The following is a 207,184-nucleotide window of genomic DNA, read 5'->3' on the forward strand; positions in this document are numbered from 1 at the left end:
TCTGTCAACTCTCAAACCTACCAGTGAGGAGATCTTTCCTTCCTGATGACTAGAAACAGACATTTTAAGATAATGTATGAAATTTACACATTTCACAGAATCACAGAATTACAGAATGGGTAAGGCTGGAAAGAACCACAGTGGGTCATTTGGTCCAACCTCCCAGCTCAAGCAAAAGTCACCTTCAAATATTGGTCATGAATTTCCTGCTGCTTCCAGGGTGTCAATGTTTCTATTCAACAAACAGAGAAAAAGAAAATGGATTATTTCATATCATCAAAGGATTATTTTAACCAAGCCACTCATTTGGGAAAATATTCTTGCTCTAATTAAATAGGTATCACAGAGCATATTCTGAGCTCTGGGCTGTTTACTCCTAAGCTGTGGTATTTGCTCATCTCTAGCTTTGCTCATTCACTTTCCCTGCTGTGATAGATTGTGGGGCTGTGCCATGGGATGATTATGGAAATAACTGCTCTCAGAGCCCAGCTCAATGACTGAGAGGAAGAAAATCTTGATCTCAAAAAACAGTACTTTACCTTAGTAAAGTAAGGGATGAATATGAATCTCTAGTGCAGAACCTTTTTGTGACTTGTGTCCATCTAAAAGTACAAAAATAAGAGGGGGCACTCAATCAGTGTTTCTGTTCTGCTGTATAACTCACCACAAATGTAGCACTCAAAGGAATAAATTGCTGCAGCGTACCAGGTGGATGAATGTGTGAATCATTTGTCTCCTGCTGCTAGAAGCATCTTGTAAAAATGTCTGGTGGAAAAATAATGTACCTTCTCCGAGAGAGATGTATTCTCGATGGAACAGGTACCACATTACAGAGAGTGATGGAAGCTCTTTTTAGTTATAGCAGAGGGAATACTTTGGATATACCTCAGCTTGTAATATTCTGCATTATTTTTCTTGGAAACTTTATGTCTGCTGCATAATTGTATTGCTCACTCATAACAATGACCTTGTTTTCAAGTAGTGCACTGATTTCTTTGTGCCTGCATATGTTATTACTTTGCAAAAATAACACACCCCAATGTAGTCTATAAAAGCTGGCCTGATTGGGACCACAGAGCAACTGCCTGCATCAGATCCTCAGAGTTTTGATTTGATGGTACATGAGCCCATTAATGTCAATAGTGACTCTAGGAATATTGTGATTACTTTTGCACTTCTAAGAGGGAATCCAGTTTTCACCAGAGCCTGATTTTTAACCATGCTGCTGAGACTTCCATTAAATACATACATCCCAGGACTGCCAACAGATTGCCTGCAAATGACACAATTAAAATTCCACTTTTTTAGTGCCTGGAGGCAAGAAGAATATTGCTCTGTCTTCCTGATACATTGATTCTAGGAAAATTGTAAAGAAGAAAGACCATCTGGTTGTAGTTGAGAGACTTTTGAAATCTTCTGAGCGTCGCTTTCCCATATGTGCACACTCCATCTCTTACAGGTTTGTAATTGCAGGGAAAGTTGGATGTCTATTGGCTTAGCACTGAGCAACCAGTGCTTGAAATCAGCAGTGAAGTGAGAAGGGACGAGTCAACAGCATGATTGATCTGAAGGCAAAGGTTGGCTCCACTGAAAATAATGGTGACTTGAAAGAACGTTTTTCTAAAGCAAGGAAATACATCCATGTGTCAGTAAGCAAAGACAAGGATAATGTGCTGGTTGAGCTCACTGCTGCTGTTACTGCATCCTGCCTGGGACAGGGGTTGGGTGAAGGGCTGGAGGTGATCCATTACCAGACTCTGTTCATTCATTACTTCCTGTCATGAATCTTTGCGTGTTTATGCTCCAAGTGCAAAAATGTTGGGCCCTTAGAACCTGAATAACTACATGTATTTGAATTGGATTGGGTCCTCACTTGAAAACTCTGCTTTCAAACTGTTCTGAATGAAACCACCACCATGCTTTTTACACAGGTGAACATCAGAGAGGTTGAACTTGGATCTGAGGAAGTATAAATGTAAACACACACTCAGTCATAATGTCAATGTTTTCATGTACTGCCATTGTCCCTTTTCTGGGCAGGGGAAAGAGACTGTGGTGTTTCAGTGACACTGATAAATGTGTTGATAGGAGTTTTATCTTCTTCTTGTGCAGGCTGGTCACATAAAAGAATGGGGACAGAATCCTTTTTCACACTAGTGGTTATTTAGAATAAAAAATATATTCAGCTTTTTGTTTTGAAAAAGAGCCCCCAAAACTGATCTTCTGGGAATTATCAACTAAAGCCTGGAAAGTTATTTCCAAGCTGCAACTTCCAGATCAATTTCTTTTATAGTCAAACATATTCCTCCTCAGCAAAATTCAATTTGTGCTGAAATTATGGTAGTAAGCCAGTGAATACAAATGAGATCAAATGGATAATGGCGATATACTTCTGTCTAAAGCAAATATGTCTGCAGCTCACTCAAGCAGAGAAGCTTGCAAAGCAGGGTATAACTGCAGTGCCATCAGGGTGAGAAGGGCTTTCAGCAGCCCAAATGTACCTGGGAGGTGAGCACAGCCAGAAGTAAAGAAGGAATCAGTGGAAATGGAAGAGAAGGGTGCAGGGACACCATGGTGTCCCCACTGGGAAGGGACAGTGTGCAGATGCAGTGGACACAAAGAGTGGAGAGCTCCCGTGCAGCACAGCCTGTGTTTGAGCAGAGCCATGGGAACTCGGTGAGCTGCTGCCCACCACGGCCAGGGCTGCTTGCAGGGTGCTTAGGAAGGATCAGCAGGGAAGAAGAGGAGTGGGGATTGTGTTCTGTGTAAGGGGCTCATTCCCTGCACAAAGCTCGTGAGGGAGTGTGCAGAGGCACTGCTGACAGCCTAGGAGTCAAGGTCAGAGGAGGGAGGAATGTTAGAGAAGATTAATGACTGTGGCGGGCAACCTGTGACAGTCTGCCTGGTCAAGAGAGTAAATTAGATGGATTTGTCTACAGAGGGACAGGGAAAAGTGGTTTTGATTTGATGTCTTGGAGTTCATCTGGAAATGTACTGGAAAGGCAAAACAGCACTGTGAAAGCTGAGGCAGTTCCTGGGTAGCACTAGTGATAATACCTTAAGAGCAAATGTTAGAGGAGCTAGCTCTGGTAAATCCCTACTTCTGCTGCTCACAAACAAGGAAAACCATGTGAGGCTGTATTGACTGTGAAATTACTTCAGGATCAGGAGAAAGGTTGCAAAATTATGCTGCAGACTTAGGACTTGGGACTTCAGGAGAGTGGACTGTGACTTATTTAGGGAATTGATTGGCAGATTCCCTGAAAGACTGCCAAGAGAGGAAAAGTGCAGAGGAAAACTGGTTGATTCTTAAATAAAACTGAGATTTCATAACCAGCTACCCTGTTATGCAAGAAGACCAGGGAGTTTAGCAGAAATTTGGCCTTGCTTGCCTTAGCAAGGAGGTTCTTGAGGAACTGAAATATGAAAAGGGAGATTGCAAAGAGTAGAAATGTGGGAAGGCCACAGAGCTGGAGTATTGGAGTTCAGACCCAAAGTGATGAAATGAGGAAGGCCAAAGCCCAGCTGCAGATTAAATTAATATGGGGCACAAAGGCTAAGAAGGTAAGTGGGCACTGAATGGTAGACCTTCTCTGCAGAGACACCTCTGCCAGGAGGGCCAGAACCTCCAGCAGTCCTCCAGAATTTCTGTAAGAGTTTTCAGCAGGAAGACACAGAATCATAGAATGTGAAGGGGTTGGAAGGGACCGTAAACACCATTCAGTCCCAATCCCCCCTGCCATGGGCAGGGACACCTCCCCTTAGACCAGGTTGCTCAAGGCCTTATCCAACCTGGCCTTAGGCACTGCCAGGGTTGGGGCACCCACAGCTTCCCTGGGCAAGTCTGTTTGGAACAAACAAGAGGAAAACCTGGTGACTATCCCTTTCACGAATCCACTAATTTTGTTTTTAGTGAGGACACTGTAATTAGGGTCAACCAAGTATATGAATATAGTGTGAACCTGAATCCCCATTTGGCATAATAGTGTTCATTACCATTAAGAGGGCTTCATTTTGGAGGGGTTCACTGCTTGCATTCTGGGATTAAATTTCTTCAATTTTTTCCCATTCACATTTCCTGTTTCCCCAGAGATGCAGTAATAGAAATTTATTGCCAAAGGCTGCACTGGTTCATACTGCAAATTTTGAGCATTTGAAAGTTAAAAAGTGATCTAAAGAGTTGCATGCTTTTGCAATTGTGTTTACTTCCAAACCATGTTACTTCCTGGGGAAATAATCCTTTTAGGTCTACTCTTAACAATGTCTTCTTTAGCAGGAACAGCTGCAGTTCATGCAGGATGAAAATACCAGGCTTAGCAAGCTGTTGTGTAAGCTAAAGGCTCTGAACTGCTGAAAGCAAAACCCTCAGAATGCACAGCTCTCTGCTAAGCTCAGAGATGCTGCAAAGATACTTCCTTACCATTTCATTTTTTACCACATCTAATTTTTTGCAAAACTCATGTTCAGGCTGGAGGGACCCATGGAATAATGGTGAACCTGTAGGAGATCTTGGTAACTGCAGATTTTAGGTAGAAATTCTAATTTTTTTCCCCCACTGTCTTACGGGTATAATGGTAGTCAGTCTTCAAATGGAAAAAAATGTGGACCAAATATCTGACACTTGCTTGAAGCAAGAGTTTAGGAAGTATGTGTAAGCTATAGTATTCCTAATTCTATCATTGACTCATAAGATGAATTATGACACTGCATCAAAATTTACTATTTCGTAACTGACCAGAATGTATGGAAGGGAAGACAGGCAGACATGAAGTGAAAAAGAACTAGATTGTTGTTTGGGAAGTGGTAGCATTTGTTTTCTTGTTTTAATTGGTATCTGCTTAAATGAAGCAGAACACAGCGTGAGGTTTATAAATTTAATTAAAGAAATACAAGATTAAGGACAAAAATTACTAAATTAAACTGAAGATGGATGGAAAGAAAAGCACATCACTGCTGTAAATGAAGATTATTAGGATTGGACAAACAGGCTATTGATTGTTATTGTGGCTAATTAGCTGCACATGTCAAACTAAGGAAAGCAGAATGCATCATATTTGTTAACTTTAAAAGGGTGAAAAAAATGGGCTTTGTGTTCTTGCAATTTTAAACCCTAATAAAATGGATAAACTTAGTTCAGCTGTACCAGGGAGATGCAAAATCATCAGAATATTTTACTAAATAGCTCAGTCAAACATTGATTGAATTATTGCAAATTGGTGGATTTAAATAAGAAATGAGAGCCATGTTCACAGGATTTAAAAGGGAAGTCTGAAACTGAGAAAAAATTATTGGGAGAATTTGGCTCTTTTAAGATTAGAAGCAAGCTCACCTCACTGTGGCAGAGCTTTCTTGACTTTGGAATGGTCACAAAGATCTAAGAATTTATATTTCACTGTCCCCCACTTCAAGTGCAGAGGATCCTGGACCCTGTTTTTCCCAGTTCAAATGGCTGGGAAAGGAGAGAGGGCTGCTGAATCTTGCCTGACATAGTAAGATGTATATATACCCACATTTATGTTTGTATTTAAAAGAAATAAAATACCTTGCCTGGAAGGAAAACAAGCTTCATCACACATATTTTTGCTTTAGAGACAATGAAGGGATAAACAGATTAGTAGGTGGACAAGTCCTTCTAATGCATGGGAGATCAAGTTTTGCATTTCTCTGAGCATATTTGCACACAAGAATTTGAATTGCTGAAGTGTAAATATAATTACAGATGTGCAGTTGTACCCATAGGAAACATCATCCTACACTTTCCCTTTAGGGGACCCCTCTTGTCCATCCTCTTCCCATCCCTGCTTTAAAAAAGGTCCAGCTTTTGTTAGAAGGTAGGAACAATTTAATCCCACTTTACTCAAAACTCTCTGAGAGATTTACCTTTCCAGAAACTCACTTCTCTATAAAAGACAGAAAATGAGTGCTCTCATATTGTTTCTGTTATGTGCTTTCTGTTTACAGGAAGCTCTTCAAAACAAAAAAGAGTGTCTGAATGCTGCTTTGTTTGAGAGGCAGCTCATGTCTGTGAGGAAAGCTCTTGCAAAATCTCAAGCAGACACAGTCAAGCTAAAGAAACGGCAATGTAAACTGGTATCTGAATTCTCCTCTCCATCTCACTTGCTTTAATGAGCAATTTGCCTGCTGTTATTCTGTGACAGAAATGGATTAAAGACTAACTACACAGTACAATTACTGGAGCTGGATGTGAATTTTATGGCATTGAAAAAATGTATTTTTCTGGGGGTTCTCACCATCCCAGGCAGAGAAAACAAAGGAAAAAACTGCAGCATCTTGGAAGAAGTTCGAGTTACTTACCAAAATGACACCTACATTTACGTCTGTCATCAACAGTGCTGGATGTATGTTTTAGTAGTGCAAAACACACTACTAAAATTTTATTCCATAGATTTAAAAAAAAAAAATTAAATTACAGATCTTGAGGTTTATTAGTCTTCTACCCAGTCATTAAATTTCAAGGGAACATTCAGGACGTTCCCATTAAAACCAGAATAAATTAATTACCTGGTTTTTTGGTTGGGTTTTTTTCAATCTGAACACCTTCATGGATATATCACTATGCCAGCAAGCTGCCTTTCACTTCTACACATGGCTGCACATGCTGAAATGCCCCATTCCTCAAAGTCAGACTGAAAAGCACATCCTTCACTTGCAATATACTTAATGCCAGGCAACATTACTGTCTGGAAAATAAGTCTTGTCAAACCAACCTCATTTCATTCCTCTGATAAAATTACCAGTTAGATAGATAAACATTATGCTAGAGATGTAATATATATTTGGAAGGGCTGTGTGGGTTAGCTGCACATAAATTTTGTATTTTAAATTTCAGTATTTCACCATATCAATAAAAATGCTAAATGGATTGAGAGCTAGATTTTTTGACATATAAAAATGCAGCATTTTCATTAAATTTAGTTGGTTTCCGATGGGTTTCTACAAGGGTTGGTAGCAGAGCTATCAGTATACATTTTTGTCAGCAGCTTGGAAGTAAATATAAAATTATAGATGATAAAAATAACCAATGACATATTTGGGGAGGAATGTTAGTGAATTTGATAAGGCACATACAGTGAATAATGATGGGCAGGTGGGCAGAGCAGGAGGACAGAATCACACAGGTAACTCAGTAACTTGGTTCTGCCTCTGAGAGATATTTCAGAGCCTGCTTAGATGAAGAATGAGAAGAAAGCAGGGCTAGTGCAGAGATGGGTGACTGCATCCCTGGACAGGACAGGGAGTTTAACAGACAGATGAGTGGCTGTGTAGCGTGGTACTGGAAAAGATGGATGCTGCAACCTCTTAGTTTATAAAAAGGAGAGAAGTGCAGATATAGTGAAAAAGAGTTTGTAGCTCTCTGTACAACACAAAAATACTGCTGTCAGCTCCAGAGTGTACTACGTAAAACAGATGAGAAAAAGAATGAGTTCCAAAAATTATTTGAGGGCTGCAGGAAATGCTTTCTAGCAGAGGGCTCAATCTGTTTAGCTTATCTGAAAGAAGAGTAACATGCCTACAATCTACAGATAATAATGTTGAGACAGAAGATCAGACATTAAAAAGTACTTAGGGGAAGGTGAAGCTTCAAAGTTGAGGCCAGAAAAACTGAAAAAGGGGAAATTAGAAACATTATTTTCAAAATGTTTAGATTAAGCAATGGCAATATGGAGTATCATCAAAAACAAATGCCTTTTTGGGGAACATGGATTAGCCAAACCAACTTACTCATTCCAGTACAAGGGTAATGAAGGTAAAGGTGATGTTAAAAATTCACATCTGGCAGATTGATTGTGCCATTCTGAGCTTATCTATGAAACTCCAACCTTAGTAAGGCTGAGAGAGCTCCCCAGTGAAAAATGCTTGGGCTGTGACTGCTTTAAATTCTACATGCTCAGATTTCTCTAAGCAGCAGAGTGGAATTAATAAATTGGTTTTCTTCACTGACAAGCTGTCAATTTACTTCCAGAAGACCCACTTCATCCATCATCTTTCTAGCAGCAGTTTTTGTTGGGTTTGTTTTCTTTTGGTTTCTTAACATCAGCTTCTGGTTCTTTCCTTTCTTTCTAATTCCTTTCTTACCATTATGATGATGGAATTTTCCAACAGCAAGCTTCCAGCCTTGCCTGTATAGGAGGGTTTGTCCTGATATGGGTGGCTTGTGATACCATTGCATTTGATTGAAGTGCAGATTCTAACATGTAGCCATACTGTCTGTCTACAAACTGTGTACAAACACCAACGTCTGAAAAAGCTGTGCTCATTTCCCCCTTTCCTTTTTTATACATTGTTTTAAAAACAAGTTTCTCATGCAGAGCTGAGGCTGGTTGCAAAAAGCAAATTACAACAGAATGAGGAAACTGGAAGCAAATGAACTTTTTATTTCCAATTGAATGAATTCTCCATGTGAAAGTTGTTTTGAGGCTTCTCTCTCTAACAAGCGATGATATAAATACAGCATTCTGTTTCTAACTCGCCCTACCCTTCCCTTGTGCTCCCCATTTTCACAACCCAGATTTTATGTTGGGTTTAGGTCTGAGTGGGTTTTTTAGATATTAGGATAATTCAGATTTGTTTACCAATAATTCATTATCTTCAGTACCAATGAAGACAATGCCTTTCTTCAATCAGCTCAGCTGGGCATGACATCTGAGGATTGATCATTGGGGTTTAAAAAGAAATCAAAAAGATGGGTGTGGGAACTGGGATAAAGTAATTAACTCTGAAGTGTTTATAATTGCATGTTTTAGAAACAAAAGCTGTTGGAAGTAGTATAGAGGAAGTGAAAAACAGCCAAGAACTTCCAAGAGACAAGTAATGTGTGCAGTGAAAGCTAAAAACATATAGAAGCTGTTTGAAGAGAAGAAAGAAAAACAGAGAGTGAAATGCCTCTTTGAGACAAGCTGAAAAAACTCCTAAAACATACTATATTCAACAAAAAAGGGGACAAGAAAGAAATGCAGCAGATATACTCTTAATGCTAGTTGAAAAAGGAAATACTAGCATTTATGAAGAGATGTCTCAAGTTTTAACACTGACCTCATATCTGAGCGTGTCCCTTCAAGTGTCTGAACTTCAGAGCCATCTAAGTGTGCTGGATATGTCTTGCAGAAAGAGCCTTGGGACTGGGCTAGCCCCTGCCTGCTGGGCCCTTTAGGGTCATGGTCCACTTCTGGTGGCATCTGGGGCATCAGGTTCAGCAGGGCCAGCCGGGCAAGGGAGGGGATTGTCCAGCTCTGCTCTGCACTGGGGCGGCCTCACCTCCAGTGCTGGGGGCAGCTTTGGGTGCCACAATATAAGAAAGATGTTGAGCTGTTAGAGAGTGTCCAAAGGAAGCTACAACGATGAAGGAGGAGCAGCTGAGGTCACTTGGTCTGTTCAGCCTGGAGAAGAAGAGACTGCAGGGAGACCTCATTGCAGTCTACAGCTTCCTCATGGGCAGCAGAGGAGCAGCAGGAACGGATCTCTTCTCTCTGGTGACCAGTGACAGGTCATGAAGGAATGGCCTGAAGTTGTGTCAGAGGAGGTTCAGGTTGGATATCAGGAAAAGGTTTTTCACCCAAAGGATGGCTGGGCACTGGCACAGGCTGCCCAGGGAAGTGGCCACAGCACTCAGCCTGACAGAGCTCAAGAAAAGCATTTGGCAATGCTCTGGGTGTGACTCTTGGGGATGGTGCTGTGCAGAGACAGAAGTTGGGCTCAAGGAAATCGATGGGTCCCTTCCAACTCTGCTAATCAATATTTTAGGATTCTATTTAGTCTTTCTGCTACTTCTGAGGACCATCCTGTTGACCCTGGGTCAGTATCCTTGCTCTAGAAAATGAGCAGCATTCTCCATATTTAAGAGGTAAACTGCCTAGGAATTTGTGTGAGATGCTGGTGCAGAGGGAATGGGTGTGCAGCGTCAGACAGAACATGCTGGCAGCCCTGGGGAGACTGAGGGTGAGGAAGCTGAAGCAGAGCTGGCTGGGTTTGGTGGATCTGGGGGATTTGGATGTGCCCCCGCCCTCTGCCATAATGGTCTCTGTCATCACCAGGCTAAACAAGGAACTTTGGAGCCTCACTTGGACACTGCCTCCCTGCTGGGGCCATGTTCCCGGGTCTGCAGTGCCTGTGACATTTTCCAGGCAGGGCTTTGACACCAGTGCTGCAGAGCTGACAAACTGCTGTCCTTTGGCTTTATCTACTCTGCACTGGACATGAACTCTCTGTCCTTACCTCTGTTTCACATTGTCTCACATTACAACACTGTTCCCCAAACTCTGGACTACCAAATGAATGTACTGGGAAGGGAACTGCTTTAATCTAACCAGACCTCAAAAATGGCATTAGTTTTCATTAAACTGATGTCATTGTACTGAACTGATGTATTGAGTCTAAATCTTAGTGCATATTTGCTAATAATTGATTTAGTGTAATTGAAATCAGATCCACTCTTAAGATTGTCTCCATGTGAAAGGTGCTGTAGAGCTTTGACTGCTTCAATCTAAAAACTGTTTTGGCCAAGTAAATACAATCTCTGTGTTTAGCACAGTTGGTAGAGTAGGCTCTTGGCAGTGAAATGTGGAGTGCTTCTTTTGTAGTACAGCCTGCAGAAAAAAACTACTGTTTGGAAACTACTTGATTACACTTTAACTAGATGAATCCATCTACGACAATTTTGCTGCCTCAAAAGCCTCCTTACCCTTGCTTTCTTGGTCTATTGAGAAAAAAGCTTTCTAAGTGTGTCTGAATGTCTCTCCCCTAAACCGAGCAAAATATATTCTGTCTTCAATCTTTTCCAGCATCAAGGTGAAAGCATGAATTGTTTGTTTTCTAGAGTCAGGATGACAAATGTCATTCTGCTGGAAATAATTTCTCAGGCTTCTGGCATGTTTTCTAAACAAAATCATATGAGAGACTTTTACACAGCCACAGCAGTTGGTGCAGACACGTGAGGCCACTGATTTCGTAGGTGTCTACCTTTGATGGGGCCCTGAACTGTTTTGCTTTGTTTAAATTATAACCCTTCAAGAGATCAGAGATGTCAACAGCTACAGCTCCTCAAAGGAGGAGAGCAGAATAGAAAAGGGTAACTGCAGTGTTCGTGCTTTTATCATCACACAAGAGTCCTAGCATCTATGCGGTCATTAACACTAACAAACCTCAAATATAAATTTAGTTAGCAAATTACAGGCTGTGTGAGAGGTGAGGGAAGAGGTGCTGTTTTTTTCCACACACCTTTGCCCTGCAAATGGATGTAGGGCCTTGTCTAATTAAGGTTATCTGCAGAGTACAGTGAGAAAAAGGCCTCTTTATTGTTTTTATCTTCCTCCAGCAATGCCTGAAACCCAGATGTCCTCTTAAACAATGAGAATGTCAATTTGCACTATTCATGCTGTACCTTGCATTCAGAGGGATTATAGGTATGTTTAGCAAAGCTGTAATTATGGATTATTTCAACCAGAGAGAACTCATTCACTTGAGTGCACAAGGTAACATCTTTCCCTTTCAGTCTAGGCCCCTGCTTTGAGGCAGAGCTAGCAGATTATGAACTTTTGTTGCTGCCATTAATCCTTTTACCACCTTTAAGATACAAAGTCAGTTAACCCAAGAGTGCAGTTTAAAACAGGAGATAGGTTGATGATCTGCAATGCCAAGTTGATGATCTGGAAGCTGCAGTTTCCCAGAGGAATGTGACTGCAGGTAAAGACAGGTTGTGAGTTATGTGTCCATGTCTCTGAATGCCTCTTTAACCTTTGAAGGAATAGGAACTTAAGCCAAACATAAAAGAGGAGACAACCTGCTCTGTAATGAAAGCATTTAGGTAGAGGAGAAAGACCAAAACCAACCTTCAGGAAAAGTCAGATAACTCAAAAGCCATATCTATGCTTTCTGACACCACAGCTGCTGGAGCAGCACAGCACACCCAGTTAATAATTTTAAACCATAATTTGTGTTGTCTTTTGCTTTGCAGGGATATAATGGGAAATAAAAGGAGAACTGCATTTAGTGGGGGAGGCAACTGGGAGACAAAGGATCCCAAGTGGTAGGAAATCAGGCTTCAGTAGTAGTGCTGGTCTTGGAAGAGCTTACTTAGGAACCATGTGGGGTAGTCAAACAAGACTGCATCCTTGTAATTCAGTTAGAAATATGCCTGTGACTGCAGAAGTTTTTTAGAGGCTTTCAAGACAGCAGTGAGAGCATTCTAGCTTTTAATTGAATTAACCTGGAATTTATACCTTTTAACAAAAATCTTTCTTCTGTTTATTTATTTCAGCTGTACATTGTGTATCTTTTAAATGTAATGCTTATGTAATTCATGTAGTTTTTAAAGCTTGTTTAGGGATTTCTATCCCTACCTGTCTGAAGTTTCTGCTTTTTTTCTGTGTTATTAAAATCCTACTGTCAGTCTGACAAATGCAGGCAGAAAAATTGATGGGCAATACCAAAATCCTAGTAAGTTAAGTACACAGAAAAAAAACTCCAATGATCTTTCAAGGTCCATTTCTATGCTATAGAGTATAAAGTACAACAAATTTAATTACAGCTTCCTCCTGCAGGAAAATGTTAGCTGTTCCTGCTGCAGGAAACTGAGAAATGCTCATTAGCACACTGCTGAAGACAAGACACAAAGCAAATCTGGGAAATCAAGAAATGGGAGATATCTTTATTTAATGCACAAATATACTTCACTTCTCTGGCTTTAAGCCAATCAAGCTCAGGGGAAAAGTTGGTGCAAAACTTGTAAGTCACATTGATGTCACTGAGCACAAGAAGAGCAGCTGTGATAGATTTTTTTCTCCTGCAGTAAATTACCATTGTTAAAGATGCAGAGCTGAAAAAATTGTCTGAGGATCTTGGAGCTCTGTGCTCAACACAGGGTTGCCATCAAACTCTAGACACAGAGCCTAAAATGCATTAAAACCCTGCAACGTATTGTAGCTATCTTTTCACCTGTGATGTTTTTATTCCTATGTCTCACATTTAACTGATACTGTGAAGTTCTGATTTATTTCCATTTCAAAAAGGCAGAGGGAAGTTTGCCCAGCTGTTGTCCCATAGTAAAAACAGTGTAAGAAGTAATTTTCCAGATAATGAGTCAATATTGAATGGCTAATTTTTTTAAGCATTAATACTTCTGATAAGGCTTGCATCATGCAAAGGTTTGTCTTTACTGTTAAATTGATTGCACTGTGCTACTGACCTGACTTCAGAGCTATAGTACTTGGCCAGATCTGTGTATTTAGGGGTGGCAACTCTTATGTGCAATAGGTGTGTTGTGACTGTAAAGGCAAAGGTGTTTTTGAAACAGATCATGTCAACTTCAGGAATTGCCCAGGTGGACTACGACTTCAGCCAGTTTGTAAGAATAATCTACAGATTAGATTCTGACCTGTGTGCTCTAGGTATTTTCTCCAGTCCTCTTCCTTTCACTTTCACATCTTCCTCTTGTTGTCTTCTTGTGTTGCTGCTCTTCTTCCTGGTTCATGTGATGTTTGTGTAGGCAGCCCTCTCAAGCCCCTGCTGCAGAATGTGAGGACACCTGATGCATCTGGCCAGCCTGGGTCACTGTGCACTCTGCCCAGCTGCTCTCCTGCTGCTTCAGCAGAAGGACAGAGTCCCTTGGGTCTGCACCCTGAAATAATGCCAGAAACAGCTAACCACAGCTAACATCTTAGATCATATGTGAGAAGCGTCTCAATAAGCATATTAAGTGCAGGATTACAGATACACTGCAAAAACACCCCCATCTTTTTAGCTAAAGTTAGTGGGAGATGCTAACACAGGGTGAGGAGCAGTACAATCACATCACATTGCACACAGGTATTAATCAGGGCTAAATCACATCCAAGCTGACAGCAAGCAAAGCCTTTGAGTCAGTGGGGATTTTTCTTGGTAGCTGAAGGGTTGGTACTGAGGGGCTGCATCTCTGTTTTTCAGAAACTAAATTAGAAGACTGGAATTCACTAGGGAATTTGGTGACACTGGGAACAGATCTCCACCTTTTAACTTGTCTCCATACATTTTAGTCTTGGCTTTCAACAAGACCAGAAAACACACAGTTGTAGGGGAAATAGTCTCAGATAATAAAGTAGATTTGTGACAGCAGGAATCTTCTGCTCCATGGAGATGTCTCTTGCTGCAGCAATGAATGCTGATACATTCATTACTATGAATTGAAAGGGCATGTGGTGAGCTGTAAAAATTGCAGAAAATTTGAGGTTTTGTGAGTAGTTGCAACTATTTGCAATTTTTTTTTAACCTTCTGTCAAGATCATCCATAAATTGGTTTTTGCAGACTAAGCAATATGTTATTCAAATACACTATGCTGAATGTTCACAGCTTGGGGTTTGTTCTCTACCCTAACACTTTTCTTAGAGGTCAGAAACAACAGCTTTTGCATTTACTTGAGCTCTGCTTTAACTCTGTATCAGTAACTCTTCAGGTTTTGCAGCTCAGAAACAAGATGTCAGCATTATCAGCAACATCCTTTTAATTTTGACCCAAGGAGCAGCAATAACAAAAGAGGAAACACTGAGACCAAAGACAGTAAGTAATGATGGCATTGATAACCAGTTGATATGGTTGCAGAATGAGCAGATTTTTTGCTAGTCTGCAAGCTGTGATTTGTATACAGACTCAGGCAGGTTTCACGTGGACAATAAGTCAAAGGCCTTTGAAGATTTATCTTCAAGAGCAAGGTGACAATATGAATCATTAGTAAATGGGGAAAAGAAGTTCCAAAACCTGACTAAGGAAAGGGAGCAGGAAGGAGGTATTTAGTTAGCAATGGTCTAAAAGGTAATTTTTTTTGAGTACTGTACCATGATTAATGGAAGATTTTATATGTTACTTATGCTTCCAGGTGCCTACCAGATGGAAGGAGAGAACAGCCCATAGGATATTACTACACCTAAATGAAAAGTTTCTTCCTACTATCATCACGTAGCTACAGCAACAAAGGCTGGTCCAGAAGTAAACCTAAATGAGTCTTATAATCATTCCAGGTCATTTTAGAAAATACCACTGAACTGACAACATTGAATTAAGAGAAGAAAAACTCACACACAAATCAAAGAGAGGCAGTAACACTCCAGTGCTGTGCATGTCCTTCAATGCATCTGGATGCAGCGTTCAATGCCAGCTCCAGTCATTCAATCTGCTAATCCATTTAGGTACTGGGGGATACAGAACTCCCTCCTGAGCAGGAGCAGCACTTCATGTCCTCCCTTCACAGACAGTGCAGCACAGTACAGAAAGGCAAGGGCATCAGTTACAGCTAAAAGGCTTCCTTTGATTGCGGCAACCTTGGAACACAGTGGTACAAAACGCAGCTAGGTGCTTACAGAAAAACATTGATGACTGTTTTTTTGGGTTTTTTTTACCTGCTATCCTATTGCAACCCTTGCCTACCACATCCTGCCCAATGCAGTGCTCTCACCCCCAGAGGCTGCTGCCTGCACACTAAACCTTTCATGTCTGTTTAAAGATGACTCATCAAAAGTGCTGTCTTGACCTGCCCCAGCACCTTCTCTGCTCTCCACCTAGAAAGGGGAAGAAGTGCAGCTCCTTCCACAATGCTACACTACCTAAAAGAAAACAGAAAATGTTCATATCTGCAATTACCTTGCATTGAAAAAAGCTTGGTTTTATAGCCTAGCCAATTAAGGTCTCAGAGTTATCTTCAGAGATGCATCAAATTGTATTGCAGCTTTTGATCAGTGACAATACTAATCTATGTGTCTTTTGGCATTATCCACATGCCTGGATGCTTATGAACACAAACAATCAAACACTTAAGCACTATTTTTATAAGTAACTAAGATCTAAAATTAAATTCAGGCAAAATTTAACAGCGTTGCATTGGTTAAACACTGATTAAAAGAGCTCAAAGTTGCATTAGAAGTGCTGCAGTATGTAGAGACACAGAATTCCTAGAATAGGGCTGACATCCTTCACCATTACTGAAGCAAGTTTTAATTCATGCAGGCTTGCTGCTACATTGAAACAAGTAACTTTATTCCCAGAATGCTGTGGAATCAGGTATCAAATAACATCAGCTCTTTTTAAGGTATGCAATAAATGAAGGACAAGGTGAGTGATAACTATCCAAGGTCAGTTGTCACTAGAGAAGTCATCAAATGTGATTTTAGCACACTCCAGAAACCAAATGCCAGTTTGGAAGTAGAGCAATAGCATCAGTATGAAGCACCTAGGTGCCACTGCAGTAGCAAAAAGGGAAGGGCTGTCTCCAGTAATCACAGCTTCTTGTTAAAACACCTGAAGTATTACTCAATATAGCAAAATTCAAAAACTATTTTAGGAAGAATATTATACCTACAGGAGATAGTCTTCAAAGAGCAGCAGCAACTACAGACTGGTACTACAGGGATAGACCACTGTACAAAGACTTTCAGTGGTGCATTGTAACAAAAACTGAATTCAGTCCTTAACTGCATGCAGCAGATGGATGATTTTCTGGAAGGCATAGAAATTTTAATAACATCAGGAAGCTCTAGGTTTCCTTCATTGCCATACAGCCTTTCCAGAACTACAGCTATATTTTTTGCAATTTCTCATCATATACAACTGAGTCATGTCAATACACATTCCTACCTGATACACTACCCACATAGGCATCAAGGTCATGATGTGAAACTGAGGTTTCTTCCCCCAGAGCTGGTTATCATTTCAGTCACTCAGCAACCACAGAACTGCACACCCTCTGTTCTCTTGCTCAAGCATACTGATAAATTCCCTGGCATGTGGGGACTGAGGGAACTGGCAGATGAAGCTGATGTCCATCATATTTGAGAAGTCATGGTAGTCAGGTTTAGTTCCCACTGACTGGAAAAGGGGAAATGTAACCCCATTTTTAATAACAAAAAGAAAAAAAAAATGAAGGCCCAAGGAACTACAGGCTGGTCAGTGCCACCTTGGTGCCTGGCAAGAAGATGGAGCAAACCTTCCTGGAATCTGTGCTAAGGCACATGGAAAATAAAGAGGCAATTTGTGACAGCCAACACAGCCTCATAAAGGGCAAATCATGCCAGACCAATCAGGTGGCTTTCCACAATGAGCTTTACAGCATTGGTGGGTGAAGGAAAAGTGGCAGACATCACTTACCTTGACCTGTGCAAAGTATTTGACATTGTCCCCCATGAGATCCTTGTCTCTGAACAGGACAGACATGGATTTGACAGACAGACCACTGGGTGGATAAGGAATTGGCTGGATGGCCACACTCAGAGCTGCAGTCAATGGCTCCATGTCCAAGGGGAGAGCAGTGACAAGAGGTGTCCTCAGGGCTCAGTATTGGGACCAGCACCTTGTTTAACATGCTTGTTGGTGACAGACATTGGGATCAAGGGCACCCTCAGCAGGTCTGCCAATGGCACCAGGCTGTGTGGTGCAGTGGACACACTGGAGGGAAGGGATGTCATCCAGAGGGACCTTGGCAGGCTTGAGAGGTGGGACTGTGCAAACCTTGTCATGCTCAACAAGGCCAAGTACAAGGTCCTGTGTCTGGGTCAGTACAACCACAAAAATTCAGGCTGGGCAGTGAATGGACTGAGAGCAGCCCTGAGCAGAAGGACTTGGATGTTTTGGTCAACGAGAAGCCCAATCTGAGCTGGCAATGTGCACTCACATCCCTGAACAACAACTGTGTCCTGGGGTGCATCAAGGCAAGTGTGATCAGCAGGTCATGGAAGGTGATTCTTGCTCTCCATCCTGCTCCTGTGAGAACCCACCTCAAGTACTGCATCCATCAGACCTGCAGGAGTGACTCTAGAGGTTGTCCAGAGCAGCTGTAGATACCCCATCCCTGGAAATGTTAAAGCTTTATCCAACCTGGCCTTGGAGCAACCTGATCTAACAGAAGGTGCTTCTGCCCAGGGGCAGGGGAGTTGAAACGAGATGATCCCCAAATTCCCTGCCAATAGCAACCACTCCATAGTTCTGTGAAATCAGAAAAGAAATAAGGCTCAGAGCAGTAGCTTTTTCATGAAAGTTCTAACAGCCTCAGTGCAAACACAGCAGTCCCTCTTCCACCTGACATCCATTATCACAAACTTTGCTTAGAAAGAGGAGTATAAAGCCTCACAGGCTGTTAAAAGTGTAACACTTAATGCATACATTGCTCCTCTTAGGCTTTAAGCAGAAAACAAGAATTAAGCTAACATGGAAAAACATGACCTGAATGAAAATTCTTTTTGAGATAATTCCAAATCTGAATCAGTACAGTTAAATACAACGTTAATACTGTTTTTAGGGGAACTAACTCTTCAAACCTTGTATTCTTCCTCTTTCCCTTAGTATTTCTCAATTCCCATGGCAAACAGCTCATCTCCCAGTCACCAAGCAGACATTCCTCTTGGGGATTGCTCACATTAAAGAAAGTTCACAGGTAAAATTCCATTCAACAGATTTTATTTATCAATTTGGTTTTGTGATTACAACTGCTTCAGTTTTCTTCCACTGAAGACAAGATACAAACTTTTACAGCAACACTTGCAGAGAACATTCTTAAGGTAACAGCTTGATATTTGCACAAGTTGGCTTCAAGAAAAAGCCAGATAACTTGAAGAGTCACTACAATTCAGTGCCTAAAACTGATTTAGGGGCAAGTACAACTACAGATCTATGAGCTACCTTCCACTTCAAAACACAAGGCCAAGAAAAACTGCAAGTTGTTACTTCAGGTTTTTTGCTAGTACACAGCACACATCAGCTGATACTGCATTTCACAGAGGAGTCATTACTTTCAACAGTGAGGCAGCCAAGCACATGGTGAAGATGTATAACCCAGCCTCCCCTTCCCCCCAAACAACTAAAAGGGAAACAATTCAAGCCACAACTCTGAACTGTGGAATTACACCTTGCACGCAAGGGTAATGAGCAAGAGGTGTGTAGTGCAGGTCTTCCAGAATGTGACTAAATTGATAGAGCAAAACTTGAGTTTTTCAGATAAGCATTTGTACATGCCAGAGATCCTGGGTTTCCTAAAGTCTTGGAAAATAGCAATTGTTGGCACCACAACAAATTTAGTAACTAAGGCAAGGTATCCCTTCTACCCTTTAAAACAAAATTTGAGGCAAACAAGTAAGCAATTTTAAGGCACTTTAAACATTATTTTTAGTTTGCTTTACCAGCATACTTTATCAGCAACCTAAATCAGGATTAGCAAAGCTCATGAATAAGCATTTCAGCAACATTTCACAGAGCAACCTCTTTGTGGTCATGTTTTCCATGCTCTGAAGTGTTCAGTAGGACTTTTCTGCAAGTTTCCCAAAAGAGCCCTTTGAGGCCAAAAGTTGTATACTAGGTGTAATTTGCTTTGCTGAGCTGAAGGCAAACTGCCATATTTCAAAAGAGTATTTTGTTCACTTCAAAGCATGGAATACAAGCTCATGGATTTTTTTTTAACAAATAAATGTAGTAAAATAGCTCTTATAATAGGGAAAGGACAGATTTAAGTGATTTCACAATAAGGCCAAGGATATACCATCTAGCTCACATACATACTGTTGCTGAAAACTGGCTGCTCACTGCTGTTTTCATAAACCTGAGCTGATTGTCTTATTTTTGTTTAGAAAACCAAAAGCTAATGAACTCAAAGATACAGTACTGGTGAGTAACCTCTGCACTTTGTAGCAATTTGAGTTTTCTATGCAGCACAATAGAAACAATGCCATTCAAACTAGAAGAACACAAGAAAGCAACGCTGTACACCTTAAGTCTCCAACTGAAATGCACTTAATTTGCTTCATAATTCAAGTCCCACTGCCATGACTATTATCTGCTATCAAAGCTATTTTTGTTTTGGGTGCCAAATTCCAGTCAAGTCAGAGCTAGTAAAACAGTACTACAGATTATCCCAGAACTGAGGATCAGGGGATATAATCAGAAGCTACACATTAAGTGCTACCCCCACTACTCAATTTTATCTCTACTTCCATTTTTCCTGTGGGTTTATTTTCACAGGTGCTCAAGTCAGTCTGCATTGGAGATGACGTACCTTTGATACTCAGATCACATGGCTGACTCAGCCAAGAGAGGAAAAAAACCCCAAAAACCTGAACTGTTTGGCTGAATAGATTTCCTTAACCAGTTCACTGCAAGGTGACATGAACCTGAAGCCAGGAAGGGGAGAAGGGACAGAAAAAAGCTGTAGCCTGTGGTCCCAGGATTACAGCAATCCTGATTAGGATCAAATCAGCAGATCCTCTGAAGGACCCTTAACTGCTCCCTCAGCAAGCAGACATACAGGAGGGTAATAAAGGAAAACAACAACAACCCAAGCTCCTGAAATTAATTGCAACGAGTTTTAAGAACCGTTTGAATAACAAAAACATCAGGATTTCCCAAATATCAGTATTTCAAGTATAAATGTGAGCTGCTGCCTTTTTCTACAGGGAGTGAACTGAATTATATCACTGGTTTTATGGTTGGTCTTTGCAGGCCAGAACAAAAGCCAAAGCTTCAGTCTGTGGCTGAACATCGCTGTACCATACTCCTCACTCTAAAACAAAATTACTAAGGGACAGTTTTTCTAGGGAAAGCTTTTTTTAAACTGGAATGATCAAGTCACGTGTATTCTATATTCCTATGTAAAGTAAATACTTAGAAGTTTTATTTATCTTTCATATAGCTGGGACATGCTTACAGTCTACTGAAATTTAGTCTTTTAAGGCACTAATATTTATTTCCCCATTAGAGGGATTATTCCTACATCCACCCTCAACATTAATTGGAAATGGCATAGGAATTCTGTTTGGAATGAAGTATTTTATGAGGCAACTTATATTCTTGTGTAAAAAAAAAAAAAAAAAAAGGGGTTATGCTATTCTGTTAAGACATTATTTAATTCTACATTTTTGTCCATCTTTCTAGCAACACACTGTAAGAGCCATAAGCTACTACAAATGCTATTTCACTCCCTGAAATCAGTCACCAATAATTCACATCTTGATAAAACTGAAGGGATACTGTACCAGATGTTGCTTATACTAGCCTTCAGAATAAGTAATTTTAAGATTGTCTACTGGACAGTGTTGCCACTGAATAAGAATCTCTGAACATTCTACATTTGGCGTATCAAGAAAAGTCCCACATCAGCAGCCACTAAAGGAAAATAAAACAGCCATTAGAACCCATGCAGCATATTGCAAGTAATCCTGTTGAAGAGATTCATATCACTTCTTGCCAAGTATAATGTTGCAAAAATATTCATTTGAAGTCTTCTTTTAGAGATTTAAAGGATACTATGAACTGCTGTCTTCCACGAGCAACAGAAAATATTTTGGTTCAGTGAACTACAGGTGTTGGGCTACTAGTCCATTACCAAGGGGCAGGTCAGGTCCTAAAGCGTGTGGTAATTTCGGTCTTTAGATCTGCAGAATTTGTACAGAAAGAAAATAACAGCCTGCAGACCCAGAACAAGGACAATCCCACCTATGAAACTCGCAGCATCAAACGTAGATTTGCGTGCAACGGGTACAGGAGCCACAGTAGTAACAGTAGTATTCGAACCTGTTAAACACCAAATTAGAAACTGTAAGTGCACAATGCTCACAACTGTTCTACAGATTTTAGTGCTGGATACCTTGTATTAGGATTACTCAAAATATCCAAACACCAAGAAGAAAACAAAAAATAATCGAAAATGAAGCCATGCCAGCATCTGAATTTAGATTACTGGTACTGAAATTCTGATTAAATGCTGTTTGTACAGGGCTAGAGCTATTTATAGACAAACTGCTCTGGATCTCAAAACAGAGCAATACCCAGCTGGACTTTATTTGTACTTCAAAAAGCCAAAGCCTTCCTCCTCTGCATAGAATATATTATTGATATGCCCACATTCAAGATATATTTTCCAGTCTGGAAAACTGAAGCTCCTTTTCTTTGGTTTTTTTTTTTTTTTGTGGTTTTTTGTTGGTGTTTTGTTTTTTTTTTTTTTTTTTTTTTTTTTTTTGTGTTTTTGGTTTTTTTTGTTTGGGTTTTTTTTGCTTAAATTTAACACAAATTGTTATCTTCCAGCTACTGTACTTTACCCCAAGAGTTAGGCTTAAAAACCAGCCGAAGTCACAAATACAGAGCTGGAAATAACAGCCATCTGCTGATGGGTAGTTTCAAAGAGCTTTGCTTTGTGAGACTTCTTCATGAAATGGCATACTTAGGACTGACTTGGAAATAAAATACTTCAGCTTATTCACATCACTGTAGCAAAATTTCATTTGACAAAAACAAAAAAAAACCCAACCATCCCATTATTATGCTGCAAAAACAAAGACAGGGGAGTTAACAAGGGACTTTCAACCACAATATTAAAATCATCCAGCTGATCTCCTTTGACACACGTGTTTCTGACTTTTTATATCGCACCAATTAGCTCTATTTCTCAGGCTTTGTAACCTTGCTACTTGCATACATCACCTTAACAAAATTAGACTTGCCCTTAAGTTAGAAGTGACAACACTAGACACACCAGTGCTACTTTAATGGTGTCACTTGGTGAGTCTTTCAAGATAACACTCTGAAAGCGCCACTAATTTCTGAGCAATTAACACTTTAATTATGGCAGCTGTAGCATTACCTGCAGCAGTGCTTGTCGTGGTGGCTGAAGTCACGGTAGTTTTAGGAGGAGGAGCATGAGTAGTCGCATTGGTGACGTTGGCTGTTTGAGAGAACACAGTACATACACACACACCATGAACTCCAAAGCAAAGTTTGCAAGCTCTGACATTCCTATACAAATGATTTTTCCTCTTCTGCTTTAACAAGGATAACCTTTGCCCTCAGTCTGTATCCCACACGATTTAGGTGGTGAACTGCATGGCATTAAGCCAAGGTTCTGCAACAAGGATTATTTTCAAACTTGCATACTACTGTTACTCAAATACTTCAAGGTTCTCCACAGATCAGTGATTCTTTGTTCAGACAAAATGACTTTTTTTTCAAGCACTCATATAAATGCTGGTATTTGAACAATAATCATGAGAACTGCTTCAAGACAACTGAGAATCTGTAACAGGGCAAATGACTTTCATTAAACTTTCATTAGAATCAGTTAGCATTAATTGTACTAAAAAAGTACCTAACCTAATACCTCTAGACAGGAGATACACACTCTTTCTTCTCCTGTCCTCAAAACACCGAGTGTGAATTCCATCACTGGAATAAAACCACTCACCTAAAAGGAAATTGTCTACCTAAAAGGAAATTGTCTCCTAAAACTTCATGATCAAGCCAGGTAAGCTGGGTTTCTGACCTCTCCCCCTCCCCTAAAGATCAGTATTACTAAAAATTAATCACTATTCCACTAGGTGTCTGGGACAAGTGTCAACATCTGTGGGTTTGCTCAAAGCTAATCACCCTACTATACATTAGGCTGTTTGTTCTGAGCCTAATCAAGTACCAACTTGTTACCTCCCAGTTCCCTTGTCAGCAAGTTTTTAAAGATTAGGTGACTTTTTAAAAAAGAATTCCACTGTAGAAATGGCAGAGAAATTTCTGGGGAAAAAAAAAAGAAACAAAAAAACCCTGAACTCCTAAGAATTCATAATTAGTGGCAATTACTAATTCAACTGCCACTGAGCCAATTTTTAACACAGAAGATGCTTCCTGCCAACATAACTAAGATTTTTCTAAAATCCACTTCTTCCAAACCTTGTAACCTTTTATGCATTCTGCACATCAGATTTTTAGTAGCCAAGCTACTACAATGACCTTTGGAAGAAGCCCCTGTCTTTCCTGTTATCCACCAGTTGCTAATTTCCTGCCATTCTGAGTTCAGTGCTCCTGTATTACCTATAGGAGTATGAGGTGTGGTGGCAGAACTGGTTGTGGTAGCATTGGAAGACGCCGTGGTCACGTTGGAAGATGCTGTGGTGGCATTGGAAGACGCTGTGGTGGCATTGGTGGGTGTTACAGTGACATTGGAAGTAGGTGCTACAGTGGCATTGGCCGTAGTGACATTGGTAGGAGAAGAAACTGTGGGATCTATGAAAAAATAAAGTTACATTAGAGGCGGTATTGAACTGAAAAACAAGCTAACAAAAATGTCAGCAGGCATAGCTTTAGGAATTTCATCCAGCACTGAGTTCTGCTGCAGTTTGAGTTTGAAATGACAAAGCTTTTGAGTCCACCATACTAACATCAAAATTTGCATGAGTGAATACATGAAAAATCTTGTCACAGGCAGCCCAATCAAGCCAGCGTTCAACTGGCAACTCAAGAGTCCTCAAAGCAAACCAGAGTGAGAAGAACCCTGCTGTCCAAGCAGAAACTGTGCATGCTTTACACAGGGAGCACCAGGTACAGAGCACTGCTTCCCAGCCTCACTGAGACTGAACCTGAGCTTTAGGTAAAGCAGCCAGCTATAAACGCAGTAGAAAGCAATCAAAGTATGGGAAATAAAGACAAGAACCTGGAGAAATGCATGTACACATGCAAACAAAGAGAGCAGAAAAAAAGTCAATCTATTTGTATTTTGATCGCAGCAGAAGCCAGCAATCTAACCAGTCCAGCTGCTTTTTTACGTCAATCTCAGGTCAAACATTGTTACCTTCAAAACACAACACCACATCCACTAACTGGATCAAGTAAGATCTTCTCAATCTACAGCTTTACCACATTAGTTTTAATTGAGACTTACTCATACAGCCATCATACTCAGCAAACCCACATACAACCCACAACTCCTTCTGTTGCACGCTCTCCGGCACATTTCACATCATATCCACCCACTCCAGGCACCTAGGGGTGACCTTTCACTTTTCTCCGTGAAAGGAACGCTGCTATCCACAGATCTTTGGCAGGCAGAACGCTCATTTACCTCTCAAATAACAGCTACAAGTACATTAACTAACTTCAGTATTCTGACAACCTGAAGTAAGGCCGCGTGGATTCAGGCTTTCTCTTGGTTATGGCTCTACTATCAGGGCAGAAAGGCTGGCACATTTCCTTTCACACAAGAAGATATAAAAAGACCTTTGTGGGTTTGCATCAGTGAGGTGTGCAAGAGCTGCCCCATTCCCTTCAGGAAGGCAGCACTCAAAGCACTTCAAGAGCTTTATGGCTGTTTCTGGATAATAGAGTTCAGGGAGAAAAAAAAATATCAGTCAATTATGATGGATGTGCATCTGAGGAATGATCACAGCACACACAACGGCCTCCGACAAAGGAATAACCTTGACTTTTGTAAATTCCTACTAGTATGGGGAATATTTAGCACAGCACATCTGTTAAGACAGGAAGACAGTTGGTAGAGCCAACTTATACCAGGTACACCAGGACTTCTAATTCAGTTTCAAGAACAGCCTTCGCAGACTAACACCGCGAAGGATCAGATTTGCAAGAGTAAAGGATGAGATGCTTCTATCAACGAGCTGTTAACTTCAGAATCTGTGGCAAGGTCTCAGACACTGCCTCAATGACACCTCCTGCTGTGAAAGGCTCTGTGGGGTCTTTTACATGGGATAACAGCAAGTTCCCCAACTCTGCCCATCAGCAGACACCTGCTTTTCACCGAAGGAAGGGAAAAAAAAAAAAAAAAAGCCTCTGATACCACGAACTCAACTTTTCAGCCTAGCCAAGATGACGTTTGCTCCCAAGATAAACCCGCTGTACTGGCTCTCGCACAGGGCAAATTCGGATCCTCCCCTTACACTGGAGGAGGAAAGCAGGAGCCCCGGGAGGGGTCTGTCCTGCCGGCCCAACAGTGCCCTCTCCCGTCGCAGCGGAGCGATTTTGTTACAGCAACGTTGCGCTACCCCGGCGGAGCAGTCCCGAGCAGCCGATCCCACCGCGTGTCCCGCATCCCGCCGGCGGAGCAGGGCTGCGGGAGATCCCTCCGGGGCTGCGGGAGATCCCTCCGGGGCTGCGGGAGATCCCTCCGGGGCTGCGGGAGATCCCTCCGGGGCTGCGGGAGAGGTGACCGGGCACCCTGGGCTGCAGCCACGGAACGAGGCCAGGGAACACTGAAGCGCCTCCAGACAACTTTTTGTTTTGTCTTTTTTGTTGCCGTCCCCGCGTTTTGGGGCTCGCGTCACATTTCGCGGCTCTCGGCCCCGCAGACACTTCGGCAAGCGGCCCACAGGCCCCGAGCTGCGGGCACACCCGCGGGACGAGTAACGGGCTCGCACCGGGATGAGGAACACGCGGCAGCGGGGCCAGAACCACACGGCTGCACCAAGGCACCCCCGCTCCCTGACCCGTTCCGAGGGTGCGCGAAAAAGCCGCGCACGGTTCCCCGGCACCGGCTCCGTCCTCCAAGGGGGGATAACACAGGATAACGGGTCCCAGACCGGCTCAAAAGCTCGGCGGGCTGCGGCCGCGGCGCCCAGGAAGCGGCGGCGGCGGCCGAGCGCCGGGCGGCTCCCGGCGCGTCCCGGGGCTCCGCGGCACTGCCGCCTTCAGAAGGTCCGGCAGCAGGCGCGGACAGCCCCGCCGGGCTCGGTGCGCGGAGCCCGCCTCGCTGCCCACAGCGCCGGGCGCGGGGCGGGGCTGCCCCGTCAGCAGCTCCCGAGCAAAGGAGGGGGGAGGGCGCGGATCACTCACCCTCGGTCGCCGCTGCGATCGCGGCCAGCCCGCAGAGGCAGCACGCCACGGAAAGGACGGCGAGCGGGAACGCAAATGTCCGAAGTGTCCGGCCCATGGTGGCGATGCGGTGAAACGAGGGGGCTGGGGCTCCGGCTCCTGCTCGCACTTCCCTTCTCTTCCCCGCTCCGCTCCCGCTGCCGCCGCGCGCCGCCGCCCCGCGCCGCCTCACGTCACGGGAGCGCCCCGAGCTGGCCCCGCCCCCCGCCCGCGGCGGCGCTGTGGTTCTGCCCGGCTTCCTCCTGCCCCCCCCCCCTCCGGCGGGTAATGGAACGGTCCGCGACGCGGCAGCGCGGCGCTGCTCCCCCACGTGACCCCGCCGCGCCCCCGGGAGGGAGCTTTTCCCGCGCGTCACGTGCCTTTACGTCACCACGGAGATCCCGCCCCCTTCCCGCTGGGCCCGCTCATTGGCTGGGGGCGAGGCGGGGGGCGGGGCAGAGGCGCGCGGGTTGGCGTTTCCCGCGCGCGGGCGGCGGGGCCGTGCCGGTCCCGGGGAGCCGCGCCGAGCCCGCGGTGTCGCTTGTGGGGGTAGCGGTGGGGAGCGAGATGATCCCACGGGCCCCCGCCGGCTGCCGCCCCCTTCCCACGCCGCTCCCCATTTCTACCGTGACAAAACAGCGAATTGTACTTAAATTGTACTTAAATGGCAGTAAAAATGAATCGTACGCGAACCGTAGCAGTGTGCGTGCAGCACGTGCAAAGTGTTGTCCAGCTGCGCTCCCAGCTGCACTGGTGCCATCTCACTTGGAAGCTGCAAAGTGGGAGTTTGTGTAGGTCCAGGATGAAATGGCTGCAGTATTAGAAGGGAAGTGTGGCACCAATTGTAACCCATAGCTTTACAGCTGTGCTGTAGAGAGCACCCGGAGAAGGCTCCTTGGTCATCCCACCACTTCTTTTTGTGAACTTGGCAGTGCCAGGTCTGCAGGTGGACTTGAAGGATGTATCCAACCTAAGTGATTTTAAGAATCAGTGATTCCCACCAAAACACAGGGTAGAGTTCCCTCTATCACATTTTCTCCTCCCTTTTGTTTTTTCCTAAGGCAGCTTGAGTCGACATAAATCATCATCAGTGGACCCTCTGCAAATAAAAGTTTATTTGTGTAAGTCTGCCTCAGCATTTTGTGCAGTGCCAACACAGGTGAATGTTGGGAAACCAAGGCAAACATTCATGTGTGCTTCTATTCAAGGAGAGCTAAGCTAGAGCTATAAAGCAAATTTTATTATGGTCTAGGTCAAAGGACAAATGGAACAGTTATAATCAGGACAATTCTCCTTGGTTCTCTTAAGTGTGAGCTGGACTTTGGCAGTAAAGAGGAAACTGCCAAATAAATTCCTAGCTTAATCTTCCCATTTTACTTTCCTGAAGGTGTTATATTGCCAAGAGACTGATACAAATGGAGAAGTTTTAAGCCAAGCTACCTATCATGGTTACTGTGTTAGCTATGGAGAGGCATGTAGGGCTGCTGGTAATACATAATTTGGGTACAGAGCTTTCTGACAAGGTTCTGTGCTGTCATCCATTGTGGTGCTTTCTGCTAGCAGGCAGGATGGCTAATGCTTTGCCTTCCTGAAAAGAAGCCTCAGGGAGAAAACATAAAAAAAAAAAGTCTGCAAAGAAAGAAAAGAGAATCAGTTTTGTGATACGAACTGGAACCTTGTAACAGCTGCATTAAAATGACCAGACATGTTCTGTTGTATGTAAATGTCAGTAACATCAGAATTTAGTTCTGAAAAGTGATAAGGAAACAGAAGTCACGTGCTGACTTTAGTTATCTCTCATTCTCCATTTTTACTGGAGTGGTATTGTACAAATAATTTAGTTATTTCTACAGTATAATGAAAGTTTCTGGCCTTTTAATAAAAAATACTTTTCACACAGATTATCAAAATACGATATTTCTGTTCTACTTTGAATAAACAGCATAAGATGAGGAGCAGCATAAGTAAAAATTGCAATGTAACCAAAATTGCAGGGAGCATGGACTAAGGGAGTTTTCTATGGATTCCACTCATCCTGGCCATACCTGCAGAGATTCTTATGTCCTTCTGGGACAAGGGTCTTCTGCTCGGATCAGGGCTTGATTCAGAGGGTCTACTGAGATTTCACTAGACACGTGGTATTATTTGAACTGAGGTTTTCTTTTTTGCATGTCTTGTGGGTTATAATGTTAAATATATCTTCAGTAGTTATCAGTGTTTTATGAGGGATTGCAGTGGCAGTTCTGTTGATGTGCTGGACACGTGAAGTGTAATGGTTGCTGCAATCTACATTTCATCAGGAGTGCATACTAAAAATCTCTTCTTTTGTGAAAGTAATAGGACAATTAAGTTAAATAAGATAAAAAACAAGACTCTAATCAGTGTTTATGTGTATGGAAAAAGTGGGAGAAAATGAAGTACATTAAAAAATAGACTACTAGCAAGGGCAAGAATATCTCCACAAACAAGTGAAAACATGTTTATCATTCTGAGGGCTGGTGGGAATCCAGGGAAAAGATAAATGTGGTTTGTCTGTTTTTTTCTTATAGTCAGCATCTTGGGACTTTGTTGCAGCATATAGTCAGCAGGATCATGGCAGTCTGGGTTGTTGTTGTTGGATTTAAAACACCACATTCATCACTGGATTCAGTTCTCATGGCACTGTTATATACTTAGTGGTTAGTAAGGCATTTACCTCTGTTTTGAATCTATAAGGAATTCCAAGCACTGCATTACTGGAAAATTATGTGAAATCCTTGACAAAATGGGCAAAACCTAAGAGTCTGCAGATGCCCATTTTAGGGAAGCACATTTGAAACATAGCAAATGCCCAGGATTTGGAGCAGATTGTGTTGTATCAATTGGTGCTTGGCAAGATGTGATAATGGATTGAAGAGATTCCACAGGAGTATACAGCAGTTTGGGATGACAGCAGTAAATGAAAACCAAAATTTAGTAGATAAACTGAAGGGAATATATATTTCCTTCATTTTGTAAACATTGGTTCTCATTTCCATACTGTCATTTCAAGTGCATGGAAAGAGAAGTGCATGTGAAATGTAAATACATGGTGGGTGTTTTAGCAGGGGAAACAGCATCCAAGGAGGTTTTGAGGTCTTTGTTACCATTACATAATGATGCATGATTGTGTCCTGGTGACGTTCACCAGAATGGTGAATTGTTCAGAAATAATGCATTGATTCCTGTGCCCAGAGCTTTGTAACCTTTGTTTGTCCTTGCATCCCGAGGCAGCTATGGCAGTAAATCCCGCTTAGGGCGTGTCCAGCCATGGCTGGATACAGCCCCAGGCACATCTAGGGTGGTGCATGCCATGCTGCATGACATCAGGGGTGTATTTAAGATGTCTGAGTGTCTGTCCCCAGCAGGAATTCTGGGTGAGGGCAGTGGCACCTGCACTGTACCAGCTGCTTGCCTGAGGCAGGCAAGGTGGAGCTGTGTTTGGTACGCAAGAATTCTCTGTTACAGGCACTCACTCAGTCCCACCAGGTGGGGTGGAAAGGCTGTTTTCAACATAAGGAACAAATAAAATAATAGAGTGGTTAGTGGTAACAAAATAATGTTAAAAACATTTTCTTAACTCTTTTAGAGACAGAGACACAGGCTGATGTTTTTGGCCTAAGGCAAACCAGAGACATATCATGAGAAGAAGAATATAAGACAACAGGTAGGGGTAAGATGGAGTGGAAAGAATAAACCTTTCACCTGTGCAGCTGCAGCCAAGCAGAGAATGAGGACAGGCTGATTTAGGTGACCAAAAGAAAATAATGCTAATGTTTAGATAGAGTTCTTGCAACAGTACATCCATTTTTACTGAATTTTTAATGTGCATTTTTTAGTTGGTGATAGTGTAATACAGTGGTGGGCTTTGGCCTGTGTCAGGGCAGGAGCATATTCCCTAGGAGTTTAGCTGTGTCCTCAAGGCTGGCTGATAAAAATTCCTTGGTCAACCTGGGAGTTTTTCAAGTGAAAAAACTTCAGGAGAGTCTCCACAACTTTTTCTCGTTAGATGTTTTTGTTCTGAGGCTCTTGCATCTGGCCCCTGCCTGAGATGTAACACCTGTGGGCTGCCTGTGCTCTTGCTGTGCCCTGATGGCCTGGACCAGTGCTTCTTCCCACACAGCAACTGAGGTACAGGCACAATTGAGCTCTGTTGGTCTGGCCACCCATTACTGTCTCTTAACATCCTAAATCTTTTCAGAATTACAGTATCAAGATGTTTTCTATGAAGATTGTAAAGTCGTTCCACTTACGCATTTTCTTTGTGCAATAGCTGTACCACATCATTCTGATCCATTTGATGTGCTGCATAGTTTATATTATCAGTAAAGTTTTTTCAAAACCAGTCCCTCTGAGCACCTTTTTTTTCCTCCCTGGAACTGGTAGTCAGAAAAATCCCCAGAATTTTTTGTCTGACTTATACATGGGGATCACTGATCCACTTCACAGTGAATTAGTGAGGGGTATCCCAAGCAAAAAAGTATATGAAGGGCAGTAGCAGAGAGCTGTAGCTGTGATAGTCTAAAGAGGAAGGTGAGGCTGGTCTGTAGGAAGGTGAAATATGTTGTCAGAGGTCTGTCTGATAGCATGAAAATGAACATATACTTCACAGATCTCAGGGCTTCCCCAGATCCGTGTGGAGTACCCCCACAGCTGAGGAGCCACACTAACAATTTCTGCTGGCTTTAGCAGCCCTCCTGGATCAGATTCAGAAACCCTCTGGCTTCAGATTAAGTAAACTACCTTGTAGATAATGACTTTGGCCTCCAACTTTTGTCTCATCAGTGCTTGAATAAGTAGGGGGAATGATTGGAGCCGACTGTCTGTGCTGTATTAACACAATGTCCTTGTGCTTTTAACACATACACCTGTGTAAAGAAAACTGGTGTGTAGTCTGAGGGCTTCTTTCATCACTTTTCATTTAAAGCAGTGTCTAAGAGAGTGTTTTGCAGGAGTAAGAAGCTCATAAACTTAAAACCCAATAAAGCACAACTTGAAAGATACCAGTTTTTCTTACAGCGGTGACACATTACATAAATGAAACACTGTGTAATCTGGTAAGATAATAGTTTTCTCAGAATGTGTGTTGCTGCTAGCTGTTCGTTGTAGAAGGGAGTTTTTTAATATGGTTGCTGGGAAGGGAACTTCTCCAAACCCAGCAGCTGACAATGAAAGTCTTTACCTCCCCATTTGCCAACTGCCTCTGAATTTCCTGACTTTGTGGAGGCCCTATGGCTTGCCTCTGGCCTTGCATGTCCTCTGGATGCTTGTGTGTGCTATTCCTCTGGTATGGCACTCTGAGATGCAGCACTGTATTCCTAGTGACTTGACCAGAGATGTAAGTTGTAGCAGAAAATATGTCATGAAACATAATTTTGGATTAAGATGAATATTTCATTTCTGCTTCATTGTTCATAGCCTTGGACTCCAACTTGCTGCACTAGGGAACCAGGCTTGAAAGACACACTTGTTTCTTTAGATGACCTCTTAATACTGGATGAAAGATTTTACCATGTTTTTTCTGGCAGAGTGTCCTGCCACGACCAATGCAAAGACATTGTAATTATGGCTTGCCTGAAGAATTGTTATGCCTGAAATTCAAGATATTTCCTGGTTGTACCCTTCTCTTCTCGTTATAACTTTTTTTCATGTGGTGTAACTTCAGCCAGTTGTCCCCTGCCCAGTTCTCATGCATTGTTGTCCTAGATCCTGTCTGTATGGCATCCAGCTGGACATCCAGCCATCATCCTTGTCACCAGGTCTGTGACTTTTGGCATAGCATCAGCTTTCTGGTACTTGATGTGATGAGGCATTTGCCTGCCCTCAGAGTCCCTGAACGTTGCCCACTGTCAGAGAATGAGTTTCTGGGCTCTGACATCTGCTCAGATGAGGTAATTTGGACACAGCTCACATGCTGTGTTCTGCTTTGATCTCTTGTGGAACACTGAGACATTGGGGTGGCAGCCACAGAGCAGACCTGCCATGGGTGACCAAACCAACAGCAAATAAAAAATCAATTAACTGGCCTCCTAACATTGAACTTGATAGTCTTCAGAACTAAAATTGCTTTCCTGACTTTAAACATCTGAGTATAATTTAAAATCCTTGCAAGAAATAAGAGCCACTAACCTCTTTCTCAATACTGAGTATGCAAAACCTTTTTATATCTTTTCATAGCCGCAGTCTCTGTTACTTACAAAAAGTAACTTGTCAGGAAATGTGAGTTTTATGAAGAAAATATCACAGTCTATTTTAATATTTAACCCAGAACTATGAAGTGAAAAAAATTACTCTCAAGGCAGATTGGTTTGAAATGTTCCTACAGAAGATTTAATTCCTATATAATAGTCTGTGTATAGATTGCAGAATGCTTTAGAAAATGGAAGGATGAAATGTGTTACAGGCTTCTTAGTTAGCTGCAGATATACAAAAGTATTTTAGTTTAAATAATCTTCTTGTTTTGCATCATCGCTAAAGAAAAACCTAAATTCCCTTGCTAAAATTAACACAATCTTCATCCTCAGAGCCTCTGGAGATCACTCTGGGTCTGTGCCCTCTTCAGGCATTCAGTTAAACATTTGCTGATTTTATAAATTTGTTCCCTTTTATCAAGTAAACTTAAACTTAAACTTTTCATGAAATCTGTGGACTTAAGCTTGGACAAAATCAGGTCTCTCCAAATGCTTCCCTAATTCAGCCTTCCCCATCTTACCCTGGTGCTGTTCTGTGAGATTTAGCAGCTCATGCAGTGAGCCCAGGAGCAAAGGTCACTCACTCAGCACAGCCCTCTTGGCAGAGCAGGGAGTGGGGTGGGAGAGCTGCACTCTGATGGCTGCCCTGGCACAGCAGGGCTGGTTTAGCCTTGTGCTTGCATCCCAGCTCTTTCCTTTGAACCTCCAGTGCACTCGCTTATGGCCTCTCCTTCCAGCCTGCATTCTGATCTTTGACACACCTTCTCCCCTGGAGCCATCCATGCACCAGCTCTGCACTGTGTGTCAGAGAGATCTTGCATACAAGAAATCACTGACACTGGCAGTCATTCTGGATTCTGTATTTACATCCAAACATAACCTTAACAGTATTGCAATAACTTTATAAACAATATTTTCCTCTGTTTCAGTAACAGTCACTTTCTTTTTAATTGAGAGCATCTGCTATAAAAAATTACTTAAGTCTTCTGCCTGCTTTAGCATTTCCTGGTTTTAGCCTCATGCAGCCAACCTGATTTCAAGGACTTTACTTTTAGTTTATAGTAATCACAGCAGGATCAAATGTTTGGCCTTCACTGAGGCCACATTCCTACAAATGTATTTTTCTTCTTTTTTTTTGTCTGAGATGTCATTATATCGTATCAGTGCTTGTAACTATATAATCATCATAACATTATTTCCCATAAATTGTAGGTGCACTATGTTCATAGGTCCTTTTCTCTTCTCCTGTAAAAATACTTAACACCTTGTGAACATTTATTTTTAAGCCAAAAAAAAAATGTTTCCAAGCCATTCACATGAGCAAGATGACATGGTTTTATTTTTGCTGTAAATGAAAGTCATCATGATCTGTGAAAAGCTGAGTGGGAAAATAATGCTCTGCCTTACTGCAGTCAAGAAAACCATCTGGGAATCACGAATTGAAGGTCTCACAGTTAATTATCTTGCAGGCTACTGTAGGCCTTTTGTTATATGTAGGTACAGCCTCCAGTGTTTGGAAGATCTCCATGTCCTTGATCACTTGCCTACAGGAAGGAGTGAGTGCCCATGGGATCCATCTCCATCCAAAGCCAAGCTCTGCAGCCTCTGTTTTGTGTGGGGCCATTGAAACCCAGGCACCTGTTTCCTATGGACAGGCTACACTCACTACAGTCTTTAGAAAGTTCTTCTTCACAATGAGTGCTGTCAGTTTTTGATTAAGTAGCCTCCAGTTGTCATTTTAGGAGAGGTGAAAATACTATAGCTTTATACAGCTACATTTATTTAAAGAAGCAAGTGCTGTTCCATGTGCCTCAACTACAAATGGCCAGTACTTCTGAGATATAGTCAGGAGACACAGTGAGAAGTGACAGTATTAGAAATGATTCTCTGTGAAATATCCTTCATTTCCTTCCTTCACAGCACTAATCTGAATCCTGAAAGCAGTTCAGCATTTTGCCATCTCTGTGATTTTCAGGCTGTCCTTCTCTCACAAGCTGTGCCTCTTGCAGGCGCCGTCACGGCGATGGATGCCAGCAGAGCTCCAGAAAGCTTTGTACTGTATCCCATCCTACCCCACCCCATCCAGAAGAGTGGTACCAAGCAAGGAGGATGCTGCAGGCATCCCTTGTCCAAGTGGGGACATCAGAAAATCTGAACAGAGCAGAGCCTGGAAAGTCCCTGGCTGTCCTTGTTGTACCTTGTCTGTGTCCTTGTTGTACACTGTGGGTTCTTTTTGCTTCCTCAGGATTAAATCCCCACTCAGATTTAGGAGGGCCTGGCTATAAAATCATGAATCCTACACTTTTCAGATTGCACAGAGCTGGTGGCAAGGCAGGAACTTGAAGTAAATGTTGCTGGTTATGAATATATCCAGCTTTTGGTTGTTCTCTGTAGGTTTGAAAGTTAAGCTATTTTGCTACTGTTAAAAATGCTGTCTTTTTGCATGGTGTGGTAACATGGAAACTACACTCTGAATTGTTCTCTCTGTGGTAATACTTAAATATTTTGTTCTCTTCCATCAAGCAAACTGCTCAAAGCAATATTCTTCGTTATTACATTCCTGAAAATCTAAAAATTTTAACAGGCTAGTCCTTTTATGTTAACCTACTGAGAACAAACTTCTAGTATGCATTTGCTAAAACAATGTTTTTCAGCTTGTGAGGGCAGAGCAGAGCCTGGAGGTTTTGTGAAACACCTTCCTGTCTGTCAGGGCCCACCTTGAGCTGACACTGAGCTCTGCAGCCACAAGTTTGTAACCTTTGGTCCTGGAGATATCCTGGCAGCTTCCTTGGTTTTGCCAAGGAAGGGTTTTCTAGCTTGAGTAAGATATTTCTATATTTCTTGTCCAGGTGGAGTGCTGGCTGGAAGGTGATGTGGAACTGTGAGCTGTTCCTGTGGTGACTCTTGTTGGCCATCCTGGGGATTCCTCTTCCTTTGTGATGAATGGAGAAACCTTCATCCAGGGAAAGAGTTGGGGGATGAAGGGCTGCAGTTGTGGTGCTCCCTTTGCTGCTATTCACTGTACAAGTCCCTTTTACCAGCTCCCTCAAGCTCCCTTTCCTTCCTTCGCTCTCGCCTTTGTCCTTTCCCTCAGAGGTTTCACTGAGTCTTATGCCAGCAAAGTCTGGTTTAAATCCATCTTTTAGCCAGTAAAGAAGCTAATGAAAATGTCCCCATAAAAAAGCACTCTGGATCCCTGTTGTTGGTCTGTAATGACTCTCACCAGAGTAGCTCAAGATACTGATCATGGCAATTCCCTATGGCTGCTGGTGATTATTGCCACTGTACAGATGGGAAGGTAGGAGGCAGAGGGGGTGCTCCAAGCACAGGCTCAGCTCTGCCTCCCCTCATGCCACTGCCAGAGGAACAAGGCTCCTGAGAGCACAGTCAGGACCCCCACGGCTGCTCCCAGCCCTTGGCAACTTGCACAGGAGGGCTAGCAGGATACTTCCTTATCTAAATATGATGACAGAACTGAATAAATGGAGAGCAGGTACTGAGTTAAGGAGGCCAGGGTGCTCCTAGAGTAGAAGATTTTTTCCAGGGTGAGGAGAGGAGGTAGGCAATGGGAGTGAGAGCTGTGAGGAGGTGAAGAGGATCCTCCATTCTGGCTGGGAAAGGATTTGTGAGAGAGAAAAAATGACTTTAAAGAGTGATGACTGGGAAGAAGCAAGCATTAGGTGTGCTTGGGTTTGGGGGATTATGGCAAGGACTTGATTTCTTTTTTTGTGGAGAGGAGCCAGCTTTGAGGTGGGGAACAGAGGGTCCAGTGATCTTGTCATCCTCCATTACCATCTGACCTGATCACACTGAGCAGTCAAGAGCCCCATTGAGCTCTCAACAAGCTTTAAGGAAAGTGAAGAAATATTTAATTTTATTTTTCTCTGATTTTTTTTTATTCTTGTTACTTTGTTTGAGATCCTTTCTCAGAAACTGATTAATAAAAATGGCAGTTAAATTTTAACTGAACAGTTACTCTGCCTTATGGCTTGCAAAATTACTTCAGCAGACTAATTTTGCAGTGGGATGTTTTGTCCTTTGACACAGTGCTCCCGTATGAGCGATTCTGTGTAATTGCCTCAGTCCTCTCATCCCATTACAGTAAAAGGAGGTTGTGTCCCATTAATTCCAGCAGGGGCTGGTTGCAGTGCCCAGACACGTGCCAAGCATGGAGTCTCCCAGAACATTACCAGCTCACAGAGGCATCGCTCACCCTTTCCAGATATCAAAGTTATTTGTCCTCTGCCCTCAGGGTAAAGTAGGTTTGCGGGAAGTATGGGGACAGCAATCTAAAAAAATAGAAAGGCATCCCCAAGGGAACACCTTTCTTAGGGGTGGAAAGCAATTTTTAATTAAAGAGGGGGAGAACAAGAAGTAGCTATCTCCTCCTTTAAGGCATTAACACATGTGTGCAACATGGGTAACAAAACTCTTGCAGGGACATATTCAAGGCTGACCAATTCCAAATGGAATCCACCTTAAACTTACTGAAGCAGTTTTCGGTGTATTGTCCCTTCCCACATGACACGGCAGCTTCTTTCCTGAGTAGCACAGGGAAAACACAAGCTCTGCCTGGGGGAGGATGATGGAGCTGGAGTCAAACATGAGAGCTGCCACAGCTTCCCTGTGTGCAGAGGTGCCTGGGTACATGCAAACTTGTTTCTACCTGATGTGTAAATCAAGAAAATCTACGGGTCATAAAAAAATGACAAGTTCTACCCAAACAGAAAGTGCAAAAGGTGCAGGTGCAAGATGGGCTCTAGCACAAATAGATTGGATAACATGGCTGGAAAAGAGGATTTGTAAAATTTTAAGTCCTTGGTGCCATCCACCTTGGAAAAAATTCAACAGTCAGTCCTTTTTTTTTTTTTTCCAATACCAGCTTATGTTATGTTCTCAGAGATAGGTATGCCCTGGGAGCCTGGGCTTGCTCCTGTTCCAGGAGCTCCAGCATCAAATTGACTTTTGCCTGTTTCTTTCCACTCCAGGAAGCTCATAGCATTTAGTGCTTTAAATCCCACACACCAGCAGCTTTCCACCTCCAGCAGCTTTCCTGCTTGCCAGTGCTACTACATTTTGCTCCATCCAGCCTGGGACCTTGAGGTGAGAGCAGATTCTCCTCACAGGCAGACTCTTCAGCATCTTGGGAAAGAAACTTTTCAGCCGCACTTAGCATTTCTGATCTCAGTGTTGGCTGCTGCCCAACCTGCTCAAATGGTTTGCACCATTGCCAGTGGGAAAGCTTTTATATAAGGGAACATAAATTTTCAAAAGTGCTTTAACTGTCATAAAGTGTCTTAATGGGTAGCATTTAATCTAAACAGAAAATCCCAGTGTCAATGATATGAGTTGTTTTTCTTAAATATCAGAAGTTAAAAGTTAGAATGTTCTTTTTTTTTTCTTACATTTTATTACCTTATGCCAGTATGAGGGAACATTTTCTGTTAAATTTAGGTCATGTTTGTAATTTCTCAACTTTCAGGGTTTTATATGAGATTCAGAATTCCCCTTCTACAGAGTTGAGGCTGCTGGCAGCAATGCCTAATGCTTGCCCAAGCCTCAGAAGCTGCCTGAGGTCCAGGAAATTGCTAGAGGTAAAGCTGACATACCTCAGTTCCTTTAAAGGCATTTAAACAGGTGGTAGGTGTGCCTGGAGATCTGTAGTTAATCTACCTCTGCATTTCTAGGGTGCTGTCCACAAAGGTATTTGAAGTTTGAAGTAGGCAGTGGGTGACCATCAGCTGTCATTTAGGCAAGGACAAGGTACTGAGCCTCAGGCAGGGAACATAAGAGGACGTAAGGTTATAGACCAAAGTGTTTTCACTAAAGCAGTTTTGCTAGTACAAGCAGATTATAATTCTGACTGAAAACCAAACCGTTTTGCTGGGAGATGAAAAGCAATTCCCTGGTTGTTATGTGAATAAGATCAGATCAACAACTTGATTTTTGTGGAAATTCATAATTTGCACTGTCAGATAGCTGGGGAGACATACCTTCAAAACTAGGACCATAAACTGACTCTCCTTCACTTCCCTTTCCAGGTATCTGCAGGGTAGAAAAAAGTAATCATCAGAGACCATGGTTATCACAGACATTTGTCACAGGGTTGTCAGTGAGCAGCTCAGTTGATGTCAGAGACATGGGTTGCCCATCAGCCTGGGGAAACAACCTCTTCCATCTCTGTTTCACTACTGAAATTTTGACAGACCTTTGGGCAGAGCCCTGCTTCCATTCCAGAAGACAGTTTCTCTATGAATTATTTCCTGCAGTATGTTTAATTGCTGCTGCTCTGAGAAGGTCCAGTGTCTCCTGGTGGGAGAGCTATGGCACTGGCAGCGCTGAGCCATGGAAGCAGTGCCCCAAAGGACATCTGTCAGAGGGAGTAAGGTTAGAAGAAGGATGAAAATGCACCTGTGATTTTATGGTAAGTTAAGGCCTCTAACTTGTCTAAGAAAGGAGAATTGATAAGAGTGAAATTTCTGTTCAGCTGAATGAGACACTAAGGACAACTGATCTTTTTTTTGATTTTTAAATAAGTCTGGTTTTGCTACATTGTTTAGACATTGTCCAGTTATCATTAGTTGTCTACAGTAGCAAACGTAATAATACATTGCTTTTATGGACTACATGGATATTATCGATTTGCTTCAAGCCCACACACTCCCTGCGGCTTCCAAACTTGTGCTGGGGCTGAAGCCCAAGGGGTCACCTCTGCCATAAACTTGGTCACATGGAAAACCAGGTGCTGGAGCAGCCCCACCACCCTCACTGCCACAGGCATCCATCATGGGCCCGTGGCAGTCTGGCCACCATGAGTCTGAGTCTGTCAACAGGGCCCAGTTCCACAGCAACACCAGACACCAGCCCACACCCCACCCTGCACTTCTAAGCACTTCCAAAGCCTAATGTAAGCAGATTTCAACTCTGTGGGAGGTTAGAAAACGCGCAAATTTCTGTTTTCCCCTGAAGGAAGGAAAACCAAGTTACACAGAAAGCATGTGGCAGAGCAGAGGACTGAAGCCAGCTCTTTCCAGAGCTCTTGATGGATACTGTCAGTAATATTTAAAGGATGAAGAGACTCTTGCTAATAGCAACTGCCCAGCAAAAAGTGTTAAGTAAAAGCAAACATGAGAGAACTGCTTCCCCACTCCACTCCCAGCCTCCAGTGAGCCTCTGCTCAAAGATTTCCTGGTATCTCTGTGCTTAATTCCCCCTGGCAGCTCTTTTCCACTTTAATTTCCTTGCTTTTCAGGGAAATGTGAAAGTCTGGCATCCACAAATTTCTGTGGCAATGAGATTTACAGCTTAATTACACCCTGTGTAAAGTGTGTGCCTCCTTTTGGCGCAGAAACTCCTACCCAGAGCTGCGTGTGCTGGGCACTGCTGAGCCATCATTCCCGCCGGCAGCGCGCACGGAGCCGTTCCAGAGGGGTCGCGCAGCAAAGCTTTGTGCCAGCGCGGCAGCTTTGCTCTCTCCTGCCTCGTGCAGCATGTGCAAAAGCTGCTTTGTGGGACAGCTGCAGGTTCAGCTCGGGCTTCTGGCAGCACAGCGGGGTCAGGTCACTTCTCATCTCTGAGCACCGTGAACTTTCACATGTCAGAGTCCTGTTGCAGAGGAGACAGTTGTGATTTTCATGCAGACAAACCTATGTAAAATTGAAAAATCCCGAACCAACTGATTTCTCATTTTAATAACAATGTGCACTTTCCCCCAACTGTATATCCCACTGGCTTTAGAAAGTGATACATTTTTACATAACCACAGAGTGAGTACCAAAAAGCCTCTGAACTAAATGTTGCTAAATTACAGTGTCTATAAAAAACCCAGACTGAGAAAGAAATCACAGGTTGCAGATGGGCCTCCTCCAGGTAGCCCTGAAGTCTCTCTGGTCTGGCTCAGTGGTAGTTTCCTACAGTGATTCATTAGGGCAATGCTTTTTTAGGAGTTTGGTTGGGATTTGTAGCAGTGCTGAATTTGAAGAGCTCTATCCTCACAATATCAGAGACTGTGAAGAAGATCAGATTCTCAGTGTTTAGCTACCACAGCTGTTCCCTTGCTTGAAAGATCCATGCACAAGGTATTATAATTTCATGTGATGATGTTCTCCTGCTGAAAAAGTGCAGAAAAAGGAGGCAGGCAAAACAGTTTGGACAAGGAGACATGTTAAAATGGTAAGACAAGACAGTTTTAGTTCACAGCCAGGTCTTGGGTGTCAGCACATGAGCTGAGGTGTGACAGTAGGTAACTGCAACCAGCTCATGCAAATACAGGGATGTTTTGTGGGCTGTGACTGAGTGATGCAAAGGAAAGCCCTTTCCTTCCTCCTCTCAAAGGTCGGCAGCACAGCTGCTGGAGCCTCTGTAGGCTGTAAGCTAAGCAGAATCTAATTTTGGTAGCCAGACCATATGGCTTTTGCTATAGCCAAAAATGTCTACAGCAGCCTTATGTAAAGTCCAGAGCAGAAGCAGTGTACCCAGAGTCAAATATAAAATCAGCTTCAGAAAATACTGTCTTGGCTATCTATTTTTCCCTACATCCATATTTTTAGGTTGATACAGATTAATACAACTGAAGTTTATTGGGCTTTTTGAAACATCCCTTTTCTCCTTTTTGCACCATAACATTTAAGGATTAAACCCAGAGCAATCCACTACATATAATTTTTTTAAAAATCCTGAGATTGATGTCTTCATTTTGTCAATGTGCTTGAACTTACACATAAGAAGTTCTGTTATTGAAATTTAATTCTGCACATACATAGGACTGGCTCCCATTAATCCTTTTTCTTTGAAAAAAACCTTTCTTTTTTTTAACTGATAATTTCTATACATTCTCACTGTCATTGTGGGCAAGAAAGGGAATTAACTATAAACATAATAGTCACCTGACAGTCAAAGTCAAAAAGAAAAGCAATGATTAGCCTAAGAAGCGTTACAGGACTATTTTTCTGAAAATTTATGTTGGGTTTCTTTTATAAAAAAAGCATGCCAAGAACCACCACTTGTCTCAATCTACTCTGCTTATTATTTCTCCACTTCTTTTCTCATCACTTGGTGATTCAGGTGCATTAAATTCTATTCAACAGGTTGCCAATTATGAAAATGACATATATTAAAATCCTGAACAGGGTGACTAATATTAATTTTAGACTCTATTACCTCTTTATGACAACATGATATTGTTCTGCAGGCCTGTCTGTAGTACTCAGGTGAGGATAAATGTTCTGTGGGTGGCAATAGTTAGACGTGAATTAGCTGGTGCTGTTCTGCTTGCCAGCTGTGGCACATGTGCTGTGCTGCATACAGTTCAGAGAGGAAAGCAATTACCACAAAGAAAAATATGGAAAGCACATGAGACTGTGCAGCACCTTTAAACAATGATCCTGAAAGCCTTTCAAAGGATGTGCAGCAGTGCTCTTGGAAACCTGAAGTCCTCTGAAGAATGCACACATACCCTGACACAAGACCCAAGAGTTTTGCTTCTGTGTGATTCTTAGAGGGTTTTCTTGGTCCAAACTTCTCCACCTGGTGCAGCTGCAGCTGTTTCAGTTCCTTCCAGTCCAAAATAGCATCTGAAAAAAACTGAGAAACAGAAGAGAAAGCAGACAAAATTAATTAAAAAAAAATTATACATATGCACACACACATGTATTTGAGAGAGACCCCTACATGATGATACTAAAGCAGAGCTGCTAGGGGTCACTGAGAGACATCTTGGTGAAGGGCAAGTAAAATCACCAAATCACAGAATGGGTCAGGGTTGGAAGGGGCCACAGTGGTCATCTGGTCCAACCTCCCTGCTCAAGCAGGGTCAACCCAGAGCACAGGGGCACAGGATTGTGTCCAGGCAGTTCTCCCTCCAGTGAGGGAGACTCCACAATTTCTCTGGGCAATGTGTTGCAGTACATTCAGTTAGTCACACAGGGAAATTCTTCCTCATGTCAGAAAAATTTGCAGGACAGGGTAGGAAGTTTGCTAACTAAAGCAAAAGTCTGCTTCCTGCTATTCCAAAGATACTTTCAATTAGGTAGGATTAAAATATTAGCCAGAAATGACCAGTAAGCGTCCTACAGTGAGATGCTGAGAATATGCCTGGATGGGTTTTTCCATTTGGAAGAATTGCTTGGGACAGATACGATCAGTAGTCCCTCTGTTGTGGAAAACCATTTATTGTTCACCGTGTTTTATAGAAGATCTGAAAAGGGCTACAACACAGAGAACTGCTTTAGCTCATGGGACTGCGACTCCACAAGAAGCAGACTCTTTAATTAGTCTCTAATGACTAAGTAAAAGCGGTCCTGACATCATAGCTCTGCAGAGTAGGCATTACTTCTTCCTTCTCTGCTCTTAGCAAAAACCTGCAGTGCAGGAGGACTGGGAAAAAGGCCTGCTCAGATGGACTTCTGCCCATGTGAAGATAAGCATGGCCAGGAAGGAGCCTTGGCTGCTCCTGCACGCTGGGGCACGCCTGCTGTGCAAACTGGCCCCCTCCCAGGCACTCCCAGCTCAGACTCAGCTTCTCTGGGATAACCATACTCACACAGGATACTGGCAGGGACACAGTCTGCTGCAGGCTTGGAAAACATGGAGAGACAGGAAACATACCCAGCTGCTGTGCTCACACAGGCACAGGGTTGGTGATTAGGAATGAATCCCATACTAGCTTCCACAGTTAAGGTGAAGTGGGAAAAGACTGAAAAACCCCACATCCAAGCACACCAGGATAGGCATTAGCAAACACCAACCATGACCTTCACCACGATGACTAACCAGCTACAACACTGAAATGAATCTTTCACAAACAAAGAAATGCAAGCAAAACTCTTTCCTCAACAACTGGCAAGATCAATGCCAGGCTCAATATCCTTAATTTTAACCTGTGAATAGGCATTGAGTTGGAAGAATTTGTGATGAGGTAGACTCCTCTCCTTTTCCTCCTAGATGCTAAGAAAAAATTGCTGTACAATCCCTAGTAGCACTTTCTTTTCCTATTGGCAGGGTAATTTACTTTTACAGCCTATATGAAATAAATACTCTGATATTAATTTATCAAAACCCAAGATGCTGGACTGGAAAGCCAAGCAGGGGAATTACACACACAACAGACAAATGCAGGCTCCAGAGTGTGTTTGCTTTCCCTCTCGGGGATTTGTTTCAACTTGCACCTGGAGAACCAACCAAAATCTTCAGAAAAAGCCAAAATCTGACAAACTTGCATTTGGGGAAAAAAAAAAAAGTGAGATCCTATCAGAGTTCAACCACACTGGGTAACTTATAAATTGAGCAGAGATAACACACAAGGGTGTTAAATGCTTACAAACCCAGATCTTTCTGTAGTCCTCTTACTGCCCTGCATTTACGTCTAAAACCTTAATCTCATTTTAACGTAGAAAGCAGCGAGACGGATTTGTTAGGATTAGTCTATGTGAGAAAAAGCGAAGTTAAGGTGTTTACTGGCTAAGGAGTAAAGATATTTAGAGAGCTGTTCTGAAACATAGTTTCTAAGGGATACTTTTTTTTTCCTAAATCATTATTAGTGGCAGCTGGACTGAAAAACAAGGCTGAAGTGGTTTCCTTTCTAATTCAAAGCAATCCTAGACTTCAGCTGAAGCCTTTTAAAAATGCACACACAAAAAAAGGATTAATTTTCATCTTTTAAGAGAAAGGCATTCACTAGAAAGAAAGCAAATGGTGTTCAAAAAGCAACATTTGTTGATATGAGAAGTCATGCCAGCTTCTTGAGTGCAAGCTACAATATGTGCTGACAGTTTAAGTAATGCAGGGTGCAAGATTAGTCATTGCCCTGCTATTCACAGCAGCTTGTTTCTTCACTGGTAATCTGCAGAAAAGCAAAACAGAATTCCAAAGACCAAACTTCAGGTTTTTTAGTGGCAGGGAAAGCACTGAGAAATCAGTATATGGAAGTGTCCCGTGTTTTCAAACTGCAGCATGGAACTGAACCCTGCAAGGATAACTGCATAACGAACACAACAAAGTTCAAAGAAGAAAAGTATTGAACAGTTCCTTGATTGGTAGCCTCAGAATTTAGCTTGTAACCTGGTTTTAAGCATTTCAGGACTTGTAAATGTATGGCTGACAATGAATTCTGTGCAGGTTCCTGAAAACTTATGACCACACAGTAGTCTGGCTGCACTGTACAATGTTTTAGATAAAAGCAGAAATTTAGGATTAAACTGCCAGAATATTTACTGTAAGCTTATACAATTAATCAGCAGCATTGTCATAAGTGTTGTAACAGGCTTTACTGTATTTATTTATCTGCTCTTACAACATCTGGACTTCAGGCTTCTCAGGCAGAACTGCAGAATATGCTGGTTCACTTTGGTGGCAGAATGGATGCCAATTTTATTTCTCCATTCTGAGAGGAAAGGTGAAAAGCCTAAACACCTTTGCATTGATTTATTCCCACTGTCTACCCTTATCATGATCCATTCATATAAAAGTGATCCAGTACTTTGACCACATGGAGATACTTAGCCAAACTTCTGCAGCATGCAGTCAGGAGCAGGCCAAGTAGTCTGGACTTGGAACAAAAAAAAATATAAAATTGTGGGTAATTTTGCTTTTAAATTCACCTGTTTTTTAGAATTTTTTGTTTGTTGTAACATAAACATTCATATAAATCACAAATATGACATTTTAAAGCTGAAGTGACAATTGAGTATGTTCTTTTAAGTAACAGTGGCATTTTATCTGGATTTTAACACTCCAGTGCAAAGGTGTTACCAGTAGTCAAACCTGAAAACAGAAAGCGTGTATTTTGGCAAGGCATTTTATTACCATGTTAAATCTTTTTTGTTAGCAGTCAGTCATTGAAAACAATCTGTACACATCTAATTTAGTCAACAAAAATAGCTGCACAACTTTAAGTGATGTGCCCCATTTATGTAACTTGTTAAGTTCTGAAGTGATGCTCTTCATTGTTTGAATCCTCACATAAACAATTACCAGTCTTAACATATATTAAAGTAAGATTATGTTCTTCTTTCAAAAGTACAAAAAATAACACTTTAAATATACAGTGGTTCCTAAGCTTAGACAGAATCCTGTCAGGAAGAGGGTTTTGCACTTCAAGAGACAGTGCTTTCAACATCAAGAGCTCTTCAAAGTGCTTGGCAGAGTGTGTGAACACTATCCCCCACTTACTAGATGATTAAATAAGGCACAGAGGTCAACTCCCTTGCCCACAGTCACACAGAGAGTGAGTGGCAGAACTAACAGAGCAGAATCTGTGGGGTTTCAGTTCTCCAGTGTAACCATTGCATCTCATTGCCACTATTCAAGTGCAATGGCTTAAATGTTTCTGAGGAGAAAGATGTGTACAGCACATGGTAAACAGGAGGGAAGATTCAGGGCTAGTTAAAGGCTGCAAACAGTTTCAACTCAAACCAAATGAATCTGGTAGTCAGTAACTCATAATGCACTTCAGGGAATGATTACATAGAGAATTATACATTAACCTGCAGAGAGAAAGCTCATTAAACAGAAGAAATATGGTGTTTGCTTTGCAAAAAGTACTGGTTGTCTTAAGCTTGACAATAGCTCAGGTATAACGTTAAGTTTGTCAGGGAAGTGGTACTTTGTGATCCACAGATGTCCTAAACATTGTTCTCCTACCAGCCAGGTGAACTTCTCTGAAGAGTCACTCAGAAATGCAAATAAGGGCTAAATATCTCCTCAGGAGGCAGAGATGTGAATGAGGCACAAAACCCCACATTAATTGCTTGTGAGATACTTGTGAGGACTAAGTATGGTAAAGAAATACCAATCCAGAAAAACAAAGTAGTCTAAAATAAATATGGTTAAGGAAATTGAGTCACTCATCCAAAATCACCAAGAAATGCATCTTTAGATAGCTTATGTTGCAAAAAAACCACACGTGACACATGTAATCCCTGCTGGGGATGAGAAGCATTCTCTAGCCCAGCCGTCTGCTGACAAACAAGCATTTCAGAAAGCCTGTCCCTGGATAGGATGCTCAGGAGATGACTCATTCACTGACAGAGGCTGCTGATGGGATTCAGAAACAAGTACACTATGATTCTGTTCCTCACTGACTTGATGGGAAGGAACCATGTCGTGGTTAGAGCGGGACTGCTGACTTGATTCCTGAGCCAGCTGCACTTGCTGAGCTGGATGTGAAGATCCCGGCAAGTGGATTTGTTCATTTTGTCCTTGATGAGCATGGAGATGTTCTAGTGCTTCCTTGGAAAGAGTGATGACATGCATTTGTTCAGGCTGGGCAGCCTCTATTTGGTTTGCAATCATATTGATACTTTGAATTTGTTCTGCTTGCTCCTGCTGAGCTGAAAGCAACAAGTTTTGCAGCTGCTGCGGCGGCTGCGCAAGGAGCGCGAGGTTGGCAGCCTGCTCTGTGGTCATGCTGGGGGCACTTTCTGTGGTCACAATGCTGATGCCTTGATTGTGGCTGGGCATGAAGTTGATGTTGTGTACTGCATCTGTAACCAGCAGCTGAATTTCCTGCCCTCCCGAGGTGGCAAGTTGGTACTGCTGCAGCTGGAGAATGTTTCGCACTTCTTCCGGATGAGCGTTGGCGCTCGGGGCGGCGCTGCCTTCCTGAAACTGCTTTTCCTTGCTGTGAATTTTCAAATGAGACTTCAGGTTGTCCAGACGAGCAAACTGCAAACTACATTCTGGGCAGGCAAAAGGCTTTTTGCCTGTGTGTAAGATACAATGTCTTCTCTTAGCACTGGAATCAGAGAAGGATTTTCCACATATATCACAAGAATATGGCTTTTCTCCTCTGCAAAAGGAAAGAACTTGATCTCATTAAAATATTCACTTTGACAATACTGCTTTCTGAAACTTATTCTGTAATAAAATACTTAAATGATTACATTGTTTTTCTAAATTGTAAGTACTTAAAGGGTAGCGTTAAAAACATCCTCTATTTGATCTCCTGATTATCTCTATTTGACATCACAAACTGTTATACACTCCAGAGCTACAGCGATAACTGCCTTACTCTGATAAAAACAGAGGTACAAGTTCTGTGCTGCTAGACCTTGACAAGAATGCAACAACATTGCACAATTCTCAGCACTGACCATTTTAAGAACATTCATTAACAGTGTGGACTTCAAACCAAAAAGAAGTTTCCAAATCCTAACTTGCTGCCTGTGTCAAAAGGACAAGAAATTTTACTGGAAATGTTTTCTTAGACAACAGTTCTCCAGTGATTTAAAATCTAACATGTCTTTATGCAATGCACTGCACTGACAGGGGTAAAAGACAACTAATGCTGTTAAAGAGACAGGATAGCTCATGGGACAACAGGACAATGCTCCAACAACCTTGATACACCACAGCTACTGTTCTGCTCTTAAACAAAACGTACAGTAAAATTTTCACAAAAATAGTATAGCAGTAAGTACACTGTCAGTGAACAGACACAAAACACCAAAGAAGACTCTAATAATATCTTGGTGCATGAGCATTTAGGACTTCAGTACTTTCCACTACCAATTTTTTCCTTACATAGATTAAGCAAAAATGTTAAATTTTTAACAATCATTCAAAATGCAAACAAGTCCTGACCATTCTACAGTTAAATAAGCACTACTTCTAGTTATAAGACTACAAGTTGCATTTTAAAAGAATGTAATGAAAATAAGACATACTTTACCTGTGAATTCTAATGTGAGTCTGAAGTGAACTTTTAGCTGTAAATGATTTGCCACAAATCTCACAAGTGAAGGGCTTCTCACCTATCAAAAAGAAATGCGACTTTCCTTTTGAAATAGCACTTTTCATCAATTCATTAAAAACATTTTGTGTTTTACCATATACAGTATCAAGCGTGCACTGATGGCTCCTCACACTTCTGCCATGGTTCGGCAGATATCCAAAACTGAATGAACTTACTAGTCAAAATGAGGGTATAACATTTTAAATGTACAGCTCTAGCATTTCTCCCCTTTGAAGAAGAATTAGGTGATCCAAGCCCCCAAAGCAACAAAAAGCTGTACCTATGGCACAGATGTGTGTGTTCTACATGGAACAGAAACACTCTGAAAAAGGCTGTCCCTGAACCCTGGCATTAATGCCACGTTCACGTGCAGCACCATCCACATGAGTAAGCCCAAACTTCTAAAGCTGGAAAATTAGGCCATTATCTTAACAACTTGCCCGGCTTTCTATAAGGCTCCATCACACTAGGCCTATGATAGTCTGGAAACACCAGTTAGAAAAAAATTAAATTATCATGCGTTAAATAAAATGTGAGTTTGTTTGGGGATTTTTTGTTTATTTGTTGGGGTTTTTTTCAGTGCATTTGGAATTTTGATGATAATTGAGTAGAAGCAGAGAGGCCAAATTAAATTATAAGAAAGTTCATAAGAAACAGATACTACCCAACCAAAGCAAATCCTAATTCACACCATAACAAATCCTTGTAGCACTGAGGCTCTTTAAGACACCAGACACGAGAATCCAGATCACCACTGTGGTAATTCACACCATCAAAGCACACCAAACCCAGGGATTGGGCAGCAGCCAGTTTCCAAGGAAGCTTCCCATTTAGCATAGAACTGCAATGCTTACCAGCTTTCATGTGGCTTTGGAGGGCATGGATAAAGGATGAGAGAACAAGAAACATTGGTCAGAAGGGACCTTGGTGACCCAGTCCCAGCTTGCTACTGAAAACAGGAGTAACTTCCCAAGTAGACAGTATTGTTACAACAGTGTTACCAAACTCCTGCCAAAGTAGAACAGTTCTATCTATGTGAACCCCTGTCCCCCAAATGCCTTGGAATTGTACTTTGCTTTTGGGATGGGACAGGTGAATTATTATTTCTATATAATTAATACTGGCTGTATCTTGCCTGTCTTTTCTAGTAGCAAAATATATTGCAAGCCAGTTTATGCTAAAAATCAGCTTAGCTCATATATTTTTGCAACTTTCCTTGCTAGTAAGCTTCCTCTTCTCATTTCCCACCCCAAACTCATTTCCCACTACATTTAGAGAGCTGTATCAGCTTCAGATACAAAACTCCTGCGTGTGTCAACACTGAGTTCTCTATACAAAATTATGTAAGTATCATATGCTAGCACTATTCTGGATAACCAAAAGCTCCCAGAAGGCCAAGTTTTGGCCTTAGCATATCCCAGAAAATTTAAATCTTTTTCACTTAGAAAAGAGAAGGAAATGAATGAGATAAAGTATGCTTGAGAATGAGTTATGTATTACAACTGCAAGGAACACACTTAAGAATAATTTGATTTTGTGAGGAAACAATTGCCACTGTTTCTAGTTACTTTAAAAGACAAAATTATTCACATGTCACCTTATGAACTTATTCTTCAAAGAGAAGTATTTTATGAAGTTTATGCCTTGCTATTATGAGAGGATAGATCAACATTTTTATCTCTGTTATCCAGTTATTCATTACCAGCCTGCCCTCTAAATCTCTTAAAACACCCTCTGACGCACTTGCATTAAATCATCCCTCCCAGCCCATCTCCTCTCAACATCTGGTTTATTATGGCACAGTAAAAGCTAAATGGAAATAATTATTTTCCTGGTCACAGCACGTTTCATAAGCACCCATCCCTCACAGACAGAGGTGTCCAACTCATTAAGGACACACACCTTCTGTTGCTTGTCAGCTCACTGCAAGCCTGATACATGCTGGATACAACTCTCCCAATAAACTGAATTCTCAGTCCAGGATTCTATCATGTGAAAGCTAGCTGGCATTTTCTGCAGCAGGTTTTATAAAACTGGGGAACAAAGCCCTCTTCCTGTAATAGGCACTGCTTCTGTGCTGCTGTAACACAAGCTTTTTTGTGCTCCTGCATTCTTGATGTCAAATCTCTTCATTAGCAACACAGGCATCATTATGCACAAGTAGAGCAGAAGTTCATGCCACAGAGACAAATGTAATTTGCTTAACATCTTTTTGTCCCTGTAACTTCAAGAAAAAAACAATCACAAACCCCACAAAACTCAAGGTACAACATTACCTGTGTGTGTTCTTAGATGTTTCTTTAGCTGAGCTGCATCCATGAATTTGCGACGACACTGGTTGCATTCCGGCAGTGAACGGCCTTGTCGCAATAACAAAAAAAGTGTCAGTGCATAAGTGATCCCCTGTATCTCTTCAGTGATCTTTGTTAAAGCACTTTCCTGTAAAATAACCACTTTGCTATAATATAGGGATAAAACAGAAGGTGATTCACTGCCTCCTCCCTATCTTAACTGTCACACTCCTATTTCTCAATTTAGTATTACCACAGGAAAAGAGGGGACTGACACCTGCTCCTACCCAAAAACACCTTCACTTTAAGCTTTTTAAATTCTGAAGCTTTGTAAATTCTGATTTTCTCCACCACTTCCTCTTTTTGTAGCTCCATCCCATTCCAGAAGTGAGAAGAACACTTCCTAAAGCCTGTATGCCCTTACTAGTCCAAAGTAGTGGGCAACTACAATGCAATTTGCATACCAGACAGCAGACATAATTGTTTATACAATTCACAGCTTCTATATAGCATGGACAGCAGGGCTAAAATAATCAAGTTGTATGTCAAATACAGTGTAACTAATTTTTAATCATCATAAGAGCCCTTCTCAACTAAACACTTTCCTACACGTTGCATTTACTACACGTCATCATGTCTTTTTCACCCTATTCACTGTTTTATACCTGTCCAACACAGGACACACCAAGGTAGCAGAGACTGAATACATCACTGAGAAAGAACTTTCAGCCTAAGTCAATCTTTAGGAGGACAAATCAGCATGGACTGTAAGCCAGGTCCTCAACCCAAACTTGTTATACCTGAGTGTAGTCGATAGTGGCTCTTGAGCTGTCTCTTTTGGCTGAAGTATTTCCCACACTGATCGCAGGTAAAAGCCTTCTGCCCTGTAGAGAAAATCACTTATTAAAAGGTAAGCCACATCCAAAGTAAGTATAAGGAAATAAATAAAATACAAAAGTCAGCTGTGAGGAGCCAATTCAGTTTTGATTTGCCTCAACAATGGCTGTCAGAGGCACATGGGAGAGGGGTTGCACATGAGCCACGCCCAGGAGGCACCTGGGAAAAGATGGAGGAAAGCCTTGTCTCTGGGGAGACCTTTCCTGGCAACCAGCTCATGTCTGGCATGGGACAGGCAGTCAGGAGGGGAACACTGAAGACACTGTACCCCAGAGACACTCTCCAGTCAGATGGCAAAAGGTCTCTGCCAATGGACTGCACTGGGACATTGGACTGGGCCAATGGTCTCCTGTCAGCAGGTGAACTTTCGGAGGAGCCGGAGCATGAAATGTAACTGTGTCACAAGTCCCAGGGCTTTTCAAACTTGCTTTTTGAGTTGGGCTTTTGTTTTGGGGCTTTTGTCAGACTGTGCTTTTGCTTCTGAGGCTTGGTGATTCGAGGGGCTTTTTGCAACTTGGTTTTGATTTGGCGCTTTTAGAGTCTTATGCTTTTTGCCCTGGCCCCAGTGTGCCTTTTGGCTCTCTTGCCCTCGCTGGCTCTTGCTCACCCTTGTGTCTGTCCTGCCTCCCTGTGTCCCTGACCACTCCCTGTCTGCTTTGTCCCAATGTCCCTGCGTCCAACCCCGCCCACCTCCCAGCCAGCCCACTGCTGTGATCCTTGCCACAGCTGTGTCCAGGGCTCTGGACCTCCTGCCTGAGCAGCCCTCACCTCGTGTCCAGCTGCCCGTCACTGCAGGAGCCGTGCCCAGGCTGGCAGCATCCACATCCCCCACCTTGACGGCACTCCCCGACCTCTGGTGGTAAAGCCCTCTTTCCTTATGTCTCCCCTCTCTCCTCCCATTCCTCTCCCATATTTCTTCCTCTTGTTCTATCTTCTCTAACTTTCTTTAGCAGGATAACTTATTTTTATTTTGGTTTTTTCATTACCAATAAAAGATTCTCAGATACAAAGTTTGTCTCGTTTGACATTATTTTGTTCCTGACTATCCATTTTTAAAAGAACTCCTCACAGTTTCCCTTAGTGGAATGTGACACCAGTATACACAAGATGAATCAGAAGTACCTTGTTTTCAGAAAGGCAAATTCTTGCAGCAGAGATACATTTGCCTTGAAGTATTTACCTGAATGTAGGCTCATGTGCTCCAGAAGAGAATGCTTTGTTGTCAGAGCCTTACTGCAAATGGTGCACGTGTACGGCCGTTCCCCGGTATGCATCCGCTCATGCACTTGAAGAGAATGCTTCTGGGAAAAGCCTTTGCCACACTCACTGCATTTAAAAGGGCGTTCCCCTGAAAGCAAAAGACAACATTTTTAGGCATAGATGCATCACTTCTCACTAGAAAGTCTAAGCTGATAGTGAGATGCATTGCAATGTTGTAGCTACTGAAAAAATTAGTCTCGATTAGTGGTAAAGAGGCAAGCTTCACACAGGAATAAAATAATTCTTTAGCTATTGCCATATAATTCAGTGCTTAAACAATGAAATTATTAATTACTCTGAAATCTAGGTGAGACATAAAGGTTCTGAGATCTGCTGACAAGAATAAAACAGCAGACACAGAACAAACCGTAATTTGGACCAACATGCTATTTTGGATGTTCTTGCTGTAGTCAACAACCAACACCTCAAGAGTCACTTGCCTTTGGCAGCATTCCTTAATCTAACCCAAAAGCAGCAGCAGTCTGTCAAGGCCTACCTGTATGGCTTCGCTGGTGAATAGCCAAGAAATGACTGTACTTAAATACTTTGCCACAGTCTTTACAGCGAGCTTCAGAACCCACACGCTTTCTTTTTCCATCAGCCCTCTTTGCCAGTCCTTTCTCATCCTCATCCCCAAGAAGTTTGTAATCTTTTAGTTTGATTGATCTCCTTATTCTACGTTTGCTGTAACGGCTCTGAGTGCTCTGTATTCCTTCAGATTTGGGATCGTAGTTTTCATCTTTCTCAGCTGATAGATCAACAGCAGCCTCTGAGCTACAAGCAGGTTCACTTTCTTCTCCATCTTTCCCCACTGAAGCCTGTTCATTGGCAACTGTTTCTTCTACTTCAGTGTCTTTTTTCATATAATTTTGCTCATTTTGCACAGAGTTGTTCTCTCTCAGCTGCCCATCTTCGGCAGAATTTGCTCCTGATTCTTCTTCTTCTTCCTCTTGGACAATCTTGATTTTCCTTGGCCGCCCCCGTTTTCGCTTTGGTGGATCATCATTTTTCCTGTCACTTGCAACAACAGAGGCTACACTTTCAGCTGGAGCTGGCAATGCACTGCCTGGGCTGCGGCTTTCCAGGTAGTCTGTACAGGCCCAGACCAAGTCAGTTACTTTCAGCAGCTGTGCAGTAGCCAGGATTTGTTCTGTACTTTTCTCACTGGCACAGAGGCAACCAGTGTAAATAAATTCTAGCAGAACTCCAAAGGTGTCTGCCACCATTCCCTCCAACATATAAACTGACTGCCCTATTTCATCCTCATTTACAAACATCATTGAGAAGTATTCACTGCTGGCAGCCAGCAAAGCTTTATGGGCTCTAAATTGCACATTCTCCACTATCAGAGTAATGTCACAAAGAAAATCCTTTTTTCTTTGTTCCTCAAAATTAGCTAGAATGGTATCTTTGTGAGCTTTGGAGTGGATGATCAGTTTCTCAGAAGGATCAGTTGTTTTTGCCATTTTAATTATGAATATTACAGGAGGTGCCTAGAAAAACAGAATAGCTTTAGTAAAAAATTATTTTAACAGTCGGCATTATAAGACCCAAGTATCATCTGTTATACCAGTAACAAAGTTCAAGAGTTTCTGAAGCAATTCTGAATCCTCTGAGCTTTTGAAAAATCAACACTACTGCTGATATGGAATTTCTTCAAAAAGTATTTTAAAATCCTATGAAAAGGCTACAGATAGTTTTTTAGAATTACTGCCTATTTTTTTAATCTCTGATGTACTGTGAACCCTGTATTATCTAAAAGAATTTGCTGCCCCAGCTTCTGAAACTAAAACAATCAGACAGAAACAATTCCTTGGTCACAGCTCCTTAGTACAGCACTGGCTTTGCACGGCAAGGCTTTGATAGTGGGGCAGTTACAGGGGTGGCTTCTGTGAGAAGCTATCAGAAGCTTCCCCAATGTCTTACAGAGCTAACACCAGCTGGCTCCAAGATGGACACACTGCTGGCCCAAGCTAAGCCCATCAGTGGATGGTAGTATCACCTCTGGGACAACAGATTAATAAGGGGGGAAAGAAATGCGCACAACTGCAGCTGGAGAGAGGAGCGAGAATCTGTGGGAACAGCAGCCCTGCAGACACCAAGGTCAGTGCAGAAGGAGGAGCTGCTCCAGGTGCCAGAGCAGAGGTTCCCCCACAGCCCCTGGTGCAGACCATGGGGAGGCAGCTGTGCCCCTGCAGCCCATGGAGGTCCATGGTGGAGCACAGATCCACCTGCAGCCCCTGGAGGAACCCACACCAGAGCAGGCTGATGCCTGAAAGAGGCTGGAAGCCTGTGCTAGAGCAGGCTCCTGGCAGGACCTATGGCCTCATGGAGAGAGGGGCCCCCACTGACATGGGTTTGCTGGCAGGACTTGTGAGCCCATGGAGAACCCAGGCTGGAGCAGACTGTTCCTGAAGGAATATACCTATGGAAGGGATCCAAGCTGGAGCATTTTGTGAAGAACTGCAGCCCATGGGAAGGACTCAGGCTAAAGTAGTTCATGGAAGGACTGTCTCCTGTGGGAGACCCCATGCTGGAGCAGGTGAGGAGTGTGAGGAGTCAAAGGAGAAACAAAGGCAGTGTGCAATGAACTGACTGCAGCCCCCATTCTCCATCCCCCTGCACTGCTGGTGGGAGGAGGTAGAGAAAACTGGGACTAAAGCTGAGCCTGGAAAGAAGGGAAAGGTGGGGTGAGCGGTTTGAAGATTTGGGTTTATTTCTCGTTACCTGACAGTGATCTCACTGACAATAAAGTAATTTCCTCAAGTCAAGTCTGTTTTGCCTGTGCTGGAAACTGGTGAGTGATCTCTCTCTGCTCTTATCTCAACCCATGAGCTTCTATTATATCCTTTGTTCCCAGTTCCCCTGAGGAGGGGAGTGATGGAGCAGCTCTGGTGGGCACTGGTGACCAGCCAGCACCAATCCACCACACTGGAAACAAAAAGGTCAACTGCAGTTTGATCAGTGCAGTTTACTCAGGAACAAGCTAGGAAATCCTGTAATAAATGATGCCATGGTTTATTTGAGGTGTTAGGACATGGGTTGGACTAGATGATCTTAAAGGTCTCCTCCAACCTAGTGATTCTGTGATAAAACTTCACTGGTATCAATGTGGCAGGACTTCATAACCTCTTTTACCTCCCATCTATCGTTCTGAAAATGTCTCTTTTTTAACACTTTCACTTTTTTAACACTTCCAACACTTTTAACTTTACTAAGATTCAGCCTAAGAAGGTAGGTAATACAAACACAGAAACAGCAGTGTTTTGAAGGGTTCTGTCTAATACAGGGCTCATTAAGGTTATCTGTTAACGATCAATTTGTCTTGCTAGGCTTCTTCAACAATAAATTTGCAAAAATTAATAATAAACAAAAAAATCCATCAATTTCAAAAGAATCCACCAAATATTATGGGAGAGATATGCCCGAAATGTCCTACTTATAAAACTCAGCTAGCTAAACTGAAGATAATACAAGTGTCACATTAAACACACATAAATGTACATATTTGTATTCAGTTAGTGCAACAGTTTCAATGACCTGAACAAATGCTCCACCAAACAGCAGACACTACCTACAGATGATACCTAAATGCTACTGAGATGGTGAAAAAGGGATTCTTTAGCCCTAATCAGCTACCAAATAGTTCACGGCAGAGTCAAATTGCGTTATCTGGGAGCTTTCATTTCCAAAGCATGTGAGCCCGATGTTTGTTGCTGGAGCACCTTAAAGCACAGCTGCAGGTGTGACCCAACCTGCCTTATCGTGCAATATAAGAATTCCTGGACGGCTGCAGCCAACTCTGCCTGCAGGCATCCCCTAACCTCCACACGTGTTCCAGACAAGGTGGTGGGTGTTTTGTGAGTTCTGATCGCATGAAGGACGTCGATGTTTATCCAGGAGGTGACAGCATTAGTATTTTGACTGCAAAATCCAAACCACGCAACTTCCCTAAAACCCCCCCACCATCACAGAGTGAGGCTGTACTCCGCAGAAGGCCGCACGCTGCCGGCAGGGCGTGCGGATACACGCTCCGCTCCAGCCATGGAAGGACTCAGGAGCTCCCGGGAGGTGACCCCGGGGAGCAGCGCACGGCCCGGGGCTGGGCCTCGCCACGGCTACGGCCAAGGGCACCGTGCGGGTCGCCGTCCCCGCGCACCGTGTGAGCCCTTGGGGCCGCTCCCCAAGGGAAGGCCGCGCATCTCTCGTGGGACGGGAGCAGGGAGCGGGCGCTGCCCCGCGAGAGCCGCGGGCCCGGAGCACCCGCCCGGTGCCGCCCGCCCTGCCCGGCACTCGGCACTCGGCACTCGGCACTCACCGCTCGCCGCCGCCGCCGCTGCACTTCCGGGCCGGGGCTGGCACCGCGCCTGCGCTGCCGCAGGGAGCGCAGCACGGGCGGGACTTGAGCACGGAATCACTGAGCAGCCCGGGTGGGAAGGGGCCCGAACGGATCATCCGGTTCCAGCCCCCGGCCCTGCCCAGGGCAGTCCCCAAAAACACACCGTGTACCAGAGAGCGCTGCCAAACGCTTTCCTTGAACTCTGTCAGGCTTGGTGTTGTGACTGCTTCCATGGGGAGCCTGTTCAGTGCTCAACCACCCTCTGGGTGAAAAACCTTTTCCTAATATTTAAACTAACCCTCCCCTGGCACAACTTCAGGCCATTCCCTCGCGTCCTGTCACTGGGCACCACAGAGAAGAGCTCAGTGTCTACCCCTCCTCTCCCACTCCCAAGGGCATTGTGGACTGCAATGAGGTGTCCCCTCAGTCTCCTCCAGGCTGAACAGAACAAGTGACCTCAGCTGCTCATCATATGGCTTCCCTCAAGGGCCTTCACTATGGTCATAGCTTTCCTTTGGACGCTCTCTAGTAGCTTGATATCTCTCAACTTCAGACAAAAGATTTTATTTCTAAGATTTCATGGTTAAAAAACTGGCCCGAGAACGTGTGACATTCGCAGGCCATGTTGCAGCCATGCTGGTACCTCATGGCAACACTCCATGTGTTAATCAGTGGAAATACAGGGTTCACACAAAAGTAGGGCGAGTGCCTTTCAGGGAAAAAAACGTCTGCAGTCTGTCATCAAAGCCACGGGGCCGATCTCTTGGCTCCTGGTACGGGCCCCTCATGACAGTCCCCAGGTAGGGGAGGAGTTGGCAGTGCTCCACAAACTGCAGCAGCTTCTTCCTGTACATCTGCCGCACCGGCTCTGAGCTCCGGGGGTTGTGTGCTGCAAGAATTTAAGCAGCATGTTAGTGTCTCCTATAAACTTTATGGAATTACATTAGAGAAATTTTCAAAGGGACCAAGTCTACTTCTGTTGGCATCACCTGTGGTACAGATAAACACCTTGAGTATTGGTGCCAAGCCAAAAAGATCAAGCCTGGTATTTCAGAAAGTTCCTGATTCCAAATAGCTATGACAATCAAAAGGATCAGGCTTTTCTTAAAGAAGACACAACAAACATGCCCAGTTGCTGTCAACTTCTCATTTCTCAGACTGTTAGATACTGGTGAAACTCCAGGCAGTGACAAATTAGGGTAGTGTGGCACACAACTCAAAGTGGCACATCCTGGGGATAGCCCAGGTCTGGTATGGCTGAAGGAGCTTTAGTTCCTTAGCAGGAACTAAACTCCTGCTTCTTGTCCCCTATTTAAATGCGAGATTAGGGAATGATGTTAATTGAAGATGAGAAGGTCTAACTTCACATAGAAATAGGATGAAATTTCCAGGGGACCGCAATTTAAGATGCTTTGATCAATTTTTTTAATCAAGAATGGCATGACTACTCTGAAGAGATGCACAATAATAAATAATTCTGTATTTGCAACTAATCACAAAATCACAGGATGGGTCAGGCTGGAAAGGGACCACATTGGGTCATTTGGGACAACCTCCCTGCTCAAGCAGGGTCATCCCAGAGACATGGCACAGGATTGTGTTCAGATGACTCTTGAATATTTCCAATGATAAAGACTCGACAACTTTCCTGGGAAATCTGTTCCAGTGTTTGGTCCCTAGCACATGAAAGAAGTTCTTCCTCACGTTCGAGTGATTTGTCAGTGTACAGGAATGCTGTGTCTTAAAGCTGGAAGCAGTCCTACCCAGTGCTAGAAGAAGATAACTTGTTTTCCTGGATTCCTATGGTCAAACTGTTTGGCACTGCATGAAAAAAAGAGATTTCTGCACTTGCATAACCCTTCTGGTTTATCATCCATTACTAATAATGATTTAATGTTGCAATTTTTGAGCAAAACATTCCTAGCATGGGCATCCTTATGTTAGCAAAGCCATGATAACAATAGAATGAAAACAGCCTTTTTAAATGAAGCAAACTACAGTATAAAAGCAGTTTGGTGGCTTAGGAATTGTACATTTATGCAGGGGCTTAATCATGTGCCTGCCCTGTTCAATGGTCTTCCTTCAAAAAGCTGTGCTAGCAAAAAAAAAAAATCTGTGACAGTTCAAGAAAATTCTGGAGGGCTCTGGAAACTACATGAGGAAACACAGGATGTGAAGAGCTTTGAAAAAATAATTAAGATTGGTATTATCTAAAAGAATAAGTAAAAATGTAAAATACGAAAGGCCAGGCAAAGTTCACCCAGTGAACAGGTTGGCTTATAAATGACAAAAGTGGTGGGTTGAAAGAAATGTCAGTCTGGCTCCAGAAATCTCCAGCAGTACTAGAAACCAGCCCAAAGCTATAGCAGAGCTGCAGACAAGGACACTGAAATTGAGAAAGCTAGCAATAGTTAAGCTGACTGCAAACTATTAAAGATTATTACGTGCAACTGATATCTCTGGCTGAAAAAAATCCAAACAGAAATTCTAAAGCAAATATGAACACTAATTGGCTATCTACATTGTATCAGAGGACATATGTCATTTATACAATTAGTTATTTTTATAGCATGCTATTTATACACTACCTTTAAGATGGAAGGAGACAAAAAGCAGAGCAGTTTCTTTCACACTTAGGAATGGAAACTTTGGCTTAAGGCTGCCAACTTCATGCAGAGCTTTTATTAGAGAAGTTGCAACTCCCTAAAGAAAGAAAATAGGTTTAAAAGACCATTACAGAAATCTTGAGAAATGCCTTATCCTGTTGTAATGCAGATCTAACCATACAGGATGATATCCTAAGTTGGTGAATAGTAGAAGATAACAAATTAGCATAAAATAGGGAGGGCTGTGACCATGAATCATTTTTCTTTATTTATTCATGTGTCAAAGTGTATCAAACTACTCTTAAATTTTTCCAAGTAAGTTTGTGTCTATGCTGGTGTTAAAAGTCAAACCAAAATGTGCTCCTACAAGATATGATAAACAACTAAGTCAGAAAATCTATCATATAATACTACAGCTTATTATCCCTCTCTGACGGCCTTGTATGTTTTCCATTAAAGCTACAAACATCTGTCATTTTAAAGCTTTAAAAAATTACTCTCAATTATAACTAAAACATTTTCAATTTAATATAATCTCATTAATAAATATAAGACTCAAATGCATTAAAAAAAAATTTAAAAAGACAACAACTGAGTGGGATATGCTATATATCACAAAACCATGTTTTAAAATAGAAAAACAAAAACTGGCCTGTTCAAGGTATCCAGGCAAAGGAAGTGTAGTTAATAGCATTGGCTCTTTTTTTGGAGGGAGTTTATGGGGAAGCTTCAGATTCCCGTACTTCTCTGGTAACCTAACCAGATATAAAGTAAGCACTTTTAAGATGTATGAACAGTGACATGACTGAAGATTAAAATGCAGTTAGTGTATTTACCTCATAAATGTCTGAAGTTTTTCATCACTTTCAAAAATATATACCTTGTCTTGGTATTTTGCTGCATACTCAATGCTGCCAGGCACCAAAGCTTCATACCTGAAGAGATGGAACAAGAATAATTCATTCACAGAAAACACAAAATATAATTTGTGTAGAGTAAATTCATGAGCTACTGGTAGCCTTCTGGTAATTCAGCAAGTGTAGCAACTACAAAAAATACCAGCAATTGGATCATCCAAGTTTCCACTACATGATGGACAGCTACAAGGTTAAAAATCTCATGGAGTCTCTGCCTCAAAATCTGCTTATTAAGGAACTTTTATAGTGCTTCTTTAGAGCTCCTTCATTTAAAATGTCAATCATATTTGTTCAGGAGATTAAAAAGGGATAACATAGAATTGGCTATTATGGTTCTCCTCTGATGATAAATTCTTGCACACTGAGGAAATCTGTGTCACTTTATGGATCTCTACAAAAATCATAATAGGTAGTTTTGCATCTACTAGGGATTTATGAGATTTCTTTTAACCTTTGAAGGCTTATGATAGAGAGAATTCAAACTATATCTGTCCATCTTCATAATGAAAGACACCAAGCGAACACAGATTCTTGTAGAACCTGTAGCCATGTAACTTTTAAAAGGTGATTTTATCTTGATTTCCAAAGCCACAGGTGCAATGTAGAGAATTGTAATTGCTTTTCCTGTCCAAACCCTGAACAACATTAAAAAGTACTTTGAAAAGATTTCCTCATTAATGCATTAATATAGGACACATATTCTGTAATTCACATTATGAAAATTCTAGTGACATACCTCTGTTTTCCATCTAGGTAAGTGACTGGACAGTATCCCTGCATTTCAGGCTTTACAGGGAATAAGGCCTTCACTTCTGCTTCAGTCAATTTCTTTGGTAGCATATGCGGGGGTGGCAGAGGGTGAGATGCCAGTGATGATACATAAGCCTCAGGTCTGCACAAGAATTTCTGTAGGAAAAAAAAAGGTTTTATAATAATGAAAGAAGCACTGTAGGACTGTTAAACTCCAGAGGACTGGCTCACACTTTAGATACCTATTTTTTCTACAATGCAACAGTATGTTGGCATTGCTGTTGCTCTTAGGTAATTTCTTTTCCAACCTCCTCTCAGCTGAAGTAGTCACTATTCACCCACCATCCATCACTATCTACTGCTGTCATAAGCCACTTTCTAACTCAGTCTCTCCACAACAGATAAAGAAAGGAGAAAGTTATTGTTTTCAAATGAATGTTTGATCTGTGACAATTTGTAAGATGAGCTTTAGTTTAATGGTGTTTGTGCTGTATTTTGTCGGCCTAAACATGTGATAGCAGAAGTATGCAGAACAAAAGCTTGAATGCTAACAACAGTGGTCTAATTCAAGTTGCATATTACCTATTTCTGTATGGAATCAAAGAATCTAAGCAACAATGTTCCCTCTTCCCATAATCCCGTCATTTTGAGCTGCTTTTTTGATACGCACTTTCAGTTCTTCCTGTGAAGCCATTCTGTAGTAGCGCCCCTGAAATTCTGCAGCAAACTCCAGTGAGGGGCTTACAGAGCAGTCAACCAGTTCACCTTTGTCTGCAAGGCTGACAGGACAGTACTGCCCACACTCCCCCAGCTGCCCCTGCAGTTCCTGGGGAGTGATACATAAACCAGCAATGCTGGCCGCTTTTCCTGTTAATGAAAGCAATTAATGATAATGTTTAATTTATGAGAGACATAGAAACATCAAACAATTTTACACTACAGTGTAGAAAGCAATAATTTGAAATTTATATGAGATAATGAGAACTAAAACATCAATTTGATAATAAAATGAAGTTGTAACTCATTTTACCAATTAATTTTAATAACATTTTTTAGCATGTAAGAAATATAATAATTATTAATGGTGCGGGATACTCTGCATGCTCAGCTTATTAGTCTGTTCTTCTTTTTTATGATTTATTGTTTCACTCCTTTGTGTTACTAAGGGACACTTCAACCATTATTTTAAGTCTTTATATTGATGAAAACGAGTACAAGGTGTGATGAAAGCCTCCCCTTTATTCATCCATATCTTGCAAATGCTACAGTCTATCAGGAGGAAATACATTCAAAATCTTTAATAAAATGTCATCTCAAAACCAAATTACTTAAAAATCATGCTTTTTCAAGCTTTATGTGTAAAAGTTAAGTGTCTTTTAATATTTTTTTATTATGATTCCAGTTTTTAAGATGGGTGCAGCCACAGAGCTGTAAAAATTAAACCCTGGATAAAGATAAGGAAGTATATTTGCCCTTCAGAGGAATTCTAGTTAAATAGTACAGACATGTTTAAAAGGCATATTTAATCCTAACCAGTGCTGACAGACAAAAAGTCAAGTGGGAACTGTGCCATTTTAGAATAAAGTGATCTTCTTCCCAAAGCACAGAAAATAACTCAGATGGCATATTGAAGCTTATTTCTAGATTTTAAATTAACATCTTCTCTATCCCTTCCTCTTCCTTCAGTAATAGTAAAGGGAAGGTGTGAGTTCCCCTTGTACCTTTGGGGTACTCTTTGTGATTTACCACCCAGTGATGCCAGATCTACCATGGACCAAGGACTCTGACTTCCTTTAGCAGACTTGTGTTACCCTGTTCTTGGGAAGATGGCCTCAGACTGCCCTGTAGTTGGCTTTGCCTTCACTCTTCAAGAGATCTCTTCAAGATCTCTGCAGATGAGATTGAAGAATTTAAGGGTATGTATGTGGCCAAGAATTAGCCTCATCCACAGAAAGGTGAAGTTTTCAATGTACATAGTAAATTGCAGCTTTTAAAAGAAATAAATATTCTGGGAAACTTTGTTTTTCTTTTACCTTCTTTTCTTCTTTCCAGGTATATCTGGATTTGTTTAACAACCGACTGAACTTTCTGCACAACGGTCTTCCAGACCCTCCATTTGCTATGACTGGCATCAATCACACACCAGTTCTGATGTTCCTTCATATAGTAAGTTCTAATATCATCAATGTGCTGTTTATAGCAGGAATTTTTAATAGCTAGAATCTGTGGGCTGTCATGTTCAGGATAAGGAGGTCTAAAGACAATGAAAAATAACAGTGATTTAAATCTGAGGCTTAGATAATTTCATTGAATTTCAGGTGTAAATTCTAGAATTCACTATAAGTTCATTTTGCCAAATTTTGCTTATTTGACATTGTAGAACATATTTGAGAAATACAAATTTCTTTTTAAGAATACCACCAGCTACATTGAAAAGCAGTGTACTTTGATCAGACAGTCCTGTTCAAACACAAAGAACAAAACTTCTCCTATTTATGCCCCAAATACAACTCAAGAATTATTTTGCAAAGGATTTGGAATGTATCAACACATATTACCTGACATACATTACAAATACACCATTAAATGGTACCCTGAAATTGCACACTTGATTTGTACTTAAGCCAATGAAATATAATTAGTTTGGTATTTAAGACTAAGTTTAAAGTAAATACTTTCAAAAACACATCTTTGATTTAATTTTTTTGCAATGCAAATTGTCTTTAGTCTTTTAGTAAACAATTTAACATTGTACTGATTACTTGATAAACAGAAAGAGACAAAAAGAAAAGGACAAAATGAAAGAGGCATGCAATAATGCTCCAAGCTATCTGGAACTTCTTAGAAACACTTCCTCTAATGAGAAACAGGTTCTTACACAATTTAATTTTAAGGTGAATGTTCTGTTCTTTTTCATTCTCTGTCTGTTTATAAACTACTTACTGTTCTTCCTCAAAAACAACCAATGGCTCTTTAAACAGATTATTTATCTTCTCAGAAGAACAAATAAGGGAATGAACTGAATTGAAAGGCTTAGAAGTCCTGAATTCTACACACTACTAAATATGCATAAGTTTCATATTTTTAAAAGAACTCTGATTAAGTTTTTAAAAGAGAGCTTATTAGATGAAGTATCAATATATTTTATAATAATAATTGATGAAAAATAAATTTCAGCACCAGAGAGAAGTGGTAACATTTTTGATGTACAGTTGCATTAAACCACTTAAACTAAGCCGTGGGTGCACAGCATTGCACATTTGTAATCTCAGTCCTGCAATTGAAGGGTCTGGCCAGAGCATGCCCCAAACACCTTACATCCTTACTATTTCTGCTCTATGGAAATCAAAGCATTAGAAAGGAGAGGGACTGGTTCCCATGTTTTTCATATGTGGAGTTCAGAGACAGCTGAGTTATGCTCCAGGTTAGACACAACCTCTGGGTATAGCACTGAGGCACATAAATAGAGATATTACAATATTGTGTAGAAAATAAAAAAAATTCTGTCAGGGAGTATCACTACCGGTTTGATCTTTCCTTATCCAGCAGTGCTCTTCTGAACACTTCCTTTGTATCCATATCTAATTCAAAGATTTTCACTGGAATTATCCTAGTTGATTCCAAGAGATTTACGTGTGCTCTTGTTAGAGGATATCCATCCAGTACAACTCTGCACGCAAACAGAAACAGAAAAATAGTTTTGAAGAAACTCACTAAGAAGTGAGTTTCCAATCAACCAGTGAGTCTATGTATATTTCTAGTACATTTTCCATGGAGACAAAAGTCTACACCCATGCCATGAAGTTATCACTTGACAGGCACATTCTTCACTCCTAAGAATTTACAACCAAATTTAAAAAATCAAGTAGGCAGAAGAAGAAATAGGAATGAGAAAAGGAAATGTACAAAGGGCAAAAGGCAAGTGGAGGGCTGGGAGTTTTAAAAATGGTGTACTTTAATATTCTGACACATCAATCATTCTGAAACATAATTTGAATTATGAGAAGTCTCCATATGGATTGGGAGGAGCAGTTTTTAAAGTGGTAAGTACAATTATTTACTACAGTGTTTGAAGAATTTTTATAATCATACTGAAGAAGAATAGTTTTTACATATTAGGAAATACTGGAACAAAATATACTGAAACAATATTCCAGGATTTAACATCAAAGAGAAGCTGAAAGAATTCTGATCTCAAGCACAAATAATTTTCAGAGATTATTGCAGAATTGCCTTTCTCTGTAACAGTTCTCTTTTTTGAGGAGAGAAGTTGAATTTCATGAAATACTGATGATAAAGCTTTTTAAGTCTGCCCAGTTTCAAAGATGTTTCAGTGGGGGAGAAAAAGCCTAGGATTACCTATGAATGAAGTGATAAGACTCACTGGTTTCAGTTCCTCCTTAATAACTTGAGTTGTTAAGAAAACAAAAAAAAAAACCCTGAGTACTGAAACAGCCTGCTTGATCAAAGAGAATCAGGTGTGTCCAAGTTGGTTCTGGAGCTGGTATAAGAGAGACCAAATGGTAGTTCTCAAAGGATAGTAGAAGATTCTGGCCTATTGGCTGAAAAAAAAGTAACTGTCATAAAGTATATTACTTCGATGTACTGAAATAAAGTTACTTGGAAATTGCAGAAAATTCTGCTTCAGTCTCATTTCCCAGGGATATTGTAAAATAAAAAAAAATCTCCTTTTGAACAGATTTTTTTTTAATGCCGAAACCACTGATGTGTTTTAGTGAAATTGTTCTACAGCAGTAACGTGGGAATCCATGCCTATGAAGAGACTGACATGTCTTGGAGAAACCCCCAAAACCCCAAAAAACCTCTTACCCAGTGGGATTATCCATGTGATTTAGCAGAGCCACATGTAGAGCCTGGATGGCCAGTTCATCAGGCACGGTGAGTCCCTGGAGAAGGTGGGACTGTATCTTTAGTGCCAGCTCGCTCTCTGGCCGGCTGTTGAGCACAAAGCGGATGGCATCTCCTAGGGACAGGCGCAGGAACCCATAAACACTCGCGAGTCTCTGGGCAACTGCAAAATATCCCCATTTCAAGTCACAACTTTGAAGGTAAGTAACATCACCATCTGGCTTCTGCACAGAGCATGCTAACACTATTCAATTTAGAACAAATCTCAGCAGATATAGTCAATATTATTAGTGTGTGTTAGAAAATATGCCTCCATTGCTGTTCCTCTTACAGAACAGCCCATCAGCTACCTCATTTATCCAGGAAAGGGGAAATATGCTAAAATTTCATCCTAAATATGAGATCATTTGAACCTGTCTCTTTTCTTCCTAATATTCTATTCTAATCAATAACTATAGTTTAATGTGCTCCTCCCTCCTCCAGTAAAAAGCAGAAATATGTGGATTGACAGAGTCATGGAGGAGGAAAGGGAGGGGAGAGGGATGGAAATCTTGGGTTCTTTTTAATCTAGAAATTTCAAAACAGACTGAGGAATGGGGAGTTTGGGGTCTTCATCCTTGATCCTAGAACTATTTCTTCATCTTACATTAGCTTATATTGACTCAAAAAAGTAAGAAACAATTATAAAATAATACAACAAAGGGTATAAACAGCATAAGTCCAGTTAAGTACAAGTCCAGGTCACTAACATCTTAAGGATCTGGGATAAAATTCAGATGAACAATGCATAACTATCAGACTGTCAAATGAGACACCACAGAATGTTACTAACAGAATCTGTGCCCAGCAAGAAAAGCAGGAAGACCAACCATATTAATGGTTTATGTTTTTTTAATAGCAGTAAGGACAGATACAGCTTCAGTCATTAAAAAATGATTTTTTAAAAATAGATAACTGCTCATACCTGTAGTTTTTCCAGACTTTGGAAGTCCCACAATTGCAATCTTTACTGGCACAGATTGCTTAGGTTTTGGCTGACAAATATATTTGATGGGATTTGTCATAAATGTTTCTTTATTTTCTTTACTTGAAAAGAAATAAATATATTGTCGATGGATTACTGGAAAGACTGTGCTTTCATCCCTTTGCTGTGGCTTGATCACATCTCCTTGGCTTAACTGTGTAATATACAAAATGAGAATCAGTTAATTAGGTTTGACCAAACCTTTTCTTCCTCCATCCCAGAGAAGTGGCTTTATAGGCTGATAGAGGAGTACCAACCATATGACACAGACCATCAAAGCATTCTAAAATTCACATATATGGACATAATATTTTGCTCAAATCTGAGAAACTTCTGTACCTACACTTCTTGTTCAAAAAGATGAAAGAAACATTGAAGACAGAAAGAATACTTGCTATTTCCAGTAGGTGGTACCGTAACACTTTATGTCTGTCAAGTTAGTGTAGTCAAAGATTAACATAATAGTTTTTTTAATTTTCAAAGAACAAAGAGAATAATATTATTCCTCAGTGAATTAAACTCACCTGCCTGCCAATAGAAAATATACTGAGAATATTGTATTCACCAGAAGTCATATACAAATGAAGAAAAAGTAAAAAGATATCAATAGTTACATTATGGTCAAGTGAGAAATCACAAGATAAGTTGAAAAAGTTATGGGAAAAATACATGCACTGCTGATGAAATCTTTTCAAACACATCAGACAGCCACTAAAAGTCTGCAGTGCTGATGGATCATTGACATGTAAGAGATGCAACTGGCAGAAATAGTCATTGAAGTAATATCAAATTAATTCCTTGCACTACTCTTCTCTATGGAAAAACTTACTCATGTCCCTGTTGCAGCCCTTCTTAGAAGAACTGTCTTAAAGTGTCAATAAAAGATGCTTTAAAACAAAATATAGAAAAGCAGTATGTAGAAAAATTGCCCAGACAGCATTCACCTTACTCTTCTAAGGGGACTCAGAAATGTAATTCTGAGTAATGTGTAACATTGACCTTTCTTCAACAAAAGAAGGAAGATGGGAAAAATTAGTATTTTAAAAAAAGTGTTTTCCTCCAGCATACAACCTGACAAAAATCGTCCAGTAAATCTGTCTGTATTGAGCAAACCGAAATACACTAAGGAAAAAAACCACAGAAGTTAAATGCATACACATCAAATAATGGGGAAGAGCCAACTCTGCTTCTTGTCAAGGAAAATCATACATCACAAATCCATTACTATTCTTTGAAGGAGTCAGTAAGGTTGGTCTGGTTATTACTGCTAGAGCTGGGGCTGTTCTACTGTGTAGCATTGTCCTGCCAGACTCTTCTCATACCCTTAGGTTCCTATTCCTGGATCGTCATTTCAGGGTGCTTGCTCTGAATTTATGGGTTTTCATGAGTCTGTTCTACTGCATATCTGCTTCCATTCCTCACTCAGCTCATAATGTTTATTCTCTGCTTATCTAATCAGTTGCATAACTACTTCCCCTCCCCCCCAAATTTAATCTCAAAGTAACTGGAATATACTCAATCTGCCTTTCTATTAAAAAACTTCCAGTCTGTAATCAATTTTAAAATTTCTATTATTATCCTAAAATGCCCTCAAAATGATCCTATTTCCCTTTCATTTTTATCAGTTTGTACAATTTCACTGTCAGCACACCACTCATATTTTACCCAGTAACTTCCTACGACCTCTTTCTTCTAACTGAATTGTACTTTTTGGTTGGTAAAAAACACTGTATAGAACAAAGGAATGAAGTGAAGGAATGGAATACAAAAATCTGGTGAAACCTGGCAGAACGAAGTGCAAGGAATAGGCTGTAGAGATTAATTACAATTAAACACATAAACTGTGGTTCAGTAGTGGGAGATGATGTAAATGTAGACATATCTACTTCTATTAGTATGTACCTAGATTATTAGATGCAGCCATGAAAAAGAATGAAGATTCTAAGGTTAAAGAGAGACAAATATGATCTGGAACAGGTGAAAACTCAATATGACACTATACAAGAGGGAATAAAATGGTTTGATTAATTGGCATAGTAAAATGAAGGCCAAAGTATGTTTCCTTCAGGGGCTTTGTGCTTTCTGTATGTTGTTCACTGGACTTTTTTTCACCTAATCTTCCTTTTAAATTTTTATTTACTCACAATCCAATCAGGTTTTATTTCTACCATTAAACCAAAAGAATTACCTGAGAACATTTCATTTCCTACCTTGGGGATAGTGGTAAGTACTTTCTGACCTCAATTTTCCAGATCTCTAGTAAAATACCATGGAAATAGATTTGTTGCTCTTCAAAAATTTTAAATTTTGACAAGAAAGAATTATTGCTAATGAATTAAGTACATCGAACATTTTTTGCCACTACTAGGTTTGGTGGTCAGTTGTGTGTGTGGCTTCTTACAAATTCTAAATCCTTTCTGTTTGTTCTCACTACTATTTTAAGGTTTTAAGACCTTCTATGTTGGCTTGTGTTTTGTGTATCGTTAAGTTAGGCATTTCTTTCTGATTCAATGCCACCTTTAATCATGTCACCAATGACAGTGTAACAAATTTTACTAAATGCTTTTCAGCCTTAAATTAGCTGCAACACTGAAAAGACCAACACATTTTGTTATTACTGCTTGCTGTATTTTCTGCATATTCAGTCATGTAATTTTGATTCAGTAATGTAATTTTCATTAAATATTTCTGGTATTAGTTGCTACTGTCTGATAACATCTTGTTTATGTGAAACGTATTTTTAAAGAGTGACAACTCTTGAAAACATTCTTCAGGCATTTAAGAACATTACCTTGACTGGATCCCATTGACCAAAAGAACTTCGGAATTTATATGAGTAAACTAGCATCTTCTGAGCAAGTGGCAAACTTATTGGGTAACATTTCTCAAAAATGCTCCTGCGGTTTTCCACCAGGGGTTTCAGCTTTTTGTATATTTGGTAGCACACAACACGAGGCTTCCGTCTTCCATTGACCTCAACTGGCAGCATTTGTAACTTTTCAACCAGCTCTTCCTGGTTAAGAAAACAAAATGAAATATTAGAATCATAAATGCAATCATTTATGATTCTAATGCTAATAAAGACTGATGGCGAGATTTTCTGTGAACTATCAAGGATTTCCTAAGCATGTTCTCAGCCAACATAAATCAGCAAAGTTTGGTGGGAATTGGTCTTCCTGCCCATTTCTATATTAGGTGTCACACTGCTACAATATTGTATTATTATCTGGTTTTGAAAACCTTCTCTCTGGTCAGCGAATAGAGCTTCTTTTAAATCGTGATTAGTTTCTTTCTGAAGTGAAGTACTTTGTAGATAATAAACAAATGTTACTGATCTACCTACTGCCTTAGATGTGGCATTAGCGTTGCAGATATCTGGTGTTAGATCAGGTTACCTTGCCATAGGCAATTGCACTGATTTCAAGAAAATTATGTCACTAGGTGTGGGAATGGTGCCAAACACCTGGTATCTTAACTGAGATTAGATTTGGATTTTTTCTTTACCTTTGGTTTCATCACCAACAACTAGGATCTGCATTAAAAAACAGAAGTGTCTAATAAGAGTTTTGCCTCAAAACTTATTTTGAAATACTGCTCATACATTCACAACTCTCTAGGTTGGTTGCCTGTGTCAACTGACCTATCAAAAATGCAATGACACCAAGACTGAATAGGTCTACCCAAAAGCTTCCTTTTTTTTTCTCTACTATATCAGTAGTATAAATTATATACTCTTTCAAGTTTATACCTTCTCAGTACAGTCTTCATCTTGTTCACATACTTAGATCATGAGTACAGCAGCACAGTTATTTAGGCACTATAATTTTTAAATGTGAAAAATAAATATGGAAATTCTTCTTCATGTGATCATATATTTTAACAAAATAAGCAGTGGTATCAGTACCTGCACACTTTGTAATCCATCTAAATCTGATTCAAACCTCTCTAAAATCTCATTTTGCATGCGCTCAACAGCCTCTTCTTCATTTTCTTCTTCTTCTGGTTCTTCGTCTTCTTCTTCTTCTAAAAACTCTTCTGCAAGTATAGCTTCAATGTCTTCATCCTCCTCCTCTGTAGTAGCTTCGTCATTATCCTTATCTGCTAAAGCCTATAAAGATAAAATATTTTGTTGTTTCATGTCTATGATACAGATATTTTGAAGGAACATATGATATTCTTGTCTCTTTTTAAATTAAAAAAAGCCATTGATTAAACTAAACCTCATTTTGGAATATCCTTTACCATATGCAAAAAATCTAGTAAATTCTAGAATCTTATTTCAGAAGAAAATACAGCAGTATTGCATAGTGCATACCGTGAAGCATCATACCAGTTCCAAGAGTACTTTAAAAACCTGAAGAGCTACACTGCAGTTTTGATGAGTGTTTTTTCATACATGGTATTGTAGTTTGACAGGACTTTGTTACAAACAAGCATATTTGATGAAAGTGTAGCTGACAGAATATCATGAGCATCCAAATAGTACATTAATGCATTTATAAATATATTATGTAATTGACTTTGGGCAGAAATCCTGGTACAGTCCTATTCTGGATTAACCATGGATTTGAGAGTGTACTTAAAGGCACATGCCTAATTTCAATTAGTGGTGCTACTCTTACACTTATAAATGAGATACTCTAAACACATTCATAAGTATTTTCCTGAATTGAAGCATATATGGAGAAATCTTTTAAAATAGTGTTTAGTCTTTATGAATCCTTAGTTTCTAAAGCAATTCAAACATAATATAAAATTATTTTTGAAAGTTGAAGTTTCTGGCAGTCTATCGTAATTTTACTTTTCTATATTGTCCTGAACTCTGTGACTAAAAGCTCTAGAAAATTCTACGGTATGAATGCACATGCTTCTATTTAAAAACTGTCTTACTAGGTTTACTTACCTCCTGCTTCTTTTTCTGTTGCTCTGCTAAAAGTTCTTCCCTTCTTCTGGCAATCTTCTCATTCTGTTAGTGAAAAAAAGATGTAAAAAGACTGATGATACTTCCTAATAAAAACTCCCCTCTGAAAATTGGTAATGTAACCTATAATTAACACTTTTCTTTCCACCTGAAATGCTGTTCCAGTTGGTTCTAATGTTAAAAAGTACTACCTAGAGTTTGAAATGTTGCAGACCAGATATAACTCTCTACTAGGCGAACATATAAGCATATTTTTGAAAAACTAACATGGCAATTTCTGAGATTGATATTAGAGAAATAAAAAAGACTGTGATTCTTATCCCACTGAAAATATAGTAATAGATTTATTGGTAAACTACAGAGTTTCTACATTTATTGGTGGTTTCTATAGGTGGTTTTCACCCATTTGGCAAATGGGTGACTGAGTATGGTGGTAAATGCGTGGTGTTCCCCTTTGACTGTCTAGAGATATTAATGGTATTGTATAAGTCTTGTCCCAAATTCTGTTGTCCTAACTTACTGTGTGTCAGCTGCTCTGCAGTAATTATGCTCTGACCTTCTCTGATATTATATGTGAAGTATTTCTCACTTTTACACAAAGGGAGGAACCTTGAAAATATTACATGTGCCAGTTGTAAACGTCTGCATAGAGGCTTCAACCAATCTGTAACCTGTTCAACAGTAGGCACAGCTTCATCAGAATGGGACACAGAGCAGCTGCAACAGCACTGAGAATGTGGCTTAGGGTTACTGCATTCCTGTGCAGAGCATCAGAGTTGGGAACACAGACACACTCCCCTCATGGTAGTGAAGTCAGCCTGTGGGAGATGCTGAGGGATCTCAGCATCAGGGAGATGGGATGCAGCAATACCACAGTGCATGAACTGTCTGATTTTTTTATTGCCAAATTCACTCCCTCCATCGACTTGCCTTTTTTCCTGGACATTCCAGGACTGCCATGTTTCTGGCACAACAGCTACGTTTTTGGGCTTCGAGATGCCCAAACTCTGCATGCATTAATTGCATAGAAGAGGAAAGGAGCCCTAAATTATTTTTGGTTCCTACAGTAAGCCTAGGAATGCTGTGAATGTGTAGCACTTTTTCTCCTGGCTCCAATACCTGTGTGCTCTTCACAGCTTTGGGAGATTCATAATCTGTGTTCAGACCTCTCCTGTAGAAACAACAACAAAAAAATAACATAGGGCTGAAAACTTACCCTTATTTTTGCTTTTAGTTCCTTCAGCTTCTTGTTATATTCCTTTTTTCTAAGCTGTTTTTCTTTCCATTTTTTCAGACGTGGGGGAAAAAGACGCTTAAGAATGTCACCTTCTTCTACTTGAATATAAATTGCAATATCAGGACAGAGTCCTCGTTCGGACATATAGCTGGCTTCATCTAAAGTACGGGGGAAGCCATCCAGTATAAAGCCTGTGGACCTAATTGGAAAATAAGATATTTATTATTACACACTGTAGTTCAAAGTGCAACACAATGAACATGTAATTATTTTGGAAAAACCCACAAACCCTCCCATATTAAATGCATTATATTAGGAGCAAAATTTTAAAAATACTTTCAGATAGTTTATTTTTACAATGTAAAATTGATATTTTGTTGTGTATTTTAATTAGTGTACTTACAAATTAATTTCTTCTGAGGTTTTAATGTGCAACACTTAAATATTTTTAAAGAACTTAAAAACCCAAAACTAATTGTGTCCTCAGACTTGCTTGTATGACTCTAAAAACAATACATCTTAGGCACTGGTCTCAAAAAAGAAAAGGTGCCCCAAACACTTTTCTGGTAACAACTCTCAAGGAAAGCTTGTACCTGAAAATTTACATTTCTTCTGTAGTATAAGATGAGAAACTGGCCATTGAGCATGATTTATATTTATCTTCCTGTATATGTTAAATACAAGTCAGTTATGCCTGGAAAGCTCTATTGGAGCTGGCTTATTGGAGCTCTTACAATTTTGAATTAGACAAGTAGTTAGGTAAGGATGAATGTTGTATTGAAAAGAAGCTAATATTCACATCTTTTACTTTAGGCTTTAACAGGACACATTGTAAAATCACAGAAAACCAAAGAACCTAGAAGAAGTGGAAGTGGAGGAAAGAAAAGATAGCCCTGGATGCTGTGGGGAATAAGAATACAACACAGTATAGTTTAGTGGTGTAATATATTGTGATGTGATAAAATACACTATAATTTAATACAATATAATAATACAACATTATGCATAGTGCTGGGTAATTTTTTGTCTTGGTGCATTCCTTTTTTCCTAGAACTGATCTCCCTGTTTTTACACTGTGTAGAGAACCATTGTCCCCTATATGTAGTCAGGACAAAAATTATATAAAAATATAAACGGTTTGTTTTCGTATCTATCCTGTAAGACCATGAAAACTACCCAGCTATTTAGGAGATTTAATCCAATTCAGGTGTGCCAAATACCTTCATCCAATCTTGTGTGCAGCATATGAATCATGATATTGCTGTCAAAATATCAGTTAAAATAATATAACAAAATCAAGACTGACAGGTATGCCATTACTCATAAAAAGTACAAAAGCATTGAAATAATCTCTGTGATAGCTATTTACAATTGTGGACACAATGGATGATATACTTCCTAAAATTAATTAAAGAGAGAATTTAATTACAGTTACCGGAATGGCTCTTTCTTCCACCAGTCAGGAACAATCTTGTCAAGGACTTCTGGAGGCAGCTCTGTATTACCCTTTAGATTTGCTTTGATTGCCCGTTCCTCATCAGTTAATTCCACTTCCTTTGTGTAAAGAAAATCCACCAAAAATGGATGAAATGAATAAAAAACCAAAAACCAAAATCAACCAACCAACCAAAACCAGAAAAAGTACCTACTGGACACATTGTTTTTTGCTAAGTAGGGTACTGTCTTCATTTGACTTAAACTAGCAGAAACAAACTCATTGAATCATACTACATTATACATTTTAGGTAATCCCCTAAAATTAGGCCAATTGCTGCTGTATGAATTTTAATGAAACCTAAAATCAAGCACAACTGTTAAGTATTTAATTATACACATGCTCATTTCAGAGGAATAGAAACTGAAATAAGCATAGTTTCTCCTAATTGCCTACAAGCAGTTTTCCACTTGGCTATGCATGTTCCCATGCTGGAAGACTACCTGCACTACATCAGAGTGTTTTTTCACTTTTTGAAAGAAACTATTATATTTGGATTGATTAAAAAAAAATATGTTGAAGAAGGATATATAAGGTTATTGAGTATAGGCAGAAGAACAGATAGCAGACAGACAGCATTGTTCTATACAACAGTAGTAGTATTAATGACTAGTCAAATGCAGAGTATTCAAATGCCAAATCAAACTACTAAATTATTGTGGAAAATCATTAGGTTTTTTTCCCAGAATATATAACTCTGTGAGATTAATATGGTTGAGGATGCATTTCTCATAGAATGGCTTCCTGACACAGGCTGTGGTAAAAAATACTGAAAAGATGGTATAGTTAGTTTTCATAATTAGTTTATACAATTAATATATCAAGAATCAAAATGTGTCTGATATCAAAAGGCCATAGCTGAATAAGAATTCCTATGCCTGACATCTGTTCTGATAATGTAGCCAAAAGAACTTGAGAATATGCTGGAAGTCACAGCTCTAATGTAGTGTGTATGAATAAGATCTTCTCTAGTGCCTGACAGAGTATATATATTTAAAGATGTTTGTATGACAGAAGATGCCTAAGTAGACAAAGTGGTAGCCAGATTTGCAACACAGAGGCATCTTGAAGGAGATGTGTGAAGTGGGAGGAAACAGTTAAACATATAAAAATGTATCACTGACATTACCCCTGCTAGAGAGAGGTAGGAATGGCGTTTGTATGAGATAAAAGAGAAGAAGCATGAGATGTATATTGCAGGTAGAAAAAAGAGAACACCCCACATTTGAAGGACAAGGTTTCCCTCCAGACCTGTCAATGATGTGGCATTAAAACAAGGATGATATCTTTTTGCTGAACTTCCCAGACTGCATGGTATATTTTTGTTTGCCTTTAGTGGTTTTGCTTTGAACATTATAGCTGACCTTAAGCTTTGACAGATAAAATTGTACTGTCTTGTGCCAAGAGAATGATACAATGGAATTTAATGAAATTCTGCAGAATTGGAGGGTCAGTGAAAAATAAGATAGTCAGACAGTCCAGTGGCATTCATATTCAGATTAAGCACTTTAAAAGAAGTATGAGGAAAAAAAATACTAAGTTGAAGATTGCTTCCCAGCAGATATAAAGATGACAAGGAAAAAAATAATAACAGAAATGCCTTTGTGTAAGACATGTATTTATGCAAAAAAAATAAAATGGAGTGAGAGTCAGCTATAACCATCAGTGCCAGGAACACTTGCCATATTTTTGGCTGTGATGACCAAGTTGTAAAAGAAACTGACTTTTTGAAAGAACCCCCTCTTTGATTTTAATGAAAACCTGGATTTTTGTTCTGACAAACCGTGATTTTGATCTGTACTCTATCTGTGCTGAAGCATTTGCTTCCAATATTACCTGCTCTTGTATTATTTCATCAGAACACTACCTTCCAAGATATCAGGGACCTGTTCCACTTCTCAAGATAGTAGAGTGGCCTTTAATGTACCTTTGGCAGCTCTTTCAGCACCTGCATTGACCCACTGACCTGTATATGTCCAGTTTACATAAATGATCCGAAATTTGATCCTATTCTGGTTTTGAGCCATTTTTTACCCAGGCTTTCCTGTTAGACACAGAACCCTCTAGGCCACAGATTAAACTGTACTTGCAAAGACCACATTTCAGCGTCAGACTCATATTTTCTGGATTTTTTACTGCTGTAAAAGAGCACAAATAAAATTAAATTCAGAGCCCTGATTATTTTCCACTTCCACTGGGTGCTCATCTTCCTAATACCATGCCTGAGGGTTTCTGTGTGCCTCCTCCTCTGTAGCTGCCTCTCCTGCCTCCTTCCTTAAATCCTGTAGTAGGAAGTGTTTGAAGATCTTTCATGCCTAGTAACTTGAGGGAACTTTGCAGATATCAGGAGCACACACTAAAAAAAGGCTCTTAAAATGCAATGCAGAAACACATTTCTTCCTAAATCTTTGAGTGTTGGATAAATCCTTATTTCTGTTGGGTGAGAGCTAGATTACACTTTTGTGAAAGATTCATGTGCTGTGTACCTGTGGTGAGACTTCTCCACATAATAAATGGCTTTTATTATATCCATTGCTTTCTAAAGAATTCATTTACATTAAAACCTTGTGGATTGTTTTTCTCCCAACAGATCACTGCCTAATAAAAGAAAATACTCCCCCCAATAAACAGTTATGTAAAAATTTCTCCTTCAGAGAAATTGTATCCTGTAAGAGACAGAGTTTAGAATTTGCATTGAGAAGGATCTTAAGCCAGTAGTCAATCTGATTAAGAAATAGTACTAATTTTCTGAAAATTATAATTCATTAATTATTGTACCAGTATCATGAACATATAGCTATTTGAAACAGTTTGTCAGCTAAGCTACAAAGCATATTTAATGCTACCCAAGAGTTGCTTTTTTTTTCTGGTTTGAAACTGCTGCCAAGAGGCAATGAAACACTAAAATCCCAGTTAAAAAACCTATTGCATTAAAAAAATATTAGCTTACCCTGTTACTAATGATGAATATTTCTGATTTTTTTATGAGGGATGATCAGACCAAAGGGTGGTAGAGTCATTATATTCTTTTGCTCCAAGAGAATGCAAAGAACACAAGTGGGGAACATTTTTCAAGTCCTGTGCAGTTGGAACACATGCACTTGAGTGAATCTGCATATTATAAACACTTAAAGGAAATCATGCCTTCCCATTATCATTCTGATCTTGACCTTTTTATTCCCCTCAGTTGGTCTTCCATTAGGGATTTAGCATCTATCTCTAATATTGAGAAAAAACCTGTATATAACTCTTGAAAATGTTTTGAGGAATGCTTGTGATATTTATAAAATGTTTTCATGAAATATTATTTCCAAATTTCATCAAGTATTTAATTTAACATAATTTTAAAATTTTATAGGAAATTCCTATTCTGACCAGAAAATGGTTATTTTGTGTATGGATGTATAAAATATTATTAATACCTGTTCGGTTTTTTCTTTTTCTGTTTCTTTTTCAGTTAGAGTCTGAGAGAAGTCTTCCAGTTCTTCTAGTATTTTATTGTCCTCTTCATGATCTTCATCAAAAAAGGGCCCAACTTTCCTTTTAGTTTTGGGTAAAATCAATTCCTGTAGATATTCTTCAAACTGAATATGGAAAATGCCTAATTTATCTGTTATCTCTCGTGCACAAGTAGTTTTACCAGCTCCATGAACCCCAAGTAAACACACCCGTAATGGAGGAGCCTATAGAAAAAAAAACAGAATATTCAGTAACATTTTGGAGTTTACACTGCACCCACCCCCTACTGTTTTTCACTTCAAAAATATCATAATTAAAGAATCCATCAAAAACAGTTACATACTTTTGTATTTTAATGTTCCTAGATTTGCTGTTGCTGTTCTAACTAAGCTACCTGCTCTCTGGAAACACCAAACAAATCTACTACCCTACTATCAGCAGGTAGAAATGAAACTTCATTAGACAAGTCTGGTAAATCTTCTTTCTTTTACCCTTTTTCAAGTTAAAAAAACCCACAAAATCACCAATATGTGTCATTTTTTAAACCCATTTTAAGATTATTGCAAGCCTTTAAGCCTTTTTAATCTTCCTCTCTTTTCTGCTGTATTTGCATCATTAATTCAATGTGTTAATTCAAATTTACATTAAAAATCACTAGGGAAGTCATGGGTCTTATTTGCTTCAAGGACTTGCCTAATATATTGTTGCTTAGAAAAAAAATCAGCCATAATAAACAAATCTAAAAGGGAATGTAAAGTAGTTATTTTAATCTGCTATTATCTGCTTTAAATAATTTTTAAGATTCTCACTTGTAGTGGTTCGTTGTGAGCCACATACTCCTCAGGGTTCTTCAAAAATTCATCCTTGTACTCGGAAGTTGAAAAGTAATAAATCTTTTCTTTGTATTTAGCTGCATATTCCTGGAGTCCAGGGTAGAGGACAAAGTTCTCTTTCAGACTGACTGGACAAAAGTGGTTTGTGTCTCCCATATGCCTTCTCTTTTGCCTAATTTTTTCTTCATCCTGAAAAGATGAAATTTTTAAAGAACTCTTAGAATTCAGGAGTTTACTTAGATTAAACAGATCAGATTAAATAATGCCAAATATATTAAGTGACGATTGAATTAGGATGGTATTCTCAAAACAGTTTGCATGCTGAAAATAAGTCTATGAAAATACACACTTTTTTGATTCTAAGTCAGAAAACAAATTGTCTAAGAGAATTATTGAGAAAATAATTAAATTAAAAATATAATGAATATCACAGTTAGCCATTGAGGACCAAAATTAGGGTAGAAGTATCTATGATAAAATCTTTTCCTACTGTGTTCTTGAAACTGATTTGTTTAAATGTAGACCTCTTCAGAAAATACAGTGAGAGCTGGTGTTATGATTTATGTCAGATTATTTATCCAGTAAAGTTAATTTCTAAAAAATATATCAATACTGCTCTCTCAGTCTGCAGATATCCTGTACTGTTAAATTTGGGGATGGGAATCTTCCAATACAGGATGAAAATAGAAAGGCAAAGCTAGACCTCTAATTTCATTAAAGTGGGTGTGTGAAAATTACCAATAGCTGAAATGGAACGGGACGCTGCATCTTCTGATGTTTACATGATGGCTCATGGAATCATTTTTAGCTGACAGAAATCAAAGTTCATATTTGTTTCTTTAATAAAAACCCCTCCTTGCCCTCTGGCAAGACTAGGTACAGTCATTCTCTCTATTAGCATGGTGGTATTTGAGCTTCTTGCTGTAATAAAACTACTATTGGCCACAACACAGAAATGTAGGGAAGGTGTTCTTGAACCACATACTTTTTATCCAGTTGAAGCCTACTTACAGAATAAATATTTATTCTGTAAGAAGGCTACAACTGGATAAAAAAAAAATCAGGATCAAGCAAAATCTGTCTTCTCGGAGCTTATTTTCAAACTCAAAATAAAGGAGTTATAATAAAAGCATAAATAGATAAAAACTGGCATGCTTACTACTTCCTCTTCTTCCCCTTGTTCCCCTTCTTCCTCTTCCTCTTCTCCACCTTCCTCTTCTACTTCCTCATTTTCCTCTTCGGCAGCTAGATCTTGTTCCTCCTCCCCTAAGTCTTCATCAGATAATTCCCAGCCATAATATTTAAAAGGTTCTGAAAAGATTAGGGTTTTTATTCTGTTTCAATTGTTATCCTTTGACTATACCAGAATATATTCTCTTTGTCCTTGAAAGTAAGTGCATACATGGAAGAAAATATTGCCAACTGTATCTTGCACTTCTTCTACTCACAGAATAAAATGTTCTCCCCAGATGTGGAAATTAGTATATTGCCTCCTCCAAAAATGGAAATTCTAAAGGTTGTTTTTGGTTACAGTAAATGGTATTTTCAATGGTAACTTGTATTGCAAAATAATTATACAAACACATGCAGATAGTACCATTACTCTTTGCAACAGTTTTTTTTCCCTGTTACTTGTTGGGAAGAATCATCACTCAAATTTCAGTTTATTATAGAGCCATAGATGTTTTGGTTAATAAAACACTTGATTTGTAGTGATAATAGGAAAAATGTAGTATTATTTATCCAGTGCTCAATATTCTGCAAGACCACACAAATGAAGAAATGTAATTTGACAAAGAAATATTGATTTTAAAATAATTAATGTAAAATTCAGTTTTGAAATATAGTCTACAGGTGGTTAGGTTAGATTATTACACACCCTGATAGTCTCACTAACCCAATGTATATTGCACATTAGTGAACCTTCACTATCTGGCCATTTCTCAAACCAGTATCCTGGCATACACAGATAGAATACATAGATAGATACATAGGTAACGGTGGAAATGTGCTTTCAGAATGTTTAGCAGCTATTATGCACCTATTTGCATAGCCATATTATAGTTATATTTCAAATATATACATTTCCCCCACTCAGATGTCTGAAAGGCTGCTATTATGCTTTTCAACTGATTCAGAGAACACACTATGGCACTCTTCATATTAGCAAGATCAAACTGAGTACAACCTACACCCTAATTTGCTTGAGCTATCCAAAAATCCCTCTTAACAGTTGAAGTGATAATAATCACATAAACAGTATTACTTACTTTCCATATCCTGCACAATTTGATTAAGCAGACTTTCTGGTGTTTGCTCAGCAATCTCTAAAACAACCACCTGAACTTGAGATGACATCCTGATTTCTGATTCCATATTTTCCCAATCATTCATGAAAAGGTCAATCTTCATTTTAACTGTTTTCATTTCTTCCGTATCTGGAAAACCATCCTCTGCAAACTCAGGTTGCATGATTTCTAAAAATCCAATCACATAAAATAGGTAATGCTTCTCTAAAATTTTTTACATTTAAAAACCATCATTCTTCTTTAGGACTGTTTTTATATTGCTCAAATATGGTGATATACTTTTAAATGCTTCTTCCTCCCCATAATTATGAATTATTATATTAGTAGTTTACAAAGACACTTTGTAAAGTCATAGTTTAGTTATGTTGATACTCTATACACTGAGGCTTCTCCAGGAAAATAAATGAGGTCAAACTGCTGAACTATATTTGCATATGGTTATTTAAATCAGCACTCAAAATAAATATGGCTCTTTCTGCAAAGAAATACAATGCAGAATACATTAATCTAAAAATTATGATTCAATAATGAACAGCTTTTGACAGACTCTCCCATATAGTCATGCCTCATGGCAGCATGGGAAAAATTTGAATGAACAAATAAATGAAAATAAAGTAAAAAAATATTATCATGACTTCCCTCTGTTAATAATGGAACTGGGAAACTCACAGGAAATTCTGGCTTTAATGCACCCATGTTTGCATACAATCACTTGTTTAGTAATTAAGAGAGGGAGAGAGAATACTTTAATCTCTTAAGGAACACGCAGAAATTTGTAGTGTCCGTTGTTTAAGATCAGTCCAAGCATGTTTTCTAACACTGTCTCACAGAAAGTTGACAGAAGTTAAAGACTGAAAGGATGCATTAATATAAATAAGAAAATCACAGGTTTTTGGTTTTTTTTTTACTACACATTGTAAACACGACAAAACCACACCAAATGTGTTGTCATACTCCGTGAACAAATAAAGAAGAGGTTAATTCCTTCCTCCACAACTTCTTGATGAAGAAGACAGATGGGATTAAGAACTTGATATTGACAGCTGATATGGAATTTAAAACTTGATAATGACAACAGATATGGAATTAAAAACTTGATATTGACATATTAGAAAAGGTTCCAATTAGGAGCTAGATAGGGCTGCAATTACTATCTATTCATACACTGTTAGACACTGAAAGTCCTGAGACAAAGTCCTATCTCAGCTAGAAGATGATACCCAAGTGCCTATCTGACACCATAAAGAATTTGTCACTGGCAGCAGCAATGTAGTATTGTTGCTGCTGTTCCCATTCTCTGCACTCATATAATTTTCAACTCTGATTGTCTTTTTTTCTTGTAATTTTTCTTTGTGTTCTGTTAATAAGTGATGTCAGCTAACAGACAGAAAAGCAGTTGAGAGCAGTGAGTTAAATTATCTGATATTACTCTAAGTTTGCTGGGACTTACAGCATATGCTGTGTTTTTGTCTGGCCAGAAATGAAGATACAAGAAAAAATTTTATCAGTGAATGGAATGATTTTCTATTTTGCCAAAATTTTCCCCCTTCTCTGGTTGTTCCTGTCTTGTTTTTAGTTTGAAAGGGCATTAACAGATTTGACACAAGTAACAACATTATCAGCCTATTCCAATGAATTTCAACTCATTTTTTACATTAAAAGGACCATTACTACTGTTCTTCCTTATGTAACTTCCTACATGAACAAAGCAGAGGTATTACTAAAATGAAAGTCTTTTGTAACGCCTTGTATGTAAAAAGCTTTGACTACTTTCTCAAAAATACAAAACCTCAAAACATTAAAACCCCAATGCTTTATGGTCATTCTCAGGCATTAAGCAGGCCACTGCTCACACTGTCAAATTGCAGCACTGTAACATTCATTTTGAATTTGTCCCAGTCTGAAAAATCCAATCAATTTTTGTGGCTTATGAAGGGTTAGATTGCCCTGGTACAATTTTTTCATTAAGAAAATATATTTCCTCCCAGAACCAAGTATCTCTCATTTCCTCTTGTCGACTGTTGAAGAAATTTGCAAATGACACATTTATTTTCCAAATAGGAGCCAAAAGGCAAAAAGTGTATAATGTAGCTGGGCTTCAGTGATTAGGTACCAGCAAGATTTGGCAGGAAACAGATTGAAACGTAATGGTCAGAGTAAAGATGCTGCCTAATTTTTGTGTAATATTCTACCAACTAAAGCATCACATCAGAGTGCCAATAGCAGCTGGGATATGCAAGTGCCTTCAGAACAAGGACCATATCCCAAACCCCTTATTTTGAAATTCCTTCGTGGCCCACTAAGTTTGGTCCCTTGCTAGTTTGCTACTTGTGCTTATTTCTTTTGTCCCTACATGAAATCAGGCATTTTAGAGTTAGTGTGGGAGTTTTGGGCACTGCAATGTCTACATCTTATTAAGGAACTGTGTCACAATGTGTAGCTCTAGAAATACATTAGATTTCTAAATACTGGAATGCTTTTTATAATTAGAATCTTCTACATTTGACATTGAAACTTTTATTCTCTCAATACCACCATTTACTTATGTGCTTTTAATAATTATATTCTTCTACTTTTGAGGTTGAAACTTTTATTTTCTCAATACCACCATTGACCTGAACTATATCCCTGATTAACTGAGGTTTGAAGCAAGTTGGGCTCTCTATAGCAATTCATGTGCTGGCTCAGGGACCTGAGGACACCCCCGGGCCTGGCTGTCCCTGCCCAGCCCTATCAGCCCTCAGGGCTGTCAGCCCCTGCTCCAGCAATACCATTGCACAGCCAAGGTAAACTGCAAAAATATTAACAAAGAAGCATTTTGACAAGTATTTTTATGATCTTTTATAACAACCATTATTTAATACATCTCTCCCCATTTTTTTTTTTAATTTTGAACAACACAACTATTAGACTGACACCTTAGTAGCTAACCTTCTTCTTATTTGGTTATTAGTTTAAACATAAATCAAAGTGCAAAAACATTAATCAAAGCACAAAAGGGCATATTAGCAAGGAGAAACACCTTGCAGATTTCAAACAGTTTGATCTTGAATTAGAAATAATATTTTCCCTTAAACAGGCTTGCAAACATTTGCATTTTACTAAACTAGACATTAATTTTATATATGTCATTATATATACCATGCAATGACATTTTTGCCTCTTACCATGATTCTAAATAGGAACTTAAACATACCTTTTTATGTACATTCAAAGATATGCAAATGGTGCATTAATTATATTGCATTCTGCAGTGATATATTCCAAATAAGAAACAGATTCAGCTAGGTAAAACCTGCTCACATTTGGGCAGCTCTAATGCAGTATGTAATGATGACTCCCTTAGGAACACAGATTTTAGGAAAAGAAGGAAATGATACATTAATAACTGGGTTACACTAACTGTGGCTTGCACATGTTATCCCTGGCACAGTCACACTGCAGAAATCACATGTGCTGCCTTGTGAACCACAGCCCTATGCACAGCAGTAACACATGGAAGATGGGATGAGGGCTGGCTGGATCTGGCTTTCAAAAATCATCTTATAGTCCAGCCCTTTAAAAACACCTCAGTTCTCAGCAGGTCATAACACTTTGGAAGTATACAAGCAGAACAAGAGATTGAAATGAACATTTGGCATCATCTGAGACAGAATATTGAACATGGCAATGAATTCACTTAATAGAGTAGTTCCCATGACCTTTATCTCAGATGCATTTATAATTCATGTTACCTCTCCTGACAGGCCATATATCAGCAAAGGATGGGCCAGCATGTGTTCCAGCTTTGTTTTGCTACTTTAGACACATAATTCCAACAGAATACCTGTATGCAGAAGGTTTTGTTGCTTAAAAAAACATAACCAGCAGCTATTATTGCATACTTTCAAACTCTTAAATAGATTATCCAGGTCTACGTGAACTGGAGAAACTTTCCCCTGGAAAGAGGGGAGAAGTAACAAAAGAAAAAAGGTTTACCTCCCCAGTGAAAACAGACAGACCAAAAATCAGACAACCCTCATTTGGTTTTGGTTCAGGTATTTGAACCTTATCATGACAAAAATGTTGTCTCCCTGACATTTAGTTTGTCTCACCAGGGACCAAGTAAGGCAGCTGTACCTTTGCCATTAGATACAAATATAATAACTCTGCTTGGCAAGGTTATTTACGGAGAGAAGATATTTTTTGAAAAATGAAAAACATAGTCGAGAAAAATATCTGAAAAGACAGAAGTGGTTTGAAAATAAATGATATAAAAATGCAAACAACTTTCTCTCTAAGGAGGTGGCCTTCTACCTAACAGTACTGTTCTTAATTTAATTTTCTTATCACAATGGTGATGGGAAACAATCTTCCCCAGCCTCAAATCTTGGGCTTTTGTAGGGAATGCCTATATGCCAATTTCTCATATTCTTTTGCTCTGCATGTTCTGTGCTTGTACTGAGCATCGTTACCATAGAGACAAACAATCCTTGAAGGGTTTCTGCCCCCACATTCTCTAAGTGAATTGTTGGGGAAAGAGAGCCTTTAATATCTTAGTATCTATGACTTTTTCTTCCCTTGGTCCATATGCAACATGAAAAAATATAAAAAAGTTCCTCTTTTCTCCTCATTGAAACACTGCCAAAGCTGACACAGACACATGAGAAGCCAGCATGTCTTCTTCATTAGGGCTTAACTAGCAAAATAAACAAAAAGGCAAAATATACCATAACAGTAACACTTTTCATTTCTTGGAACTGATATGTATTTCATTATGAATGTAGTTTCAGTTGTCTTTTTGAAACAGACTGTAGTTTGTTTATACAGACTTTTACCACTTCTTACTTATAAATATACACTGCCAAATAATCTTCAGCATGTTACAGTGAAATGTGCTCAATAGACAAACTTATATTGTATGTACTGATTTTTTTAATTGGAAAGACAACTGTGGTTTACAGATAAAGTTGATCCTTTCTAATGCATAAAAATATGTTTATTTAACAAATTTCTATTAAAATAAAATGGTTTCTATTTCTGGTTTGTTGTTTAAAATATTCTAAAAATTCTAGCAGATAAAAGCTAAAATGTATATTTTAAAAACTAAAGCTGACCATCTCCACTAAAGATGAGTTGCCTTCAAAGTGTTGAGAGAAAGCTGTTACAAGATTTCATTTATCTTTTCATTAGCTTATGGTTCTATTTAATTTACAAGACTGGTACGGGATAGGGTCAAGGAGGACAGATGGACAGACATTAAGTGAAGTAAATTAAGAGGATGTCCTTTCTCTTTTTATGTTCAGAAAGTGACAAGAGCTTCCAGAAAGACAGATAGCTCTAATCATAGGCTTTTGTTCTCTTTTTTTCTCCAAAACATTGCATAGCTGCTCTCCACCAATATTCCTTAGTCTTTATTTATCTGAATGAGAGACTAAAAAAATTTAAGAACTGAAGGTATTTGGGATTTAATTGAGGAAGTTGTTCTTAACCTTTCTGGTTTTCAAATTTTGAAATTTCTCTGCCTAAAATGCTGGGATTACAGGTATTAAAATGCAATTATCACATCTGATTTATAAATGACAGCAGAAAGTGGCTTTGAAGATAATGCAGCTTTGCTCAGACACTGAACAAACTGTGAAGGTAATATCACTAGAGCTTGCTTTGAAGTTTGCAGTATAAGTAATTTGCAATCTCTCATCTCCAGTTTAATAAACTGTCCTTGTCCAATCTCTCTCTCTGAAAAACCTCCAGGTAAAGGTAGGGGAAAGCACAAATCAGGATGCAAGTTGTCAAGAAAAACAACAGAAATATATTTAGAGGCTGTAGGACTGAGCACACATCACCTGCCTGGTAAATGTTATAATTACAATTGATTCCAAGAAGTATTTATCTTCAAAGACTAAACAGAAAATGCACTAACATGAACAGGTTTAATTATTTTTTGCTCTTGTTGTTTCAAATATCTTACTGAATTTAACATGATGATAAAAATAAAAAAAGCAAGAAAATAGAACAAAAGCCCAAGAGAAGGGTATTGATTCGACCCTCCACCATCTGTAATGAGAAAGGAGATCAATATTAAAGAGCTGGAACTCAATATTAAAGAATATATAACTAAGAATGATCTTAAAAGCTGTGAAAGCACAAGCATGAGAGGTGATATCTGGAATTATGAGCCCAGCTGCCAATTTATTTTTGCCAAGAACTTATGCCCAAATAGCAAGAGCAGCAGAAGAGACATCAGTGAAAATGTGGTTGTACAAACACACCAGCCTGAGCTACTGAGGCATAAGCATGTGTGCTCCAGTTGAGTTTGCTATAGGAAGGAAGTAATCTCTGGCAGAAATGTGGCAGGAAAAGAATATGCCAAGTATTACTTCAGGAAGATTGGAGTGAACCCACAGATCTGCCTGAAGTTGAGAACTCCTCTACAACAGGTGAAATATAATAGTCTCATGAATTGATATAGCTGTCTCCTAGTATAAATACAGTCATGCTCATGCAAAGCTTCTGCAAAAATGCTTAAATAAAGAAATACCTGAAAAAAACCTCTCAGAATAATTGTGTCAAAGGACGTGAAAAAAATATGAGGCTATAATGTTCAGTGAGACATTAAAGCAAGAGATACCACATAAATTGATTTCTATATCTTTAGCAGACATTTCAGCATTGAACTTAGCTTCTTAACTCACTTAAACACATTTGTTAGATTTGTATGAAGTCTCCTTCTCCAGTTACTTTTACTCTCATTAAGACATGTGGAAGTACCTTGTTCATCACTGGAATGATTTTATCCTTTTAGACACAGTCTTATAAACTTGAATATGTTCAGTGCTGAACCAATCCCAGATTCCACTGACATTACAAAAACAGTGGTTATTAAAATGTGCATCTACTTGAATGGAATGAAATAGAATAGAATAGAATAGAATAGAATAGAATAGAATAGAATAGAATAGAATAGAATAGAATAGAATAGAATAGAATAGAATAGAACATAATAGAACTATTCCAATTGGAAGGGACCTACAACGATCATCTACTGCTCATCAACTGAGCAATTCAGGGCTGACCAAAAGCTTAAGCATGTTATTAGTGGCATTTCCTAAATGTTTCTTAAATGGTTTGGGGCATCAGTCACATCTCTAGGAATCCTGTTCTGGTGTTTGACTACCTTCTCAGTAAAGAAACACTTCCTGATGCCCAATCTAAGGCACTCCTGGTGCAGCTTTGAGCCATTCCCATAGGATGCCATATATGAGAGACTAAAAGAGTATGATTTGGGCTCTGAAGTATTTTTTCTGAGCTATCTTTTTTATATTCTAGCTGCTATATATTATAAAAACCCAACAAACTGGGAACATGTGAACTGTGAACATTTGTCTATATTGCTGTAAAGATATGTCACATGGGAGAAAAGCTGCAGTCAATGTGCTGATGGCACTACATGTGAAATAAAACGATGTCAGGCTAAGAGCAGCATGACTGAATTGTTTTGGTGAGTCAGTGTTTGATTATTGAAATAAAATGTAGGTGTAGGAAAACATGATTTTCTCTGAACAAGGACTTATAACATGTCTTAAGACCACATGACATTATTATGTTGTTTTGAGGTACTCAGATCAACATTATTTAGATATTGCAAACTCCCATGAAGTTTGTTATTTGAGATGAGAATGATGAAGTATCTTTGTAGAAGCCTTTATGTTTAATACTATAGGATTTATTCACTTTGGAGAAAAGCTATGTGTTTTATTAGAAACTATAAAAGGTATAATGTGGATTTTTTAAAAAAGCTTACATTCAAAGAATTTAAATTTAAAGAATTTAAAGAACCCTAGAAAGCTACAGTATTTTTTTTCACAGAGTAGGTGAAATGTTACCTCATTAAAATTTAAAAGCATGCTATCTTACTCAGTCTCTTTTATACTACCTTTACAACTTAGGCCTTGTAAATATGTATGATAAATGCATCCTAAATAAATATGTAAAATAAATGCCAGACTAGGTCAGGAAAGAGAACATATGTGAGACATACTGGTAATACAGAACTTAAGCTTGGCCATAGTAATTTTGTATAGAAACCAGTATGTTGGGTTGGAAAGAAAAATGGCAATAGCAGTCTAGATTCTTGATGAGAAAAAATGAAAGTGGGAATTCCGCTCCAGGCCTGGGTGATAATTCAGGCTATGAATGGGAAATCTTGAGACTGTATAGTAGAGAAAGAAAATACTCCAAAGTCCCCAGTCTAGTTCTTAATATAGAGACAGATATTTATGCATGGTAATTCATTGTGACAGCTGATCCAAATCAGACAGAAACATTCTTCTAAGAAGCTAGGCAGTGATTAAAGAAGGCTAAGAGGGAAGTAAAACTCTGCAGCTTTTTGGACTATTGAGGTTCAAACCATTGAAACTATGTAGGAATGTGCCCTTTGTTGATGTAGTGACTAAATTATCTTTTGTCTCTTTAAAAAGAAAAAAAGCCTAAAAGTTCTCTTCTCAATTAGGTAAAAAGACACCTCATAGGAATTTGGGGACTTTACTTCAAACTTAAGGATAGCTAATTGGATAGAAGCTAGAAAGTCCTGCCTAAGTAATTTACTAGAAAAAGAAGAGAACAAAGGAATTGTTTTTGTTAGGTGTACCTCTAACTCAGGTTTTCTCTGTAAAGAGCTTTGTTATTTTGCCTTTTATTAAAACTTTTCTGTTTCCAACCCTGCCACAGAAGCCATCCTGCTAATTTTATGCCATCAGAGGCAGCTGAGCCATCTCAAGTGTTATATAGGTTTCCAAGAGCTTATAAAACCTAGCTCAAGGAGATCATAATATCACAACTAACTGGAACAAAGTCTCAATCCAACTGACACAATCTGAGGTGCAAAAATCCAGCCTATTTGTGACAACTGGTCTGATGCCAAAATCTCACTCCTTACAGATTATTCACTTCTGCCCAGGACAATTATATTTTCTCTGCTGGAAACTAAGTAAAACACCATTCTGATATAAAGTAGGATCTTTACAGGAAACAAACAAAAAAAAAGTGGTTCTGTCAATATAGAAAGCAATAAAGTAAGAACATCTTTATCTAAAATGTTCTATTTATGTTGTAACCAGAGGGGAAGCCTCATGTAATACACAGAATTCCATTAGTTTTTATGGTGTTAAGTTATGTTGTTAAAGACTAATGTCCATAAGCACAGAGGAGGGGAGAAACAATGACAGATAAGTGAACCCTCAAAAGTTCATCACAACAAATACAACCGTGACTTGACACCCCTCAGGGTGATTAGAAGGTGATGATGAAGGCATTGTCTGGGTGTGAAATCTACTGAGATGGGTCACCCCGAGAAGCTCTCTGGCTGAAGTGCATTACTGCCTACAGGGCATGAGATTCATTAGGGGATGCCTAGGGAAAAGCAGTTTGGGATTGTCGGAGATTTATAATATCAGGAAGCTTTTCTGAGAAGGCAAGGAGAAGGAAGGATCAAAGTGGATTGGATCCACTAGCATGGATAATAGAGTAAGAAGAGGATGACAGGGAAATGGGAATATGGGCTTAGACTCATTGCATGGTCCTGGGGACACAGAGTTGCTACAGCCTCACCTCTGCTTCTGGATTCAGCAATTCATAATGTGTGTTGCTATCAGATTGAGCAATTCCCAATGCATATTAAGAAAGACAGTGATGAACTGATATTCATTCCCTTTTAATTACTTCAGGTTGAGCTTACTGAAGGAAGACCAGAAAATCAGACAATGCTGTGATTTTTCTCATTAACTATTGACTAAGTTCCAGCAATGCTTTGTAACTTTTAAAGAGCTACAGATGAGTAGTTTCAAGACAGTTAATAACCCACTTAGAAAAGTTACTGAAGGAGATAGAATCCCATCCTTTGGATTTATTGAAAACTACAACAGTGCTGGTTGATTTAATGGAAACCATCTCTATTCTGTAACATCCATGAGGAATGACACAAAGAAATGTGTGAAGAGAGTACCAATGAAGAGAGTAACAAAAAGTTATTTTTCTAGATGCTGAATGTAAAAAAGGAAATCAAAACTGGAAAATCAAACCACTAAGTGATTGAAACACTTAATTCGATCAGAAGTCAAATGATACACACCTTTCTCCTCAGTAGCAGGTGGAGACTGATCTTCCTCTGATGTCAGTGTTTCTTCCATTTCTTCACTGCAAATAAAAGTTTCTTTATCTTAAGACCATTACAAATATTACTAAAGCAAGTTGCAGATACATTAAATGTAAAGATGTGGAAATATAATTTTGGTTATAAAAAATAAAAATCAGATGTATTTTATCATCTAAATTAATTTTCTTGTCTCATTGCATTAAAAGTTGGACTAATGAAAGGCTAATGAAAAAGCGTTTAGAAAGAGATTTTACTGCCACCATATGTACTGATATAAATGAAATATTCCTCAAAGACAACAGATATTGGATTATTTCCTGTATATGATAACTAGTCTTAGTGTACTGCTTTATTTAATTTGTATGATAAATGCACTGATACCTTTAACACAGAGTGAGGTTAGAATTTTCTTGTGAGCATTTTATACATTCAGATATTTGGAATATTTTACCTTTCATCATCTTCTTTCGTTTCTAATGCTTCATGTGTTGGTGTTTCCAAACTCTTAGAATTATTTTCATTCCTACTTGCTAGGTATGCTCTGCGCAGCATACAGGCTCCTGCAGCATAATTGCATGACAGTAATGACTTTAATGCATCTGTATAAAACTAAAGTCATTGTGTTAGGAATATCAATTAATAAATTGTTGACAGATTTCTTTTACAGTCAACAAAAAGTATATATACCAATGAAATGTTATGACGCTGTTGATTTATACAATTTTAGAGCTTTTTTCAATTTAAAGCACCTAAAAACTGAATCTGGAATATTGGAAGGTTATGAAGACTATAAAAGGAGACAAAACTGAAATGATTTATCATAAACTTTCATATATCATGTGTTACTCTGCCATTTATTATATTTGCAAGTGTACAAAGAATGCTGTGAAGAAACAAATGAAAAACATTCAAATAAAAATATAAACAATGTGCATACCTCTACTACTGCAGCTGTTTAGCAGAAATTAAGAGTATGCTGTTCCTACTAGGAACTCTACTGACTTATTTACTTTGAAAAATAGATTTATTTATGGCTGTGTGCTGAAACCTGTTTTCATCAGTGGACTTATGAGAATTTAGACTAGGTCAGGGAACAGACTACAAAGTAATGACTCAAATGCTGTGAAAATGTAAACGTCACAACTACATAATTATTTAAATGACAGAAACAAGTGGGAATCAAGTAAAGAGTCAACATAATTGTGCAAATAAAAAGAATAAAATGAAACAAAATAGCTAAATTCAAGGAAATGCATCCATAAGCAAAAAGCTACATTTTCAGCCAAATTTTTATACTACCAAGAGTATAAAACAGGTTATTCATATTATAGCAAGTAATTCAGAGGAGGTTTTGAGAACAAGTGGAAATGGCAGAGGTCTATACTGCAGGAAGGAAGCACATAATAGGCAAGCTCTAGAGAGGCCTTAATTTGAAAGCCTCTGCTATGAATTCCCAAATTCTTCCCTTCAGAAAACAAAAAAATAAAAAAGAAAATATATTTTTTAAAAAAGGAGTAGTTACTGACCAGATAAGAGACAACCTTTTCTTCTATCCAACTAATTCACTAATTTGTTAAATTCTGAGAAGTGAAGAGAAATTTAATATAATTCTGAAAGCATCTCTCCCACCTCACTGCTCTCCCTGCAGTTCAGGCTAGAGGCACACTCCTGATGTTTATTATTTAGCACACAGTATTGACATTTCCTTACCATATGCCAGCTACAGGAAGGAGATGCTTTTTGTGGTTGTAAGAAAGGACAATGCACTACGTTCCAGAAACAAGGTTCATGAACATCTCGATAAGCTTGGAATGGCTGGGAAGCAAAGATGAGGCATGGAAAACAATTTGCCTCTAGGTTCTTTCCAAAAGTGTCTGAGATGAAGTCTTGAATGACTGCTTCTGCAAAAACGGTTTTCTGACAAACACTGGACCTAGAAACTTCTCACAGAAATGTTCAGCCAGTATTTAGTCTCTGTATGAGCTCTGGCCACACTGAAACACTTTTGGTTACAAAATTTCACAAAGCTGTGTGACTAAGTTGTTTAGCTACTATTCCTGAGTTGTGAGGATGATTTGCTGATCAGTTGACATACTTCTAAATTTGGGGTTTTTTAAATAAGAAATCTGTTCTGAGTAAACTGTGTAACCTTGCTTTTCTCAGGTTGATTTTTATATTCAGGGACAAGGGTTTGAAGATCTCTGGACTGATTCCAGTGCTGGGCATCTAATGAGTTGTCTTGAACTCTGTGTGAATAGACTCATCATGCCTTTCTTCAATGGAAGTTTCTGCCACTGAAAGATTTTTTGATAATGGACTGGGTTGAGCAGGTAATGATCAAACAATGCCAATGATCAATTAAACTTGTGGTGTGGTATGAATCAAGCAAATATGATCCATGAAGACACAATTTTACAAACTTTTAACAGTACATGAATATGTTCAGTTATTGATTCTTGGTGCCAATCTTCCTTTTGGCTGGAAAGAATAAAGTAAAAATCTCTTACTCTGAATTCATAGATACGAAGCCACTGTATCCATCTGGGTAGGAAGTTACTGGGGTTTATTTTTGATCCCAGAATGGAGAACAGGGTACCCCTGCATACAAGTATTTCCCCCCCTCGCCTCTTCTCTCAAGCTGAGAAATTTCATACCTCTAACCTAATTTTGCAAATGGGCAAACCAAGGCAGAGAAATTTGACCAAGAGCCACATTGCAAGGTGGTGGCCAGCCAGCCAAGAATAAAAAAATCTGATGCTACAAGAGTCTAATGGTATTTCCTGCTGGTTGTAAATAGGAGAAAAATGAAAACTGATTTAAAACGGGAGGAATCTTCTTTGCTGTTATAGCAAAGTATTCCTGGTTTAAATTCTGTGTAATTCCCTAACTCCAAATTGTAAGAAATTGTGGTTCTCTTGTTGATTCACTGGATGATTCATTCTCCAGACCCCGAAGCTTTATAAATGGGACATAACTACTAGTTTTTCTCAGAAGTATGTTTTATATACAGATATCAACACAGAAAAAAAGAAAGAAAGTATAAAGTTGCATTAGGGTGCATTTACTAACCATCTTTTTCTGTATCCTTCAGACAGACAATAGTGTCAGGTAGAAGTCCTTTCTCTAATAAGGCTGACCAGTGGTCTTCTGACAGAGGGTAGTTATCCACTACCCACCCTCCTCTTTCTGGAGCATCAGGAAACCTGTCTTTGTTAGTCTTCATAAGCTGTTAGAAAATGTCACATTCAGGAATATAAAAAGACTTAAATGAGCTGTACAAAGAAGACAGCATAATACAAAATTACTTTCTAAATGCTATGATTTTTCCTTATTATTATTTCAGGTCAATAAAAAGTAAGACATTTATAACTTTGTATGTCTGAATGAAATGAGAAACATTTTAAACAAGAAGAGACTAATGTAATAGTGATTTTTTTAAGCTTGCCTATAAAGAATTTACATTCCAGTTTCAATAGTTACATACCATTGAACAAATTCAAAACATTTAAAGATTCTTGTATAGATCTTCATAAACAATTCTTTTCAAACTCTTACATCTGGTGTTCAGTTCTTTAACAGTGACTACAAATATAAGAATAGAGCAAGCAGACAATGATCTGTCAGATAATTCTCCAGCCGTTAACAATTTGTAGCTCAGGTAATTTAAAAGACAGAAATAACTTCTCTATAAGTGTGTGAATACATATACACATGCACACACATATTTTTATTATGTATAAAGGACAATAAAATAGTCCTCATTAGATTTGTCTTTCATTGTCTTCCTCAGTGTCTCCTCAATCCTACGTAAGCTTTTGGGCTATGTGATATAAATGAAACTGATGTCTCAAATGGGAAAACTAAGAACATATATGGATAATGCATAAACTGTTAGAAGCTCCTCTTAGGAAAAAAGTATTTTGCTACATACTACTTGTAGTCTCACCTCTGCAACTGCTTCCTCCAGTGCTTCAGCGTACATTTGAGATAACATTATATCTTCAGAGAATGACACACTTTTGGCTCCTTCTAGCATGGCTTGAACTTCTGGGTGGTCAGCAGTTATCTCTGGTATTTCTAACACCATAGATTTTTTAAATGAACTTCACAGAGAACTTTGAAATCAGGACTTAAATAAAGCATTATATCATAACTTCAGCACAGCATACATTTTAAGCAATACACAATGTCTCTGAGAAAGAAACAAACACCAGTTCCAAATGCAGATGTAGAGTGTGTCTCATAAACTAAGATCTTGGTTTGCTCTCTCAGTATCAAAACCACAACATTTTGAACTGTACAGTATTTTCCATCTCTAAGCTAAATATTTTTTCAATATAAACAGAATGACATTTCTGTACCAGAATAATCAGGCATTTAGAGCATGCTAGAATTTCCATTTATTTGATTTCCTTTTGGTTCCTAAATCAAAAGGTTTACCAAACTAGTTTCTCAATCAATACAAATTTTAGATCAAAGCAGTGTATTTTAAACAATAAAGTAGCCTGTATTCCCTATGATGCACAAAACATTAATATTTTTCCACATTTTCTTATTAATTGCTGGCACAACAAGTATAATTATTTTAAAGCTTTATAAGAAATACTCACAGTTAACTCACAATTAACTTGAAAAATTTGGTGAAGAACTGTTTTAGCCAACTGCAGTACCTACCATGAGTGTAATTTGGAAAAAATGCCTTATTTAGTTTCTGTATTTATGTCAAGATTTTTCAATGATTGTATTGATACTTTTTACATGCACAAATGTACACATTTATCAGCTTATTTTTGCCAAGTTACAAGGTGCCTACAAAAGGAGCAGCATCTTAATAACTTCCTTTTGGTGCAATCTGCAAAAAAACTCAATGCAGCCCAAACCCAAACATCTCCTTATCTCTTAAAAAAAATCTGAAACAATCTTATGCTACAAAAAGATATGTAAAGGAAAATACATCCTCTGTTTGTACTTCAGTTTTGCAATAAAATTTTTAATTAGGATTAATTTTTCATTAATTCTAATAGGATTAACATCCCTGTCCTCAAAAGTATTTACATAGTCAGGAATAACATTCCTGTCCTCAAAAGTATTTACATAGTCAGGAATCTAGAATGCAACACTGTTTAACTGTTTCAATTTTAGTGTCCTAGCTCATCGTTATTCTTACAGCAATGCCAATGATTTTTTATCACTGTCAGCACCAGTTTTGCAGCACTTGAGGGAATACACTGACCTCTTGTTAGCTGTATCTACCAATGTAAAAGTCAAACACAATTCCTTGCTTAGATGAATAAGGCAAAATGGCCCCATTGTCCATTGGAACCCTAACTAGAGCTAACCATAAAAAGGCAATTCTAATTCAATGGAGTATTTTCATTTCAAAAGAAATAATTTTGAAAAGCATCCACTGAACTTCCTTGGAAAAAATACAAACTTTGCTTAAAAGATACTAAAATAACATATCATTTTCACCTTTGCAATATATTTATTGAATTTGTCAAACTGCAGAAAACTAGGCAGCTTAAGAAGCCTAAATGTGACCAGAGCTGGAGCGACTCATGAATGTGCCATCTGTGACAGCATAATTGGAAGGCTGCTCCAAAGTGAAAAATCTGTATATTGTGGATTCACATTAGTTCAGCAGATAAGCTGCTTTCTGGATGAGAATTTCATTTTTGCAGAGATTTAATTTGTCAGAAAGTCATTAAAATTGGATGTTTTCAAACAGTGTCAGTGAGACACAATTTCTTTCAGCTCAGAGTTCAGAAAACTCTTTTTGACATGGCCCTCAAATTCAAAAGATTTTTTTTAATATATATATTTATATATTTATATATATTTATATGTAAAAGCTATTCCCTAATAGCTATTACTAAGCTATTCCCTTCACTGCATGTTCTTTTAGTTCATATTTAATGCCCAGCAATCATAAAAACTTCTGCAACTTTTTCAAGTCAAAGTGACAGCAACTGCTTCAGTTAAATGATGTAAAGCAAATAAGACAGCTTCAAAGACCACAGAACAGCTTATTCACCTGATTCTTCTGATTGTTCTTCTGATTCCAATCTATTTTTCACTGCTTCTATAGCCTTTTCTACTGCATCCTTTCGCAATTCCTCAGCTTGTTTCTCTCTTGATTCTTTATATTGTTGAAAGAGTATGTCCATATCAAGAACCTAGTGAAATTATTTGAAAAAATACAAATATCACAGAAGACAAATATAGCATCTGGTCCAATATTTATAAAATAAAATTTTTTAGAAAAGCTCTGCAGATTTCAGAAAAACTTACATGTAATTCAAGTGCAGGGTTGGGGTTTTTTTGAAAAAGAAATTATTCTCCACTTGCATTTATATTTAATTATCTTAGATTCAAAGTTATTTATAGTATTCTAATACTAAGATAACTGCAATATAAGAGGATATATAAAAGTATTCTTGATCTGTAGCTTCTTTTATAAAAAAAAAATTCACTAAAATACTATGTTTCCTCTGTAATTCCTATATTTGTAACTTGAATGTTAATAACATGACAAGAACGTGCTTAACTGATTGCCAAGGCCCAGCTACCGAAGACATTTATGAACCTACCTTTCCATTATAATTGCGTGCAATTTCATTACAAATCGTTGTTCTTCCAGAGAAGGGAGGACCAAATACGAACACCTTACAAGGAGGAACTGGCATTGGAGGTAAGAGGTAAGGCCGTGGATTCAACACAAATTTGTTCAATGCCTCTTGGCAGGACAGCACGTACATTCTACCTAGAAAACTTAAAGCAGAAGAGAAGCTAGCAGATATAGACATCTCATAAAATAGATATGAAAATGAAGAGTGTCAAATTCCACTAACCTGACAGCAAACTCTGGGTTTCCCATTACAATGTCCCCTTCCTTTAGAGCCACGGGACACACTTGTCCCCACCTGCTCCTACGCCATCGGTATCTGGGTGCTATCAGCTTGTAAGATGACAGAGTCCGGAGAAGTTCATCCTGTTCATTAAAATAGTAATAATTGCAAGTGTCATTTTTGTCTGTAGCTACATATGCCTTTTTTATTAGACTGTTTTGAAACCTTTGGATGGAAAATAAGCTAACTTAAAAAGAAAAACACATAGTTTTTTGAACATTTAAATAAAAATTATTTCAGAATTGTAGAACCGTTTTAAAGAGAAATTACTTCATTTTTCAGGCCTGTTTAAAAGACCTGAAGGAAGGAATAGCAATTAAAGGAATAGTACTTAAAATAGTTCCTGTAGGCTTTATTTATTAGTTTTAAAAGTTTGAAATGGTAAAGAGCCATTTATTGAAGACACAAGAAAACGGCTAAAATTTCTTCTAAAGGGTTTGAAAAAAGGACCATTATCTGTGTCAGGAAATAGCAATATTAAAGTATCTATTTTAGACATGCAAAAATATAATATGATAGGAATAATCTTAATAGCCTTTTTTAAGAATGTGAATAGTGAGTGAATCCTAAAGTCATGGTGACTCTAAATTCAGAATAGTACAGACAAATGCTGGCTGTGAGGAGCTGCAGAACAACTTTAAGAACCAATAAAGGCAGGCATTAAAACAGCACTTTTACACAGAAGCTATGAATTTTCACCGACTGTCACTACTCAGAAACAGATCCCTCTGTGAAAGCATTTTTTCAATGCCCAAGAGCAGTCAGAAAACCAACTTGAATGTTAGGAATGTTGAGCACAGAGAGAATAGATGATAAAGGTTTGTGTTTAAATTGTTTAAATATTGCCCTTGTCTTTACTGCAATGTGCCTCCTACTGCTCTAATCTCAGAAAGGACACAGCAAAATTGGATAACTTTCAGAAAAAGCTAAAAATAATTGATCAATCCCACAACAAGTTTGTTGTGCAAGGAGGAATAAAATTATACAGACTGGAATTCTTCAGTAAAGCCACATGAGAGCAGGACAGAAGTCCGAATTCATGAGTTATTAGAGGGCAGATGTAGAAAACTAAATTATTCAGTGACTTCTGCATACTGGAGGAAAGGCTGCAGGTTCAACACAAGGGGAAGCAATTCTGTGCATAATGTTCAGTCACAATGCAGAACTTTTTGCCCTGAATACTGTGGTTACTCAAAGCTTACACACAAGCTAAAACACACAAATTAACTAAATAATAAATACAGATGACCTCTGACACAGAAAGTCTTTCACTTGTGAATTTGTTAAGAACTGAGAAAACAAAAGGGAAGGGAGGAGTACTTCTGAAAATGTGGGGTCTCCCCATTACACTTCCATTCATGTATTCAGAGTTTTGTTTCAGAAATAGGAAAGATGATCGTAACTAAATATAGGTGATGACATTCATGCAAAACTTCTGGCTTTCAGGTTTTTTGGAAGGGACATAAATTATAGTTGCCACGATTCAGCAGAATTCAGCAGTAACTTGCCATGTTTCTAATTAATTACAGGAAAATAGAACAAATGTAATCTCAGTTAGGCAGAATGTTGCTATATTTGGATTAGCATGTTGATTCTTATTCAGGAAGAGTAGACTGAGCTAAGAGTCAGTTGCTGAGATTGTTATCCTTTGGCTAAAGTTTATTTCCTTGGAAGGAATTATTTTTTCCTCTATTACTAAAACAAACATTCTGTTCCAAGTTTTATTATAAATATTATGTAGTTTTTTTGGGAATCACAGGGTTTTTTTTATTTTCATACTTTTTAAGTGGACTTGAGTCCCAGAAAGACCTTATATTCTCATTTTTGAAAGGTCAATGCTTACAAAATGCTCTTCCTGTATGGTAAAACAACCTGTTTCACTATTGTGAAACAAAGATGCTATAATATAAGCTTACAGCAGAAAAGTAATTCTAGTTATTACAGTCAGTCACACTTTAGAAAAGAACACCTACGCCCTGCTTTCCATCCACTGTTTCTTCTTCTAGTTCACTTTGGAGTCTGATTACAGGAGCTGCATTTTGAACTTCCATAGACTCGAGTCGGCTTACCACTGTCTGGAAATAAAATAAGTCTTGATTTAGTACCAATCAGTGTGGGAATCAGAAAAACAGAAAGGATTTGAAAAACACTGAAGGATTTGATCTGCAGCCTTAGAAGAAGCTAAGATTGATGTAAAAATACAATACACAGACATTAAGCAGAAAAATCATAAACTTAAATTTCTATAGTTGTAGGTGATAATATGCCTTAAGTAAGGGAGAAATTGTACTGAAAAGATGGTGAAGGGTTTATAATGTAAGGGTGTGGTTGTACAGAGTAAGCTAAGAGTTTAGAAGTTATAATAGAAGCACACATATATAACATGTGTGCCTGTGAGTTAGAAGTCCATTGGATACAAGTATCCACAGTGCAGTAGAAGTAAGTGAAGGTGATAGGTTAAAAAAGCAACATAAATCCTGTGGCAACTGTCTATTGGTTCAAAAATTATATATTGCCTTGTAACAAAGAAACTTGTGACTACTCTTGGGCTATGGCCGAATGCTTGCTCCTCTAAAATCGATGTTTATCTGAGCAATAAATTGTTCTTAGCTTGAAAACAGTCCCATCCCTTCATTTCTAGCAGTAACAATGATAAATCAGAACTGCTTTTGTCTTCAGAAGGGCCCAAAAAATCTATTTAAAATTGTAACTTATTATTTATATAACGGCTATGTAAAAACCAAGGCCCGGTTATTAACTCAGACTCACGCTAGTTATTGAGCTGAATTTTAAGAAGCTATTTGGTAGATACAGGCAGTGCAAAAGGCCAAATCACAGCTTTTCTGTCTCCTCATTACACTGTGAATCCCAAGCCTACTAAAGGACAAGACTGTGAAGGTTCCCCCAAGGAAGGGCAAGCACTCAGAGCAGCTCCAATTGGAAAAAGAGGCAAATCTCTTTGGGAAATCAGACTAGGCACATTCAGAAGCAATACAACTCTGGGTAGTTTATTTTGAAAGGTATGTATACCAATGTCTACCAATGAGACTGAGATGATATTTATTTGAATAGTTTCCTGAATGTAATATTGATTGAATGCAAATATTCCTGAAATGAAAAAGCAAATTCTGTCATGTTTGGGCTAGTTTTATTATAGGCCTTTGCCTTAATTGTAGGTAAAATGGTTGGAATCATAACATAACTTGACTGCATTTAATATAAATTTTGTGTTGCAACATTCACAAACAGATCATAAATGAGGAAATTGTATGTTCCAATGTTGCAAAATGACTGCTTATTTTTCCCATAGGGCCATTCATGGTAGAGTTAAACATACACTGAAATAATTAACTTAGAGAATTATAATAATACAATTTATTTCAAACAGAGGAGAAAATGCAGGAGAAGTTTACTTCCTACCTTGTCAAAAACAATCTCCTACTTAATTTTCAAACCCATACTCTCGGTTCTGATTTGAAGCAACTTTTAGTTATGAGGCAGAGGATAAGATTATTTATCTTCAATATTTATCATTGCAGGTTTTTTAATAGGAAGAACGAGTAATCTGTATTAATTTACATTAATACAGATCAGAAAAAGCACTGAAATCAGATGGACATAATAGAAAAGTTCGTAGCCTGCCTGAAAATATTCTCATGTAACATGTATGTAAGTCTGGGAGCAAAGCAGTGAATCTTAAAATAGAGGAAGGAAAGCAAGTATTTCAAAAGTCATGTTTTCTAATAGTAAATGAATAGGTTTTAAACACAACTTAAAATTTTGCCCTCAGGAAAACAATCCACAGAATTGAGAAATTATTTTCTAGTGAAGGTTAACTTAGCTGGTGCATAGTTTACTTACCTCCAAGACAAGATCTAGTTCCTGACTTCCATCCACTTCAATAAGATATCGACAATCCTGGTAAGCCAACAATCCCTGATAAAGAACATGCCAATCAGTTGAGTATAGTTATCTAGATAATGACACTGAGGCTCATTCTCTTCCTATTACAGATCAAAGGTTGGACTCCTGGGCACTTCAGCAAAATCAGGATTCATAGTATTAATGGTTTATAAAATCTTCTGGAGATTAACTTTTATGTGAAGACAGATAAATACAGAGCTAATTCCAAAACTGGAGTTACAATGGCTTCAAAAGATAGCTTAGAAATTTTAGCTCAAATGCAAGAGAGCTAAAGAATATCAAGATACAGTAACATTTAGTGTATGAATTCAACTTTTGATTGTCTCACTACCTTAATTCTTTGCTGGAAAATGAAGACAATCTCAATTAATACATTTCTCAGAAATGCCAGCCAATAGTCCAATGTTTTAACTCCCAATTCCTTTAAAATTTGGACCATATATTTTACTTTTCCTGCTTGAAATTTTCACATTATTAATAATGTCTTAGACTAAAAAACTAGCCCATGTTGGCTGTTAATGCCTCTCTCTGAGGACTGAGAACACTCACTCCATTCCTGAAAAATGATGGTCTAACCTCAAGCCTAAAAGGTCCTATTGAAGGTGACTTTACACCTTTGCAGGTAATCTGTTCCAGTTCTTCACTATATTTATGGTCAGAGCTCATTTCCTGGCTCATTTCATCTAGTCTGTCTTCTATACTGTAAATTAAATCATCTGCTCTATCTTTGGTCCAAATAGATAATAACTAATTAATTCTTTCTAATACTCCTCTAAAGGGAGGATAATAGTTTGTATTTCTCTTATACACAATGGTCTTACAGTCTTACTAGTACATTCATATTATTTGAGTTTAAACAATAGCATTTCATTTATTGACTTTGTTTTGACTAACTAAACCCCCAAAGATGGCAGATTGTCTGAAGTACTGAGGTCTAGCCAATTATTTCACATGTTGTAGTTGTTCATTAGGTTTCTCCTCACTGCAGTATTCACATTTATTTCAGGTAATTTTAATCTCAACAATTTATCAAGACATCCAAGTGTGTTCTGCAAATTTCATTCTACCTATCTTCCTATCAGTGTGAACTGCACACCTTATAAACTTTTTGTTTCAGTTTCAACTTAATCATCTCAAACTCTGCCTGGGCCAATTGATAAAACCCTGTGTTCTTTTAATGTATTAGTGGACCACTAAGCATCTTCACCAATATATTCATTGCTAGTGAACCCTAAGTGAACCCTACCAACTAGAGGAATGTGTTGAAACTGTTGAAGTGTGGTATACATCCTAAAGTAATTTAAGAAATCCACATGAGATTAATGTGTAATGATTAAATGTTTTCCCCTTCACAGCAGCAAGAAGTTTGTTACTCTAGCAAAGACCATTACACCACTTTTACACAATTTTATCTATAGGTTTAACTAATCCATAGGGAAATTCAAAGGTATAAACCATAATTGTCAAGTGGGCATCAAACATGAAGATTTTGCAGTTGCTTGTACTAAGAGATTAAAAACAACAACAACAACAACAACAAAAAACCCCCAAAACCAAAACAAAAAACTCCAACAAAACAAAATAAAAAACATACAGTAATTCCACTTTCCTGAACACAACAGGGAAAGAAACTGTCATAGCTTCAGAAATTAAATAAGTGGTAAAAAAAACTAATGGGCTAATTACTGTGTATATAAATCTGCAGGCAATGAAGCAGGTGAGAAAGGGAACCTATTGGAGTGAAGACAATGGATGCAGATTATTTATGGGATTGCATTCTGGAATGGACTCTGGTAATGATGATGAAATAATGGAGTCTTCAAATATTTCACTTACTAGATTTAGAAAGCATTTGTGGTGGCAGGTATGGGGTCACTTTTAGAAGTCAAAGCTGATTACTTTATCTTGACTGCAGAGTAGAAACAACACCTACAGATGACAACTTTGCATCACTGATTTCGGAATAAATTTCAGAATTTGGGGAAACATTGTAGCATGACCACCTCAATACAACAAATCTCAAACTAAAAAAACAATGAAAACAGTGCAAGATATTTTAAAAATCTTTTGTCATGCATAATCATATTACTTTGCTTTTTCTTACTTCTAAATGAGGACGTATCAGATCCTTGTATATTCCAATTCTTTTCTCTGCATTTTCAAGAAAATCTTCAGGCCTGTGCACTAGTTCATAAAAAGGATCTTTTTTTTTACGTGGACCTTTTCCAGTCTGCAAAACAAAATTTCAAGACACAGAAATAATGTATTAAAATAATTTTTGTCTTCACTGAAATTTTTTAAAAGTAGCTTTGGAGAGTATTTCAAAGACTATTAGTCCAGTGACTGCTGACCATGATCCTATTCTGAAGTGTTATTTCTATGAATGGAGAGCAGTGTACTTAGAACTTGGGTTGGTAAGCCTCTGCTCCCTATTATAAAAATTTAACCTGAATTCAAATCTAATACCTTCCTGAAAAAAGAGAAAATCCATTTGTAGTAGCGTAACATCAAAACCAGAAAACAAGTTAGTGGTCTGCAAATATTAATAAAAAAGTTGCTACAAAAAATTAAGAATTCTTTTAATTTGTCTAGATCAAGAAAAAGGCAGTGTAGAGCCATCCTTCTCCTCCTGATACACTTCTAACTTATGGCAGGAAACAAGATCAGTGAATTTTGAGTCAAAGACTGAGCCCAGGTTAAGCTATACAATGATCAATATTTGCTGTCACTAAAACCTACTATTTAAGTGTTACTCCACATCTCTTAAAGCAGGACAGAAATGGAATTAAGATTAATTTTGAGCAAAATAAATTCATAAGATACTACAGTGATATTTTAGAAGATCAGAATTTTTTCTGCTTTGTCTAAAGTACACTGTAATATTTTGCACTGTTTAGAAATTAGCAATATTTACCTCATCTTCTTCTTCTTCATCCTGCTCTTCTTCTTCTTCCTCCTCTTCTTCCTCTTCTTCCTCTTCTTCTTCCTCTTCTTCTTCATCCCGATCTTTCTTTTTCTTACGCTTGTCAGCAACTTTAGGATCCCACTGGTTCCTCTGATATATCACCCCTGAATCAGGGTTTTGCCTTTGTCCTGATATTCTTTGGAGTAACTCATGATCTGGACACTAGCAAGGAAAAATTAAAAGGAAATTGTGTTTATTGTACTGCTGTAACATCTTTTTCTTGGAGAGACAAAATTTCTCTAAACTGGTCTAGTAGTAACAGTATTTCATTATTGCCACAGTTAGCTAGAATCTCCCTTCTTCCTTTGTTTTTGATCTAATGAAAATAGTTACAATTCTGACATATCTGTGAAAACAGCTTAAATCCCCCGAAATCAAAAGCAAAGTTATTTCTTTGACTTTGGGGCAAGGATTTTTAATGTGTATTTAGTTTCAGTCCTTTTCCCAGAGGACATAGTGTTACTACATGAAGTCAAGAATTTAATTTTTCTTTCTGGTTTAGTTAGTATCACTCTTCTATTTGTATTGTTGCACGTGAATCTATACAACACATATTCTCAACAAGAGGGATTTCTCACTACATAGCATTAAAACAAAGACTGACTTTCTGAAAAAATCACATCTGCCCCAAAAGCAGGACAAGAATATGTCTTGTTGATGTTTTAGGATCTTTCTGAGACTACAGAAAAAAGGTCTGAAGTAGGCATTCACCAACTTTCATTATGCATGTTCAAGCAAATTAAGTCTTAAGAGTATGGGATTAAAACAAACACTGAGTTAAATCTGCAAAGTGATAGAGTTGGTCCATACCCAGAGGCTTAGCATCTGGAAAAACACATAGATGTGCCAACTAGAATCAAAATCCCAGGAAGAATGGAGGACACCACCAGAGGCTGACTGTTCAGAACCCATCCATTCTGCACATTCAAAGTAGAAGACAAAACCAATCTAGTTGATTATAAATAAAACACTGCTAGAGGAAGGGCCTGAAAGTGTGTTCATGACTATACATATGGTTATTTTTTTCAGATGGAGTCTGGCACAGTTCAGTGTGGGCCATCTAGAACCCTCCCCAGTGAACAGCTGGGCACAATCTGGAGAGTGGCACAGGCCTTGGGCCTTTCCCTGGGGGCAGTTTGGGCACTGCCATGCCATTCTGACTAACAGCTTAGCAGTGTTTGGCCAAAGCAGCTGGCCCGAGGTCTGAAGAGACCCTCTTGCCTTGTTTTGCTTACTAATGTGGACATAGCAAGCAACTCCATTCTTTTAAGTTACACTGAGAAAGTCCTCTAAATCCCACACTAACTATGGCTTATGTTTCTCTGGTTATATCAGAGTAATTTCGTAAAATATCTAGTATGTCACATCACTGCTCATGAAGAAATTGAGATTTGTAAACAAGATGAATTAATAATTAAGCAGTTTCACAATTAGTGACTGAAAAATATAACTATTTTCTAACTACTTTCCAACTTCCATATGTGAGAAGTTTCTTCCTGCATTACACAAGTGGCAAATTACATGTGTCCAAAATTCCATCATAATAATGTAATTCAAAGATTCTCTTTCTTGAAAACCTCTATCTTCTAATTGGTGGAGGTGCAAAACCTGTAACTGCTACTAAAGTTCTAGGACATGTTCATTACCTCATCAATGCTTATAATGGAACAAACCAGCAAACCTCTATTCCAATATAAAGAGAAGAATTTATCATTCCTCAATAAATTCTGTACTCAAGTATACAGAGGAAAATATTATATTTGGCATGCATATGAGTCTACTAATAATTAGGAAAAATACCAGGAAGTTATTGAAGATGACATTACCTTAATGGTAATCAGGAAATCCGGTTTTAATTTTAGATTCCTTATTTTCTCTATTTGTTGTGGAATAGTCATGTATTCCTCCGAGAGAGAAGGAAATCCAGTGAGAACATAACCTGCCAAATACATGTAATTGAACATATTTTAATAGGGTTGGTCAATTACAGAGCTATTTATACTCATCTCCTTTAAACAATGCACGTAGTGGTACAATTTTAAACCACATACATGACACAACACTATTAAAAAACCTGTGCACTCATGTCTGCTTCAGATGAAATACAGACAAAAAAGTGTATTGTTTTCAGCTTTATGGAGTACTCTCAACATATGTTAACTCAATTAAAAACATGTAGACATTAAAGACTATACTCAGACCTTGCTTTATGCACCCAGCACAGACATTTTAGTGCCCAAAAAGTGACAAGCTTTCAGTGACCCGTTTTGCTACTAAAAGGCTTTTTAAGTGTGGGATTCACATTTTCTGAACAGAGAAAGAGAGAGATAATTCTCTCTCTCAGGCTTTTTCATGGAGAAGCACAGAAGGAAAACAATTTTTATCTCTGCTTGCTGCTCCTGGTGTTTTGCACATGTGGAATGTGTGGGAAGATTGTTTACCTGAAGGAATTTTGTAACTGGATTCTGGTGAAGATTGCTTATGTTAATTAGCCTATCAGGTCCAAGCTGTGTGGACTGTTGGTCTGCAAACAGTCATGAGTTTTTTCAGTTAGTAGTAAGTATGATTAGTATAGTATAGTATTTCTCTTTAATATAGTTGTAATATACTATAGTATAGTTTTAATAACGTGAGTGTTCAGCATTCTGAAAAAAAAAACCAAAAAAACCCAAACTAGATATAAAAGGCACTGCAAAGAATAGCCAGTCTATGATTTAAAACAATTAAACTAGGAGTCTAAGCTTTTTACACAACCTTTACATGTTTTGCCATCTAATGAAGGGAGTCTGAACCACTCTCCTGCCTCTCAGAGGCACTATGCACATGGTATGCACATGGATCATTTGGCAAGCACCGGTTCACTCAGGATTCCCAGTGCTGAGTCCTATTTGGCAAACAGACATTGGCTCGACATGACAAGCAGAGTGGCAATGATATGTTTTCCTAGTTTTACAGTGCTCAGTCCCACAGATGAGCTTGTGGTTTCAAGTTCCTAGGAAAGTACTGTAACTGCTGATGGCTGTATGTATGCAGTAAGAACTACTGAATTGCAACAAAATCAATATTTTGGCCAGGATGAGAGACTAAACAAAAATCAGGTGGATTTTTTTAGCCAAATAATGAGAATATTCCCTTAGAGAAACGGTGCACGCTTAGAATTTTATGTGATAACATTTAAGTGCAAGTCTGGGCAGCACAAAAATGTGGCAGCAGTCTTGCAAGAGGTGTTAGAAGGGAAGACTCCTACTTCTATGGAAGCTACTATCCATAGATGCAAGGGAAGAAGAAGATAAGCAAGGGATAGCAAAATATATAGTTATTCCTCTAGGAAATTAAAATCCTGGATTCTAAACTATTGATACCTTTAGAGAATTCTAACTGGTAGTGACGTGTGAAGAATGTGCACAGCCTCTGCTTATCAGCACATCCCAGATAACAACAGCTGATGTGAGCGAAATGGAAGGGTAACATGGAAAACCATTCTTGGAGAGAGTGTTTGCCCCCAAATCAATCATGTGAGGAGGCTAAAAATCATTAAGTGTACCTAAAGCAACTATCAACTAGATCAAAAGTAACCAGAGGATTACCAAGAAGCTTTTGAGACACACTTATTGTGTATACTGTTTAAAAACTTGCATTTTACCAACACCAAAGGTAAAAAACCCAACCTTTCATACAACAGTTTCTAAAATCTTGAATGAATAATTTAAAGTGAATTGACTGAAAAAGTTACTAGAAATACTAAAACAAAAACTGGTTTTGGAGGTCAGCTCTAGTTGACAGGAAAAATAGTGAGGATGTTGGTTATTCTATTCCTTGCTACTTTGGGGCATGTGTAATACAGAAAGTGTCATGGCTACAGGAACCAAACTTTATTCAACTTCACAGTCATCTTTACAGTCCCCAGGACCTCTGCGCTCCTCTGTGATACAAACATCTTCAGACTGATTCAAGGAGGGGAACTCCAATAACACAGAAGCCTCTTCATGCCTTTACCAAAGTCCTCACATACATATTAAGAGACTGGCATTTCTGCTGCTACCTCTTCCAGCAGTTTTTTGTGTTCTTTTTTTAAAAATTTCTTCCCTATTTCTCTTTTTTATACTGTTTTAAAAGCCTGGCTTCACCAGGTAAGACTGTATATTTTGCAAAACTGTTGAGTCATGTACTAGAAAACAAATTAAACCCATTGCAACTGAAAGCTTAAAAAGCAGGCTAGTTTTTAGAGCAGTAGAAACTAACATTGGCACTATACTTGTCTCTCTCCTATAATGGAAATTTCAAATGAAAGTCAAAACAAGAAAAAGAAACTACATTTCCTTTTTACCTACTTTCTTCTTGGCAGTACATCTGTTTCCTCATCAGGGAAGCAGATTCAGACACTAGCAAGATCTGCAGCACTTGTCCTGACACCCTCAATTAACAAAATCTTTCCTCAAATAGTAGAATTATAGCCACTACCATTACTATTCTCATCCATCCTACTCTGTGTGACAAAATGCAAAGGGAATAAACTATTCTGCAAGAGGAAAAAAAGCCATAATACTTTGAATTTTCAGTAAACTGTTTTCCTTCTTTTACATTGTTTAAAATGCTTAAAATGTTTTTGCTGATGGATTTTTGTTATGTTGTTGTTATAGAAGTATTGAAGAATAATATATCTGCATTTTAAATCCTATCCTGAACAGGTAATATTGTCAAATAAGAGTCATATCAACACTTACAATTTTGGGAAAATTATTTTCTCAAAATCAACATAACACAGGATCAGTATGACACTTTCTGATCTCCCATACTGGTATATTAATCCCTAAACACACTTCCAGTTTATTGATATTCCACAGCCTGAAGAGCATGAGAAAAAGCTAGAATTATATTTGAGCACCAATAGATGTAAAATGGATGTAAAAATATAAGTAGCACATTCTAAGAAGTTTAGGCTATAAATATACTTACCATAATGAGCAACTTCTGGTGACTCAATCATTTGCAGAATCATTTCTGTCACCAGTTCCTCAGGAATACTTTGTCCTTCACAAAGCAATTTTTGACACTAGGGTAAAATGCAAAACATAGTCTTTTATACTAAGTGTTTGTTAAAAATGTGACAAAACTTACTAGAAGATTAGACCTTTACCTGAAGTCCATTTTCTGATCCTTGTTGAATATTCGTTTTAATTACTTCTGAGGCTAAGGAAGCATATCAAAGATAAGAAAAATAATTAATACCAAATATTTTCTAAACAGATTTGTACCTGCAGATATATACGTACACACACATACACAGGAGGATGCCTGTGTGCTCCAAGCAACCAGACTATTTTGAATGAGAAGCCATTACACTCAGGGCCATTATTATACTTTGCCCATCCAGAACCTGGTGCCTTATGGTAAGGACTGGGTAAGTGTTTCTTCCTACAATTTAACCCTGTATATACTACACAAAAATGCACAACAGCAGTTTTGCAGGATTATTTGAACTACTTATTTAAATTCAATCAGTCTTACTGTCTTTTACTCCAGAGATGAGTATTTGAGTTCAATCACTCTTTAAATTTAAAAACCAAGATTTAGAAGAACTCTTTAGACACACAAAATCACCTTCTTTAAGAAAAGTGACATCCATCAAATTCAAAGACTGCCCTATGTCTCTGTGGATAGTGACATCATATTAGAATGACCCTAGAAGTCTTTCACAATTCTGTATGAATTAAACAATCAGACATTTTATAGAAGTTTTCAAGAATGACTCTTATAGCTATGTTTAAATTACTAATAAACCAGGCCAGGGAAAGGTCCTGAAGCCAGGTGACCCATGACTATATAGCCCTAATCTTTCTTCTCAAAACACAGTGGCTGTTTTCCAACTGCTCCTACTACGTTGCACATCCTACCATTCATACTGTGGATAGATGTTCAGAACAATATTTGCCGTGGGCCAAAACTGAGACAGGGAGTGTACTAATTAACAATACAGGCAACTGAAAATCAGCAATCTGTGTGCACCCTGGCCCTGTTTTATTTATGAGTATTGACCAATTCACTGGATAAATGCATAGTAAGTATTGTATCATTAATAAGATTGCAAACACCTTTCCTATCCAATAATTTTCTGTTGGTTTATTTTTAACTCAGCACAGGACAGATGTTGATACTACGGAGTAAATTCGGTGGAGGACACCAAAGCCATCAGAAGAATGAACAGCCTAGGAGGAGCCAAAAGAACTGACCTTGTCCAGCCTGGAGGAAACCAGACAGCTCTTACTGCTATCTAAAACGACTTATTGGGAGGTCACAAAGACACACCCATGGTCACCACAGAGCACAGTTAGGACAGGAGGAAACAGACACCAATAGGAACACGATAAGTTCAAATAGGGTAAATAGGAAGCAACTTTTCATCAAGAAGGCAGTCAAACATTGCAAAGTGTTTCTCTGGGAGGAGGTGGAGTCTCCATCCTTGGAGACAGTCCAGATTGAACTGAGCTGCCCTTTCTAGCTCACCCTGCTTTGAGAGGAATGTTTGACTCAGTCACCTCTGGAGGTCCTTTCTGAATGAAATTATTCATGTTTATGTATGCTGAATTTATTTGTTTCTTCCTTTTTTAATGTAGAAAATGAACAAAAATTACTAGCATAAGTAACAGTGTGTACACACGTGTGCGTTCACTAGCTAAAAGAAGATTAAAAGAAATATCATGAACAATATAAGAGTAATTCCCTGAATTAGAAATAAGGCTTAAAAGCACAGTAACTGAGATTTAGATTGGTTGCTAAGAAAAACTTTCTAATGGCAAAGAGAATGTTACAGAGATAGACTGTCTAGAAATCTTTTAAAACAAATTTGATGAACATTTGTCAGTACTGATTTAAATACATTCAAACAGAGTGGACTAGCTTAAGTACATTCCTTAAGAAGTACATTCCTTAAGAAGAAGTGCCTTCTGATTTTGGCCTGATCTATGTTTTGGACCAGGTATTAATTTTTTTTTCTTGCTATACAATACTATGACATAAAAATTCCATATATACCTCAGTCAAAAAAGCACTTCATTAAAAGTGATTTTTACCATGTTACAATTCTTAATCTTCAAAAGTAAAGGTACTTCATTTGATAAATAACTGTTTCCTGGAGTTTATCCCCTTGTATTGGACACTGCACAAAAAGAAAGGAAAGAGCCTCCTATTTTTTCATGGTCTGCTCCTGGAAAATGTCTGTACTCTATGGAGTTGAATAAGTTGCCTCCATGTGAACAAAAAGGGTCACAGGAACCCCCTTACAGGACTGGGAATAGAATTTATGATTAAAAAAACAAAACACAGTGATTTTTCTAAGCCTTTCAATAACTGAAAGACTGTGAACAGTAATTTTATTTCTGGTAAAATGATTACTTGGTCTTATCAGAAGTGTTTGCTGCAATCAGAAACATGTCCTTTGAATTACAGGGAACAGTGAGGGTATTCTAACCCAAAAGCTATTGTGGAGCCAAAGCAATGTTCCAAATATAGCACGTGTTTACCTTCTATGAAAATGCAGTTCCATCTCTGTGCTAGTTTGCTAGCCAATGTTTTCTTTCCAGAACCCTTAAAATGAAAAATACACTTTTAAAAGAAAGAACAAAACCAAACATATAAGACTGAAGAACATATTTTCACATGATAAAAACAATGAAAATCTACCACTGGGATTAGGGCCTCTGAGTTATGCATTGGGCAAACACAAAACACTCTTTTTAATATCACCCTCTACTTCATATTGCCTAGCATTGCTAATATGCTGCTACTTGTAGCTTATCATCTCCAAAGTCATTATACTGAGTTTGTTTCTGAGCACTCTGTCTAAAACTCAGCTATGATTTGACCACAAATTCCTATGAGGAATTCCTTAGGACTAAGATGTATTATCTTCAGCCTCAATGCAAATTATGATGGAAAGCTACTCAACCCTTTCTGAGTAGGATACAATGGGATAATATTTTTTTACTAAAACAACAAATGCTTAAAAACTGCCCTTGTTAGTCCACAAATCTGGTTAGATACTGACAAAATCTTTATTATTTACATGAATCCAGAGGAAAACCGACTTAACTGAGAGCTACAAGGCTTCCAAGAGTGATTAACTGAATGGGATTTTGCAAAACCCATCATCTTCAACCCTTTGGATTGTGCCCTTTTTTTTAGAAGGGCATATAAGAAGACCTGTTTTGACAGTTTATTTGTCCTTGATAAATTTTGTGATAAAAAATAGCAAAACCCAACAAATAAATTACATTCTCAGTTAAGAGTGTATCAACATTCCAGCCTACTCATACCTTACGCCTTACAGGTGTGATGAGAATATATGTATTTGGCTTTGCTTTAATGGCACTGTGGTTTTAATTTTAAAGATATATCTCAAGTAGGATAGGTACTCTGCACATCAGTCAGATATATAAAAAATATTATCATAAAAATAAACTATTTCATTCCCTGCTTTCCTGGTAAGGTCTGTACAATTTTAATATCTTGTTATATTGATGTCAAGCATCTAATGAAGGCACTGGTTGAGAATATGTGAAATTTTTGTACTGCCTTTCAATGAGCATTTTATGGTATTTTGGTCTATGAAACATAAAGTTACCTTTGTCATACAAGGTTAAAATTTTGATGTTCATTCAAAACCAGATGAGTTAGTTCACTGTAGTTTTCTGTTGAGCTGAGTGCACTCTTACAAGTGCATAAGACACGTTATAAGGCAAACTTGTAACAAAAAAAAAGAACTCTCTTCAGCAAACTGAGGCAATAATATAAACTCACATTTGGGAAAAAAAAGAAATCTGAAATGTTTAGGCTGACAAAACATCAAATGTTTCTAAGTTAAGGAGGCCACAAATTAGTTGAGAAAAAGACAGACCTTGAATTATAGTTAAAAGGTAGTACAGATCTTTTTATCAGGACACCTTGGTGGATTTTGAATGTTTCCAAATATATAGGATAGAATTTGGTCAAAGTTTAATATTAAAGATCTGTAATATCTCATTACATGCCTGTAAGTCAGTACATTACCCTGAAGGCTACTTTACACCAATTTATGTCTTTAATATATCAAGTTTATTAAAAAATAAAACATTTTAATAGCATTGTTCTGGTTTTGGCTGGGGTAGAGTTAACTTTCTTCACAGTAGCTAGTGTTTTGGATTTGTGCTGAAAGGAAGTGTTGCTAATACAAAGGTGTTTCTGTTAGTGCTGAGCAGGGCTTAAACAGAGCCATGGCCTTTCCTGCTTTCCATCCTGCTCTGCTGGTGAGGAAAATGAGGGTGGATGGAAGCTGGGAGGGAACACAGCTGGGACAGATGACACTGTCTGACTGACACTCAAGGATATTCCAAAGCACATGGTGTCATGCTCAGCATATAAATCTGGGAAAGAGAAGGAAAGGGAAGTACTTTTGGAGTGATATCATTTGTCTTCCCAAGTCACCACAAAACATGATGCAGCCCCTGTTCCTGGGGATGGCTGAACATCTGCCTGTCCCTAGGAAATGGTGAATTAATTCCTTGTTTCGATTTGCTCATGTGCATGGCTTTTGCCAACCCATGTATTTTATCCCTTTTACCTTTCTGATTCTCTGTCCCACCCCACCAGGGTGAGTGAGCGAGCAAAAGGCTGTGTGGGGTTTACTTGCTGGCTGGGGTTAAACCACCACAAAAATAAAACCAATCCATTTTACCAATGTCAAAAGAGAAGAAACGTTTTGAGCAATGAGTAACTTTTAAGTACAGTAATAACATTTTTAATCACAATTGACTGAAGGCAAAAACTGGTCTCATTTAATAAGACCTAAATTTTTACCATCCTCTGCGGGATTTGAAGAGTGGCAAAATCCAAAAAGCAGGTATTTGACTCTTTTGGTAGCACTGGTAAACTAATGTTTTGAAAGGAAAAGTAAAATTGTGAGCAGAATATCTGACAAAAACACATCTATCAGATATCTTACTGGCTTTCCAAAGACAATAAAGCAAGTGGGCTTGGACAACAGAAAACATCTTTCAGCTTCATCTTCATCAAAGATGTCTGTCAAGGGCTGAGCTTGTTTTTCCTCTTGTGAAGCCATGTGCTTTCTAAGGCTAGAAGGAAAAAAAGAATTTGTAATAAAGTACAGTAGTTACATGTGCGTACAATGACCTTAAAATGGAAGTGAATTACAAGGTAAATGGATTTGTAAAAGAGAAAGCTTTTATAAGAAAAAGCATTTACAGAACACACACAATGCACCCATCAAATGAGAGAAAATCCATTTATGAAAAAGAAAGCACTGTTGGAACAACCTGTTGATGACTTCTTCATGAGTCTCATATTGGCTGTTGCTCTTTTTTAGATTTTTGTTGATTTTAATTTCCTGCTCCAATTACCACACAATTGTGACTTCTCTCTAGTCCCTGAAAGGGGCCATGGGCCTGCCAAGACCTTTGGGTTTGTGCATCAGACACAGAAGGGCCCTCCCATGGTCAGTGGAACTGCTCTCTGTGTCCACACAGGCAGGTACACAAATAAGGCTCTGCAGAATTAAATCACAGCTCTTGATCTCTTCCACCATCCTCTTCACAAATCCCAGCTCTTCCAGGAATGCAGGCAGTAGCAAGTCCAGTGCTGCACAACAAATTAAAATCTAAACAAATTACTAATTCAGATAAGCTGGAGGAAAATTTGCATGGACCTTTCAAACAAAAATGGAGGCCAAAACCTGAGGAGCTTGCTGAAGTTTGTTTGAAAGAGTCACAACTAACCCCACAGTCTTTAGAGGGCCACTTCAGAGTCATAGCCCCAGCAAAACCCACATGCAACCACCCACCCAACCCAGCACAGCCCAACACAACTCCTGTCAGTTTTAAACTAAATTTAAAAATTCAACTAAAAAACTCTACTTCAGCATGAGAATCTGAAAAAGTTTGTCTTGAAACATCAAACACAAATGTTCAGATGCTCTTGCACTAAACATTTTAATATTAAAAAAAGGAAAAAGCCACACATGCGAACCAGCTCCCCATTGCCCCCACAGAAACTCACTGGCCGAGCTTTACCTGCCGTGCCCAGCAGCCTCGCTCCCTCCCAAACCTTCACAAGGGCCAATTTCCTAATTCACAAAATCCACCACAACCAAAGCAAAGAATTAAACCAGACACACACACACCCACACCCCCACACCCACACCCTTCTACGCACACCCAGGACCATGTCCCGGTGGGAGCTCCCCTCCCGGTAGGAGCCCCCGTCCCGGTGGGAGCCCCCTTCGCGGTGGGAGCCCCGTCGTGCGCGCCCCCGCTGCCGCCACCGCCCAGCGCGCCCCCGTTGCCCGGGCAACGGCCGCGCCCCGCCCCCTGCGGGAGGGAGCGGCAGAGGCCCCGCCCCACACGGGGCGTGGGCGGGGCTGCGGAGCTGTTCCTGGTGCTGACCGTGCTCACCCCGCGGGGAGCGGTTCCCGGCGGGAGCAGCGAGTGCGGATGCAGTACTGCCGCTGCCGCCTCGCCTGCCCCGGTGCCCCGCCGCTGCCGCCGCAGCCGCCGCGCCCGGAGCCGCCGTTGCCGAGAGGCCCCGCGTGACGCGGCTCCGCGACGCAGGCGCGCTCTCGCAGCCCCCTGTGGGCGCGCCTGCGCATTGGCGTGCCGGCACTTCCGGGTTCGCTCGGTGCCGGCGGTGGTTCCCCGCTCTGCCCGGAGTGTTCCTCCCCCGCCTCCGGCTGTTCCCGGCGTGTTCCCGGGCGGCCCCCGCCGCTCTCGCCCCCACCATGCCGGTGGCGGCCGCCGTCCCCCTGATCAGCTCCGTGCAGAAGCTGGTGCTGTACGAGACCAGGGCTGTAAGTAGCGTCCCCCCTGCCGCCGCCGCAGGTCCCGGGGCTGCGGCCGCCGCACAGCGCGGGGGCATGTCCCGCCCCCCCAGCGTGTTAGCTCGGCCCTGCTCGGAGCTGCTGCCTCGGCTGGGTTGCAGCTTGTCAAAAACTACCCCTTACCTTTCTCTTCGTGTGTTGGGATCTGGTTCTTTTTGGTCACACACTCAAAGCATCCCAAGAATTGAGAAGAATAAGGTTTTAAAGTTCTTGTTTTCGCTGTGTCTCCGCCTCGTGCCCGTAGCGGAGCAGTGGCCTCTGCGGGGCCGGGCAGCGCAGGGCCCTGCGGTGCGAGCGCTGCCGAGGGGGAACGAGGGTTGGGCCCCTGCTTGTTGTGTCCTGGGGCTGCTGTCACACTGCCAGGGGAACACGGCTCCCCCCAGTTAGAACTGGACAGCTGAAGGTGTCCGGAATTAATATTTGAATTAAGAATTGGTTACTACCTGCACTGACCTGTTTGCTGTTTATTACCCGCTTCAGTGCTCATTGTCCGTGAAACAGTTTCCACAGTGTTCAGTCTGACCTTTGGAAGTAAGCTCTTGAAGATTTTCAGCATTCCTTATGTCCTGTTGCAGAAACTATAGGCATGTGTTGTTCACAGTAGTTTTTGTCACAGGCAAAGTGGATTGGAGGTTGAAATGGTAATTGCTGCTTTAGCCATGTGATGAGCATAGTGTGAGTCAGAAGCCAATTCTTGGTGTAAATACCACGTGTATTTACCATTCCTTAGCTCCCAATCAAATTTCTATGTGTTTCATAGTATGTTGGTTTCTTCACTTAAGGTAGTTTTTAAAAGGTTTATGGACCATGGCTCTACATGCAAGTTAGGCCTAGTTTCAAGTTCAGATGTTACCTGTACTGATAAAAGAAAGATAATTTATACACTGAAGCCCCTTGGAAACTTTCCAAAATGTCACAGATGCAAGAATGATCTTAGTATGAACAGTGATCTGACTTCCAGCTTTGCTTCTGTCAGAAGCAGATTTGTGCTTTTGTTGTAATTTCCCACTGAACAGCCTATGAAACAGAGACAGATCAAAGTATGCAGAGTTATTTTTACAAGTAAATTTTAAAAATAAAGGTTGCCCTCCAGAAAGTCATTCCAAAGTGTTACTTTTTACATAGGCCTAAATGAATTTTGAAAGCTACCTGATTTATCTTTCTCAATGTGGCTGGTAAAGGCTATTTTTTCTTCTATTTTCAGCTAAATTATTGTTATGTGTGAGTAGGGCACTGGGCAAATGTGATTTCTGAATCAAGTCCTGTATTACTCACTTTAGTTTTTCTTGGCTCACAACTCATGCTACATCTCAGTTAGCTGAGATTTGGCTTCCAGTGACTGGCATGTGTGGGTACCTGGCCTGCTTCTCTCTGCTGCTGAGAGACAACGTGCTGTGAGCAGGGCAGATATTGTGCTTTGGATTCTGTCAGCTATCTGCTGTTCCCTGGGCCTCTCCAGCTGATGCTGTTATTTCAGGATCACAGGCTTTTACATCTGGCCGGGGTAGCTCTGCCCGAATGGATGGGTTTGTTGTCCATGATGTGCTTTGTTCAGATTCAGTGAGGGGCAGGTCCAGCAGTCCTGATCACTCCAGGAGGCAAGATGGTTTTCATCAGCTGTGAAAGGCAGTGGTTTGTGGATGAGCACGTGCTGTTTGAAATATCTCAGCTGAGCAAGGGCATTTCAAGCTGATATTTCATTAACTTCTTATGAGTAATGAAAATGGAACTTTTTCCCTGTGTAAGGTTTTGTTCTTGCTTTTAAAAAGTACAAATTGAAGCATTTTGTGGTTTGATATTCAAATTCTAGTGATTTTTTCAGAAGAAAAAATGCAGTAGGAGTCATTTTGGTATGATTATTTGAAAAGACTTACTGCACTTAAAAAATGCCTGGACTAAGGGGTGTTAGAAGGGACTTCCAGAGAATACCAAGTTGAGCCCCCTCCTCAAAGCAGCTTCAACAAGCATATTACTCAGGATTGTGTGCAGCTAAGTTTTGAATACCTTCAAATATACTGATTTTACAGCCTCTGCAGACCTTTGGCAAGAGTTTGTGTCTCTTACCTACACTTTCCTGTTACATGGTTTTGGACAGCAGCAAGATGCTGCCAAAGCTTTCTGAAGGCTGAACAAACCTAAACCCAGTTCTCTCAGCACACCCTGTGCTCTGTCATGTGGATCATCTGGAGAGCTCTCTGCTGGAATCACTCTGCTGTATCAATGTCTGTCTTGTACTGGGGAGGCCAAAATTGGGCTGGTGGTTTGATCAGTCGCTGTTACAGCTCATGCAGTGTCATGTTGTGCTGCTGACAAACTTCTCCCCAAGGTGTCCCTCATGCCATCTCCTTTGCATAAGATCTCACAATCATGGAGTTGCCAGCTGTGACAGTCACTTGTACAGCATAAGCATCATCCAAAAATAAGAATGAACAGCTTTCTCCTGTTTCAGGTGCTTTTCTGGTTTCCCTAAGGCCATAGACTTGCTAGATCCAGCATGTGGGATTTGAAGTTGTGTCAGATACAGGCTAACCTGAGACTATATCCTAAGATTTCTAGTGCAAAGAAGGAATTATTTAAGTTGTCAGCAGTGGGAGAAACAATGATTTTTATTCTGGTCATTGAGCTTATTCCTGTAAAATCCCTGTGTTAAAGGAAGAGATGAAATGGATTAGGAAGTGGAAAAAGTGGAAATGGTTTACAGAGGTTTTCTTTATTTGGGTTTCTTTTTAGATAAAAATACAATAGTATTAGTGAAGTCAAAGAGGATAGGCTCTGCTCTGGTGGTGTTGTTGGAGTCAAATGAGAGACTGCAAGAGGTGAGGAGAACTGAATTCATGGCGTCAATTGAATTAACAGAGAGCAAAATTCTATATTTTCTATTAATGTTTATATTTAGGGTAGTTGCTGAAACCTACCTTTCCAGCTGATGCTTTGGGTCAATAAATGCCATGGAGGTGTTAACTGGAGCTCCTGCTTGTCCTAGGAAGTTGAAAGCTTGTTTAGAAGTAGTCAGAAAGATGAACTGAAAGTTTTATTCAGATCAATGGCAATTATCTTTCCTTTTATACAAATATTGATCACTGAAATGCACACCAGAGGGCACTAAAGATATTTGAGCTCTATGACTAATAAAAAACAAAAGACATTTTCCTCTCCTCTTCAGGAGAAAATGGAACTTTTGTGTTTTCCCCAGATGAAGCCCACCTGAAAGCTGTAGGTTAGTTCAATGAAATTATCCTTCCCCTGAGGCAATGTGACATTGAACAAGACAATTTATGTCGTCTCTATAAAGTCATATCACTTGCCTATCTTTCAGGGTATTATGAGGCTTAATTAATAGTATTTTATTCTAGTCAGGTTCTTTTACAGTCTTCATCTCCACAATATCCAAATGACTTGCACAAGCTTATTAAGTAAAGTGACTGGCATAATTACCTGTAGGTATTTCTGCCCTTTATTCACCAGAGAAAACTATGGGCATTTGTTTTATTTTAGATGGTTTTTATTCTAATAGTAACAGTATAAAGATTTTTGTATTCAAAACTCCAGGGGTTGCATATTTAATGTTGAAGTTAGACTGTGGTCAATTTGGAGAAATTTCAATATGGAATATGATTTCACAGAAAAACCTATAGAATTTTTATTGAATTATGAAGTGCACTGATTTATATAGATGGGTATCTGACACATTCAAAAAATGTTGAAAGTAGCGAACAACCTTCTGGGCAACCATTAGCTATCATAATTTTCTATCTGGAGGTGGCTGTGCAATGTGCTCTCTCTGGAACAGTTTCACTAGCAGAAGACAGCTCCTTTCAGCTGACTCTCCTATTCCCCTGTATTGGTGTTCCAGGAGTGATGGTCATGTGGCAGAGCAGAGCATGGAATTGGGATGAGAGGAGGAATTTTGGGCAACTCAAGAAGTCACTTTTGATCTTGACACTTAACTGTCTTGCCATACCGCTGGATTTATGGCTATAAAATATGGAAACTTGATCTACAGATGTATGTGGGCTCTGAGAGCATTTATGAACAGGGCAGATAGCTGGTGGCATAGCAGTGATGAGAGCACCACAGGTTTTGAAGGGTATTTTGAAGGATATGTTTTCAGGCAGAGCAAAACTAAAGTTCAAAAGTGAATGCATCCCACTTGATGTGAACGATGTACCTACAAATGGCTGCCTAAGTTCTGGCAACATGGGTTTTATTTCTTTTGTTCTGTGTTGTTCTGGGTGTCATATGATAACTAGAGCAACAGGAGAGAGATACACATACAGATTTGGTTTTGGTATGAATCCACCTTTCTGGATGGGAGGCTTGTGGATAAATGATCACAAATTGGTGTATTTAAAGGTAATGATTTTATGGGAAAAAAAGGTATTTATTTTAATGTAAGAAAGGATGAATAAAAATAGGCACATTCTGTTACATATTTTTATTTCTAAAACTGAGCTTGTTATGGCCCTAAAAACTAAATAAATATTATCCTCTGTTTAAAGTAGAAATTTACTTTGAGTATGAATGTACTGGACAAGGGGTGAAGAGAAAGTGAGTAACAAGAATAAGGTTATGAAGAAGGGATCAATCAGTGTTGAGGTAAAAATAAATATACTAACTGGTGAAATTACTCTGAATATTTTCAAGTTGCTCATGTCAAGGAGAGTGCTGTGACTGGAATATGACAAATGGAATATTTAATCCATTCCAAAGTCCTGCATATAGGAAAGTAATTGCAAATTCAGGCAAATGACATAAAACACAGCCTAGACTTAGGAAGATGCTGTCAGATCAACCTGGTTGTATTGCACATTTTAATCTAAAAATTAGATAACCTTATGTATTTAAATCAAATCCTCTATTGAGATGCAGTGCCACAAGGAAAATCTCTGCTATGGAAGGAAGAAGCTTAGAAGAGAAATTAGTAGATAAATTAGTGTGGAGTGAGAGAGGAATCATCTGATAGGGATGATTTTTTTTCAAGTAATGTTTTTAGGACTGATGTACTTAAGCATTTTCATTAATGTTATTAGCTCAAAACAGGGACCAGATCAGATTAGTCTTTTAAGGTATTGTAAATAATTAGGATAATCAGAGCACAATAAAGCAAGAAATTATGGTGATGATCCTCAGGAGTAGGTAAAAGGAATAATTTGAAGTATAATGGTGTACTATAAAAGTTCATGCACCTTACAGTAGATTCCACACCAATGAAAGTTTACTGAGAGTTTATCAATTCAGAAGCAGTAGAGGAGAAGGAGGATCTGGGTGTTTTATCTGAAGGAGCGAGAGGGTTGAGCTGCTGCTGAACTACAGCTCTGAAAAAGAGAGATGTGGTTATTTGTGATATGGTCATTAATGAAAAATACTAATGTATCTCTAGAATAAAATCGTGTATGGTATATTGTGCAGATTTACAGTCCATTTTCATCTAAGAAACAAGAATTCACTCAGGTATAGGTCCATTGATGGTCCAGTGAGATGACATTCACGCTAGCAATGTCTTGAGAGGAGTAAAGGGACAGCAAGCCTTCTTTAGTCTATTGAAGTGTGTGCTGGAAAGGCATCCAGTTACTTATTTTCCTGAAAGCATTCCAGCAGAAGAGATGCTAAAGAGCAAATAGGTATTTGGCTAACAAAAAATGTATAGATAGATAATTAATAGATTTAATTTAGAATTAGAAGGGAGAATCTGGAGGAATCCTTCAATGGAGTAGCAAGAGAAAAGTCATGTTTGGAAGCAAAAAGCTTTGGTTGCCTTGGCACAAAAGGGATTCATGGAGTTCTGTGGCTTGTACAATGCAGAATGGGTACTCATTCCTACATGACCAGGGAGTGGTGCTGGCAACATGTGTTCTTAAAATTTCTCCTGTTGAAGGATCTTCTTTTGAAGAGTTTCAACAGATTAAGGGAAGCAGATGGCTTTGCTTTTCCAGGTACCACTCTTTGTGCCTTATCATGTCTTCCTTTCTTTGTGTCATTCTGCCAGTTTCTACAAGAGATGAAAGACAGACACTTCCAGAATTACTCTAGGTCCTGTAGAAAGAAGGAGCAGAGTGGAGTTTTTACACTGAGGTGTAATTATACTATGATTCTATTTTAACTGTCAGTAAATTACATACCTTCTCCCCAGGTCAAGTTTGTGTTGCTTGTAATGGTAAATGTTAGGGGCCATCTTTCTGTCCTCACCCATCACCTTTTCTATCTTATCTTCTGTGCCTGTCCTGTTGAGGAGGGGGAGTGAGAGAGCCGCTGTGTAGGGATCTGGAAGATGGCATGGTGAACCTGCTTCTCTCTGGGCTTTGTGTTTTTGGACACATCCATGGTCTCAACAGCTATCATTTGCAAGCTTTTTGTCTAAAATCATAACTGTTTTCTTAATGCTTCATGAAGATTTGAAAATTGACTGTATTAGTGCACTGCCTATTTTTCAACTTGTAGTGTATTTTTGCACTTTTTCCCTCTGTTGATTAAGGTCTTTGTAGCTTTTTAACTGAGGATTGAAAAAGATTTTTGCTGTGCTAGCATTTCTTAGTCATAATTAGTCTGTACAAAGAAGTAAATCATAGTTATAGACTCAGATTTCAAAGAAGTAATCTTACAGAAAAAAAAAAATAAGTAAGCAGAATGTTTGATTTCAGAACTATTACCCTGCCATTAAAAACCAACAAATTTCAGTAAGTGTTTTTATTTTGTTTCAACTCCTTTTAGAAGAAGCTGTTTTGCTTGCTTTGGCTGAATCAAAAGATTGATAAAAGATGGTGTAAAGCCTTTCAATTAGATTGCTTTGGTTAAAACTCAGTCCCAGGTGGAAATGACTAATGCTGTTCTATCTTGTGGTTGCTTAGTGATAATTGTGCAATAAATTAAGCTGCAGTCCAGCTCTTGTAGCTGCCTGGTGCGTTGCCATAGTTGGTGAAGTGTGCTTGTTAACAAATTTCAGCAAAGGCCAGGGGCACAGTAAACCTGGAAGCAGCATGGGTCACCTGAGGTGTGGTTGGAGGGATCTGGCCAGAGCAGGGTGAGGGAGCTGGCAGTTTCTGCTGCACTTCTGTTCTCTGGAAAAAGTACTTTGTTGGTCAAGGTTGCCTGTTTATCTAAATGCACTGGCTGTTCTGTGGAGTGGAATTGTTTGAGACACTTGGGAAATGCTTCAAATTATTCAGTTCAACTTAGTAATAAACAGAATGAAGTAATGAGGATAAATACTCCAGAAAGGTTTCCATAGCTTTTGCTCTTTTTTTATTCTAACAATTTCTGTTAATCAAAAGAGTTGTAAACACTTCAGCACATTTTAGCTTTGAATCATTTTACAATTATATTACAGCCATAGAAATTTATTTGTTGTTACATGCTCAGTGTTGTGTTGATTTGGTATTTTTCTTTATGATTTCCTAGTATTCATGTGATAGGAAATATAATTGCAGCACATATCACTGATACTGTTTTATTTGAGCTCTGTGTCATCCAGTAAGATAGACTGATTTATTCATTAGATGCATAAATTAGGTAGCAGAAACAGCTAATGCTGAGATGTCTTTTTGTGTATTTTTTGCATCATTAGTTTTCATACGATCTTTGTTTTTCTTTCAGATCTTGAAGGTTGAATATGAGTGGGCATATCAGGCTGTTTTTCAAGTAATTCTGGGGTTGTTAGCCAGTCCTGAAAACTTCCCTGAAAACTTCCTGAAAATCTAATTCTGGGTTCCTAGTTTTAAACACTAACCCATATTCAAAGTTTTTGCAGATGTTTCCTTTATTACTTCCACAAGAATATCCTCTGACATGCGGTGGGTAACATGCCCATTTGCCAAAGATAAAGTAAGGCAGGCAATGAGAAATCTAAGTCCATTGATGCTCAGGTTTGATGCTGCTCTCAAGTGACCTTCTTTAATACATTACACAGTCTGGCTCTCCAGCTTAAACCCCTTAAATTAGTCTTTAAATGACTTCAGAGAGCCTGTTAAGTACCATTCATTATGGTGGTTACTTCCATGATCTGCAGGTACAATTACTCCTCATGTAATCTAAGATTTTCTAAGCAGCAGCAGCAGCAGCAGCAGCACCTATGCTGGCGCTGTAGCTGTGCACAGCCCTCTATTGCAGCTGCCAAGGTGATGTGAGTAATGCATTCCTCATAGCACTTCTTTGTTTTATTAGTTAATTAAAATGATAATGGAGAAGTGTCCAGCTGAACTTCCTTAGAAATAGCATTTGCAACTCTATATCCATCTCTCTCACTCTCTCTCTCCCCCTCCCCGTGGGTCGTGTGTGTCCCAATTTTAAATGTGCTCTATGGTCCAAACTGCCATTAGGACAGCATCTTAGAGTTTTGCTCTTCTGTTTATATTCAGTATTACTTGTTGGTAACCACAGGTGTCACTTTGGGAAGAAATTGCACTCATTTAGTGAGCTGGACATAGTGGGACATCAATGTGCTGTACTGCAGTATTATGGAATACTTAAAATTGTTTACCTTTAATTAACTAACAATTTTCTGCAAATAAAGAAGCTGCACTCCTGAAATGCATACTAACTTCTCATCTGAGTATTACAAATGAATATATTTCCCTCTGCCCATTCACCTTTGCTCCATATGAAAAAGATGGTATAATGGCATGGTCAAAGCGAATGTGTGTCTTGGTGGTTTGGTGTTTCTTGCTGATGGTGGGTGATAGCAGCAGAAGAGCTGTACCATTTGGTGCCATGCACTGTCCTTGTCATTTCTCTGCTGGGAAGCAAGAGCTTGGCACGAAGGGATCCCCTGCAGAGACTGGGGAGACTGGGCTGTGCACTGCAGGACATCAGTCCTGAAAAAATCCCTATAGGAAACGCTTTCCTGTGCCAAAGTGCTGCCTCGAAGGCTTCAGTGAGGGAGTATTGTGATGGTATATGAATTTGGGGGGCCTCCTTACTGTCATTCAGGAGTAAACAGCAAAATTTACCACTCAGTTACCACAGTAATGGCAGTGTACAAGGTGCAGCTAGAAGCTGGTGGTGTTTCCTTTTATGACTTTTAAAGTGAAGTAATTTTTTTCCTGTTTAGAGCTTACTGTATGTCTATATCCTTTTGTGAATTCAAGGAAACTGAAGAGGTCTTTAAGTTCTTTTTACAACTTAAATATTTTGAGAGTAAAGATGTTTCTTAATGTCTAGTTCGTATAAATTATGAAATGGTGAGATTTATATGAATATGATTATTGATTTCTTTTCCCACATCTTAAGTCCATGTGACTGTTAAAGGCTGACTGCATAGATGCACATGAATTTGCCATGCTTTCCTACTAGGTTGAGCATTATTAATGAGTTCCACCTTGCTGTGATAGCACCACACTGATTAAATGAATTAGAAAAAATGAGAGCTTCTTTTAGCAAGTCAGTCCTGCAACCTGTGCTTATTGTTAATTCCTCTAAATGTAGAAATTAATTTATAGTTTAAATTCCTTACAAAAAAAAATGGACATACTATATGTTTATCTGTGTTTATTCTTTCATAATTTAAATGTGAATTGAAGCTATTTTTTTTAAACAGTAGAATTATCAACCAGAAAAATCTATTTTTGTGGAATAACATTGTGGAGAAGAATATAATAGCAAATATAAATATAGAAGAAAACTTGCATTACTGAAGTACTTACAAGTGTTTAGTATGGATCAGGAAAGACTAGTTGATAGAAATAGCAAAGGAGTACAATATTGCAACAGAAGTTTTAGATCATGAAAATTGAAAAACTCATGTATAAGCTTCTGCTAAATGTTACAGAGCAAGTGAAAACACAGTAATGGCTGGGGGAGGGTGGGGTTGGACAGTACCTGGTGTAAGTTACAGTTTATCTTCTCTAAACAGGGTTTAACCTTTGATTTTAATTTTTTTTCTGTTTGTAAAAAGGAGAGAAAGAGGTCTTTTAAGTTCTAGAGGTTGTTTGTATACAAATATACCTCCTAAGATACTGGTGTCTAAAACAGTTTATTAATAGTCCATGTGGAATATTGCATATTTGATGTTAGTAGTAGTGGATTTAGTCTAGGCAGAATGTAAACGGCAGTGCTGATGTCTTAAGTTACACTGGGTTTTGTTGCTTTATCTTGTATGATATTCTGATTTGTCTTCTTGGTTTTCTTTTGTGTAGAGGTATTTTCTGGTTGGAAGTAATCCTGCAGAAACCAAATACCGTGTTTTGAAAATAGATCGCACTGAACCAAAGGATTTGGTTGTGATTGATGATAAGGTAAGTGCCTCTGTATTTTGTTGCTTGGCTTTTGTCCCATTGTTTCAAATAATACTGGTTGCTTGTTGGAAGCCCTGAAATAGGAAACAAAGAACGTAGAACGTAGAGCAGGCCTTTGGTTTATTGTATATTTCACCAATTAAGCAAATTTTTTTGTTCTCTGACATGAAATTACATTTAGCTACAAAACAGTAACTTCTGTGACTTTTTCTTTTAAAGCATGTTTATACACAACAAGAGGTGAGGGAACTTCTGGGTCGTTTAGACCTGGGGAACAGAACCAAGATGGGGCAGAAGGGCTCTTCTGGGTTATCTCGAGCTGTGTCTGCTTTTGGTATAGTAGGTGAGTGTTTTAATTGATTTTATAAAAGCTTTTGTTTTCCTGGGAGGTGAGGCTTATTGCGTCATGTTGTATATCTTTCTGTCTCCCTTGATTTTATTTATTTATGAAACTAAAGAGGATTTAGAAATCTGTTGTGCTCAAAGATAAGTACGTTTCTGTGAATTTTTTGAAAACAGGTGGTCAGTACAGGACTGAAAGTTGTGCTGTAATTAGTCTTTTCTTTGTCACTAAGGGACAGATCTAGGAAATAGCCAAACTCTAGAAACTTGGTTGAAGATCTTACCAAACTCAGCTGATCTTAGAATACAAGTCATGTGGAACCTGGCTCCTGAATTCCAGAGCTCACAGAATGCTTTTTAAAAAGAAAATGAAAGTCAACATTCTTTATTAGGCTATATTACTTTGTCACACACTGTTCAGAAAGATAACATTTCAGTTTGGTTAACTTTTTGCAGTGACATATTTAAAGATTTCTTTTTCATGTTTAAACAAGTATAACTGACTGGTATGTCAGCTGAATTTTAAAATGTTGCTCAGCTGTCCATAATCCTCAAGCATTGCTTCAAGGATTTAATAACTTCTAACTTAATCTGAAAGTCACTACTTTCCTGCCTAATGTCTGATACTGTGGTCAGTACATTGTTGGCTGATGTCTCTAAAATAAATGTTAATATGTGCTGTGACAGCCCTCAAGAATACTTTGTGGTTTATTAGAGTCAATATATACCTGGATATCTAAAGCCAAAGCTGCAGAAAAAGTGGAGAATGCAATTACTTTAAAGGATGCTTCCAAATTTTGCAATCAAAACATAATAAAATACTATTCTAATCCAAAGCAGATTAGATAATAAATAATAAAATACTATTCTAATCAAAGTGGCAAATTAAGCAAACTTTATTCTTAATTCCTTTTGCCTTTGAAGCATTTTGGAACTCATCAGTGCATCCAGCTTTTCAGAAATTCCTCAGATGATGTTTATGTTTCTTACTGATTTAAGAGTATTCATAATATGGATAAACCTTAAGGAGCTTGTAACAGCATTGCAGCACTGGGTTTTTTGCAAAAGCTGTCAGTGCTTACTGTCTAAATATTTGATAAATATTTGGTTGAAAAATGGTTGCAGTCAGTTAAAATTTTGCATCCCAATTGTATGCCTGTTTATACGTACTGCTCATAACAGGAGAGTGTCTGTTCTGTAGCTGCACAAATGTATTGGCTAACAGATATGGTATATGTATTTCTAGATGACTCTTTAGAAGTAACAGACTCTCTTATCAGAATGATATACTTCCAAATTACATGATTCAGACCATATCCGTATAAACATGTAATTTGAAGGAATGCAACTGGTTGTTTATTTCTGCCTCCTGGCTCAGGTCAGAAGAACAGGGCTATTTTTCCTAAAATTGTAAAGACCAGCTTTGTTCTGTCCTCTAGTTATTTCATTAACCAGATGCAGTACATTCAGTGCACTCAGAATGGGGGTGCTGATAGACTGAGTTCTGGTTTACTGTGTAGTGTTTAAAAGTGGAAATTGCTTTTTAAGGGAGGGAACCAGGCCAGGGAGAAAGGCTCAGTTCCTTGTCAGACTTTTCTATAATGTCTAGTGAAATTCAAAGGACAGAGACTGTTCACATAAGTGGTTTTAGTACCTGGAGGATACAGGAAGAACTGTGACTACTATTTAACAACTGCAATTCAATAGTCTGCTTCAAATGGAAGGTTTGTTTCTTATTGTCAGCAGGGCCTCCTGTCTTTGTGCAGGTGAGAGCATTTTTCCAAGGGGGGCTAATAAGGAGGAAGAAAAGATTGCAGTTCATTCGATCACGTTGCAGCCTCCAGCAGTGACAGGGAGGAAAATGTGTGCTCTCCTCATCCTTCTTCTTTACTTTGTACTGCAAAGCTAAAAGAACTGAGTGTAAATACAAGTAAAACTATGAATTGTGAGGGTCCATTTGTATCATGTCATCATCATCATCATCTTCATCATCATCATCTCCCTCCCCAATTTAATCTATTGGTTTATAGTACCAGTAAATAGTAGTGAGTGAGTTTCAAGCTCTCAGCAATTTATCAGAGCAGCTACATCCAATAATGTAATTTACTACTTATTAAAGCATATTACTGCTATATTATACGGTATTTGTACCACATTTGAGTTCAGAGGTTTTTATGTCTTTCTATTTTTTATTTGAATTTCTACATTTGTGTTATATTTAAAGGCTTGTTACATTTTTTCCCAATCATATATAATAGAAGTATGCAAAGGAGGCACTCCATGAAGAAGCATGGCTATGCTCTGCAGGGAATGAGGGTGGAGGTTTCAGAAGCCATCTTTTTATAGGCAATAAAACCAGACACTACCTGTTCTACCTTCTTAGCCTTCTGTGTTTCACCAGGGTCAAGTGTTGATGTCTGAGAGAGGAAACATGAAAAAAAGGACTACCCCTGACACTGAATGGCTCTGATTTGGGGGAACTGCTGCTGTAGTCAAGGAATTCAGTTCCAGGAATTCAGTTAAGGAGAGAGAGCACAAAGATATTTTACCCACAACTCCTTTCGCTGTTCTGTGTCCCTCCCCAGCAGAGAGTACATAAACCTGAAAAGAAAATAGGAGTCTGGGATTCTTCCTTACCCTAGAACATTAACCTTTAGTATCTGAAGTAAATAGAGTGTGTCTCACTGTGAACAATGAGAGTCCTGTCAAAAGCAAATACAAGTACGTTAAGTAGATAGAAACATAGTCCAAATTTTCAGTGTCCTAACTCTGCTACCAAGTATTAAAAATACCCACAGTGGGAAGGGAAATAAGAAAAAAATATGTATTTTATTGATTAATGGGAGTGAATTTTAAGAGTCTGTATATATGTGTGTATATATATATGTGTGTGTGTGTGTGTACATATAACATTCAGGAACAAATAAAAATTCTTTGAAATCTTGAGACAATCCTGATACTGTTTTGCTAAATATATTTTATCAAATAAACACAAATATGCCACTAAAAGCATTGTAATACTGTTCTAACAGGTTTTGTCAGGTTTTTAGAAGGCTATTACATTGTGTTAATAACAAAAAGAAGAAAAATGGCAGATATTGGAGGTCATGCAATATATAAAATAGAAGATACAAATATGATCTACATTCCAAATGACTCTGTAAGAATCAGTCATCCTGATGAGGCCAGGTAAACAATGCTGGTAATTAGTGTGTACTTCTTGAATATTTTCTAAACAATGTTGAATTGCAACTGGGAACTTCGGTCATGGGTTTTTTGTATTAGTATGTCATTCAAGCCATTTTATCTTGTTGTTTTGGGAAATAGACTGGAAGTTCCATGGCGTCTAGCCTGGAGAGTAAATACAGCTGTCATAATCTAGAGTTTATTATCCACATCTCCATGTCACAGCTAAGTTTAGCAAATCTGCACCCGGAAGTGTCACATGTAAGCATTGTTCCTGCGAGGGCAATGTAATGCTAATATTGGTTTGTACGATTTGGGGCACAGTTCTTTATTTAGTAGCTTTTGCATGATGTTAATCTCACCTGAAGAGATCTTTTGTGCCCTTCAAGAGGTGCTGAATAGATTATTAAATGATTCTGTGCTGTCAGCATCTTGTGCATGTTGCAGTTGTAAAGGGTGGTGAAAAGATTCACTGGTAAGTTGAACAGCTTCTTTCTTTTCAGAGACTTTTTTATGAAGAGAGAAGTTTAAGCCTTTGTTTTTATCAGGGTAGGGTGACTTTGCTTCTATGAAATAGCAGGCAACTGGTATCAGTAAACTGTAATGAGTCTGTACGAAGTGTGAATAATCAAAAAGTGATGATTTATGATAAATTGATGTCAGGTAAAGAACCAAGCCAGTTTTAAATATTAAAAAGCTTCCACTTTAAGGTGGGATTGATCCCAGACCTCAGTCTCTCCTCTTAGGGTGCAGCAGACCATGTTATCTAACCTACATATTTATGGTGTCTGACATTGTATTATTCATAGACAATGTCATAGTTTCTTCTGGGAATTTTCAAGGCTATGACAGATTTTTATAGATATTTCTTTTCTTGTTCATTTATTTGAGAGTAATGGAAAAATTTTATATCTTGTGTAGTATTTTTGAGAGTTTTCTTTTTTAAGTCCTGAAAAATGTAATGTGCATAAGTGGAAAATAGAACCGCAACTTTACAACTGTGTAAAGAAATAGAGTATGTGTATGAGTAGATATTAGTTTTGTTTTCTTTAAAAAAAAGGTGTTTTATTTATTTAATCCATATTCTGACATTCTAGTTTAACTACCTGTCAAAACAATTACAGTAAGATAGGATGGGAACATAGGGAAAAAATATCAATATTTACATGTAATTTCTTTTCTGTGATCCTCTGAATGACATCTTAAAGTCTGTCTTGTTAAAATAATAATTTTTCCTCCAACTTGAATTATTTTGCTAGGTATCTGAGAATCTTTCAAAATGTGGACCTTTCTAGCAACTTCTATTTTAGGTAGGTATAAGTTATTATTCCTTTAAAAAAATGTGCACTTACACTTGCTAGAAGATTATAGGTTTTGTTTTTGACACCCAAGACTTTTGATATTCTGGAGAAATAAGACACATGATCATGCTGCTTGTACATCTGCATCTGTGTATTTTGAACCTGCTTTCTCCTTTAATCAATTGGCTAGGAATTTAGTCTCCATTAGCTTAAGAAATATAGAACTATTAATGGCATGGAAAAAAGTAGACACTGAAACCCACTGTTTCCACTGACTGTTCAGCCTTGCCAGATTATGCAGAAGTTCTCTCTTTGGAAAAGTATTAGGTTTCAGGGAAGGTTGCTTGTCTTGTTATTTATTCTTTATTGATCCCATTTTCCATAAATAAAGCTTTGCCTTGACTCAGGAGCAAAGGCAGAGAAATAGATCCTCATTTAAGATACACCCTACGTGGGGTATGTCTTTCATAGGGTTTTTTAGTCATTGCAGTTCTCTTGTTTATTGTTTCATGAATGCCATACCTAAGACAAGTTTCTGTGTCCCAGCTACTATTAAGTGAGATTTTTGGGACAGCACAAAAATGGGAGAAATGTGATGGTAAACCTGGCAGTAGTGGAAGAAGACTTGAAGACTTAAAAAAAAAAAACAACCAAAAAAACCCCAAAAGCAACCCTCTTGCAGTCACCAAAAGGTGTGTCAGTTAAAGATGCTTCCTCTTGGAAAATGAAGGCTTTCACAGCTGGATCTGTGAAGATAAAACCTACCCAAGTTTTATGTGTGTTTCATGCTTTGGCATGTGAAAGATTTTTTTCAGTGTAAAATGTGAGTTTTTCTTCCATGCAAATATATGTTTAGTTTTCAGTTAAAAGACGAATATAAACACTTTTTCAGTTTTTGTAAACTGTAAACAGTTTCTGTGTTCGTAAAGCTTCTTTTGGAAATTGTTTGTATCATTTGCCATTTAGAATCAGGATCTGTGTTTCTTGTTCAGAAGTCTTTTCTATAAAATAGTACTGTGTTAAATATAAGTATGGGTGGAAAGTAAGGGCTTTCAGAAAATTCTTCTGCATCTACAATTATTAATAAATGTTAAATATCTATCAGTTACAGCTACGATCTGTCTCACTCCCTTCAGTATAATCTTACTGTCCTGAGAATGCCACTTGAGATATTAAAAACTGAAACAACCCAGACCCGACAAGAGAGTTTTGATATATTTGAAGATGAAGGACTTTCAACACAGGGTGGAAGTGGTAAGAAAACTCATCTAATTAAACTGATGTTGTTGGACATGAGTGCATTTAAACTATGTTCCACTTAGGTTTTCTTTTGAGAAACATTCATGTCTTCTGTTGTTGGTCAGTAGTGTTAACAATTGTGAGTTAATAAAAGATTTTGTGGAGTGCCAAATACATTTCAATGTGAACACTGATTTCTAGAGGTCTGTAGTCATTGTTTTAAGTTACGTTGCAATTGGGGAAGATGACTGAGCATGCTGACATTTTCCAGCAATTGATTACTCAACTGACTTCTGAGTCTCCCAACAGGAATGAGTTACAAAGAGAGTGGGAAGCAATAACCGATTAAGTACCATTTTTTGGTTTTATATTGGAGAATACTGACAACAGAGGAACTGTATGAAGTTAGCATTCTCTTACTGTAGTAACCCCTGTCAAGAAATGTAAGAAAAATGACTCATTTTGGTTGGAAAGTTCAGCCTTCAGTTCGGATCTAATGTATTCATAAGAGTATGAAGATGAACAGCCAGAGAGAAAAACTATTTTCTCTCCCTTTTTCTTCATGAACACACACCCAGAGTAATTTTCTCCTGAAATTCTTAATATTGGATTTTATTCTGTTGAATGAAACCCTCATGCCTCCAGGAAAAAGATATTAGTAACAGGTTCACGTATATCAAGATACTAGCAACTGGTTATCAAATACTGCAATATCAGAAAGGACCATAAGGAATGAAGAGAGCAATAATTCCTCTTCTGCAAAGACTCTAATCTGGAGGATCCCTCAGGACTCCTTACAAAAGCACTATCTCTTCTATGTCATTGTCATTGTAAAAACAATCAGAAATTAAGATGCCCTAACCTTGACCCCATCAGCACTGTGTGCTGCTCACCTATATAATCATAGAATATGTGTAACAAATAGCCACCTGTCATTTAAAAATAAATTCTCACCAAAGTAATGCCACTAGTAGTAAAAAAGAGGAAAAATTGCTGGCTAAGTGCTTGTGACCAGCTTCTGCTGACTGTCTAAACTCCATCATGAAAATATTTTGTTTACATCAGTTTTCCCTGGGCTTACAGTAGGTTGGGTCTAGGTGGCAATAGTTTGTTCAACAGCTGCATTTTCACCTGCAATCTGTGAGAAGAACTCCATTTTCCCACAGCAGAACATTTGACTGCTGTAGTTTTCTGCTATAGTTGGCATTCATACTGCTACAATATAATTCGTCTGGTCAGAAACTTCATTTGAAAAAAGTGTGGAAAACAATATAGGCAATAGAATTCTTGTCCTCTTTCTTCTAAGTTTCAGATTTATTCAATTCCCTCTACTACCTTTCAATGACAGTTGTCACATCTTGGTCCTGATATTTGAAAGAGAAGATTTTGATTCCAGATATATCAGAAACAGAATTGTAATTTGTAGGTCTACAATAGCTGTGTTTCTTCGTGTTAGTGCAAATTAGGAAAACTGTGTTGTATTGTGTGAAAAAGGATTGATGTTCATGATCTTGCAGAACCTTGTAGGTGATTAGAGGTGACCTAGAATTGAGAAGCTTATAAAGTCCTTCTGTATGGAGGAATTCAACTGGAATTCACAACTTTATTTCCCTTGTTATCAAATCCCTTGATGCTGCTCTATAGAGATCTCTTTCTAATACTGAAGTATATCAGTAACTTCTGCATGAAGGCACTCAATCACAGCAGTGACTGGCAACTCTAGAAAAACTGCAAATCCTCATAAAAGCTGTATAAAACTTCATGTGCCTGGAATTATCTGTGTTTGGCAAACCTCAAGGATGCAATTAAGTGCTACACTCAGTTGCAGTCAAGGGAAAATCCAAACAAAGATCCAGTGTCCTGGATTTTAAAGCAGGTATGTTTGTTTCTTAATTGCTAATGCATTTTCACTGCAACAACTTCCTAGGTGTATTTGGGATTTGCAGTAAGCCTTACGAGAAGTACGTGTGGAACGCCAAGCTTCTGGAAGCAGTCAGAAGTGCTGTTCATCGTGACTGGCTGCTGTATATTATTCATGGATTCTGTGGGCAATCAAGTATCCTTCTACTGTTGTAATGAATTTTGGTTTATCAATTTTGAAAAAACCCAGTTTGAGCATTGAATTATTTCTTTGTCCTATAAATACCATTCAATTTTATACTTATACTTATAGCTTTTATTTTCATGACTTTCTAAGTAAGAATTATAGTTATTGTAAGAGATCCTATCGCAGGTAGACTGCATTTTCAGTGAGTCTCTGTTAATAAGTGTGGGGCTTAGTAGTAAAGAACTTGAGAGGATTTTTTGGCTCAGCTGTATTTTTTCACAGATGTTTCAGGAAAGGAAGAAAAGCTAAGCAGAGCTGAATTGCTGACTGATCTGGTTTCAGCTGTGTTTAAACCATGACATTGCCATAGAAATGCTCTCCTACTAATCTTCTCTAAAACATTTTTTAGTTACTGAGATTTGCAGAAATTCTTGTATTTACTGTCTTTCTGTTGAACACGATGATGGAACTTCAGCCCTGCTGTGTGAAGAGCACTGGGACGTGTGAAAGTCTCTTTTCTTGACTATATACTATTTTAAATGGTTAAAAGGGTCTATGTACATTGTAGCAGAAGAAGCAAAAGTCCAAATGCATATCAGAGTCCAAAGAAATGTCAGGTTATGTGTTAAGAATTTAGTATATTACAAAGACACTGTTTTTTATTCACCAACACTATCATGTTAGCTTAAAATTTCTGGGGAAGCAAAAACAGTTATGATGTTAACATTAGTGGTGTCTGCAAAATTTGATTTTGCTTTTTTATGTTTGTAGGACTGTTGGTCATTGGCTTACTCCTCAGAAAAACAGCTAGATCTGCTTTTATATACCACTATTTCATTTGTGGTCTTACTTAATCAAAGCTGGATCTGACCACCACCACCAACATTATGCCTGCAGCTGCAGGAGTGAGCAAATATCTTCTTAACTCTTTCTTGTGCCTCTCTAACGCTGAGGAAGCAGTGGTAGTCACACTAGGCTCTGATTCTGTTTGGTTTTAGTAAAATGGAAAAAGACTGTAAAAAAGCCATCACTGCATCAATAGTGTGTTTGCCTCTGGGTTTCAGTTATTTTACTCAAGTGGTTGCAAATTTGTATATTTTTCCAAACAAATAATTAGAGGGTAACCAACACACTTCATCTGGAAATGGAGCTCCCAAGTTTTAATCCCAGTATTCGCAAAAGCAGCATTTGCAGTGCTAGGTGTCTCTTGTATCCATTTCACCTCCATTGTCATTTCATGAAATAGAAATGCTGGTTCTCTTCTGTAGGCTCTGAAAAGTGGGTGATGTATTGCAATGTATTTGCTTTTCAAAGTTCTTAAAACAGATTGTTGGAAAGGGCAATGTTCTCTTCCAGTTGCAAAATAAGTCTGGAAGTGATACTCACCACTGTTAAGGCGATTTTAGTAAATCACATCTATCAGTTTCATACACTTTTGTTAGACCTTATTTTTGCATGAACAAAGTAAGTGAACAAAACATTGCATGTGACAGGTAAACCTTAACTTCTCTTTCAAGAACTGTTAATATATGGCCGCCCTGTATATGTCACTCTGATAGCCAGAAGATCAAGCAAATTTGCTGGAACACGTTTTCTGAAACGAGGAGCAAACTGTGAGGTAAATCAAATATGATTTTAGGGGTTGTTTCCTCCTGTCCCTCCCCAGTATGAAAGCTTGAACTTGACTGACTGAAGAGCTGAAATAGTTTGGAGGGCTGTTAAGGGTTTGGCTGTAAATTATGCTATTAGATGATATTATCACAGCTATCATTGCATTTTTCGTTGGCATAATGAAATTGTTCCTAAAATAATAAATATAATACTTCTAAATTGTTTAGATTTTTTACCACTTGTTTTTTTGGCACTTGTTTTGGTTTTTTACACGTAGAGATAATGTTATTTCCAAACTGAGGGAAGAAATAAAAAATTGGTAATATTCATTAGGGACAAATGGGAATTTAACCTTCAGTGTTGCTCTCACTACTGTGGTTCAGTGTCTCACAGTTTAACTGTGCTCTGTTTGTAATGATCAATTCTCTGTACTGCATGCAGCTTTGAATGTCATGTCTACATCATTTGTGTATTTCTGTTTGGTTTAGGGAGATGTTGCTAATGAAGTGGAAACTGAACAAATACTTTATGATGCTTCAGTTATGTCATTTTCTGCGGGGAGTTATTCTTCCTATGTTCAGGTTCGAGGGTCTGTCCCTCTGTACTGGTCTCAAGATATTTCAACTATGATGCCTAAACCACCTATAACACGTGTGTACCAATTATTCTTTGCGATAGATTATGGTTAGTGCTGTGTCCTAAAGGAACATCTGAGAGAATAAGTGAAAACCGAATTTGCAAAAATGAGCAAATTGTCTGTTCACTTGTGCTTTGTGAAGCCATAATTCAAAGTAAAAAATTATGGAAAAAATCTCCATCTTAGACTTCACATTCAGAAATTAAATAGGAAATGTTTCTGTTTGAAGATGTGAGCTTTCTTTGTATTACTTTGTGTGTGAAGTTAGTTACATTTATCTTAGTATTGTGGATAAAATATTAAACCTGTTGAAAATGGTGGAAAATGTCTGGGCTGAGATTAATGGGGCCAGAATAATTGTTCTGTATAAGTATTTAATGAAAATTTAAGAAGCTGCCTGCAATTCAACAAAGGGAATATTTTTTTAACAGTGTTTACATGAAAAGAGGGGAAAGTATTTAAATGTGTCATTACTACCAGAGAATTAATGCATCTTTTGTGTAGAGTACTATTAAGGGGAAATTCTACAGCTCACTTATTATCATCTTCAATTTATGCTTGTTTCAGTGGACCAAGCAGATCCTTATGCACACGTTGCTGCTCTTCATTTTGACCAAATGCTTCAGAGATTTGGCTCTCCCATTATTATATTGAATCTTGTGAAGGTACAATATTTTGAATAAGTTGTATGTGTTTGATTTTTAATATTAAGCTTCTTTCTGTAGAGTCACTGCATAATTTTGGTTATGTTTTAAAGCTAATATTAGCTTACAAGTGAAATATTATTTTCGTAAATCTCATCCTACAGGATATAGTACATAACTTTGCTTCCACTACAGCCTTCAAAAACAAAATTTCCCATGTTTAGAGATTTCTTACAGTAATCTTTCACTGTTCTTTTCAGGATTTTTCTGTTACCTGTTAGATCGAAGTCCAAATAAATTTATAATTAAATTTAAATTAACACTGATAACTACTGAAATAGTTCCATTCAAAGCAAGATCAGAACTAGGTGATCTTAAGGTCTGTTCTAACCCAGACCATTCGGTGGTTCTGTGAAAATAAATGTTATATTCAGGCAATGGCAACACAGTTCTGACTTTCAAAAATAATTGCAAGACTGGGAGATGGGAGCTGTTGTTTGCCATCTCCTGCCAGTAATGGAGAAGAATTTCCCTTTGTCCTCCTGTATTCCACAAGAGGATGGAATGCTTCCCTTTTGCCCTGTGTTTTTTCTTCTCTTTTGTGGTTGTCCATTTCATCTACATAGCCACTTTTATTTCTGTGTTTTCTTCTTTACCCTTACAGCATACCATTTTTCAGCCAATGATTATGCACAGTTGAAACAGGTGACTTTTACTACTAATAACAAATGATTGTTAAAAACCTAGAATGTTCAGATTTTTCTATCTTTTCTGTTCTTATTTTAATTATACTATTTATGGAGAACTGCCTGCTGTTGCTACAGCTTCCACTTTTGATTTCCATTATATATGCATACATGTATGGGTTATATGCAGTTGTTAAAATTTTGATGTTAAATTCCTTTTCTTTTTGCTAAAGGAACGTGAAAAAAGAAAGCATGAAAGGATTCTCAGTGAAGAACTTGTTGCTGCTGTGACATATCTCAACCAGTTCTTACCCCCAGAGCATGCAATTATATATATACCCTGGGATATGGCCAAATACACTAAAAGGTAGAAGTAGTATTTTCTATACTAGTGCTTGTAACTGAAATGCACATATGGAAGCAAATGTTACTGAACAAAACAGCAGCTTCCAAACAAAACAAGGAAATGTGATTTAGGATGATCATACATCCTTTTCTGCCTCATTCATATTTTGAATCACAGAAAGTTTGGTAGAAAAAAATCTGTATGATGTAAAAATAAAGGAGTTTTAGGTTTTTTATATCTTCTACTTCTTCTAGTTTATATAATGTTTTCATCAAAAAGAAGCAAGATTGCTTAGACATAGTCAGTCTTTCTGTCCTGTAGAATCTAAGAGAACTATAAGCATAATTACAGTTGAATGAATCAAGCTGTGATATGGGCCTGTTTTTAAATAATTTTTTTTATGGAAAAAGCTTATATGTAGTGAGACTTTTTTTAGTATTAATATATTTTGACTATCTCTTTTTTTTCCTCTCTCCTCAGCAAACTTTGCAATGTCCTTGACAGACTGAATGTGATTGCAGAGAGTGTAGTGAAGAAGACTGGATTTTTTGTAAATCGACCAGATTCTTACTGCAGTATCTTGCGTCCAGATGAAAAGTATCTATAATTTATTTGATGCATAATGAATAGCACCTATTCCTTTGAAAGCTGTTTGGAATTTCTATGTTTAATAAATTATTTAGACTGACTAATTTAGAAATTACCAAGTGACTTCTTTTGAGGATTACTAATAAGATAATTGTAATCTAAATGTTACTGAGTCTGTTGTTAACCAGTGGATTTTATGGTTTTATAAATACAAAATATAAAACTTTGTTTTTTTAAATAGAAACTGTATTTGCTTAGACTGCTGCAGATGAAGTCTCTGAAGTTGCTGAAAATTCAGAAGTAACGATTTGTCACTGAGCAGATCAATACCTGATAGGATCTGTTATTTTATGAAATCATTTGAAAGTCATTTTGTTTTGTTTCTTTTTCAGGTGGAATGAACTGGGAGGTTGTGTTGTTTCCACTGGTCGCTTGCAGGTACTAAAATATACTTCTTTAGTTCATAGTGATGTAGGTCAGCACTTCCAAAGAACAGTGAATCATTTCACTTGAATGCCTGATTGGTGACTCACAGACTGCTCTTAAATTGATATTTATAGTACATATTATTATGGCTGTCATTCCTAGAAATCTAATTGGGAATTAGGGCCTTAAGTTCTTGCATGGTACCCCCAAACCTTGTGGTGTTGGAATTGTATCTTTGCTGGACTTAGTCTGAGAAATGCTTATATTTTAAACTGGTTTCCATTACTGTTCAGTCTGTAGTGTTATCAGTGCTGTGAAAGTTAAACCAGCAGCATTTTAGCACTGTGTCATAAAATGTTCTACAGAAGCAGTGAGGAATAAGCACATACTTAACCCTGGTAACATATTCATAGACATGAACATGGGCTACTGACATTTGCACCAGTGCTGAATATTCGGTACATTGTTACAGTTTCCAGCACTAAAAGAAAATAAAACTCGAAACATGTCTTCCTTTAAGGTCAGAAAAGTACTGACTAAACTTGAAACCATACAATATCAAATTTACACCTGAATGTTAGGGTTACATACTCTGAACACAGGGCATATTCTTAAGATTTGACTTGCCATTCATAACACTTTTGTGTTTCTTGTAAGTTAGAGAGCATGTGACCATTCCTGTACTAGCTGATAACTGGGATATGTTTATTGAGGGCAGATAAACAGCAGAGCAGATACAATTTGACATAATTTGAGATTTGATAAGACTTAGCTAGTAGCAAAAAAGTAATAATCATGACTGTAGTAATTTGTTGGTTAAGATAAATCTTTTATTTGGGTTGCTTCACCAGACTGGAGTCCTTCGAACCAACTGTGTGGACTGTTTAGATCGCACTAACACAGCCCAGTTTATGGTGGGGAAATGTGCTTTGGCCTACCAGTTGTATTCATTGGGACTGATTGATAAACCAAATTTACAATTTGATACAGATGCTGTGAGGTAAGATAGATTAAAAGAGTGTTTCATGGTTTTAATTGTTAATTTTGAGTTAAGAGATTATGGAGAATTATGTCCATGTAGAAGAAGCATACAGTTATGTCTGCTGGAATGATTTCATGTTTATTTGTCCATGTTTAAAACATCTTTGGTATTTGAAATCATGAGAAAATCCTGCCATGCTGAAAGTTCGATCTTCTGGAAAAGAATATTAATCAGTCTTATGATATAAATGCTTGACTTCATTCTTTTTATATGCCTAAACTTAAAGAGATGTGTTTTCCCTTGAAATAATTTAAGAAAACCTCTGCCCCAGTCTTTTACACTTGTTTCAATTGCTTGAGGCAAAATGCTGACTGAGAGTGAGAACTGAAGTAAATACATACTTTCATGGAGAAGGCCAAACTGGTAATTGTACATAAGTACATCTTACCTTGCTATTTCCTACTTTTTCTTTGGGAAGATTTCATAGTTTTTGATTTATTGAAGAAAAGTTTTTCAGCAAAATTGTTCTTTCAGATCAGGCGTCAATGATATTTATACAAGCATCCTCAAACTCTTTATGAAAACCCAGCATTTGTATTGAAATGCTTTGGGGTTAAGGGTAAACTAAGCTGCTTAACTTGTACACATGCTTCAGAAATTAATGTAGGGGTCTTTAGGGGCTTGGCTTTAATTCTTTTAAGCTGTTGTTGTGATTATGAAACTTATGGCTTCATTGCTGATTTTAACTAGTGGTTTGATAGTTTTAGAGCATGGAGACCTAACTTGTATTCAGAAACCACAAGTAGTTGTGCTTCAGTCCCCTTCACCTGAGATATACCTTCAGCTCCTCCTCTTTTTTCCCATTAGTTTCCAGCACTTGCCTGGTGCCTGGAGCTGGTATGTGCTGCACAAACCACCTCACCTGCAGCATGTTGGTTCACTCTGCAGGTGGGTGCCTCCTGGCCTCTGCCTGGTGGCAGGGAGAGCACCCACTAGTGGCTGTGCCTCTGATCCAGCATGTCCCAGGTGCTGGGAGCTGCACGTTTACCTCTGGGAATAAATAATTCCTGCTGCCAATACCAGTTGCTGTGCAGCCTCCTGGGGCTACTGGTCAAACAAAACCAAACCAACCCACCAAACCCAAAGAAACAAATGAGATGCTCATACATCATATTGTGCTCTCTGAACAATGTCTGTGGAGGCAACTGGGCTTGGGATTATTTCTTTGGGGTTTTTTTTTGTCTGTTGTTTTGGGGTTTTTCTTTCGGTTTTTTTTTAAGTTACTTAGCAGGTGTTTCCTTCTAATTGATCTTTTTGTACTTGACCTTGGACAGAAGATTTGCTGGACAGCTATTTAGTTTTTGCAGAAATGGATTTGCTGCTCAGATAAGTGTTCTTCATCCAGCTCCTTTCCAGGAGAACTTCAGTCAGATGGTTGCTAGGTTACATATGCAATACTGTCCCTTTTGTTGGAAACTTTATTAGGGGAATGCTTTTGTTGTCTTGTTCTGGTGCTTTTTAAAAAAATAAATTATTTTCTTGTTTGTTTCTATCTTCCTTTTCACTCCCCAAGGACTTTTTTGCTCTGCAGTTATTACATGTAGATGCCTGAGTTACTTTGTCTCCCTGTATTGATGTGAAACACATTCCAACAGGTTTAATGATTGGGTTTGCTTTTCTGTTTTGGGGACGGGTCAGGGCTTATTTTGTTCTGGTTTGGGGGTTTTTTGCCTCTTAACTAACCTGCCAGTCTTTTTTAGCAAAATATCATCCTTGTTGTTGTTTGGCTCACGCAAAGCCATAGTCTCCATTTCTGAGAAGTACTTTCCAGTCTCTTATGTTTTAGACTGAGCACCATCTCCTTAAGATAGCCTCTTTTTGTCTTGTTTTTGTCATTGATAGGAAACTTGTTTAATTTTTGCTATTTTAACTAGTCCCAGTTTGGATAGTGTCAACTTCTTGATGCCAGAGGACTTTTTAGCCAGCTCTCCTTGTTCAAGTCAATTCTTAGCCAATTCTTTTTGCTTTCTGCTTACATCAAGATTTTCCAGCTCCAGCAAATGTTACCTGACAGCCTCCATTTTCCTTGCAAGTCATGTTTATTCATTTTGTACCTTTGAGTCATCTGTAACTGCAGAGATTTTTGGAAGGTTATGCTAACTTCATTCCTGGTGTACTTAACAGAAGATGTAGCCTTGAGACACTGATATGTTCTGTCCCTTTTAGTGTATTAAACATGTCTTGCTTAGTGAAGATATATTGTTTATTTTCTCCCCATTAAGTAGTAGGACATGTTAGTCTTCCTGAATCTACAGAACTGCATACTCTGTGTAAACCTCTTCTTTTATATTAAGAAGTAATGAAAATCTCAAAGTCTAAACCTTCTTAGTAATTATTATGTCTGAATACAATTTTCGCATATTTATCTGAATAAAGGCAAAGAAATTGTATTGCACTTGCAGAAAGACTTTATTATATTTTCTCTTTTAAAATTCTGTTTAGAAGTTTCATAAATTACACCTTTTGCTTTTCCTTCAGATTATTTGAAGAATTATATGAAGATCATGGGGACACACTTTCTCTGCAGTATGGAGGCTCTCAGCTTGTCCACAGAGTAAAAACCTACAGAAAGATTGCTCCATGGACTCAGCATTCCAAAGATATTATGCAAACACTCTCAAGATACTACAGTAATGCTTTCTCAGGTAAATTTAAGTGCTTTCTTTCAGGCCATTGTTTGCAAAACATCTTACTCATGATGTTTCAGTAATCTACACTATGACCTTATGGCAGAGTTCCTCTATACTATAATTTCCAAATAATTTTATAACATCTCAAATAGGTATTCTGATTTGATGATATATTTATTTATCCTGTGTTGTAGCATGCAGCCCTTTATTTAGAAAATGCACAGATGTTGCACTGCATCTGTCAGTGACATTTGTAGATCAGTAGAGGAGCAGGTAGGTGTTGCAGAGTTTTAAAAAGGTGGACACAATGACTTCAGCAAATATAAGGAAACTGGCAAATCTAACACAAGGGGAAGGCTTCATGTGGAGTATTTCTTGTGTTGTTTCTGAGAGCTCAAAACAAAGAAAGCTGTAATGTGTGTAATTGTTTTGTGTAAATAGGAGCTACAAACTGTTAAATCTGTGGTAGAAAAGACAAAATTAAATTAAAAAACCAAGTAAAAATCTAGTTTTTTTATTCAAGTAAGCTGTAAAATATTAACTTATTGCTTTATTAGCTCATGTTACTCATTAGTTGAACACTGAATGTTCTACTTTCTTCTGGGCAACATTACTAAGGGAAAACTTCTTTGAAAAATGCTGAGCCTTATTTTATGAAAAATTTAAAAATCCCAAACCTGTGGTGTGTTTAGAAGTCTTGCAAAAGATCTAAAAGAATGATCAAAGGGCGATCTAAGACATGTCAGAAGTGCAAACACTGAATGCTACTGTGTTGTAAATATTCTGTCAGTCCTCTATTACTCTTTTTCACAAAAGTTGCATAGCCAGGGGTGGAAGTACATTTTTTTTCTTTGTCTTAGCACACTGCAATTATTTAGAGACTCTGAATTTTAAAACAGTGAGTTGGACAATGGCTAGAAATACTTCAGTAATCTGTTTTCTTTGGCTGAAATTATTGCTTTTGTATATATAACAATGTTGAGAGCATACCATTCAGAGTAACTTTTATGAACGTAAACCACGTAATTTGTGTATCATTTGTCCAAACTAAATGGGAAATAGAGAACTTGTTTATTTCAGTGATGTGATCTCTTATTATTTGCATTGGCAATAAAGTCTGGCTTCATCAATTCTTTTGAGCCAAAGGTAGCACACTTACAGTGTCACCTGTACTGTGACATAGAAGATGGAACAAATCTCTGAGCTGTTTATGCTAGCTACTGAAATGGTTAGGTAGAAGCCTGAGCAAAGTTCTAGGTCTACATCTGGGCTGTGGTCTGCTTGCAAGTATAGTCATGATATGCATGTCTTCTAGTAATAAAAAAAATTGTTCTAAAAAGGATGTTACAAAAAGAAGAAAAGATTGAGAAATAAATAAAGTCCATCTCATAATCTCAATGAACTTGTAGGAAACTACACAAATAAACATTAGTCTTTACTAAAGTCAATACTGTCTTTGAGTGATATTTTCTTAAAGGTGCTGCATACTTTCCCCGATTTACTTAGGATTTTGGTGTTTGATCCCATCTGAGGCAAATATTTTTGGTGCTGTATGCATTCCTTGTGTTTGAAGATGACATTGTTGAAATGTAGCATTCAATGTCATATTTACTTTGTTGCATTTTTAGTATGGAGTTTTAAAATATTTGTTTCAATGAAATTTAAAGGTTCACTGTCCTACACTGCCTGTTCAGAGGGCAACAACTAGCTTGTTAATGTGGCACATAAGAGAGATCATTTTATTCTTTAAGTTTTCTAAGAAAGCAGAGAAAAAGGAAACAGTTTTAGAACAAGGTGCTGATTTGCTGTACTGCATTTATTATTGTTGCTATTAGTCATATATGCTTTAAAATGCAAATAAAAATCTGAGGGCTAGCTAGTTCATAAATCAGCATTTCCTTGTGTTTCTGATCCAAGAAAAATTTTTTTAATACTGGTGTATTTTATGTACCTGAATTAAACAGACTCAGAAAATTTTAGTGATTTGCTTGGGGTCATACAGTATATAAGATTCAGAGCAGGGTTGAAAAAGGCCTGCTATCACTGCTTCCTAAATAAATCTCTCAGCCACACCTTACTGCTTGTCTACCGTTGAAAATACATGAATCTAAAAATAATCTAGTCTTATAAGAAAGTGTTTTCATCTGTTGACCTCAACGCTCTGAGGATAATTACTACTAATTAAGCTGTAAGAATGAGAAAAAGTAAGACACATATTGAGTGATAATTTGGTGGAGCTTAGACTATGACAAGCTAAATTAATGGTTTAAACCAACAGGGAACAAGTCCAAATTACTAAAAGGTGTTTATGAAATTTAATCATTTTACTATGTATTGGCAAGAAAATCCCAAAGAATTCATCATTTGTATGTTTTGTTGGAAACTTGTGTTGTATGGATATTGTTTAATTTCATCATTTTTCAGTTATTTAGGCTGCAGTAAATTTGCTAAGGTATGTCAGATTTCTTGAAACATGCCTTAATCCATGCATGTGCTTTATGCACACATGTGGGAGACAGAGTTGCAGTGTGAGGTCTGACTTCTGCCAAGGCTGGGCTGCTGAGGGAGAAGCCAAGGGAAGGGGCAGCGTTGGTACCAGCCCCACGTGCCCTGCAGTGTAGCAGCTCTGCTGTCAATGAAGTTCCATGGTGCTGCTTGAAGCCCAGAGGGCCCTGCAGCAGTCATAGGACACACACCCAGTCTCTCAGGAGCAAAGAGAAGCACTGAATGTGTGTTTGAATGGGCCTGAGCTGTGCAGTGCTCCTGGTGTGAAGTGTGCCTCTTGTCTTACAGATGCAGACAGGCAGGATTCTATCAATCTCTTTCTGGGAGTGTTCAAGCCTGCAGAAGGAAAGCCACATCTCTGGGAACTTCCCACTGATTTTTATTTGCATCACAAGAACTCCCTCAGTCTGTCACACACCAGGCAAAGGTATTTTGCTGTTTTATTTTTTGTTTTATTTGGTATTGCTCTAATACATTATAAAAAAACACACATTGCTAATCAAATAATTAGGTCAACCTGTCAAAAACTTGCTTACTGTTTTTTAAGTTTATACAAAATCTTAAAAACACCTTCAAGAGATTACCATAAAATGCTGAATGTTGGTGTTTCAAAGGATTTGTTCAGTATGTTAATTTCCTGTGGTACTTAAAAATACCACAGGAATACCACAGGAAGTTTAATTTTATATGAAACTCGATCCTTCAGTGTGAAATGCTTCAGTGTTGTACTGAAGTACAGTTACTACAGTTTCATTAATATATGGGTGCATTCTTAATTTTCAGATTTATTAATGGTTGAATTTGAGATTATATGAAAAGGATAACATTTCTTTTTCTGTGTACTTCACTTAGTCTGCAGCTGTCCATACAAAAAACCCATGATTTTTTGCCTTCCTTTTAGCCTATGTCTAGCCTGTTTTAAGATTATTTTTCTTCATTTGCATCCCACTGTAGTTTTTTTGGCAATAAGCAGAAATAATAAAGTATAAAATTTTAAAGTAATTCAATTGCTTCACAGAGGGAAACGATATTTTGAAGACTATGAATACTGTGCTTTTAAAAAAATCCATTTTAACAAAACAGACAGTACTCAACTTGTCAACTAAACAGTCTCTTAGGATTTTGGCTGGTTTTATCTTTATTCATTTTGTGAGCTGTAAAGCCCTTTAGTACAAATGGCAGATCTGAATACCTGCATTTAGATTTTTGTCTGGGCAAAACTGCAAGTGTTTAACCAGTGTGATCAGCCCCTGTTGGCTGCTTATTCTGTTAACCTGTCGCAGCAGCTGGTACATGATATGGCTCTTTGTGAATTTCTGTCCTCTTGTATTGTCTCCTGAGGCTTCTCTTAAAGGTAGCTTATATGAGCCATGAAACCAAGTGCTATTTCAGGCACACATTAAACATGCAATATTAATTTTCTCAACTACTCATTCTGAACATTATTGTATGTCTAAAATTAATTCAGCTGATATATAGCAAATATGCAAATGTTCTTGTCTCCCTTTCATCTGTTACTCTGTTAAAACAGTCCATCTCTTATTTGTCGCACATACTGTTCTCAAATGAGGTGGAATATTAAAAAGAAATATTGGTACTCTTCATTTGCTTGTTAATTATTTTTTACCTTTCATTCAAACCAGAATTTCTTCTGAGTAGTTATAATGTACAATCAAGATGTTTCATTATGTGAATAAAATGACACCTTCCTGTAATAACTAGGTGAAATAAATCTGTGAAAAAATTCTCTAAGTAATTTTTTGTTTCTACCAACATTTTGACAAGTTCTTTGTGTAACTTCTCCCTGCCTGTGTAGTGGCTCTTTTAGATTCCTTGGGCACAGCAGCAAAAGAAATAACAACACTTGTAATGAAATCAAGGGTACAGGAGAAGGAAGATGTTTCCTGTCATTGAAACTTCTTTGACTGTCTGTGCTTTTCCTATATTGTAATTGCCTCCTTATCAGGAGGAAGATATTTAATAAGGTTCATATCTTACTTCTATATAACTAATGATTCATGTGGAAGGAATATGGAAAAGGAGACTTTGTGTTGCCATGTTACTTATCATTTATGCTGGCAACAAAACTGGGTGTATCTGCATCATTTCTGAAGGCACTGGAAAAAATTGCTTACTAGCATGGTACTTTGAGAAGAGGCAGGGCCACCAGGCATAACTCATTCCTTATTGTCTAGGATATACACAGTTCTTGGAACTGAAGTGTGTTTTCCTGCCTGTCCTGTACCATCTCCTAAATCCCACTAACAAGCCTATCCCTGGCCATGGGAATATGCCCATTGTGTCTGCTGCAGATGGCTACATTGACAGGAGTAGGAGATAACCACATTAATACTGATTACAGCCCTCACAGTATTGTGAATACACAAGTATTTGAAATAAAAATCAATGAAGACAATTGTGTTTTCATTCCATGTAATGAAATAGAAGAAACTATCAGAATAAATCAGAGAAGAAATTAAAGTATATTTGAGAAGAGACAATAAAAATGTGTAAACATGAATGAAAGCTAAAACGTGCTTTGTTTTATGAATGTTGTTTCACTTCCTTTGTTGTTTTACAGAAATCCTGAATAAGCTTCCAGCAGGGCTTGAATTTTGCTGTTAGATATGCCAACAGCTCTCAGACTTATGACAGCTGTTACATCAAATATTTCTTTCTATAGAAGTCAGCTGCTTTGACAGTCATCCAATCTTATTACCATTGACCTTCACCTCTTCATACGTTTTTACTAAATTTTGGGATCTGAATAATATCTGTGAGGGGATGCCTTCCCCTCACTCCTCCCATCCTCCAATGACCAGAAGAAGAGAAATACATAAATACTTTTGATATGTACAAAGACATTAATACATTAATTTTCAGTGCTGTAGATTTGGGCACCTGAAATGTATTTGTTAATGAAACGAAACCACTCTTCTGTCCATATCTGTATTGAGTTTTGTGTGTTTAAATTTCTTGATTTAAGAGCAAAGTAATTGGACAGGGGCCTGTTGAAATCCTCCCTCCAATTCAGCAATGTTTGCTGAAGTGACACTGTGTGGATGGGTGATGGATAGGTTAGGTACAAGATCCAATCTCCTGTATCAGTTGTGTTTCTCGTTTTCCTGTACAGCTACACTTACTGGTGGACTACAGGTGTGCTAAAGCATTTACCTCTTCCTTTTGATGAAGGTAGGACCTATATTTGCTCCTTGCCTTGCAGAGTGTCTTGAAAAAGAAGTTTTAGTCACAAATGTTTTTTAATTTATATCCCAAATCTGGAAAAAAGCATGTTTCCATAATGGTTTCTTAAATATTTCTCCACCCCCTGCCCCCTCCAAGGAGATATGATTTTTCAATTGCAGGTTGCAAGAGCTACCTGAGTGACTAAAACTTGAGCTTCATGTTTATGACCCAGGGCACACTAATTTTTTTTTTCTTGTATATTAGCATATATTTATAGTCTGTGCTGGTGGTCCTATTCCTGTCACAGTTGACACAATATAGCCTTATTTCTCTGGGGTGCTGTGGAGCATATTTTATTAAGAACTGTCATCATGAAATGAAATCAAATTACAGTGGCTGTTAATGCATATTTATTAAAGATGTGCAATGCATCTTCTTCATGTCATATTTCCTTGTCTCAGAGAGGATATGACTGGGATGGTGGCTACGTGAGCAGGCTACTGTTTGATTAGATTTTTGCAAGAGTCAGTAATTGCTAGTAAAAAGATTTTTTTTCCCCCTCAGTGACATGTGCTGAAAACAGACGCAAGTTGACAGTGAAGAAATTCCACAAATATGATGAGGAAATTGATATACACAATGAGTTCTTTAGGCCATATGAGTTGAGCAGTTTTGATGAGACCTTCTGCTTGGCAATGACCAATTCTACAAGGTATATTGGGATGATTTGTGACTCTTAAATCCTTGAATGGAAGTTGATGTGGTGTGAATTAAATATGCATTTGATTTATTAGGTTAAATATGTGTCATTTCAAATTTAGCAAAGTTCTTGAAACTAAATCACAATGCTACATGGAAATGTTACTCTTTAAAAAAATCCATAAAAATAGCAATTAGATATCCAATTATTTTTTATTATGGAGTGCCTAGTGTCTGGGCAGTTGATGCATGAGACATGAACTTTTCTCTGTTGATTCAGATCACAGAAGCTACTTTCAAAACAATTGTTTTCTCTTTGTTCTGCTCTTGTTTTGCAGTTGTTTTCTTCAGTTCAACTGGTTCTCACAGCTGGTCAGATATTTTGGGTTTTTTTTTTGTTGGCAGCAGTCAGCTGGCTATTCAGAGCATAACCTGAATCATGGTTTGGCTAAAGATTTCCAGGCAGATTATTTTTCATGTAGCTGTTTGACCCAGTTTGTGTGTTGGCAGCATTTTGAAAGCAATCTATGTAGCCCTGAGTTACCAGGCCTCTTCAGCACAGGAATGGAGCATGATGCTGTAGCATCTTTGGCAAGTGGTGATACTTGCAGATGTTTTATGGAACTAAATAATGCAACTGAAAGCTTTTTAAATACCTAGGTTATATGTACATCAACTTGAAATGATAAAGTTAGAACTTGATATCTCTTTATGATGATTCTTTTTCTTTAGTTCCCAGGTAGATGTTAGAGGTGGCTCTTCCAGAAAATTAAAAAAACTTACGTGTTGCACTTTGTTCATAAACACTTCTATTTTGGCAGAGATTTTATGCCTAAGAATGTGGGCATTGATCCAAGTCCATTCACTGTTCGTAAACCTGATGAAACTGGAAAATCTGTGTTGGGGTAAGTCTGAAATCAGAAATTTTGTTCTGGTTTAATAGTAGTGAAATTGTAATGAAAATATATAAACTCTTATGTGTGAGTCTGTGAAGAATATTCAATGTTACATGGGAAATAAAAAATTCATTGATGTTATACTGCAGAATTGTACACTTTGAAAATCACATCTAATTTGAGATTTTTATTTGACACTAGGAATTCTTAATTTGACTTGTTTAATATTTTCTGTTTTCTCTGATTCCTCAAAGTGAAATTCATGAGAAGATTTTATCAATAATATACAGAAGTTATTAAAATTTGATCATCTCTTCATCGTAGTGTCAACTCTGTTCTCTATTGGAGTTGACAGCGGTGCATATTTTCTTGTTGTCTTTAAAAAAATGATTAATTTTTCATAAATAGTGCATATTCTGAAACAGCAATAAATGCCAATTTCAGCATAGTCTTTGATAAAATATGTTATTAAAATATTTATGGATAAAATTATATAAAACAATCCAGCAACATTCGCAGGGACAAATGAATGCTTCATTTAGCTGCTTTTGCATCCTGGACCTGCTCTGTTACTCTCTTTGTTCCACTGCTGTGTCCCACAAGGGCTGTGCAGAATTTTCCTGAATTAATTCTCTCTTTGGTAGCTCATATTAAGGAAACCTTTTGTCAGTAGTTCCTGTGCTGTCACAGCATTATAAGTTCCTCTGAAAACTTGCTGTTTTGTTAAACACTAGAACATTGGACTCTCGTGTGCTCTTGTCCTGAGAGTCTCATTGTAAATAAATGTTGAGAGTAGACTATGCTTATCACCAGTAGAACCTCATTTTGTGCTACTGATTCCCTGGGAAAAAACAGGAAGAATGTTCAGTGTTACACAGTTTGTCTCTGCTAAGAATTTGAGTTTATGAGTATTTTGAGGATAAGCTTTATACTTCCGATTTGATAAAATATCAGATTTTGGACTAATTTGTCTCCAGGTACTCCATTAAATAGTTGACCATGATATAATTTTTTCAGGCACTTCTATTCAAGGTCTTTGCTGTGATTTTTAGGGGTTGATGTGGGACAGAGAATCAGCTCCATCAAAGCCACATTCCACGACTCTCTGTGTATCACTTATAAGGCTTCCCCTTCACTGACTGTGTTGTAGGGTAAAACATGGCTTCACTCTTGCACCTCACCCATATTTAGCCTTGCAAAAGGCAGTACCTTTGCCTTGCTCATTTGTCATCATCTTCTGATCTAAGACATTTCTGAAGGAAATTTGGTCATCTCTTTTTGTCTGTAGGCATTCAGGTCCCAAGGAGACTTAGATCTTGGCTGGGTACATGTTGGGAGTGGGGTGAGGATAACACTCTTACCAGTTTGGCTTCTTGCTCCATTCTTTAGCTTTCAGAAAGGACTGCTTTTCTTGTGACCTTCACCTCATCTAGAAAAGTAGGGAAAAATCCCTTTATTTTCCCTAAAAAGAATGCTTATGTCTTTATAACTTTCTGTACATTTCAGTCCAAGGAAATGTCAGGTTCTGCTGAGTCAGAAATCAAATGCCCCATGGTGTTATTTTCCCCAAGGCATTTGTTCCAGCTCTAAGATTATTTCTGATACAATAATGTCTTTGGGGGTGGGGTATGCTCTCAGATCAGAACCTTTGAAGGACTCTCCTACGTGTTTATACGTGTTCCTTAAGCATATGAAGTGTAGCTAATTTAGTACAGGGATAAACTGCTGTGTGAGTTTCACTTCAAGAGGCAGCCTCTGTAACTGTCATAGTGTGCTCCACTAGGGCTCAAGTGGTGCTGATGAGAGCACTAGACCTGCATCTCCAAATAGCATTTGCATCAATCTAGGAGCTCTTTTCCCAACCTTTAGCATGCTGCTGTCCTCCTTTAGAATGAGACACACTGTCTGTCAGTGATACATGGAACAGTCACTGCAGCAAAGAAGAGATGTTCCTTCCCTATTTCCAGAGATTTGTCCATAAACTGTCTATTCCATCATTAATGTCTATTCATTAACTGCCTTCCCTGAAAGATTGTGACAGTGTCTGAGAGGAAGTTGCAACTGAGTGCTCTTCTGTGGCCAGTAGGAGAGATGCAGAGTACATAAGTTTGATATGATATCTGATGGGCAAAGTAATGTGTAACTTTCAGAGTGCATACAGTTAAATAAATCCAGTGTTAGCCTGCTTACATAGGGATGCTGTATCTTGAAGGGTTCTTATAAATAAGGCCTTTATATTGACTAGAATTTCTTGAGTGAGAAATACATACTGCACCAAGAAATGTTGCTGATTAAAGAATTAAATTGAGGAGAGAGATATGGAAAATAAAGGAAAAAAAGTGACATTACCATTAAGATTTGGAACCAAGATTAAGGAAGATATTGGAGTGGATATTGTTATTAATCAGAAAGTGTAACTTTTTCCAAGATCAAAACCAAAGATGTGATATCTCAATTAATTTTTATTCTTTTTTATTTATTCAGTTTGTGGGGAGGGATTTAAGTAAAGAATCAGAGAATTAGTGGAGAAAAGCTGACAGAATCCTTTGGGCTTTCTTTAAATGCTCTGGAATAAGAAGAGATGGAAGAAGACAAATCAATCAGAGATTTTAAAGATGAGTAAAAAAGTTGCCTCAGAAGTTAAAACTTATTTCCCTGGAAAGATTGTAACCAAGATTAGGAATTTTAAATATTCATTGCTAATATCTTGCTGATTTCATAAATACACACTGCCTTTCCTAATAGGAACAAAAATAATAGAGAAGAAACTGTGCTGCAGCGCAAAACAGCTGCTAGTGCTCCTCCACCCCCAAGTGAGGAAGCAGTGTCAAGTAGTTCTGAAGATGATTCTGGGACAGATAAAGAAGATGAAGGTGCAGTTTCTCAACGTTCAACTCCTGTAAAGGTGACTGATACAGGAGACAATACAAAAATCACAGAGGTAAGAAATTACTGTGTTAGGCAAGAAAACTTAAAATTCACATTCCCTTTAAAAAGCATTATAGAACAGTCAGAAGTAAAGCACTGAGAACTTTAGTGACAAAGGTCTCCAGTGTAATTTTTTTGTGTAGATATTAGTACAACTGTTTCTTAACCTTTTCTGTTCTTCTTGTCATGTAATAGTGAAACACAAAGGAAAATAACATTAAAAAAAAAGAAAACTACTGTCAGAAACCTATGGCATTTGAAAGGTATTCAGGTCATTACATAGCTTAAAATGCACCTGTATTAGTGTGTTAATTCAGAGCAGTAGTGCATGTCTGATTATTGTCTGTTACTGTGCTCTGGCACACATCATTAGGTGCCCTCGGAGCATGCAAATGATTCCTTTTCTCCAGGAATGTACTTGATCTACCTACTTAATCAATATTTAGTCCATGGGAGTTTATCTGGAGCAAACCCCCTGAAGGACACATAGTATGAACCTGAGGTCCTGAGAACCACCTCTTGGAATGACAAGACAATTCCTTTTGGACAATGCCACTTGCTTAGGTCAATGAACTGTAAATTAATGTTCATTTCGTCTAAATTTCAACCTGATTTATGTGAACACTTTTAAATTGCTGTCCCATAATTATGTGGTCTGGCATTAAAAAAAAAAGAATTAACTAACTTCAAAAATGTGCATGATAATGTTACCACACAGGTCCTATGCTATTACTGCTACTAAGGTTGCAGATAATGGCAGTGAATAAAATAGTGAAATAAATTGCATTTGCCCAGTCAGGTGGAAAGAATGTACATTTGCAGCTGTGGGCTATTAATCTTTTTTCCCTAGCATAACTCCCATTTTGTTGGAATCCCTTGGGTGCTAATTTAATGAAAATACTGAGTTGTATAAAAAATTATGGAAGTATCTATTTTATTAGTTCATGTAATAGTTCTTCAAATTCTTTCTTGTAGATATCCGTCATGGATACCATTGAAAGTATCGTAGCAAAAGGTTATGCTAATGTATACTATAGAAATTTGGAAAATATTTATGTTGTCCAGCAGGGTTGGTTTTTTTAAAGCCACAGCTAATTTAAATGATTATAGGATTGTGCATGTTATCACTTCTGAAGAAAATTGAGTATTTACGACCTTAGCATAAATCTAGTGCCTGATAGGCAACAGACAATTACACTGCCTTTTTTTTTTTTTGCCTCGATTCAAATTTTGATTCTATTCAGTCTTTACCCTAGGGTTGTGTGTTCTCAGATAATGGATTTTTCAGCCTTCAATAGTGTCTTCTTCCTAAGCCAGTACAAGCACATTTATTTATTTGTATTTATACAAGGTATTTTATCTAAAAGTTTTCCATTATCTCTGAATAACAGAGTACCTGTTCTCCAGTAAATCACATTGTATATAGGTTTTTTAAACAAAAATCCAAGTTGAAATGTTATTCTTGATTCCTACTATTGCATAATTTATGTCACATCAGTTTTTCCCTCTGTTTTGAACACACTTCAGCACTCAGACCTAAGATATCTTTTTTAGATTTTTAAGATGCTTAAATGAAAGGTGTATGTAAACACAAAGTGTGATTTGAAACATTGAATTTCAATGGCTTTAAAATTGGGTGAGTATTCTGACTTTTTAGTAATGATAAGAAGAAATATATTCCAATTTATTAGCACGTTTTCATGCTTGAATTTTAGTAATAATTTACATTGTTAATTCATGCCATTCCTTAATATCTGGGGAACTCAAAAATTGGTTCCTTTCTGTTCACATCTCTGAGACATTAATAAAAATGCATTTATTCTTCTGGTCAGGACATACCTTTCTGAAGTTCTTTGACTTTGAATCATTTTGAACTAAGAGAAAATTGTCTTTATATTTGACTCACGTGTCTTGTCAGAAAACTCCCCTCAGTTTAGCACTGAATCAGTAGACACAGTTAGTGAGCTATTGCATATGCACTGATGCCTTGTTATAGTTGACTGACATGATTGCATAATGTATAAAATAAAAATAGTTCTATTCAACCTGATGTTTCTAATTATTGCAGAATTGACAGCAGGAAATGTGAAAGCAAATGTGGGAGCATGCTCTGAACAAATATGTTTTATTCTATATTAAGTTTCAATACAGAACAGAATTTAATAACTACACCATTATATTCTATTAATATAATTTAGTCTCCTAGTATGTTGCTTTAGCTGATGATATCTTTCAAGAATTCTTCACTTGTTGAATAAATGTGTTGATTAATATTTTTAATAAATAATTTTCTTTAAAAAATATGTATAAACTATGATTGATGTGGATGTGAGAAACCTATTTGTTTTTGTCTGCACTTCTGAAATTATATTTTGGCTTGTAAGGAAGTTCTTTCTTAAGGTAATCTTTCTTTGGATGTTGTTACAGTATTCTTCATCTGAATATTTCTTATGTTCCAGAATGTAGTACAAGCAACAAAAGACGTGTATGGAGTCAATCTTTCAGATATCCCTAAAGAAGATGATCTTGCAATATATGAAAGGTGAGATAAATTTCCAGTGGTAATTGGTAAAGGATAATTTGAGCTAGTTAAGTGCAGTTTGTCAAAGTGCTGCCTTTGATTAAACTTACTTAAATGAGAAATTTGCCTATATATGCTCTTCAAAATCAAGCTGTTTCCATCTGTCTGTGTCAGATCTGATTTCAGTGGAAGCTCTGCAGATGTCTCTGAAAGCAAAATTTGGAGCTTAAATCAAATGAAAGATGCTTCAAAAGAAATACCTGTCACTTAATATAACCCTTGAAATTCATAAGTAAATTCATAGGAATTCCATATTCCTCTGATAAGTAAATTCCACAGAATTTACTTCTCAGTGGAACCAAGAATGGTTCCATGGTTGTAAGCTTTGTAATCTGTGGGGTTTGCATTTCTCAAGTGTTGAAGTACTCCAATTGAAATCAGTCATAATTAAATAGCTTATTCTGTAAAAATGCATGTAAAATAATAAAAGTTGTCTTTTTATTTAACACGATATCATATAAGAAATCTACACTTTATCTCAGGAAAGCACTGTGTGTATATTGAAATGAATACTTGTGAGACTTGGATTGACATGGCCTTGTGTGCATTTGTTTTTATTCTCTAATGTGTAATAGCAGTAGCTACCCTGTTATATTTGAAACCTTTTCAATTTTTAAGGGAAATTTTAATTCACTGTGATATCTAATTCGGTGATATATGGTATTTCATCCTGACTTTGAGTTCCGTAATCCACTCAAAGCAATTTTTCCTTACATTTAAAATTATATTCACCTGCTTTTTCTTTAGGTGTAGCTATTTCTCTTGCACTCTTTTGTTCTTTAAAATTCCCACTTCTACCTGTTTCCTACAAGCAGAGTCATTTGAAGATCCTACACTCGAATAGGGTTAAGGAGGATGTTTCTCATTATAGCTGAATTTTTTACCTTCATCTATGCCTCTACCTCTGTTTCTTTTTTATCTTAACCCTAGAAGATGGATGCAAATTTGTCAACTATACTTTGATACAGCAGGTCGTTTTTGTGGTTCAGAAAATGGCCCAGCGTGAGCTGCTGTCTACTGTGAGTCTCTCTGTGCAGATGAACAATTCTGTGTTAACATCCAGAATTGCAGCTACTTCCAATTTTATAATTTCTTCAGGCTGGACTAATGTTCAGTCTATTGCTAATGTAAAACTATAAACCCCTTGGAGGCTTTGAAGCTCCCTATTTATATCCTTTTTAAGAAAAAAAACAAAACAAACCTTGCATTTATTTAATTTCCTTTGAGCAATGCAGGTTTTAAAAATAGAAAAAATTACAAATTCTTTATCTCTTTCAGCTAACAAGGCATGGTGCTATTTCTGGTCTGGTGTGCTGATTTATATAATCAAGGATGTCAGTAAAATCTATACTTTGCAAAATGTAAATCACTTGAGAATAGCAGCAATTTCTTTCACAGTATGATGACAGTTCTCACATCAAGCCTTTTTCTGTTACTGTAATAAGGGAACTGGGGATGTAAGATCCTGACTTCACTTGACATCACTGGACATGTTACATATTTTTTTCATTATGAGGATGAGGGTGTCGCACATTCAAAGTACTTCAGGTTAAGTTGCTTTATGTCAAGTGATCTGTATTAAGCTTATTTGTAAATGCAAATTGAAAGTAATTCAGATCTATTCAGCCTGTTATCACTGATGGCTGAGATAATTCTTATCAAAACAGAAATCACAGAAGCCCAGATTGGTTGAATTTGGAAGGGACAGGAAGTCCCTCCAATAAATTGAGGTTGTATGCTCCAGATCAGGAGTGGTATCTTCCTGACCTCGGGAAACTTGCTTGTGTGCATTTAGGTCTTGTAACTTTCAAAATATTGAATAATTTGAAGCAATTGATTAAAATACTTATGCAATTGATTTACCTCTGTTTTTTTTAAAGTTGGTTTCAATAGCAGGCTTCTGCAGCAGAAGATCTTAATTATCTTGATTTCCACTTAAAATTCTCTTATTTAGCAATGTAAGTATTTATTCCCTTAACAGTCAAAGTGATGTTGCTTTTCTCTGAGGCATTTGTTTCAGTATAGAAACTGAATGGAGCAGAAAAAAAGCTGCAATGAGTTGTTTAGGAACATGTTGTTTGTTTGACTTCTGTACACTCTTTCATGCTATTGGTTTTCCACTGGTAATAGTTGCTTGTTAAAATGTAGTAAATATTCCTGAAGTAGACCAGTAAGACTTCTTAAGCTAAATGGAAGCTCACTGTTAAGAAAAACTCTCTGCCTCAGAAAATTAAACTAGTAAATCACAACTGACATTTACTTGTCTTTTCAGTGGCACAGCTGTGTTGGAGAGTGAACAAATTGAGTGCAAGATAGCTACATATATTTACATTTGAAAGCATCTGACTTTTCTTCCTATTCTGAGTGACTAAGATTAGTGATAAACTACTTTTCAGAAGATTCTGTTCCACTTCATTGCCAAGAAAAAAAAAAAGACAGTATTTTCCATTGACAATGTCTTCCAGCAAATATTTGGAGATGAAGAAATTGTCCCAAAAGGTTGTAGTTGTAAATAAGGGATCTGGACTAACAGCATTTCAGATGAATAAATTAGATTGACTTCAGCAGAGGACTGACTTAAATCTGAAACTTGAGAGACTTTGTGTCTTTGGCTGATTTTTCCATAGGCTGTTCCTCTGACTGATTGCTTTGAGAAAGATAGAGGAAGTTGACTGTAAAGGGCTGTCTTTCTCTTAGGGTAGGCCTGTTTCTTCCCGTGACATACTGGGTGACACCAATTGATAAGCAAATCTTATTTCAAAGGAGGTTCTGAGTTCATGCCTGCACCCTCTATGAACTTTTAAAAATCTCTCTTGCTCACCAGAGAAATACATCATGATCAGTGACTTACATAGTATGACTCAAAATCTCATTTCTTAGTGTCATTTTCTTCTGTTTCATGATTTTTGAGGAATGGTTCTTTTATTTATTTGATTTATTCTTCAATCTACTGCTTCTCACAGGTTTGTTCAGCTGGGACAGGGTCAGCATAAACAAGACAAGGGCAGCCAGCAATTTTGTTCAAAACACCCCTTGGATAAGGTCATAAATTTGTAAGTATTCTTTTTCTTTTTCCATCTAGCCTGATTTTGCTTTTGTCATTAGATATGAAAAGTGATCAGGTAAGTTTGATGTTAAATTGCTTCAGAGTCACACTTTCATTATCTTTACTGCATAAGGGCTTCAATGCATAGCATGAAGAACTGAGTTTTTGGTTTTTTGATGGTTTGGGGTTTTTGGGTGTTTAGTTTTTGTTTGTATTGTTTTGGGGACTCTTGTTTTTTGTTTTCTTTTTTAGTTTTTATAGTATCAAGGAGTTTCTGTTTAAAATCTTAGCAAGCCTGAATTAACAGATAGTGCTGAATCTACTGAATTTAGGGAGCAATTTCTTCTTGCTTACTCCACTAGAAAACAAGTTACACTTGAATCTTCTTAGTACTAGCGTATAAAAAGGGTCATGGTATTATCCAAATGTCTTACTAATATTGAACCAGGTCTTACAATTTAGATGATCAAATACTACTCTCCCAATTGACATCTTCCTGTAGTGTAGGCAGCCTAAAGTTTCACCAAGGCAAGGCAGAATTTTATTTACTTCTGTCCCTGGGGTACATGATCCTTTATCCAACAGCATGTCCACTTCTTAGAACTGCAAGAACTTTTCTGCAATCCTTTGGTTTACAGAAGCCTCAGCTTTGTCTCCTGCACTGCCTCTTGTCCACCCCTCTGTGCTGGTGAAGTGAGGAAACCTTAAACTCAGCATTTATACCTAAGCAGGGAGAGAGACTGGGTGAGTCTCAGTTGGGCTGAAAAAGAATGACATGAAACTGATGTAATGCTGTGTATGAGACAATACTGTCTAATAACAGTGTTTAGTCACTTGGTGTTACCTACATTTAAAAGGATGATATCACATTTGTAGATAAATGAGCCTGTAGTTTTATAATAAAACATGCATAATGGGTATTAAAGTAGTAAATTAGATTGGCAAACTGTAAAACTCTTTTTCAATATGAGGGAGCAAGCCTGAATGTTTTAAATGGACATGTTTATTAAGAAAATATTTTGTAAGAGGAAGAATAATTTTGCTGTGAATGAAGGCAATTTCTTTTTTGTAATTGCAAAATCTCCCAGCGTGTAAGACAGTGTAGGAGATAATAATTCCTTTCTTACCCCTTTAAATGTAAATTTTTTTTCCCAATGCTGAGCTGCTGTAAAATGAACACATTAAAGAGAGTCTCTACACAGAATTCTGGTGGCTTTGGGATAGTCAGATGTTAATTTTTCTCTTTTCTCAAACGTAATTTCCACGTGTTTCTGAATAGTAGAAGTGTAAAAGTCCTAGGGCACACAAATCCATGCCTCCTGTCACTCCTCCTCTCGAAGTCATGTAGATCTTCTCTCCTTGCCAGTTCTACCAAACATGTTCCTCTGTGCAGATGAGAGAGGAAATAGAATATCTTAGAGTTGGTGATTTCTTTTTTATTACAGTATATCCCTAGACTGCTTAAAAATTTTCTTTGGGTTTTGTTCTGTAACTTTTTAAAAATGTTTAAATACTATTAGAATGGTGACAGATTGTTCTTTTAGTTAAAGTCACAAATGCAGCCATTCTTAAAAGGCATGTTGTTCAACTCTGAAACAAGGAAGCTTTCTCTTACTGAGTTTGAATTGCTGCTCTGAATCATGAATTTCCTTGGAGAATATTAACTTTTGAGAAATATAATAGAATGAACATAAGTGTACTCAAGATTAGGGAGAGAGGGAGGGGTTTTTTGTGCCTCAGTAAGAGCAGCTGAGGCACAGCTTGCACTAGTTTCTCAAGGAGCTCTTGAAGAAATTAAAAAATTATACTAACTTTTATTATTTGATGTTAGATGCCTTTTAAATTGAAAAAATATCTTTAACAAATTTAATTCTCAAGTGGTTGCTTCATATATGATACAAATGCAATCAAACCCTAGTTCTTTTCATAGTAAAATTAGGTACTCAGTCTAAAACTTTGGGTTCATATCAGCAGTGAGATAAAATCTAGGTTTAGGTTACTTGTCTTTTCCACACTTCTCAAAAAAATCTTTTTTAATAACCCAGCACTTCACAATTTTAAACACTTGACCATTTTGATTAAATACATGAAGCCATTACAAAAGAAGAATTACTTCTTATTTTTATAATGTCGATGCAGTGATATTTCTGAATTCAAATATGAATTGTATAAATACTGAAGAGAAGGTTCTGTCTTGAATTTAGAAACTGTTAAGTATAGACTAGAAATAAAAAACGGGGCTTTGAACAGGGACCAAAGTGATGCAGTGAAATAATGCTGAAGTTGAGTGGAGGATGTGGAAGGATTTTGAAGTTCTTCTTTTTGTTCTTAGAAATTCCATGAAAGAAAAAATGATGGAATTTTACTTGGAGCTAAATAGAGCTAAACAGAGCTGGACTACTTTTAGCACAATCTATTATAATGTGTATGAAGACAGACTCTAAGTACTGTAGTGTAATTACTGTTGGCTGACACACTGCACCTGTTCCTAATTCCCTACTATTCATTCTGGTATGATATAAATAATGCTGTTGTAAAAATACACTCTCAAAACCTTTTTAAAGGTACTTCATACATTTATCTAGTAGTACAAGAAACTTTATTCCCTCCTGAAAAGGGAATTGAGTGTTTTGATTCCCTGCAGCACAAAAGAAGAGTGTGGGCATGCCTAAACATCCTCCCACCAGGAGTGGCTGGTGCATACATCAGGGTCCAAGCTGTGCTTCAGGTCAGGTCATAGAGTGCATTGGGTTAGAAGGATTCTTAAAGACCATCCAGTTCTCCAACCCCCTGCCATGGGCAGGGACACTTCCCACTAGACCAGGTTGCTCAGAGACACATTCCAGCCTGGCCTTGAACACTGCCAAAGATGGGGCAAGCACAACTTCCCTGGGTGACTTGTTCCAGTGCCTCCCTGCCCTCACAGTGAAGGATTTCCTCCTACTGCCTGAGTTAAACCTGTCTTCTTTCAGTTTAAAGCCGTTCCCCCTTGGCCCATCACTTCATGCCCTTTAAAAAAGTCCCTCCACAGCTCTCTTGCAGCTCCCTTTAGGCGCTGGAGGGTGAGACAAGGTCTCCCTGGAGCCTCCTCATCTCTGTGCTGAACAACCCCGACTCTGTCAGCTGTCTTTGTAGGAGAGGTACTCTAGCCCTCTGATCATCTTCATGGATGTTTGCTTAGGATTCAAACAAGGTGAAAAAGTAGATTTTGTTTACTTTTTAGGTATACAGAGACTTGAGGAGAACTAATTAATGTTGAAACAAATGCAGTGGCTTTCTGGTGACTGCTATATGTCTGAGAGCTAATCTACGTCACCATGAACTTTTCCTTGGAAGTATGGAACTTCCTCATTATAACTGAAGGTTTTAATTGTATCTTTTACTGTAGACACAATGATACTCTCGGTGAAACCATAACACCAGGAAGCCTGCTCATAAGTGGGATTAAAATAATTGAAAATTACTTGTCAGGGGTGCTGTCCTTCATGACATAAAGCTTATGTTCCTGTCTACAGAATTTTCACTGGGAGGCCATAAAGGTACAGGTCTCTAGGGAAACCTGATAGCCAAGTCATAAATAACGTGCTCTCCTTCATGACTACTGTAAGATATTAAACTTATTAAGTAAAATAGATTTTTACATGAATATGTTAGAGAAATAACTTTTAATTAAATAACTGGATAATACAAGCACTCTACAAATAGTTACAGCTTAATACAAGGTTATTAATCAAAGTTGGCACTCATGAACATGTGGTTCTTTCAATATATTTTTATCATATTGATGCAAGTAGGAGGAAAATTGAGATTTGGTTATTAAATGCTCAAAATTAAATGCACTTTGCTGCCCAGCTTCCATTGTACCTAAGGAAAGGATTTTTGAATCATTAGTGCTTCAGAAATGTCATATCTTTAGAAACCAATCAATAAATAGAGAAGGCATCAATTTAGTGTAATGGCTCTGTTTTGCTTTTTACTTAATTGCCCACTTGCTAGTGGACAGACCAGTTATATATATTAAGTGACACCTTTGTTGTTAGATAGTGACACTGATAAGTTAGTGCGGTGTGCTAGTGTCAAATGCCATTGCTACAGTCTCAGCTTGGATGCTTTACACTGGTTGAGTAAGTGCTGCAGAAACTATGGTTGAGTAAGTGCTGCAGAAACTATGGATGCCTTGAAAAACAGTCTACTTTTAAAGCATCTAGTCTGAGGGTTTTTTACCAGTTCTGAAAATACCCACTTAAAATAAATTAGAAGTGATAATGAGAAGAAACTATCACATTGTTGAGGAAAAAAAAATATGTTTTAGAGTATGCAGCCAAACTCTATGGGGGACCAGTGATTTTATTGTCTCAAGTTCAATAGTATACTTGTATAAGTAATTCTATCATTGCAATCAAAGAGTAATCAAATGAATGTATGGCTATGCAAAGTTGAAATATAAAATTGAAAAGGATTACTTTAATCTGGAAGCCTTTTTGCTTTATATATAGTATTCCAGTTGTACTGGAATATAGGCACAATATGTCCTACATGACACACTGCAGTAATTTTTTAAAACTAATGAACTGTCGCATGATGAAACATCCAAAATACAATATATTTTACTAAAATAAAAATGAAAAATGAGGGAGAAAGAGTTTTTTGACAGTTTTAATGGAGATCCTCATTTAGAAGCAGTGTCAAACATTAGTTTGTGCCCATAATGCAAGTAGGAGTTTATTAGGGCATTTTATTTATAGAAGGGCTTTCCCTTTGCTTAAGTATTCTAGTTCTTACTTGTTTTTTCACCTTCAAAAGAAGAGATTCTATGCATAAAAATAACTTTCTTGTCTCCTGAAAAAGCACACAGGTAGTGAGTCATGACTGTGGCTTCTGTAGAATATGGCAATGATGCTAATATCTGAATGTTCATTGCATTTGGGCTGGTTGATGTTTGCTTTATGAAATAGTGAGCTTTGACAGTAAGTTGCCACTTTACTTTCTTCCCTGAGGAGCTTTGAGCCCAAAAATATGTGTCTATTAGAAATCAAATATGTTATTTGTTGGATGAAGAAGATTTTAAAAATATTTTCATAAAATATCTGAATGCTGCTGCTTATAATAAATTGTCTGCTTCCTGATAATTAGATAGAAATTTCTTACCTAATTAATCCTTTCTCTGTGTTGGCTCAGAGTATAATCACTTGTTATAATTGCTACTAAGTGGAAGCTCAATGAAGTCTTTCTTTTATCTGCTGTCATGCATGGCACAGATCTACTTTAGCTGGGGTACTTACTGACCGTAGCAGATCTGAGGAAGGATGAAGAAATGAGGGCAGGGCAAAGGGAAGTGAGAAGGTATTCTGTAATGGGATTAATGACAACTTACCTAATTACCCTACTTGGAAAGCTGGGTCTTACCAGGTCTGCAGTAGTGATAAAAATCTAGGTAAATGAATTATCTACTGGGAACTTGCCCTCTCATTGACTCTTCTGTATATTTAAAGGAAAACAAATACTCCTCTCTCTCTGTGGAAAATTTTTACCTAAAGCTCCAAATATTCTGCATGTTTGTTTTTTTTCCAGAAAACCCATCTCCTCCTTTTCTCAAGACAATATTTATGAAGTCCAGCCTCCAAGAACTGATAGGAAATCAATAGAGATTTTCCACGCACACATTCAGGCTGGAAGAGGAAACATGCAGCCCCTGGGAAGAGATGACCTCCTCATGTACAGAGAGTACATTCGAAACAGATACATGTAAATCCAAGCTGGATTCTCCTGCCAAATCCACTGGACTGATAAGTCACAAAAATAGTTTTAGAAAGGAAATCTAGTTTTGTTCTTTTGCAGTAATGAATTTGTTACTAACTTTTCTATTTATTGTTCTTTACTGTTACCCATTTATTGTATTGTGCTTTAGGGAGAAAGGTGGGTTAATGTCTGATTTAAAAGGTTATTTAATATCTTTTTAGCTGAAAGTGTGTCCTAAGACACTAAGTGAATAATCAGAGCACTCAGATGTAGCAATTTGTGGCAAAGAAAATATGGCATCTTTAACTTTTTTATATTAATTTCTTACATTGTTATGTTTGCTAATAAAACTGAAGTGAATTGTACACAAGAGCAGAAGAGAAGTTTTCTTCCTCTTTCTTGCCTGACAGAAAACAGTCTTCTTTTACAGCAGAATATTTTCTGATATTTCTTGAGGTTTTTAGCAAAGTAAGTGCTAGAATGACTGCTTGCAATTTTCTGCTTTCTTAAGCAAAAGTGAAAAATATGTCACTTATGTCAAAATCAAAATTTGCACCAACACCAATAAACTTTGTAACCCTAATATGTGTCAAAATGAATGTCACTGGTGCTGGTAGCTACAGAATCTGTGCCACGTGCTGCAGGGTGAGGATGGCTTGTGACTAATTATCACAGGTTTCTAGTACAAGTCTGAGGAGAACCCCATAATGACTGCATCAGCAAATGAGGGAATGCTCTTCACATCACTGGGTTTGGACACCTGGAGAGTGCCAAACTCTCCTGTCATTTTTCTGTATGACATGCATTATCCTTTTGAAGCGCACCCTTCCCACCCCTGTGTTTGTGCTCCTGTGAGATGCCTTCAGATTCAAGCCTGGAGCCTCCAGGGAAAGTGGCTGGATCAGCTGGGGAGATCATGCAAGAGGAAGCAGAAGTTGGTTTAGGCAAGACTGAACATCATGTCCTGTGCTGGGTAAGAGGTAAAGAGGCAGCAAATGTCTAAATAGGTTCTTTTGGGCTTGTGAGCAAAACATTTTTCAAGTTAAAATAAAAAGGAAGGGAGGAAGCCTGCTATTTGTAATTGCAAGCTAAAATTCCCAACACTTTGTGGCCCTTTGCCTTGAAGACTCAAGCAGCATTCTTGACAGAACATTTTGTTCCACAGGCTTGTACGGACCATGTTTCAGAATTTTCTGGAATAGCAGAATAACTGCTTTAGGGATGCAGCCAACTGCATGTAACAGATGTAGAGAACATGTTTGTGTTCACAGTAAATTGCCTTTCAGGCAACTACTGTAGAATTGTGGCTGCTCACTGCAAACATGTTTGCATATCTTTGAATATTTTATGCAGTGAGTTGCACCTCTGTCAGTAACTCAATACAAGAAAAGATGCAGTGGGTAAAGGGAAAAAACATTTCTTGTGATACAAGTTTGTGTGTCTCAGGGAAGGACTTGTCAATGAGAGCATGGTACCTTGAGTTACCAAAGCATTTTAGTGTCCATTCTCTTTTGTTAATTGTTTTGAGCCAAATAGTTGTATTTTAGGAGATGCAAGAATGAATTGTCACTTTAGATAATACTTCATTACAATTGTCAATGTTTTTTCCTCTGGAAAAATAAAATATACTGAATTCTTTTGCCCAGTATGAAAATAATTAGAAGCAATAAATGCTTGCTTTGAAAAAAAGTACAGCTGGAGTTCATGTCTTAGTGAGACAAGCACACACTTTCCTTACTGCACTTAAACTGTTGCAAAGAATGGTTTCTAGACTATCATAGACCTTACTTTTGTTGTTGATAGATACTGGTAATGCATAAAAGTTACCCTTGAAAGTGCACCACTTACCCACAGATAACTCAGAAGATGAAACTCCCTTTTCAGCAACCAATGATGTTGTTGCAAAATTTAGGGATAGTAATGATTCTGCAGCTCCAGGAGAAAATATATTCAGCCCTCAGCAATTCAGACACTCCTCAAAGAAGAGGATTAAAGGAGATTGCTTTACAGTTTTGAGAGCTGAAGGACACCTCAGTGATGGCTTGTGTGATCTACCATCAGTGTACTCTTAGCAGCTGCTCAGAATGCTTCCAAGTGCCAATGTCAATTTTCAATAGGATTGTTTAAAGAAAAAAAAGAGTCCAGTGCACAAAGCAAGACTCCCAGCTTAACCCTGAGGAAACTCAACAGTCTGAGTGAACCTGCTGCCTAATGCACATAAATGATTATTTAAAATAGAAACACACTCAGTCACCCATCTAACAAATTCAGCTGGATAAAGGACTCCCAAGTGCTGCCTCTGCATCCACCTACTTTATCCCATTCTTGTGATAATAAGGTTCAGTTCTCAAGAGTGTTAGAAGTTCTCAATAGATTTGAGATATTTTCCCTTTCAGAAGCAGAAGAAAAAGTGTATAAAATAAGAATAAACATGAAAAGAGTGGGCTGTGTTGGCTCTGAAGAGTAACATGGTGTTCTTCTTCACTCTTTAAACCATATGGACAAAAGAAATATTTGAGAAATATGTTGATTTTTCCTCCATAATATGTTTAGGTTGTTTCAGTGTGTTTAAAGGTTACATTGCAATACTATCCCAAAATGTACACCTGGAAAATAATGATTTTGGGTTCTTTTCCTGTGGAATCGGGAAGCACAGATATCAAATTAGGACTGATTTGGTCATTTCTGTGCCACTTCTGTGCCAATGGATTTTGATGCCAGTCCAACAGCTTAAGCTTTGTGCTGTGACTGCAGGAGCAGTTCTTTTCCACAATTTCCATTGGTAGTTTCATTTCCTTGTGAGTCCTGTGTTCACTTGCAAAACCCACTAACTTTTTGTTGTCTTCCTCTCATTTTCCAGAGGGACTCATGTGTGGTCCTGGAACAGGACCTTTCAATGTTCACACAGCTGCCAGGAGGAAGAAGCAAAAGAGCTGTGTATAATTCTGGGGTGACACTTGTGGCAGCTCTTTGTTTTGTTACTGACTTTCTGAGATTTTTCTGCATCATCCAGGAAGGTTCTCTTGGCTTTCACAGGCTTCACTTGTATAAACTCCAAAGCATGTGTCCTGTCAAATAGTCGTGTTTTACAGTCAGAGGAAATACCAGCTTCACTCAGGAGATCATTTCATTCTCCATGGTGGTTTCACCCTATCAGTAATTACATCAACAAGTCCAGTTCACTGAGGGTAAAACTGAGGTATGTACTCAGGAGTGTTCCATTTGCTGGTGTAGATTCAATCCAAGTGATTGCCTAGAGGCTGATAGTGAGAAATACAATGTGCTTGGCTTCCAGATACCTCCCTCAGTCTTGTATATATTTAAAAACCTAATTAAAGTTGTCACTTTTGGTGGTGATTCAGAAGTAATGTGAAACTAGTGCGTAAAGTTACAAAATATTAATAATAAAACATCATACATTGAAATTACAACCCTTGCAAATATTGATAATCAGCAGTCCCCTCTGGAGTTCTTAAATCTACCTGCTACAAAAAAAAACATTGCAGCTGCTGATCTGTCCACTGGAACCAAGCAAGAGAGTGCTGAGAAAGGCATGAAAAACAATGTTTAGCATAATATATTAAATAGTGTTTAGTTACATAATAACTTATGTATTGCTTCTCCAGAAAGACATGCTCTTTGCATGACCCATGGTTTGACTAGAACATTTCTATTCCTTTTTTTAAAATACATTCATCTTTGTAGCATAGAGATAATGCTACAAGGTAGTCAAGGTCAAGGTAGGACAGCCAACAGCATGGTATGAACCATCTCTGAGGCTCCATTTGCATTCCCCCATTCTAGGTCAGTTGTGCTGCCAGCACTAAAGCCCAGTGTGATTTTCAGTCATTGTAATAGCCACCTCTCATTTCCAGAGAGATTCAGGTGTGGCCCTAAAATAGGTCTGTTAATTTTGTTTTCCCTCACAGCTCAGGTACTCTTTCTTTTTTTTTTTTTTTTTTTCTTTTTTTCATAGGGGTTATCTTCTTTTTATTTCCTTTCTTTTTCTTCTGAATTTTTGGTAGTGTGTTTGATTTTTTCAGCATCTGTGGTTCAGAATCCTTTTTCTCACATGTAACTGTGCCACAAGTTGTAGTTTTCCCACTATATCCATCTTCTCCTTTTGGAGTTTTCACTTCTTGAAGCAAAACTCTGTAGTTGTAATACACTGTCTGGCTTGTTTTATTACTGATCTATTATTCCGAATTGCCATCAATGAGACAATGTAACTTTTCTTAACTTGTTTGATTTTCTACCTACTTCCCTGGAAATACAATGTGAATTATGTAAAGAGGAGAAAATAAAAGGAGAAACTAAAGAAAGTGGTAGGATTTTGACTCTCAATCAAACTTAAACTTTGTATGGAGACATTCTCTGCAGGCCAGAACTTCTGTAATAACTTCTCCCATAATAAAATTAAATACCCTGTGCCACCCTCTTCCTGGGTTTTCCCCAGATCAGACTATTGGATAATTGACTCAGATGCTCACAAGTCTAAGCTATAAAACCTGATGCTGGATTTGAGGTTCTACACTGTATTTTGAGGGATTTTTTTTATTTTTCTCCTCCACAGCTTGCAAGGGTATTTTGTAGGCTCATGAACTCCCTTCTTAGCAAGAGAGGGATCACTCAGTAAAACCTTTCCTAAGAGAGGCAGGATTTTAAGATAAAGCCCAGTTACCTGGTAGAAAATCCTTTTCCCCAGATGCTCTGATAACCTTTCTGCAGTAAGTCCTATGGGAGGTGTTTAGGTATTTGTCCTTCTGGTCTCCCTTCTTTCCACATAAATCACAGTCCTTTACAGTGGCCTTGATACCAGGAGTGAGCAAGAGCTGAAATGTGTCTCAGTGAGGCAAGGGGAAAGGGAAAGGGCAAATTAGGGAAGAGCTGGAGCGGTCTGGGTGAAAGAGAGGGTTGGACACCAGTGAGGTCTATTTGAGTAAGCAAGCTGATGCACAAAGAGGAGTGGATTGGCAGGGAGGCTGCAGTTTAGTTGCTGGGAAGTGCAGAAGAGCTGTGTCTGCACCTGGGCACAGGCACAGCACTCTCTCACGTTGCTGGCCGGGTGGGCAGGTTGAGGGTGCAGAGCTGGAGCTCCCGGGGTCACAGAGCCCAGCTCAGTGTGTGAGCACAGCCCAACATGCCCAGGGACACGTGGAGCAGGGGCCTTGTGCTGCTGTGGCAGGGAGGAGGCTGGGGCACAGCACGTGGAAAACAAGCAGCGAGCCTGCCATTGAGACATAGCCCATATCCACATGAGCCCTGACTGGAGTCACAGCAGTCATTTGGAAGACACATGTGCTGAGCCTGATTTGAATTTCCAAAGGTCACATTTCTCATTCTCTGTGCACCAGGATTCTCATTAACAAGTGTCCCCAGCTGGCCCTGTGCAATGTCCTCAGGACATGCTGTTGTAACCAAGTCGTGCACACAGGGCTTCCCCCAAGGCTTCAGTCCCATCTCACTGCTTTCCACTTTGGGGTGTCATAGGAGAGGGGCTGTGTCCTGGGCACACTACATAGGGGATCAGATTTTGACCTAGCAGGCACATCCTGCTAAGTGTTGCACAAAACCTATGGAGCAGCTTTCTGGAGGTGTAGGCTGGTTTGCAGCACCATCTGATTGAATTCCCCTTTACCTGGTGACAGTGGCATCAAAGCCAGGTGGGCTGTAAACAGAGAGGAGGGCTTCCACTCAGATCACCTCTCCTGGGAGACAAGAAGTTACCCCTCTGCAGGAGTTAATTCCTCCCCATTGTGCCTCCTTGGAGGTACAGACACAAATGGCTTAGCCAAAACACCTGCACTTAAAAAACTAAAATTAGATGAGTCCCTCGGTAGCCTTTATAAAACCTGGCAGAGCTGTGAGATAAGTAAACAGCTACATTATAGGGTCCCTTACAAAAGGATTTTATGGCTTTAGCCTCTGTCTCATCTACTCCAGACACAGCTAGGTACTCCTCTGGTACAGTGCTTCTCTAAAATAAGGGTATGTGCCACCTCAGGGCTACCCTGTGTTGTCAGGGGTAGACAGGACTTCTAGACTGACTCACCAGCCAGGCTAGAGAGCAGGCTGCCCAGGGTTAGAGAACCTTGTCAATCATCACTGGCTTTGAACAAAAGAGGATTTTGTCTGTCTCCATTGCTGATGGGTCATGGTGACCTCTCTGGCTATGTCAGGAGCCTCATGCAGGGACCAGCTCTCCTCAACTCCCCTGGGACTCACAAAGCTTAGCTCTGCTTCTGCTCTGCCTGCTGACAGCATGTTCTCCATCTGCTGCCTTGGCTCGAATCTCTGACGAACATTATGTTATGGAATGTCTTCTCCAGTAACATTTATACCATTAGGGACTCCACAGAATTATCCACTTCCCACTCAATAAATGCTCTCCTTTCAAATGCTGGTTTTGGATAGTGTTTGCACTGCAGCCTGCTGAGCAAAAGCCATATGGGGAAGTTTCTGAGAGAGCTTCACTCTGCCTGAAGCTTGGGAAAGTGTCATTCACCTGAAGATGAATTACCTGCCTTTTTGGTCAGAAGTAATTGGTCACAATCTGGAATCTTCACTCATCTGCCACATGAATACTACCTGACCCTTATCTACCTCATGTATTCTGATTTTGGATGTTCAGTATTAAGTCTTTGGATGTTCAGGACTAAGATCACTGAATCTGTTGGTCTGTTTTAATCAGCACCACTGATCTCCTCCATTAATTAGATGTTGGTGAATTATTATACTCCCATCTATTAAATGCAGAGTATACAACGGTAGCACAAATACTGCATTGGTTAGTTGTTTTGCAGTACTGCATTGGTTAGTTGTTTTTGCAGATGTCCCCTTTAGATTTCTTTTCTTATAACTTAGATACACAGGGTTGGGCCTGTTTTCACTTTGCATATCGTTGCCATTGTCGATTTTATCGATCCTTCTGCACATCTTCAGTAGCATGAGTCTGAGCACAGGGTCACAATTCCTGCTCTGAGCAATCACAAAACATCTCTTCACTTTCCAGGTCTATAGTTGCAAATGTGAAGCTGAAAAGTTTAGTCAAGGATGGGTTTCTTGCTAATTCTTTTCTTGGCGTTAGTTTGTTCCTTCGTTATTTTTTCTGGACTGCGCATTTGGGCTGATTTGGAATTAGATGTCTCTGATTATATCCCCTGATATTTTCCTTCTTTTAATTTTTTTTCTTTTTCAGTGATTTGGCTATTAGCTGTGCTTATAGAAATAGAGATTGTAGCTCATAAAGGCAGCTAAAATCCTTTCCATGTTTTCAGCATTTTGTCACTGACTGAAATTGCAGCAAGGTCCAAGTGCTGAGGGTGTGGTCCCAAAATACCCTTCTAGGGCCACTTCATCACTTCCTCATAAGAGGAGAGGCTATTCAGAAAAACCCTGAGGAGACATAAGCACAAAGTGTCTCTTCCCCCCCTTTATCAGAGGCTTGCCTCTCACAATTGTCTTGGTTCTCTCCTGTTGTCCCCTGAAATCTCCAACAGCTCTTCACCGCCGTGCTCACGCAGGGAGCTGCAGACGGGAAAACATTCCCAGAGCCCGCCTGGATTCTCTGTGACAGGAGCATGTTCCAGGCTGAGCATCTCTGCACAGCTGTGGGGCAGCACACAGGGACAGGCAACAGAGATGGGCCAGCTTGTGTTTGGTCACAGCAGGAAGGGGGAGGCATTTTGAAAGAGCATCACTTTTCCCACAGAATTCCCCAAAGCTGAACTGTTTTATTTTCTGTTACAGCATAAGTTTTCCAGTGCAAAATAGAAATATCATTAAAGCACTGTCAGTATTACAAAGTGTTTGGTACAGTACGAATTTTTTCAAAGGAACTGCTTACGTTGAGCTGATTATTAGCCTAGTCTGTAAATCCCCTGAATAATATTTGTCCTCAGTGTAAGTGCTGCAGCTCAGGGAAGGATACAGTTGCACTCCTCATAAGCAAAACATGTTTTTCAGTTTCTAATTATGGACCGATCACTGCACCCCTATAAGGAAATTAATTGCTTTGATATTTGAATGTAATTAATATTTCTCTATTTCTCAGTTCCTTTTTTGTTACTGACTAAAAAAAAAAATTGCCAATGCCTTTCAGTGCTGTGATTTTAGAACATTCATTTGCACTCAGCTTAGGGTCATTTTGCACATTGTCCTGTTTGTAACTCAACAACTGCATGAGCAGGAGCACAAGCAGGAAGTTTCCAGTTCTCATCTATGCTGAGAGCTGCTCCTGGTGTTCTGGATTCTCAGCCTTACCCTACCTCAGGGGGCTGTAGTGCAGACTCATGCCAGCCACTTGCTCTTTGAATCCTGACTCTGAGACTGTAAACATCCCCTTTGCTGACAGTCTGCTTCTTGCCAACATGATTGTTAAGTTTCCTCACACTCACGCTCCCTTCTTCACTCCCCCATTCCCTTTTCCCTCCTCTGCTTTGTAGTTTGTTCATGCTGGCATGCCACACTCCATGGTCTCCCTTTCAGACAGTCTTCCAGTATCCTCAAGGGGGGTTTGGAGACTTGCTACTTCTCTAACGTGCCTAAAAACTGTTGCTCTCTCTTCAGGCTGGGCAGAACATTCTTCTTTTCAAATGACACCAGCACAAAGGGAGGTTGCAGCTACAGAGGCTGTGTTTTAACTCTGGAAACCCGATAGCAGAAGGAAAGTGCACACATTGCTTGGTCTCTGTCTCATCAGGAAAAATTCACCTGTAAGGACCCCGATATCTAGTAGCAAGTTTCTCTCATGTGGAGCTTTGTGGGAATACTGCTTTGAGTTCAGTGGGAATAGCATCAGGCTTAAAATGTAAAAACATTTCTACAACTCAAGCATAAAAACTTTGTAAAACCTGTGATACATGGGTGGAATTAGGCCATTCTGTATATGCACAGTATTTTCCTCACACTGTACAGCAGCATCATGTTTAACAGCAGTGAGGTTACAGTTTAACCAGGGGCATCATTCCAGTGACACCCTGAAGATTCTGCAGACTATACATGCCTTTTGCTGGCAGTAAAAGTAGTTTTCAACCTATATTAGGCAAGAATATCTGAAAGACTACATTACAAAGCCTATCTTTCATTTACTTAGTTTCCTAGGAAATGCAAGCAATAAAATCAATTTCCATCAGAAAGGTATTTTTAGAAGTGGCCTCTTCCGTGGCCAGACTCACAGCTCTCCAGTCATTGCTTTCTGTGCACTTTGCTTTCCCACTTTGTCCTTCTTCTCTTCCTACCTTGCCATCTGAAAATTATTTCTGTGCTCATCTGGGCAGAGCACAGTGGCTAGATACCAAAGCCCCCATTCCTAGGTGGGGATGTAGGCAGGGAAGAAAGTCCATGTGAGAGCCAGAAGGAAGCAAAAGCAATTACCCAGAGTCCTGGTGCTGTGTCTGTGGGCACTGCCTTTCATGGCAGGGAAAGAAAGCCTCATCTTCTCCCTCAATTGACAATTTGTTGACTTTCAGACTGTAATTTTGAGAATCTGTTCAGATGGTCCACAGCCAGCACTAAGTCAGTGGGTCCATGGCCCTGGTCTTTATTACTTCAGACCACACAGCAACCAACAGTTCTGCAAGGTGTGACCTTCTGCACCAACTAAACACAAGGTGAGTGTGAAATACACATTTCCTTGACATTCTCTGGGGCCCCAAGTCAGGGATTTTTTTTGTTTTTCAGATTCCAATGTGAGTGTGGTATAGTTGTTCTCCCCTTCCTTTTTTCACCATGGCTTCTTCTCATCTGCCTGGTGTTAACAACTCACTTGCTTTCACTCACATATTTACACTCTTTTGTCCTAACATCTCCCTGCTGTTCTCTATCTCCCTGTCAAGCAGCGCTGGCCTCGTGTCCCTGGGATGTGCTGCTGGGGAAGGCACATTCTGGGGCACACTGAAGTGTCCCTGTCCTTAACTCATGAGCTCTTTGCTATGTTCTCTCTCCCCTGCCCACCTGAGGAGGGGGTGATGGAGTGGCCTTTAGTGGGCAACTGGTGTCTGGCAGGCAACCCACCACTGTGGGAAATGTCAGTAGAACCCAGGAGAAACAGCCCAGGTTAAGGATGAATCATCAAGAGTTAATGACAGAAATTGCATCTATTTTTAAGATTGCACAATAGGAAAAGACTGACCTGCATTTGGTTTGAATTTGAAATTTACTTGTCACTTATTTTGAGCTGAAAATGTGCTTATTTTAGAGTATTTATCCTGGAGAATCTGTGACACTTTATCCATCATCCATTGTACACAGTGCACATGGGCATTAAATTACCAGAGCATACAACCTGTCACAGTCCCTGTGCATCTTCCTCTGAAATGTATCCCAGGATTGTGCAGATTTATCAAACACTCAGAGGCACATGCATCTGAGGCTGTGGTTGTGTTTCCAGCTGTCTTCTCAGCAGCAGTGTAGGTGACAGTGACATCCATTATTCTTCCCTGACCATTTCCAGAATCCTCATTTTGGTTGTTATGCCTTTGCTGAATTTCACTCTTTGGGCTGAAATTTTTTATGGCAGGACAGCAAGAAATTCAAGAGCTGTTGTTGTTTTCACGTTGCTGCTTCAACACATGTTACTGTCTGCTACGAAGAAGACAAAGTCCACCCTTTATATATATATTAGATATATAATATCATACACATATTAGATATTGTATTTATGCTGTACTACAATACACTATCCTGCACTATGCTGTAATAGAATAAGTTTTTTAACGTGTTTATATAATTATAATCCAAACTAGATAAAGCCTTGTTTGCCCTAGCACTTTAGGAGAGGAGCCAGATGGGCAGCCTTTCAATGGGAGAGTTCTGTTTGTTCATTTGGGCGAGTCCTGCATCATTGCTGGAAAAGGAAAGAAAAGCCATTTTAAGATCTCCCTCGTGTTATGTAGCCTTGATTTGGATCCTGTGGGCTCTGTACTATGGGTATTTCTGTCAATGGTGCTGCCTAAATGCCTACAAACAAGCATGCCCTTAAGTGCTCTGCTGATGGGAGGCCAGGGCACTTGGCAGCCTCCTGGGCTGAGCCCTCTCCCTCTCCTGCTGCAGGGCACAGAAAGAACTCAGCTGTGTCCTTCAGTCATATGTATTTTAAAATATTCAAGAGAGGGGAGAGAATGAAACCAAACCAGCAATGGGAACACCTTAAAGGGGAACTCCTGTCTCCTTTATCCTCCTCTGACCACCTTTATGTCCCAGCAATTATTCTGATTTCAGTATAATAGGCTGCTCTTTGACCCAAATCCAGCAGACTGGGGCCATGACTGAAATCAGTGTACTTGCTCACAAACTGACTGAAAGTAACTTGAAGATGACTACAGAGAAGGCCAAAATCCATCTGAGCTCCAAAGATCCACACCATGGTCCCGATGGCAGACCAGTGAGTAGATATTATTCCTCATACCCTGCTTCGAATCCTGTTCAAATGGAAGAAGGGAATTTGACTATTTTGACCATTAGAAGAAATGTCCAGGCCACACAGCAGCTGCATTTGGCATGAGTTGGGTTCCCTGAACACCATGCATGTATTTCTGGGGGTGATTTTCCACATAAAGAGGCAGGAGCACTGCCAGGTGCAGACCTCAAAGGCACTTAATGCAATGTACAGTGTGCAGTGAGAGCTTCAAAGGATGGAAGCATCAAAGAGAACCTCTGCAGCTGCTGCTGACTGCAGCAAATAGATCAAAGGACAATATCATGAGGATTCTCCTTATTTTTTATTTCTTAACAGGGATCAAAATCAAACAACTGATCAAAATTTCACCTGCATTGAAGTGATGGACTAGACCACAAAAGACTGATATTTTCCCAGGCTGACTGTGTGAATTGTTTTTGAAACCTGGTTCTTAAAGCAGTGCCCTGGCACTGTAAGTGACGGGGGTGCACTGTCATCCCTGGAAATGAGGCAGGGTTACCCCTGACGGGCTGTTGAGGGAGGTGCTGTCACCACTGTTACAGCAGGGAAGGACTAACAGGCTTGCACCTATCCAATAGAAGGAAAAAGATGACCAGGATCAGCATTTAATAAGTTTATTCGGCATCTTTTGAACTCAGCTGCCCTATTGATGCTTTTTTTTTAATATCATAGACTTGGAAATAATAGCCTTTATTTAAGTGCTTATATTGAGCCGTATCAGCACTGCATGTTCCAGCATTAAGGCTTTGAAAGGGATATTTGATATGAGATGATTATTTGCTAAGCCATCAGGTTCAGAACTAGATTTTTTGGAAATAGGCATGACCAGAGCTGTTTTTAAAAAGTGACCTGCAAACAGCTTTTTAGAACTCAGCAGCTTTGCCTTTTCACAGTATGCTGCCTCATGTTCACCAGGATCTGAGTTTATTTTTGAGTACTGATGTCTTCAATTCTTGATGTTCAGCAACTTAATTTTCTGGGTTTTTCAGGTGCCCTGCCTGTGACTTTGTGAGACTTCAACATGTTTAGGAATTGATAATATCATAAACTATATCATGTTGGTTGTAGTTCAGTCTTCCTTTTGAATTTTGTATATGCTAGCTGTCAAGTACTCCAAAAGAGTATTTTATGTGTTTTGGTGCTAAAAATAAATGGCTGTGTAATGAAAGGCATTGTATTTAGCATTAAATTAATGCTAACAGTAATTAAAATACATTCCTTAATTCTTTAGCTTAGATTTTTGGTGACTCACCCAGTGCCTTTCACTCTGTATCTGGATATTTTTGGAGCGTGGATAAATTCCAAGTATGAAATCTCAATTTAGGCAGGACAAAAAGCATAACAGCAGGTGGGGGAAGTGACCAAAATAAAGGTAAATTTATATCCACAGTTTTGATGAAGAGGTTTCCTTCCTTTCTGCCTCAGTGTCTTGACTCCCTGCCCTCAGGAGATGAGGGTGTTGCAGCCACAGCTGGGGCAGGCAGGTTTTCCACGTGTGCTCTTGAGTGAGGATTTGCAGCTCCCCTCCTGGTGCAGCCAGTGCTGCACTACTCAGTGACTGGGTCATGCAGCAGGACTAAAACCCACTGAAAAACCTGCCCTGGCATAGCCATGGCCCAAAATCTCTGATCCACCTCTGTACCTCTGTGTAGCTGCTGGGATGGGGGACATCCATGGCGCTGACCCGCAAAACTGATGAGCCTGTGTCTGCTTCTGTGTTTAAAAATTCCATAAGGCCATTATTTCCACTCACCCAGAACAAGCAAATATTTTATTAACCCTTCTGAGTCTGCAGTCTGGGGCTTGAAGTTTTAAAACCATAAGTGGTTTACAAGTTTGGAGTCCACACCTTCACAGTGTGATTGAGGTGGTGGTCCCTGTGTGGGGCCTACTGGTACAGCAATTATTTTATTAAGTTCCTTCAGTGTCCAAACAAATTCCACATCTCTGCTTCCTTCCCCACAATATGATCTGAAATGACTTTGATTTCTTAAGCAGCAAAACTTTCATATCTTGGTTTTCTGCAGAGCTTTGCAAATGGCTGAGGTGTGATCTGTGGGAACTTGGTGGCACAAAGGAGCCAGGGGAGGTCTGGGAACAGGCAACGGGAGAGCATGGATGGAGGTTTGCTGTCTCTTGACACCTACTGCCCAGGTGGAAATCAAGTTATCCCCATGCCAGAATTTCAGGCAACACCTTGAAAGTGCAAGGGCAGCAGAGCACAGGCTCCCCTGTCACCACAGTGAGGGTGGTGGGGGAGATAAATGTGCCTCCTGTCACTCTTTCACTCCTCTGATAAGAACAAGGGCAATGAGGGTCATGAGGGAAGGACTAAATCCCTGCACAGGGGTGCACTGGTTGTCCATCTGCAACAGGCTGGGGAGAAGCAGCTCCTGCCTTTGGAGGGGTCCCAATGAGGTAAAAAGCCATGTGCCTTCTGTGCAAACAGAAGGTTTTCTGTGCCAGTCAATTTGCATCACATTCCTCCCCTTGCTCATCAACTATCCTCTACAGTCACTCAGCTGTTCACTTCCAGCAGTTTTTAAAAGTCCATGGTGCTGCCCAGGAAAGGAATAAAAATGAAGTTGTGTGTTAGAAATGGAGGCATCTAATGCAACCCAGGAGAGCAGCATTGGACTGGCATCTCCGATAATGTCATACTAGAGGCAGGTATCCTCACAATTACAGATTAAATCAATTAGATCACTTACTGGTTAGAGTAACAAAATTGTGGCTTAACAGGGAGTATTGTTAGAGGAAGGTGAGATATAACCAACAAAGAAAACACCATTAGACAGTTATCAGTGCACAAAAAAAGGCTTGTGCTTACTTTTGACACTGCACATGAACTCAAAACCAGCAAAAAGGATGTTATTATAAATCCACTAAGTGAGGCCTCCCTGGAAGTCAGCTTCCTTTCTTTTTCAACCCAGACCTGGAATCTTCCCCCACTCACAGAGCAGGGCAGCAGCTGGTCATGCCATGGGGATGTGTGTGAACACAGAACTGGCTCCTCTCTAAAGTTACATTGGATACTTTCAGATAAATGAACTAAGATTAATTTTTTTCACCTTGAGAATCCAAATTTATTTAGAGTGTTGTCTGATCTTGATGATCTACAAAATATCGTTAACTAGAGATAACTCTAACCCTTTGGGCATTTGACAATAAATATTTCTAAGCCTTTAGATAATAAACACAAGCAAAAGCCATATTAGCATTTTAAATGTCAAAAAGATAGCAAGCATCATTTTTGGAGAACTCTTACAAAGTAACTGGGTTTTTACATCTTTTGACTCCCACGAGGAATTAACAACAAGGTTTTCTGAACTTAGTTTAAATACCAAAGTTACTAAACATCTGAGAATGGTATCTGAGCATAAATGGTGTTGTCCTTTCCCTCAATTAATAGATTTTTGTGAGATACCTTAATGTAAGGTGCCAGTATTTTGAAATGCAAAGAGGAGTGATGCTGGCTCTGAAGTTTATTTGGCTAATGTGTAACTGCAAATAGCAGAAGGTCAATAAACAAGAAGAGCTTCAGGGCTTACGGAAATCACTGACTCATGTTTGATGATACAGAGGTTGCCCAAAAGCCCCTGGGTCTGGGATGAAGCAGGCAAAACACAGTGAAGTTCAGTGTGCAGCATCCTCCCACAATGCAAAGGAAACGTGGATGGGACAGAAACGTTGCCACAAATCCGCTCCTGTGCAGGGAGCACACAGGGAGAGGGGCTCTGCCTCCCTTCTGGTACCACCTGCCTGGTGAGACGTGGCTCTGAGGGGTGGACAACAAAAGGGGGGTCTTCCAGCCTCCCCTGGTGGCATCCCCACTCCCAGCTGCGTCACTGTTATGAGGTTGGACCCCATTGTTGTGGGGCTGTGCTGCTGAAATTTCTTTGGCTGGTCAGTCAGCTTTTGGGTTTGTGTCTGTAAAGTGAAAAATCAGGATCTTGCAATCACTCTGGACCTCACATGCTGGACTGGCTTCTCATGGGGATCTTCCTGAAGAGAAGGACTCTCTCATCCTCTTTCTCTCTGTATGCATGGCATGCAGGTGTATGTGTGCATGCATGTAAATAAGGCCTTATAATGTCATTAAATTAATTCCTCCTGTTGCTATGGGAACACACATTATTGACCGAAGAGGGTGCAGCAGAAGTAGGTGCTATGGCTAATATCAGAGCAGACCTTTGGATTTATCCTCTAAAACTTTGGGGTTTTTTTCCCAAAGCAGACTGCGAAAAAATTTGTCCGGAGCTCCAGAGCCTGGGAACTGCAAATTAGGAACTGTCGATCTTTTCCCAGCTCGCAAATGAGCCAATCTTCACACCTAATATTAACCAGCCCCACCTGGCACATCAGCTGTGCCTGGGGCTGGTTCCCAAGGAGATGAGCAGTGGGCTGCCAGGGTGGCAGGAGCAGGCAGTGCTGAGCATTGGATCCTTCAACACCTCCCAGTGATCCACTGGCCCCAGGGAGAAAAATCTGACCCACCCGAGAGCAAAGGCTTGCAGGGCAGCTAAGGATCCCAAAATCACACTCCTCCATGACAGGCAGGGTTTTCTCCTGACAGGGCTGTGCTTTCAGATCAGAGTCCCCTCACTGCATGGCAAAGGGACACCAAGCCAATGGGCAGGAGTTTGAAGGTGCCAGGGTACCAAAGGCCTGGTGGTGAGGAATCCTCTGCTTTGACCACACCACGCTGCCAGGTTATTAGAAAATAGCAACAACAACAGTAATAATAGTTAGGAGATGCCAGTGGAGGCACAAGATCTGATTCCCCCCTTCAGCCACTTGCTGCAATCTGACAGCCAAAGCACAGTCAGTTTTTGCCCCATAAACCTTGTTAGTGCCACATCACAAAAGTCCCTAGTGTCACACAGTACCAAATCACACACTTTGGAGAAATCCAAGTGTATTTTTCTGCACAGAGGTGTTGGTTCCATCCCATAGAGGTGTCTGATCCCTTAACAGAGGGAAAGAAAAATTATCTAGAGTGGTGTGTCTTCTGAGAAGCCACGCTAACAACATTACTTAGGTTTCCAGTGTATGATTCTTGGCTGCTAAAGCTGTCTGTACATCTTTTTTTAACCAGAATGGCTTCTACACAACAAAACATGCTGTGGAGGGGTTTTTGGGGGTGTTGGTTTTTTAGTTTAGCTGTTTGTTGGTTTGGTTTTTTTTTTTTTTTAGTTTTACCAACGTTTCTGAAACTGCATCTGCAGGAGCTGCCATGAATGATCTGAATGATATCCAGTTGGCACCAACATTTCCACCATTAAACTCACAGTCCCAAGCACCACATCACACTTTGGAAAACTGGGCACTTTTAAAGCCCTGAATATACATCTGAGTGCTTGGTACTGCATTCTGTTTGCACAACATAAATGTCAACACAGCCTGACCAGGGGTACCTAGGCAACAGCTAATTTTGAGGTCAGTGATTAACTCTTCTTTGTCAGAGTGTAATTTACCATCAAATTATCTCCAGCTAATATAGCATTTCTGGATTAAAAAAGGTCTTCTTGCTATTTTAAGACACTGAGAGCCTTTATTAATGGTGGCAAGTAATGTTTGCTGCATTTTCCTCTTTTCCAAATACAGATGTTCATGAGAGGAGCAGTCTCCTAGGGACAGTGACCCCTACTCCAGTATTCCCAAGAAGAGGGACTGAAGGCGGAGCTCAGCCACTGCACACCATACTGTAGTGTTTGTGGCCATAGGAGTGAGCAATAAATTTTTATTTTCCATGACACATATACACACTTTCTTGATTAGTTAAAAAGTGGATGTTACCAATTACCACATATATCAACAGTGAAATATTGGGCTTTGCTCTTTCCCTCCCTACACAGAGCACATTGCTACCTTCAGCTCTTCAAAATCCCTCATTTCTTCATTAACCTCTAGGTAGGGACCCAACCCATAATTTTGATTTTAAAGCTCTCCATATCCTAGCACTGTGTTTCAAACACATATTTCTACCTCATTTCTACCTTTTTGGAAATAACAGTGAAAAACCTGACATATTAAAAGGTCCTTCTAGTGCTCATGTCAAGAAGCAGGCCCTTCTGCAGGGATTGCAGAGGTGAAACATTCATCCTTCTGCCTGGAAAACTACTCATTTGTGATCTACATCAGCATGATCACTTGTGTGGAAGACTCCAGAGCTATGGACATCACACCACTGGGTCCCTGCATTTGGTGCTGCCAAGCTGAGCATGGCTTCCCCTGTGGGATGAGGAGGAGGAGAGCAAGTTGGATATATTGCTTTGTCTGTGGATTTCTCCCAGCCTTTCCCAGCCTTGGGGGATGTAATCATCCCTGCCCCTATGTTCTGCCCTGTAAGCACCCTGCAATAATAATAACTTCAGCCTTGCCAGCTCTACCTTTGGTTTTACTATTGTAAAGCTGACATCACCAGGGGGGGAAAAAAACTAAAAAAAAAAGTTTCCTGAGAATTTGTAATTCTCTGTTACTGACACAGCTAAATATTCATCAATTTGTTTCTTGCTGGCAGGCACCCAGGCTGTTGAGCAGTAACTGGCTTGTTTTAGACTTGCTTTAATTTGTTCTCCTAGAGGAAATGTCTTCTCTAAGGCTTGCCAAGCTGACAAGTAAAGAAATATGAAACTATATTTGTATCTGGAAGACTCATATAAAATATGTAAAGAACTAAACTTTAAAATAACAAGGGTTTACATATGTAGCTGCTATTGGTTTACACCTGAGTTATTAGTGTCTCTGGGTAATATTTAATTTGATCTATAATATATTTGGCTGGGATGCATGGATTTGTGCCTGTGATTTCAAATTCCCAGGCCGAGCACCACAGGACAGCATTCCCACTGGCAGGCGGGGACCTTGCTTTCTCCCCATACCATGCCCCACTGCTGAAGGTACAGCCTTCCTCTCTGAAGGAGAAAGCAACAGCTCTTTGCCCACTTTCCTGCCATTAACAGAAAAGATCCCACCTGTTCTACCATGTCTTTTTAGGATGCAATCTTCTCAGATGCCTGGAATTTCTTGCAACTTAGTGACTCAAGGCCACCCAGTGTTTCTTGGCTTCCACCTTGTAATCAGGGAAATTAGCTGAGCCCTAGAAGAAATTGCCTATGGAGATCATTGAAATTCTAAGGGCAATTTGAAGGGATTTTTTTTTTGAGGGCAAATTGGAAAACCAGCTACAGGGGATAGTTTGAGTACAGTTCATTTTGTACTGAGGCTGTGGGGAGATGTACCAGAGCAAGCACAGGAAAGAAAGCCTGACTACAGCCTCACAAGGTGAGTGAAGCTGGAGATTTGCTCCTGCCTCAAAACCAATGTTTCTGTATTACATGCAGTGGGTGCTTAATGTGGTTGTTGGCACAAATTTTAGGTGGGGCATAATTAATTCCTGTGGGAGATGTGGGGCAGATAATCAGACTTCCCCTATCATTTCCACAGGGACTTGTTCACTCATTATATGAGTATATAAGGGCTGTGTCTGGGCAAATGCTTTCTCCTAGGTTTTATAAAAATGTCCTGCTTGGGTCTCTACAAACAAAGACACGAGCACCAATTTTTGGGAAAGCATTCTAGGGCAGATCCTTCTTGGGCAGAAGTACAGAAATGCTATCTCAGCCTGTCCCTCTGGTCAGACCCATGGCTGAGTTTATTCTATTCTCCACTTGGGCCCTATTCTGAGCTCTACCTGTCAACAGATCCTCAGCATTGCGACTCCTGGCTTAGAAATAGATTTTTCCCCCATTTTGAGGAGGCTTATACCTTACTATTGTTCCCCAAGCCCTTTATAGGAACTGGCCTGCAGAGCCACGTCTGTGCTGCAGGCAGGGAAATTACCCATGGGTGAGGATGGAGCTGTCTCCTTGCAGTTTCTAATAAAGCAATTTCAGAGGGGAAGATGGGCATAGAGCTTTTTCCACAATGAAATTTATTTTTAGCTGGCATTCTAACACCTGGAAGAATTGTTCTCAAATTCACTATTAACTTTAATGAAAAATATCTATCTACACCCTCCTGTGTAGCCACTGTTCATCAACTTATAGGATCGCATGGAACAACAGAAACCAGTGTTTTTAGTTATTTTAGCGAAATAAATTTGCAGTTTCTTTTCACAAAGCTGCAAAACAACATTTGTTAGTTGAACTCTGGACTCCCTCTTTTAGATGTGTAATTTTAAGGCCAGTTTGAAGCCTTTTAAAAACTTTGGCAAAAAGGTTTTGAAAAAGTTTAAAAGAAATAGAACAATAAAAGACCTTGTTCCATTGCACTTGATGACACATCTAGTGATGAATGACCTTTGTTGCTGCTGCTTTCTTTCCATCAACAGAACAAGCAGGGCAAGGAAGGAAAGGTTGCAAAATATGTGTATTTAGCTTCAGCTGACTCATCACTAATCTCTAGAAATAAATAGAGTGGACCAGAGGCTAACTTTTCCAATAAGGATAAGCAGTTAGCATACAAACCCACGTGCAGCTCTTTCCACATCCAAAGTTGCTGGCCTAAGTTCCTCCTTTGGAAGCTAAGCCAGCTCCTGTGGCTCAGCCTGGCTGGCTGCTGGCAGTGGGCTGATGGACGTGGAAATTGCTAAGCACGTGTTGATAGCTCTCACAGTATCTGTGCCCTTTCTAAATCACTATATGGAAGCTCAAGCTTTCAAAAAAGCTTCTTGATAAATAAACATCTCTGGGTGGTGAGCACTCAGAAAAGGCATCGCTGTCTGACTAAGCTTAAGAGGTCAAAGCTGCATCCAAAACTCATCCTGTCTGCAGTGGGGTGGGAGAAGGACGAGGAATCAAAGTCTGGAACCTTGCCACTGTCAGCCAAGGGCACAACCAGCAGCTGCTGAAACTGCGAGTGGGGCAGGGGCAGGGGAGGTTGGGTGGGAATTCTACCTCAAAACCAAAATTTCAACCTAAGGCTCAGCCTGAATCCATTCCTGATGACTGGTATTTGTTGCATTTTTGAAAGCAGATTTTCACCTGCTTATGTGAAGTTTGACCCTGTACCTTCTGCTAGTGATTCAGAGACCCCAAAAGACACAGTATCATTTTCAAAAGCACCCATAAAATCCATTGGAGAAACACAACCTTTTTAATGTAAACCAGGATTTTCAACCCAAGTATGTGCTAGAAAAAATGTGATAGTTGTTTGCTTGCATTTATGCAGACCCACGTAGCCTTTTCTGCAAGTGAAACAGATTTTACAGACATGCAGGCTCTTTTCTGGAATGTATCTTTATGAGGGGCACAGCAGCCAAGCAGCTGGCAACTTTTCATAAAGGAGTGTGAGCACCATGAGTGCTCCATCAAGAAGAACAGTCAAGGTCCATGTGGGAGACATGATGTGGGGTGGCGAAATGGGACTGTGGAAGATGAGACTGAAATCCTAAACGGTGTTTGAACCCCTCTGAGCTTTATGTCACCAGCAGGTTTTGCAATGTGGCATGTTTGCAGGTGGACACCTGCTGAAATATGAAGGATCAAGCAGAGGGTATCATTAGTAAAAACCTAGAAATTGGTGTCACCAGGTGACTCAGTTCTCAGTGACTGAGTTCACCAAGTCAGGAAAATGATAAACATGAAGTGCCTAAATGGATTGCTAAGGGCTTAAAACATCTTTTCACACCAGCTGCATAGACATCTCTGAAATGCCAGTGCTGGTTAGCTCACCATCTGTGTTACCCCCCCTCTCCCTCTCCTCCCGCCTTTATTTTAAGACTTCTTTATGTTTGCCAGAAGAAAAATGTCTCTTCAATATTTTCAGCGTGTTATTGGAAAGATAAATTTTGAAGAGAATTTTTTTGTTGGTTCCAACTCTTGCTATGTAAAGCACATTTAATAATACTTAACATTTACTCAGCCTACTTATTAATCATTAAAAATACCAGCTAGCTAGCAAAATAATCCATAGTTAACTGAAATTAAGTAATCACATATTAAAATTACACGACAATACTGCTCAGCTCTCAGAACAGATGGAGAATTCAAGCAAAGAGGTTTTAAAACATTTGTTTCAGCAACTTTTTTATTTTGTTGCTGCTTAATTTTCAGAAACTCACTAAGATAATTACTGAGCTATATCATACACGATGCTTAGGTATGCACTGCTGGAACACAGCTTCTTATATTTATATTCTCCTGTGAGATCTGCAGATCCAGCCTCAGCTAGGAGGGCAAGATGAAAACATCTTGATGACAATGCAAAAGGTCTGACCAGACTTATCTCTCTGCTGTCCTTATGGTGCTGTGGGAACTGTGGTGGCTTTTAGGCACCAGCTTTGTACCTACTCTTTGAATCCCCTTTTTTCCACACAACCAGTTAAAATTAAGAGCACTCCAGACGGCTCACCTTTTATTGGAATGACTGATGCAAGAATCTCTACTAAGAAGATAAAAGGCCTTTAATGACAGCTATGGAAATACAAACTGCTCCCAAGGAGGTATAACCATTTTAATAAGTGTGGAATTGGTCCCTAACCCTGCCAATTGATACTTGGCAACGTGAGGGAGATGAGGAAGATGCACAGCACTGCTCCCTCAGCTCTGTAAGAACCTGACGAGGACTGTAAGAGCATCCTTCTCTTGAAAGGGTAAAATTCCAGGGAAATGAGGGAACTAAAGAGCTGAAAGAACTCAGAAAAAACAAGGAGCAAAGACAAGCTGGACATGTGCATCTCCTGTTCAGCGACACACTACAGTGGTTGAGCAATTCTTTCTCTGAGTGAAATACATGACCACAGACATGGGGTGTGAGACTATCCTGCTCTCAGGCTAAAAATTCTTCCTTCATCTCACTCTGAGATCCTAACACTCTCACAAGGTTCCACCACACATGAAATTACTTCTGCCTTGGCGCCATGGGCTCTTAATGTTTTCAGTTAAGGCAAACTGTTTAAAATCCATAATATATATAAAAAAAATACATGGCCCTATGATATACATGCTATTGTAGCCAAGACCTGCCACATACTTTTTTCCCAGCCATAACAGGTTGGTGAAAGATGTGACAAATTGGTCCCAAACCAAGACTTTCCACACCACATCTCATTACTGAAAACTAGAAAAATTACATTTCTCTTTCTGCTATATAGACACCATAAAATAACTGTAGATTTTACAGCTTCACAGTGGACCCAGCTGGTTCGTGCTTGCAAACCTGACTTGCTAAGTTTGAATGGCAGCATTTTTAATCAATTTTGAAAGATGTTTGGAATAATTTATTCTGCCACAGTCATTTTAATTAATGTTGAAATTAACCACCTCTGTTTGAGAGGTAGACTGGAGGATTTCCTCTGGGCAAATACAGAATTTTACTTTACCTCATATTTTACCTTGCCTTCTGTTGCCTTGCTCTGTAGCAGCTCTTTCCACACTGGGATTCTTGTGATTTCAATATTAATCTTAATCCAAGTTTACATTGGCCATACCTGTTCTGCAGCTGGCAGAGGGTACAGGATAACTGCTGAGTTCTAAACTATAGCAGGGGTACTTGACCGAGTGTTTGAGTTGAGGAGACTTGCAAACCCTTCTTAACTCCACTTGTAACTGGTTTTACCGCAGTTACTAACACTGTTGTAATGCCTGGATAGGTAAGGGAAAACATAGAAAAAGATGGCAGGACACCCCACAGGGACCATGGAGACAAGTTGTAGTGAAGGCAATTGCTAAATAAAAGGAAAAATTTTTACAGCTGAGGGTGAAGCAGAGCCGCAGGTTGCCCAGAGAGGCTGTGCAGTCTTCTTCCTTGGGGATAATCAGACTTGGCTGAATGAGACCCTGAGGAAACACTTTGCACAGTTGATGCTGTCCCTGCTCTGAGCAGGTGGTGGGACGGGAGAGATGCCCCAGACTGGACGTCTGTCCACTGGTCCCTTCCAAATTAAGCTTTTCTGAGATCTGTGTTTCAGAATTCCTGGGGAGCAATGGCTTCAGTTGTTTACAGAGGTACAGAGTGTCCACAGCTTATTTTGATGATAGTGTTTAGCCTGCAGGAGGATATTGACAGGAGTGGATGTAATGAGTGCTGACACTAATTCTTTTTGAATGTGCCCACCTTTTACCGTGGCACAGCCTGCATGCTTCCTTTGTTTGGACTGTTCAAGACAGTAAACACATTTTCTTCTAATGTATTTTTCAAAATTGTGCCTAGATGCTTTACATGCTGTTCTCATAACTGAGAGGTTATTTTATTTCCACATTCTTTTGATTGTCAGTCACAGAACAAACTGTGTCCTAGACTGAGGTGGGGACGCCTTTTGGCTTGTCCCCTAGGAAAGCTGTGCTTCTGCAGAGGGAAGCTACCCACTGCCCACATTTGTTTGATACTGGTTTTGTCAGCAATGGGCACAAGAACGTTATCCTTTGACCACATCAATATGTATAAATATTTTAAAGGAAGGTGTCATGGGGTGGTGCAAGGCTCTTTTTGGTGGTGCCCAGTAGCAGGATGAGGAAGAACTTCTTTACATGGAAGGTGGCAGACCACTGAAACAGGCTGTCCGGGGAGGCTGTGGAGTCTCCCTCTCTGGAGACATTCAAAACACGTTTCTGTGGAACATGTGGACACGTTCCTGTGTCACGGGCTCTGTGCTGAGCCTGCCTTGGCAGGGGGGTTGCACCGCGTGTTCTCCAGAGATCCCTCCAGCCCTGGCGATTCTGTGATTCTGATTCATCTATTCATGCTTTAGAGAGGGAACGTGCTGGCTGCTGCTTGGTTGTGAGACACAAAGGGTGGGACAAGGAGAGAGCTGATATCTGCTATGCCCGTGGGATTGAGTATTCTATGGTTTGACCTTATCATTTTGGGGATCTCAGAAAACGGCGCGGTTGCTTTCGACGGCGAGCAGACTGTCAGCCCCAGAGCAGGCACAGTTCAGAGAGCGCAGCTGTGGAACGGGCTTTTCCCAGCTGTTTGGAGCGCTACTCGGGCACACTTCCATCCGCCGGAGCACGGAGCTCCCGCTGGGCTGAGCCCTCACAGCCAGCACTGCACGGACGGCACCCACCGCGGGGCAACCGGCTGCGGAGCGGGGGGAAGAGCAGCGGAGAACCGGCTCCGTGTGTGTGTCTGTGCGTGCGCCCACTTCTCCCTCCCGGTGCCCCCTGCCCCGGAGCCGGGCGGGCAGAGCGGGCCGGTGCTGCCCCCGCCGCCCCCGGCCCGGGCTGCCCCCGCCGGGCCGGGCCCGCCCCTGACGTGAGCGCGGGGCGGGGCGCGGGGGCGGCCGGGCCGGCGGGAAACTTCTGCGCCTTCAGCACCACAGACAGGGCGGGCGCGGTGCCGCCGCCCGGCATGCGCGCCCCGCCGCCCCACAGCCACCCCTCCGCCGCCCCGGCTGCCCTCGCCCCACCGCCGCCGTCCCCGCACAGCCCCGGCCGCCCCGGCGGCCATGGAGACGGCGGCAGCCCTGAACGAGAGCGGAGCGGTGGCCCCGCGGCTGCCAGCCGGCGGCGGCAACTCCTCGCTGGAGCTCTCGTCGCGGCCCCCCGCGCCCGCCGCCCTCAACCCCTGGGATGTGATGCTCTGCGTGTCCGGCACCGCCATCGCCTGCGAGAACGCCCTGGTGGTTGCCATCATCTGCTACTCGCCCGCCCTGCGCACCCCCATGTTCGTGCTGGTGGGCAGCCTGGCCACGGCTGACCTGCTGGCCGGCCTCGGCCTCATCCTCAACTTCGTTTTCCAGTACGTGATTCCCTCGGAGACGGTCAGCCTGCTGACGGTCGGCTTCCTCGTCGCCTCCTTCGCCGCCTCCGTAAGTAGCTTGCTGGCCATCACGGTCGATCGCTACCTCTCCCTCTACAATGCCCTCACCTACTACTCGGAGAGGACGGTGCTCTGCATCCACACCATGCTGGCCGGTGCCTGGGGGGTCTCCCTCTGCCTGGGGCTGCTGCCCGTCCTGGGCTGGAACTGCCTCCACGACCGCACCTCCTGCAGCGTCGTCAGACCCTTGACCAAGAGTAACGTGACGCTGCTGTCTGCCTCTTTCTTTCTCATTTTCCTCATCATGCTCCATCTCTACATCGAGATCTGCAAGATCGTCTGCAGGCATGCCCACCAGATAGCTCTCCAGCAGCACTTTCTGACTGCCTCGCACTATGTCACCACCAAAAAAGGAGTCTCTACCCTGGCTATCATCCTTGGGACTTTCGGAGCCAGCTGGCTGCCTTTTGCCATCTACTGTGTGGTGGGGGATCCCGACTACCCCTCTGTGTACACGTACGCCACGCTCCTGCCTGCTACCTACAACTCCATGATCAACCCCATCATTTATGCCTACAGAAACCAGGAGATCCAGAGGTCCATGTGGGTGCTCTTCTGTGGTTGCTTTCAGGCTAAAGTGTCCTTTCGCTCCCGGTCCCCCAGCGATGTCTGAGTGACTTTTCTCTGTCAAGCTGCACCCAGTGACAATCTACCCAGTGAACTATTACAGTGCCTGTTTTAAACTTCAAACTACGTTGTGAAGTCGTTGGAAACATGCTTAAGTATTAGCACTTTATACATGTTTGTATCTTGGAGAGTGGTTCGGGGTATGGAGTTTTGGGTTCCCTGAAAAAAAAAAAAAAACCAACAATGTGGTTGTATATAGATTTGCACATCACATTTGTAAAGTGAAGACATTCCGGTACTGCTTGACTATAGCACCTTATTTCTAGCTGCTGACCTGCCAAAACAGTGTTGCCTTTGTGAAGGGCAGAGGGAAAGAAAGTTGTGTTCCTGTCGTGTTTCTAAGTGTGTGTGCTGGGGGAGGGAAGGGGGTGGGGGTGTATGTATGTGATGTGTGTGTCTGTCTAGACTTTGCTGCACAACACTGATAAATTATAACATTTTGTACACAAATAAAAATATTTAAAATGTAATATAACCTGTGTGTTTAGATGCATTTAGAAAGAAGAGAGATGGCAAATTTGCCAGTTAAGCAAAGACCCTTTGTTTGCTTTTGAAGGCTCCCCATGTAATTCTGCCTAAAGAGATCATCATTCACTATGGAGATGAAATACTGGACCAAGAAAGGCACCTTCCTGCTTGTTTGTTTGTTCTCTTCTTTAGTCTGGCAAAGAGTAACAAAGAGCACAAACTCTTTTTTTTTTTTTCTTCCAACAACCAAGGAAACTAATAGCCTAGTCAAATAGGCTTCTTGTTACAGTTATTCACCAGGTTCCCAGTAGCTTTAATTTTCAAGTTATAAATTAGCCCTTTACAATAATGACCCATTTAAAAATTATTAGACTGTGGGGAAGAGCATTTTCTAAACTGGGCTCTTTTTTCCTATTTTAGTCTAATGCTAAAAGGGAAAAAAGGAAAAGGGAAAAAAGGGCACAGTATTCTTTCTTAAAAGCCTGTAAAATGCCACAATATGTGGGCTTTCCTTATCATCCACAGTTCTGAGGGGAATCTGAATTGTTTCTCTGCCTCCTTGTTCTTGGACTGGATGCTGTAGAAAAATCATTTAAGTGCATCTTTGCTGTCTACCTGTCTCAGAGCAGTGTACAGTCTTGTGACAATCCCATGGCTTAGTGGCTTCAGAGGTAAATGTTGTTCAGAGTTTGGAACACTCCTTCACTCAGGTTCAAATCCAGCAGTGACTGATTTATTCAGATCAACAGCACGTGCAGCAGATTTCAGGAGCACTGTTGCTGTTCATTTACTTATAATTATGCTACACTTATATCTTGGTTATGTTATAGTTTAGTTTGTCACTGTGTTTCTGTTTGTATTTAAGGGCTGAAACAGATTCCTTTTATATGTGTGGTACCATATATGAAGTTTGGACTAGTGCTTTTCCCAGTTTATGACTGGCAATGGATCAAACTTCTGCCTGCTGGAGCAGTTGGGTCCGCAAGGATCCAACAAGCCTCAGAGAGGCTGTGAATCAGTAATGCTGTATTATGTGCAAGTATTATGAAACCCAGCATCATTTCACTGATAACACAAGGATATTTCGTTTAAAAGAAAAATTGGTATTCCAGGCTGCTAGTTCCACTGTTTTTATCAGTTCTAATAATCACAAATCTGACATTGTAATTGATGACTACCTTCAGGCATGCAGTTCTTCAGGGAACTGTTGCAGAGGTGTTACAAATATAATTAAAACTAGATTTTGTTATAGGTCAAAATACTGCTCAAATTAAGACTTCTCAAGTTGCTGGTAAAAAAGATGTTTTTATCCCTTTTTAAGGCCACATCACATATGCTATGTGTAAGCCAGCAAATAAAAGAGGCCTGTGGCTGGGTGGCACACAGAGTGCTCAAGCTCCTTTCCCCTTGCAAAACCAGAGACCAAGCTGCTGGCTGGAGCATCCTCCCTGTGCTCTGACCTCACCCTGCTGAGGCTCAGCCAAAGGTGCTGCAACACCCTCAACAGGAACTGCTGAGGGAAAAGACCAGTGAGTGTCTCAGACAGGTGAAATGTGGCAAAGCTTTCTGTTAAAACTAGAAATTGTGCCACCTACTACACTTTAGCCTCGTAAATCTTTGTCATTTCTGTGTTGACTGGAACAAAACCATGGGAGAGGGTTGCTGAGTGCAGATCCTCACACCCTGGCACTGACCCTGCACCCAGGTGTGAGATGTTGTGCAGGACCTGAGCAGGTTTCTGGGAGCCTTGTACAGGCTCTGAAACCAACATTGGCTCTAAAACCCCTAGGAAAAACTTCTTATCCTTTTAGTCCTTAGAGGGGCAGAATCTGCCACAGGTCACTTCTAATGCAACCTCCCTCCTTTAACCCTGTCTGGCATGGGGGAATTTTCACCATGAATTCATTGCACAGTGACACTCTGTGTAAAAATTAGATAAAGAACTTAACTGAATAGAAGCCTACTTGAGTAATAAACCACTTAATAGAGGAGCATAAACAACCTAGGTGAGTTACTCTTCAAATTTTTGTTCATGTTGCTTTAAATGAGACTTTGTTCCTTTTTTTTCTGTTATATGATCACATTTTCAGTTATCACTTTCCCCAATGATTCACTGTGTCTAAAAAATAAAGCTGAATCCCTCCTGTTAAAAATGTGACACTTTCTAAGTGTTTCCCCAAGCATTCTTCTCTTCCAGGTAGAAAGTTCAGATTACAGTGATCTTAGACATTCATTTCCTGAGACATTACAGATATTTTTTCTATATGTCACATTCAGAAAGATATGCTGACTCATAATTTCTAGGAAAAACTAAGGTAAAAGAGGAGAGAGTATTTTGATACATTTTGGTTAGCCCTGACAGTGGAGTTGATATTAACCCACTTGCAGTAAAATACTTTAATTTTCCAAGTGAATCCACATATACAAGAACACCTGAGTGGAATAACATAAGGGAGGCTACCTAATCTCTTCTGTCCCCAAACAACATCCCATTTCAGATGATGGAGGAAGTCCAGGAGTTATGTATAGCATGACACCTGTATTTCTCTTTCTGAGCTTTTTCTTGAAATAGCAGGCATTTATTTGAGAAAATGGTGTTACATTTGCAGTGTCTGGACCCACAAACTCCTCCTGTTATCAGATGCTGGCACTTTAACCTTGATAATGAAACTATTTGGGGAGATAGAAATTCCTGGAGCCCCATCTCCAGTCACTGGGTAGGCAGGCCTTGACTCCCCCATATTCCCAATGGAAGGCAGCCCAGGGGACAATCATGTGTCTGCTCAAGGAGGACTGTGTCTGATCTGCTATTTCCAAAAGCCCACGGGCAACTTTGCCTGCACAGAGACCAGGGCTGCAATGGCAATTGCAATTACTATTTCCTTGTCCCTGCAGGCCCATGGGCTCAAAGCATTTTATGTTCTCATGTCAATGGTGCAGTCAACAAGGAGAGAAAGCACACTGAGTGAAGTGCCAGCATGAGACCCAATGTTTGGTAGTGGTGCATTCTTTGTAATCTGTTCTAGAAATGGAAATGAGATTTCCTGCTTTACCACTCTTAAAAAAGCTTTGCCTTATTCTGATCTAGATACAATAATGACAGGCGTGGTCTAAAGAGCTCCCAGCCTGTTCCCACTGAAACCAGTGATATTCTATTGCACTTCAGCCAAGATAATGTCAGTATCTCATTACAAAATGTTACCATTTTGAGATGGGCCTCAGCTCCAATCTTCATTAGAAACTAATGGTTCATTACCAACCTTGAAGATCATACTGGACTTGCAATGCCTTGCAAGACCAAATCCCAATTATTTGGCTTGCTTGAAGTGCCTCCCACTGTGATGAGCTCCCTGGCTTCAGCAGGAGCAATTACAGAATGAAGAGCGCAGCTCTGGTGAGGAAGACCTGGTTGGGAGCCCGTAGGGGCTGAAAGTCCCACACACTGCTTGATTTTCTGTGGGGCTTCTGCCTAAATCCACAGTAAAACAGTGGAAAAGAGACTGACTCTGCAGGCTGCTTTGTATGAGTCACTGTACATTAAAAAGCCAGCTGGATTCAAAATCACAGGTCAAACAAACCCTCTTTATTTAGCTAAGCAAACAAAAGGACAAAACACTTTTGAACCTGAAAAGTGAGTCTGTGCATATTTTTATCAATGTAATGATCCACAGGTACTAAGTAACGCCGACGAAGCACTAGAACCTCTAATCTCCATTCTGCCTCTCTCCCTTTAAAAAGGATAATTTTCTATAATGAGGTAAAAATAATTTCTGATATTGCAGCTGCTCCTCAGCATTTCAGCTAGCTGTTGTAGCAGCCATTATTAAGAAGAATGAAGGACAAAGGGAAACAAACAAAAATGTTTTCTCCTTCTTACTGCTTTATGATGAGATGTGTGTTACTTGGAAGGAGTGACCAAGCAGGTGAGATTCAGCTCTGCGTGGAGGATGAGCCCATCTGGATCTCACCTTAATGCTTGCTGGGTTGGCTTGTTTGGGGGACAGTCTGTGTTGTGACAGTCTCCCCACACTCTCATCCTCCTCGAGCGAGCTCCTCCCTTGAAAGCTCACAGAAAGCAGCTCCCAGGCTGCTGCATTCTGCTCAGGAGCGCCTCACAAAAATCCCCTGGGTAGAAAACCACTATGCCTTTCCCTGCCCTCTTGATGCTTAAACTCTTTCTTCTGACTACAGAGAGCTCTCCCAGGGACAGCATTCCCCCAGTGGCAGCTCCATTTATTGAGGGCAGTAACTCCAGTGTCCTGGAAATAACCCAGCTGCTGCCGGGGCAGCTGGAGAACGGCAGAAGCGCTGACTCAGTGCTGACAGTGGAGGTGGCAGCCGGTTCAGCGGAGGCAGGTCTGCTCCTGTCAGCTCTGTCTGCTGCAAAGAAAGGACAGGAGGCAGCCAGAGGTGAAACAATGGTCAGCCCTCTGCGAAGGCTCCACAGGTTGCAGCAAAGCCTCACAGTGAAGGGCAGATTCTCACTTTTTTTTTTAAATGAGTTTACTTTGTTGGCATCACAATACAAGTGGTGGGAGAGAAAGAGCAAGAGAAAAGATGAATGTGCTTGTATCTGGTCAGGGAAAGTGTGCAGTGCTTCACTGTATGACTCATGGCATGGGGGCAGCTTCTCCAGCACGTACCTTGGGTACATCGGCTGGCTGTGGTGTAACCTTCCAGCAATGAGGCCACACACAAGACAAAAGACCAAAAATATTTCTTTACTGCAGCATTGTTCGGGTTATCCTCACTCCTAGACCTCTTGAACTGAAAAATGCAAATGCAGGAAGATCTCTTGAGCTGCCCAAGCTACCATTCAGACAGTGAAGGGAGAAATGTAGTCCAGATTCAACTTTTGTCCTGCTTTGAACACAAGTAAACTTCAAGCTGCAAAGCCAGACTTGGCAGTCACCTGCAAGACAACACCTTTTCCATCTCCTGCTGCCCTCTGTGCCCCTGGCACAAGATGCTGGGGTAGAACATCTTTGCTCTGTCCCTTGCACCTTCCTCTGTGGCACAGGCTCTCTCTCCACCTGTGCAAGACTGGAGTTATATCCATACAATAGCACATTTTTAAGGATGCGTCAGCGCTTTAAAGTGAGAGTAAGATGCTTAGGATAAGAATTAGGAAGAGGATTTAAGCACCCACACTCCTAAAGGTGGGCCTGTCAGCAATCTTGCTTGCTGAGTGGACACACAAATACCAAATCAAACAGCTGCTCTGTGCCTCTATCCTCTGTGCCCGTATAGCCAGGCAGCAGCACGTCCACAGAGCACTTTGCCAAGCAACACCAGCAGCCTGGAAGCTGCTTTTCCCCACTACACTTGGAGGGAATTGAGATGTCTGTACACCTGTGTTTTCCACCTGGCCTCATTTGCTGGGAAAGCACAGGAATACCACACAGGATAAGAATTATCTGGGTTTTCTGGCTCTGCACTGTCCAACATTTCCACACACTTAATTCACTCCAGCAGGGAAAGGGCTGAGCTGGGACACTGGCACAGGGGGGTGTTTGTGTGCAATGGAGGTTGATCAGCACTGTTGGGAGCACTTGCTTCTCTAGCAGGGACAAACTGCATGCTATGCTTCATGGATGGGGTCAGGAGGAGGCAAATTTACTGAACTGGGGGAATATTTTAAAGTGTAGGTTCTTTTTTTTTTCATGCTACTCACTCTCTAGCTCCTGACTAGTTTAAAACAGTGTTGTTTTCCCAGAGATTTTCTCCAAGCAAGCTTCCTGCTGTGCAGTTGTTTCATTTTGTAGTTTAATTGAAAGACTGAGATTTTTCAGGAAAGAATTGGAAAAGAGTTTTGAAAATTGAGCTTGAACCTTCTGTCTTTTTTGAGATACGGCATACTTTGTGTAGGTCAGTGCTCATTTTATCACCACCAAGAAGTTGGTATGCATAGTAATAATTATATTTAAAACTAAGGCAGAAGGAATGGTTCTGGGAATATTCCACAAGTGGTAGATTGTCTAAATAAAGGCTTAGTTTCCTATGAAAGTAATTAGATCTATGACACTCCTTGAATGACTGAATTATTTTTTTTAATCAGCACCTTTGCATCACAGAGAGATAATGTGATTGTATACCTGCAGACAGATACCATTTGTCACTCCTACTTGTTCCTGCTTTTTATAGAAAGGAGCATGTCTATGTAATATTAAGATGCTGTCAAAAGAAATCTGGTCTGGTGGAAAATGAATGTGTAAGTTAATATGGGGATCATGCTACATTCCAATATCAGTCTGACTTTTGATACTGTGACCAGTTTTTGTTAGTAAGTAGGAAGCTGAGTTTTCCTCAAGAGTTTATCTGATTTTGCCAAGCAGAGGTGTATTTTGTTTTAAACTTCATTTTGTAGTCACAAATAAGGAAAATGGGAGGCAAATAAGGAAAATGGGAGACAAGTTAAGGCTTCCCTCTTTCTGCTCTTGCTGCTCTTCAAATGTCTCAAAGAAAATAATTAATTGTATTGAATTATGCTGCTGAAATAAATGCATCAGGAAACCTTTTGCAGGCAGAGTTTGGGTATGGAGTATGATCTGTGCAGCAAGCACAAACCCAAGACTTTGAGTGGCTCCCTTACTTGGGCGTGGCTGAAGATGGACTCCTTCCTCCCAGGGACCTCAGCTGCTCCGTGGATGTCAAAGGCCATCACGTGGGAGACAGACATTAGCAGAGCAGCCCATTGTATGAGGCCTCACTTGTAACACTGGAACAGTGGGCTCTAACAGTAATCACATACTGCCCATTCATGAACAAGAACAGCTAATTGCATTATTTTTATTTTGAATGAAACTGGGAAGATTAGAGCACTTTGCTGTATTTGCTGTCACAGCGTTAGTTCCACATGAGATGTGCTTGAGGGAAATAAAGGCTCTGCAGAGTCCCCCAGCTCCCCCAGCCATGCTGAGGTGAATGCCTTGCAGCTATCTCATCTGCTGGAACCCACAGCTATGTTCGCAGCACACAGCTCTTGTTGTGTCAACCAGGCCACCTTCGTCTTTCGTAGGACATTTTTAGAAGTTGGAAAAGGCTCTGTCTCTGCCTTCATTACCATTAAAACTGGGACATTTTGCCAAACAATAGTGTTCATAGTATTGGTCAGACCCATAAAAGCTTCCTAACAATAACAAACAGGGCTTGAAGATATCCTTCAGGAAGCCCAATGGCATGACAGGCCCTTCAGAATTATCCAGGCTGTGAAACAGCACATAGTGGTGAGGCAGGCTAAGCCTTCAGTGCTTAGAGCACTCCTCCCGTGCTGCCATGCTTGCTCTGAAATGAGCACTTGTTACTATATCTGAGCAGACAGAAACACTTTGGATGTGTCTGGTGCTTGACGTGGCCACGTCAGTCCAGCTTCTCTATAATGCAGGGAGCAGAACAGGTTTGCTGCCCAACCATTTGTCTGCCAAGCTACGTGGCTGTTGCCACCTCTCCAGGGATTCCCCAATGCCTCAGCCAGTGCTGAGCAGGGCACAAGCCCCCTGACACCCCCTTCCCATTTTATCCCTGCCACAAACCAAGGGGCTGGTAGCACTCAGTGCTGAGGGGGCTCCCAGGACAGTACCACAGGAGAGTGCAAGGTAGGAAGGCGTCTGGTATTGCTCTGTGTAGTCATGAGTGACAGCTGGACACCTGTGGAACCTGTGCTTTGTAATCTTCCCCTTCTGAAGGGCAGAAAATGATGGTATGGGAAGATGAGATAGCAGTGAAATTGCCTGAGAGCTACCAAAGAACACGGGAAAAGTATTTTTTCCGTCTGGAAAAAGGTATCTGCTTACAATGCACATATAGGATACCTGCCTTCTCTTCCCATTTTGGCATCATCCATATGCTTCTGTTATTCCCATTTATCTGTCTTCTTCCCCTGACACTCCTTTCACGTCCCTTTCTTTCCCAAAGGTGACCTTTCCCTCTCTCTTCCCTGAAGGCCCTGTGACAATGGTCATGTTTCCTGCTCTTGGCGTAAGCTGCCTTTCCTCAAACACGTCTCCCCTTCCTTTTCTTTTCAGATGGCATTGCTGCTGCTTCCCTCAGAGGGGTTTCACATGTGAGGGGCTAGGTAAATTTTAATTTTCTTTCTACAGGTCTCCTCCCTCAGAGGGGTCTGCTCCAAGTGGAACAGTGTTACTTCTGTGCCACTTTTGCTCTTGCTGCATCTGGGGAAATCATAAATAATAAAGATCTGTGGGCCTGTCTGGCAGAGAGGCAAGCAAAAACGACTGCAGCTGTCAGAGCTGCAACTCACTTGTCTCACAGTGCTCCTTAGAAACACCTGTAAGTGACTGGTGGAGTTTATTTCCTGCTTTTGAGGTGAAAAGGCACAACAGGAGTGATATTTTTCAGGAAGCCCTTACACTCCTAAGGGCTTCAGAGTGAGCACTGAAGGCTTACCCTGCCTCACCACTATGTGCTGTTTTACAGCCAGGATAATTCTGAAGGACCTGTCATGCCATTGGGTTCCTGAAGGATATCTTCAAGTCCTGTCTTGGGGGTGCAATAGGCAGGGCAATGCCCTGTGGTTCATTTTTTCGTTGCCCCAGGGCAGGACCAGGACAGGTAAAGGTGGATGTAGCAACGTAGTCCCACCGACAGAGCACAGCCCATATGAAGGCACACTCAGATTAGTCTAAAAACACCCCACAGCTACTTTTACACATATCAGAGAGGTCAACCAGACCTTTTGGTGGAGGTAAACACTCACCCTGCAGCCGGTGACCTCATCTGGGTGGTGGCTCCCATTTGATATGGACACACAAGCCTGGCTACACCTGAGAGCAGGAGCAGAGGGCAGACATCAAAATAGGCAGGATGGGGAGGGCAATCCAGCTCAGGGGATATGCAGCTGCAAGCTCCAGCACAAGCCCCTCTGTGACTCCCTCAGGGAAGAGGGTGTCTTTTCTCTCCTAGCTGTGTCACACAAACCCCAAGTCTGGGGCAAGTGATGGTGCGGGGCTGCTTGGAAACCTTCCTCCCCACTCTGCTTTGCTGCCTCTCAGAGAGGCTCCAGACATGGTCTGGAGTTAGCTGGCATTTTTAATCACAAACTGAGACTGAGAAATACACATTTATGTCCTTGAACATATTATCCGCAGGCAATAAAAATATCTTTTAAACAACCTAAGGCAGCTTTTATATCATCTTGCCTTTCGCTCCATTCCCAAACGTCTTAATATGATGTTTATAACTTTGTCTGTCCTGGTATCACCTCTCTTTGCTACCACATAGAGGCTGTTCCTGCTTCTTAAGATGACTCTCAGGTGGCCTCCCTTTAAAATGTATAACCCTCTATAAATCCATGGCAGCAATTTCTCGGCTGCTGCAGCTCCTGGGGCCATCGACTGGCTGCGATGTGCTCGCTGTGCTGCACTGAGCCAGGTCCATTCCCCCACTTCACCCCAGCCCAGGCAAGGGAAGAGCTATTGCTCTGCTGCTTTCCCATCGAGCTGTGCTTCCCAAGAGCTGCTGGCACACTCCATCCATCACAGAGCTGCTGTCTGTCTGCGTGCTCCTTTATGCTGTGACCCAACGGTGGAGGTTTCTAACTTTTGAAAATGTTTCTTTGTAGAGAGAGCAAAGCTCTCTATGGTTTATCTTATTCTTTCTGGCTTTAATTGCTAAGGTCTTACTTTAAGCTGATAGAGGAATCTGCAGAGCCTGGGAGCCTTATTATTGCTCGTTTGTGCCTTGTTTGTGTTTATTTTTCTTTCTACAAATATGACAGCTGCTTTGTGAAAATATCTTTCACAGCTACAGTGAAGGAAGAAAGCCTGACACAACCCCCTCTTCTTCTGTCCAACCTCTCAAACGCAAGGGAGGAGACCTTCATTTGGGTGAAATTTCTGTGTAAAACCCCCTGGGAGGGGGGGAGCTCTAAAAGCACTCACTGGGGGAGTGCTGCCAGAGTGGGAGCTGTACTGACTCACAGGTGTCTGTCTCACCCAAAGTGTGATTCAATTTTCTCATTAATTACTTGGGTGATGGAGCAGGGACAATACTCACTCAGTGGGCAGCTGTCAGACACCAGGGAGGGGCTGCAGTTACCCCAGAGGATTGACTTGGTATTCAACATGATCTTATCAAGTCTGAAAGAGATTCTGGGGAAAAAAAAAAGACATTTTGTTAGAGGCAAGCACAGCAAACCAGTGGGAAATCAGCTGTGGAAGTCCAGATGGGGAGTGAACAGCTGTGTAGGAAAAACACAGAGGAGTATCATGAACTGAGCTTGGTCAACAGCTTCTCCTCACCACTTGTGAGGGGTCAGGGGAACTGCTCCAGTGTGTGAAAGCTGCTGTAAAAAAGAGAAGAAATCTTGTACGTCTAAAATCCATGCTTTGTAGAACAATGAATGATGAGCTTAAATGACAGCAAGGAAGACTCAGGCTTGACACTGGAAAACTGCCAGAAACAAAGGAGAACAATCTCTGTAGGGAGGTTATTCTTCATGACTGGAAATCTCCCAAAGCAAGTTGCAAAGATCCACCTGGAACAGCACAGAGAGAATGACCCTGTCTCCAGAGAGAGTGACAGGTTGAGTAAACTTGTGCAGTCTCTACCCGAACTACTCACGTTTGTTACAGCCACGTGTACTTCTTTAATTTGCAGTTTCAGTAGCAGTAGTCAGGTGCTACAAATGCCACAGTCCTCTCCTCTCCTCTCCTCTCCTCTCCTCTCCTCTCCTCTCCTCTCCTCTCCTCTCCTCTCCTCTCCTCTCCTCTCCTCTCCTCTCCTCTCCTCTCCTCTCCTCTCCTCTCCTCTCCTCTCCTCTCCTCTCCTCTCCTCTCCTCTCCTCTCCTCTCCTCTCCCCCCTTCTCTTTTGTCCAGACTTTGTGATTACTTTCCAATTTACACAATGTCAAGACAGCAGAATGGAGCCTATATAAAGCAGAATTTATTGTAAATAAACATGGCAGGCTTTCCCCCCAAAATGTTTCCTGCACAGTGTCAGCATCTTATTAATCAAGCATTGAATTAAGCAACTCTGAGGTTGCCTGTGTATAAACACATCTTTTTACATCAGCTTTTCTTTTGTTGGACTTTTGTGCAAGCCCATTGCCAGGAGAGAGTGCTACAAATCATCCCTCACCACAGGAGGTGCTTTGGAACACTTCCTGTAATTACTGCTCCCAGCTGATTAAAGAGAAATGACTGGAGTCTGAGGACATCTGTACCTGCAGGTACCAGTCAGGGCATTCTGTTTCATTGAGATACCATGCAAAAATATTATGGAGTAAATCATCTTTCCACTTAGCTAAAACTGAGTTTGGAAACTGATGGCAAAAACAATAGCAGTCTAGGAAAAATGTCTCAGGTAAAATGTTTTCTATGGAAATGTTCTTTATTCCAGGCTACCTACAAACTATGTAAGGGAAGGGTTACTGAACCACTGCAAGCTCCTAATACCAGACTGCCAGACCCAGACCTGAGCCCTTCTCATTTTTGTGGTGTGAGCAACTGCACACCAGGCAGAGTGCAAGGCCCGCAGTAAGCAGGGTTTGGTGCTATCCAAAATATGAAAGGGTGGAAGAAAATCTTCTTGGACCCTCATGTCTGCAGTATGTGCCCTGTTGCACTAAGGAGACTGCAAACTAAGTCATAAAAATGTGGGTAGACAAACGGGGCTAAATTCTAGTCCATGTGATTGGGACACAGACATTAATTATAATTAATGGTGTCTGTCAGAATTAGTGGTGTCTGACAGCAGAACTAAGGTAGGAGTGCACGTGCATTTGTGCACAGGTCAGTGTCTGCAGCCTCAGAGGACAGACCTCATGGCTTTGACAGAAAGGTCAGGATTGGAGAATTCTTAAGGGATCACCCAGGTTCTGTCCTGCTCAGGCTGCTCAGGGAACCTATGGAAAGTAGCAGAAAATAATGCCATCCCTCTGACAAACTCTGGCCAAGTTTGGCTGAGAAAGCTGGATAAAGCAAAGTGTCTTGAAAATCACTCCTCATAATTGCCAAACGACTCCACCACCTACTACAGCTGGTAAATAAAAGCAAATAAGGGAATCAATAAGTAATAATATAGCAAATAAGCTGACGAGTGGGAAGCTGTGTGTGCTCATATGGGACAGATGACATCAGACAAAATCAATAGCTGCCTTTGTCAAAGTTATAGGCTTGGTGGCAGCTGTGGATATTTATCCACATTACAGTAACTTTCTACAAAGAAGCAGGTACAAAATCTGGGGAAGTAATCTGTTCAGGCAATCATGCTGCCAAGTTTGAATTAGACAAACTTGGTTAGATTAAAAGAAAAACAAGACAAGAATTCAGTGTTTGGGCTCACTCACTCACTCAGGACAGAATAAGGATCAGAGCCCAGACACTGTCCAACATCCCTAAAGCTGTAAAGTGCACTGATCACCCTGTGCAAAACCCTACTCATTCACCACCCTAAGTAATGATTGCCTAAAGACCTACATATGGCTTTAAAAATCTGTGATACAGAGCAAGTTCACTACCCATTGATCTTTCATTTTTGGCAGTGCACACCTGTAACACTCTGTCTCTATTCTCTCCACTGAGCACACCAAGGGTGCTGGTAACCACCTTCAAAATGGTCATAGCAAAACACATGGGAGACATGTGGGATCCACTGCCAAATAAAATGTTATCCTTCTTGATATCGTCTCAGAGCACTTGCTTTTGTGTGAACATCAGGTTAATGCAGACATTTAGCACAGCCATGTGCCTGGAATAAGAGTTAATTTCATATTACAATTGGTTCTTTGTGTCAATTTTGCCCTGAGGAGAAAGGGAGACATTACAGCATTTTTTTAATGTACTATTAAAAAATCTTCCTGATAGGAAGATATGTGACACAGCAATAGGTGCAGTTGTCAGCAGTAGGAAGACTCTAATCTGCAGATAACTAGCCAAAAGAAAACTAATAGTTTAGCTAACATCATTGGCATCATTTATTGCAGCCTGTAAAAGGAAAATCTGCTCTTGAACAAGCTGCCAATATCTCAGGCACTGATACCTCAATATCTGGGCACTAATAAAGGTGCAGCCCCAATGTTTGCACAAAAACCTTTGTGAGAAGGGGATCAGTCACTTAATTTAAAGTGACTCAGGGGCTGTTTGCCTTGCCAACCACGTTTATTTCTGAGCAGCCCAGCCCCTTGGCTGAAGCTGAGCTGGCTCATGCTGCAGCTCATCCCTGCTCCACTTGTCCAGGGTCACTGAAAGGAGCAGGACAGGCACAAACCACCCCACTTTATACAGATTCACTGATGTCTCTTAGTGAAATGCTTGTTCTGCAGGCTCCACACAGAGAAGCAAGTCTGTGAGCCATCCTCCATGGACAAGCAGCTTTCCTCGGATGGAGGTCAGGACTTGTGCTGTGAACATGAGATATAGAGGTTTTAGTATCATCCCTGCCTTCCTCTTCTTCTTCCCAGGTGTGGAAAGAGCCCTTCTGTGCAGGTTGCTCCCCCCCAGATCTGGGGGTGCATTGGGAGGGGATTGCTGCAGCCCAGGGATGCTCCTGCACTGGGCTGCCTGCTGTGAAGGAAGGTGGTACAGAACTTTCTGCAAACAAGGGGATATATGGTTGAACCAGCTGTGTCCCACTGGCAGAAATGACACACACACTTCCAAGTGACTGCCTGGGCTCTGAAGGACTGTATTCTTTTGGAAAACAAAACTCAAGGTTTATCCAAAGTCATCCGGGTGCTGTTTCTTTTTAAGAGAACTTTCCAACTCCCTTGGATCTGAATTGATCTGTGGTCTGCAGGAGCCCAAACATGGCACATAGAGAGTAAGGAGGTGCTTTGGTGTTTAGAAGCACTTTGTGCAGCTGATAGGACATGGGCTGGTTGATCAAATCACCCAGAGCAGCAATAGCTCTGCATCAGGGAGGAGCAGACAGGCATTGCTCCTGCATCGGCCTGCCTGCTCTAAAGGGAAAGGTTGCAAACATTTTGAAGAACCAGCCCAGATCCGTGTTTTACTGTTTTCCTGTGGTTCATGGCCTTCCCATTGCTTGAGGAGATGAGGGTTGTGGGGCTGTCACCCCTGCCTCCACCCTCTGGGAGGCACAGAGGGGTGGCTGTGGGTCTGGCTGATGTGCTGAGCACAGAGGGGTGCCTGTGGGTCTGGCTGAGGTGCTGACACAGTGCAGGTCCCTCCTCAGGGCAGGCTCCGTGGCCCTGGTGGTGCAGAGCTGCTCCCAGAGCAGCAGCAGTGCCATCCCTCCTCCCGAGGTGCCCAGAGGAGAAGGATTTCTCCATCACTCTGGGGGCTCTCACAGGGCTGCTGCAGGACTTTCCCCCAGTGAGCAGGGGATTGGGGGGACTCCCAAGGCAATCCCCATTCCCCTGAGCAGGTGGAGGCCCTGGTCATGCTTCCCATGGGTGACACGGGTGACCTGGGAGTGCTTCCCTCTGATGCCACCCTGTTCTTGCTAGGACTGGGGTGAGCAGCAGCCTGGACCCTGGGATGTTGCTCTGGGTGGTTTGCTGCCTTTTTGCTGCTTCTTTTAACTCCTTCCCTCTCTCACAATAAGGAAATAAAGAAGGAAGTTGGGGGGCAGGGGCAGGGGGCAGAAGGGAAGCAAAAAGAGTGAAAAGAGGAGAGCTATAAAAGCGACTGTGGAAACCCAGGACACCAGGAATATTTCTCTGTCTGCTCTGGAGTGCCCTGACCCCCAGGGCAGCACTGACTTTGACCCTCATTCATGGAGAAAGTTGCCTGGACTTCAAGATAGACTAGAATCCACAAAAGTATGAAATAGATTATAGAAAGTAGTGTAGGAGTATCACTCAGTGAGAAATTTAGGTTTTGGGATTTTTAGTATGTTGTGGATGGAAGCAAGATGGAGGGCACAGGGGG

At 39.6% G+C, this 207,184-nt stretch overlaps 5 protein-coding genes and 1 long non-coding RNA gene across 11 annotated transcripts; 2 read left to right on the forward strand and 4 right to left on the reverse strand.

Annotated features, from left to right (window-relative positions):
* Positions 1-18,413: 18,413 nt before the first annotated feature.
* Positions 18,414-26,764, reverse strand: CD164 (CD164 molecule). Its single transcript, XM_063150988.1, has 4 exons — positions 26,564-26,764; positions 23,813-24,004; positions 22,599-22,679; positions 18,414-21,532 (listed from the first exon to the last, which is right to left on the reverse strand). The coding sequence occupies exons 1-4, from the start codon at positions 26,658-26,660 to the stop codon at positions 21,363-21,365; spliced, it is 540 nt and encodes a 179-aa protein (XP_063007058.1). The 5' UTR covers positions 26,661-26,764; the 3' UTR covers positions 18,414-21,362.
* A 10,775-nt stretch (positions 26,765-37,539) lies between these two features.
* On the reverse strand, positions 37,540-42,238 carry LOC134415528 (uncharacterized). The gene is made up of 3 exons (XR_010027075.1): positions 42,159-42,238; positions 40,149-40,395; positions 37,540-38,835 (listed from the first exon to the last, which is right to left on the reverse strand). It is a non-coding gene; the product is annotated as an uncharacterized LOC134415528 (long non-coding RNA).
* A 3,327-nt stretch (positions 42,239-45,565) lies between these two features.
* Positions 45,566-57,335, reverse strand: ZBTB24 (zinc finger and BTB domain containing 24). 2 transcript variants are annotated; one of them, XM_063150989.1, is made up of 7 exons: positions 57,287-57,335; positions 53,465-54,461; positions 52,889-53,056; positions 51,612-51,695; positions 50,797-50,880; positions 48,458-48,539; positions 45,566-47,575 (listed from the first exon to the last, which is right to left on the reverse strand). In XM_063150989.1, exons 2-7 carry the CDS (start codon positions 54,432-54,434, stop codon positions 46,762-46,764), a joined length of 2,202 nt encoding a protein of 733 aa, XP_063007059.1. In that variant the 5' UTR covers positions 54,435-54,461; positions 57,287-57,335; the 3' UTR covers positions 45,566-46,761. The 2 variants fall into 2 exon arrangements, with proteins under 2 accessions (XP_063007059.1, XP_063007060.1); XM_063150990.1 differs by lacking the exons at positions 45,566-47,575; positions 48,458-48,539 and having other exon boundaries at positions 50,829-50,959.
* Positions 57,336-57,824: 489 nt separating this feature from the next.
* Positions 57,825-116,870, reverse strand: AK9 (adenylate kinase 9). Of its 5 annotated transcripts, XM_063150992.1 has the most exons (35): positions 115,633-116,866; positions 113,177-113,240; positions 110,794-110,846; positions 110,613-110,709; positions 107,483-107,595; positions 105,606-105,818; positions 104,796-104,921; positions 102,629-102,703; positions 100,741-100,842; positions 98,711-98,850; positions 98,450-98,630; positions 97,894-98,035; positions 95,806-95,936; positions 94,929-95,085; positions 92,311-92,419; positions 91,836-91,900; positions 81,689-81,895; positions 80,578-80,729; positions 79,395-79,607; positions 78,549-78,809; positions 75,067-75,185; positions 73,611-73,830; positions 72,377-72,439; positions 71,378-71,581; positions 70,265-70,486; positions 67,414-67,627; positions 66,411-66,612; positions 65,104-65,250; positions 63,614-63,834; positions 62,251-62,447; positions 61,567-61,736; positions 60,750-60,848; positions 60,566-60,668; positions 59,896-60,010; positions 57,825-58,196 (listed from the first exon to the last, which is right to left on the reverse strand). In XM_063150992.1, the coding sequence occupies exons 1-35, from the start codon at positions 115,747-115,749 to the stop codon at positions 57,994-57,996; spliced, it is 5,217 nt and encodes a 1,738-aa protein (XP_063007062.1). In that variant the 5' UTR covers positions 115,750-116,866; the 3' UTR covers positions 57,825-57,993. The 5 variants fall into 5 exon arrangements, 3 of the variants coding, with proteins under 3 accessions (XP_063007062.1, XP_063007063.1, XP_063007064.1); XM_063150993.1 differs by lacking the exon at positions 100,741-100,842; XM_063150994.1 differs by lacking the exon at positions 65,104-65,250.
* A 479-nt stretch (positions 116,871-117,349) lies between these two features.
* On the forward strand, positions 117,350-166,633 carry FIG4 (FIG4 phosphoinositide 5-phosphatase). The gene is made up of 23 exons (XM_063150995.1): positions 117,350-117,489; positions 127,647-127,745; positions 127,965-128,088; positions 131,120-131,276; positions 132,533-132,583; positions 133,680-133,828; positions 135,741-135,869; positions 137,378-137,478; positions 137,960-138,122; positions 138,676-138,773; positions 139,672-139,805; positions 140,265-140,381; positions 140,765-140,810; positions 141,650-141,798; positions 144,319-144,485; positions 147,264-147,402; positions 150,109-150,167; positions 150,726-150,873; positions 151,682-151,765; positions 154,502-154,697; positions 157,144-157,226; positions 160,229-160,318; positions 165,883-166,633. The coding sequence occupies exons 1-23, from the start codon at positions 117,421-117,423 to the stop codon at positions 166,058-166,060; spliced, it is 2,730 nt and encodes a 909-aa protein (XP_063007065.1). The 5' UTR covers positions 117,350-117,420; the 3' UTR covers positions 166,061-166,633.
* Positions 166,634-190,862: 24,229 nt separating this feature from the next.
* GPR6 (G protein-coupled receptor 6) lies at positions 190,863-192,228 on the forward strand. The gene has a single exon (XM_063153431.1). The coding sequence runs from the start codon at positions 190,863-190,865 to the stop codon at positions 191,847-191,849; it is 987 nt and encodes a 328-aa protein (XP_063009501.1). The 3' UTR covers positions 191,850-192,228.
* The last annotated feature ends 14,956 nt before the right edge of the window (positions 192,229-207,184 follow it).

Source organism: Melospiza melodia, chromosome 3 (genome assembly GCF_035770615.1).
Source record: "Melospiza melodia melodia isolate bMelMel2 chromosome 3, bMelMel2.pri, whole genome shotgun sequence".
Classification (NCBI taxonomy): domain Eukaryota; kingdom Metazoa; phylum Chordata; class Aves; order Passeriformes; family Passerellidae; genus Melospiza; species Melospiza melodia.

What these genes read in the sequence shown, in the direction of transcription:
- GPR6 (XM_063153431.1), top strand. Translation starts at nt 190,863, where the DNA reads ATGGAGACGGCGGCAGCCCTGAACGAGAGCGGAGCGGTGGCCCCGCGG.
- ZBTB24 (XM_063150989.1), bottom strand. Translation starts at nt 54,434, where the DNA reads ATGGCAAAAACAACTGATCCTTCTGAGAAACTGATCATCCACTCCAAA. An exon ending in TCACCAGCGAAGCCATACAG is followed by an intron (nt 53,057 to 53,464) that starts GTAGGCCTTGAC and finishes TTTTGCTTTCAG; the next exon opens with GGGAACGCCCTTTTAAATGC. An exon ending in GCACATGAGCCTACATTCAG is followed by an intron (nt 51,696 to 52,888) that starts GTAAATACTTCA and finishes TTTTCTCTACAG; the next exon opens with GGCAGAAGGCTTTTACCTGC.
- FIG4 (XM_063150995.1), top strand. Translation starts at nt 117,421, where the DNA reads ATGCCGGTGGCGGCCGCCGTCCCCCTGATCAGCTCCGTGCAGAAGCTG. An exon ending in AACGAGGAGCAAACTGTGAG is followed by an intron (nt 137,479 to 137,959) that starts GTAAATCAAATA and finishes TGTTTGGTTTAG; the next exon opens with GGAGATGTTGCTAATGAAGT. An exon ending in ACAATACAAAAATCACAGAG is followed by an intron (nt 154,698 to 157,143) that starts GTAAGAAATTAC and finishes CTTATGTTCCAG; the next exon opens with AATGTAGTACAAGCAACAAA.
- CD164 (XM_063150988.1), bottom strand. Translation starts at nt 26,660, where the DNA reads ATGGGCCGGACACTTCGGACATTTGCGTTCCCGCTCGCCGTCCTTTCC. An exon ending in GATCGCAGCGGCGACCGAGG is followed by an intron (nt 24,005 to 26,563) that starts GTGAGTGATCCG and finishes ATTTTTTCATAG; the next exon opens with ATCCCACAGTTTCTTCTCCT. An exon ending in CACGACAAGCACTGCTGCAG is followed by an intron (nt 21,533 to 22,598) that starts GTAATGCTACAG and finishes GGTGTTTAACAG; the next exon opens with GTTCGAATACTACTGTTACT.
- AK9 (XM_063150992.1), bottom strand. Translation starts at nt 115,749, where the DNA reads ATGGCTTCACAAGAGGAAAAACAAGCTCAGCCCTTGACAGACATCTTT. An exon ending in GAAGGATACAGAAAAAGATG is followed by an intron (nt 92,420 to 94,928) that starts GTTAGTAAATGC and finishes ATTATGCTGCAG; the next exon opens with GAGCCTGTATGCTGCGCAGA. An exon ending in TGCCTGGATACCTTGAACAG is followed by an intron (nt 60,011 to 60,565) that starts GCCAGTTTTTGT and finishes TTCTTTCTTTAG; the next exon opens with GGAGTTGCAACTTCTCTAAT.